The sequence below is a fragment of the Dufourea novaeangliae genome, unplaced genomic scaffold, assembly GCF_001272555.1.
Source record: "Dufourea novaeangliae isolate 0120121106 unplaced genomic scaffold, ASM127255v1 scaffold16, whole genome shotgun sequence".
Taxonomy (NCBI): Eukaryota; Metazoa; Arthropoda; class Insecta; order Hymenoptera; family Halictidae; genus Dufourea; species Dufourea novaeangliae.
The window spans coordinates 1,834,550-2,052,024 of NW_015373891.1; the positions used below are offsets into that span (position 1 = coordinate 1,834,550).

Below are 217,475 nucleotides of genomic sequence, written 5' to 3' on the forward strand. Positions count from 1 at the left end.
TTACGGTAAGGCATTCAAAAAAATTTGGCTTACAAATTGTAAGCCACCGACCAAAAGGTAGATTCGATAGACTATTTATGAAGCTACATCTATTCTGAATTTATCTGTTACAAATATACAAATTTAAGGCAAGATATAAAAACGAATAAAACAAGAACATGTAAAAAGTAACATTAATAAAATGTCCATTAACGATGCATTAGAATAAATTGTTTTGTAGTTAAGTGAAAAAATATATACTATTCCCGTCAAATCATATACATATACGCAATATGAATGGAATATACAACACTTCATTTGTGCTAATAATACTCAGAATCCATGCTTTATCGGTCACGTCGGGTATTGACACTAAAATGGTAAGGGGGCTTCTGACGCCCTCGAAGCATGGGACAGAAAATTACATTGCATGTTAGGTCTATTATTATATCTCGTTTGTGATAAGACACGAAGTCCCATAAGATGATAAGTCTATTCTCTACCTTATCTGTGATCCAAACATACTCTACCGATCCAATATCTTCCCATATACAACCACTCTTCCCGATAGATGGCGTCAGCATTCAACTCTCTGAAATCCAAAACCGCGAAAGTTTCTTGGAATTGAATGACGTTTTCAATTCTACTGGCTAAAGCCTTTAAAACACAATCTTGTGTCATATCAGAAAAAGTGAAATCATACATACATAAATTACCATAGAACATACTACAATTTCACTCACAAAGTGACCCGTTTTTCTTTTTACAAAAACTGCAGCAAGTACAATTATAATACATAATTAGATCATCGTTCCATCGTAGCCTTCCAAAGAATAATACTTCACCTTTCCTCCAAGAAACCCACGAATCATGCTCGTTGTAGTTCCCTTTCAAGGACCTCTGTTCGGTTGGCGATACACTCGGTATATCGATTGCTTTATAAAAAGATTCAAGGAGCGCTGTTAAAGAAACAATCGCACGAAACAGGCAATAACGTTCGGCCGTGTGGTGACGTCGCGTCAAGGAAAATAACGACGAATATATCGGCTAGCGTTTGGTCGATACGCATTCGCGACGATGTCTCTGTATATGTCGCTGTCGAAAACACGAACTGTTTACGCGCAGCCGGATCCTTGTCGCTGCTCCCGACCGCCCTTTTCCTTTGACAGCGTGGCAGGAGTCTGTCGGGGCAAAATTAGGAGCACGGAAGACGGAAGGCGATTCTCGTGCCGCTGATGGTCTCTACCGCTGATAAATTTATCATTCGCGTCTATTTACATCCAAATCGATAATCGATACCATGGACGCACCTCCCGATGAGCGCGCGCGCACACATACAACGCATATGACTGAGCATGCTCACGAATCCATTAGTGGGATCAAGTTCAATGTATAATCACGAATGGTAATTCATTGAAACATACGAATAGTAATTCTTCGTTTCTTACGACTTAGCGGTGCTGGATGTATCTATTTCAGATAGAACTGAATAAATCATAACGAGGTAGTGACTAGAATAAAATTTACAACGGTCATCAATTGTTCCCTTCACCTAACGAGATCATTCATTACGGTAACGAGCTTCGAATCAATTTCTGTTATCAGAAATTACTCCATAAACATCTGTCGGTATTTGCATGAACATACCGCCAGTTACAGCTTCGAGGACGAACAATTTTCTGGGTCTACGAGTAGTAATAATAACAGGATGTATAATGTACAGGATGTTCGAAGAAAAAGGTCTAAGACTTCAGGGACTTGTAGTGCTCACCGAGAGTACCGGTAAATGTCTAATCAACATAGGTTCTACAACCAAAGTTTTCGATGTGAAACTAACTTTTATGTTCACGAGCTTTCGATACCGTGAGCCTGTTCGCGATATATTGAACGTGAACAGAAAAATTGGTTAACTCAAGGTTATATGACAACAGGCAATAGGAAATTTAATCTATGATCCGTAAATGTCAGTTTTGTATTGAAATAGAAGGAACACGTATCGAGCATCTGTAACAAATGTGGAAAATAAACTTGTGCATTTTTCATCGAAAGGATCGATTTTTTACTCCACTCGGTGAGTACTATAAGCACCTAAAGTCTCGGACCCTTTTTCTTGAACACTCTGTATAATACAGCAATAAGGTAAAGGAACGAGAATTTCATCAAACATGTAGAATAATTGTCCACACTGAATATTACTATTCCAGTTCTTTTAATCGTCGTAATTAGAATACTAGGCGTTACATTACACACAACGTTAAATCTACAAAAAAAAGTCGCAGTGGAATAAGGCGACACGGACTTGCAGTAATCGTCGGCATATGATTCAAAGAAACAGTCAGTCTCTTCTCCCTCTCGAGGACACACCGGTTCTCGTCACAGAGCCACCAGGTGTCGTCATCCAGAGACTTATCATTCTCCTCGCGTACGCTCCTCGACCTCACGAAACATCCCCTTGCCCTTCGACCTCCGTTTTCCTTCACGTTGTGCCTCTGCCACCGACCGAACGGTGTCTTGAAGCTTTCCGTTTGCTTCGTTCTCTGTGCCGCCTTCCTTTCGTCGAATTCCGTCGGACGAGTCCTAAAATTTCCACTTACAAGGTCAATGTCCCTATTTCTAATCAAATTCTGCTATCACAGAAATTTATTTTCATTATTTATTAGATATAAAATTTAGGAACATTAACCTTATACCTTCTTCCTTTCGTTTCGTTTTTGGGTGCCTGCGACGAGGATTAGCAAGGCTGAAGGCGACACGTCATGAAGGAAAAGTGAGATTACTGGAGCGGTCCTGGGATTTCCGAAAACTTCGCCCCTCCCTCCCTCGTTAATTCTCTCTTTTGCGGACCGAGAAGACCAGGCCGGTTCTTCCTCTTGACCGTAAACACCCGGAGAATCGTTATCGCTCCACGGACAATTAACAGGATTTAGGTTGTCCCGAGCCCCGCGGTCCAACGTACTTAACTGACTAAAATAGGATACTTTCGGAACCTTTCTCGGTGGAGGGGGGAGATAATTTCCCTTTATTAACGAGACGATTCCCAACCGACATTTATTAGTGGGTTAACGAGAGACCACTGTGTGCTGTGTGTTAGTAAATGTTTCGTAAATAAACCTTCTTCGTATAACTGTAATAACTGTTTCGATCCTTGTACAGCTACGCGTGGTTGATAGTCAATGAATGAAATTCATTCAAGTTTCAAGTGTCTCCAACTTATACTGTGTCAATTTAAAAATCTTACGGTACGTGTTTTCAAGCATTTCTCGTAACTGTGACTTTCAGCAGTGTTATTTATTAATTAAAGATATGTGAAAATCAGGTGAAAGTTTTCCGTGCATTTGGTCAGTGTCGTGACCGAAAATAAATAGTTAATACTACGAAGACCATTGTAACGTTAACAAAGGATGACTGTACGGTAGATATGCACTTATCAAATTCAGAGATATATTTCTGTACTTGTAGCAGTAAACAGAGATACGTGCATTTTGAAATAGTTAGTAAACAAAGTAGTTACACGATGAGACCAGAAATTACAATGAGGTTAACAAACATGGAGTAGACTTCCAAGGTGATAGTGATGAGGTTATAAGTAAAAAGTAGTCTTCCAATGTAACTATCGGTTAAATATTGATTTTGACCACTGAACAAATTTTTATCAATTTTAGGGATCCTCTGTAATGACGTCAAAAAAATGTAAATTTTTATAGACTTGTTTTCTATTTTTGACTAATTGTAAGATTGACGAAACTAAAGGGTCTCATAAGAATAATAATGCATGAATCAAATCTTCTACCGTTAACAATAATTAACTTCGTGTGTGACTTTTTTGGAAGATAAAAGACAATTCGTTTTTGACCATTCGAGCTGCTAGATATTGATTCCGAACCACTGTGAAGCGTCCAAATATTCCTGATCGCGACAAGTGTATTCGCAACCTCGTATCTTTCGTTGACGAAACGTAGCCACACGTGTACGTACCTACATACGTACAACGAACCTCGGTTACGACAGATGAGCATTAGCTGACGCAACATCGCGTCGAAATCCTGTCGCCAGGCAGCAGTTTTCGTTTGAATACTCCGCTTACTCGGTGAGTTCATGAACCTCCGACGGTCTGCCTCGAGTCGGTGGCAGAATTGGGCACAATTTTATTCGAATAATACATACTGAAAAGCAACAACATCTACAGGTATCATTCTGAGATTAAACAGTTAATGAGATTAAATAATTGTTTGCCAAATGTTGTTTCATTCAAGAAGTATTATCTTGTTATAAAAATTGGAATCTCCACGTTTGAACGATTGCAAATGACGAAGTACTTTTTTTTATCTTTTATTCGTTATTCGAAACTCTTTATCTAAATCTCTCTAGCAGAGATGGGCAAACTCATTATCTACATAAAAGATATCGAATAACGAATAAAAGATCAAAAAAAGTATTCCATCATTTTTAATTGTTCAAAGGTGGAAATTTCAATTTTTATAACAAAATAATACTTCTTTATGAATGAATCGACATTTGTCTAACAATTATTTAATCTCATTAACAGTTTTAAGTTCAGAACGACACTCTTAGATACTGCTGCTTTTCACTGTGTATTGTTCGAATAAAATTCTGCCCAACTCTAGTGAAAAGCAACAATATCTAAGGGTATCATTCTGAGCTTTAAACGCTTAATGAGATGAAATAATTGTTTGCCAAATGTTGTTTCATTCAAGAAGTATTATCTTGTTATAAAAATTGGAATCCCCACGTTTAAACAATTGAAAATGACCAAGTACTTTTTTTTTTATCTTTTATTCGTTATTCGAAACTCTTTATCTAAATAATGAATTTGCCCATCTCTGGTCTGTGGCGCAACCCCGAAAACGTAATGGCGGCCGGCCGTCCCCCGGAAATCAGCGGTGGTCGCGTGCTCGCCCCGCGGTGACTCGCGGTGCCGACTGCCTTATCGTTGCCGGTTGTAAAACAACATATAAATGGTACGCGAAGTGTATACGACCGACTTGTGAGATCGCGGCCGTCTCGGTCAAGTAGGGTCACCGCTTCCTCAGACTGTCCTACGTGAGAAGGTGTGAGTGTCTGCATGTGTGTGTTTGCGTTTCGCCCCACCAACGTACTCTCGCGAGCCAACTCGACTTCCGGTAGGGGAAAAGTGACATAGGAAAAGGGCCTACAACCACTTGGTAAATTTATTTCAAGTACTGAAATAAATATTAAATCGAATGTTGATGTAGCATAAATTTGAATAATTCCCGATACCAAATTTTAGGAGGCCCTTCTACGCTACTTTTTCCCCTAAGGGAAACCGAGTTTACTCGTGAGGGTACATGAAATGATACTGCATAATGAGCAATGTGGTATAGCTTGAACACTAGAACTACCAAAGCAGACAAAATGACCGGTTAGTACACTTTTATAACGATGCATTTGTTGCAGATCTTTTACAATTTTTATTGGAATATGAAACTGAATATACAGGTTGATTTTAGTAACTTTATACGTAATAATACACGTAACCTGTAATAGATAATTTATATGAAACATCACATTTCCTGCAAATAGACTAGGTGTCTTAGTACTTTCGAAGAATAGTGTGTGCACAACCCAGTCGATTTCGAGCGACACGAAGGAAAACGTTATCGTCGTATACGATTTTTCCAGACGAAACCGCGTGACGGCCCAGTCTACCGAGTCACCGGAGGAAAAATCGCCCGCGAGTATCAACGTCTCGAGGAAATTGATAAGGTCCATTTCCGTTTGAAGGCGGAGGTCCGGTGTGTGCGTACACTCGTGAGCAAGCTCGGCTTCCGCTAGGGCAAAAAGCGTCGTAAGGGAAGGGCCTCCTACCACGTGGTAAATTTATTTCAACTACTGAAATAAATTTTAAACCGAATGTTAACTTGGCATAAATTTCAGTAACTCCCGAGACCAAGTGGTAGAAGGCCATTCCTGCAGCCCTAGTGAAAGGGCCTTCTACCACTTTTTTCGCGACTTACTGAAATTTCTGCCAAATTAATATTCGGTTTAAAATTTATTTCAGTATTTGGAATAAATTTATCATGTGGTCGGAGGCCTTTACCTCTACGTCACTTTTTCCCCCAACGGAAGTCAACTTTGCTCGTCACTGTACCTTCATGATTAGACCACGGATTTCATGCACATATACCTGTAATTGATTATACACACTCCCCTCGATTATTGTTCGAATTCTGGTCTCCACAGGGACAACAATGTTATAGGGAGAAATGCTTCAAACCCTCGTAAATTTTTTCACCCGAAGCCCGAGCCTCGGCGACAAAAGGGAAGGGGCAATAATCGCTCGGCAATAGACGCCCGGACAATAATCGTATAGAACAAGTCAGACAATAATTAAAACTGACTTTGTTCTTTTCGCTACCTACTGGAATTACCTAACGGAAACAAAATTAACCTTTTGCACTCGCATGTCCCTTCTGAAGCGATAAAATGTTTGGGGAATTTGGAAATTTCGAGTGAAAAGAGTTAAAATCCGTTTATAAGAACACTATGCATCCAAATAACTCGTGTGCTCTTCTGTTATCAATAACAGACAAATCTACACTATTCTGCGAAAGGAAAAGAACAGAGGAACGATAGGGGCGAAGCAGGTGTCTGCCACGGTGTAATGCCATACGTCTGGCCCGCATGCAACAGTCCGTATGGTTAACAATCTCGCGATTTCCATCGCGAACGACCGTTGTTTTCAAACGGTCGAACACGACGAACAGGGTGATTCGCGAATAGCAATCGACCCTGTGCGCTCGTGCACGTGTAGGTACACGGTCACGTGTACTTACACGAAATTCTGTTTTTACACGAACTTGTTTCACATAATTTCGACTTAACACGTATTGGAAAAGAAATTACACTCTCTTTTTACACGATTTGTTTCATTTAACACGATCGATTCAAATTCGAGGAAAAAAAAAATGTTTCCTCATATGACCCGAAATGAAGATTATATGCCAGTAAGTATTATGGTTTTAAATATTTCGTTTTAGTATCCAACGTACTGAAATTTTACGTCTATTTTTTGCTGTATTCCCGATTCCTTAAGCCCCACCGCGAGACAATTTCAATATTTTGGGGGACAATTAGCAAATCTTTAACATTCGTAACCGCATCGACAACAGTTTTATTCATGTGCCTTTTCTATTCGAAACGTGTATTAATGTTAAACTTTTTCAGAACATGCTTCACTATTTTACTAGAAAAAAAAAACCGTTGGGAAACATTAGTCTATATGAAGATGCTTCTAACCTGAATTTTCATATGATCTATTATATTACTGATTTTGTAAACCTAGAACCAATCTTCCATTTTTCCATGGATGTACACTATATTTTTTCACACGAATCTTTTTTTATACTTCCAGAACGTATCTGTGGTGCAAAAACAGAATTGGGTGTACCCTCGCGAGCAAACTCTGCCTCCGCAAGTTGAAAAAGTGGCGTAGGGGAAGGACCTTCTGCTATTTGGTTTCGGGAATTATTGAAAGGTATGTCAAATTAACATTCGATTTAACATTTATTTCAGTACTTGAAATAAATTTACTAAGCGGTGGGGAGGCCTTTCTCTTACGCCACTTTTTCCCCTAACGGAAGCCGAGTTTGTTCGCCGGTGTACATATCGTCAGGCATCACAAATCCGACGGCCGATCCGGAAGAATCCGGCCAGCGAATTCGTTTCGGTTTTATCCGTAATAAAATTATACACTCCTCCGGTAACGCGATTAACCCGTGGTATCGATCGACGAGCCGCATGTCGGACCGTATTTGTCCCCGTGGGTTCGGACCGTGTCTTCTTTGGGAGGGGAAAGAAAAATTCCCGATCTAATTTTTTCTTTTTTCTTCGAAACGACCGAGGATATCTCGTGGGCCGAAAACCCCGCTTTGTCACGGGGCAAGGTAATCGTGGCCGGTGCGTCACTGGCCTGTGTGGCTATGGACAACACAGGGAAACAAATTGTTATCAATTGCGACGATAATTTGTCGTTCGCTACCCGTTCGCCACCGAATTACTATCGGCTATCCTGGTTGAATTTCGCTGACGCGTGACGAGAAGGTAGAACGTATATTATGGTTGGTTGTCCGTTGAACTCTGGTTAGATTGTTTATTAGTGGATCATAAAGTTGGGGAAAAAATGTGGGTATGTATTGTGGTTATGCATGATACATAAGGTGGTGTACTGAAATACGATATTATACCGAATAATGTTTTTAATCGGGACCATAATTAATTAATAAATTGTTTAAATATCCGAAATTGACCTCCTTCCCTTTCGCTAAAAGGTACGAACTCATTGCTCAGGCCTTAGAAGCTTGAAAATTAGAAAGCCAATATTAACGAATAAGGTTTCATTTATAATAAATAATTACTGGATTGCTTCTTAGGAACATGGTTCCGCGTACTTATTAGGAAGATCCCACACTTCAGCTATTGCCTAACAACCAGCGGTGTGAAGCTGTTGTAAGTGGTCTTTCCGTTGGGGACAAATTAATTCTCAAACCGAAAGACCAATTAAACGACTTCATCTCTTCGTCGTTCAGTCAAATGTAGTTGCGTTGAAAAACATTTCTTAGTAACACAAAAACAAAATTGAAAAAAGGAAAATCGATTCTCCATTCTTGGGGTAAAGAATCAATTTTCAGATAAATGGAACAGCAGTGAATCGATACGAAAGGTCCATTTTTTAACCAAAAGAATTGATTTTTTGTAGCATCAAATCGGAATCGAATATTCCTAACTCGAAGACGTAGGATCAAAGTAGCACTCGAGGACGTGTCGCGTCGTTCGGCTCAATCGGATTTCGTGTCGCGCTTCATTCTCCGTAGGAAACGACGTTAATCTCGATACGAACGAAACGTCTATTTACGTATCGGGGAGAGAGAACCTCGTACATTTATATATATATATATTTTCCCCCGATGTCGCCGTGACTTTAAGCCTTCCTCCTCTTCGACAGTTTTCCGACCGATGCGAACTTTCCCCACCGTATCCTTCGATTAGTTCGAGTATTTTTCCACGCGACGGCAGCGGCCGGAAGTGCGCTGCGCACAGCTCGTAAAGATCCATCGAGATCGACACGAAGTTAATCGAAATTAGATCGTGCGCTTCCATGAAACTTGACCCTTCCCAAACTAGACCAAATTACAGGACCTGCACGGTCAGTATCGAACGTTGGTCGTAATTTTCCCCAAGAAAATCCGAAACCTCGCTTTTCCTACGAAGCTATAACTTTCGAATAATTTAACGTCGCTCCTGGACGATGCAGTCCACACTCCGATGAATTTGTTAGCGAACACTATACACCAGGCTGCGCTAACTTCCTCGATGTTTCCGAACTACACTGTCGTCGTTCACTTCATGGTGTATCTTTAACCGAAATTATATTATCAGAAACTATCAGGCTTTTTGGCTACCAAGAATCGATAAGTAGTAATTTTAATCACAATAGCAAATTTCAGTCGAATAATAAGGCAGCTTGCGTAACATAACCTAAAAATTTTCTTTAACTCTTTCATTCACAGATTGTTTAAAAATTACCGAAGACATATTTTGTTGTACTTTTGTGTATATTATATAGCATATGAATGATTCATAATATTTTTAAATTTTGAAACCGACTAATGTCATTTTTCATTCGTCGCCATTTGACAACATTTTTACTTTTCCCACAGTTATATATAATAATTCCCATGGTAATGTTATTATACATAAGAAAACGCAATTTTTCGTATCTTTGATCAATAAACCTGTTGGAATATTTGAAAGGAATTCAAGTTCCATAAGTTTAAATTGTATTTCTGACAATGCTCAACATATGACAACAGTGGGAAAAAAACGGTTAATTTCTATCGCTAGCACCGAAATAAACAAATCTTTTAATATATAGCTCTTCCGGCAGAATAGTGTTAACATTCGAAATACCTCCACAAACAAATGAATAAATAATGTTTTCTCCTCCCAGGTGATCAATGATCCCGTATTTCAGGAGAAAACAGAGCGTTGCCTGAGCGCTTGACCGATGGTCCCCTATTTCGGGCCGAAACCATCGTGTTTCCCAAGTTTATAATCGATTGCCTTTAATTCTTTACGAGCCTAACGATTGCCTCGACGGTAGTTTTCTCCTCCCAGGTGATCAATGATCCCGTATTTCAGGAGAAAACAGAGCGTTGCCCGAGCGCTTGACCGATGGTCCCCTATTTCGGGCCGAAACCATCCTGTTTCCCAAGTTTATAATCGATTGCCTTTAATTCTTTACGAGCCTAACGATTGCCTCGACGGTTATGGCGGCACGGCGAACAACAACAATACGAGATAAACGGCAAAAGAATGGCGAACCAGAAAATACCCGGTTTAACAAAGAATAATAAAAGTATCGAATTGTTCGACCAGGTATATAACAAATACGCCTGGGCCGTTTCGAGACTTTCGATCCGGGTGCGACTGTAGTTGGCATCGAATACCGGAAAGGGGTCTTTTACCTGCGACCAAAGAGGAAATCGAAACTTACGGTCACGAAGGGATTAACCTATTGATAGCCTGGCCAGAGGTAAAAGAGTCATCCTCTGTTCAACCGTGGCGTGCTCGTAGGCCCCGCGGTTTTATTCGAAAGCCCCCAGAGTAAAGGATTTCCACGAGCTGTCGTCGAACCTTTGTTCCTATGTAGCACTGTGGTTTCGACGGGTTTCGGTATTCCCCGGGCGATTTTTCTTCGTGCCCACACGCCTCGTCCTCACTCGAGATTCTTTTCTCGGTGAACGGGGTCCAGGGCCACACCGTTCGAGAGGCGAACCTTCGAGGCAAAACGACTTTCAGAGCCCGCAGTAATGTACTTTCACATTTGCAAGACCGCGGCATTGAATCGTTGGAAACTCGTTTCGTGTCGCGGTAAGGGAAAAGGAACGGGAGACGAACCGTGGGGCGGGGAGAGACGGACAGAGGACCGCCTTCAAACTGGGGGAGGGAATGATTTTTCGCAACGATGTACCGAGGCCTGGTGAGAAGTTCTCTCGAAAAATCATAGCTTCTCGATTCCCTTCGTCGTTCGTCTCGAGACGAACGATCGTCGTCAGATATTCCTCGTTTCGATTGGGGAATCGCGATCTTCGACGAGTGTGTACTTACGTGTTCGAGATTTCAACGTTGTAAATCGTCCCAAATGAAATGCGCGCTCTGTGGGGAGAGGGGGCGTGACGGCGAATTCTCACTGGAGGCTCGGAGGTTTAAGCTGACGTTACACGAACGTATCTTGCGTCGACGATTGCGTGTCACATGCAGACGTGCACGTAAAAGTTTGGTGTAAATATTATTTCTATGTCAGTGGTGGCCAGACCTTGTTAGGATAGGAACCATGTATCGCCTATCAGATATGCTCGAGCGTCGTATTCCTTGTTGGAACGGCATTAAATTGTGGGTTACTGTTAAGGTGCGTATGCACTTGTTATGTATCCTTCTATGGTATCACCGTTGTGTATCAATGAGGACGGGCAAGCAAGAAGAAAATGTATCGCAAGAAATGGATACGCACCTTTACAATCTGTCTGTATATCACACTACATAATAAAGTCAGGAAACTTACAAAAATATCATATTCCATACGTACATATAGTACGTGTCAAATTTATAAAAAAATATTCTACAAGTACCAGCATAGGAGCTTCAGTAAAGGGTTTAAAAGAGTCGTATGCGACTCGTGCGCAGCAGTTTGGCCACCGTGGTTCTGCAGTATGTCGACGCAAATGTAAATTTTACGCACGCAAGAGCACGAACAAGAGCGTTTCGTTCATTCGTCGACGATTGAGCGTACAATACGTGTAGAGCTGGCTATACTTACGTTCCTGAACGAAGGTTTTTAAAGGCGAATCCCCCCCTTCCCAACGATGAATACGGAGCTCCGCGCGGTACTCTGATATTTAGAGAGCGATCTGTATTCACGTTCCTTGACGCCGGACGGCAAGTGCAGTGACCCAGTGACACGTGGAAAATCTCGTCCGTGGCGCGCGTGCCCCGGGGAGAATCAAATCCGATGGTTCGGGAGGCTGCGGTACGAATGGCGTCTTGATTCTCGCGTGCTAATATCGACGATGACGATCGGCGCTGAGGCACGCGCAGTAGGTTGTTGACAGCGGGAAAAAAAACCTGCGTGGCGCCCGTATTTGTCAGCATGGAGGGCGCCACCGTCAACTTTGACAGTGGTTTTCACTTTGAAAGTGATGCGAGTCGGTATTTTCTTGTTTGTTCATTTGTAATTGTACTGTTGGATGCAAGAACACTCGGGGTCTTTTTGCATAAAACGCATGATTAGGTTCGCCAATTTTTTTATATGTACAGTGAATCTTTGATGAGTGTTCGAAGATCACTGAACATTAAATATTTCATAAACCAATAGCCATATGCGGCTGAAACAAATAGTGTTTGTTTCAGAATTCCAAGCTCTATTACTCTGCTAAACCTCAGTAAAAAGTCAGCGTTAAAAGCTTCAAACACTCATCAAGGATTTACTGTACCCTCTAAATTTCATTGGTGTGTCTTCGAATTTGACGGAGGTATGATCAATTTTGTGAATCGGTGATGACCGAGCGACTCTCACTCGTATTTCGAGTTACATATATATTTAAAGAAGTTGACAAAGTCAAGCTGGGTCTGATAGGAAATAATTCAAACGGAAAGAATGTAAACTGAACAATGAACTGATAACTGTACTCTATTATATTTTCTTATATTTTATTACATGACCAATTAAATTATACTGCCTCTTCTTTCAGGATTTCTTTCTGAATGCCCCTTTTGTCTTCCGTCTCCACCAATCTTTGTATACCATCTCGACTCCACTGGATCGAACAACAGCTCCTATGCTTTTATGACCACAAGAAAATTCATACGTGATCGTTGCCTTGTCTTGTTACTTCAACGTAGCCAATGCTAACACTCGTGTGCAGACGCAGCTCCGAATTTCCGTTCGTCAGATCGACTTTCCAATCCACGATTCCACAGAGCTCCTCTCCAGTCCTGATACCCGCCCGATTCGTCGCGAAAAGGAGAACAGCGGCGAGAAATCGTGAAACGAACGGTTGCCGATCGACTGTTTTCTAGCGATCGATCGTCGAAGACGATCACGCCGCGGCGCTCGGATTTTTCTTGGAAAGCGCGAGAACGACGACGCGTCGCGCCGTGCCGCTCGAGAAAGGGGAATAACGGGCCCGTGTAATGAGAGAACGGCAACGAGAATGGGACAAGGAAACGGTGAATTAACGGAAATCGAACCGAAAGCTGACCAATAGGATCGAACGGTGGATTGTATGGGACGAATGTTGCGGAGTCATTTACAATTAGCACAGCTGTAAATGTGAAAGTTAATAATGATAATAGGATTTTATTGGAGCGTATAGAATATATATTGCGTAATGGAATGGGGCGAGGTTCAGTGTAATTACTGTTATATCGCCTAATAGGATGTATGTTGGCAGATAAATTGTTTAAAATTGTAGAGAAATATTTATATATAATAATATTAAATGTATAATATTCAACCCTTTTAACAGGAGAGTTCGCTTACTGTAAGTGCACTTCGCAAGTTCTATGTTTATACGTAACACTTGTTTACAGGACGGATTAACTCGTCTTGAGCGTTGGATTGTCCAATGACGAATTAACTCGTCATCTAAATCAGTGTTTAAAAAAAATTGTGCTTTTTATTGTATTTAAAAGTTAATGAAAATATCAGTCAGTTGCATATTGCCCACCGTGTATAATAGGCGAAAGCATAGAATAAGGAAGCATGACATTTATAAAAACAACTGAGATTGTTGTGCATAAGTATTAACGCTTGTTTATGTAAAAAATCGAGTACACATATCGATATGTTGTACACGAAGCGAACTTCACAAATAGTTTTATTCCAACTCTAATCCCCCTCCGAGGCTAATTGATAGACAGCGAAGTCGTGAAACAACTCGAATTAATTACAAACTGGAAAACTGAATCGCTCTCTGGAAACCAGACGGTAATTTAAATCACCTTTGAACTACCGGAATTGGTATTCCTACCGTCACAAACTTCCCATTCTCGACCAGAATAAGCTAACGTATATACGAAGATAGAAGACAGTAAAATCGTGTCATATTTGGGATTAACAGAAAGGAGGTCATCGAACCACAAACAAGTCTGTGTAATGTTCACATTGATTCCAAATCCTTACCTATCCTTATCTATATAAAACAAAATTCTTCAATAACCTTGTGAATCGACAACATGACTATTAAAATGCACACTCAATATTTCTAAGAATAATCTCAAAGATGACGTGTTCAGAAAACACACCCGTAGTTTTCGGTGCTCCAACAATTACCCCGAAAGGTTCAGTCCGATGACTAATAGTTTATCGCGTTACTGTCCAGAAGAAAATTGTTCTACCGTTTGTCCTAGGGATACACAGGGATTATTCGTCAAACTGCAAAGATAAAGGATAATATACAGCGTACGATGAAACGGAACAATCGACAGAAGGAATATACTGTACAATGTGAATTGCCATTGACCGAACGTGAGTAACAATAACGGGCCGAGGTCCCGTTTATAGCGTTTCCAGGCCACAGCGGGTAGCGGCGTGAATTTTCGTACGAAAAATGTCTGCCCGCAGGCTTCTGGACCCCCCTCCTTTCCTCGGCCTCTCTCCCTTTTTGTCCATTTTCGAAGGCACTTCCCGTGAAACCGTTGAGGGACTTTAAGTAGGGTGCACGGCCGAATGCTTGGGTGGGGCGTAGTCCTCCGGTCCGGGGCTCTCTTTATTGCACCCTCCTTTTGGGTCGCCGCGGTGGACCCAATTCCCTTCCAGGACCGTCGTCGACGTTGCTGCGCGGTGCACCGTAACGCATTGTCGCCGGGGGATTTTCTGATCGGAATTATAAAATAAGAAACGGTTGGCAACCGGTGTCCTTTAATGGCCGCTGACGTCGCGGCCAGGTATATACACGGGGCATTAGAATGGGCTCTTTAACACGATCACGATGCCTCGAGTTGCAATGGGTTCGTTATTGTTATCATTGTTAGAGGATGGGACGAACGTTGGGTGCATTGCTTGACAGACAATGCGAATAAATTCTTTCGAAGTTTTAATGAGTGATTGTGAGAGGGTACTGTGCACACCCCACTGCATCGTGAGCAACGAAATGATCGATGGGCACTTTCTTTCATTCTTCTTTTTGTGATGCTGTGGATCTGGATTTTATTTATATAGAGCGTCTTTTTAATAACTGAATTGAAAATTTTGATAACAAGTTCTACAAGTTGTAATTTCGTTTAACAAGTTCTATTATCCGACTTTATTATTTCTTGTTCACAAGTACCATCGATGCACTTGCAAACTGCAATTGCACTTTTTTTTTTAACGAAACATTAAGCTTTTTTCACATAATTTTATTCCTTGTGTCATTCTGCGTATAAAAAGTAAAGTCATTGAAAACAGAATACTTTAGGAGATATTTGTCCAGTTGCGTATAACGACTTAATAAATTTCGGGAGGCCATTAGTACACGGTATGTAGGTAATGGTTGGGATAGTGCAGTGATTTTTAACCGGTATGTCGTGACAATTTTTAAAGATCATTAATATCAATTATTTTCGATAGAAGCCCAAAGCACAATATGTGCACATATCAAAATTAAAATCTCTTTAAATTGATTATACGAGTATATCATTGTTGGAAGTTTAACGATAGGTTCAAATGTACCGTGAGATAAAAAAGGTTGAAAAACACTTGGATAGTAGGATCGTCCAGGAACTCAAGGGTATCGCAAGGTTTTCATTATCCTGTACACTGTACATTGTGTGGCAGATATATGTAATTGCATCGACCGCATGTGTACGTTTCCCAACACTTATCATCGTAATAAAGATTCTTTCTATAATAGTTAATCTCTGTTTAAGAATTGAGTAAACTTTACGCGACCGACGTCACGTGTTTACGTCAGTTCACTGTTGCAAGTTTATTATTTGTGTATCAGATGGTTTTATCATGTTGCTTGCAATAACAATAATGATCATGTAACCACGTACATAAATGATACCGGAGTGACAAAAAGTGTTAACTGTTTATTTCAGTATACATTACCAATTATCTATGCTCCGTTTATTAAATCTCCGCGCACACAAATGTTAATTGGGACCAGTGGAAAGTCCCCGATTACCCGAAAAACAATTTGTATTCTCTCTTTCCTTCTTCGATATTACATATTTGTTATATATGTTTCATTCCATAAGATTTACAGGAAACCGTAAAAACAATTCATTGCTTACTATAGTCATTAAAGAATAATAATAATTAATTTTTTTCTATGCACCTCCTGACCTCTAATGCCATTATCGGGTACTAAAAATCACCATTCCCTTTTCAAAGTTTTTTTGTTCAGTACCCCCTTCGAGAAAGCAAGCTCTACATTATCGAAATATCCAAATGTAGTTCTGTATGTAATTTTTGAATCTTGATAAGTTAAATTGAAATTAAAGAAAATAAAATAACTATAACGTCCACTCACAATCAGATCTCAGTTCCCACCAATAAGCGGTAGCGCCAACTTCGGTACCCTATGTTCTACCATCACACTGGCCCTTGTTCCACGGAAAATCCCTTTCCAAAAATTTCTAACATACGCCCTTCTTCCAGACACCCACTGAATTATCCACGCGTCGCGTTACTGCGATCGCCGCCTGCATTTCGTATTTAACGCGAGAAAAAGCACGGGGCTATATCTTTAGCCGGGACGACCGACGCAGAAAGATCCGGTTTCACTTGGCTCGCACGCCAAGCAGACTTATCTTCTAATCGAGAGCCAGAAAATTTCTCGTCGTGTTATCGCCTACTTTCGCGGGGGCAACACGCCGAAACAAAATCGATCGGGTTGTCGATCGATCGATCGAGAAAACCGATTCCCTTTGGAACCATCCACAAAATCCGGGTGGATGGTGCATGGCCAATGGGCGCAGGCAGCTCCCGGATACGGGCGGATCGGCACATACGGCGTAGTGCTATTTTTATAATTTACAAAAAGATTACCTACCGCCGTTATTAATACTCCGTCACGCCGACGAAGTAGTCGCAAGGAAACCGCCCACTACAACGCACGCATCCTCGAACCGCAGAGTTTCCCTCGTTCGAATGCGCCACACTAGATCCTCGCGACGCTGCTACGTGCAAAAGGTACAGTACACATTGTACGTGCAACGTCTTTCGAAGGCCTCGATGATTCGAGTGTGTATACTCATGCATCACTCGTTTGGTAGAGCTCGAATATGTATCGAAAACGTCACGCGAGAGGAGGAAGACTTTCGACCTTTTTGCCAATCGATCGCTTTAACGATTAATCGTGTGACGCGCTAGCGTCCTCGTCGCGGCGTCGAACACGACGGCGGCCGTGAAAGTGCTTAGATCGTTTGGAATTTTACTCGTTTCCGTGGTCTTTCCGTGATGGTTACAAATCACCGGCTCTTCGCCACCCATATACCCAAACGCGGTTGCCTTGTCTTTTTACCAACGTCTCTTTCCAAGCGGCGTACCGTGGCAAAACGGTAGAACAAGAAATCGATGGTGAAAACGATTGCGGCGAAACGTTTTCGTCCCGTGTGTGCAACGGCGGCCTGCTGCGTTGTTGCAAAATTAACGAACACTCTCGAACTTTTTGCGCGCGGCTCGTCGGTACCCGCGATCTGGATCCCCTTCTAAATGACAAACAAATTTTCGCAGATCGTGTCGTTTAATACCGAAAGAGTATTAACGCGAGTGGCGTCATTCGTCGACGTCAGCGCGATCCGTGCCTCGTCGGAACACCGAAGCGAATTGGGTGCGAGATACGCTCCTGCAAAATCGAAATCCGTTTATAACCGATCCACTCAGCGATTTAAGCTTCGTAAGTTGAATGTGCCTTCGCTTTTATCGCTAAATGTCAGCCTGGGAAATAATTATCGATCGTCACGTGAAAATTTCTGCCGGCTAACGGAGAGAATTTGCCGTTGTGTTGAAACCTTTATCGCTTCATTGTTTTATAAATAAATTGAAATATTCGCTTATGTAATTTCAGGGAACTTTCTGGGACAGATCGAGCGTTCCGACGTAGTTACCGGTGAAAAATATTGTTCCGTGCAGAAGGAGATGCACGTTTGTCATTGTTGGAACCAACGTAGTCACCGTTTCTCGTCGTATTCGATTCTTAAATGATCCACGGAATCGTGCTATAAAATGGTTTCTTAAATGTCTTGCCGAGAGTTGACGTCGACGTCGCCGCCGCGCGTATACAACGTCGGTGTCTGGCACACATGAGTCATTCCGGGAGGAAACGGGGACGGGGCGCCTGACGCGCCCACGATATCGTCGTCCCTGCGCGGAAAGTGAGCGTAAACCGGCGAGGCGTCCCGAAGATGGCCGAAGGGAGGCGGTCGTGCGACAGTCGAGCCCGAGCGATCCCCCGTTCGCGGTCGTGCGTGCTGGAGCAGCAGGTACGGGTACGGGCAGTCAGTAGTGGATTAGCGGCAACGGGAGCAGCAGCATCAGCGACAGCGACGGTGGCGCAGCGCCAATACACGAAATAACCCCGAAACGAGGAGGAGGTATGATCGCTCGAATGGTCGACGACGGGAGACAACGTCGAACGGGTAAATAACGGGGGCCGCCGTCGTTGTGTATTTACTCGGCTAGAAGAAAGAAGGAAGAAACGGTGGGAGGAGAACGGTGATTGTTCTGGATGCGAACGCTGGCTGCTCCGCGAAATATGTACGCGACAGAGGTGGGCGAGGACCGTGCGAAAAAGTGGCGAAAACTGTGAGAGAGGTGCAGCAGTGCCTCCACGTCGGTGGCAGTGGCGGTGGTGGTGTTGGTAGTAGTGGTGTGTGGTGGTCGTGGCGGTGGTGGTGGCGGTGGCGGCGGTGTGGCGTTGCTGGTGCTACCTCGGTGTGTATGCTCGCGCTCGCGCGTGTATTGGTGGGACACACGCACTTCGCCGGGGCCGTGGTTTCTCGCTCTCTCTTTCGCTCCCGTTTCATCGGTCTCGTTTCGTCTCTCTCTCTTTGTTACCCCTCTATTCACCGCGACTATCCACCTCTTTGTCGCTCGTACGGAGGCCATCGTACCGAAAGCAGCGACCAAGCCAGGCCAGCCACTACGCAAGATGGCTGTGTGTCGCTAACGAGAGGCCGACAAACCAGACTGGGAAAAGACGACCCGGGGATAAACGGAACATGCTGCTACGTGAACGTCGGGCCCGTCCCTGAAGAGAGAGACACTGGCCAAGAAGTGAGAGGTACGTTTCACCATTTCTCGTACTTCGACAGACACCGTACCCCGTCGGTACGCTTCGCTTTGTTTTCCGTTTTCGCTCTTTCTACCAGACAACCGCTCATATTTTTCACCCCCTCGCTCGTATACCCAGAGGCGACGGCTTCTCGGAATTTTTCTCGCGGATTTCTGCGGTTGACAGCTCACCGGACGTGTACTGTGTTTCGCGTGTCTCACGCGGCTCCCTTCTCGCCTGTATGATACGTGGACTCTACCGTGTTCTCGTGTACATATCTCCTCGAGCATACCTACATACACGTTCCGTACGACGGGACAGCGTAAACAAGACGAAGGTTTACCTTCGTGAACGTTTATCTGAACGTTGCATGCGATCACCGCGTGCCCGTCGGACGAAACGTCCGTCGTCGGAACGAGACAGACGATCGTGCGTCGTTCGTGTCCTCGTTGGTCTCTTTAATTTTCCAATGCTAACGTCGTGACAATCTACGGTTTTTTTTCTATCGCAATGGATTTTGTCACTCCGATCGCATAACCGTTTCTACGGAACGCTTGTTTCGAAAGTACCGGAACATCTGTTGCCGAAAGCCTCGAAGCGGCGAACCTAACCTCAAAAACGTCGTGTCGGTCCCCCCGCGTACTAGATACGTGCGTCTTCTCTCGATCTACGTTCTCAACGACGACGCAACTGGCTCGTGTTCCATATGTGTGTACGTGCGTGTTGCCCGTTCGAACCTAATAAACAACTTCTGTTGTAACACTCGGCGTGAACTTTTCTAGTCCCGTCGAGATTGTTCCAAGCGTGTGTCTCGAGGTGTATGTACGATCTGACGACGAGGATCGACGAAACGTGTTGCGCCACAGAAATTCCACGCGAATCAATGTTCCCGTCGACCGAGTGGAAAAGTTTCCGCGATCCTAAAGGCGTAACGTCCGGACAAGAAACATCTGTCGGTCGCCACCGGCTGGAACGAGTCTCGCGGCCGTGTCGAAGCTTTCCTCGATCGTGATTTCTGTTTGTCGACCGATATTGCACACCCATCGCGTGGTGTATTCCACGACGAATCGGACTCTGTTGTTGTTGATTTCGTTTGGGATCGTTGACGATTAACGCGCGCGTGAGCTCAACTGGAAACTTTCCATCCAGCTCGACGCCGTTCGTCGGAACGATGCTCGAATGACTCTTGCCGCTCGAACCGTAGTTGGTACGGTTCAAAGCGGCAAGAATCTGTCGCGAACCGTGTAGCTGATTATAATGCGACAGGTTTGTCTCGAGTTTGACGTATACGTTCTGATGTTATTAGCTTGAGTCATAAATAACTACCGTGACGGGTATTAACGGTATTCTCGAAAAATATCGGAGATTCCAAGTAGACAAGAAAAGAGGAATTTGAGGTGTACAAAAACACTTCCCTAAAACATTGACGAAAAACAGGTTGCCTGATTCTTCTTTAAGATGTTCCCTTAACCTCTTTGTCATCCACAATTTTTTCGTTGATTGTCAAGACACAATAGTCGAAAAATATTTGTCGCGTGTTATTACTTCATCGATAGTATCCCGTATCCGAAAGATAAACACAATCCCCCTGGACTGACAAACATATTTACTTGCACATCCCGGAAATTATTCGATGTAAATGGAAAACAATGGTAGATTGTTCAAGCAGGTGAAGAAATGTTGGTTTTGTCTTAAGGATTTATTGATGTACTCTTAGTTGTTTTTATACCAAAAAATGAGCATTTTCATTGCAAAATGTCGCAGTTGCAACTTCATATCGCTGTCATTTTGCGTGACGTAAATATTTTCCTAAACCAGTTACAATAAAGATTCCACATTTCATTATTTTTCAGTTCAGTTAAACGGTGTAGCAATTCCATCTAGTACCGTCAAGCTGTACTCGGAGTACGTATACGATACGGTACAATATATCGTGATCAAAATAAGATTGATAGATCTATAGAATACACTTTTGAATTTCAAATGAACTTTCGTTCAGATATATATATATATATATATATTTCTTTGACACATGAATAATTTACGTGTACTTTCACCCAAGGACAGGAGCACTAAATTCGATGAACAATGTACGTGTCAGATTTCATTTTTTAACATTAGAACTAGCAAGCAAGTCAAAATGACTTGTCACTACACTCTTACAACGACGATTAAAATGTTATGCTAATACATTTTCTCAGATATTTTTCACCTTTTATTACGATATGAAAGTGAAGAAATTAGTCAATTTCTAAATTTCTAAATTTTCAACAGTTTCTTACGTTTATCCACCGATCAAAGCAAATATGCGTTTATCGTCGGTAGTTCTAGTGTTAAAACTAGCTTCTTCAGGAGCTTCAACAGGGCGTCACTAGGAACAATTTAATTTAAATATGTTAAAAGTATATTTCAAATTAAATCAATAGGGAACAATATAATTAATTGTTTAAATTAAAATTTAAATATTGTTTTATTTTAATTTTAATATTTATTTTAAATATAGTCCCTAGCTAATGCATCCGGGATGATACGGTCCACATTTATTTCGTTTTGAAGTTTTGTTAGTTTAGTCGCACTACCATTCCCCAATACGTTTATTTTTCCTTCGCTAAAAGGTATTGTCACAGTCACGAACGATATTTCATTGCCGTCTGCTCGAAACTGGCGAGTGCGCGCGCGCGCACGTCACCGGGTCGAATGTTATAAAAGAGTTCTGCGAAAAACGGGAAGCCCTGCCACGGACTTGCTCCTGAAATTGGAATTGTACTTCATCGACTGGCTAGGGTTACAGGGTATTGCGTGTCGAATCGTAACTCGGTCGCCGTTGAATTACGCTTCAATCAGATCCAGGGGGATTCGGTTAGCCCTTGCGGGGAATGATCTGGGGATTCGATTTCTAACAAATTTTATTGGCTACAGGATAGTAACAGTAATAAAAGATGAAACTAATCTATAAAAGCACGATGCAGTCTGCGCGTGTTTATGCAAATTCTCACACTTTTAGAGATGAGGTTTGAAAAATGCGAATCAGGGAGAAACTTATTTTTTCGTTCCAAGAATGTTATTAAAACTCGAAAGAATTCGACTATGAATTTTTATCGGGTTGTCGATTTTACTTTGTTACACTCACGTCTGTTATAAATAGACTGGGGAAGTTGTAGCTTTGAAGAACCTTCGGGATACAATAAACCGCTGAATTTTATATGCCGTTGTGTTATTTTTAACCCACTGAAATTACTGATACGGGATATGGAATTCAACTTTATGTCAGATTCTCAAAATTCGACGGTAGAAGACAAATTGACGAGATTTGGAGTCAAATGATTTATGAAAGTGATAGGAATGAGTCAAAATGACCGATACAATCGTTTCGTACCCGAATTGTAGATGGAAATCTGGATATCTCGGAGGAATTTTGGCGCAATCTCTAAGATAAATTGATCGAATAAGAAAACAAGCCAGTGTTCGCGGATAAATGGAAGCTTTCGGTTCTGTTAGCGTGAATTTCGGAGCAAGTTTCGAAATGAATCGTCCCGACGCGAGAATATTTGTCGCCTCGGTTCTCACAGGGCGAAAAGGTTACTTCAGACTTTTGGAGAAACAAGAATGATTGAATAACAAAACTGGAATTATTTTCAAGGAATAGAACCATATACGCCGTAAAAGACTTTCTCTTTATTAATACAATGCATCTTAATTAATCGTATTATTACTAGGGTCGATGATTATGTAAAGTGGTGCACTGTTGCATTTGATTTACAGGTGATTACTGGTAGACGTTTGTGCAAATTTCTAGGTGTAGACGCTAATATACAAAAGTGAAAATTAGAAATTTATTTTCTACCCGTGATTGTCTTATTATTGTTATTAATAAAACATAGGTATCGTTAACTTTGATTAGTCTTCATTTTACCTACGATTTGTGAATTAAATGGTGCTATAAATGAATAAACATTCGCAATTTATTAATTAGAGTACGAATTTTACCACTAGACTATCATATATATATTTCAAAGCTTCACAGATGAAATAGAAACGGGAATTCATGGATTCAGCCAAATGACTAATCATTAGCCCACGAATTTCAGGCATTTATAGCATTCACGATTATCTAAAATCAGTACAGTAAAATTTTTGATGAAGTTCAACGAGGTTTTCGTTTTATGTATTTAGAATTTTATAGAACCCTTAAAGGAGTGTACAAATTTCTCTTCAACATCAATTTTTGTAAATTAATCGATATAGATCTATAACTAAACAATAGTAACAATACAAATTTCCAAGTTTCAAAATAATTTTCAAACGTAAGTGTGAAGCACAGATTTAAGGAGACATGGAAACTATTTATTCCACAACTAATTAAATTCTCCTTCGTTTCTGGCAGCAACTACCATTGCACCGTTCAGAATGAAATAGCAACGTCGTAAACATCCGTACAGTTTCCCATTTTATCGCGTTCCTGATTACGCACATTACACGTAAACGCATAAAACGCTCGATCAATTAGCGCCTGCAATCTCCATACAATTAACAACCTCGGTAACGACACGATTCATTGAAAAGCATTCTACACCAATAAAATAACGTTTGTTAAACAGGAAAGTCCTAATTACTTACACGACGAAGTTTTTATCGTCTTATACAAATCACAGAAATATAGTACACACACGAACCAAGAAGCCTTTCGCGACGTAACGAAAGCAATTTCGAGAAAGCGAACAAGAAAAAAGGAAAAGAAATAATCCTCGGAATCGAATCGTTTTCCTGCGGAACTCTGCGACTCAAAATCCAATTAGTTTCATCCGTTCAGCCGTCTCCCGCCACGATCGATCCCCTGTGCTCTATATTTTTGCGTCTGATTATCGTTTTCTAATTACTGACCGGCGTCTGCCAGTCCACCGTCCGTCGTGTACACTGACGAGCAATCTTGGCTTCCTCTAGGGGAAAAAGCAATGCAGGTGTAAGGGCCTCCTACCACTTAATATCGGAAATTACTGAAATTTATGCTAAATTAATGTTCGATTTAACATTTATTTCAGTACCTGAAATAAATTTACCAAGTGGTAGGAGGTCTTTCTCTTAGGCTACTTTTTCTCCTAGCGGAAGCAGAGTTTGCTCGCAAGGGTACAACGTCGAAATAAATCGGAAAGAATTGTGCATACAGGGTGTTCGCGCTAACAGTATACAGTTTGTTATTTTCCAAACTATTTGAAATATGGGAAAACTGTTTACATAAAATTAAATAGCACGAGGGGGTAATTAACGGGCTATGGCGAAATTTTCTTAACATTATCATTTTAAGAGTTGTGAAGATCAAGTTTGTTTTTTTAAATGAAATTATGTATACAGGGTGTCCCGAAATAGTCTCTATTTCCGGAAATGAGGGGTTCTTGGGATGATTGGAAACAACTTTTTCCTTAGTAAAAATGTTATCCGAGGCTTTGTTAACGAGATATTAACGAAAAACCTCGACCAATCACAGTAAAAAACAACCGTTACTATTTTTTCTTTGCGATTTCAACCAATTGTAACTTTTTCAAATTTTTTTTACACACAATTTAGTAAACTAATGTTCCAAACTTCACAAAAGAAACTCAAGTCACTTGGACCTATTTTAAAAAAGTTTTTCTGTTTTAAAGGGTATTCGAATACTTTTGTGACCAACTGTATCTGTATGTATATGGACGGTTGCTTTCTCGTGGCTGTTCGGCCGGTATTGTCGCGTTTTCTGAAACGTTTGGCCTTCCCGATTGGCCTTTCGGTCAAAGCCTTGCTTCGGTGACGACTGAAGGAGAGATACGTGCGCACTTTTTTTTCAGAAGGACACACATCGCCGCGCGTGTATCCAACGTTCCAAGCGACTTCGCTCATTTTTTTTTTTTTTTTGACTCCGTTCGTCCCTGCCTATTAATACGCCCGCGTATATTTTCGATATGCTTCCCGCTCTTCGTTGTTATTTTATAAGCAACGGATACTGTAACCTGATTCCTTGCTCCGTTTCGTTCGCTCCAGTAGATTCTCGGCTTTCTTACGAGTATCCGAACGAGTGATTTGTCCGTTGGTGACAATCGAACGCGTTCTGAAGGTTAATCACCTTCAATGGACTGCGCCAATGATTCTTGGGCCTCCTAGGTAACTGTTAATAGTCGTAATATTAATCCTTAATACTAGAACTACCAAGCAACTCAAAATGACTTGTCAATACCTAATAATTTTGCACCTTTTATTACGATATGAAAGTGAAAAAATTAGTCAATATCTAAATTTCTAAATATTCAAAAGTTTTCCACGTTTATCCACCGAACGAAGCAAATATGTGTTTATCGTGGGTAGTTAACTATGGTCGAGACCCGTCTTATAGGTGAACAATTAGACAACATGTTCGTAACACTTTTAGTAATCAGTTGAATGTTATTTGTAGTTAGCGTTTTGGATACAGTGTGCTATTTACTGTCCATTGAAGGCGCTTGAACGCTAAAACTTCCGAAATTCTCCGCTAGATTGTGCTGGTGAAAGAAAAATTCAAATTTGTCTCTGAAGCAAAATAAGAAAAAATTGAAGTATTTAGTTTGAAAAATGAATCTTCTACTCGAAAAACGTACATTCACGACAGGAGTATTTCCATGTCAAATATTAAAAAATTCCATACACAGTAGGTACAAAAAAGAACGCCCTGGTAGATATGATTCAGAAATTATATTCAATAAATCCATGTTTCTTAAATCGTAGATACATCGGGGAAGATTAGTACATAATTTCGAACAAATTTTCGTAGTTCCAACCGACACAGAATCTACATGTCCGGCATCGTGTTTTATTAGGTCAGATGTTAAACAGGGACTGTCTCGGACTAATTTAAAATTCTATTCTATTCCGCTTTGCATATCGTCGTATACCATAAATACATAAAATTCACATCGTAATCTCCACGCCCAGATACAATAACGTCCGCAGCTCACTGGACCTTACGGAGATCACGCAATTCAACGCGTTCCAATTTCGACCCGCCATTGAAATTAAGTATCGTGTCCCTACGATAAAGCCATTTTACCCGAGCCCTTCTAATAATTTCCAACGGCGTATTTTCGTTAATATGGCCCGCCGTCTGGCGCATAAAGAAACACGGACAGGGATCCCTTAACCTTCTCACAGGCGTGTTCGGAGAGACATCCAGCAAGTCTGAACTGTTCAGTCATGAAAGACGGGCCGTATCCCCTTTCTGAAAGCTCTTGGGGCGGGAAGAAAGGATCCCGACGGATCCAATCGCTCTGGGTTAAGATTCGAACCTGGATTCTACCGTAGAAGATCTACCAATTGAGAGATCCCCTGGCTGTGCCTGATTTTTCCCCCACTAATCCCCTGGATACGGAAGAGAAGAAAAAAATGGCCGCCGTCCAGGGTATTTTTCCGGTGGAGGGTCGACGGGGGTTTCTTTCTCTATCCACCCTTGCGCGTGGTCCGTGAGGCGATGAACAAAATTACGTTGTTGTACGCCGGAAAGGGAACACCGTCCTCGAAAAATTTTCGTCCGCTGGAACGTTCCACGGTTCGAGGCGTTCCATTTAAGGAATAAGCTCCCCGTTTCTGCCGGGGGAATACAGTATAGTTTTGTTTCCGGTGAAAGCTCCGCCACGGTTCGCCTTTTCTGCCAGTCCAATTACTGGTCCATCCATCCTTCATCCCCGGCAGATCGTTGCTGTTGTCCTGTAACCGTTTTTCCTTCGTGTACGGTCGTCTTCGTAGGATCGTCGACGCTATTTGATTCCATTTTTCCTCGAATATGCACATGTGTCGAGGGGTGGAGACACGATTAGACGAACGCGTGCAAGGGCTGTTTGGTCGATGGAAATAGCGTTGGATCTTGTTGAATGTTATAATTTTTACTCTGGGGATAGTATCGTGATGAGAGACGTCTGATGAGGTCTCTTTGTTGTTAACCCATTTGCATATAATGATCGCGTTAAGGGCTTATTTTTCATTTTTTTTCAAGTCGTGTAAATGGGTTATGGCTCAGAAGGCGGACGATTTTGGTGGCGTGGGTCCGTTTAAACCCTCGTGTATTAATACTTCTGAATACATTTTTGAACAAATTTCTTTGTGAACTGGCTTTCGTTTTATTGAAACTAATATAAATTATTATTAACTTAAATTAGTTGACGAAAACTGTCTAATGGAAGTTCTTGAAAATTGGGATCAGAATGGCCCCAGTTATCGTCGTCAAAGGGTTAACAATATAAGTATTTACGCGTTGATTCGAATACTTATTAGTTTCATTACTATTCTCCTAGTAATTTCATTTGTAAAATGTTAAATGTTCCTGTTTAGAAATTCAATGTTCCCTCGTGTAATTTAATGGCGCTGGTCACCGACGACCACCACGGCAGTGAACGCGTTAAGGCCTTTCTTCGAGGAGGGCACACAAGAAAGCGGGAACTGTTTGGCGATTGTTAACTCGTTCACTGTTACGTGACCCACATGTGAGCCAGGAAACGGGTACGAGCGAGTCCCGTGATCCACGCGTGGACAGGGAGACGAGTTTTTCGCGCAGCCTTATCGTCCACATGTGGGTCAGGGATAGTTTTGATTCCGGAATTCGTGGCCTGATTAAGTATCGTTTAACCCTTCCGTGACGAAGGACTTTCACCTGCGGTATTGCAAGTATTATAACCAATGAAAATATTAGCGAACGGCACTTCCGGAAGCACCACGGTTAAATTATTATTACGCGGTTTTATTTAGGTTGATTCCTCTGTTTGTCTGCGTCAAATCTTGAAATCCATTTGTAACCTTCTTCTACCGAACCGATAAATATAAAATAAAAAAATATATACAAAAAAATCCAGTGAAAAGTAAAAATATGATTTTCTAGCTATCACAACATTCTTGGTCAAACGTGACTAAAATGAAATCGTTGGGCGTCCATAATGGATTACCAACATTATTGAACAACATTACACCCGGGAATTAGCGATCAGAAAGACATCCTCGCCAATTCTTCCATTTATTTCAGTCAAGTGATCCTCCTTTCACGGTAATCGAAGATCGGAAACGACAAAAATAAACAACACGAGCTTCTACCTTTCTAGGATCAGCGATAACTTAATAGTAACAATTTCAGTTCACAATACAGTAATCCACATGGAACACTTGCTACATTCTATCATAACGTACCCAACTTTCATTTCCTCGGGATGAAACTGTGAACACTTTGAACCGTTTACTTCGTAAAATTTACCCCCGTAGGTCTTCCGAGTATACATGTACACACCAGTTTCTCTGGCATGCCTGGAAGGCAGCGATCGACTTACAAACTTCCGCTGTTTGCACGTTCTTCGTGGACCACGTTCCTTCATTTTCTCGATCGTCGTCGTTACTAAACAACCGTACAGAAAAAACTATGTTTTTCCCCTTTCCAATGTGTAACCAACAGAAGGAGAGTAAAAATGAATCAATGAAAAAGACCAGTGGGAACGTCGCTCGTTAATTGGAAAATTCCATCGTCATCGTAACGTTATCACATGGGTTCTTAACAGTATCAGCGAGGAAAGTTGCGTGGAAATCTACAGGGAACACACACACACGGTGACGGACGAAACAGGGCATCTTAACAATCGATCGCAAGTTTCTACGTTTCCACGCGAAACCGTCTGTATGTTACATAATATTGAGCAACGATGTTCCATCGTGCGTGTCTGGGGGTTCGACGTTTATACGTACGAGGCCGGATTTACGCAAAAATTATAATTAGAACCGACGGAATCGATATCTCCTCGTCGTGTCGTCCTGGTTCGGGGGATCCTCGATCGGGAACGCGCGTGCAATACGTATCTGCGAACGTGGCATGGAAAATGCAGTAGGGGCCCTCGCGCATCGAGGGTACCGAAAGTCTGGTCGGGATGATCTTGGAAAGAACTTTCGAATCGAACGTGAAAGGAGAACCGTCGCCGTAGGCGGTCGAGGAGAATTGGACTACCTACGATTCTTTCCGTAACTAACAAGAGAACTTTGGAACCCCGATTTTTGTTAAACTCCGCAGATTTGTAGGGGACATCAATAGAAACATCGGGCTATTGTTCGTTTTGCCGATATTCGGTTCTTCAGGGTGAAACCACGCTTTGAAAGTCAAAAGGTTTTAAGGTTCGCTTAAACGGTTTTCCTATTTTCTGGTATATCTTGAAAACCATAGTAGATACAAAAAAACTGTTATCATGAAAATTTAATGGCTCTTTATGGTCTGTAAAAGTGTGCAACGAAATTGTTGAAAATTTGTTCGTTTATTTATTTATTTATTTGAAAATTTAATTTTTTTTAATTTTATTGCGTAGTTTTATCGAGCGTATAAAGCCGTTAAATTTTTATCATGACAGTTTCTTGATATCTACTATAGTTTTCGAGATATACAGGAAAATAGGAAATTACATTTAAGGGGTGGTTTCACCCCGGAGAACCGAATATCAGCAAAAACAAAAAATTACTAACTTCCTACATTAACGAAAATCGTTTTCCATGCATTCTTCAAGATACATCTGCAATCAATTTTCGAAGCATGTTTCACCATAAAATGACGTAACAATTTCTCACCCGTTCCTCTCCATACATTGTCCAAAGAGGAGCCATCGCGAAGATGGCCGTTTCTGTCGCGTATCTAGCAACACTGCGTATTTCACTCGGGCGGGAACAGATATGATACTCGTATGTTTGCGTTATACGTTCGTATAACATGGCACAAACGATTAGTTATTAACCGCGCGCGTGCGATTATCCTGCTCCAAGGATTGTTGGCTTCGCTGCGCCTTCGTACCGGTAGAAATCTCGGTTAACGGGCGCTATCATCCAATTTGTCGGCGGGAAACTTTTGTGCGCGCGATTGCGGGTTATAAATACAAGGGTAGGTACGCAATAGCAGACGTTTACGATCGCGATACTATACGGTTAATTTACGACAACGGACGACCAAGCCATCGGGACCCTTCGTATGGGATTTTTGATATTTTGTACAAAAATTATTTTTCATAAAATCAAGAAACAATAGTTATTTCCAGACTATTTAACACATTTTTTAAATATTTGTATTTTTGTTATAAACAACGTGTTTGCTCACGATAATTAATGGCACTAGTAGTCACAGTAACACCGTATTTCTAATGTTTAAATGTCATTTAAAAAAGGTTCGCAGTGCCGATTGTCAAGAAATGTTCGAAATATTGTCATTCTTCTTTCATCGGAGGAGCACTGACGCGCTACCAACGGTGCTGTATGGTGCACTGGATCCCCCCACGTTGACATCGCGTGCAACGCCCCCCCCCCCACACTGTGGAGCATACAGAACACTCGATACGTTTGCTCGGTGGCTTATCGAATGCCCGAACGATTCGCGAGCAAAATAGAGACTTGAAACTGCTGGTGGTATTTTCGATATTCTTTCGGTTGGGTCTGACTGGAAAAAAATAGTGGTAAATGTAGACTCTGCGCTACAGTGGAACGTTACCACCTCGTATCTATGAAAGACGATATGTGTAGATCCGGAAGAGATTGTGACAATTTAATACCAGAACTAACGACGATTAACGGATACCTAAATGTTTTCTGACATCACCCTTTTTTAAACACCTCCAATGATAGTCCCTTTCATTAAGAATTCAGTGACCATAATTATTCAAAATCATTCAAGGTCACGGAAAAAGGGTGGTTTCATTTAAAAAAATGAAGGTGATCTTAGTATCTCTAAAAAAATGACATAAAATCATAAACTTTGTTGGCATCGTGTGAGCCCCATTAATTCATTCAACTTTGTCCTTAAGACATTTTATGTATCTTTAAAAACAACAAAGATATTTGAAGTGCAAACGTTAGGTGACTCATCCTGCATATGTTCGCACCAAATGAGTACCTTGTCGTAGACGCCTATAGACGCTCTTAGAAATGTAGAGATCTTTCTTTCTACCCGAAATTCAATATTCACAGATATATCACCCAAACCCTCTTACATAACAGGATTGTGTATCGATACATCTTATTATCACATTTCCATCACTATTGGTACCATAATGGCGCAGTAGTACCAACAATATACATTTGTATTACTGGTCCCTCGGTAGAAACTCCTGGAGCTTCATTTCTAGAGTTCGAACCACCCAAAAATACACCCGTCCATGATTTATATTTGCACGTACGAGTTTATCTCGAACTCCCTGTAGACTCTCACCGTCTTGAGGGACTCACAATTCATACACACACTGTAACCATCCTGGAATTCTCTCTTATCGTCCATCGGAAGTTCGAAATTTACCGTTTCCGGCTGGAAAGGTTCGCGATTAACAACCTCTGTTTACATTTCCGTCGCGCGTCATGGAAAACGGCCGATTTCCATGTAAGTCTAGGCCGTGCAATTTCGCCGGTGACTCATCGTCGGCTCATTGTTACCGGCCGGTCACGCTTCCTCGCCGCGCGAATTTCCCCGAAACCCGTAGAGCGGCGCACGATCACTTCTGGGGCTTTCCTTTTTATCCACCGATCGGTTTGACTCATGGGTTCCTCGCGTGCGATCATGAATTCAACACTTAGCAATAGAATCACCCTGTATATGCTAGCGTGACACGCCTCGCAGGTTCGCAAGCTCTCGGACGGGGCTGAACTTTCGTTACTTCCTTCGGTTGCAACCTCGACTCGGGATGAGTCATCGGTCGGCGTGAGCAACCGAGGCTCTTCTATATCGCAATGGAAACAATTGCCCCGTCAGTCCTGTTTAGAAAGTCACGATGGCGAAGCTTTGCCGTAAAAAGCCGCGCGCCGCTGATTTACAGACGGGGGATAATGAGCAGACGAAGCGACGTGGACGCGACCCACGATGGGCGAGGTTCTTTCTACTTGGTATACACCAGTAGAAAACTAGCCTCCCTTCCCCTCCCGCCGGGGAAAAATTGCTGAGACTGCTGATGGTAACTCAACCCTTTGCGGTCTGGCTTCCTATGTGATCGGGTTGTGGGTAAGACACTGGATCTATCATAAGTTGTGGAACTCTGCGTATCGGACTGGTGGGAACGCAATGGCAGCTTTCCGTGATACAATACCCGGGTAGATTCAGCTTCGAAACAGTTCTGCAATGTTGCATCAAGTACTGCGAAACTGTCGTATAGGCGAACGTGAAATTTGTTCATGCAATGCGTTTACTTCTTGCTCACTATTTACGTCAAATTCAGACATTTTTATAATCAGAATGATAATTAACTCTTTAACTGATATATATGTTGTATCTTCCCATTTTGAAGTTGGAAATGTCAATATGAAACAGGTCCATATTTTTTTTTAGAAGGTTATACTGGAATTTTTCAACTGAAAATTTGAAGACCTATTTCACATCGATGAAACTACGGATCCTTGCTGATAAAAGTTAGATATCGCCCAGCGACAGAATTTGACGCACTTTTAAAATTAGTGTTGCACCGGTAGCTAAAGGTTGCGTCCGCATTGTCGCGATTTATGCCGTAGCAATGTTGGATGATATTTCCATTGTGCTAAAATATTTCAAAAGATGGTAGTATTGACCCGACAAAGCCGCATATCCTTGTTACGATGCTATACTGTGGTGCAATCTACGCGCTGCTCGCGAGTTGTTGAGCTTCCCCCACTATGTTCTTGTGATTGTAGAGATCACGAGGACAATTCTTACAATTTTCCTTTGTTTTTCTGTAGCATTACCTCCTTCCGTCGTATCTCCTCTACTTTGTTGGTGGTTAGCGGTGCTTAGTCGCCTATAAATGCTAGATAGCAACATACAGAGTGGTAATATCAACTTACTTGGCACAGGTCGTTCTGAGCCAACAATTCTGTATTAATAACAACAATATACAATCTGTGTACCTCCTAGTTTCTTACAATGTCACAACTAAAATAACATACCACAAAAACATTCATACGACGAACTGAGTTTTCCTAATTCTCGACGCGTTTAGTTTCCCTATTCCAGTAAATTCCCGATAAATGCTCAGAGCGATCTCTTCGTTAAATATTTCTGATATATGCCCCCCAGATTCTAAAGTGCAGAAGTTGTGTCCCTTTGCGATAACTGCTCCATAACAGTCCTGATCTTCGAGCGTTAACCCAAGATTTAGTGTACTTTCTATTTGCGCCCTTTCGTTCGCATTTTACAACCGATCCATCGAAGTGGCGTTAAACGGGATGTACATTGCAATCCATAGATGTAAACTGAGCATTAACCCTTTCACTCTACGCCTCGCGCATTCTAAAACTTCAACCGCCACCTAAAGAAAACTCTCAAGAAACTCACCTTCTCTTTACGTTAAGGGAAACCGTTTACCATTTCTCAAAAGCGTGACGCAATATTGGATGCCAAGAGCGTGGAATAGCCGCCGCTGCCGCCGCCACCCGAAAGCGATCGTTCATGCTCTCTCCGCCTCTCCGAGTCTAATCTCGAGAGAAGTTCGTGATCGTCGGGAGAGGGATACTTTGGCAGACCGACGACGCGACAATGATGAAGCGAATTCGTTCGCGAGTTTAACTCGTTTGGCCGTGCCTCGTTGCCGTTCAAGCCTTGTCTCTCGAAGCCCTGTGCAAGGGCGTAGCCATCCCCTCTCCTGGACGGAAAAAAAGTGGTTTTTGCATTACTCTGTAAGAAAAAATTCAGAGTTTGCCTCCCACCTCCCAGAAAAAATGGAATTTTGCCCGCCCCCCTTCTGGGAGGAAAAATAATTACATCCCCTACCCATCTGAGAGGGCTTATACTTGAAATAAATTTGCCAAGTGGTAAGAGGCTCTTCTCCTACGTCACTTTTTCCCCTAGGCTTCCGCTAGAAGAAAAAGTTGACGTAGAGAAGGGCCTCCTACCATGCTTCTGTTGGTATTTTGAATTACTGAAATTTATGCCAAATTAACATTCAATTTAACATTTATATCAGTTGTTGAAATAAATTTATTAAATGGCGGGAGGCCATTCTTCTCCGCCACTTTTTCCGCTACTGGAATCCGAGTTTGCTCGCGAGGGTACATCGTTGCCATCCCTACTTTGGTGTGCTCTTCCCGATTATGAATCTGCTCCTCCTGTGTCTCTGTTCTTCACACGTGGCTCTCCCCGCGGTACAATTTGGAATCCATTAGGAACGATACCGGGTTATCTGTAGCCGTGGCATCGTGCACCAGTTTAGCCAGGACTCTCTCTCTCCCCGGTTGGGCGTCGCTACACTCGTCTGCGTAAACGTAACTGTACTTCGCGGTACCGTAGTTCGTTCATAATACCGAGCAGCACACTATTTCTGACAGGCGTCGCTATAATTAGAGCACGTCCTGCACGCGGGTGAACGAAGACTGGGGCTCAGAGGCGGATACGCGGGCAGGGGGTGGGAGGGGAATAGCGGGGGGAGGAGTCGCGGGGGCGGGGCTAAATCGAATCTATTGAAAGTTTCCAAAACATTCGTCACGCGAAATGGATATCGATTGACGAAACACGCTTGACAGACCGTTCTCGACGTTTCGTCGCGTTTCTGTTGTCCGAAGGCTCAGCCGACAGACAACACCGTTTCCGTCTGGTGTACAGGGTGTTCTCGCGTAACTGTCGCCACGAAATCTGTTCTCGAACTTTACAAAAAATTGTGTTGAACGTGAATTGAACTATACTTCAAGCGTGCATAATTTTCGTGAATCAGTTTCTTTATCTGCATGTTTTCGGAGAAATGAATGTTGCCTTTTTTTTAACGAAAATGCAGCATTTTTTAAAAATGTTTTTCGTTAGAACGAATCATGACAAATCTAACGACTATAAGAACAACACAAGTGACGGTAAAGAAAGTTAACTGAAATTGTGCAACGTTGTGGTATATTGAAACGTTCGCTTCGGAAACAATCGAACACTAAAAGGCACAAATAGTACCTGAGAAGTTGCATAACTTTTAATGACTTTTTACTTATATGTTATTCCTGTCTTTTTGGTGACATATTTCTCGTCATTGAGTTTCTCATGATTCATTTTAATATAAAACATTTCACAAATAATGTAGTGGTACTTAAAAAACAATAGGTAACATTCATGTCCCAGAGACAAACGCAGATAAAGAAACTTTGATTCTGTGAAAGTTGTACACCCTGAAATATAGTTCAACTTCTGTCTACCACATGGGCGGAAGGGCAAACTTTATCTTAAGATAAATTTCATAATATTGTTTTTCTCCATAGCGTGGGAAGGAGGGGGGGGGGTAAAATTTATGTTATGGTAAATTTCATAATATTCTTTTTCTCCTCCAGGGTGGTAGGGGGGAGGGGTTAAAATTTATCTTATGGTGAATTTCATATTATTTTTCTTCTCTGGGGGTGGGGCAAAATCCAATTTTTTCCCCTCTAGGGTAGGAAAAAGGTCACTTTTTCTCTCTAGGGGGTGGGGGTTTGGCTACGCCCATGATCTAACACAAGTTTTTGTAAAGCTTGAAATTTCGTGGCGACACTTACATGGGACACCCTGTATATGCACACGTACACGCGCACGTGCTGTGTTTTTTTCGTGATCGATCAGCCCGAAGACGCGCACCTTGTTATCTTATCTCCAGCTTGATTTCGTAAACGGCAGTATCGCCGCTTGTAGACCTCTCCCAGAGATTATGTGCTCGCCGAGGTACATACACACATGGGACATCGTCGACTGCTTTCGAAATCGGCCCCCTGAGTCTTTCGGTTTCGAGCGTTTTACCGTTTTTCATCTGCAATGGCACATAATAGTTTACAATTTTTTGTGGATGTTATTCCGTAACTCAATAAATTCTCAAGAAATTTTTATCATTTTTGGCTCGTTTTGTTGGGGATTAAATTTGCTAAAATATCATTCAGTAACTTTCAAAATCTTTTGGGATTAAAGAAACACAAAAAAAATTCTGAAACGTTGGTTCCGAAACAACAAGTTTATTAAACATTTTAGCAAAATATATACATATAATTTAAAAACATTATTAATATTCATGTCACAAAAAAATTATTTAGAGAAGATCTTTTTTGAATAAATAGCCCCAGGGATTTTTCTAATAATGTTTTTATCAAACTTTGTCAGAAAAAAATATTGAAAAAACCAGGGTTTAGCCACAATTTAGAAATTATGTCGAACCACTGTGTGGCAGAGACGGGCAAATTGATTTAACACGTTTTGACTGCCGGAGAGTTGCGCTGCGCAGGGTATCGCGTGAAAATGTTGACGACTGTCGACTGTTTGCTTCCAAAGCGTAGTTTTACGACATCAGTTGTCAGTCTGTTAATTTTTGTAATGAGCGGAGGATGATACGGTTCCCTGAATGAAATTTCTAAGAATGAAGTTACTTTATTTTCTTTTGTGAGAAAATAAATACTGTTTCTAAGTGCATGTTTTGGAGTATATACTATGAATATATACAGAGTGTTTTATTAATTATGAATATGTATTTAAGTGGGCTAAAAGATAATGTCAGATTTCCATAGTGAATGCTTCTTTTTGTTTTTTCAACACAAAGCACTAGCTTCTAACAGAATATCCAAAAGCTGACACTTTAACGCGTTCTTTAAAAACAGAATGATGACGATGGGGTTCAATTTTCTTGAATTGAACTTGTTTTATTTGCGTTTGATCATTGGAAAAGCCTCGTCCGAGGTTTATGAATCATGTAAGCCTCCTGTTAATAAGTTTTGAATAACAGAAATTTTTTTAAACGTTCGTAATTAGTGGGACACCTTGTATATTTCTAATGAATTGGAATGGACTATGCAGGCGTGTATGTTGCTGTAGGAAAATCATTATTTAAATAACAATTAGATAACATAGATAATACTCACGCAATTGTTATGTAACAAAAGCTAGATGGAGAGATCTAATTATGCGTTGTATAGACAATTCGTATTTGTACGCAGCATACAGCACACAAAACAATAACAAATTCTCTGCAGCAATTTTCTATACACAAATTAACTGCTGTGTACAGAAATCGTTTAATTTTTTGAGTAATTGCCCAATCAGAAGTTGAGTAACTACGAGTGTTCTGTGAAAAATCATAGTTTTATGGACTACTCGACAGAAATCGGCATCGAACAAACGTCACTTTTGGCGTTTTCAAGGATTTAATCAGATCTAAACAAAGCAGAAATTTCACTAATCTTTGGATTTGCTTTTATTAGGCTCTGTACTTTAGACGTTTGCATGTGTCATACGTGCATAAAAACAATCTGTCAATGTCCAATCCCCAGCACTTCTTAGTCAACAGATGTGTGTATGTATAAAATAATTGACCTTCATTTAAATTTACGTATTAGTGATGTCACTAGGGCTTATTTCAACGATTAGTTACACGATAGGATAAGTCTGTTTTCGATCTGTTACATTGCATTACTTGTAAAACACATGTAAATACAATTATATGTACGACAATTTGCATATGTCCATAAATGCAATAAAATTAGAAGTCTGGTAATAAATCGCCAGTATAATCATCAATCCCAGTAACTGAATATAGTATTTGTAGCTTTATGTTGCAAAACGAGAGACCACGAGCAAAATCTAATTTTCATGAAGTCGACAGTAATTAAATTCTATTCACAATTCATCGAGACCTGTGCATTTAAATACATACGCTATAAACGAATAAAATCCACAGTTCACTAATACCAACAACGATTCACCGAATACAAATTCAGCTCGCACAATAAGTCCCGTACTCGCCCAACACCTCGAACTATTCCATTCGAGCTCCAACTTCGGCTTGGTAAACTATCATCGTAGCATTCTATTCGATCGAAACTTACAGCCTAACTAGATCCAAGTTCACTCGAACGAGTATCTCACGGATCAAACGAGCTGCACGTGTAAAGGGTAAATGTCTCAATTACTACTAGTATCCCTAACACTGCCATCTTATTTATTTTACTTAATAAAAACGTAACATACCAAGAATTGTGTAGAAAACATTTTGTTATTCAATTCGGACTTTGATTTAAACTACTTTAGAAACTTTGATTCTGTATCAAAATCCACAGTCTAGTAATACGGATCTATTTACTGTTCGTTAATATTTTATTCGAGTATTCGAAACTCTTTGCCTAGATAATGAATTTAGCCGTCTCTGTCTGGAACAACGTTTCAAGCGAGTCGCGTTTAACAGCGACAGCCGAGAACGTTTTCCCGTGTCCCAGCTATTTCGACCGTCGAAACTTGATATTGGGTGGATAGTTTCCGGGGGTAGGTACTCTAATATTTCCCTCAGGGGGTATTATAATCAAGTACTCAGGAGCGGGAGGTGAAACGAATTTTCAGCCGGCTAGAGTTTCGAGTACTCCAACACACACATACACACACACATAGCATACGCACAGGATCCACTTTTGAGAGCCGCTGGCCCGAATCACGGGTGGAGCCATACAAAGGCACACACGTATACACGAAAGGTAGACTCTGAAATATTCATAGTCGTTGGCCGCTGTTGGTCCGCCCCGTACTTTTTATATATCCCGTGACTTTTTCGATTCTACGTTCCTCCTGACGCTGGTTTTCGCGAAACTGTTGACGAATCTTCGTGCACGAGTCCTACGCTATCCAAGAAAAGCTATTTGATCCCTTCTATTAGATACACAGAGATACTTAGTAAATGAGAGAAAGGAAGAATGTAGGGAAATTAGGGTATGGGGAAATAATAGGGAGTACAAAAATATGTTGAAAATGTGGATTGAAATTTTTCCATATGCTGCACGAGTTCTACGCCACTGAGGAAAATTATTCAGTCCCTTCTAGTATAAAGAGCTACTGAGTAAATACTGGAAAGGAACAATGCAGGGAAATCAGAGTACAAAGTAATAGAGACTGCAAAAGTCGAATCTGGAACGAAATTTTTTCGAATCGAATGTTAAAGTTCATTTAACGTGTACAGTTACTCACAGGCGTATCCGCCCATTCCATTCATATGGTATATTTTAAGTGTTTAATTAATGTTAAAGTCAAAATTAACAATTGTGATTTATGGTAGTATAATACCTTGATTAATGTACATATTATAGAATAGTATGCGTTCATTTGAAAAATTATATACAGCTTACTTAACAAAGTAGGTATTGTCGTTACTGAAAGTAGTGGAAAATGTTACAAACAGGGTTGAAAATAAACTAGTTCAATCTAGGAGTAACAAATACAAACTTCCATTAAAGTCGTCGGATTATCTAAGTATTAATTTATTGTGGTTTGTTTAAAATAAATAAAAGTTGATCTCACCTTTTCGACTCACTTTTGCATGTAGAATAACACCCTGTCCAGTTATACCACCCATCTCAGTCCACCCCGTATAAAAACTGACATGTCTGGTTCCCTTCATTTTCATTAAAAAACTCAAAAAATATTTTTATCACATAAATACAGTACTCAAAACAATTATAGGATGGCTACTAGATTTCCAACATTTTCATCTTTTCCATACAATACCAACTCTTACTTTTGTTGTATATAAACATATGTAATTTATTATTTCGATCGTGACTAAACACTTTTCGGAGGAAAATTATTAAGCAGGCCAGTACATTATGTGGAAGCGACAAAGCCCACTTATCCGATAAATGCACGAAAACATGGTGTTCAAGAATCAGTTAACGATTCCGTCAACTATCAGATGATTAAGTTTCATTTAACAGCGATCACATTGACGTCCTGAACGGAAAGTGTAGTGCGTTGTGTGTCTTATGCGACTCACATGGCAGGGCACATGTTAAAAAGTTTTCAGAAATTACACGCCGTAATGACAAGCACAGCGTGGTTGCAACATGCAATCTTCTAATTATTTTGAACGGTGCAATTTCAAGCAGTAGTGTACGTCGAGTATACAGTTTCCACGCATCAGTTTTACCACACATCGATATTCGTGTTTGCTGTGCGAGAAAGAAAAAAATATTTGTTCCTCGAACAATGAGCCTGACATTATTAGCAATTGTTTCCTGAGTGACGAAGAAACGATTGTTGTTGCATCAGATTTTTTTTCACCCTTTAGCCGAAAACGTTTCAACGGAGAGCCATCTGCTGCCGCCATGATATTCGAATTGTCAGCCAATGAAGCGTGTCGTTAATCAAATATATATAAAAAACACTTTAAGTTACACGGTTTTAATTTGGTGTATGGAAAAAATTAGATATAAACAAAAAAGTGGACTAAAAAAATAAAAAATAATTTTTTTAGCCATCGCAATATTCTTGGTCATATGTGACTAAAAATAAAATCGTGAGGTGCCCATGGATGAATTATGTATATCGGTTGGTTGGTAATCCATTATGGACGCCCCACGATTTTATTTTTAGTCACATATGACCAAGAATGCTGCGATGGCTATAAACATTATTTTTTTATTTTTAGTGGTTTTTTTTGTATATATTTTGTTTTTTTTTTTAATACCGTGTAACTTACAAAGTTTTTTGTTTTGCAGACAAACTGAGGAACCAACCTAAATAAAACCGCGTAATAAAAGTCCGAAATGCAAAAGGTTGCTTCCACCCGTGCAAGTTACACAACCCGGCGAAACAATCGTTTCGTTTAATCGTACTTAAGAACACGTGGACAATAATGGTAATAATTTTGAACACATCTCCGGGAATAAATAAATACACATTTGCATTGAAATATTGAAATTTTCCACGGTTCTTTTTGTCTCTGAAAATGTGTTTGTTTTTTGTTCTTCAAGCTATTCAAAGGCCGACATATGCAACGGTGAACGTGTCCCACTGTCAGCTATAAGAAAAAGATATCATCCCACATCAGAAAAAAGGATACCGTGAAATTTCGAAAAAGGTGACTTGGAAAAAAAACTGATTTCTTCGTACCAATAGATTGTTCCTAGGAAAGGAGTAACTTTGCGATGTAATATTTACACTTAAGAGATGTAACATCAGTATTCTAGATACTAGAGTTAGATGATACATCTACTATCAAACAAAGATACTGACTACCCATACAAGAATACCGAGTACTGTTTCACAAAGACTGAATACTGGTACACGAAGACCAAATACGAATATCGAATACTCGAACACGGATACCGAATGTGGTGTAGCCAATGTAAATCAGACCACGACGGTGTTCCCCTTCGGTCTGTGATTCCCGCCTCCATCCTCAGCTCTCCCGCTGCTCGCGAGGATAAAAAACATGCACGTATATAGAAACGTTGATACTCTCGTGGCCGCCCGCGTATTATTCCCTCTTATTTGTTTAGCTTATTTTTGGTCCATGTGTTTTTCGTTGTTTACCAGTCGCTCCACTTCCTACCAGCGACACACTTCGAACGTAGAATCGGAACACGTACATCCGTATGGCTGTGCAACGAAATTCCTGACGTTGAAACGATCATCTGAACAGCTCAATTGGCAGAACAGATGTTGCATAAACGAATCTAGGTTTCGAGTTTCTTGTTTCTAGAAACGGCCTACTCAATTTGCGTTTCAATTTTCTATTATCGTGCGCTTCACGTGCTTCGTGCAATCGACTTCGTGTTGGATCGTTTCCCTTAAATAAAAACGTTATATAAGTGTTGTTAATAAAACGTTATTGGTTATTTCGCGTATTGTTAATGGAAATTTTTTTACGAAATAAATTGCTCACGGAATTCGTATCAAATTACTAATTATTCAATGGTAGAGACGGTATTGCGCTGCGTATGTATTATCTACTAACTGGGGAAATAAAAGATCGATTGTTCCGTTGAACGCGCACTGTGTTGTTCTCGAGATACGTATCGAATATATCCTCTGTTCAAGCTGACGTCCGATTTTGCATTTTTTATTCCGAGAAATACAAATAAAGAAAAAGAGCAATCGAATACGGGACGTTGTTTTAAACACGTGTAAAAGAAAGTGCGCTACGTGGACTCTGGGATAATTTACAGCAACTGCCCTATTTACCAGGCATTGCCCTGTCGCATGATTCATTCAGATCGCTGGAAACATTCTGTGCCGGGAAACAACTTCGGAAACAGGAAGGAGTTACCTGGAACTTAAACTTTTTCAACTAAGTCGAGGTAGAAATTTCATAAAGCGAAAGAAACTGTAGAAAGAAGCAGAAAATAAATATAAGACACATATAGACAATTATAATAGTTCTTGAAACTGTACTTTAACACTTTTCGAAGAACCAAGTTATTAACTGATAATAAAGTTTGAATGTTAATATAACAGTATACAAGATAAAGGAAAGCTATAATTTAAAGTATGAAAATGAACTAAAGTTACGGAAATGTTCAAATCTTAAATGCGAAAATGATGCTTGTCAGAGTAGCTTCTACAAATTGTTCTTTAATTCTATCGAGATTCTGTTGATGATTGTCCTGAAATTGACAACTAGAATACTCAGTACTACTTCTCCTTCTTTTCTCTCTTCTATTTAAACCGAACATTCCCTTAATTTAGCGATCTTTAATTATAAAATCGAATCGTAGTGATTCATATCCTAGTGATTCATATCGTAGCTTATTGCAAATTTCGAGTTACCAATATTAGCTTCAAGGAAGGAGCATACATTTCTGGAAACGGTCACTCTTGGCAGATATGTCTAGATAGCCTGAAGATCAAAAGACGGATTACGATCTACGAATCCGTGGAAACGATCTTCTCCTCGTTCAGTATTTAATGACGACACAGAGAATCAATACTGGATCAATTCTAATCTATATCGAATTTTTCTAAGCTTCGTTACTTTACCTTTAATTTCTAAAGTATTAAATATTATTTTATACTACTTCCAATCTGTGAGAAGAGAAATATTATTTGAAAATATAAGCTCTATAAGTACTCTCTCTCTCTCCTAAGGGCGCAGACATGGATTATTGACCATAAATCTTCCTTTGCCATTTCTATGCCTAGTAATGTCTTCTACGGACATTGAACACTATAATTCTCTGCCATGGAGAATAAGTGTTAGTTGGACGAGGGTTAACCATTTCAGCTGCAAATGTTACGTTATCAAATCCATCGGTAAAAATTGTAATCAAAAATTAAATCGTAACCTTTCCACTTACCGTAGATGATTTTCAATCGAAACATATCGCAGTGAAAGGTCTAGCATTGGAAACACGATACCCTTTGCAATACTTATTACTACACTCCACATATATATGCAATATAGATTTTTATTAGTTCATTGGCAGAATCTGGAATGCAACAGAAATTTATTTACCTTAGTATAGGGTTTTTTCACATTCTAAATGAAATAAACGTTCCTGTAAATACGATTTATACACTTGAATATTCTATACAAGCATAAAATCCACAGTCTATCAATTACAAAAATTACTGAGGAAAAGAAGTCGAGTTAACGTATTACTTACAGGCGACTATTGAATAAGGTTCGCAGACCCAAAGATCGAAAGTCAAGGGGGCCTATTAATAAACTGTTTAATCAAAGCAGCAAATTACAATCGTGAAGCAATACCGAAGCCCTAACAATGTAACTTTACGATTTCTTCTTTAATCCATTCGTGGAGATAAACTAGTACGGTTTCTCATCGATAAGCATTGAAGTAAAAAAATCAGAGATGTGCAAATTCATTATCTAGATTCTAGATAAAGAGTTTCGAATAACGAATAGAAGATAAAAAAAATATTTCTTCTTGAATGAATAGACAGTTGGCGAACAATTATTTAATCTCGTTAACTGTTTAGCCCATTAACAGCTGTTCTTGTATAAACGGAACATTAAACTTTAATTTTTTTCAACTAGGATAAAGGAAATGTTTTTCATTATATTTGTCATAATTGTGTTCCTAAATCTTTGTAAAGACATGAAAAATTTTGTTTGCCAAGAAAAAGTTAAATTTTTGTCCTGAAAAATTTCCTGAAAAATCCCTGAAAAAAAAATCTCAACAGGGCCACCAAGTAGAAATGTGTTAACAATCCCGTGTTGATTTCTGATTTTAGGGAATGTGTGACATGTTCATCCAAACACAGCAGACGAGTAGCGTCAACGGCAGCAGCAGCAGCAGCAGCAGCAGCAGCAGTAACAACACCGTTCACCATCACAGCAAGAAACGGAAGTTGGAGTACAACGTGAGCCAGCCGGTGATCCAGCACGCATTGGTCCAATCGACCGGCGACTACCAATTAGACAATACCGGGCTCCAGCAACGGTACTCCGTGAACGGTGCTAATACCGCGTTTAGCTCGCTGCACAACAATAATGCGCTGCAGAAGAGTAGCCCGAATCAACAGACCCTGGTACGAGCCTCGACGATCAAGCTCTTAGACACGTACCAACGCTGTAGCCAGAAGGTTGGTGCCGCTTCCTGCGATCTCATCGCGTCGATAACAAAAAAAAGAAACAAAAAAAAAATCCCGCGAAAACTTCTCTTTAACGAAAAAAAAAAAAAATGGTTCTATTTCCGAAAACCGGTTATGCCCGATTTGGCAGAAATTTTGTAGATACCTTCATTTTACATAAAAACAACGTTTACGAGAAAGATTTTTGGTGACTCGAAAATGAAGACCCAACTTCTGCGAAAAATGTATCATTACTGTAATGTCACTCCCTGCGTTACCGATGCAGCATTACATTGACATCGATACTGATCAGAGTTGGTTAGAGACAGTCCAAGAAAAAAAAGTAATTCACAATTGGTTAGAAACATTTTAAGGAAAAAGGTATCATTATGATCTCAATAACTGTTTAACAAAGAACGCGTAACAGCTAAAACCTTTATGGTAAAATATTTTTCACAAAATTTTAGGTCCTAACTTTGAGGTCGCCAAAAATCTTTCCCGCAAACGTTGCTTTCATGTAAAATGAAGGTATTCGCAAAATTTCAGCCTAATCGGACGTGATCGGTTTTCGGAAATTTCGCCAAAACAAAAAATTCGCGTTTAGAGGAAAGAATACATTTCTGTACTCTCGACCCGCGTGAGCCCCCCCTCGTCGACCAAAGGTGGGGCCATCCGACGTTAACGCTTCGACCCCCGTCCACTCGAGAATGGACGGCGGCTGATACATGCATACGTATATGCGTAATACGGTACATATCGTTCGCGTATACCGATTTGAAGTTCATAATCGCGGGATATGATGTATTCCCGGCTATTATCGATACAGAGAACGCTCGATGGGACCGCTCGAAACGGCTATAAATAAGCGTTAACGCCGAAGCCCCCGTTTCTACTCGAGCTGTGGTGCGAGACCGGCTGAGGAGGCTGTGCTCGCTCACTCTTTTCTGTGGGGTTCGCTATCTGACTCGTCTTAACGTTGTCTCGGTAGTGATGGGACTTGAAACGCTTCGAATCTGATTCGAAGCTTAAAACTCTTGAAAGTCTTGGGCTGCTACGAAGTTTCGAACGAATTCGAATTCTTTAACAGATTCGAATTCATGAACGGATTCGAATTCTTGAACGGATTCGAAGTCTTAAAAATCTCAACGGTCTTGGAAATCTTAAGCGTTTTGTAAGTCTTGGAAGTGTTGAGATTTTTTTATAAGTTTTGCAAGCTTCATAAATATTCAATTATCTTACAAAAATGTCGAGTGCCAAAGGAAACCAATATGAAGACGTGCCAAAGTGGAAGATACGAAGTAGCACTAAAAAATTATTTATACAACTGAGAAACATAAAGATAGAAATGTTGACAGATACATATCACTTCTTTTTCCACAACTTTCTATTGCAAAAATTCACCATATCATATCCACCGTAGACCGAAGACAATTTTATCGTGCCACTAAACGTTCTTTAAATGGATCACACAAAAGCTGTTAACTAATTCGTTTAAACGTGACGTTTGAACGTTTCGACTAGTCGATACAAACCGAGACCGTACCTTGAATCAGGGTCATTCCACGCGAAATTGAACACTTTTTGGAGCACCATTTCGGATTTCGTTCAAATTTGGATATGTTGTATTCTTTGGCGATACATACACGTATCTCGAAAGATTAATCGGACATTAACTTCAATCAATTTTCATATGGCCCATTTTTAAGTCTCCACATTTTTAAAAATTTGTCCATAAAGAGGACAAATAGGACTTACAGCCTCAATTTTTTTCAAATTTTTCAGCTGGGCCCTAATATCACGAAATTGCATTTCTTTAAAACAATTATAAAATAAATGGTTAAAAACTATTTTCTTCTAACTGAAATACTTTTGATTAGGTACTCTTATGTCTCCACTGTAAGCGCCCAAAAGTCTCATTTTGATCAGTTTGTTAGTTCACTAGTTCCGATTCATTGAAAAAATCAACAATTTTTAACATTTTTAAAAATCCTTCGAGATACGTTTAAATATCGCCAAAGATTACAACATATCCAAATTCGAACAAAATCCGAAATGGTGCTCCAAAGAGTGTCGGATTTCGCGTGAAATGACCCATCATCAGGGTTGCAGCATATGTTGCGTCCAAATACGTTCAACTCAAAAATTTCAGGGATTTTAGAACATTCCTCTAGGTGTAGCCCACCCCCTCACCCCTCAGGTATGGTCTGCTTCGTTGTGTATTTTTGATGTCGCGGTTGCACCGACTCGTGTAATAGGATGGCGTCTTTGTGCGATAACGAACCATCTCATCCTTTGGCGGCCGTTTGTCTCCACCTGCGTCTTGCCCCGTTCTGATGCTCGTTTCCGCGGCTCGTTACACCGCGACGTTCTGATTGCTAAACATAACGCGTTGTTTTCTTTTTGTTTCCGTTAACCATACGCTCGGATCATTACTCGCCATCTACCGCCAATCGCACAGTAATGTCTCTTCTCTTCGGTTCAGAGTCTAACAAGGGAAGGACCCCAACTGCCTGACTTCGAGTTTAATCTGAATTTTCTCGTGAGAGTAAAAAAATATTTGATTACACATTTGAACTCAGTAGATTGTTTAGATGACATTTTGTTTAAAAGAAATGTTTATATGCCCCATAGTTCTGTAGATATTAAATGCACACACATGTGTACATTAGGACTCAAGTACCAGATGACACCTAAGAGAGCACAAACGAAAGAGCATGTGTTGTGGTCCTTCCTTTGTAAGAGATTATCCAAAGGCCTGATCAAAGACTTCTGAAATTCTCCTATATTCGAAAATCGAAACCCTCTATTAATGTTGGCGATACTTTGAATCTATTAACAAATGGTTCACCGTTTTAATATCATTCTACGAGCAACAATCTGCAGGTTAATAATCGGTAGCATCCGGTAGCTAGGGACTTCGTCGGTTGGAGGAACCTTCCCGAAAGATCCTTTTGTTTTGCCAAAGTCGTAAAGCACCTCCGTCTTTTGTCCATGCTCCGTCAGCCTTTAAACGACTCTGCGTGTATCTTATAGACTTGTTCCGGTTATATCTTCAGGGAGTAATTACGGTGGTACCCGGAGGCAATCGTTTCGGTCGGTCGTGGATCAGAGGCACGATGGCCACCACGAGGATGAGAAACGGTCTCTTTTCGCCGTGGTTACTTTTCCGTGTGCGGCGTAGTTACCGTATCGATTGGCTTCAAGGCTTCCATTTCATATTTCATGCCGGTCATCGCGCGATGTACACTATTTCCGCCAGACCCCGAACGTTTCGCCTCCAATACTGAGGTTTTCTCGACGAAACGGATAATCGATTTCCGTCACAATGTTGATTTTCATATTTTATGCGCAGGAGCAACAATGTCGCCCTCTACGATCTTCTTCTGATGAGGAAAGGACCTCAGTTGTTCGATTTCGATTGTAACGGAGATTTGTACGATGATAATATATGGGTTCCTAATACAAACACGTCTCGATTATCGTCCCAAACTTAGGTCCGCGCCAGGACAATAATCTTTTAGGGAGAAATGCTTCAGACCCTCGTAAATTCGTTTTTTGCCCGAAGCCCAAGCCTCGGCAACAAAGTATGCGATTGACAGGTTCTACGTTCTCCCTTCTCAGTGGTGGAGATAACGTCTGGACAATAATCGTGTAGAACAAATCAGACGATAATCGAGAGGAGTCGAGTGTCTACATCCAATATTTCACATACAGTATGATTAGGAACCTGTATAGTATGTATATAATCTTACAAATCCCCATTCAAATCGAAATCGGATAATTAAGGTACTTTTCTTATCAGTCATTCGCCACACCCGCAAACTAGTCTTGTTCGATGAAAATCCCCACGTGTCCGATGACCTTTTTGCGTATTTCTCCTCGATCGGGAGCCTGTGATCGAAACAGTCTCCAGATCAAGACTTACATATTCCTCCGCGCATCCGTGTGCATAACACACGTCGTCCATCGTCGTCCCTTTCACCAACCGAAGCTGTCGAAACTACGAACGATCTGTTAACAAGCAAAAATTTTTGTATAAGGTCTATTCCTCCTACAGAGAAAAACTTGGTCGAGGGAAGGTAATGGTGACGGCCTGGCAGTCCACTCCGCCAACGCGACGAACGCAGTGGGCAGTACTGTAGTGTCGCAGCATCACAACCAACAGCAACAACAGCTGCAACAACAACAACAGCAGCAGCAACAACAACAGCAGCAGCAGCAGCAGCAACACAAACAGGCAGGCATGACGGCGCACAGCAAACAAGTGACCAACGCTGCCAACGGCGGCGGCGGCGGTGGCGGCAGCAATCCCCAGGGAGACGGTGATTACCAGTTGGTCCAGCACGAAGTTCTCTATTCTATGACCAATCAGTACGAGGTCCTCGAGTTTCTGGGCAGAGGTACCTTTGGACAGGTACGGGCTCATCTTAGATTCCTTCCCTAACCCTTGTATGCACTTGGACTACTGATCTGTATATCACTTGGACAAATTGTTGTTGAAAAGTGTGTTAGAAAAAAATTTGGAAGGTATTTCCATGAAAGTTCCAATATGGGGTTATTCGATAGCAGAGATGGGCAAACTCATTATCTAGATACAAAATTTCGAATAACGAATAAAAGATAAAAAATGTATTTTGTCATTTTTAATTGTTTAAACGTGGAAATTAAAATTTTTATAATAAAATGATACTTCTTTATGAATGAATCGACATTTGTCGAACAACTGTTTAATCTCATTAACTGTTTAAAGCTCAGAACGACACACTTAGATACTGCTGCTTTTCATTGTGTATTATTTGAATAAAATTCTGCCCAACTCTGTTCGATAGACAAGAGGGGGAATATTTAAAGCTGTGTCTGTATGCATGGTAATCCTCTTTGAATCTGAACTTATCCCATCTATAGACCGGTGGCATTAATTTCGCCTTAGAAGAAGCGAGATGAAATGTAACGTAATAAATTGCAGGAATTCCTTACCAGTTCGTAGGAATGAATTCCGAAAACTAGTTTATAGGTGGAATAACTGTAGATAGGAATCCCGTGGAATTTTTAAGAAAATTCTTTCACATTCCCAAGTGCGTGCCACACGGGCTGTATTATACAAACGAATTGATTTTCTTTCACCCGTTTTTTTCACGTACATCTTCATTTTCCCGCAGGTCGTGAAATGTTGGAAGAAGGGAACTAATGAAATCGTGGCTATCAAAATTTTAAAGAACCATCCATCGTATGCGCGCCAAGGTCAGATTGAGGTAAGTCGTGTATAAATATCATATATTGATTTCCAAGTTAATTGCCGCTGTGAGCCCAGACGTAAATACCCATTTCGATCCTGAAACAGGTCTCCATCCTGTCACGGCTCAGTCAGGAAAACGCGGATGAGTTCAATTTTGTGCGCGCTTACGAGTGCTTCCAGCACAAATCCCACACCTGCTTAGTCTTCGAGATGCTAGAGCAGAATTTGTATGATTTTTTGAAACAAAATAAATTCTCACCCCTTCCGCTGAAATACATCAGACCAATTCTCCAACAAGTACTCACCGCTCTTTTAAAACTTAAGGTAAGATGATATAACTTTACCATTTTGATCGAGGTTATACTTCTTTTCATTGGATGATCCATGGAATACGTCTTGTTTTACAGCAATTGGGGTTGATTCACGCGGACCTTAAGCCAGAAAACATCATGTTGGTTGATCCAGTACGGCAGCCGTACCGTGTGAAAGTTATCGATTTTGGGTCTGCCTCCCACGTGTCGAAAGCTGTCTGCAACACGTATTTGCAATCGCGATACTATCGTGCGCCCGAAATTATACTTGGACTTCCGTATTGTGAAGCGATAGATATGTGGTCGCTCGGCTGTGTGGTTGCAGAGTTGTTTTTAGGATGGCCTCTATACCCCGGTAGCTCGGAATACGATCAGATTCGATACATAAGTCAGACGCAAGGCCTACCGACCGAGCACATGTTGAACAACGCCAGCAAAACCACGAAATTCTTTTATAGGGACATGGACAGTAAGTATCAGAATGGTGGTGGGTCCTCGATTGTGTGTCTTAGTAACAGAAGTTCATGTATAACATTTGAAGTTAAACTGTTCATAGGCACATATCCATTTTGGCGATTAAAAACACCGGAAGAGCACGAGGCTGAGACTGGTATCAAATCAAAGGAGGCGAGAAAATATATTTTTAACTGTCTCGACGATATTGGTCAGGTTAATGTTCCGACTGATTTGGAAGGTGGTCAACTTTTGGCCGAGAAAGCCGATAGAAGAGAGTTCATTGACCTCTTGAAGAGGATGCTCACAATGGACCAGGTAGTAATATCTAATTCATGCTGACCCTTTGAAAAATCACGATCGAGTTCTTAGTATGCGAAGAATAGGAAGGTGATCTTTACGTGCTATATATTTCTGTTTCCACAGGAGCGCCGAATAACACCCGGGGAGGCTCTGAACCATGCCTTTGTCACGCTGGCCCATTTAGTCGATTATGCACACTGTAACAATGTGAAGGCTTCCGTCCAGATGATGGAGGTTTGCCGACGAGCGGGCGATTTCACGGCAAGCCCAGCGCATCACCAAGCTCCTCCAGCGCCTCAGCCACCACCGCCGACGTCGTTGGTAGCTAACTTTGTGCCGACGACGAACGGTAGCGCTGTCACTTTCACCTTTAACAACCAGTTGACCAATCAAGTACAGCGATTGGTCAGGGAGCATCGGACTGCGCAAACAGGATACGACAATCTGGTTCGTAGAATGAACTTAATCATTTCCCTTCACCGAACAGTCGCAACGTTCTACGTTACGTTGCGTTCAAAATGAAAGCTTGTGTTCGAAACTCGTTGTTTTACTTCTGTTTTTCATCGCTAATATAATTCCCGTTCCCTAATATCTCGACCATATGTTATCTGCGTGAAGTTTCATTTGGATCACACTGGTGTTTTTTCTTTCAGTATCAAATATACAGTAACAGTAGTCGTCGGGCGACTCAGTACAGTAGCTCGTCTAGCGGATCGAATAGTGGACGAAGCGGAGTGCACGACTTTCCGCATCAGTTGGTGCCTGGTCTACTTTGTCATCCACCCAGTTATCAGACGATGCCAAGTCCTGCAAAACACGTAGTCGTTGCTCAGGTAAATGCGATATACTGATTTCCATTCTGATTCAACGTGTTCTCGCGCATTCATTCGTGATCGTTTAATCATGATCCACGTTCACCGTAGCCCCCGCAGGCGCAGCAAGGTCCTCTCCAAATCCAACCATCCATCATATCGCAGCAGGCTGTTGCTGCGGCGGCTGCAGCCGCGCAACAACAGTACGCGGCGGTCCCTGTGTCTATGGTGGAAACTGGACGTCAAATGTTGTTAACGGTAATATACCTAAACATAACCTCACTCTTGATAATCGATGGGAAACGCATGCAGACAATAAGACATAATCTTACCTGTTAATCACACAGAACGCTGTGCAGACTTCGTGGCCGGGTGGAAGTCGTCAAATGGCTGCTATCGTGCCATCATGGCAGCAGTTGCCGCCGCAACATGCAGCTATACAGCAGCCATTGTTGAGTGACGCAGGAGATTGGGGAAGGCCTCTAATCGTCGACAGTTCTGCTATCTTGCAGGTAGGCGTCCTTAGACAATCAAGTCCGCGTCGTTCACCAAACGGTGTTTTAATTAATCTCCCTTGTTTTGGGGAAGGATCAGCGGCCAGTGTTTCCTGTCACAGAGGTGTATAACACCAGTGCCCTCGTCGAACATCCGTCTCAGGGCTGGGGCAAACGTAGCGTGACCAAACATCACCAACACCACGGGACGGTGCCTCAGCAGTCTCAGCACAGGCACGAGCACAAGAAAGAAACGCAACAGTTGAGTCCGGTGAAGAAGAGGGTAAAAGAAAGCACACCACCGAGCAACATGAGACGGCATTCGCCTAGCAACGGTCACTGGCAACAGCAGACGATGCAACAGCCCCATCACAACAGCAAGCACAGCAGTAGTCACAACGTAGAGCATCATCAGGTTACATCCGGTCGGCAACAAACCATCACGATCCACGATACACCCTCGCCGGCGGTCTCTGTTATCACGATCAGTGATAGTGAAGACGAAACACCTGGCAAATGGTGAGTTGACGTTTCTCGATCTTGTCTAGGTAGAACGTTAGTGCGTAGTTAGAAAGAGAGCATATCTCGTTGTCATAAAATTGACCAAAAAGACAGAGCTTCTTGTTTGTCTGTTGAACGAGGCCGTTGACACCAAGCCGAATTAGTTCGCTGTTATTTTTGCTTCCTTCATACCTTATTTTTTTGAACAGCTTTGTGACTTTACGTATCGCGTACGAACTACAATTATTCTGTAATATATTTCGAGAATACCATACATAAGAATTCCGTTTATAGAGGCGACCCGCCGTCGACATATATTGTACTTTAGTATCTTACTAGTAGAATAGAAAGTAGTGGAATCATGCATGAATATCATTGACAGCTGTGGAGATCGCCAGTGCGGAGCCTGTCAAAATTTGGCAACTCGCCTGTCTGGCGATGGACGTCCAGTCCGCGAGGAAGTCATTCGAAGGTACATTATACCGTAATGTAATAATTACAACCCGCAATATCACACGATCCTAATCCGATACACTCGGTCGCAACAATCACTAAGGCTGTGGTCACAGTGGCACCGATATCGGGCGATTCGCCCGACGCCCGACATCGTCTGATCTTTTCACGGTATTGGGAAGCATTGCGTGGTCTCAGTGACCAATCAAATCGGCCGACGTCTGACGAAAACAATCTGATGACCGATGTCGGTGCCACTGTGACCACAGCCTAAGAACGCGGGCTCTAAATAACGCTTGTAAATGGTCCTCTGTATTTGTGGGATTGAGCATTAACCGCGCTTGGAGCTGTCGCCAAGTAGTTGTGACGGAGAAAGTTTGCAGGGCAAACAATTGCGCGCGCACTTGATGCCTAGAAACCACCATCGGGCACTCTTATATAAATACAAATAGTTGGTGGAGCTTTGGAGAGTCGACTTTGTCTCTTGAACAAAGACTAACAAACACTATATGATTTGCAGCTCTAGCGTTTAATACCATTTTTTCTTATTCATTGTAACCTGCTATACGAGCGCTGGCTGGGTTCATCGTGTTTGGTAGCGTAATGTTCGTCGTTTATTGACGCGATTTATTTTCCGTTTTCAGTACGCAGTCAACACCACGCGTGGTCCAACCGTTGCAACAGACCCACTCGACCAGTCAGTCCCATACGAACGGGCACGTGACGGCGCACAGTACGTCACAGCGAACGCAACGGAAGAATATTATCAGTTGCGTGACAGTCGGTGACAGCGACGGCGAGGCTAGTCCAGGCCGAGCGCATACTCATCTCTATCAACATTTACCTCAGCATCCCCAGCACCCACAGACCACCCAGTTAATTAAGCATGAACCTCAACAACAACATCATGTTAGCAGGTAATTGCCTTGTGTTCGATATAAACTGATGAAGCGATCGACACACCGATCGTGTGCACCATATAACGTCGATTTATTTTGTTCGTTGCAGCAGTAGCTCGGGATACTCTTCGCAGTCGCAAAAGAAACGGTTATTGGCTAAAGTACAGTCTGAATGCAATATGGTGAATGTTGCGACGAAACCGGAGCCAGGCGTCGAGTACCTAGCCCCACATCCGTGTCACGCGCCAGCCTGCAAAGAGCCACCGACCTATCAGGTTAAAATCCAATTTAAATAGAAAAACTTTTCTTTCAATTCGTTTCGTTTCTTCTTTCTTCGCTGCTATTAGATTCATGCACACGAAATGAGAGTGGTACCAAATATTATATTTAACACAGGACGCGTCATTTTTACGCATTTCGAATGCCTTCTAATCTCGAAATTCTCTGTGTGGTATACCTATCTCTACGAATACGCGTCAATTTGAAGTAATCGTAAATTGAGTATTAAATAAAATAGGTTGTTTTTTTTTTTAAAGAAAATCTGCGGTTTCGTTGACATGTGTAGATATAGGTATATAAAAATTGTCCGTAAATGTAGTGATAATCGTTAACGAACACTTTGTCGGTAACACGTCATTTCCTTTGCAACAATCTAGTGGAACTATACTTTCTGATCCTTGTACGTCGTTTCTTTCATTCTTTTCGTTTATTATTACTGGTTCCATCGAAGAGAAGAACATCAACGATCGTCCTGTCTAGCTCAATCTGGTTTTAACCCCTCTCCCCTGTTTTAGTAATCTTTCTTTTTGGTACATTCTTTTCTAGGATGATGCCTATGACATGCATGACTACTTCTTGCAGTATGTGACCACGAGTAGCGCGCATCCCCACCTCCAAGAGCAGCACATCGTGTACACGACCGGCACGGACAAACGGGTATCATGGCCCGGTAAGAGGGCCGAGTACAAGCATGAGTACGTTCAACCTCCGGCCGCTCATTCGCGAGACCATCAGAAATGGGCGGTGGCCAATACTGTGCATCAGTATAGGTGAGCAAAAATTATTCGCAGCATGACGAGTTTGAAGTATACACGATACATCACTTAATACTTAGACATCCCCATTTCGAGGCATGTAGTACACACGAAAATACATAACCTAGAAGAACCTAGAGAAAGAGAAAGAGAGTAGTGAGACACATGGGTGTAGCAAGGTTATCAGTCGGGGGGGGGGGCAGTGAAAAAGGCTGTACGTAGCCAGGCACACTTTATTTGGTTTGTAAAGTCATAAATCCTTCAAAATGTATGCGTTTTGTTAATAGAGATTGTTGGGCGTGTTTCAAATTATACTGTAATATTAAATATTACGCAAAAATTTTGTAACTCTGGGAAGGGAGGGGGAGGGGCAAAATCCAATTTTTTTCTTGTAGAGTGGGGTTACGCCCATGGTGAGAGAGAAAGGGAAAGACAGAATTAGATTAGATACGATTGAAAATTCGTGTGCACGTAGTGAACGAGATTGCATGTAGGTTTTCTCGTTCTATTGCGATACGACCAAACCGATGATGACCTTTCTTTCTTAACCAGTAAGTAATGAACGCATGGGAATTGCATAACCGATGGGTTGGATTTTGTTTTGGGTTTTGTAGGCAGAGCCAGGTGGTGGGTTCGGCAGCCCATCCGGGTCATACCCACAGCCATCATGGGCATCCGGCCCACCTCAGTCCTGGGGGCGGTGGCGGGGGCAGAAGTCCTGCGGGGGGGCCTGTAATAGGAAGTGCCCAACATCTGGGACAACCCCTGTACCAGGAGTACGCCCATGTGCGTTCAAGGGCCCATGCCGTGCCACCCCCGGTGTACGTTACCGCCGCGCCTTCTCAGGCTCCCACTGCTATCCAGCAGCAACAAGTGCCCACCTATCAGGGATTCACACCCGGGTGGGTACCTAGACACCTAGTTGATGCATGCATGTGTGTACCATTTATTATATTTTCGTTCTAGCGATAGTGTTCGGTTCTAAGTATATGTTGTTGTTGTTGCCACCTCTTTTTTTTTTAATTATTATTTTGTGATCGTACGAAAGTAGATGTTGCAAAACGGATTCCCCTAGATCGTGTGTGTGTGTCCCCTGTGACACACACGCTGTAATTTTACTCTTTTTTTTTTTTATAGCATGCAAAGTAGAGAATCGATATTCAATACCCTTTTCGACCTGAGACTCGGATAATGTGTCGGGTCGTTGAATAATGTCATTTTTGCTTTTCGAGGCTTTTTTTTTAAAAGGTTTGTTTTTCACATAAAGATAAAGATTTGTGTTTTTTGGTCATCACTAGAGATGGCGTGAACTATTCCCTGTGAATTACGAGTGATTTGATCACGTTTATTGCTCATTACGGTGATTTTTCACAGTGATTTCTGATTTTTCGTGATTGAATACATTTTTCTTTTAAAGTTCAATTATGATCACAGTGAGAAAATTCATTCAAGAGAAAAAAATCACGATCCCTGTGATCAATCACTGTTAGTGATTTTGCACACTATCTCTAGTCATCACCTATAGTGTTATCTAAGGACATTTACAGAACAATAAAGTTTACCTGGGTGTTTTAACTTTGGTTCATTTTAGTGGTTAATGTTATTCTTATAAACTTACAGTTTATAAGTTACAATTGTTCCTTTTGGTTTATAATTTGAACATTCTCTGTACACACCAAGAATAATTGTACTGGTTCTTGTAATAGTATTATTTCCCCTTTTAACCCTCGGAGGATAATAACGGGGTCATTTTGACTCGAGTTTTCAAGAAATTCATCCAACTCAACAGCTTCCGATAATTAATTTAAATTTGGAATTGTTTCTGTTAATTTAAATAAAAAGAAAGTCAATTTACAAAGAAAATTTGTTCAAAAATACATTTAGAGGGAATAATGCACGGGGGTCCAAGTGGACCCACGCTATCACAACCGTCCATCTTCCGAGGGTTAAAGACACATTTTACGAGCTGCCATAAACGAGTTCCAAGAACGGTTCTTTTTAAAAAGATTCTTAAAATAGAACAGAGTGCAGCGCGAGAATGGGTCAGCTAATGACACGAAATTAGACGAGTCACGGAAGATAAAAACGACATTACTATTTACGGAACGACCCGATACATACATTTCGTACAAAAGTAGAACTTTTAATCGCTACCTTAAACAATTCCCCCACAAACGTCTCATAATCGTACGATTCAAATCGACTCATAATTTTATCTTTATCGAAATCTCGATTCACACGTATTCAGGCATTCAACAGAGTACACTTGAATATATTTGTTGCTTTTGAAAGTCAATAAATAGAAAGAAAAAAAAAATGAAAGAAACAAGAAAATGAGAAAAAGTTAAATCGTTCAAAGTAAACATAGTGGTAGAAATAAAATTTAAGATTATCCTTTCTAGTGACATCCAGTTCATCTTAACATCATCCTAAGGTTGCAGATCGTCGAAGACGTTTCCGATACTTTAAGATTTCAAGAAAGAAGACATTGAACTAATTGTGTTTTCCATGTAGGCCATCGTCGTCGAAGTTTTCACGTCTTTGGTCTTACAAAACGATAATGTTTGTATCTCTCCGAAGCAACAAAAATATTTGGCCGTACTCTTTTGGTGTCTGTACCAGAGATGGGCAAATCTTTTATCCGCAATAAAAGAAGAAAAAAGTAACGGTTGAAACACCGATTAAAAAATAAACTACTTGGCTATCATGTCTGTTCATATAAACACGAAATACGTATAATGTGTTACTACAGTTAAAATAACGCTCATCTCTGTCCTGTACGTATACGAATCTGTTCTCGCCGAAGTGCCGTGTATGCGCTCGCGTAGAACGGAGTTATCCGTCCGTTTCATTAAACAGAAAAAGAAGTCGAATATGTTTCATTTCCCGCCCTATGTATTATTTTTTTTTTTATTAATTCATATATAGAGCTTTACGAAGAGTTTCTAACGTTGATTATCCCGTTTTTTCCAGCTCGTCTCCATTAACGTTGTATGATTCTAGTCGAGCGTTGCCACCACCAGCTCATCACAGCTCGGCCAGACCGTTGCTAGCGAGTCACGCGGCACATCCACTGCCTGCGCATATGCAGCCGACGGCGGTATACGGATTGGCCCCGCTATCACCGGCCAAACATCAATATCAACCTTCTGGTTTGTGGTTCACCGAGTAAATTGTTCCTCACGTGTTCGACTCGAGAAACGAAAAAGAAAAAACAAAAACAATTCGACAGTGGGAGGGGACCCGGTACACGGAGAGACCAGGCACACTTGTCGAGAGATAACAAGACCACAGAGAACTATCGTTTCGAACGAAAGGAAAAAGGGGGTATCGCGCAAACACCAAAGATGAAGACTCCATCGGAAAGATCCTACGCATATACTATTTCCTCGCGAACTTTTTACTGAACGAAGGGGGGAGCTTTTCACGATGCTGCTGTCGACTACAAAACACGGACACACACACACACACACATACACGCAAACTAAGGATTAGTATCGTTGACGAAAGGGAAAAGTAATCGATGACTGAAGAGGAGAGACTCCTCGAAGCAACACACATAATCTACTCGTTGTTCTTCAAACCATATATATTTCACTTTCTGACAATCCGTCCTAAGCAGCGACTGCTCCTTTCGAACTGCCCCGTAAGGAATTAAGATCACGCCTTCCGCAAATTCGATGGTAGCAAACGAAATACAAAAGGAACCAAGTCAAGTTATCGATCGACCTAACTATCAAGGATTGTGTTTTGCCCCTTTTTTCGTTTCGTTCGATTCTAGGCGAATCGTGGCATGGAATTAAAACAAGATATATTGTCGTGTGGAAAGCACACGAGGGAAAATAGAGATAGAGAGAACGACACGACGGGATTGAAAGAGGATGACGTTTCCTCAGTGAACCATCATATTTGTATTGCTTGTTGTATTATTTGTCTAAAATGTTACTTTCGGTGACACACACACGGTCGACGTACAATTTTTGTCCGATTTAGAATATGGCGCGCGTATGAATGTTGAACGTCACGTGACGGTATATATATTATATACTTGACGTCACGTGGGGTTTTTTTTCGATAAGAGAGAGAGAGAGAAAGAAGAAGAGAGTGTGTGTGTGTTTTCGCGCCAAAGAAAATTTTCACGGACATGCGTGTGAAAACCACTCAGAAACAGGGCGATGTTCGAGACGCGTAATTTCGAAGTCCGTAAGGCGAATGAGAAAGTTTATTACGCCTCACGGTTTTATAAAGCGGATCACACGGAAACACCGTCGATGTGCATCGGGTGATTCGGCGAGAGAACTGTTCTACTTTAGCATGAAACAGCAGTTAACCAACGTAACTTCGTTTGTTTTTTAAATTAAACTTTAAGACGTTGTAACGGGGAGGATGTAGATTTGCATTTTTTAAAATGATATGTTAGACGCGTATCATAAACACGATTGTTTTTTTTTTTTAAGGCTCATCGACAAAAGTTTTCGGGGGTCGGGTGAGGCTCGACGAAAAACGTCGTGTCTTAATTTGTAAACCCGCCCAGACGGTTTTGTCGTCGAGCGTGTGACGCCTTTGAACGTTTCAGTGCTTTCCCCCTGTCGCTGCGTGAACGGCTGTCGATTGAGATCGCTTTTGGCTCTCGATTCACGCCAGCACGAAAGGGGGTTAGGTGAACACACACGTGCACACATAAAACACACACACAGAGAGAAAGAGAGAGAGAGAAGCATTCGCGACACATTGGGGTCAGAGTATGTAAAATGTGTTTCGAGTTTTGATCGTGTCAGATTTATGAATTTGAAGCTGTGTGTCAAGCATGCTGATTCGTTGTAACGAATTTAGACACCCATGATAGTGTCTCTATTCAGGGGATTGGGGGGGGGGGATATGTATACATATGTCGAATCGAATTCTTCTGTTTCGATTCGATTGCAAGCAAAACGCATGAAGTTTGATCGTGCGCATGCACGCAACGGTTACTTGTATTTGACAAAAGCTGTGCCTCCTCGCAGCAGCCTCACTATTTATTTTTATTACGTAATTAATCTTATCGTCTGATCGTCGTAAACTATTAACCGTTACGACCTATTATATTATCATTTTACTGCTACTATTATTATTAATTGCGGTTAGGCTGTCCTTAAGATAAAAAAAAAATATCAACGAGCAGTTCGCCCGTTTTCGTTGCCCCGTAGATTTCGCTCGTTAGGTTCGTTCAGAAATATTTGAGATTCGCGTATATATATCTATATATGTATACTAACACACGCATACACACAGACACATATTCGACGTGCACTCGTTCACATCGCGTCGTCTCTGTTTTCCTTGCAATTGTTGTGTCTCACACAACACGTGTGTTCTTCTGTATATTTTCTTTCTGTCCTTTTTCTTCTTTCTTCTGCATTTCACCGAACGGGTGTATAGTTAATAGCCTAACTAAAGAATGTACGGCATCGAGGTACATTGCACAAATCAGCCGGGTACACAATTTATGTGTGTTTTTAGGCGAACAATCGGTCGACGAATTTAATATTCGACGATCGATCATTTTTATCGAACGAGATGGGGACTGGGAACTGCACACGGGGACACAGAACCGGGACAAAAAAAAGAAACAGTTTTCTTCGGCGTGTTTGCATTCGACACCTTTTTCTATCGACAGGCTTCGGGTCGACGAAGCCGAGTTCGTTCCTTTTAAGCAGTTTCCGATTTTTCTTTCCGTTCCCCCCCGTCGTTGGAATCATGTTCTTCCTTCTCGCACTTTTCCACGCACGTCAGTATGAAATAGAAAAGAAACGAGACGATTTCCTAGGGTCTTCGTGAAAGAAGAGTATTTCGTATTTGAATCGTCGAACGAACCATGTTCGACGTGGCACGAGGACGCTTGCATGCCCAAAACGGGAAAAGAAAAGGGAAAAAAAAAACGTCGATTTGTACATAATTATTACGGAATGGCTCTCTGCCTACGTTTCGATGGTTATACATGGGCACCGTTCTTCGACACTTTTAACGAAACGGGAGAGTGGAAAACAAATGGGGAAAATAGAACGATAAGGAACTCTCGGGGAAAGAAGGATAAAAATGTGTTTTTTTTTTCTCCGCGTGCTGACGTGTATATCTCGTGGTTTTTAATGGAATGACGCTTAGGCATTGTTTTGCTAATTATTTTATATACATAGGCTGTATGATAACGTACGGGATATATTAGCTGCCGGTATGTTGTTTAGAGTGATCCATGTCCAGAGTTTAATTAGAAGTATTTTACACGTAGAACGATAGATTGTGCGAATGGGAGGACGAGTGATCATTGGGAGAGAAAGAAAGAGTATGAAAGAGAGTAGATAGAGGATGATGAAGTGAAATTTTAGATACGTTACCTCGATATCAGGAGAGAAATGAAGAATTTTCAATGTTTATAATAAAGAAACATAACACGACGTCGCTGCTGATTCGCTACTACTTTCGATAGATAGTAGATCTCTCTTCGTTAAAAATGAACTTATGAATATTCCAAAATTCCCACGCAGCGCGTCCATCGAACACGAATTGGCTTCTTATAAATAATAATAATAATTCTAAGCGAAAGCAAAAGTTATATGTAACCAAGTCGATGTGCCTGTTTAACAAGTAATCATACTTAACGTTTAATACTTACTGCAAACGATAAAGAAACGAAACGGGAGGGAAGATGTGATCACGGCGCAAGAAGATGCTCTCCGAGCGTCTCTTGGGTCGTGTGTAAGGGGTTGGAGGGGGGGGGGGGGACACAGGGGGGGTGATCGACCACACGGTGCGAACAATACAATTAATCAACATACACATACACACAAGCACACGTTTGCGCGCCTACATCTGTATATAAAATGTACGTATGCTTCCATTCTAGAACGTAGGGGTTGTATCGCGTAGAGGAAATGCTACCTTCTATTCTCGCTGGTCGCGAGAAAAAAGTCATATCCTTAGATTTTCACACATTCTACTACCGTAAAAAACGGGAACCGTTGTTAAGAAAAAAAAAGCAGTAAGCATAATATTAATAATATATATATATATATATATATATATATATATATATATATACGAGCGGGTGTATGTATGGGACAAAAGATTTCTTCGTTTCGTTCTCTCGCGAGTCGATGCATGCACAAACACACACACGAAGAATTAATTAACACACACAGAGAAACATACATATATATACACACACATTACACAGTATTACACGGCATACGACAGTCGTACGCATAGTCATTTCTCCATTTATGCTTCATTTTACATATCATTTGTCCCCTGTATATACGTGTTTCGAAAACGTATATCCTTAGGTGGTATATACGTGTCACACACACACACAAGTAGACGTAGGTGAACCCCCTTTCAGTCAGGTTTTTTTTTTCTCGTTCTCATCCAAAGAGCAAGTTTTGACTGACGACGCGTTAGGATTCTGTAGAACTGTTAGCGTGTAAGAGACTGTAGTAGATTATTTTTTATGTTAACGTTATTCAACCGGGCGTGCCCGATAATTACAAAGTATTCACAAATGGGGTCTAGGATTACTAAATAACGTATGTAGATATAGGGGCGTGTGTATTCTTCTGTTTCTTCTTCGTTGGAATCGGATTGTCGATTACCCTCTAACAAGTAGACGATACATGGTCGATGTGTTATACTAATTAACAGCTTCTTCTGGTTTTTTTTTTCTTTTTCTTTAAGAGACACGTAATACGCGCCAGGTTACGCGCGCGATCCTATGTTGGTGTTAGTTTCGTAGGTTAGTAATTATAGATCGTCAGTCAGTACAAGCTCGCCAGTCACGCTCGACGCAGTCATTCGTTTACTTTTTAATCACGCATCGTCCTCTGTATGGATCGTTAGGAGTTAAGCGCGTTGCTAAACGAGAGTATCTAATTAACAAAATCGTAGAAGAGATATTTTATTAATTATTGTATAGTGTCAATATAATCGCGCGGCGTTATTTCGGTCAGGCTTATCCGGAATGGCCCAAGCGTGTACGTGCCCGCGGAAATGGAACCCGTGTAATTCTACCGTTTGTTATGAACATTTGTACATTACGATTAACTTGTGCTCCGGTTGGACGACCCATCCGTTACACCCTTAAGTTCGACAACACTCGCGATCAGTCTCGACTCTTTCATTGGAGAATTAAATGCGCTGTATTTAAAATTGAATGAAACTTTACAATCGAAACGGTATGATCAATAGCAACACTGCTGATGTTAACAGTAAGAAATCATCGATAGCTTCGGATCACAAAATTAATTGGAGCGCCAATAGGCATCAAACGCCATGAAAGGGTTGACATTGAAAAATAACACTATTTCCACGTAACACCTAATTTTTCAACGTTTTGCAAACTTGTAATAACAGGATAGATTTAGAGACTATCCTCGATAGATCCTCGCTTTACACTAAAGAATTCAAATGATGCTAAAGAGCCATTCACGCGTTGTCGAGCACCAGGTATAACGGTTAGGTTCTCCTCCCGAGCGATTACGATTATCCATACACACACACGCGTGCAAAAACGCGACAATACACACAGGGGACACGTACACGCGTACGTATACACATACACACTGAAAGCTATAGAGATAGAATTATTTTAATCGTTTTTAAATTTGTACATACGTTTTTCTTATCGCATCAGAGCAAATGGGGGGGGGGGATTGAGCGAAGTGATTTATTAGTCTAGGTGTAGTGCCTAAAATGTTATAATGAGATTGTGTCCAATAGTGAATTTATTTAGCGTGGAATCTCTAACGATTTAGTCGGGTTGCGCGTACAAGAAACACTTTACCAGGGATATGACTGTGAAACGGAAGTGCTACAGTGGTTAGAGGGACGAATTTCGAAGGGATCGCGAAAAAAAAGGGACTTCAAAAAGGCTGACGAATATATATTCTTGTACGCGCATATCCTGTGTCACGAAACGAAATGGCGTAACGATGTTTGAGTACTTGTTTGAAACGCGTTTAGGTAGCGTTTACAATGGCCAGAAATGACGAGACGAAAGAAAGAGGGAACGGAGGTGAAGATTAATCAAAGGGACATCCACGAGGATAGAGGTTATGTTTCTTGATGGACGTTTGTAGGGATTATATAAAAACGTTCGATCGCGTGTTGTACGGGGATATAGTTCGTACGGGAATGATATCTTATTATCAACTGTAAACAAAGTAAACTGACTTTTTGCGAGGATTAGATAATTTAGTTAATAAATATAGGGAGAGAATAAACATATTTTTGGAGTTACTACTAGAGAGAATTGATATTGTATCGTGCTCTGTGAGTTTTTTCGGGAAAACTTTGTCTGTCTGTCTGTCTTCTTGCGTTCTTTCGTCCTTAATCGTCGGGATTGCTCATCACGATCGGACCACATTTACCATTTACGCCCCCCTCCGCGTGGGAACAGGGGAAACAAAAACGAACAGAGAGGAAGAAAACGGTATTTGGAGATGATTATTCGAGGACCGACGACACGGACCCGTAATCTATAATCGCCATCGCGGCGATCGTCCTGAACCTTGATATGTAGAATATATATATATATATATTGCTCACGTAGATTAACCGACGATTTACAATAGCCCGTAGGTGTGTTCCTACCGCCAATTTCTCGGAGAATCTTCAAGATCCCGCCCCTCCACGCACACGGGGTGAATCGGGACACGGTAAAACGGTGATCGTCGATCGTCGTGTTCCGGTTCCTTTTGTTGTTTTTCATTTTCTTTCTTTCTCACGGTGTACATAGATATATAAAAACAGACGAGCCGTAAATGAAGTCCGATTAGGGAAAGCAAGATCGTGATACGATAGATCGAGCGCGGGTAAATTTAGGATAGAATCGATGATTCACCTATCTGACTGTTCTTCGATGTTCTTAAATGTTCACTATTACATTAATGGTAATGTCGCAAATTTACTATTAAACGGTGGTACTTGTATTATATACGTTCGTCGATTTTACGCATAATGCTGTAACGATTTAAACGATCTAGAAGTTAAACGGGGGTTGATGATGAATACGCTCGTGTAAGGGGTGGAGGGAGGGGGGGTTGAAGAAAATATATGTGGATCGAGTAAGTTGATACGAAAATACACAGATACACACACACACATCACTGCTTAGACGTTGTTAATCGTTAACGATTTTTCATCTTTATGGGTGACGGATTTTTTAGATCGGTAAATTAGAAGAAGCCTTGGCGTTTATAGCTGATTAGTCCCTTCGCTGCGGGAGAAAGTAGGAGAAACAGAAATTTGGTGTTTTTCAACGTTCGTGCCGATTGTTACGATGTATTATTAGTGGTTTTATTTTCTTTCGTTTTCTTCGTTTCTTTCATTCTTATTGTTCTTCGCGACGATTGCAGACGTTTTGGTTCTTTCCGTTCCCAGCCGCACGGTGAAACCTATTTACTACTTTTTTCGGTCAGTTTTGTCCTCTGGCATGTATACAATTGCATTTTTATCGTTCAAGTATATACAGAGGTCAGAATCATTTCGGATTATAACCAGTTGGTTTTTCTTCGTCGTTCGTTTCCAGTTCAGAGCATTTCAAAATCGAACTTCTCCGCGTGATTCCTTTCTACATAAACGTTGAGGGTGACAGAATTGACGCTCGACAGCGGTGGAAGAATGAAAAAATACATATATAAGAACGAAAACACAAACAAAACAATAGTCGTACACGAAGTTAACGCGGATGTCTATCTTTACAGACAACAAAACTCCTTGTAATTTAGATGTTTATACGAATTGTACGGAATAAGCCGAACTTGCTATTAACTGGTAAAACTAATCGCTGTATGGCTATACTATATATTTGTACCATAATATTGAATGTTCGTCTTTTGTGTATTTTCAATTGTACTATACGATGGTAGTAGCGCCGTTTATACTATTATCATTAACGATCGTTCTAGTGTCGTTATGGGTTATACGAGTACCGTTTCGTTGAGCTTGATTTCGAATTAATTCCCGTTCATTCTCTTGCTGAACTGATTAATGGTCGACAGAGAACTTCGAATTCTTTATTTTTTTTTCCTTAGAGGATCCGTTGTTTCATCTTCAACGACGACACAGTGATTTAGATAATCCTTCGAAGGCATTGTTTTTGTTCCCCCATACGTTTCTTTTCTTCTGCAATACGAAACGTTCGATTGGTTCGAATGAGAACCACCTTCAGGGCTGAATCTCTTTCTGCACGAGTTCAGCCGAGTTTCTTTCCGTCTGCTCAGTTATTTTTTCCGAACACGTCTTTCTGCGAAGAATTCTCGTAGCATTGCCTTACCGGTAAACATTACTATCGATAGATGTATAAATAAATTAACACGTGTACACGAGATACAGAGGGGGAGGGAGAGAGAGAGAGACACAATCACACCGTACACATATATACGTGTACAGCACACGTGACACACACACACACGTCGAGTGGATAAGTCGTTCGTGCCGTCGATTTAATATACTGTTTGCCAAACTTCTTTATCCAATTATACGTACGGACACAGCTGTATAAATGTATAAAATTATATTCCGCCGCCGTGAACTCGAGTTTGTACGGCGCTTAAACGACGTGTGTATTTGTTTTTTTTTTTTCACGGTCGAATCGAAGACCAACGAAATTCCTTGTAATTTAGAGGATATTATTGTATGCGTGACGAATTTGGAAGAATCGCTATTCTAATTGCTTGATGATTTTCCATAGATGTCAGGAAACTCTAAAACTTAGTGTAGTCTTATGACTGGATCGGTGTATATACTACGATGATCGTGAATCGATGAAATTTTCAAAGATAATGCAACGAGGATTAATGCGACAGAATTCGCACCTGTGAAGTGCTAAAACGAGGATCGACATAATTTGGCTCGATTTTCGTTGGTCAAACAGAACTTTGTGGTACAGTTTCGTTTATATGTTTTAGAACAGCTGTTAGAAATAACGTAGACTTTGAAGAAACATAAGGAAGTAATTCATTCTCTTGAGTAAATATCAAAAGACTATCAAGGTTCAGTAAACTCTGTTCACGCTAATATGGGGTGATAAAATTATAATAAAATAAATAGTACTTAAAAAATAACAAATTTTCGCCATACACGTCAAATGTTCTAATACTTTTGAACGGACCTGTACATTCAGTCTCGTTGCATTAATTTGATTTTACCTGTACTTATTAGACTGCGGACATTTATGCAAACAAGGTTTACTAGATGTACCAAAAATGCCCTATCTATTCGCAAAAAAAATCAAAAACACCTGCATCATTTTCACTAAATGCAATGGCGGGAAATCTATCAAATTCAAATTGTATTCCCATATCACTGAAAGAACAGTGAAACAATTTATTGATACACGTTATACACCGAAAATTCTTTCCATTATCGTCAAAAAAAAAAAACAGTTTGCTCTGAATTTTGTAAAAATTTTTCTGTTATCGTGAATTCGCCAATTTTCAACGAATGCATAAAATCCGCAGTCGAGTGTTTCGTAAAGTGTCACGAATCGCATCTAACGGATCCGTTGAATCCAATCATTCGAAACACAGCGAGCGTCTGTTATCGAATCTATTGTTACACACGCAAAAACGAACGTTTTTCCGCGTCCTTCAGCGCCCGCCAAACTCGAGCGCTCGCCGCCGGCCACTTCGTACGACCACGCATCTAGCGACACATAGTAAAAACCCCCCGAAACGTCCGCCGTCGAGGGCGGCGACGCGGTGTAAAGCGTAGTTTCTAAAAGGCGGTATATTTAGTGTAAAAGAACGGAAGCGAGAGAGTGAGAAAAAAACGAATACGGGGAAAACCGGAAAGGGAAAAAATGTGTGTTTTGTTTCTTTAAGCTTTCGCAGGAAGTCTGTCTCGAAGTATTAAAGCTCTCAGGCTGCGCCGATTGTCTTCGCCCGCGTGCATACACACGTTACACACACCAGGCGCACAGTCGCGCGGAGTCGTCGGATCCAACGATGGTGTTCAACGATATCCGAGGAAAGAAAAAATAAACCGAGACCACGACACTCCCCAAATAGCACACGACGTCTTAAAGACGCCAATTTCACGGCTATTTTAAGTCTAAGGCGCCTTAAAGCAGTTTTCAAGTCGTCATTGGGCGTCATGTGCTATCTGGGTCGTAACTGATTACGTTTCGATCGAATCATCACATCCGATAACAGACACTTGTTTTCTATCGTTTCGAACAGTAGAATTTTCGATTCCAAACATTCACATACTTACACACGGCCTGTAACTAAACGAAATGTAATATTGTACTAGTCGATCGGTTTATTTACCAGTAGAGCGTGCCTTAATATCGACGATCCGTGCTAGGGATCAGTTCTGTTTCGTGATTTCCTTTCAGTCTGGACGAATGTCAATCATTTACCACCAATGTTCCATCGCCTCGCGTTCCGGCGATCTCCTTGAACACCATCTCTATATATACATATATATATGAATATAAATATGAATATATACATATATATGTATCTATACATATATATACATACATGCATATACATATACAAACATTATGTAATTGACGGAACAGAGAGAGGGGAAAACAAAAGAAACCGTAAATATCCACACACACACACACACTGGTCGAAGCGTGCGACGAATTATTTCAGAGGCCGACCAGAGTACAAAGCGTAGGTTTAGTTTGGTCTCGGAAATAGTTTGCGCACGCAATTTATCCCGGGGATCGTTGTCGTCGTCGTTGAACGTTATTAGGGGAAAATGATCGAAATTCAAGCGTTAACGAAGCAAGAGAAAATTTTTTTTGGGGGGGGGGGGAGTACACTAAATTGATATGATGAACACACAAAAAAAAAACGTGAAAAAATTGTAAAATACTGGGGATGAAACGCCGCCTAGGTTTACGGCGTTGCCGTCGACCGAGGGCCCCGAGTCCCATCGAGTTTGGCTTCTTTTGTATCCGACAATAAAACGTGACGGAAAACGGCGCGAGAACGAAGGGACGAGACACAGAGGGAGCCACCCACCACGTCGTCCAGGTGTTGTGTCGTCGTGGGATCTAGCTCTTTGCCGCGAATCAATTAACCAGAGACAAATCAAAAGTACTTAGGCTTAAAAACGTGTCATCCCGAATCAGTACCCCCAACTTATGTCGGTTCGGCCGCTGAACAGCGTGATATACAATCGATGTGTACCAAGGCTCGTCTCCTCGGTCCACGCCAACGTCTCTCGCAGCTGTTTTTACGAATGGGACACTGGGATAGGCCGCCATTTTGAAGGAGGACGTTATTTCGGTAAAGCCTGATGTACAGTTGGATGTAATGTAACGGAAGAATGTTTAGAAATAATTGGTACCTTATGAAAGACTCGTTCTACTCACCTTGAGAGGGAAAAAGAATGTGTGACTCTGAACTGACGAGTTTTATCTGGGTACACATTCGCTGCGCTGTTTGTAGATTGCAGGAGATGTGTCTTCAATCCGAGATTTTTCAAACGTCTAATTTTCTGCATAAATGTCATTCAGTTGTGATCCATAGTTGCTGTATTTTAAGTATAATTGTTATATTGTATGGTAGTTTTGGTTATTGATTAAATGTACAAAATAGATGTAACAAGTGAAACATAAGAGAATTGGGAACACCAATTGGCGAAGTCGTATATTGTTTCTCGATGATGGTTCGGTTTCTCTGGAATTCAACGGGTTTCCGTAACGAAATACTAAAATATGTAGATACTGAAAATACACTGAAAGAGGTACAACTATAAGAATCAAAAATATTTGTTTGTACAATGATGTGTGTTAAGATGACTGGCCCGATCACTTTTAAAAATACGAACATTTGCGTTCCTAACCGAAAGTCTAGAATCTCATAAAAGAGATATTTTCGAACGTACGACAATCTTTTTTTCATCCTCAAATTGAGTAGAAATGAGTTTCGCGAATTTGTCTGTAAAAAAAGTGCACGTAACGGAGCTTGATTTCTTCGTTTCTCGTTTACTCTGTCCAATTACTCAAGATTAATTGATAAGCCTGAACACTTGGCGACGTACCGTGACGAGGCAAATACTTCCAAGCGTACACAGGCTTTATTGTTCTTCCGATAACTATAATATCCTGCATTGTAAAGAAACTTGTTCCTATAAGATGATTCCGACGAACCGATTGTTCCTTTCAGTGCTCAGTTGTTCTCTCAAGGCTACTTCCCTCGTTTTAAGATCACATCAGATGCACCTCAGTCTTGCAAACAACCACAAAAGGAACAAACAGAATCTCAGTTCAACTGTACATTTGAAGTAAAGATGACTACATAGACTACGGATTTAATGCACTTATGACAGACACATGCGTACAAAACGCAATTAAATAGAAATTCAGAGGAAAATGAATAAAACAGTTCAGTATATTTCCCACTCGATTAAGCCTTTCACTAGAGAACCACCAGTAATATTGGAAAATTGAAAAAGATCTTAAGACCATTTTAGGGTCCAAGTATCCTTGTGAAATCAACTGTGTCTGATCCGACCACGAAAAAAGAAAACCAATCCAAACATGCGGCCCAGTGTTCCATCCATGAGAAGCGTTATCTATTAGAGAACACACGGAACACGTTAACGTCTAGGCAACCAAAAAATTCTAATCTCATCGCGGCGCAGCTCGCGGCCACTACAAACGCACCGCCGCGTGCAGAGATCAGTTTCCTCGACCGCTGAGCCCTGCCACCTAGATTCTTGGCAACAAGGGGTGAGAAAAACGTCTTTGTTCGTGGATTTCCTCGGTTTCGGTGGCGGCGAGCTCCGCATTCTTCCGACAACAGGGGTCTTACAACTAATCGGTGACGACTTACTTAAAAGAAAGAAAAAAAAAGGTGTAACGAAAAAAAAAAAACGAAACGTCTCTGAACATTTTTAAGTCGCGCACCGGCATTTAGGTGGTGCATATATCCTTGGGGGCAAGAAGTCTATTTGATATTTATATTTTAATATACACGGGCCGATTATATTTAGTGTATTGTAATTATCGAATATTAACTGATATAGCCCCGGATTCCGCTCGTCCAGCGACGCGTCGACGACTGTACGTAATGGCGGTCGGGGTGATTCGGATGTGGGAAGAGAGAAAAAGAATGAGATTAAGCGTGGACGGTTGCTCGATGGACCAGCGGAACGACCGGCGTTAAGAACCACGATTTTCTGTATATTACTGTAGTATAATAATCAAACACTAAAGACTAATGCTTAAGGTGATCGATGGGAGGGCTTCGGATGCTGTTTCCGAAGCCGCGTATAAATGTATTTGAGATATTACGATATATTGCAAACCTGAAAAATCGAATACGAGGGAGGTAGAAAAAAAAAGTGAGGAAAAGTACGAATGCGAAAAATAAGTAAACAAAAAAAGAAACGAACGTTTTTGGTACGGTGCGACAGGGAAGGGAGAGAGAGAGAGAGAGAGAGAGAAAGAGAGGTACACGCAGCGGTACAGGCGTCTCACTGTGTTTTAAATGGTTAATAAATGCAAATGTCCGTGTTACTCGGCCGGACACTTTTTTGAAATGAGTTCGCTGTGTTTACGGCCTCCATTCTTTTATCATACGTTCTCCTTCATCTCGTTTCACGCGCATGCAACACCGGCGCGGTCCCATTTCCAAGGACAATGCATGTATCCTACGTCCGATCAACGTCTGATTAACGTCTGATTAATATTCGATGACGTCCGTTCAACGTCAGATGAACGTGAGATGAACGTCTATCGCGTAACTTACTTTATACTTCACGATTTCTCGTTTCATCGGACCTGAAATATACATGAACACGCTTTGTTCCCTGCGCGTGAAATATTGTCACTGTTCAGTGTTTCTCAATCGAATCATTACAGCAGCGGTTCCCAACCTAGGATACGCGTGCTTTGCGTTTTAGGGGTAAAAATGACTTATTTTCTAAGATTAGGAGGTACGATTTAAGAAAATTGACTGCTTAATGGTACGGGGAAAAAATTGAAATAACAGCAACTATATAAATTATAACCTATTTTCTAATATTAGGGGGTACAATTTAGGAAAATTGGCTGCTAATTGGTACGCAAGTCAAAGAAAGTTGGGAACCGCTGGATTACAGGATCGTACCGCCATGCTTCGTGTTGCATGCGGTATTTGAATAGACAGGCGTTTCCCGCGCCGCGTTCTCGATATCCGTTACGTTCGGTGTATAAAGATTCGTAAAACTTTCGCTAGATTTTTCGACACGCAGCGTTTAAAAAGCTCACGTATTTCAGGCCCAAGTATTTCTTCTACTATCCCATAGGTTTCTTCGAAAGCTAGTAATCCCTTTCCAGATTCATTTATCAATTGAGATTCCGTCATTTGTACGCGGTGTACGATCTCTGACACTGATTTCGAAGAGCGTCGGTCTATCGAAGGCACCTTCCATCTTCCTCCTTCATTCTTCAGTTTCTGTCGCAGTTCATTCTCACAACGACGATGTATCCGGACGTGTAACAGCAGTAAACTGTACAGCAGTAATATTTCAGTTAACGTCATTTATTTTTTGTTTCGCAAATATAGTATAAATATTAATTCTATTTGCACGAAGACGGAGAATTCGCCGAACAATTAGACAACGTCCAAATTCAAATTGACAGAAGACAATCGTTGTGTCGGCTGTACTGAGCTTAACTCAAGTGGATTCACCACTGGGGGGTTGTAGGTCTTGGATGGCATATGAAAGAAGTATCGCATGAATCCTACTGCCAAAAGGATATGCAGTCCAAGAATTATCGCTAAGTATACCACCCTGTATCTTCCTAAAAGTTGATCAATTGACTTTTTTAGGATTTCTATGGACAATTGTAATAACATACAAAGGACAAGCATATCCATAGTTTACCTGCTACTACAGGCAACAAAGATCCTACTAGAACTCCACCAGACAAGAAGGTTGCTAATACCACTAAACTCCACTGTAACCACCCAATTTGTATTGTCCACAGAAAGGCTACTGGAACATAGATGGCTAAAGAGTAACCATAAAGACAGAGGAGTTCCAAGAGGCCAGGTGTTGCATAAGACTAAAACAAAATCATTCTCTCTTAGATAAATCATTATACAATGTCCTTTGGAAAATACATGGAACTGCATTGAACCTCAATTAATTCTTCTTCCGTATTTCTCGTGCTAGTAGTCCATTTCAATGCACCCCACAATGCAACTGGTAGCAACCATGCGTACAAAAATATGCAAGTAGCTGCATGAGACACAATATGAAATTCATACTTCCAATGATAGTTGCTTGAATTTGCTGTTTGCAAATAGTTAGCTAAATTTCCGCTAACAGCTATAGAGAATACCAAGGTAATGCAAATCCAGAATGGACCGTAAAGATCTGGGTTGGGTCTTATGTGGGATATTAAGTAGTTGTCGCTACTATGTGGAATTATAGACCGTTTAATCCTCTCCACAACATCATCTGTGTTCACATTAAAGAACTTTTGATAATATTCAATCGTCCAAAAGTTACGAGATGATGTGGCTGGAACAGGAAAAGAAATATGGTTCAAGAAGTGTGTATAGACAGCTAATACTTTGATATACTGTCAAGATGACAGTACTGAATAGTCAGTTCATTAGCATTAACACGAATTACTACAAAAGTGAGAACCTTCACTCTTATCAGGCATTCCTTGAAGGTCCTCAATAATGCCGATACCCGTCGGGTCATTTGATAGGTTATTAAAACCTTGATGACTAGATGTGTGGACGTTCAACTGTGCTTGACCAATAATATTGTCTCCATGGTTTATCGATGGAAAGTCTTGAAATGAGATAAACTGCGAATCGCTGGATTCCGTCTGATTCCCGTCCATAGCTACGTACTTCGTACCTGTTCTTACCTTCACAAGTCAATTTGACAAGTACTGACAACTGCCAAATGTCCACATGTACACATCGCCAAAAGTATATCTGACTTTACTATACAACGTACTCGGTGATGAACAGCCAATCGCAGTCAGCACCATCTACAATCACTTACAAGTAAACGTTTGTTAACAGGTTTACGCATTACGAAGTTATTACAGATTTTTTCTGGAATTCCCGGGCGTCAGCACTCTCATTTCCTTTCTGGAAGTATTAAATTGATCGAGACATAATTTTCGGCTGCCTGTTCACGCCTTATGTTCTTTATATGCAAGAAATAAGTACATACTTTGTATTACTCTACAAATTATACGAGGAAGCATATATGAACACCGACTAGGTATTAGTCGGTGGTACTACAGTACATGTACGTAGCGTAGTTGATCTAGGGACATTCGATTTATACGTCAATGAACGGAACCTCGTTTGGATAAAATCCATGCAGCCCAGAAGTTTTAGCACCGACTAGATATAGAATAGACCTATCATCCAATGCTTTTTTCTGTCCCACGTTCATAGGGCTACGTAGCCCTGTTACCATTTTAGTGTCAATATCCGACGTTACCGATAAAGCATGAATTCTGAGTATTATTAGCACAAATGAAGTGTTATATATTCCATTCATATTACGTGTATCTATATGATTATCAGAATAGATGTAGTTTCATAAATAGTTTATCAAATCTACATGTGGGAGAATATATACACCGCTTTCATTAACATCTACATATTTATAATTTATATGGGAGTGTGAATAGTTTCACTGCCTATTGTATACGTATTACTCACTTATATGTAAAAATATACTATTAGTCCGATATTTGAAAATATGCATGCGTTCGTTGTCACTGTTAAACTGTTGTAATAACAATGGAATAATAAAATAATTTACTCAAATGTACATCATAATACATATACATATCCATAAAAACAATATTAAACGCAATAACTTTTTTGTACGCGAAGAAAAACTAATATAGGTCCGTCGGGATTCGAACCAAAGACTCCTATGTAGGCGGCGAAGGTGGTTTATTCTCAAAGATGGCGTACCTTCAAATTTGCTGGCAGCATGGACCTAATACTTAGGTCCAAGGTCTTCACCTCTTTAAAAAGAAATACCAACACCTTCGAAAGCTGTCTACCTCTTTCTAAAGTTGTGTCGTCCGGGTCCTCCGTTTCAGATTGATGCGCAGTCTATATGTCTATGCTATGACATTTACGAACACAATATTTTTGTATGTACAGCAAGTTGTTATAGCAAGCTTTAACAAAAATAATTTTCTGTTAGAATTAATGTATCTATATATTCTTTTTTTATCTAAACAAGATTCGCTATATGTGTAAAAAAAAAGACAATGTTTTTATCGACAGTTATTGATGCTCTGGTAATCTCTCCGAAATCAAGTACACAGGAGTGAATAGGTCAGCTTCTTTGACAGTTGAAACGAGACTTACCGGACCGCTTTTTAAGCAGAACTTTATACCGAGTCAGTATTTTTATCAAACAGTATATTTACAATGTATTTGAATCTGTAAAATCAAGAATCTTATTATAAAGGTAAAAAATTTTATTCGAGATGTTTTTAGATCAAGTATGCTTGTTTTTCACGAAAGTATGAGCGTATTAACGACTTCGTGTTTGCACTTCGATAAAATGAAAAATTATTGATGAGTACGTTACGATTAGAAGTCTTGTTTTTACTGTAGTAAACATGTATATTACTTTTTTGGATAGGTTAGGTAGTCCTGAAGGTGTGCCTATATCGAGTTTTGGAATGATGTTACAACAATCTTCCAAACTATTGAGGCTTCTTCACAATATTAGTCGCTACAATAACGACTGTCTGTATATTTTTCAAGTAGGATATGTGAGGAGATGTGCCAGTACTTTGATAACGTGTAATCATAACACAAGATACAAGTTACACATTGTAACCAATTCTCTTGGTTCAAACAAAGTAGGACATCCAGAGGAATGGAGATGGGTACTTGTTTCAATGTCCAGATCAATTTCTGTTCTCGCGAAAACTCAGAAAGAAGAGTCTGGAAACCTGGGTAAGCAGGATCAGGAACCACAGCAGACGATAATAGAGTTGAAGGAAGAGAATTTGGGGCAATTGAAGGAAAGAAAACTAGATGTCAAACCTGTTTCTGCCATTGATAGCCAAACTCAGAAAGAAAAACCACAAGATATTCCAGTGGAAGTTACAGAAGTTGCTGCAACAAAAAAAGGTTTTGATCTTTTGTATTAATTTTGTAGTGTCCTTGATACTTATTGATTATTTTGCTTTAAAATGTTCATTGTACAGAAATGTCTCTTCTTTTTAGCCAAAAAGAAAAAGGTCGACAGAGGCACTTCCTCGCTTGAACGTAATTTCATTACACCAGTCAGAGCTATGTCAGATTTTTTACTCAAGCCCTCTGATCTTGAAGATCTACCAAAAACCAAAAGAAGATCACCTTATGAGTTTGAACTACCGATCACTGTTTATTGGAGAAAAGATGTTGAAGCTAAGTAAGACAAAATACATTTGAATAAAACTAGTTTGAATATCTTACGATACTGTGCAATTATATTATGTTTCCTTTTAGAGCCCTGGAAGTTTGGGGATCGCGAGAAGCCCTATCAAAGGAACTTCTTAAGAAAGAGCTTGAGCAAAAAGCCTATCAGCAAAGTGAGGATTACATGATTTTATACAGTATCTATAATTGAATGTAATATCCACAATATTCTGTTATGTGTTTTTATCAAAACGTTCCAAGTGGAAGTTTGATTATCTTCATTGTTGAAAGGTCTTTCCCCATCTTTCAGGGATCATTTTCATGTATTTTTTAATATTGATAAATTAATTAGTATAAACATTCCTACCTACTTTTCATCTTAGACGTATTTACTGTGAAAAGAAGACTGAGAGATTATAGGCGAGAAATGGGTAGCAAGGCTGAATTCGTCCAAGACCAGGAAGGTCTTTTCGGAAGATCCGGCAAAGTCGTTTTGACTGCAATTGCGATGTAAGTTTCGCTTCTCGACCTTATTCGATGAAACCTACCTACTTGAACAATGAGTCATGTTCTTCTTTAGAAATGCGAGTAACTTTATATGTAAGCTATGTGCTTGGGTATTCACTGGTTCGCATAGTATGTTTGCAGAGTGTGTGCACTCTGCTGCAGACACTTGTAATCAATTAATATTAGCATATGGAATTCATAAATCAGTACAGGTAAGCATAATATATAGTATAATATACATATACATATATGTTGATAAATGTTTTTGTTGTTCAGATTTACATAAAATATTTCAGAATCCTAATCCTGACCACCCATACGGTTACACAAACATGAAATACGTTTCCTCCTTGATATCCGGTGTTGGGATCTTTTGCGTTGGAGCTGGCCTGTCAATTTATCATGGAATTCACGGCCTTTGTAATCCTTCGCCGGTAGAACCATTCTACTGGGCATACTGTGTGTTAGGTGGTTCTTTAGTATCTGAGGGGGCAACACTGTTGGTTGCAATTCAGTCAATAAGGAAAGGGGCGGAAGAGAAGCAAAGAACGTTTAAGGAATACGTACTAGCAGGACAAGATCCGTCCGTAAATGTTGTGCTCCTGGAAGACTTTGCATCCGTAAGTACTGAATAATTTTTGTAACAGATTATTAGAGTACTCACGTACTGAATTTATTCTAAACGTTTTTTTTTTGGTAGGTCGTTGGTATTACTACCGCGACCATCTGCATGAGTCTAACTTCGTATACCGGAAATTCGATGTTCGATGCCACTGGATCCATTTTGGGCGGCTTTCTTCTCGGCGGTGTAGCATCCTTTATAATTCACACGAATACCGCTGCCCTAATAGGAAGAAGCATATCTCAAGATGACCTTGATAAGATCAATGCAGAATTAGAGTCGGACATAATGGTAATGCTTCTTTGTCCTTATTATTATGACCTTGAAAGCTTGTATTTCTGTTTATTAATTGATCACGTATTAGGTTCGAGCAATTTACGATGTTAAGGGTATCGATATGGGTAATAATTTAATTCGATACAAGGCCGAAATTGATTTCGACGGAAGGGAATTGACAAGATCGTACCTGGATAAAAATGATCTAGCCGCGATGTTGAAGGTACGAATGCTTCGGTGTAATTATCATAAATTGACATATTATAATAGGTCATATTTCAAATTGTTTCGCTTTCAGGAAGTAAAAAGTATGGAAAACATCGATGAATTGGAGACATTTATGTTGAAGCACGGTGAATGCATCGTTGATATGGTTGGCGGTGAGATAGATAGAATGGAGCTCAAACTAAAGGTACTCCAGAAATGTTTTTTTTCCTTCACATCTTTATTATTAACATTTATTATCATTTTTTCTATGACACTTTCAGAAAAAACAGCCAGATATTCGACATTGCGATCTAGAGATCTTATAAACTTACTTCAGGGTAAGGGTATACAAAACCGTATATGGTATATATTTTGATGTAAATACTGTGTAATAATAATCATGACGCATTATGCATCATTTTAATAATGTTATTTATATAGAAATAATAAACGTGTCCTCAATTACGAAGAAAGAGAGAAATAAAGTAAATTAATGCGAATTTCGTGTTTTATAATTTATCATCGTTACATAATATCCTTAATGTGATCATAAATCTTACTTTGGTCCCAGCAGTTGGACAGTTCTCTGTTAATAATTAACAACAGCTACTGTACTCATAAAGAAGATGCAACTTCCAGACTCTTTATTCGGACATCCATTAATTTCAGTTACTCTATGATGAAAGTACCCTTTTAATACATGTCTAAGCGATAAAGCGACTGTGAAATTTAAGAGGTGTCCATCTGCAATTGGACACTGTCCTGTTGTCGTCAGGTTGCCATGAATTATCGATTCTTTCTGGACGCAACCGTAGACTGAACCCACATTGGATCATAGAGAACAACAAACCGTTACCATGGACACTTCCTGCTATTTACGACGGAAGTGGCACGAGTAGCGTCTCTTGGTTCGTCGCGTTTTTCGAGAGAAGCGTCAGACATGATCTGGTCTAATTACGGTGTCGGGAGGATCGAACGTTTTTACGCGATCGAGGAAACAATCAGATGAGTCGACCGAGTGAGAAACTTTCACGACGATGGAGTACCATGAACGTTCCTCGGAGAAGGGATGCAAGCTTCTCCGAGGAGTCGTCATCCTCGACCAGTGAGAGCACTGAACAGCCGTCTTACACGAAGAACACTAGCACACCTTTGCGAAACAGGTGGTCGGACGCGAAAGGAATCAACAGGTCCTCGCGGAATCAACGAGATGAGAGCGAAGACTCGGAAGGGGAGACCGACGAGAAGGAAGTGGAAAGATCAAGAGGGCATAAAAAAGCTACGCGTGATGTTCGAGGAAAGCGACAAGATGATCGTGAAAGAATCGCTCGGAGACAGAAGGCAAGACACGTTCCTCGGGGAGGACGAAAACGCGAAAGAGGTTATGAGGGGTCAGAAAATGATAATCGGATGGCGTCGGGTTCTTCCAGCAAACGCTATGAGGAAGGGGATACTGATCGCTCGAAACGGAGACATGAAGGTACATCGATTACACCATAGCAATTCTTAAAAGAATAATCAACTGATAGGTAGTTTTGTAAATGCAAATTTTTACATTTCATTTACAATTGATACATTTTTTTACCCTGCTCTAAAAACACGTATAACATGCGTGTAGAAATATGCATCATAAAAACGATAATACTAATAATAACAGTGATGACAACATCCGTATAGGAAATTTGCAATTATGTTTCACGAAAACTCTGTGACAAAAATCGTGATTTTGCTATACAGGGGAGAACGAACTGCCGATTACCGAGATCTTGAAGAGAAGCCAAGAGAATGCGCGTACGAAATACGAGGGTCAGTCACCTCTTTCGGAACTGACCACAGATAAAATCTATGTTCAGCACCGAGACGGTTTCAGCGCTATGAAAATTAACAGATCAAAGAGTTCTCAGTTCTCGGGACAGAAATCAGAAATGGCGGGAGGCAATGGCTTCGTTGAGAACCGAGATTCTCCGCCCATAAAGGTGGCCATCACGATTCAATGGTTTTGGAAAACTACAGGCCTCGTGTTTCAGGGTATTTTAGGTGGCATGGCCCTCATGCATTTTATAATGGCAAGTCTCTGTCACGTAAAACCGCTCCAGTGTCTTCGATATTATTACTAAACATTTCTTTAAATTCTACTGCAGTTGCAAGTATTTTTCAATCCGTCCTTGGAATTCATCGAAGACCACTCGACGATTTGTGAAATTTACACGAACATCTTTTCCTTCCTCATAACTCTGTGCGTCGTGTCGACTCTCGATAAGTACGATACGCAATTTTAAACCTTGAAACAATTTAACATTCGTTAAAACCTTTTCTGTCACTTAATTCAGGTTCGATTTCGCTCGATTCGACGTGGATCACCTGCGCGAGATCTACCTCGACCACAATATAGCTGTAATCGCAATTCCGTTATACTTGGTCGTGTTCTGCCTTCATCAAGTCTGTTCCAAGGTTGACAGTCAGTTGGGGTTGGTGCACTATTACAGTTCAAATTACAGCTTGTGGGAAAACGTAAGTGAAATGTTTACAGTTTCAAAATGTGTAGGAGAAAAAGAAATCGGTCGATCGCGTAATGAGATGTCAATGATTCTTTTTCTTTTGATTCATATAACGTAAACAAAGCTAACTTTCACGCTCCACCGTTTACAAATGAAGTGTTCAATTGTTTTCCGCATTTTTTATTTTAGGCTACTGATGTCCAGACCCTTCTAGTCGATTTAAACAACTGGCAGAGGATGTCGCTATCAAAAGACGTTCTCGCGGTTGTTGCCTGGTTGTTTGTTTCTCTGGGTACCAAGGACGATTCATTTCTGATACATCTGCAGTCCATGCAAAAGTTCACGAGCAACGCCGAGTCCCCAAGACAATAAATCTATATTTAATACGTTAACTACTGTTCTTTTCACATTTAGCAATTCAAGACGACTGTGAAATTGTTGCCTTTGTTATCGAAAATTTAGGTAGCCCATTTATATCTATGTGTTTTCTGCAAACAAGAAAAAGTGGAGAACGTTAGCATGCATTGCAAGTTTAATGAAATATGACTCACCTGAAGTGAAGGTAACATCTCGGTGTGTACGTGTGCCGGATCAACGTATTAACAATTCCGTTTGTACTGTATCCAGGTCAGGAAATATGTCGCGTATGATTTCAGTTTTTATTCGTAACAGAATAGGGTCTGATATGTACAATATTTATAAAGTTCTTCTAAATTCTAACAGATAATACACGTACATGTAATACCAATGAAGACAATAACATTAAGAATAAAATATAACATATGGCGCGATCGTACAATAGTAAAATATGTCCTTAGACTTTGTCTCGAGCACGGCGCGAAGCTGAATCGACAATTGCGCGTAATCACATTTTGGCAACGTCAAATGCGTTGGACATAAAGACACTGTTCCTTCGTTTCTTGGTTTTAAAAGGATAGAAAATTTCACTCGAAACCTTAACACTTGCTGTCGCCTATGGGTTTTTCTTCAACCCCGTTATGTTCTCAAGTCTTCAAGAATTTCTTTCTTTTTGGAAAAAAACTATCAGAAAACCTTGTAAAAGTTATCGTTCCCGAGGATTATTTTATAAAAACCAGAACTAAACAAACAGTTATTTTCACTATTTAACCCTCGGAAAGTGGACGTTTTTGATAATCGAATAAACGGCGGTACCTGGGTCCAGAATGGAACTTTTTAAAAATATGCTGGTCTGTATTGTGTGGTTCCGAAATGGACCCAGACACCACCGTACGAGGCTGAAGGAATGTATTACATCGATAATAAAGTAGAAATGTCATTCCCTTCAACTTCACGAAGCTTTTGCTTCGTTGTGTTTTATACCATTTCGTATGACGCAAAATGTATAAAATCCGAATTTTTGCATACAAATAACGATCGCCCGTCGCAATCGTCGAGGCAACGCGTCGCTGGCTCTCGTTGCACGACAAACTCGTCATAAATAATGTGCGAAGGCTCGTGTTAACCTGCGAAGCAACAGATAAATATATAAATACTGTACGTACATTTACAACGCTAGACGTATCGTTCTCCGCGCGGATTTACATCGCCCATAATTTAAAATATCTCTGGACCTTAACAACGCTATTAATTTCATCAAGGCACTGTTTACAGTTCTGTCCGAAGTCAACGACCGAAATTCGAATCGTCCCCTCGTCCACGGACTCTGTCGATAATCCGTTCTCCGGGCGAACGATCCGTAAGATTGGCTCCAGCCTTATCGAATAAATTAGGACGAAAACCAAAGGCCTTGGGAACGAGCGAATTGGAGAACGTGGACTAGGGGAAGATTATTTTACGTCGTTATTCGATCGATTTTTTTCTTTTTCTTCTCGTGAAAAATTGGGACAATTCGGTGGTCCTTTCTTTTTTATCGACAAATGGGGATTTTATCCCCGAGGAACAGCGCCGTGGCTTGACAACGACCGTCGGTACGTCAGTCGCGATTTTACTGGCTGAGGGCTCTTCAGAGCGATCATTGGGGAAAAGATCACTTACAGGAATTGTTAGAGAGTACTTTCTGTCCACGAAGCGTCGCTTCACAGACGCGCATTGAACTAACAAATTTCTGTCCACGACGTGTAGAGAATGTTTCGCCTCAATTATGTCAATTATAAAAATATCGAGTGTAAAAGAGGACATGACTCCGGTTGCACCTTTATATTCACAGAAGCAGTAACTATGGAATGAAAAGATTTTTCTGTTACATTCTTCTTGCATACTTTCATGATCATACAGGTGCATATGCATGTTTTCCCATTGCTTGAACAAATAATGGTATTTTACTCAATTACTAATTTCAGTAATGTCGTCTTACATTGCACGCAGCATGGAAACGTGCCTGCAACCGATGTCTATGAAACGACACCACGCTTCGTGGGCTACAGACGCCTTTAGCTTGTGCGGATTCGTGACGGCAGTATACAAAGAGACAGCTTAATTTGTAACGGGGCGAAAATGATCGCCGCTAGTAAAACCGAGTGCCGTGCACTCGTCGCATGATACATTCTTCAAAAAATCACGTGACACCCACCGAGTGAGAGAACACGCGCGAAACATTTTCGATCACTGTGGTCTTTGGTCGACAGTCCCCTTGGGAGGAGTATAGCGTCGAAGTGAACACGTTCGAAAGGACCAGCCGCCGAAGACCTTTTTCTTCTAAATTCGTCATGGGTACAGTTACGAGGACAATGGCATCCCCGTGGTGGAGAATGGAGCTATCCAGATAGTCACTGGGGAGGGAAAAGAGGATCTGTCTGTTGGCAGAGACACAGCTCTTGCTCGACAATGTTCTCGCCTTTCCTGGTAAAACGGAGAAGTAGGGGCCAGAAGCACGCCCTCTGGGAGACAAATTGGAGAGGATTGGGACCACATCGTGCGTGTCTCCCATTGATTCGACGGATTTCGGTGATCCGGTTCCCCTCTTTTCAACGCGTTTACATTTCGCGAAATCCCGCGTAACGGGGACTAGGGAGCCGATTCGACGAAGGGGGAGGGAGTTCTCTGAAGACATCCGTGGTTGCGGTAGCCCAGGCGCACGCATCGCCCCCCTCCCACCTTTTCGTTCGGTCTTTGCCCCGTCGAAACCATTTATCCGTGGCTGTGGAAGGTGGAGGGGACAGGAAAGGGGAGGATATATACGTATCACGCAGTCTAGCTCTTTTGTGACGCGGAGGAAGAGTCAGAAACGAAGGAAATCCTGTACGGCGAACGACGAGCGGGGACAAGTCCCCTTTGGACGCGACGGCCGTTCCTCCTGCCCCTTCCGCGGCGACGATCAAACGGCTCCTGTGTCGTTCTGCATGTATCTGCACCACGAGCGGCCGTTGTTGTTGCTCTCGCGGACTTGAAGCAATCCTCAGTCGTCGAAGTCGTGCCTAAGCTTTATGTAGAGGCACGAGCCGAGAACGATCCCGAACAGCTCCAGCACCGACAGACCGAGACCCACCGCGCCCAGAATGATCAAGTGCTCCTTCGTTGTCTCCAGGAACTTGTAGATGCAACCCTGATAGGAAGAAAACGGGCTCTTAGTACTGGGGAACCTCGAACTTTCCAGGTTTCCATGGAGATGATTGTTGCGTTTCTTAACAGAGTGTAATGAGTAGACTGCGGATTTTATGCATTTATAGCTCATAAGGATCTGTGACATACAACAATAGACAAAACTTCCATTGGATCCAACGAGTTTTTTATTTTATTTTGAACCCAATAAGACACTTGCGAGGAAAACTAAATTCCTATATTTGTTCCTGCCTGTACAAATTACTTTGGAAAATTTCGTTTTGCATGAAAATCCGCAGGCTAGTAATGAGGTATTGTTTATATTAAATTTGTTGTAAGATGACGACCCTTGAGATGGATTTTCATCTTTGGGAATAGGCAGAAGTTACAGTGGGGAATAAGAGGGCTGTGGAACCACTGGAATATCAATATTGGTAAAACATCCACACAGTACTGGAAGTCAGTAACAGTTCCAGTTGAAGACTTCCAGTACTGTTTTAATAAGTGGGAACAACCTCTCCAGCGGTTTGCGATTTCCCAAGGGAACTATCTTGAAGGGAATAATGTTGATTTGTAGATAAGTTGACAGTACAAATTTCTACGCCATTAGTCCTGCTACATTTCTGACAGGCTTCGTTTATGGTATTTTATTATATACCACCTAGTGCATTCCCATCTAGCAAGGGAACTTTGGTACCCGGCATGTTCTGATATTTTTTTAAACTCTGCGGGTTTGTAGGGGACCTCAATAGAGGCATCGGACAATTTTTCATTTTTGCTGGTATTCAAGTTTTCAGCTAGAACCCACCTCTTAAATGTTAACATGTGTTTTTCTATTTCCCTGTATATCTTGAAAACCGTATTAGATATAAAAAAAACTGCTACAACAAAAATTTAATGGTTTCTCATGCTCTATAAAAGGGTGTAATGAAATTGCCAAAAAAATGTTTGTATATTCATTTCTTTATTTAAATAACAAATTTCTAACAATTTAATTGCACACAATTCATAGACCCTAAAAAGCCACTAAATTTTCATCGTAACAGTTTTGTTATATCTACTATAGTTTTCAAGATATACAGGAAAACAGGAAAACCCCTATTAACCTTTAAGGGATGGTTCCACCCCTAAGAACCGAATACCACCAACAACGATGAATTGCCCGATGCCTCTATCGAGGTCACCTACAAACCCGTGGAGTTTAAATAAAATCAGAATTTCCGAGGTACCTAAGTTCCCTCTCAAGATCATACAACCCTGAAGAGTACGCGTTTCCAAAGCAAAACCACTTTTCATGCATAACTGGATAGACAGACATCCTCGAGAAGACTGTTCACGTGTACATTGATGTCTCCCTTTTCATCGGAACTTATCGACAAACGTCAGCTAAACAACGTTACCAACGGGTGAACCTGTACGTTAGGTTTTATCGCACGTTGGCTCGCATGCTCAAGTTGAATATTTCGAGCGCTTCTTCGATTAATGGAACCCCCTATCTCGAGTATCGACGATCCATTTTTTTCCATTCGCCCCCCCCCCCCATCGATCCCCACCGATGGTTTCGCGGCAATGAAATCAAGAGGTTTTTCGGATAACGAGCTACTTTTTCTCGAGCCTCACTCGTTCCTCGAGTTTACGGTCGCCATTGAATCGAGAGAGCCCCCGTGGCTCGTTACAGCCGTGGGTCCTCGAGGAATTAAATTGGAACAAATAAACGAGCGGGATAACCGGTAAAGGAAACAGATCGATAAATACCGTGTAATGGATGTTCGACGGGTGATCCCTCCTTCCGCAGAGGTGGGTCGGTGTCTTGCAACAGCTATCGGGAACGACGCTGCCATCCTTAAGGACATCCTCGTCCTTGTGCCACTCGCTCACCAGCCAGTCCTCGAATCTCAGGGCTCCGCAGCATTTGAACTGAAAAAATTTAACGAACCGATCTCTCGATTTATTCCAATTCTGTTTACAATATCCTACCCTCGAGTTCGATTGGGAAATTGTGAACGTGACGGTTGTCGAAAGGTATTAAGGTATTTTGAAAATTGTGCCAATAGAGAATAGAATTCCTGATGGTTCTAATTCGTTTACGCGGAGCATCCCACGATGAATGCTGTTTGATGCAACTACTGAACGGTAGGTGATAGGGCAAAAATATAAGGAGACTTTTGTTGAAATTTTATTATGTAAAATGTCACTGGGAAACCAAATTTTTTACATTCAAGTTTTCGATGTCACAGTAAGGTTGTTTTGTATTTTTGTTTAAATGGAATGCTATATTTTTGTTGAGGTAATTTTCAAAATGTACGCTGTACTTGCTTTCTTTCTGTACTTTCATAACAGCAAAAGAAAAATATAGAATTCTATTTAAAAGCACGGGATAACCTTAGTATGACCTTGAACAATTTAAGGTAAATTTTTTCAACGGTCATATTCTGTGGACAATATGATGATGAAAGTATCTTTAAATGGGACACCTTGATAAAATTGAAAGTAAACCAAGATAAAATTCACTGTACGTAAAACGGCAGATTTCGTTATGAAAGTAATATTTTTGAAAAAATATTAATGGCATAGTACGATATATTCTATTACGAGACCATGAGAATAATTTGTATTAGGAAAGAAACATGGTGGGGAAAAGAATATTTTCTTAGATATTGCGTATACCCAACGTTGGGAAGAAATTGGTTAAATGATCGGGTATCATAAACATATATTTTGCACAGATGGATCACTACAATTCACTTTGCTTCCATAAACTGTAATTTTCACATCGATATAAAGATACCTGCAGAAATTCTATATACTTTTCAATTACGTAAATTATAGATTTGGATGAACATAAACCACGTATAAAATATCAGAGGTATGTATCCTTTCGGCCATTTTTACACAAAATGATAGACTGTCAAAACTGTTAAAATGCACAAATTGTAGAGTGTAATATTCGTACCAAAATAATTACTTAACACAATGTTTCCATTCGCCTATTTTTATATAAAATGATAAACTGTGAAAACTCGTAAAATGTACATCGTAGAGGGTAATAATCGTACCAAAATAATTACTTAAACACAATGTTTCCATTCGCCCAAAGGAAGAAAAAGAAACTAAACTCTCGAACAGTGTGGATTCACGGCGAACGTAAGAAAATTCTGACAGGAAATAAATTGTAGTACGATGATGCAACACATGCATCAAGAACGAAGAACAGAAGAGATCATAGAACCGGAACACCAGTTCCACGATACATTGTATGTCCATGGTTTTTAACCTTCCTAGTTCGCTTTTTCTACATAAGGCAGGACTTGGAAATGCATTGGTAATATATAGGGTGGACAAAAACAGAGAGAAAATTTTAAATCGGAATACCTTTTCATATAGCACAAATTCAAAAAAATTAAGAGTTAAATATTTATTTACTGATAAAAGGAAATTCATTTGTCATATTTTCAAAATAACGACCTTCAAAACAATAAAACAATAACTTCAAAAACAAATAAATATGTGCAAATACTAATAAATAATTATCAATTTCGAAAATGAACTGTTATTTTACAGGAGATATTGCAGTATAATGCCACTGTGGCTGCAAGTTACGCTAAGCAACGCATCGGCGACTGCATCAAAGACAGCAGCCACGGTGGCTTCACGAATAAGCCAGAAGAAGCCCTTGCCCCCCTCCCCAGAGGGAAAAAAGTGGCCTTTTCCTTATTCTAGAGGAGAGAAAATTGGATCTCTATCCTCCACCTAGAGAATAAAAATAATAATATGAAATTTTTCTTAAGATAAATTTTGTCACCCCCCACCCCCCGACTGATAAGTTGACCCATAGGTGACTTCACGCGTTGTACTGCAATATTTCCTTTTAAATTAATTTTCAAAATTGCGAATTATTCATTATTATTCTCAATTATTATTTTTACATTTATTACACGGTTACGACACACCATAGACACAGAACGTCACTATTTTGAAACACGATAAGTTAACTTCCTTTTGCAAGCGAATACATTATTTGGTTTTCCATTTTGTCGAATTTTAGGTATACAAACATCTTTCGATCTAAAGTGTTCCCACCATTTTTGTCCGCCCTGTACCGTGCACCAAGTTCAGGGGAGGGGGAGGGGTTTGCTCCGTTTGGCCGTTACAACTGGGGAATAATGTATCCACGAGAGCGCATCTCGAGAAGTAGCATCGGAGTGTGTTTCGACGTTGTGTGCACCGTCGAGGAGGCGTCCTCTCGACGATGATTTGCTTCCCGCGGTGTACTCGCGGCTCGGCGGCGCGGTGGCCGTAGTCGGCATAAAGAAAAATGGTTAGGCGATATCAAGCCAGCCCGCAGCTATTTCGCGCGGAGCGGAATTTAACGACGTCCTCTCCTTACCTCGACGCTCGAAAGATACCGTGGAAAATAAGAAAAGGGGGAAAAGAGAACTGGGGAGCATTCGATAAGCACGAATCGCGAGCATATGTCTTCTGAAACTGTTTCGTTCGAGCGAATTCTGTACCGAGCACTTACGAAGATTGATCAGGTTTTCAAGACCGTGGAGGATGACAGCTTCGACTCTTCAGGTGCTGTGATATCAGGTATAGACTGTGAATATAGACACTGTTGGGTTGAGGTTCAGAAATACAGTGGACTTTTCATATATGTAGGAGAATAATATTGTCGGAAGTGGCTATATATCGAGAGCCCCCTCCATGATAAGTTCTGTTGCAGACCCGACCCCAGCGCAAGAGCTTAATTGTACTGGTGGGGATGGTATACGCAACGTGGTGGGAGTAAGAATTTTGTGCGTGAAAGTACGTGTGGAAGGGAAGTGTCCCGCACGGCAATATACGAAGAGTCTACTGTACTCTGAAAGTTAGGGAATGTAGGGGCAAGATCGTTGAATAATCGAACTTTTTTGTAGTTAGTCGAGTTAATTTATGTTGCTCACGATAAAGTGGGCATAATAATGTACAATAATTGTAAACAATCTGAAGGATGTGGAGAATCTGGAGAACGCGAAGAATGTAAATAATGCGAAATATAGTACTATATATACCATGCGAAGGATGTGAAGTTTGTGGAAGTTATGAAGAATGAGAAAAATGTGAAGAATGTCAAGAATGTACAGCATGTGTAACATGTCAAGGATTTTAAAAATGTAAAGATTGTGAAGAATGTAAAGAATGTGAAGAATGTGAAGAACGTGAAAAACGTAAACTCCCGTAAAAAATCTAAATTCCGTCTAATTTTCAATCCGAATACATAATCATTTAAAAGTGCGACGGTGTATAACCATCTGTAGGGTACAACCATCGTAAGCTAGCTTTAGTTTTGGATCACTCCGTGCTCAAAGGGTCAAGAGACTGTAGACGAGAAGCGTACGTGACTCGTAAACGGCGAAACAGTAGCGGTTTCCCGGCTCTTCACGACTAACTGCTCTCTTCCCTCCTCAAACTTTCGAACAAGCAATCCTTCTTCCGGTCGACTCGCGGACCATTCTGTCATTCCGAGGTTGTACTCACCTCTATCTGCATCTGGTCGATCGCGGCTGTTTCCCTGCTCCACACGGAGTAGTTGTCGAGGAAGGTGCGATTAAGATTCATCTTCAATTCAGGGCCGACTTGCTCCTCGTAGAGTCGCGCCAACGCTCCGACGCCCGCCTCAAGCACGAACACCAGCATCACCATGAACACGTACTGCGACGAAAAATGAATGCACAATTATAGTTTGTAATCGGGGGAAAAACTCACGGAAAATATTCGATCGAATGGAGTCAGGCATGATCGCTACAAGAACTATTTTTACACGTATGAGAAATGTAAAATACAGTGATTCCTCGATGACTGCGAGACCAGAAATGGCGTTAGTGCTGACGATATTTGTAAAATCCTAGTTCGGACGATAGCCACAAGTCTAGAGATTAAGAATATCTTTGAATTTTGTGTTTCAGATGACTACAACGTCTGATATCAATTCTGCCACCCGGAGAGATATTTTTTAAGGCGGTCTCTTCACGGTGGTCTTATTTCAAGACAAATGGATATTTTTCCTCATAAAAAATATTTTTATATTCCCAAAAGATGGTCGAATAAATCTAAAAACTTGCAGAAGGATAAATATGTAATACTTGTACCTTTTTTAAATTCTCAAAAATGTAAGTTTTTTTAGCCGCCACACTATGGAGACCCCTTAAATGGCACCATTAAATGGCACTATTCACTAAAAAATTTCTCGTCAGATGATTCAAGAATATTCCTGAACGAACGAAGAAATGGAAAGCAAAACAGTCGTGAGCTGAAACCGCTCGCGGAATTCCCCGCGATTCTCAAGGAAATCTTTGTTTGACGTGTATCGCGTGCCGCGTCGATGATCAACGGGCAAAGTGTTCAGGAATAATCAGGAAGTTGTTCGGGCGCGTTAAAGCCGCAAAACGCCACGCGAAGCGTTTTAGAATTTTCATGAATTTAAATCCGGAGCGCGTCGGCAAGCTTGCCCGCATGAATATTCAAACCGCGAGGGTTGGGTAGATCTGATCGTTCCGACGAAAACTTTCCCAGGGTGGTGAAGAAGAAGAGGATTTTCGAAGAGATCTTGTTTAGCCTTATTTGGTAGTTGGATGAAGAATAACGTCACTGACGTATCTATAGTATAGTTAAACTTTTAACCCTTTGACGAACATATCTGATAGACCGACTTTGAAAAAAAGGAGATATACGATTTGATGGGTATCTATGCTTTTTATATGTACAGCGAGTCACAGAAGTATTTGTATCTTCGCAATTCTTGAATTTGAATGATTAATATTTTTTAACAATATGCATTCTGAAACGTTTGTCCATAAGGATATATTGTGCAATAACTAAGCTTTCGAGTGATGTAACATTAATTGAAAATACAGTGAACTCTAACTTCTATTTGACTCCAACTCTAATTGTGATTCCACAAGGATAGAGCTGGTACGACTACAAATACTTTTGTGCGCTTCATTTATATTACTAGGAATTGTTATTTTTCAATAAACGACGCATCATCCGAAAGCTTATTGTTATTGCAGAATATATATTCTTAAAAGAATTATTAGTTATTCGAATTCAAGAATTGCGAGGGTACGAATACTTCAGTGACTAACTGTATGTCCAGGTATTACTCTACAACAGATGGACCAATTAAGATGAATCCTTTGCATCTTCTAGAGCAGGGGTTGGCAACGCCATAAATTTTTATACAAAATAACTTTATGTATTAAAACTTTATGCAATAAATTTATGTTGCATTAATATTGTCATATTTAAATACCTTATACTTTGACTGAAATATGCCCTCCTAGTGAAAAAGGTTGCCGACCCCTGTTCTAGAAGATGTTCTTGCAGTGATCCTGTTTGCAAAACTGTTTACAAAAAATGTATTTTTGTCTTTACAAGTTTGTGTTTACCTGCAGCGAATTATTTTTTTGTCTGGTTTTTCCATTGCGTTACAGTGAATTTTTATCCGTTCGGCGAGCCGACAAACACATTATTAAGAGATAATGCGACCAGGCGAAAAAGCAACGATTTCACGAGACTATGGGTCCGTTCAATTGCCGTCGAAATTACGATTCACGCGGATCAATTTAAACGCGACGCACACGCGGGGCGATATGTACATTACACTGGCCGCAGTGTCCGACCAGGAACGGCAATTGACAGTTTAGAATTGGACAGAACCGCTGACAGCGAATAGACGGTCGATCATGAACACTGACTGTGGTCGCCGCAATCACAGCCGATATCCGTGGACAATTCGAATAAATCGATTTTAACGGGCACAGATGACCATGCTGGTTGCATCGAGGACGGCGATACACATTCGAAAACGGTCCGTGTACCATTTAACCGAAGCAGCTTTTCCTATCGCAGCAATTTCCTTTATGGTCGTTAATTTCTTTATAATATTGGGTCGTCAAAAAAGTTCGTAGCGTTTTCCACTTTACAATCTATATTTTTCAATTTGTATGATAGTCTTATTTACTACTTTTTATACAATTTCTTTCCATTCTTTCAGTAATTTCATTTACCAGAATTACTTTTTGTTTCTGGGATACTAATAGTATCAAAGTAATTCTGGAGACTAGATATTAAGAAAATCGCGAGGCAAGGAGTTAACATAATTCATTTTATGAGAAGACTATATCGAGTAATTTTGCAATAAAGAAAGAATTACGTTAATAATTTTTATTTGTAAAAGTATCGCCTAATATACCTATCAGTAAAATCGATCATGTCGTGTCCAACGATCTAATACAATTATCTACATAGTATTAAAATTTTATTATTTTTTTAAACGTATTTTCATTACTTTTTATTCTGGAAATTGCAAAATGTTCAATTTCATTTGTAAAAGGATGAATTTAATTTGCAAGAGGATGAATTTCATCTGCAAAAGGGTGAATTTGATTTGCAAAAACTGTGTTATAAAATCACCATCTACCATTAAAAGTATTAATAAACAAATTTCATTAGTCTGAAACCAATCGAAATAAAGTCTTCTGAATTTCTCGTTTACCAAAGTCATAAAGAAGCTATTGCCCAAATTAACAAGAAGAAAAAACGACCTAATAGTTCCAACCGAAAAGGAAAAAATTTTCGTAATATCGTCACCAGATGTAGAAAATTCCATAAAGAACTTTCACGACGAACTTATAGTACGATAATAACAAAAGAAAGGTACGAAACTCCGTTCAAAGTTCGCCGATTGGCTGGGATCGATCGCGCGAAGGCTACCGTCGATCTGCAGCCGCAAAAGGTCTCCCCCCTTTGGTTCTTTCGGCCAACCTTTTGCCTCTCCTTTCCCATAGATATTTTGCTCCCTTTCACCACCTGCGCACGGATGGCACGAGCGGAATCGTCTCATTAGCCGTTACCGTATACGGCGGTCAATTAACATTTTTGCCCGCGGTGGCGGGTAGGTAAATCCCGAGATAATGAACACACCGCGCGGGTTCTTTAAGGAAAAAGCGCCCAGGCCACGCGTGGCTACGCGGAGAAAGTATTCGCCGTATTGGACACTGGATAGAGAGTTGTTTAGCGGCGATCGTCGACGAAGAAATTGATCTTTGACTTATTTCTTGGTCAGAAACACCATCTTTGGTCCGAAAGGTAACTTGCTCATTAACTCTTGGAAAATCAGGTGGAAGGGGTACATTATTCCTATTATGTTACTGAGTTGTTTGAAGTCCAATTTTGAAATATATTCTGTATTTTAGACTCGCGTAAATATCAATTATTCGACTTTTAATATTCTCTAGAAGTGCCTTTTCAAGTTTCTTCTATCATTCAATAAATATTCCAATATTTATACATTGGACCAGAAGTATCAATACAGAAATCGTCATGAATTCATGGATTGCCTTACCAATAACAGAGTACATTTTTCATTCATTCCACCTTCTTCATCTCCTAATGAAATGATAATTAATGAAACGATTCTAGTAACTCGAAAGTGTATCTGCAATTCCTCGATAACTAAGAACTACAAACTGTGTCGTAACTTCATTAGAGATTTAAAAGAAGAGGGATGGGGGCAGAAATCATGATCCTTCGATCAAGTGGAATCAATAATCTGATTTCGATTCACGTGGCAGGAGTAACTCGTTTTCGCTCGACTTCGCGACCCTTTCAAAACGATAGTGGACGCTGCAGATGAAATGAAACGTGACCGGATAATCGCGGAACGAGGAACCGGATTCGAGGAAACAAGAGACCCGATATTACCACTTTGCCAACCTTTCGATAAGCAGAAAAATTCATTACGTTCAATGAAAACGGGAAATCCGAACTGTTCGACTCGATCCACCGGGCCCTGTGGGTCTTTGATTCCTGCCTTATGGAATCGAACTGGTTATAATTAAGATCCTGCGTCCCGTTACATTATTATGCGAACTCTGGAAGCCTGCGGACTGGTTATTCATATTACTACTGTGCTAAGACACTTCGTGATAAGTGTTCCTCATGGTTCTTCATTGGTAGATTATAAAAACGAAAGACATACATGGTCTGTCACAAAAGATTCAGAACTGAAATCAAAACAGCGGTTTACGTAAAATCATGATACTCTTCGTCATGAAATATTAAAAATATTTTTTTTTGAGAGAGACACTAGAAGATGTTTCGAGAAACACTAGAGGATAATTTTAGAGGCTTTAGAAGATAACTCGTGAGACTATAGAGGATAATTAGAAAGGTTGTAGAGAATAATTCTAGAGCCCGTACAAGACAATTTTAGAGGCCCTAAAGAATAATTCTAGAGGCTCTAAAGTATAATTCTAGAGGCTCTAGAAAATAATGTTAGAGACTCTACAGGATAATTTTACGTTGGGACCGTACAAGAAAATTCTAGAGACACTAGATGATAATTCTAGAAGTTCTAAAGTATAATTCTAGAGGCGCCAGAGGATAATTCTGGAGGCTCTAAAGGATAATTCTAGAGGCTCTAGAAAATAATGTTAGAGACTCTACAGGATAATTTTACGTTGGGACCGTACAAGAAAATTCTAGAGACCCTAGATAATAATTCTAGAGGCTCTAAAGGATAATTCGGAAGACTGTATTGTATCATTCTATGTAGAGGCTGTACAAGAAAATTCTAGAGACACTAGATGATAATTCTAGAAGTTCTAAAGTATAATTCTAGAGGCGCTAGAGGATAATTCTAGAGGCTCTAGAGGATAAATATTATCGAACTTAGCTCGAAATTTGCAAACAAGACGACGGCACGTATCCGTGGTCTATCTCGCGCGAAATTCAACTTCGAAAGGGCGTGTAACTTGTAAACCTCTCGAGATTGCCAATTTCCGGGGCTAGAGTCGCGGAACTTTCGAGCCATTTACCATTATCGGGCGGAACGTTTAGGCGGGCGCGGACACGGTTCTCCCCGTATAGTCGGCGCGCGCGTTCGTACGATGACCGGTAACGAGGTCCCCGATTCTGGAAAAGGATATCCACCTTCGGCTTTGTTCCACGTGGTGCGTGCCTGAGAGCAAAGTGGCTCGGCGGCGCGCATTAATCTCACCGGTTGCGCCGTATTTCATGTGAATAAATATAAAAATCATAGCGTATGGGGGATACGGGGTGAGGGGAAAGTGTATATACATTTTCCAGCCGTGTATATACGGCCGTTACCGTGATCAGGATATCGCCTCGTCTCGTCCCGTTGCGTCTAGAAGGGTAAATGGAGCGACGAATGACGCCCCGAGATTCGCTATCGAGCCGGCTCGTTACTCCTCGCGACGTGGACACGTTTTAACAAGGAGATATCGCCGATGGAACCTCGGAGGAGGAAGAGGCAAACCCTCCTTTTACGTCCTGCTCGTTCGCCCGGGATAACTTTAACGAGCCACGGCCGGCGCTTCCTACGCCGACCAACTGTATCGGCGACTTCTTTCTCCAATTTGAATATTGATTAGATGAAGAGAGAAAGAGAATGGCCGTGAATTACGGGGAAATCGATGGCGATCTAACGGAACGCGCCGTTTCGATGGGAGCGAAGCGCCGGGAAATAGTTACGAGGCTAGATGCTGATCATCTATGGATCTGTATATGGTGTTCCCTCTCTGTAGTAACACTGAATCCGGGACTGGTATTGTAGAGGGCATTAAACATGATTCCGTGATCGTTTCAACGGTTGGTAACATCGATTTTGTCTCGTATTTGTATCGTTTGTTTGTCACTGAAGTGTAGGTTTTCATGGAAATTTTAATTGTGGTGGATTCTTCGAGCATAATCAGAGTTAAAGGGAAATTTATTTAACCAATTGAAGAGTTTTGTTTAATTGGAATTGAAATGATAGAAGATTAAAGTAGGGTTCGTTACCAGTTTGTTATCAGGTTCAGGACGGAATGCTCTCCTGTGTATTATAATATAATGTATAACCCTTTAGTATACAATCTAGATAGAATCAGTCAATTGTAAGTAACTGTATGTTGTATATTGTATGCCTACAAGAGGCTTGGAACTAGACCTCTGGAAATAGTAGAACATGATTTCTTCCAGATGACGCTGATGTATTCAATTTAAAGTGAGATAAGGTATCTGGGCACATGATGACGCTATTAAGAACCTCATGTGCCAATAGCAAGTCACGCGTAAAGCTGCGTCTACACTACAGTTATATATCCTTTTGTTAAAAAGGGTGTTATATAATAAAGTGTTGTACAACTTTGCTATACAACATGTTTTCATAATTTGGTACAAAATGACACTACACAAAAAATTAATAAACCTACCACAACCGGTAACATAGAAATCAGCTTTGCTGTTCTAATTCCTACCTCTCTGAAGGGTTCGGTAGTTTAGTGTTAATAATTGCGTCACACTTGTTATTTATATAAGATTTTTCTTTCTGTGCTTTTAACAAGTTTTAAAACTTTGCTATACAGGGTGAGTCAGTAAGGACTACTATCTAAAATAACTCATTACCTATTAGTTGTATCAAAAAACGTATTAATGAATTATATAGCATTTTAAGAGACGCGTCGGATGGATACAATTTAATTTTATTATATTTTTTTTAGATACTAAGGTGACTGAGATTTTTCAAGGACAATGCATCATTTTTTTAATACAATCATACCAGAGGTCGTTGATTTCGTCCATCTACTAGCAGCAACGTGGCATTAAATAAAAGATGCATTGAAAAAACTCAAGGTCACCTTGATATCACAAAAGAATAAGATATAAAAAAATAAAATTGTAACCAACCGATGCATCCCTTAACATATTACATATCTCATTAAAACGTTTTCTGGCACAATCAATAGGTAACGAGTTATTTTAGATAGTAATTCCTATTGACTCATCCTGTATAACGTGTTATGCTACGTAATGTAGACGCAGCTTAATACGTTTACATCCAAGAAGTAGTGACCATCCTTTGGTCACCGGTCCAATCGACGTACTTCGTCGTGCCTTTTTGCGAGAAACTTCTGTCGTCGAGGGTCCGGCAGTAGAGACTCTAGAGACGGCCCAACCGTTCGAGCACTTTGGATTTAATGTCTTCATAATTGCAACGGTCCCAGGCGTGGACGAGTCATTCCGCATTGCTCGAGGACTGTTTCTTGCGGCGGACGAACCGTTTCTGGACGACGCAAGCGGCACAAACGTGCAAATTATTTCGTTGACTTTAAAACGTTCTGCCACGGACTGTTACAGGGGCTTGGGCGGGGATCGAGGGCAATCTTCTTGTTACGATGTTGCGGAAGGTGTTCTTAGACGGACCGGAGAATTTCCGTTTAATTAAGGACGAAGAAGCCGCGCGAGTCTGTTGTTTTTCTCTCTTCTTGTTTTTTAAGATCACCCTCATTGCTTATGGAAATAAACGTGAGACGCTGAAGGCAATACGCGCGAGGGAAACAAGAGTAAAAGTTGAATAGTGTTTGAAGAGGGTACCTGATCATCTACGAGATTAATCCTGTATAGATTCGTGGTAGACCATCCTTAACTGGTTTTTGTGATTTATTCGAGATGCAGCAGAGACCAATTTCTTATTGGGAAGAATTTATATTTCAACACGTTGTTTAATATACACGAGTGCAACACTGGATCTTCTTGTAAACATAAATATAAATGTAATTAGGAGTTAACACTTTACTGAGTGGTAATCTTAAAATTCAAATTTCAGTGCTTATACATAAGAAGCTAATATTTCAACATACCTTTTTATTAACCTATTAACAGCTGCTGTTCCGTAAACGCAACATTAAACTTTAATTTTTTTTAATTAGGGTGAAGGCAACATTTTACTTTATCTCTGTCACAATTGTGTTTCTAAATCTTTGTAAAGATGTACGAAATTTTGTATGCCAATAGAAAATTAATTCTTTTATATTTACCAATTTTTCAAATCAGAATGAGGTCCCTCAAGAAATGAGAAGAGACAATATTGGACATATGTTAATGTGGAACATCGAAAAAAGAACAAGGAAATGATGTAGAAGATGCAAAAGTCAAACAATTCGTAACTGTTAGGAAAACGTATCATACGAAACTAACAATGGAGCTACAAAGATCCCAGGGGCGTGCTTCCACGGTTAAAACAACACGGCTGGATAAGATACAGTTACAATCTGTAACAAGTAAGTTTGAAATGGAACTAAGGAGATCAGATGTCGATTCTGATCCCCGTTATTAATGAAATGCTCCAGCCATTCTGGAAGTAATTAATTAAACAGGTCAGCGAGGATACAACATTTAAAACTTCAACGGTTTAATATAATTATTAAAGTTATAAAGTTTGCGCGGGTTTAATCTAATTATTGAAGATTAAGCCGTAACGTGGTACACGCTTCAATAGCGTTTCTTGTACTTTCATTCTCAACAATATTAAAAAAGTTTTCTCTGGTCTATCTATCCGAGGTTCCTGTATAAAACTATTCAAGTTGGGCACACTGCTCGAAGTAATTAGTGGACCAATTGGTGTAACTACGGGTAAGATTTTTACAAAAAACAATGCTCGTTGGTATTATATAAAAAACATGTAATTTTGTCAAATCTATAATTTTTTGTTTCGTTTCTGTTTTTTAGTTGACGTTATGGGGCCAACGAAAATAGTGAACCTCTAATATAAACGATAAACACAGTGATAAATAACATACGGTAAATCCTGGATGAGTGTCCGAAGGCTCCTCGCCACTGACAAGAAGGAAGTTCCCAGTCGTAACGCTGATTTTTTAATGACGTTTAGCGCACTGATAGAGCTTCGAATTCTGAAGCCAAACATATCTGTTTCACCTGCATATGGCCATTAGTTTATGAAATATTTAATGTTCTGTGCTGAAGAACCTCCAAACACTCATAGAGGATTTACTGTATATTGTATACAAAAAATGACGCTCAGTCACATGCTCTCTAAAATTTTTTTCACGAACACTTTTATACGTTTGTATTCAACAACATCTGAAATTTTACCAAACAAACAGGATCATCTAGTTGGAAAATATGCTAGTTGCGCGTGTGTTAGTATTGGCCGCTTCAAGGCAGTGGACACATGTGTATTTTGTTTTGCATTGGTAAAATCAAAAATATATGCTATCCCAATAATATACGCCTGTCTGACCATCGCTCACTCGTTCCCCTACATATCTCAAACACTCCTCCGTTCTCTCTTCCCATCATCTTAAGGGGGGAACCTGGTGTAAACACTTAATAATGGACGAACTTTTGGGAATTTATTCTGAAGAAAGTATTGGGTTGATGCAAAAGTTCGTCCCATTTGACAAAAATTGAAGAAACATTTTATTTGCTAAAAATTATATTTAAACAATATAATATGTGCCGTTCTGCTCGATGACCTTTCTACATCTCTCCGGTAGCTGCATGATCCCGCGCAGATAAAAATTCTGAGGTTACTGGCTAAAGTACTGACCCAACAACGGGACGAACTTTTGCATCAACCTAATATTAACCCAATTTCACTGAAACTTTGAGAATATTTTATTTCACAATTAAACTGAATACAAAAATGTTTATTCCCAAAGTTTCAAACAGATTGCTTTCATAAGTTCTTCACAAGAAATTCCGAAAAATTCATTTATTTCTAGCCCCCTCCCCAGGCTCCCCCTTAACCCTTTGAACTCCTTTGTCAAGTATGACTACATAGACATTAATTTAATTCACAGATACCCCTATATTGAGTCGCACTCGATATTTTTTACCAAGGTTTCAATGCTATTATCAATATAATTAGTAGAAAAAGAAATTTGTTTAAATTGGTTCCTATCAACTGTCTTTTGGAGTACATTTAAAATAATAGGTAGTTACTGGAAAGACAATTGTAATAGAATTACGAGTGCAAAGGGTTAACACGGGGTTGGTTCGAAACCTCCGTCGTATCCACGACGTTCGAACCTTAACTTTCGAGTCGACTTTTCTCCGCGAAATCGCATTGCCAGGATCCCAGTCCGGACATAAATTGGCCGTAAGTGCGTCGATCGGCCGTTGGATACTTAGGAAGTAATGCGGTCTCGCCCGGAGCGTTCGTAGCGGCGGCGCCCGAGATCAACTGTCCGCAAACAGGTTCGAACCAATCCGAGGGCGTCGGGGCCCCCCCTTTCGACGATTCCAGCCCCGTGATACGTCATTCACGCCGCGAAAAAAAAGTCGACGAACGGATGCTCCGCCACGAACGCTAATTGGACCGCGGCGCCGCCGTCGTCGTTAATATTACATATGTACGTAATTATTGGAGGAAGATCTGAAGCGCGCGTTACATATGCGCCAATAATTTCGAGATCACTGTGACGTTTTTAATCTTGGGATAATCCATGAAGCAATTTTATTATACATTTTATTATAGACATGGACTTTCTGTAACTCGATTGTTCTTTTGTGTTTAAAAAAGAATGATGATAACCGTGAAAGTAGCAAACGTTAATCTTTGAATATGAACTGGTAATTAAATTAAAATTGTTAAACATTTTATTTTTTATTTTATTATTTCTTCACTTTTATTATTATTATCACTTATATATGTTATTATTATCACTATACTAAACCTCGTTAAAAAATCACCGTTACACCTGGGGATCTCTCCTTGTTAGTGTGGAGGAGTCTTCGAACACTCATCGAGGATTTACTGTACCCTCAACGAAAAGTAATGTGTTCAGGTCACATTCAAATGCGTATTACAGCTGTCCCGTGTTTACGATGCAGTTCGAAGGTACCTGTAAACCTCGCTGCGAATTAAACTTCCCAGTACTCGGTTCGTTAAAGCGGCGTTTACACTAGGCAACTTTCGCTCGGCCGACCGAGTCATTCGACTAAAAGGTTTACACTGTAGAAGGCTTCGTCGCCCGACTTTTTTATTGGTTAAAATGGTTAATAATGTCCTACGTAAAAAGGTTGTACGTGTAACGTCAACAACAATTGCAATGAGTTTATTAGGCGAGTTGAAAAAAATGATTAGTCGGAAAATTAACAGAAAGAAACATCATTGGTGGGTTAGAGAGTGGATACAAAGGCGACCTGACCATCATCAGCAAACTAATTATAAGTTGCTGGTACAGGTATATAAATTTATTTATATTTTCTACATTCCAATGTAGTTTGGAATGTAGAATAATATAAGTTGCCTAGTGGAAACGCTGCTTTACCGACCAAGGCGAGCCCGAACGATCTCCACGCCCGTTCCCGTGATATATACGCCGATATTGCGCGATCGAACACAATTCGACCGGGTTTCTAAATTAAGAAGGATCCTTGGGACTCGAACGGCTGTACCCACAACGGTTGTTACGTGGAATTTAACTATCATTTATGTGGTATTAAACCTAAGCCAGTCCGATTACGTTCGAGTCTCAATGGAATCACGTGGTACTGGACACGGCGCTGTGCTAATTCTCGATTAAGTCCGATTTATTGTTCAGTGAATGGAACTACTTTCGAGAAAACGGGAATGCGAAACGGACCGGTCGAATAGGGGTGTTTTGTGCGTCGAAAAGCATGGTTTATTCGATTGTCCTCTATCACTTTTTACGTACAGGGTGATAAGAAAAATGTGGAACGCTTTCATAGGGTGGATTCCACAAGCCAAACTAGTCAGGAACATCGCGAACGGTGGTTCTTTTTAAATTTGAACAAAATTTTGAAAAAATTTTGGTACTGTAAATTTATACAGCTTGTACTATTAAATCTTTGTTTGAAACATTTTTTCCTGACTCTTGTCTTTAAGAGTTATACCCGAAAATGTGGAAGTGCCAATTTCATTTTGAGGTTAGTTTTCACACCCTCAAAGGGCGACTAGGCAGGAGTGAAACATATATCATGAAACAACATCTTCCCATTTACTTCTCTCTGTGAATCTGAATGTTTCTTCCCCGATGAAAGAAATATGTGCCCTCCCCCTGCTGTTAATTTCTTTGGGCGACGAAAAGCTCGACCCTTGAGAGTACAGTGTCGATGAAAATTACCATGGGAACTCTGTCGTCGCGATGGCTAATTCCGTTCTTAGGGAAATCGATGTATTTTTAAAGGCTTACCCTTAGACACTTCGTTACCCCATTTAGCTTCCAAAGCTTGAAAAACTGCTATTCGGTGGCGAACTAGGGTAAAAATGAGGGCAGGCTTTGAAGAAGAGTTCAGGCGACCATGGTGCAAGTTAATCGACTATACGTTCAAAGTGTATATCGGTCTTGTGGACGAGGATATAACGATGTCATTTCGTAAAAAGAATTTTTGTTATGAGAGAATTGAATCCTTGGATCCAGAGTCGTCTAAATATTAGACCCTAAACTCTAAAGTATTGCTAGAATTTTCAGAGGCATTGTAAAAGGGAAATTAATCCTGAAGGGAAATGTTTACTTTAAAAGGGGATTAGTTTGCACCGCAATGGGCAAAGCATGGATTAGGGAACACTTGTCTGCTGTCATAACACCCTTTGTCGACCAGCGAATCCTAACCTCTGCCTACGGCTTCGCTGAGATTGCTACCTTACTATGTACAGTCTCGTACATAAGTATTAGATCAGTTGTCGAATATGAGATGAATGTACCGAGGCATTATGAAATTATTGAAAAACTGAAATAAATATCATTTGGGAGATGTTGAAAGAAAACAGTGGATATTTACCAAGACGATTTATAAATTTTCCTCAGAATTCAAGAGACGCGTAAGATTAAGTTTTCTACGAATTATAAAAAGAGATTCCAGTCACGTGGGAATTTTTACAGATATATTAATACAAAGGAAACAAATCCACGTGGCTGATTGATACCTAAACGCGAACGGCACTTTTTAAAATACGTGACTCGGCTACGTACTATCGTCTTTAATTTTCGAACAAAGCCCCGTGGCCCCAGGCGATGATGTCGGATGCAGTCGACCGAGTCAAAGGGAAATTCAGCCCCCGTCCAAGTTGAGAAAGAAACGAGCTCGTAGATTTGCGTTGAAACTGTACCGGAAACGGAACTTCGCGAAACCATTCTCTTATTTTTTACGCGTTGCCAGGAGGGCCGAGAGATGCTTTCAATAGGCGGTTACCTTCTTAATTACCACTCAGAATTCTATACTCCACTTATACATAAACTGTTGACCGAAAATACCAGAAGTTTCTTTCGATGAAAATTTAATTTTGTTCATTTATTCAGAACACTTTAATATGTTCTACGTAGACTGCGGAATTTTATGAAGTAATTCACAGAAAACGAAGTTATGTATAATCGTATTTATCTTAATAAGGGTTTTCTCAAGTACGAAATAATGTGAGAGGTTTATTGAAATTTATGGAATTATTAATGCACCGAGTTTTAAACATTTGTTTTTGCTTTGATATATATAACTTTGCTATATTACACGTTTTCATAACTTGTTACAAGATGATACTTCCTGGACGAGTCTGCAACAAGTTTGTATAACCTTTTCCATCTCATTATTTAATAATGGCGTCACACTTGATGAATAACATATATCTTGCTATAGAACACGAAAAATGCTATATAACATTTTTCATTCTGCTTTTCTAACAAGTTTTATAACTTTGCTATATAACGTGCTATGCTATATGTATAGTGCAGATGCAGATTTACATTGAAACCGTGTTGTAAGAGGGTTGGATGTACACTTTTAACGTTTAGCTCCTTATTTTAGACACCCACACTTCTTTATTTTACGTACCTACACGCCGTGCATAAAATTCACATTTATAAACTTCTATAAAAAAAGGAGATTAAAAACGAAAAGTCGTTTTTCAATCAGATCGATCCAAATACCGCACGAGGATTAATCTAATCGCTAAACAAGTTTAACCATGAAGGGCAGAAGTTATTCAACGACAGGTGCCAATAATTCCGTCCGTTCAAATCGAGTTGCGCCCATCGACTGTTAATAAAGAAACTACTTGTGGACGTTAACGAACCGAATTTACCGAAGTTCCACGAACAAATTCAGGGCGCATCTGGTACCAAGGATACAGGTAATTCCAAAAGCGACCCGCTCGAGTTATCCGAATGGCCAGTTTCTGTCGGATCTCCGATTCTATCGGCGCGCGCGCGCGTTCACCAGAACCAGGAGGAATTAATTAATCAGACAATAGTCGAGCCCTGATAAATGGCCTGGACGGAAGTGAATGATCGATATGAGACACCGTGGCTACCGTCAACGGTGTCATGCATTACGCGATGAATACGCGTGACGAATGGGGTAACGTTTTCTGTTCAATCGACTCCGTTTGATTATTGGTCCCGCAACGAGAGAATTCAGGCAATGTGAACCGGTTCCAGCGAAATTATTATCTAAGGCAGCTGGGAATTGAATGGTCCGTCAAATATGTTACTGGTGTCTGCTATAATTGCGAAATATACAGGGTGTACCAAAATAGCTTCGACTCCCGGAGATGTGGGGTTCCTGGGATTATTGGATGCAACTTTTTCCTTAGCGAAAATGTTGTCAGAGGCTTCGTTAACGAGATATTAACGAAAAACACCGACCAATCGCAGCGCGTAGCCAGTGCTCCTGCGGGAACCTGGGAAGTTGTAGGTGGCGCTAATTGTATTGATTCAAAATTGCTCTGTATACAAACGATGCCTACATATCGATATAAAGTAGTCCGAAATAAAAATTTTAAAAATGTTATTGAATGTTACTGCAAAGTCTATAGGACCTATTGTGAAGTCGAAAAAATAAAATAGCCGCATTTTGTATGAGTTTTAACAAAGAAATATAATAAAAGGAGGAAATTTTACGTTTATTATTGTGACTAACAAAAGAATTTATGTTTTGAAAATTCCCCAAAGAATTATGTTGCAATTACCCATACGTTATAATGGGCACTGTTTGTATACAGTACATTTTCAGATGAACACCGCTTAGCGCACCTAAAATGCAGGAATGTTGAAACAAAAATTTTGTTCATTTACCTCAATGTATAATTTTGTTCTTCTATTCCACGATGACACGTTTTTTATTATATATGTATACTGAGTCTACCAATAAGTAATCCATTATCTGTTTCAACAAACCAGTAACAATTTAAATTCAAAACTCGATTAATAAATAGCCGAGGAATCCTGTTACTAGGATGAAATCAATCTGGTTGTTCTGATCTGTCGATAATCCATAATCGATATTAAGCGCAGACATCCTTTTCACGAAAATAAATCATTCCTGAAGAAGGAACGTGTAACAATGCTATCCAATAAATTCTCAGCGTCCACAAAAGAATGTAATACCTCATAAAAATGTCTCAGATTAAAAATTCAATATCACAAAGAAGACAATAATTGGAAAGAATACTTAAAATAAAATAATTTTATGGGAATGATTAAACTGCAGACCTTTACATATTCATACCTTACAAAAATCTAAAAGAAAAATAATTAAATACAAGCTTCAACAAAATTTAACATTTTTACTCTACTTCTAATTGCTTTAACCCCCTGCCTTATAACATCTAGTTCATAAACATGAATATTACTTGTTTTCTTTGAGTCAAAATGAAATACTATTCCGCCGGCATTAATATTTAACATTCCAAAATAAACGTACACGTGCAATTAGTACAGAATTCCTTCTGTTCCTGGGAAACGAGTAACAGCAAAGTGATTCTGAATATTGTAGACGTCAAGAAAGTTGTTAGACAAGGGGTTATTAAATTTGTCTGTGCAACTGTATGTAGGTCTACATAAACGCCTGCAGTCTAGAAAAGATGAGAGGTACAAATTCGTCGGTTAACTCACTATGAGAAGAACGCATCTATTTTCAGAAGTTACACCGCCGCAACCAAGCCAGCTACCGATCACAGCCAGGACACCTGCGACGATTAAAGCGTAGGCCAGTGTCGGATATGTGGAGGTCGTCATCAGGGATACGTAGCTGTGCTTCGAAATCACAGTCCAGACACCGATCCCGCCAACGACCAGTCCAGACAGCTGAAACAAAAATAAACGGCGTCGATGATCAGTAGACTGCGGATTTTTATGCAAAATAAAAGTTTCTAAAGTATTTCATAAAGACAGAAAGTCGAAAATTAGTGCCGAAAAGTGTCGAAGGATTAGAGCTTTATAACTTTGAACGCAGACTTGACTTTGTGTAAGTAATTATACTTAAGTAAGTAAATACTTGTCGAATAACAAATAAATACATACTTATTAAATAAGGTAGATTCAACAACGGAGACTGACAGTAACGACGGGATCAATGTACAAAGAAGTTCACTATACGATGGTTGATTTTCGACTAACTGTTCTGGCTGGATTTGACGGTGAGAAAAACTACTAAGAAGGGAGAAACTTTTCTATTGGTTAAATGCTGACAATACTGTCGATGTTTCCCTAAGGCCAATTGGACGAATCAGCCTTTGTAAAAAATTAATGAAAGGCCCCTGCAACTACCTAGGTACATATGGTCTGCAGCTCTTTAGAAATCCAAATTCGCGAAGGTTTATGACAATAAAACAATTTACACAGTCGCGGTCATATCATTAGCGACGTGACAAAAATATTGGACTGTATCATAACTGAATAGACTGCGGAATTTTATGCAAATTCACACTTTTAGGTACGAACATTTAAAAGTTAAAAGGGGACATAATCTTAAATTATGTATTAGAGGCTTCAATATTTAAACATTATTAAAATCTTTGTTTTAGTGTATTTTCCAAGTTAAGGAATGCTATAGCTGCATAAACAGCTGCAGTCTAATCATAACAACAGTTGTCGCTAATAACCTACACAGTTCTTAGAAAAATACAATACACCTAAAAAATTTGGATACTCTTGGTCGCAATTATTACACTGTGAATAATATTTATGCAAATTCGCGGTTTTCATAGACTAATAAAAAAAAGTGAAATGAAACAATGGTAGACTTTCCTTAAGAGTTTCACTATAATACACAGCAAATACAACCTGTATTAAACTGAATTTTTCCGTGTTTCGCTTATTCACACATTTTCTAAATGCAGGAACGTTCGTAGTTTTTAGTTTCGCAAGTTCTAAAGCGTAATAGGTTTTTAGAATAAACTTTCCTGTGAGATATGAAAAATTTCAATGTTTCCTGCCCACGAATATGGGCGAAGAAAAAGCAGAGTATTATACTGCAACGGGGACGAAAAGTTTTGAAACACCTTTCTCGCTACGTGTGGACAAACTTTTGATGCAAGCATTCCCTCGTACGTTATACGTAAACATACACACAGAGACACTTTATGTGTATCGATTGCACGCGTATGTACAGAATTCACGAGGTTCAAAAATGAGAAGAAAATATTCGGATATCATCGTTGGGTAATTATCGTGTTCAGTAAATTGCAATATTTTAATAGCATTCCTAGGAAATTGTAAAAAAAAATGAAACAATATTGATCGTCAATGCAATAACAAAGAATTAACGTTGGTGAAATGACTGGGTAGCTTTAAAGCTTCCTAGCCAGCTCTCCGTCTACAACGGCAACCGTACATGCACACCGAGGCCTCGAAAGAGTTACCATATTAATCCCCGCTCGGAACGATTCAGTATTCATACGCATAAAAAGCCCGACAATATCGTTCCGTTCCAATTAATTCATCCGGATTCGAAACACGTGTCCCTTCATGAACCTGCATGCACGCGCGGCATCGGCTCTACTTGGAGCACGCGCGCGCCCGGAATAACGACGCGCTGTAATCTCCTCGCTGCGCCGTGTCTGGCGTCCCCGTGGCGACACGATCATCTTGGACAAGAACGTTTTATTCAGCCGCCGACACCGGGGTACACGCGAAGCCCCCCATTGAATTCCACCGAGGCCACCGGCCAGATACCGTTTCCGCCCACGGAAAACTGCCGCCCCGTGCGACAAACGTCGTCGATAATCCACGCGGCGTGGAGTCAAACGTCGTCGTCCTTCGTTTGTCACTTCGTCCCCCCGATCTGTCCCGTCTCTCTCGGTTTTTTGTTCCCTTTCTGTGTTCAACTTTTTCGTCCCGTTTGCCCCCTCAATTTTTTATCCTCCGACCCTGTGTGACATCGAATGCCTCCCGCGGGAACGGAGCTCGAAGGTGTATCGGGAAATATACGAGCTCCGCGGACGTAAATATCGGTCGGCGGACGCGATATTTACGGTATCGGGGAATGCGCGACGGTATATCGAGTGTACGTGGGCAGCGTGGAACAGGGGTGCGGTGCACACACAATGGGCAAGGTTTCTAAACACGCGGTGGGCAAGTATGAACAACCTAACCCAGACCTGTCAGTGTGCGCGCGCATGCGCGGGAAACGGACCCGTGCGAATTGCAGCGCCGCGGCGGTTGGAAAAAGAGTTTGAAACGGAGACGCGCTGATGAAACTGAACGGGGGTGTAACGGAATTTGAACTAGGGTAAATGTCCCAATTACTGTTAGTGTCCCTAATACTGCCACTTTATTTAATTTACTTAACAAAATCGTGTAGAAAAAGATGAATTGCTAAAGTGTATAAGAATTAATTTAATTCTTGAGGTGACAGATATAGGGACACTGCGATTGTTTGCAGAGTTTAATGAATTATTGATTAATTCTTCATATTCAATGTATAAAACTATTTTTTTAATCAAAGTGATCTTAATTCCTTCTTTCAAAATAGCGGTGAATAATTGAAGAACGATCGAGAAATATCGTTAGCACGGCGTAGAGTTCGGATTTCCTCGAAAATAAGCATTGAATTAAGAATTTTACAAAATTTCTCTACTCCATTAATATCAGCAGGGTGGTTTAAGAATATCGAATTGGTGTCATATCGAAATCATGGAGGTATGAAAGTGTACCTGTACACCTCCCTTTATCATGTTTTTTATCAATAAATAAATATCTACCACAAAAAATGAATAAGTTCTTCCCGGAAGATATAGAAGTTGTCTGTGAAAATATTTGTAAGTTAATAAAGAGAAAACGTGAATTTTAAACTCTCGTTTGACCGGCACTACAGATTCTCCCGCTGGTGTCCCTCGAACTTTGGGGAAGTGGAATCTTCGAAACGGATTGCTCCACCGCACCGGTCGGAGCAATCGTCCAACAGGCTATAAAATTCTAGATCGTAATCCTATCTGGCCAGTAGACCGTGTGGGTAATCCTTTTCTCGCTACAAACGTAATCGTATTAGACACAGATACTACGTGAGAATTTTTGAGAAATCTTCGAACAATGTTAATGGGATTTTTTGGGAAATCAACCGTTAGATAATGAAGCTGGGATGATTTCGATCCATACTATTTTGTCAGAATTAATCCTCTGTGCTTCAACGATTTTCTAATATTAACAAGATTAGAACTCGAATACATTTTTGTTAGGCAGCTTCTGAGTATTAAAAATGGTACTTTTCTGACAAACATTTATTGTTGTCTTATTCACGATTCTAATTATGGTTTAATAAAGCAGATTACTCATTAAAGTTCGAAAAGTTACGTAGTCGATAAGTTAACAATTTATAAAACATCTCTGTCATATTTATCTATCTATAATTTCCCATATTGATTTACTATACACGCTTTGTTATTATATTATGTTGTATATCACGCTGATGTAATACAGACATATTGTTATTGCTCCAATTGAAAGAGACATTTCATATCTGTAACTGGCACTTTCATGTAAACCAATTCGGTATCTTTATCCATTTCACTTGTAATTAAAACGCGAATTAATATCATTGCAGCATGACCATACGAAATGATATATGGACTGTGGTTCATGTACAATGGAAAATGATATCAGAAAGTGTATGTAAGATAAGAAGGCTACTTTGACCACGCTTGCAACTCCAAGTACAAGATTCTGAATGCGAGAGTATTTCTAGTGCCAAGTCTCGAGCTGAAACGTTCGGAATGCTGAGCTTCTCTGCCCACAGTTTGACCGACATTCGATGCATTCTTGTTTCAAATAGAGAAACGTATACAGAATGTTTCGCCGTAATAGGACAGACTGAAATATGCGAATGGCAAGGGAAGTAGAAAAGTTCATAAAAGGTTCGCGTCTCCTAAAATGTTTATATATCCTTCTATTCATAGACATAGGATACTCTAAAACTTCTCCATGAATAAAAAATTATATGTTTGGGCTATGCGATGGATTTTAAATTGTTTGGCTCGGAATAAAATATGGACTCAATATCATTTTTACACTATTATATTAAAAATTAAACGACTTAGAACGAAATCATTTTTACCATCGGAAAGAAGTCCAGAGTATGTAACATGTATGTATGATATGTAAACTGGGGAGAACCTTCGTCCGTAGACATTACGAGGAGAAGGAGGAGCATTCGACGCGAGGAATTCTCATTTTCCATCAAGCTTTCGAACTCGGTGGACCTTCCTGACTTATGTGCTCTGTTCCTAATCCTTCTTTATGTCTTTGGCCGTTTTTTGATCACCTTCTCGAAACCCTTTAGAGTTGTGTTCCGATCTCTGTGTTGCTATCAAATAACCTATATTTTTTTGGTGTGGATTTACATTCATTTGTTCTAGCAACTTGGTAAAATATTCTAACAAGAATAGTTCAGAGCAATTAAAATCTGTGCTTAGTAACTATTCAACTGGAAATTGAGCAGGACACAGAAGTAGAATCAGTATGTCATTCGACCTCTGATAAAGATTGCTGATGACGATCCTAATAACAACTGTAATTTTAGGATTGCAATACTTTCGTAAAACTGTCTAATTTCCAGTGTCTCCTTCAAGAGTTAGTATAATTAAGATTTTGAAAATTTTACTAAAAAGCTAGTGTAAATAAGCTTTAGAACTCATATTCGTGAGATAACTAGGATTCGATCGCCAGTTTCGCTGATTTTTAAGACCACTGGGAAATGATGGTAATTTTTTTCTATTCGTTAATGAAGCTACTGGCCTTTCGTTAGATCATTAATTTGTCTGACTCGTGTTTCTTCCAACACAGGTATAAAGTGTCGTTATAAAGGCTAACATAGACATTACCAAGGATGAAGTCCAGATTTCCACTTACACAAATTGTTATTTACGTTATTCGCCGGGATACAACGGTGAGCCTGCAAACAGGATTTAAAATTAGAAGCATCCCCGACATAGTTCGAGCCAGCACGTAATCCTACGTTCAAAGCGTTCGTTATGTAACCATGAAAATTCTGCTTAAAATCGGCTGAGTTCGGACATGTAAATCCCCGCGTTTGCTGATTCACGTAAACCGCGGGAAAAAGTTCGTATCCCTTCTGTTTCAGAATTTGCTTGGATCGCGTACATTCTGTTCTCTACACACATTTTACCCACCCTATTTTTAGAGATCAACGAAAAAGGTTAGTTAACTTTAATTTATAAGTCTGTCAAGTAATATGTTATTTAAGTATAATGTTAATTTAGTCCGATAGGTTCGTGCGGATTTAATTTTATAATAAATTTCTTCCAACAATTGTTTGTCGGTATTGTATTACACACCTTTTGCTGTCTTGCGCAAGAATTAATATGAAATTTTTCGTTTCCTATCGTTAATAATAAAGCTTTAGTGTAAAATCTATGGAGTCCCAAGTGAACAGAATCGAGTATCTACGATATGTGCTGCTCTACGAGTTTAATCGTGGTTGCGAAGCTACTGAAGCCCCATGAAATATTTGTGCTGCCTGCGGTGAAGATTCTTCAGGATTCTCCCTACTCGGGAAACCTTGCATCGACGGACATAACACCTTTCACGTTTTCTTCAAAACGCTTTCAGCGAAATGTTCGTCCATAATGACGTAAAAATACTTTTCTTTGAACGTGGAATGCAAAAAAGTATAAAAACGTTGAGAGGAGGTCGTGAACAATAACAGATGAAAAGTTATTACGTACTTTTAAATAAAAATAATAAAATTTTCTACATTCTTAAAAAATCGCATAAACTTATTGAAAAATCCAATATATACAGTACGAACAATTAAATTCAGATACAAAACTTTTTTTATTCTTTGTTACGGTAATGTTATAAAAGTTTTGCCTCGCGACGTGTTTATTATTCATTCGACGTTAGCTTTTATAAAAGTTACACGGAGATATTTACATATGACAAAATATAAAATACGTTTTATCTGTATTTAGCTGGGAAGAAGTATTCGGACGTTTTATTTACAAGCATAAATTGCAATTTCAAACATGAGTCTCGCGAGGACAACATATATTTTCATTTTATCAATAAAAAATCATAAACGGCTTAAATAGAGCAACAACAACCATAGTTCAATAATCTGTGGGCATCTCAAAATAGTCTTTACAGTAAATCCTCGATGAGTGTTTGAAGGCTCCTCGGCATTAACAAGAAGTGGTTCCCAAGTTTAACACTGACTTTTTAATGAGATTTAGCACAATCATGGAGCCTGAAGTTCTAAAGCCAATATTTATTTCAGTCGCGTATGACTATTAGTTTATGAAATATTTAATGATTGTCAGTTTAGGCAAAGCCCCTCCCCCTGTACTCCATTAAAGCATTACTTTTATATCTAATAAGTTCTTTTGTCGATTGTTGCATAAATAAATAATAAAAATTCATTTCTGCGACAGCAGAACTCTTACATGATTAGAAATAGGGACACTGACCTTATTCTTATTGGAAAACGTAACAGGTGTTGCAACACATACATTTACGAAATCCGTGACGCACAGATTCAGTCGAAGCACGGATGGCACCCACACGAGACATTTCATTCTCCTCCTGCGACGTTACACGATGTCGTTGTGTCGGTTCGGGAGAAAGAGGGGGAGAAAAAAGGAAGCACGGCCGCCGCAATAGCTCGACCGGGCCCCCGTAATCGTATCTCGCGAGTTATACGACTCGTGCCTCGTTACCGTTCCCATAAATCCTGGTAAAAATTCAGGAGAGGCTGCGCCGCGATTTATGGAATTAGCGGCGCAATATTTTACGCCCGTCGGAGGGAAAGGATTGCTAGGAGACGGCCTCGAGCCGGCGTGGACGGTAACTGTTTAAAAATTGCTCGAGAAGCTTTCGCAGAGACGAACGGTACCAGGTTATGGTGTTGTCCAGACGGAAAATTCATCTGTATATACATATACAATCGTCCGAAAGGAATTGACCATCGGTCTGACAGAATAGTCGAGTCTTGTACCACCGATGGGGTCTAATAAGGGGAGGCACGGAAGTGTTCCTCTCCGATTTTGATGAAACTTCGTATGTTTGTTAAACAATAAAAAATACGGGATACATATTTTTTTTATCGGCTGAAACGCGACTTTAAGGAGTGAAACCACCCCTCGAAGTTTCAATCCGAAATTTTTTTGTTATAAACAAATTATATTTTGGACAATTTGTTAACACCATATTATTCTACATAAAAAACCGCGAACCTCGTCCATTAGAAGTTTCCATGTATCTCCTATGGTTTTCGAGATAGTACTTTCGGGTCGAAACTTCGAGGGGTGGTTTCACCCCTTAAAGTCGTGTTTCAGCCGATAAAAAAAAATACGTATTCCTTATTTTTGACTGCTTAACAGACGTACGAAGTTTCATCAAAATCGGAGGGGACACTTCCGTGCCTTCCCTCGTAAGAATAGACCTTTCATCTTATGGGAGTTGGTGGTCCACCTAAACTGTAGCACCGACACCTTCAAAAACCTGTGATTTTAGCGACCTCTAGATTATGAGTACGGTGATTCTGCCGTGGGTGGTGACACTAAAATGGAAATGGGTTGCTCCAGAAAAGTGGGCTGAAAAAATACATTGGATGAAATGTCTACTCCTATACTTTGTCTATACCAAACGATTCGGCCTCGTCGCGAATGAAATGAATTTTCTGCCCCATCGACCGTCAGATGGCGTGTAAAACGTGGCAAAAGAACGACTATGGAGGACCGTTAGACCACTCGGCTCTTTATTTGCTCTCTGAATTCATAACCTCGGAGGAAGATAAGCAACGGCCACGTCTCGATGGGATCAAACCCAGGGGAAAAGGGGGTTGCGGGGGCGGTCGTGGGAGACGTCAACGTTCTCTCCTGGAATTCCAGAAAACCTGTCCGAACGAGGCTTTTAAGGCTGGCCGCGAGAGGTACGTCTTACCTGGGACCCGTCGAACGTTGAGAAAGGGCCCATTCGTCCTAATTGAGGGAGTAGATAATAGCGATGTCGTTGTCTCGCTTTTAGTTTCGGCTCGATTGATGCTCGATGGGTCTGGTGAGGTATGGAAACCGATTCACTCGACGTAACAGTTGTACAAGTTTAGAACAATTTGAATTCGTATAGACGTGTATGAATTGTTGGAACCATTCCATGAAAATATTAAAAAAATAGAAAGTTTTTCTGTAAACGATGGCTCACTTGCAAAAATCACGTGGTGAGTTGAATGCACCCTGTGTTCTCAATCCACAAGTGCATGTCTCTAAGAAAACATTTAAATAATTCCACTGACAAATTAGATAGTAGGAACATCACAAAAAAAAAAAAAAAATTATGACATTTCGATTAATTCGTCGGAGAAAAGATATACGGCAAAGAACACTTTGAATCCTCAAGATGTCAGAGTATAGTATTTTCAAACCCTTTGAGGCGTCCAGGAGTTTTGAAGACGTCTATGATATCTAAAACTTGGAATTCTTCATATTTTTTTCAAGATTATGAGATCTCACAGAATTTAAAGAACTATTAATAATTTCTGATTTTGAATTGAATTCGGGGTAAATCGAAAGGAAATGCTTAATCAACCATCGCTTATCCTAAATGTAAACAATTTCGTATACTCTAAACTCTAAAGTGAGCAGAAATCATCGATCTTGCGCGTTAGAAATAGGTACTCCGCGACGAGTCGACCATAAATTACCTTGTCCTCTTTGAGACGTCGCGATGAATCTGACAAGAAACGTCGAAGACGAAGGGGCGACAAAAGAGATTTACAAAATGTAATTCGACGTCTGTTTTCATTTCATTCGCCGTAACCAATTGCAATCTCGACCAGTGGAATATTATTTCCCGTCCAATGGAATATTGTTCCTTCACTGAAGAGTTCGTTAGGAAACGGGTCGGTGATAAAAGAGAAATCGCGAGCTATTCGTTTGCTCCCGGCTATCGGCTTTCAACCCCTTATTTCCCAGTCTCCATTATTTCAACGTTGGGCGTTGTAATCATTTCAATAATCACGACGGCAAATAAAACACAGGACCAGCTTGCAAAAGAGATTCAGTGATCCGGAAATATCACAACTTCCGGGGTTCCTTCTTGCGAGGGCAATGCGCGTAAAATTTCATTGTAAATGCAAACGTGCCCACTGTGCCTCTATAAATATACATTATTCTAATTATTAACTGCATTTCACAACTGGTTATCAGGGATTGTTTGTATTAATATTAAATCTACCAAACCCTTCAGAGAGATAGGAATTAGAACGGCAAAACCGGTCATTTAACTGTTAACTAACGAAAGGTATGGATTTTATAAAGATTATTAATCCGTAAGAAAATAACATTTAACGAAAGCCATACTCATCGTTAATACAGAAAATATTAAAGAGATTAATCACCAAAGAATTATTACGCTCAAATTGCTACAGTTTCGTCCAGTACTGTATATTGAACTAACTTAAAAATAGTATGTCATAGTGATGTCCCGTAGAAACATAATAACCGTTTCTTCAACCTAACATTTCCTCAAAGTTTCGATGCTTGTAATTTATTGCTCTCGAATATTTTCCATGGAGCCGAAAGGAACACACGGGAGAACAGTTTTGATGTCCGACGATATAGTGATTTCTCGTTGTTTGTCGCTAGGATATTTTCTCGTGCAGCTGCCGCAACCCGCCACGAGATATCATCGGTACACCAAGCGTGTTTGTTCCACTCTCTTGGCATAATACTTGTGCTACTATATATAGCGGGGCGCGGGCTCGCATGATTTACAGCGAGCGTTTTAAGGCCACCGGCGCCGCCGCGTAATAGTATTAATGATAAACATTTTCGACGCTGCGTGCTCGTGTACGGGGCACCGGGACTTAACCGCGAACGCGAGGCTGAACGTTAGACGGGGCCAACTAATTTAATGGAATCATTCGCGGCGAGTGAGCTTTATGATAATCGGCAGCCTGGGGTAATCCCTTTCTCCCGTACAATACAGAAAACGCGCTCACTCGGTTGTTAGAACCGGTACAACTCAATCTCGTCAACGTACGAATTTCCTAATGACCGATAAAAGATAGTGAAATTCGTTTCTCTGCGTCGAAGGGGATATATTATGTTGAACCAGAGGTTACATACAGGGTGTCTGATTTTAATTTCCCTAGGCAAACATCTAGAAAAATACGAAAAAATCTTTGGAATTGAAAGTTGTAGGATATCAAGACAGACAGATTGTGATGATATTTATTTGACCTTGAAAAGCCCTGCGAAGGTCAACGTCAAATTTTGTTGAAAAAAAAAAATTTCCAAAACTACCTGGTTCTACTTTACGTATAAACCATTCTCGAGATATTTATTCTCAAGAAATTTTCTAAGTTGACATGCTGTCGGCATTGATATTAAAAAAAAAATATAGGTTTCTATTTGAAAATTTGAAGTTTGGCTTTTGGCAGATTGTTTCACTCAATTTCTGTACTCTCTCTCCACGGATCGGGAATTTCTCAACGACCTTGAGGATTCAATTAGTTCCAGTGGTGTCGTCGACAGTATTCAAATTCCAGTCGTAGATTATGTCGTCGGAGCGACTCTTTTCCCTCTAACGGCTCAATCTCCCACGCGATCGATGCGAGTGTCAGGAATTTCTGTCGAGGAATGGCATCCGAAGTTTCCGGGACAGATGACGTTCCGTCCAAGTTTATTGACATCGGGGATCCCTCGATCGTAGGTCTGGTACCCAATGTGGATCGAGGGTCCATATCTAAATCCTAGATCCAGGTTGTATTAAGGGGGCACATCACTGTGAAACTTACAAAAAAATCGATTTCTTCTAAATGCAATTTCTTAAAGTTTAACTCTTTAAAACCACTATCTGAAAATTTCAAATCGATATTCGAAGAATTTACAAAGATAAAGTGCACTTGAATTACATAAATAATTTCAACTCAAACTTTAAACGCGTTTTTTTCGAAACGACATTTTTCTAACTGGCGGGTCTAACTCTGTCAATTTTTATTCAACCAACTTTGACAGGATTCTTAATACAAGATTACCTTAATTTTTTTTTCAAATCCGTACATGTAATGGAAACTAATCTCATATAGTTTGTACAAAAATTTTTATATTTGATTTTAGGGCTGTTATTGCAAAGTTACACACGCCGCCAGCTACCTATGTTTTTTTGTGAGGGGTTTAGAAGATTAATCGTATATTAAAGTTCCTGCATATTTTTATACTAACTTTGTTTTTTTTTAAATTTCTTAAGACATTGTACTAAAACTAGGCAACAAACGTTTTACGTGAAAACTGTAGATTATTCCAGAAAAAAATTCTTAAAGAAGGCTTATTTTCCCGGACGTCACAGTGGTGTTTCCCCTTAAGTCACTCTTTTCAAACTTTAGAGGAGAGCTAATCACATGAGATAACCTAGTCAATTATACCTAATCACCTAGCGTGGCCATAATATAAAATATATATGGGCCATATGGGCCCATTGTGAAACGAGTTGAACAAAAGTTAATTCCCCAGTCAACAGGTTAAGGAAAGAAAGAAATTCCTACATTTGCTCTCCACTGTATAAATTGCTTTAGAAAATACCATTTTGCATAAAAATCCGCAGTCTAGTTATGGCTCTTGTCGTGAAAACTAGACGTCGTGTTGTCGTGACATTGCTTAACACTGTCATACAGTGCCACGACAACGAAAGCCATGATTTTTACTGTCACGTGAAAACGTACCTTTAGGCGAGAAAGCCAGCCTCAATCGCGAACGTTCCGAGCCCCGAAGGTGGGCTTCTACCCATTAGCATAAGAACCGAGAAGATCTCCGCTCGAAGATACGTTGCTCCCTTATTTACAGCGTGTCACGGATAATCATTCGACTCGCGGGTTTACTCTGGGCGCCCGATCAAATGGGGATACTGCGCGGTGTTACATCGATCGCGTCTGGAATCGTTCGATGTTGTTTCAACAGTAACTACAGACCGCGGCGTGATTTGTGGTTACTCTCGCTGCGATGGTGATTCTGTGCCATGAAACGAATTGGAAGTGTACAGAAAATTTTTTTTCGTTTTTAACCATCTAACTACGAGTGTATATTCTGATCCAAAAGCAGAAACGATAAGTCAAATGGGTAACACTAATGGAAATAATAAGTGGGCTTATAAATAAGCAAATGTTTGTTTTATAGAAAAAATATCAATATTATGTGTTGGGGTAGAAAGATAAAGATTTATTTCGTATCCTTTCGTCGTTACTCGAAATTCGTTTTCTATCAAATGAATTAAACCATTTCTTTCTGTTTGAAATTTGGTACACTTGTACGTATCTGCCTACTAATCCGCTATTTTTACTTGTTATGCAGTAATGACATGTAGTAGTCTTCACTAATATTCGTTAATATCTACATATAGCTCTTCATTAATTTTAGCGATCGATGTATATCAAATCACTATGGAAAGAATGCATTATTTTCATAATGATGTTCAAATTCGATTGTCTGAGAAATTAATAACCATACAAAAAAGAATTCTATTCCATATTTTTGGTTTGTTTCGTATTCAAGGTATCACCTCCTTCTCGGTTGTTACATTAGTAACTTCGAGTTTCTGCCAACCGAAGACCGTGTTTCCTCGCCCAGAGCAACTCAGTACTGAATCGAATAACTTACTTCTCAATCTAATCAAATCTTCACCCCACGAAGCAACCGTTCCGCAGTTACCTTATTGTATCAAAGAAAATTTACCATGCAGTTAAGATCTGGAATATCTCCGAGATTAATTTGTTCACGGAAATGGAACGAGCATTCCGCGCCGACTGGACATCCCGTCTGACTTTACCCAAGATGCGGAACGGCACGTTAAAGGGTTACGGCAGGATAAAGCCATTGAACAGCGTTTTAGAGGACGATAAAGGGGGCCTGGCGGGCTTTCATTGCTACGAACAAGATTCCATCCCTGGGCCGTCGGTCCTCGTCAGTACATAAAGATTATTATTCCGCGATTGCGAGCGTGAAACTGGCCCCCGAGTCGCTCCCGGAATATACCGAGATCCAATCTCGTGGCGGCACGTAAATCCTGCGGCGCAGCCAGCCTGCGGAAACCCGTTGCATCCCCAGGGCGAAATTAGAATAATTACCGTCTAATATCCTGTCCGAACCGTTCAGAAAATCCTTAGCATCTCTGTCTTCTCGACCCTTTCGACGTTTCACCGTCCTTTCAAAAGATTGACTAAATACAGTAAATCTTCCACGAGTGTTCCAAAGCTCCTCGGTAACTGAACATTAAATATTTCATAAACTAATGGCCATGTACGGCTGAAACAAATGTCATTGGCTTTAGAATTCTAAGCTCTATCAGACCTAATTCATACACGAGACCCGAAACGCAAACAACAATATCTCAATTTTGTATACTTAAGTCGTGTCTGTATCCAAGTTTAATGTTGTAAATCTTGCGTTACCGGTTAAATATTTTTATTGTATTATTGTCGGTGTGTTCTCGATTCGGTGGGTTTCAAATACTTTTCCTCTGACGTACACGAAGGATGACTTCGCGGAAATGTCTGGCTGCTACGCGAGGAATTTGTGTTTCTTTTACTTCGTGGAGTTCCACGAGGTGAATTGCATTTGACACGCGACGCGTGAACATAGGATACGCTCGGTCGCCGCAAATTAACGGAAATTGCCTCGCGCCCGAAAGCCCGGTTGGCTAACATGGAACGTCCGTAAAAAGTGTTCGAGACGCTGATTTCGATGGAGATTTACAGATTTACATCGGGCAAATTTGAGAAGATGGTGTTTCTTTGCGGCGTTAACTCTGATTTAGAGGATTAAGCTACCCTCTAACTATAAAGGTTTGCTCATTTGATGTTGCTAGGTACATGGATAAGTAATTCATTATGGTTTCTGTGTTGTGAACAGGACAATAGGGCAAAATCCACGATGACTGTAAAGCAATGGTTTATTGGAACAGTGTCTCATGACTAGATTGTGGATATTTATGGAAACTAACATTTTATACAGTAATTTACAGAGGAAGAATTAAAAACAAAAACATCTTTTTCCTCCTAGGGAGATTATTGCGTTAAGAATAAAATTAGAAATATAAAATCCGCAGCCCAGTCATAACAAACTTTACTCGACGAACGACAAACGATGACTGTCCCATGATGTCGACGGTAAATATTGTCTCAACCGATCTCGTCGTTTGGCAATGGCAGCTCGCGGCTTTTTATTCCTCACAGACAACACTATATTATCCTATCGATTCGACCACACATGGTTTAGCATAACCTAGAGTTTTGCCTATATCTCAAATATATAAGTGATTTAGTCATAAATTTAAAAAAAAAAAAGGTAATACAAACTTATCAACGATCATTACATAACATTCGTAGTCCGCCACTATTGGGCTACCGTACAAATAACGTGTTAAACAACAAATTTTTCATCAATCACTAGGGAGGTTGTTTTCTTTCTTTCGAGGCGGCTGAACAGAAGTTCGCACGGCGTATCGGGGAATAATTAAACGCAGTTGCGAGTCTCGATTCAAGGCACGATCTCGGCGCACCACGTGAAAGGGACTTCAGTGGAGCAGAGGTGCATGCTTACTCAGATTGTCCCGTCCGAGTTCCCTTCGTCCCGCGTCACGATGTCATGCGAACGACAAACGCGTCAAGTATGAACTTTTCTGATCTTGTCGCCGCCGGACGGCGACGCACCGGTATGCACGCGCCTGGTTTACGTGCACGCGTCTGGTTTACGTGCACGCGTCTGGTTTACGTGCGCGCGCATGCACGGAAACGTAAATTCCCCTGGGAATGCGCTAGGTGTACCGTGTCCCGCGGATCCGAGACCATTTATCTCTATGCCCCCGGCGCGGTTAGGATCGTTCGTCGCGAAACAAGCCGGATGACGATCATTTCGGTCGTTTAAGGACTTGTTTCGATCATGGATCGAGCGATGCAATCGCCGGGAGATTCTTTTCTGCGAGGATTTAAATTGGCGAACGTGGTGGGGTCTGTAATCGGATCGTTGGCTCGATACCATATCTGCATGAAAATTACTATCCAGTTTGTTATTGTCCGGCTGATTACATGGCCTTTAGAGCCGATGGTTGGGTCTATCGTGACCCACGACGAGATCTTACAGGACACATATACAGTCTGTTAGAAAAGTCTTCGCAGATCCATTAAAACAGAACAACTTTTTTAAAATTGGACCAAGTGACTTGAATTTTTTTTTGTGATGTTAGGATTAGGTTACTATATGATGTGTAACAAAATTTTGAAAAAATTGCAATTGATCGGAATCGCGAAGGAAATAGTAAAGGTCACTTTTTACAATTTACAATAAATATGAAATAGTACACGTGTGTTTTTAACCCCTTGGATACATTTAACGACTAAAACTCGTCATGCACTTATTTTCCCTAAGTACAAGATGACGAGTCTAACTTATTATTTAAAAAATTAAATCTGTTCCGCGTGCAAAATTTTTTTCAAATAAATCGGTACCCAAAGGGTTAATACACGTTCGGAACAATGATCTCTATTAGAAATCAGAGGGAATTTTCATTGCGCGACATTTTTCGAAAGCTTTCGACGACCCGCTGAACGCGGGAATTACAACTTATAATGACCCCCGGGATAGGTAGGTAATGCGATTGGACCACGCGGTCAGATAATTGTATTTTATTACGTGTACCACCCCGAGCGCACCGGTGTTCACGGAGGAAGTGCCTTGATATTCGTTATTAGCGATCGTTAAAATTAATCCGGCTTAAGGGACTGCTAAGAGGATCGGAACACCGGCAATTTTCTTCGGCAAAGTGTTACCGAGGCTGTTACACCCCCCTTAACGAGCTAAGTTTTCGGTAACATGAAAGGGAAGAAGACTGAAGTCCGAATGGATACGAGAGAATATTTTTATGCACTCGAGATGAACCACAGTCATGGACGTAGTCAGGGGGAGGGGGCACTTGCCCCACCCTACAAGAAAAAGATTGGATTTTGCATCCCTCCCCCCTTTTCCCAGAGTTACAAAATTTTTGCGTAATATTGAATATTGCAGTATAATTTGAAACACGACCAGTTCTATATTTTTCTTTTAAATTTGAGATTTTTCATGTTCTGAATGTTTTTAGTACGTCTAGTGAATTTAGAATTAAATAACAAACCTTTCTTTAAGAAAAAAGGAAACAAATTTTTTTTCAAGGGTTAAAATTCCGTTTAACCTGAAATGTCGTCTACCAACGATAAACGCATATCTTTTCCGATCGATCGATAAATATGGCAAAGTTTTGCAAATTTACAAATTTAAAAATTAACTAATTTCTTCAATGTCGTATCGTAATAAAAGTTACAAAAGATCTGAGAAAATGAATTGTTATAACATTTTAATCATCGTTGTAAGAATGTATTGGAATCATTTTTTTACTTGCTTGGTAGTTCTAGCGTTAAACTCCCTTCCCGTAATAAGGCTCGATAATACGGGGATAATGCAACAATAACCCGGCTGGGAACAATGGCCGTGCAACAATGCCGGTCGCTCAACGTCGTGCGTTTACCAGCATTGATTGCGTTCAGAAGTGCAGTCACCCTGGCAGCTACGAAGTCAGGAGGAGTAACTCAGCGTTACTCGGGGCTGCCTCTTGCTGTGAGCATGTAATTACGGGATTCCTTGGCTTCGGAGACTTTCTTAACGGTTGAAATTCGCCGATGGTTTCGACCTGTGACGCGCGACGTCTGCTGCACGACTTCTCTCAAATGGATGATGAACGTTACTGGAACACGTTCGCTACGACCGTATAGTTTCGGAAACGTTCGTCACAGACTACCATAAAAGCAGGGCCATTCCTGGGTTGTTGGCCGTCCGGGTGCAAAAACAATATGGACGCTCTTGTTAATTTAATACGGGAAATTAAATACGGAAAGTGCCATTCGACGACTTTCTTACTTTTATCACAGTTATACATAATAATTCCCATTATAATGTTATTATTCATAATAAAACCCAATTTCTCTGAAATAAGATATTGATCAGTGGTGCAAATAAAAACGTAACGACCGTCGACAAAGTGTTACGAAAGAAGAACAAATCGACGTACAATAACGAGGCCGTGGTGCAATTTCTCGGTAGAAGCATAAAATGTAAGAAGAAATCCTGTGTGCCCCAGAGAGAAGAAAATTGAGTAATTAATCGGTTTATCTACGGCAACTAGTTCGACGTAGGTATTTCTTAACAATCGAATATTCCAAGATACAAAAAGCAAACGGTCGTTCTTGTCCGATACTCAGTATCGGTTAATTAATCGTTCTGTCGATGATTTAATTACACGACGAGAACACGATGGAAGTCGAGCCACGATCAAAGGTACGAACATTGTTTTCTGCCACGATTATCGATACCGTCGATCGCCAGTCGATTACCATTCCGTTTGTTACTTTCGAACGATCGCATCGCCAGGCCAATCGAAACGTCTTTTGGTATGCAAATCACAGGTTCGACTCACCACAGACACGAACACATCCATTGTACAAGTCTCGTATCGCAATGAATCTCTTAAAGTTTCGCCCAATGAAATTTTTTTGTAGCCAAAGAATGATCTCAATCGAACGCTGAAGAATTGTTACCTTCGATCCAATTAAAAATCAACTAACAATATGTATTCTATGGTAATTCATTATACAGTTTTTGCAGTCTAAATTCAACTTTTTGCAAATCAAATTCATCGTTCTACAAATCAAATTTAATCTGGACACCCTGTATATCGTCCATCGCTATTCGATTAGCATCCTTGTTTGCAACTCTCGATCGATCATACGGCCAATCGAATAATCTTATAAAATGCAAATCACCGCTGAAATTTTGAACGATGCAATACCGAACTTTCCGCGGGAGATCGGGGCTGGATGGCTTTTAATTATACACTTGGCCGGATCGCCGAACCAGCTACTAATTACCGATTAAATAATGGGGGAAGGTCCGATGTTCGAGGACGTTCGGGAACCACGGTCTGATTTTCATTGTGTAGCAGCTCCTATTCAGGAATTTCGCGTTACACATTATTAACGTCGACTTTCCGTACACCCGAGGGCACCCAAGTGTTTTCTTGCTGTTTGGATCCGAGTGTAATAATACACGGTTAACAAAAATTATTTTACCGTTATTTCAAGGTTTAAGGTTATAGTATAGTAGGTCGTTGAATTCGTCTCGATACCAGCTAGAATATTATGAAGTAAAAAATATATATTAATATTTACAAAATAGGTGACCTCTATTTAAAAAAAAATTTTTTTTTTTAATTTTTTATATTGAAATTTGTAGAAAAATGTATACTGATCAACTTTTGTTGAAAACATTTTTTTTCCAAATCATCGGAAGTGTCTGAAAAATCGTGCTAATAGGGCTAGATGGTCTGTAAAGTGCCTTTTTGTGGCCAAGATTACAAGTATCTTTATATTGACTTATTTTCAAGAAAATAAAAGTCTGTAACACGTTTGTATAACATTTCGCGTCTCATTATTATTAACGGCGTCACATTAGACGGATAACATATAACTTGCTATGTAACACGAAAAATGTTACGTGACATCACGTTATATAACATTTTTCTTTCTGTTTTTCTAACAAGTTTTCTAACTTTGCTATATAGTGTACACGCAGCTTAAGACCTTCATTCAAGATCTATCAAAAAAAAATAGTTTCCCACAATTTGGTGGATCGTGTTAAATGCAAACAGTTTGTGTAAAAAAAGCATGCAACTTTTTCTCTAACTCGTATTAAATCAAAATCATGTGCAAAAAGTTTGTGTAAAAACCGAATTGGGGTGTGTACTGGTCAAACACCGTTCGAGTCAGTTCAGTCGCCTTCGGGGACGTAAGACGGTTCAGAGAAATGGGACATCGAACCGGCTAAAATTATGAAAAACGAGCGTTCGCGGAAAGGCGGCCTCGGCAATAACAGGGTACAAGTTTCGAACAAGTCGCCAGCATATTTTTAATCTTGTGCACGGTAAGGGGCCGTTTCCCAACGAGGCGATGACGTTTTATGCATTAAATTGCGATGCATCGCGGCGAGGGCTACCGATCGATTTGTATCCTCGTGTTCCTCTTTTTGCGATTCTTCGCTCCTTTCGACGCCTCTGCTCTTCTTTCCCCTCACATTTGGCCGTACAACACGGCGCCCGACTTCATTAGCATTTTATGGGTTGTATCATCCCGCGGGTCAGAATGTTCGAACGCCTAGCTTACAACGCGCACGACCGTTCCGCGAAAAGCGAAAGCCTGTAGCTACGGCTTAAAAGTCCCTAGGCACGCGCGGAAGTTGCGTCGTTCATTTGCGCGACGACACTTTCCTCTTGGGGAGGGGCTAGGAATATTGACGCGATATAGGAAGTTACAGGGATTTAAATCGGTATGATTTTGATACCGGTATTATGCCATCAAAGCTATACCGAAACCGATATATTACCGAAAACAGAAATAAATACTGGTATTTTTTTTTATTTCTATAAGGGTAGGATTTATATAGGGTTATGTAGGGCGAAGGTACAACCCAAAATACCGGTATAATACCGGTATGATTTTGATACCGGTGTAATGCCATCAAAGCTATACCGAAACCGAAATAAGTACCGGTATTTTTTCGATTTCTATAAAGGTAGGGCTTATATAGGGTTATACAGGGCGAAGGTACAACCCAAAATACCGGTATAATACCGGTATGATTTTGATACCGGTGTAATGTCATCAACGCTATACCGAAACCGAAGTAAATACCGGTATTTTTTCGATTTCTATAAAGGTAGGGCTTATATAAGGTTATATAGGGCGAAGGTACAACCCAAAATACCGAAATAATACCGGTATTTACCGGAACGATACCGGTATTTTACGTTTCGGTAGAAGTCCCTGGTTATCGTAGTGGTTGTAGTGTTTCTGATACTTTTCGTTTCTCGAAAAAATTGTTGATAACAGTATACAGGGTGCGGCATTTAAATTGACCCATGGAAGTGTAATAAAAGCAAAGCATTTCGTAAGATAGTATTTTAGACAAAACTTGTTTCGTTTTGAGGGAGAAGAAGAATGAGATTGAGTAAGGACATTGACTTTATGTAAGTGTAAAAGATCGATGGTACTTACGAACAACACCACGTTGTAAATGTGAAGAACATATTTGAGAAAGTTGACGGAGCAACAGCCGTCGTCTCTGGTCCTCAGCCTGGTGGAGGTACCGGGCAGCCTCTCAGCGCTTTTAGCCATGATCGCTTGATTGGTATCTACGTGTGTCTCCGTGCTAGTGGTGGTCACCTCGTCGTCGACTCTGAAACCAGTGAAAATTCAAAACAATTAGCACTTTGACTGTCACGACACCCACATACAGGTGACATGATTTTTGGTACCTCAATTCAAAATTAGTCTTTATGATGAGTATAGACTGCTGATATTTATGCAAAATGACATTTTCTAAAGTCATTTTTAAAAACAGGGGTAAATGTAGACATTTATCTTTGAAATGAATTTTTGAATTATAGACTGGAGACTCTACTACATTAATAATAACACGTAACTACTCTTGGGCTTCATTAAAACTTTTATCTGGTTACATTTTTCAAGTTAAGAGAAGATACAAATATATATGACTCTGAAACTTTACGAAATTTCCAACGGTTAAAGGATTTTCCACAGAAACGGAAGGATTGAATCCCTCGACGGAATTCGATCCAACGAAAATTTCGTTTCCCCATCGCGAATTTTGTCACGACGAGACGCGATTCCTCGCAGCGCGAGTTCTCGAATCCCGTCGGAGTGTCTTTCGGCGGGAATTGCCAGTGAATCTATCTTCGAGCGGTGGCGTTTCGGCTCCCTGGCGACCGGCCAGCGGACACGACGGCTCGGGAAGCACGTACGAGTCGTCTGCAGGTAAGAAAAACCGGATCGATTTCCGCGTCTGTTTGACTGACACGTGTGTCCCTTGGGAAAACTATATACCCTGCAGAGTTGGGCAGAATTTTATTCGAATAATACACAGTGAAAAGCAGCAGTATTTAAGGATGTCCTTCTGAGATATAATTCTTGTATCTTTAGGTAACTTTGGAATTCTTCTGGCACGTTCGCAGTACACTAATATAATTATCCAAATCAAAAATTTAAGTAGAAATATTGATTTAGTTAAATTATGTATGTGGCACATGAGAACAAATAAGATTACAAATTCGTGAGGTATTCGTAACTCAAATACTTTTTCAAATGCTTTTCATCCATCACTGTGTACAATCTACTTTATGAAAGTGGCTATATTTTTATTAACACCCTGGATAAAAATACAGATCGTATACGTTGCTGGAATTTACGGCTGAAGGATGCGAATCGAGCGAAACGGGGGAGGAATAAGGTGAAATATCGTTCAGAAATGGTGAACAGTTTTACCGTGGGCGATACGAAGCCACGGAATCGAATGAAATCAGATGGCAACGAGGCAGGAAGGAGGAAAGGAGCAACGATCATGGAACCGGAAGTAACTTCGTCGCAGTTCAAAGGATAAGCGACACGCGCTGGCACGAGCCCATCGCTAACATCGTTTCACCTTGCCAAGGAATGTCGTGCTTCCATGGGTCGAGTCCGATCGACCGCTTCTTCTTCCAGTGTCGCCCTTTATCTTCCTTCTTCATGTGCTGTCTATAGCGCTACAGTAATCCCTTTCGCGAACCCACGTTGCGTGCAAAGGAGCCAGGAAAGTAGCAGATCAGATTCTATCTTGGCGATAAAGAATAGAAACTTTTGCCAAAAATGTGCTTAACTTGCATTTATTTAATTAAATGAAATTTAATACTTATTCCTTGTAGATTGAAATCTTTATATACTGTTCAGATTGCATGTGCATGGTGCTATGTATATTCTTTATTTCAGTCTGAGAAATTTGGACTTGATTTACATTTAACCTAACTCTTGAAAACTAATTTCCATACTCGATTTGGTTTATTCACTTTCTATTTTAATTACTTTCCACCGTATTCCCCTAACTTACTTCTTTTATTATATTACTGCTCTACTTGTTGTTTTTCGTACTATCTAATCGCAAGTCCCATAAACTGTATTGCACTTCCTCCTGGTTTTTCTTTCTTTTCTTTTACTGCTTTCTAAGCTTACTGTATATTGTCGCCTGAGCTCTTAACTATTCTAACTCTATTTTTCAGAGAATTTAGATGGTAAAGCGCCGCGGTGGAGCGTCCGTTATTTGAATAACTCGACAAGATCGGGTTTCCCAATTTCGCGGTGGGGTTCGTTACACCAAAACGGCGGAAATTTCGCGCGGATCCGCGGAACAATTCGTTTACTCGGGATAACGACGAGCGGAGAATTAATTACAGGAGCCACGGCGCGGTGGGGGCGTGCCGAGTGGTGAGAGGGAGGGGTCGTTTATTTACGCTCGTTAATTGTGTGCCTGCAATTAGAGCGTGCGTGATCGAGAAACGACGAACCAACGAGTGAAGATTTAATTGAGTAGTAATTAACTAGGGCTGGGATTTGTCAAATTTTTCTGTATTCGAATATTTGAATATTTTAGTTGTTTAATTCTTGACGAATGAAATTCGAATGGTATTCGAATATCAGAGTATCTGAACACTTTTCGAATATTTATGTACTCGAATATCAGAGTATCCGAATACTATTCGAATATTTCAGTATTCGAATATTAGAGTATCCGAAGACTATTCGAATATTTAAGTATTCGAATATTAGAGTATCCGAAGACTATTCGAATATTTAAGTATTCGAATATTTGAGTTTTCCATTTCTTTACCGTTGTCATGGCTTGACAGACTTTTTCAATATAATCTTAATCCCGTCTGTACAGAAATATTCTTAAGGTACGTTTCCATTAATTGATCTACATGCTTTTCCCTCCTCGTCATTATTTCGAATGTACAGCCTCCACTGAAGACCATAGCAGGGTTAATTGATTAGTTATAACGCGTTTCTCGCCACTAATACAATTGTCGGTGGAAGAAAATTGAATAAGACGAATGTGATGGCAAAAGTGCTAGGAAAATCTAATCTTAACCGCAAGATTAAATGGATGCGATCATCAATTAAAGCGTTCGTGCTCAAGAATCCCTAAACCTGCAAATAAAGACTTAATTGACTAGTACCAACGTGTTCTTCGTAGCAAGTCGTACTTTCGGTGAACCTCGGGGGTGCTGCATTCAATGGGATAAACGGCCGGGCTAATCAGAACGAAAAGTAGAGCCGGACACACACCGGCAACGTCAATGTGGAGGTCGAGAGGCGGAGAACGATGACGAGGGGCGAATTGCAAGCAACGGTGCCCGAGAAACCTGAGCAGGGAAGATGAAAGAAGAGAAACCGCGAAATTAAATGGGTGTGACCCGTCGTCTCTTTCGTGTGGGCGAAGTAGTTTCGACCGTGAGGGCCGAGCATAAAGGAAAGTTCCCGCCCGGATGTACCGGTCTGGACTGCAGCGTATTTTTTTTTACGTCTTCCTCTTCTTCTTCTTTTTTTCAGCAAACTGCCACAGAGAGAGGGAGAGAGAGAGAGAGGCTGAAACGTTTAATAAACGGTAGGCTGGATAACGTTCCGCGGTTATTGGCCCCCGCGCACGGTTATTGGTTATCTCGTCTGCGCCCCACATGGGATGAATATACTTTTCGATGCTCTCATCCTCCCCCTCCTGGTCTCGGCCAAAGATCACGAATGGTAAATTTTTCATCGATTGACTGAAGTTTTTAACGATTTCGACCGAATGCCACGGAAGGGTCGTGACCTATACAAGGGGATTACTTGGGTGTAACTTGGACACTGAATGGAATGTGGCTACTAGGGGTGGATGATTCTTTCTGGGAATTCTGGGAAGCAATTATCGTTTGAACCTTCCGGGAGCCAAATTTGTGTCAACTCTAAATTCTACGAACTGTGTAAATTTTGTTTTTTCATATTTTATTATACACATTTGTTCATCTTTTACATATTTTATGTTTTGCGTTTTAAAACGTACACGTTAAATAATTGACTGTGTAACACTGATTTGTTTGCATAGTTACTATTGATCCTCCCTGTGTTTTATTTTACGGGATCGGCCAATTTGATTTTTGAGAGGTTTATATCTCTTCTTTTATCAAAATTCATGCAATATTGTTTTAAAAATCACGTTTCCGCCCTCTCTACAAATCATTTCCGCTGGCTCTGAAAATTACAGAATAATTTGCGGTTTCGCTAACGAGCAAAAAGCAATTTTTTTATGTCGTTTCATAATTAACGGTAATTACACATATACTGAATAAAATTATCGGTATTATTCAACCTCTGATGAATTTACTTAGCCACAATACTGACGAAACATTGAGTCAATTCGTTCCAAAAAATTTGACTTATTATATTCAACTACTTCGAACCTCAAACTACACTTTATTTACTCGTCGTCAAAAACTACGCTTCTGTTACAAATTGTTATAATTTTCGAGAAGAAAGGAAATTCAATGTTTCACTTTTCAGGTGACTACATCGACCAACACTGAGCTAACTAGGACAATTCTTCTTCGGTATAATACCGGTATTTTACGTTTCGGTAGAAGTCCCTGATCTCAATATATAGGAAAATGGATTTACACCACTATCAAAAAGTAAACGGCTCGTATACTGTCAATCTTATTCAAATGTTAACACTTGATCCCCATGATTTGTAGATAATGTACAAAATTAGATGAATCAGCTTCGTGAATGAAACAAATTAATTTCTCTTTACAAATTAGGAAAACATACAATAGACATGATTCAAGAAGTAAACGCATCGATGTACCTTATTGTCAGACGAAGCAGCTTTCGTTACGAGTCAGAGAGGTTACGACAGAACCGTCGAAATGAATTTTCTAACCGGTCGCACGTGTACCTATCCTGACGATAACGGACGTGAAAATAATCAACGCCGGTGACAGGGGAAAAAATTCATCGGCCACGCGCCACGCGCCCAATACGGCTCTTCCTGACGACCCACGTGCCACGAACTTAAGGCATACGAACACGCCCACGTCGGCCTACACGTTCGCGATGACGCACCGATATGCATCTCGAATTTGTTTTTACAGACAGCCCCAGAGGAAACAAACCGTGGCTTATTGCATCCTCCATTACCCCCCCCCCTGTTCCATTAAGTCAATTAAAAATAATTCGTTCACAAACAGGTATAACCAATTAGGTGTACATGCTGTTCAAGCAATTACCAGTTGGTGTTCCTTTTCGTGAATGGTGAGCGTATCAGGAAAACGAAAAGATTTACCAGTGGTTGAGGAATCTTCGAATAGTCATCGAGGATTTCCTTTAATGGACAGCAATTTGAGTATTATTTGCATTAAAGATTTATTGAAAGAATATCTCAGTATTTATTCATTTTTGAATCCATATACCTCAGTAGTTTTTTACTCAGCATTGTGATACAAAAATTCAAAGTCACCTTCATATCTCGATAAAAATTCCGAAACATAAAAAAATTAATTACCACATTCTATGTCTCACTCGATATCAAACAACATTCGTTTGAAACATTTTTTTACACATAAGGTAGTTTACAAGTAAATTTACGTACAGTTAAGTGACGCTCCCTATACAGAGCTGAAAGGGTTAACACTGATCCATTTTCTTGCTTCATTTTTTTTTCCACTGCATTTTTCAACCTGACGGAAGTGTCAGGGCGGGATTGACGGTTCGAAATCCATTTTTTTTTGTTCGGCTGACATGGTCATAACTTTCGAAGGTTAATCGCGTAGCGTGACACACGCACCACGATGTCCTCCTATCGCAAAACCATGTCTCATAATATATCAGCAACGACATCGGGGGCCTGTCGTTCGATCCCTTCCCATCAATTTGCAACCGGTGCCATGTTCCCAGCCTAGACATATCCTCATTTATCCCAATGTCCTACACGTCGACGGCCAATTTGCTAATCGAGCCAATCATCCAATCGCATTAACCTTGCCGTCCACTCAGAGACCCCGGTCTCCTTTTATTGGACGGTTCCTGCGATGCAACTCTCGGCAGAGGTTGTGTTTTCAAGGTGTAAAACTTAACCAACCCAGCTCGCGCGGGGAAATCGAACAGAACCCGTTAACACGTGGATACGTTCCGTGAAGATCCGAGTTTTATGGACGGTCTTATAGTCTTAGAGTATCTCGTGGCTAGACTGCGGGTGTTTATACGAGCGTAAATTTTAATGGGGGTAATTTACGAGATCTGGATTCGAACAGTATTGTACACTTTCCGACATAGATTAAGGGGTCTTGTCACTGTGACGCCCTGAACAATTGTCATTTCTTGGGAATTTTTTCTTGAGTGAACGAAATGTTCAAGACACGTGAAGTGTTGTCTTTTTATTAATACACTTATTGAGAGTATAAAACATTTTTCTTTTAACGTAGTATATATTTTTTCAGGTCATTTATACAGGTGTAACGAAAGAGTTGTAGTTCTCTGAAATGGGTCACTCGTGAGGTGATTTGGAACAAGTTTTTCCTTAGCCAAAATGTTATCTGAGGCTTCGTTAACGAGATATTAACGAAAAACCCCGACCAATCAGCGCGCGAGTATTCCGGTGGAGCTGCCGCGGTAGTGTGGGATATGCGCCGCGCTTGTACTACGAAGTTCCGAACAAGCAAGTCGGCATGCACCGCAGGAAACTGCGTATAATAAGAAATAAAAAAGACGTAACAAAGAAAATCATACTTTTTATCATCTGTCGTTTGTTATTTAAAGAGATTAATGAATGAAGCATGAATGTAGGAAAATTATGTGTAACCACAGACGAGATATAAGGATAGACCTAACATGCAATGTAATTTTCTGTCTCATTATTCGGGGGTGTCAGAAGCCCCCGTACTATTTCAGAATTCCATTCCTTGCTAGCGAATAATGTATGTATGTATCGCTACATGCAGTCACGGGTGCATGTGTGCTGTGCGTTATCACGGTGTCGAATGTAATTCCTGATAATGGAAACTTTTATGTAGAGGTACGCTTTAACCAGCGTGATTTTCGTGGGACAGTAAGTCCCATAAGTTGTTAGGTCTATTCTTATATCTCGTCCGTGGTGTAACGTAAAAAGACGAATGCAGATTTACTTTTTTAAACAGAATGGAAACTAATAATTATTTGAAAAGAGAGATTAAGGAATTTGTAAATGATGTATGAAGGTGCCTTTCGAATCGCCTGCACCAGAGTTTCCATTCCAGGTGGGTACGCGACCGCCGATCGGAGTTTTATTTAAAATAGCGAATACCGGATGGAGCCAAGGGCCCCAAACACGTTTTCGACGTGACTTGGAACGGACGACACGTGCGCGTCACAGATCATACGGTCGCGTAGGGTCACGTATCGACGGGAACATAAAGCGGCAGTTACCCGTACGGTCGATTTAAGACGGAACCGTAATCCCAAACGCTCACTCCGACTCACCCTTTATCCCCCGCGAACTACGACCCGTAAAATTGACCCGATAAAGGTGAAATAGCGGGAGAAGGGGGGGGGGTGAGGTGGGGATGGAGAATGGCGGGAAGATTGGCCGATTTTACGCGATCGGTCGTTAAATCGCTGATCGAAAATTCTTTCGGCTGGAACGGGCGTAAAAAGGGGGAGGCTTGTGGAGGTAAATGGCAAAGGATTTGTAATCAAGAACCGAGCGTACACCAACGGTTGGAGCATTTTTCTTTAGTAAAAAACGCAGAAGAATGCGTATCGATTAATATCTAGGTTAATCGAGTACAGACCCATTTGATTGAATTCTAGCGGAGTTTCTTAAAAATTCGATTGTGTGTGGTTATTGTGTGAACTGGAATGAATGAAAAATATTGAAAAACACAAAAATGGGTAGCCTTTCAAATAAAAGCAGTCGTTTTTGGAAATTAATTTGTTAGTTCTCTGTGTTGGGAAATTCGTATTTTGCAGATAACGATTTGAATCTTTTAAATCACTAGAATAGTCTGTATAAGAAGAAGGAATTAAATGTTAACTAAGTAGCCGCTAATATCGCCCACCCAAGTTTCTCTCGAGAGTGATCACGCGCGTAATCCAGCGTGCATAATGAAATTCTAATTTTTCTATTCACGTCCGTTTTCGAAATTACCGATTTCAATTACCTGTCAGACATCGTTAATCCTGGCCAGAGGCAAAAAGTTCCGATCGACAAGGTGTTATCGGTTTCATCGCCGCTTTCTATCGTACCGCCTGGCGGATCTCGTCGATGCAGGTTGCAGTACGTGTGCACCACCAGCTGGAGCCGGCGTGCAGCGTCGCGCGGGGAAAACTGCGGCGCGGGAACCGGCCGACGCGTATACCCGTTCGCCGGCCCACGCCATCCGCCTCTGCGTGCATCGCGCATCGTCCCGCCGCGCCGTGGAAAATTGGATAATGCCGTGCTGGAATAAAGGGCACCCATCTCTCTTGAGATTCTTCTGGTTGATCCACGTTTTTGCTGATTTCACGTGGGTTCAGACTGACATATTTTGTATTGTTACTAATTTACCGATTTTACATGGGTTCAGTCTGATCTATTTTGTATTTTCGCCAGTTTACCGATTTTACATGGGTTCAGTCTGATTTATTTTGTATTTTCGCCAATTCACCGATTTTATATGGGTTTGGTCTGATCTATTTTGTATTTTCGCCAATTCAGCGATTTTATATGGGTCCACATGGATCAACTTTGGATTTTCACCAATTTACCGTTTTTGAATGGGTCCAGGCAGATCGGTTTTCTACCTTCACTAATTTACCGATTTTACGTGGGTCAAGTAGAATCTACATATTTTGTATTCTCACCGATTCACCGATTTTACATGGGTCCAGACGGATCTATTTTGTATTCTTACCGATTTACCGATTTTAGAAGGGTCCAGACGGATCTATTTATGGTATCTTCATTAATTCACCGATTTTACATGGGTCCAAGCAGATCTCCTTCCGTGATAGTGTTAGCTACACCTACAGCTAGAGCCAGATGTAGAACTACAAACGCAAGAAGCTTGATGAAACTGCAGGACGAGGCACAAAGAACGATTAACATTTAACTCGATTCCGACAGATTGTGGATTTACGATCGTATGTGGGAGAAACTGGATGTCGACGCAACAAAGAGCTCTTTAATGAACGGGAGAGTGATTCAATACGATTTCTCTGGAGAGATGCGTTTCATAGATCCTTATCAGGCTCGCATACGGTGTTTCATTTGTTTTTACGATACGCGGTATTTTCTATTACAAGCTCTTTGATCTCATGTTTAACGATTTTAATATTAAGACTAAAATAAAGTAAACGATATTTGCTATGCAACAACCTATTATAACAATATTTCTATATCTACTCATTAGATCATTTTACTCTTGTTTCTATCGATTGATAAAGATCTAATAAAATACTATTTTACTCTAGAAATAATTTATATTCAGAGAAATAAGAGAAATAATTTATTTTCTCCTCCGGACTCTCATCACTAGACTGCGAATTTTTATGTGTGAATTATTATATAAGCCCTACCTTTATAGAAACCAAAAAAATATATCAAAATCATACCGGTTTAAGTCCCTGTACTCAGCGAGAATCGAATTACACGTCTAACGTCACGAGAAACAAAAGGAAAATCGCTATAATCGACACGATGTAATCGACGTCACGATTTCGACAATAACGAAGAAAGAACGGAGTTGCCTGTGGACAGGTATGCTCTATAATTTTCTCGATTTATAGCCAACCAGCTAGCCATCCGCCAACGTCAGCGCCCGCGAGACCGTTTACCCCCAGCGACTGTGGAGGCTCTAAAATGCAAAGTGCATCGTCTGGCTGGATGGGCTCTGGTTTAATCGCGAGTCTACGAACGAAGGAGGTTAAAGACACCATTTTTCACTCGCGTAAAAAACTCTTTTTTTTTTTACCATAACAGGCCACTTTCGTTTCCACCGAAGAACCACGGGAATTCCACTGTTCTCAGGACCGGATCAAAGGGTGGTTTAATACTAGAACTACCGACGATAAACGCATATTTGCTTCGATCGGTGGATAAACGTGAAAAACATTTGAAAAACATTTGATCAGAAAATTACAAATTCATTAATTTCTTCACTTTAACACTTTATTGACTGGTAGCCTATTAATAGGCTTTTAAATTTCAGTGCTTGTAGATAAGAAACCTATTAATTAATTGCTACTATGATTGAACTGTTTAATAATAATAGTCCCTTGGCTGTTGATCGTTGGATCTACTGAACGTATTAAATAATAATCGATCGATAATGTGTTAATATCGCAATAAAATATGCCAAATATCTGAGAAAATGTATTGTCATAACATTTTAATCATCGTTGTAACAGTATATTGACAAGTCATTTTGACTTCCGTGGTAGTTCTAGTGCTAAGGGGGGCTGTAATATTAATTTGGTTCAATTTGATTGAAAATAAATTTCAATTTTCGAAAATTACATATTTGAAGTATTATGTTGTGCTGCATTACAAAAAAATCCCCCAACCCCCGATTTTCAACCAACGGGCCCCCAAAAATCTGATAGGCCTGGGTCACAAAAAATCTTAATGCGGTCCTGACCGTTCCTTTCCATCTGGTGAGCGGGGCAGCTCGACGGAATTAACGTTTATGAACCGTCGCGGGCGCGCGCCACGGAATAGAGTGGCCGAATGCCACCGTAGTTATCGGTTGGGCTATCCTTTTGGTGGAGGGAAGTTACGGGCCGTTATTTATCGCGTTATTACGCCGAATAATGCTCGCCACCTGGATATAACACCGGGGGCTCGTTTAAGCGATCGTAAAGGACACTCGTTTCGTCTTTACGTCACTTTCGTCATCCCTCCTCCTTTGGTACTCCACCCGAAAATAACGGGATTACGGGGTGGGCCCGAGTTGTAACGTGCACACGTTGCTAACTCGTAAAATTCCTTCGCGGCTCGCCAGCTTTGCGAACCTTTCACCTTTCTTTGGGTAGATCGTCGTCCCTTAATCTGCTCTTTCAATTTCGCGTGATCGATCTTTTTGAAGAGGAAGGAGGCTAGGTAAAAAAATTCGATATATTCAGTTTATTTTTTTAGGTTCTAGAGGAGGAAACTGAATATATCGAATTTTTGTGGTAGTCTACTTTTATACTGGGTGTCCTGGTAATCCTGATAGAACCGACAGGATCTGGATTTGTGTAAAGTGGAATGGTGCTAGAGGATGAAACTGAATGTATCGAATTTTTGTGGTAGTCTACTTTTATACTGGGTGCCCTGGTAATCCTGAAACAATCGACAGGATATGGATTTGTGTAAAATGGAATTGATTGAAAATGTAGAATAAGATTTGGCCGTGTAAAGCTCCGTTTTTGGGAAAACTGATTTTATAGATTTATATGGTTGGTATGGATTTGTGGAGTGACCAGCGGTATATTGCCTCCACGAGCTATGTATAGTGACTGTAAAAACAGCAGGGGCTTAGGTTATTCGCAACTTTAAGCGTTTCGGTGGCAAGTCAAGCGCCCAGGGACGGTTAACGTATATTGCGTGGTGGTTATTGGAGCTCTAGAGGTGTACGTATATCAAAATGAACATTTTTATCTTATTAAATAGTTTTACATCTTGTAAAGGAGAAAAGTATAATGTTAACAGAGTTATAACAACGAGAAAAGGATGTATATAACAATGGAAATAAATGTTAAAGTTATATTAATTATTGACGATGCGAAAAAACGAATTCTTTAATGCTAGCAGAGAGTGATTGAAGATAAGCACAGTCGAAACAACACGGTTGGCCATATTGAGTACGGTGTGTTTTGATATAAAATAGGCTGTGATAACGAGAGCTTCGAGATGGTACATAAAAATTTAGTAATTCTACAATCTTCGAGCAATTCGCGCGACCAAGGGGAATCCCATTTACGAAAAGAAAGTAGTCAGCAATTTTTGTCTGTTTGCCAAAGTTGTTAAATTAAACTCTATACTCTATTTCTCTATATTCTATTTCTCTATACTCTATTTCTCTATATTCTACTTTTCTATACTCTATTTCTCTATACTATATTTCCCTATACTCCATTTTTCTATATTCTATTTCTCTAAAACCTATACTCTATTCGAATAAAATTTTGTTCAATACTGGCTTCAGGGGAGTTCATTCTGCGTTCGTTCCCATTGCTACCGTCCACGCGTTAACGTGTACGCGGAACCACGTGGGCGGCCAAGAAAAATCCTGATGACACGGGAAAGACTTGCCCTACGGGCGCGTTCAGCCGGCAGGAGTATCTTGATTAAACGAGAACCGGATCGGAACGGGAGTTAAGCGACCACCGTAACTTCTGCCCTCGGGTGTGTTTAATTTTAATGGATCGATTAAGACGGAGTTTTCTCCAATTATAAACGATGGATGGCACTGGCGTATATCGATCAATCATGCATCGACTGGAGGGAAGTGATTTTGTGTGTCCCAAGAACACGTTTTTCATCTCATTAGATCGTTGGGGGAAGAACAGGGAATACAAACAAATCGATAAGCTTGGAATGTACCGATAGTCTCGGGGGGGGGGGGGGGGAAGACAAGTAAAAACATAACAATATGTTCTGTAATAAAGAACCTACTATTATAAGTGTATTTTCAATTCTGTTCTTGATCAAAATTCAAATAAGTAGTATAAGTAGTGTTCATAATAATTTGACAGTGTAGTATACAGTAAATTCTCGATGAGTGTTCGAAGGCTCCTTTGCACTAACAACAAGAAGTCTCCCAATGTGTAACGCTGACTTTCTAATGAGTTTTAGCACAGTGATACAACTTTAAAATCCTGAAACCAATAATATTTATTTCAGTCGTACATGGCCATTAGTTTATGAAATATTTACTATTCAGTACCGAGGAGTCTTCGAACACTCATCGAGAATTTACCGTATATCACATTTCTTCAACAAACTATCACACAGAATCGTTCGTTTAAAATTACACCTAATTACAGATTATCGACTGGCTCATTGACCAATTAACTGGGAACCTAATTACGCATAGAAATCGACGGGGAGCGAACAAACGGTAAACAATATATATCCAAAGAGGACAGGGAATCCCGAGTTTGCTAATATCGCGGCTCGGTTGCGTTCAAGCTGCAGGACTCCTCTGGCGCAGGATGCGGCGAGTGGTAATTTAATTAAAACGTCCTGCGTGCTACTAATACTTGTTAAATAACTGCCAGTCCGTAATTACGCGGGCAAGGGACAACAGTCGTTTACTTTACCGCGGAAACTTGTAAAGCCAGCGTTCTGGATTTTAATCCAACGGCCGCGCATTTCCCTCGCGAGGACCGGTTCAATTAGAAAAATTGCACTCGGCCGTGGTCTCACGCGACGCGTCTTGTACACGATTAATTTTAATAATCGACACGACGCCATGATTATTAACTTAGCGGCCCAGAGTCGGGGATATTATATTTAGCTTTTTTTTTGGGGAGGTATAACGGATTTCCTGTAACGCTCGATGCCAACGTTTTATTGTTACACCGATTTTTAATCAGTTTTTAACTCGACGATGAGGTGTTGAGTAAATTATTAAGTTGTGCCAGGATATATTAGGTATTTGTAATTAATTTCTTTCATATTAATTATGAAATGTGACCTCGAATTAGTTAAGACTATAGAAAATATTCTTTATATTTTTCACTTGTTTTTAACTAAAATATATTTAGAAATATTAACAACACGCAATTGGTAGAGAACCCTGTTTCGTTGGGAAATTTCCTAGCGAATATATAATTACAATTTTGAAATAATGCTTGATCGACAGAAACATTAAATATACACACACGTGCCAGTATCCCTCAAAGGGTTAAATTTTCAATCTTGATTGAACAAAAAACTTGTACATAACTCCATTTTTTCCATCCGAAAGGTATTCTTTTTAACACAGATCTTTCACGACCGTATCCATCGTGTAAAAACAGAATCGAGTAAAAAAACCAAGCACAGAAGAAAAAAAGGTATCCAAAGTAATCACAGCACGAACTTCCTGGATGGCCCAACGTTACGCGTGATTTCCGTGAAACATTTCCACCGTTTCCCTCGTTGAAAGAGGACGTGGACAGAAAAATGGCGGGCAACCAGCAACATCCCAACAGCGGGATAAGGGTAGATGGATGTCGGAGATATCTCTCCGCTGTGACACGGGGGTTAAAAGTCGCCCAGGCGACTACAGGCTGTGTAATCTCGCGTATGGTGCACAGAGATCGAGGGACCAACGACGCGACCAACGAGAGCAATCTCTGCGTTCGGGATTCCTCGCTTTCCCCTTTCGCTCATACGGATGTGGGGGAGGCAGGGCAGCTCGAAACGGGGAAAGTTGAGGGAAGAGATTATGGTTAACGGACACGAAACGTTGAGCGGTGCAGATGCCGCTCGACACACACAACCCCCCCCCCCTTCCCTGTAACGACTGTCAGCAACAGAGGGTATGAAGCGTGCTTGGAAATTGTTCGCAGACGGGCAACCAATGTTTAACGTGCACCCGCATACCTATGATTACAGCAGGCAGGTAATCAGATCGTTCGAACGTGTTCAAACATACGAGGAGTTTGAAGAGTTTGAGGCGAGTTGGATCATGGTAAGATGGTCAAACTCAAGGTTGCTTTAGAAGTTTTCGAACACTTGATCACCTTTCAAAGACCTCGTGACTTCTTAAAATTTAAACTGGGGTTCTTGTAAACTTTTTCAAATGGTTTGATGAAACGTTTCAAACTTCAAACTGGAAATGTTGGAAACTTTTCAAACGGTTTGATGAAACGTTTCAAACTTCAAACTCGAGCTGTTGTGAACTTTTCAAACGGTTTCATGAAACGTTTCAAACTTCAAACTCGAGCTGTTGTGAACTTTTCAGACGGTTTGATGAAACGTTTCAAACTTTAAACTTCAAAATGTAGCTATTGTAAACGTTTCGAAATTTGAAACGTTTCGTCAAACTGTTTGAGAAGCTTAACAGTGATCAGAATTTGCGGTTGGAATGTCATCAACGTGTTTGAAAAGTGCGATCGCTTCACCATGATCAAACTTGGCTTGAACTGTTCAAACCCATCGGTAGATGTTTAGATCGAACATGTTTGAATTAGTTTGAAACGATCTGAAACAGTTTTAAATAGTTTAAAATAGTTTGAAACAGTTTAAAACAGTTTGTTCACGGATCTACCACAACCCATGCTGGTATTCGCTTCGAAACTCGATCCATGTCACTCCGAACCGGCTGAAATATACTGGGAAACGTTGTTGGCCGTGTCATAGAGACGGAACTTACGCATAGAAACGGAATTTTCGCAAAAAAAAAAAGAAATCGAAATTGCAGCAGCGTGGCAGATCTGCTCTATTAGTCCTGTTTTCCAACGTATTTTCTCGAGACCCGACGTCGATACAGATTTGGGCGAATCGCGCGTGAGTAACGGGCTTCCTATGGTAAATAAATACCGCGGAATTGTTTTCGCTCTCAAGCACGGGTAAACGCGGACAAATTGGATTTTCCTGTTTTTGTATCGGCGCTCTCCTGGTGCTTGTTGGCTCCTCCAGTTCGAGGTATATTTTGTTTGTTTTTTTTTCGCAATCGAAAGGTAGAAAATAACAGGTCGAAAAACCACGAATTCGTTCGTTTCCATTGGAAACGGTTTTCGTTTGAGGTCGACGCATGGACTGCGGGACGTTGATGAAAATTCGCTGCGTTATAAAGTGTGTTCACAGGAAGCAAATATCAATTCACTTGTGTACTATTAATGTGTATGGAATATTCACATACAGGGTGCTTAAAAAAAATATTAATAGTTGTATCGTATTAAATTTTTTAGAGAAACAGAACCCATAAAACAATATATTATATTAACAAATGTATGAGGTGTAGTAATAAGTATTCTACTAAATCATTTAAAAAAAGTTAATGAAATAGTGTTTGAAAATATGTTGTTGTTATCAGTGTTGCCAGATTTTTTACAAGATCCTCTCAATCACATTTATCTAAAATCGCCCAAAGTTCCGATAGCGCTGTCAAAGAAAATCTTGTAGTTGCACTTAACGCGGGATTTTGAAATTAAAATACTTTTTAATACGGTACATTCGAAAAATAGACATATATAATGAATTATGAAACTTCAACTTCAATAATCCTTTTATTTAATTACGTTTTAGTAGATTGCTATGTATGAATAAATTGCGTAGTTTATCGATTAATGATTCCTGCGGGGATATCTTTCTAAGTTCGTCTTGGAATTTCGACACACGGACAGATGTATTAATTCAGGCAAAGGAAAGGGGATGAGCGTATAAGTGACTTTCTAACGTCGAAGGATCAATAAGCCGATGACACGTTGCGCAAATATTTGACCCGGGCAGCGAACAGGCTCCGCCGATGGGTTATCCATACCGATGCTGTTGATTTGATCCTCGACTGCACTGAGTACGAGGACAGGTTGATCATGGAACTTTCAAGCTTACACAATAACAAGCTTATTTTACAATTACGCAATGTCACCAAATGGACCGAACTCTTCTAAGAATTGTTTCGTGTGTTGGAAGGATTTACTATATTTTTCTTTATTTATCATCTTCTATAAACAACTGTTCGTTGCTTAAAATTTTCAAAAAACCAATAGCATTTTATATTCAGCGGAAACTTTTTGATATCTCTAAAATCACTATTTTTTCGGGGCAAGAGAAATAAAAATTTCTTGGTAAAAATCATACTTTCACCTTGTCAATTAATTTGTTTAGATTCTTTATTTTAGCCACCTTCATGGAGAATAAAACGCAATGTTGTATATTTGTTTTATTCAGTTTTTTATGATCTATTACGCTACCGACAGGAAAATTTTCATACGACGCGTCATTAATAAACAAAACGATTTTTTTGTCATTTTACATTAAAATTCTTAACTGTAAGAGACAGATATAGTACCATTGCATGCACAAATGTACATTTTTCAATGGTTTATTGAATTATGAAAGAATATAATTTTAAGAAATTTTTTACTTGAAAAACAATATCCCAAATGACATATCTTGTGTCATTCATATTTTGTAACCTACAAACAGTTTGACATGTGGGACTTTATTAACCGACTTATAAAATAATTACAAAATAAAATAAACGAGTTCAGAGGTCGACTTCATTCTATTAATAGAAAATTCAGTAAAGATATTATTGCTTCTGTGATCGCGATGTACCTTCGATTTATGCAAACAAAAATTTCCTTTATTTTTTCAACCTTTTACACGCGAATCCTTCCCTTAAACACAACAAACCTCACTTGGCCTCGAAACGTCGAATACCAGCGTGGTCACGTTATTTCAAAGAAAACTGTTCGTGAAGTAAAATAGAAAAAATGGTTTCCCGTACGACCTATTATTTCGACTACGATACACCACCCATTCGCCGCAGCGGAGCAGCAATTACTATGTCCGGGGATCAAGCGCACTGGGTAACCGTCTTTATGATTTTCGCTGGGACGGAAGAAAGGGGGGGGGGGTTGACGACGAAGGAGTAAACAGAACAAGAATCGAGAGAAGGCTCCTCGAGGAGCAGCCTTCGAGTTCGCCGAATCCATTAAGACTAAGGTAGTTTGAATACCACCGGTGCACAACGTCCGTGTCCGAGCCAGCTAGTCCTCTCGAAATGGTTCTTTCCGGAAGCAGGGCAAGTTTACTGCCGCCTCCGCCGAAAAGCTTCAAATTTCCTGCCCCCCCCCCACACGGTTCTTGTTTGCACAGCAACTACACGCCGAGATCACGAAGCCCGTATAAATCCTTGAACCGAATCAACGAACGGAAAATGTACAGCCTGGCCTTTCTTAGCTGGAGTCTAGCGAATGGAAATTGTGGGCCAACGATCTTGTGAAAATGGTGATATTAAGTGGTCTTTATGTTTTTCGGGTGAATGAAACTTTATTTGTACAGGCGTATGTATATGTATACTTATTTTGTCGAGAGATCCTATAGGGTGGATCGAGTAATTCTTGCACCTGTATAATTCCTAAATTATGTGGTATAAGATGTATCCATTCCATCACCCCCAAAGTGGATCTCTATTCTCTGGTCAATTTCATTTTATGGAGAAGATACACACATGGTGAGTCAGAAAGAACTAATGTCTAAAATAACTCGTTACTTATTAACGTTCTAATGAATTATGCAGCATTTTAAGGGATGCAACGGATGGATACAATTTGATTTTCTTATATTTTATATTTTTTAAGATATCAAGGTGACCTTGAGTTTTCTCAAGGTTCAATGCATCTTTTTTTCATACCACGTTGTTGCCAATAGAGGGACGAATTCAACGATCCATATCACGATGGTATTAAGAACAAGATGCATTGACCTTGAAAAAATTCAAGGTCACCTCGATATCTAAAGAAATAGCATGTAAAAAAATTAAATTCTATTCATTCGATGCGTCCCTTAAAATGCTCTGTAATTCATTAAAACGTTTTTTGATACAACTAATAGGTAATAAGTTATTTAAGATAGCAATTCTTCTTGACTCACCCTGTATATCTTTCTAAAATTGATTTTCATACAATTGTCAACATTCTTTCGAAGCACCCTGTACAATATATCGAGTCCACTTTCGCCGTAGACTCGTAAAAAAAGGTTCAGAATAAAGACGGAAATTCCATGCTGAAACGGACCTAACCAGGGGTCCGAACGTTTCCGTAGCGTTCATTCGTCGTCTGCTCGGCAATAAGTTCCCGACGAAGAGGAATTAAATCTTTACGATCGCTTCTAGCCCCGGTCCGTAAGAGGATCAGTCTCGTTCCGTCGCGCTGAAAGTTCCGGCTCGCACGATTCGCGCCCGATTTCCGGCTTTGCATGCAAAGTTTGACGAACCTAGGCTAGGGAATACCACCCACCCACCCACCCCTTTAACGCCCCTGAACGTCCGCCTTCTGCGAAGACGAAACTCGATAGACTGAATTATCGCGAAACTTGGCGGATTAAGGGCGTAAAAGGTTGAATTAAACCGATGGAACTGCGAGGAATGAAATCGCAGTTGTTCGACAGGGACACCAGCAATGTTATAACTTTAATTAACACCTGAAAAATGACCAGTCTGTCCATTTTGCAGGTCTTAGTTAAAGTTACAAAATTGCTGGTGTCCCTGTCCAACAGCTGCGATTTCATTACTCGAAGTTCCACCCGTTTAATTCAGCCTTTCTCACGCGAAACTGCACCTTTGTTATCACGTTAAGCATTGAACTAATCTTCTTTATATTATGTAAAATAGAGTATTTTTGTAAAATAGAGTTAAAACGGTTCAGAACTCAAGAAGTAAAATCGGGAGAACGTAAGCGTATCGCCAGGGCTCATTGACGGTAATGCGAAGGAAACGCGCAGTTAACGAGGGAAAGCTTCAATTGCGAATTAATGCCCACATAATTAGCACGGCACGTGAAAACTTGTTAACTATCGACTTTCCTCGAGGAAGGTTCGCATTACACGGACCAAAAGAACGAAAATCCGATTGGCAATGTAATCGAGGATTACCGCTCCAGCTTTCCCCACCCACTACTTGGCTTTCTCCCCGAGTCTCCCGTAAACGCAGCCCACAAGAGCTCGAGAATTCCATTCTGGTCCTGGCGTGCACGTTATTCTGCCGTCGTTTAATCCTATCAATTATCCTTCGAAGCTGTTCCTACGTCCACGGGTTATGGAATCATATAGCTGAAGTATGAATATTAGAATAGAGCACAGAGTCCACGCAGGCGGGTGGTCCCAAAGCAGGGGGGATAATCTATTCGCTATTGATATATGCAGGGAGATGTTGAATTATTGTTTGACCGAGATTTATGGATCTATTTGACGCAGAGCACAGTATGATGCGTATATGGGCGTCTGGGACAAAATACATTACTTCTAAACCAATCCATTTTAGACCTACGACCCTTAATACTTTTTTAAAGAGGATACAAAGATGCATCAAATGGAATTTCATTAAAAAAAATTAAAGTGTATTTTACTTTTTATTGAAGAGTTTTCTGCGAATTTTTCAAATAGCCACGTTCATACAGATTAAGAATCTCTCTCAATTTTTTATTCGAGGTAACGTAGACAGCTGATATAATGGCAGCCATGGAGGCACCATTTTTTAGACAGTCCCGAAAAATTACAATAATTTTTAATCCGTACTACATCTTCAAATGAAAAAAATTAAGCTTATCCTATTAGTGTATACGAATTCATAGAAAAAAGTTTAATATCAATATACTCATAGTTTTTTTCTTTAAATTCCTCAATTTCGCCTAATTTTTTACACGTCACAGTAGGGAGACCCCTTAATAATAATAATACAAAAAAACTCAATTTTAAAAAAAGTTGTTCTGTTTTAAAGGGTACACGAATACTTTTGATACCCACTGTACGTTCATTGAAGAGGCGTGCCGCGCGCGGGCAGCCAGCTGGTAGGAAACAGAAGAGTGATCTTGCGCTGACTTTCGACACGCAACAGCCAGCAGGGGGGGTGGGGGTGGCGGTGAACCACCCCTTCCGCGGGACCATTACTCACCGGCCGTGTCCCGGCTGTCAGGTACAATTTGTTCGACTCGCGGAAAAGCGAGAAGAAACGACAAACCTCGCGTTGTGGCTCCCCCTCCCTCCTCCACGTGACAGATGAGCCTGGAGGATCGCCGAGGCAAAAAGAGCAAATATGCTCCGATATGTCGGCGACGAAGAGAGGCCAGGCAGCTTCTTACCGCCGCGAGCCATCGAACGAGTCATCCCTTGTAATCATTTCGAACAATGTTAATACCCCATGTGACGGACCGTGTCTCGAATTGACTTGGAAATGATGTACGAGGGATGACACGATTGTTTTTGTACAGACGCGACTCGACGGGAGAACTATGGGGTTTGAATTGCTGACGAGTATGTTTACTGTTATTTTTTATGGTTTTTATTTCCTCCAGGTGTAACGTTGAATTTTTTAACGAGGTTCAGCACAGTGGTAGATCTTGGAATTCCGAAGCCAATGGTACTTGTTTCAGCTACGTATGGCCATTAGTTTATGAAATATTTAATGCTCAGAGCCTTCGAACACTTATCGAGAATTTAGTGTGGGAGGTTTTGTATTATGTCATCTCATACGTAGTGTCGTTTCGTGTCATAATTTATATAAAATTTAAGAGTAGTGAGCATGTGAAATCAGCACTGAAGGAGGTTTTTAATTAAAAAACCCTAAAATATTTTTGGCGTCTTCAAGGCACCACGTGCTTTCTGGGCGGTGATTGAATAAAAAATATAGATTTTATTTCTGGAGGCTCCACAAGTAATTATTTACTGAATAAATTTCAATGTTATTAGCTTGATATATATGAAACTAGGGATTGTAGATGTGTAGGATTTTCTTGTCAGAAATATATTAAAAACTGTTGGAACAGGTATTCCAGGGGGACCATAGTATGCAACACATCATCTCCCCCTTATAACCGCTGTCACCAGAAACAACAGGGTGCGGAAAAAGGATCGCATGCCCAGAGGGCTTCAGACAGGTCGTCGCGTTTACTTCTAATTTCTACAATATTGACGACGAACAACGAGGAAGATTATGGTTTCAAAGGAAACAGAAGACTCTGAGAACACGGGTTCCTCGTTAATTCCCCCATGTACTTGATACAACGGCCCTGGACATCTTATTGGATCATGTTTCACAGGAGATACTGTTATAACGTAAACAAAACAGTAGGATGTAATATCCAGGAAAGTATCTCTCATCAAGGTAATTTCAAAGACATACGCTGAACTTTCTTTTTTTTCTGTACTTTCATAACATCGAAATAAAAATAGTATTCCATTTAAAAACCACGAGACGATCTTACTATGACCCTGAAAAATTGAGAGTAAACAATTTTTGTTCACAAAAATTTATAGATTCATCTCCAGAAAACTGAAGGTGACCTTGAAAACTTTGGGAAACAGATTAACCAAAAAAATATTCGATCGAACAGTTAGCAGTCGGGTAATCTAAGCTGATCACGTAAGGTAAAAACAGAATTGGTTGTATATATTTCTAATACAGTGGACTCTTGATATATTGCCATTGTCGGGGTTGTAGGAGATTAAAATTCTCGGACGCGGCGATATATCGAGAGCCCCCTTTATGGAGCCCACGTGGTGGGGTTAGCAAATTTACGCGCGTGAAAATACGTGTGGAGGGGAATGGCCTCGCGCGGCAATATATCAAGATTCCACTGTGCTTCAGAATATCTCGATATGATTCGAAGAATTTCCGCCAAATCCTGAATTTCGAATTGCATCATTCTCGTGTCACCTCAGTATAAATCAACTCCAAAAGAGATTCACGTGAATCTTAACGAGACACTAGGGATTCCTGATTTCACTTTGGCGGAGAACTATCGGGCGCTCTTCGATTGCCGTGATGTGACGATTGAATAAAGGGTTCCCCTGTATCGTGACGACTATGAATGATGGGGGTCTTCCAATTTGAAAAGAAATACGTCAGGAGAAACTTGGGGGTGTTGGCCCTCTCGGGGATAAAGGCTCTCGAATCTCCGGACGAGCCTGGAATAAACGGTAAGAAAATAATCCCCTCGATTCTGAAACGGAACGCCAGCCTTCCTTGCTTTAGAGCCCTTACACCTCTGGTATTCATCAGCCCCGCCGCGGAATAGGATCATTGCTGCACGTGGATATTCATTCAACCAGGAATGGTTTCCCACTCCTCCCCCTGCCCTTTCCATTCTCCCGTACGTCTTTCCTTTTTGTCCCAATTCTATTCCGCGTGTTCCCGAACGAAATCGTCCTCCGACGGAGATGAAACAGCTCAGGCTCTAGCTGCCTCCCTTTTCGGCTCGACTGCGAATACTCGTTACGGATAACCGTGTTTCGTTCCTAACCCCCAGGGAGTTTAGATCCCGATGTTCAATCGATCGCTGGTTGTCCCTGTGTTTTCGACGAAGCACGTCAACTTTCTATGGAAATTCGACTTATGGGAGATCCCCAAAACCGAGGCCAAATGTTCGCTGGGACAGTGGCCATTGAAATATTCGAAGTTCTTTCCATATGGGATTGGAAGTTTTGTTCAATCGAAGCTGGAAAAGTATTTTTGTTTAATTGCTGATTTTACTCGGGAAATTAATACAAAAGTGATTATTTTGTTAGTCAGTTCATACTTCCAGTCTGTGAACAGGAATTTTTTACGTAAAACCATTTAGATATTTCTAAAGAATATTGGTTCAGGTTTGTAACTTTAAAGTTATACACTGTGAGCTAATTTATATTCTATAATATTTTCACGTTGACTAGTGAATGTGCATATTGCTCTTTCAGATCTATTTAATTTTTCTTTTAGTATGTAAGTCTCCTTTTTATCGTAAGTCAGGCCTGTGTACAGGTAACTTGGTTGTTACCTCTATATGATTTACGTAACTATAAATCTACTGGTTAATAAATAAATAAACAAAGATGCAACGCGATAGAAAGATAAAAACCTTTATTTCTTACCGTTTTCAGTTCGTTTCATTTCATCGTCTATTAACAACAAATAGTTAAATGGTTAACCAATACCGTCGCAGTTTCGTGAAACCAGTGGCTTTGGTAGCCGTGGTTTCGAAAGCAATTGAATAACTCGATCTGTGTACGATACATTGTCTCAAAGCCGTTCGACAATCAACCGGTGCGTCAACAAAGCGCTTTGACAACGCGGTTCAATTTCGGTTCAGGCCACCGCGCCCGTTGACAAACGAACCCGAAATCGATGCATCCCGTCGCCCAAGATGAATGAACCCGTGGCCTCCTACAGTCCATCGATCTTCATTACGTTAAATGAATTTGTATCGCGCGGAGAAATCTTCCGCCACGAAAACTTCCATTATAATTCCGCGAAGTTTGCATGTCCCTTCCTCTGGAAAACTGATTTACTTCGGAAGTTAATTTTCCATTATTGTTAACGGAGACTTTCTGACGGTTCCATCAGGCTCCACGCAAAATGGAATGCGTACTAAAATTTATTGAATTTGATTAAACTAAATGCACTGAAGTTCCGAATATTGGGCACAGGAAATGATCGATGAGAGTTCGAAGGCTCCTCGGCAATGAACTAATGGCCATATGTGGCTGAAATAAATAACCCAAGCTCTCAACACTAGAACCTGCCAAAATGACGGATTACAGATTCAATATTTTACCATTACTGAAATTATAAGGGTGCTTCTGACGGAATTTATGTTGGTTTTTAATTTACTACAGGTTTTATTTTATGGTATATTATGCTAGATTATCGAATGTATTCTGTAGATTATTGTATTATTCAATTTAATTTAGTGTACATTTAATGCTGGTTGTTCTAGTGTTAAGGGATTTTTTGGGAATTTCTTGCGAAGAAAATGTTAAACCAATCTCTTTGAAACTTTACGAATACTTAATGGTACAATTAAATTAAAAGAAAAATTTTTAATTTCGCAACAAATCCATAAATATTATTGTTATAAGGACTTATGTGCAGCCCGTGAGCAAAAAACGTGTTTCACGCCGGGGTATGTAGCTAAAACAATATTCAACAAGCTGTTCCAGACTTGAATGTACATAATCTTTAAGATCTTCACAGAGTGAACCTATTTTGAAATCAAATAATGCAAAATTGAAAAAATGATGACATTTTTTTAAAGAAAAGGTACTCTTTTCCAGTAAAAAATGCTAAAAAATATTGTTTATTGAAAAAATAAAATTATAAATGTAGGTTTATGCTGTGAAGATATTAAAGAATATGTAGATACAATGTCGGATCAGTTGGTTGAATATTTCTTGAGTTACATTCCCCAGCGTGAAACACCTTTTTTACTCACGGGCTGCACATAAGTCCTTATAACTATAATATTTACGGATTTGTTGCGAAAATAAAAATATGTCTACTCAGTTTAATGGTACAATAAAATATTATTAAAGTGCCAAAGAGATTGGTTCAATACTTACTTCACAATAAATTCCCAAATATTCGTTCATTTTTAACCCGCGTACACCAAGCTACCTCTTCAAAAGTCCCTAGCGAAATTCGAATGAAAAATCTACGAATTCAATATCGAAAAATTACTTAACCATTACACTGGACCCTGTTCCAAAGCACAATTTCCGCCTGGTACATCGATAAATCCACTCGACGTTGACATTCCGGGCACATCCACATTTCCATCCATCCTCGCATCGTCGATGAAAATTGATCGTGCTTTTAAACAGACCGTAATTTCGAATCTCCTCGACCGAGGTAGTCGCATCGAGAACAGGGAAAGACAATCGATCACCGAAGCGCGTTGTTCACCTCAGAATTACCATTGGAAATTTATCCACTGACAAGAGCCTGTGTCCCCCAGTTCCGTCTTCGCGAAACAGAGCCAAAAGTAACGGCAGAAACTCCCGTAAGATTTAATCGCTCCACGGCAGCTGAGCCAGAGACAATTATCCCCCTTAGAGAAGAAAAGGGGGCAAGATGGCGATGAAAGGGCATTTAAAGTTTACGGACAAACCGGGCCCCTTCCGACTTTACGCCCGCTAAACAAAAGCGTCGACTCGCACTGGGAGACAAAAGCTCCAGAGAGACTTCCTCCCACTCGAACCGCTATTACCCGGCTCAAAATTCGACTGGGAGACAAAAAGAAGAAAGAAACAGGCAGGGGGCAGATGAAAGAGCAGATGAAACGTCAAGGGACAGAAAGATCGGAAGGCGTTTTACGAGCCTTGATATATACCCTCGAGAATCCTTTTCATTCTCTTCACAGATCTTTGTCTTCTATGGTCCTTTCTAAAGGTCCCCTGCAAGGGTTGACGACCAATAAAGAAGCTGGACACCTCGTATACCATTTTACACCACGCAGAAAATGGAGAGGCTGGATCTTGTTTACCGAGCGAGAACAGGTGCACTAGTGGACTCGTGCCAGAAGCTTAATTACCACCGGGGTAATTGCTTTCGATGTTTGAAGAATGTTGAAGACTGATTCACACTGAGGTCAATGTCCCAATTTCTAATCACTAGGCAGCGGATGTTTATGCATTTATAGCGTTCTCTGACTTGCAGAACGTAGCAAAATAAACATTCCAATAAAATTTATTATTATATATGCATTATTATTAAGATATTAATACCCCAAGTACAGACAAGAAATTTCTATGCCATTTTGTTTTTCCTATATTAGTGTGAAAAATTGGAAATTTGTCCCGATTTGTGCTCACAAGGGAAGGCACGGAAGTGTCCCCCTCCGATTTTGACGAACCTTCGTATGTCTGTTAAGCAGTCAAAAATAAGAAATACGTATTTTTTTTTCGAATTAATAAAATAACGTGAATCGTGACAACCATTCAGAACGATACGTTGCAAGAAATGTGTAATAACTTTGTTAATATAAAAGATAATTACAAACAACTTTTATTGTGCTTCCTTGAAATTTTAACAAACACGCACGAAAAACTACAAGTTCCTTGGTCCATTAATTCTTAGTTCGAAAAATCGCTTAAAAATAACGCCTCCGAATCGGAATAACACATTGACAGCCACAGTGAAAATGGCCGTACGTAGCCAGACACACTTTATCTCGTTTTTAAAGTCATAAATCGTCGAATATATATGCGTATAGTTAATAGAGGCTGTTGGTCTTAATTTTACGCAAAAATTGTATAACAATATTTAAATAATTCAGATTCTTTGCAAGATTTTTACCTTGTTAAAGGGATCACGGTGAGAGTATCAAGTGGAAAGGTCTCATCTAGATCAGCCTAGAGAGCCAGCGTGCGACCATTTGTTTACTTTCAATTAGAAACTTCGGGTTCGAGGCGATCAGCCGTTGTCGCGGACCGTTTAAACTTTTATCTGGGACCGGGGTGGGAACTTTTAATTCGCTGTCGCCAACTTTTCTTCTCTCCGTTCGGAGGAACACGTTTCCCGAAGGTGATTCCTTTCGTTTCATTTCGTTCTGGAAACTGAATGGGGGACTTCGTGTCTACAATTGACACTAATTTTTCAGGGAATTCGGAAAATTTCGCACCGATTGACTCGAATGTTGCGAAGTATAAAGTTCAAGGAAAGTATAGTATAAGATTAAAAAAAAAAAAAGGATCCTGAAATGAGATTGCTGGGAATGTGTAAATCAATACAAAAACGAAAATACTTACATACAGTAAAAATGAAGGGCGGAAAATTTTTGTTATTTTCGAAGGAAATGTATTTCTCCGGTTCAGACGACGACTGTTCGAAAGCTCGCTGGTAAATGGATAATCTCGAGATATAATGGATCGAAAATTCGAATCTTGCGGGAGTAATGTATTTGAATCTCCTAAAGCGCCTCGATAACGCGACGAGACGTCCCAGGTGTGCAAGAATACCGTACAATTTCCTGGAACCGTTCGTAATATAATTTTCGCGGCTGCGTTCCAATAATTTATCGCGTTCCTTTGAAGCTACCGATCTGAATTTCGCGTTTTTCCCATACACCTTCGTCGAACCAATCGATCCGAGGCTTCAAGGAATATGATTAATACCAACACTGATAGATCAGCATGGTTGTCCAACAATGAGATAATAAAATTATTTTTTTAAAAATCAAATTTCATGTCGGTATCTCTTGTGCTTCGAAATTTTTTTTTTATAACATTTCCTCAATTTTTTTTACACAAAAAAAGTATTGAATAACGTTTAAAATATACTACTTTGAAATTGTTTAGAATAATTAAATTTAAAGAATTAAGAAAAAAATGATTAATCCTTTGACTGCAAACAATGCGTACAGGCGTCCAAGACAATTAAAAATTGCGAAAGGGATTTAAAAATTGGTACCTGAGTACCCGGTTGCCTACACAAGGGTTACTGCTACAAATTACTCATAGTTACGGTTCATCCACGAACCAAAACGTTCGAACCACTCGAACCGAAAAAGTAAACTCAACAAACGAATAAACACGGGCTGGCAACAACCTCGATCCCCGTCCTTCGACGCGCGTGTGTACAGAAATGATCTACGGCCATAGGCGTAGCAAGTGCCTGCCCCCGTGGACAGAAAAAAGTGGCTTTTGCCCCATCCTACAAGAAAAAAAATTGGATTTTGTCCCCTCCCTGTCCAGAGTTACAAAATTTTTGTATAATATTTAATATTGTAATACAATTTGAAACAGGACCAACAGCCTCTATTAACAAAACGCATACATTTTCGACGATTTATGCCTTTAAAAACAAAATAAAGTGTGTCTGGCTACGTATAGCATTTTTCACTGTGGCAGTCAATGTGTTAATATTTTTGACCTCCTCCCTCTTGACAGAAAAAAGTGGCTTTTGCCCCACCCTACAAGAAAAAAAATTGGATCTTCCCTCCTCCCTTCCCAGAGTTACAAAATTTTTGTATAATCTTTAATATTGTAATACAATTTGAAACAAGACCAACAGCCTCTATTAACAAAACGTATTTAAAAAAAAAAAGTGTGTTTGGCTACGTACAGCATTTTTCACTGTGGCAGTCGATGTGTTAATATTTTTGCCCCTCCCCTGACTGATAACCTGGCTACGCCCATGTCTACGGCGATCGTAAAACGCTTCCAGTCGGGTAGCTCCACGCTCCAGAAAGACGCGGAGAGGCGAAATTTTACAGGTGGAATGCGTGTTCACCATGAAACGCGCGGACACGATCGCTGACTGTGGAGCGGAACGCGCGGAAGGTGAAATAAAAACGCGAGGAAAGCGAAGTTCGAATTACCCAGACGATGGTGGGATGGCGCCGCGGTTTTGGCCCCCGCCGCGAATAAATGGAATTTTAGAGGAGGGAAAAAAATCACTGGCTTGAAAATTGGTAGAATTCCCGCGTTCCTGCAATAAAAGAGCGTACCTCGAGCGCGTCTCTTCTTGCCGTTCCGCGTGAATTTAATTCGCCGCGTAACGAACGTAAAGGTGAATTTTTATGCGCTCGATTAAAGAACAGAGAGAGAGAGAGAGAAAAAGAGGCACGGTGAATTTATTACGTCCTGAGGTCGTGGACCAAGGTGGCGCGTTTTTAGGGAGACACAGTCGAGCACAAACAAGGAAGTGTCGCGGCTGAAACGAGCATAGAAGAGGACAGATTCTCGAAACGTTATTTCAAAATGAGGAGATAGATATATACGTTCTATCTTGTTGTTTTGAGATCGCAAATATCGATATTAAACCAACCTGTTTTTTTAATTTTTTTTTATTTATTTTTTACTCTTTGACGTCGAAACACATTTTTAGGGGAAAAAGTATTCTGAATCCTGCTATTCTGAAGTCGAAAATGTCGATATTTTTTTTTATACTTTTAAAAATTTATTTTTAACTCTGTAATGCGTAAACATTGATTTTTAAATACCAGGTACACACAAATGCATGTATTTCTTTGTTTTCATGTCAATCAAACACAATTCTTTACACGTTACGTTCTTCTTAAGTGAAACAAATAAAGTGGCAGTATCAGGGAGACTGGCAGTAATTGCAACATTCATCCTACTAGCCTGATGAATCCCTCTTGCATAACGGCCCGCCCTTTTGCCCTCGTGAATATTTCTCCTGTTTTTCTTTCGCTCGGTTAGAACAATAAAACGATCCTCACCGAAGCAACTCTCGTTCCGTCCGTCTTTTGAAAACGATTCAAATTCCGAATGAACGTAACGAGTAATACGAGGGAACTAATGGATGTTAAACATTTAGAGGGCATTCCCTTTATTACAGGATTCGCTTGGTGGATTTCAAAGGGGTTTTTCGAAGCGAAAGAAAGGATTCTACTATACCTTTAATTTTTCCTAATTCCGTGGGAATTACGTAAATCTCCAGTCCCAATGCTCAAACGAAAAAGGGTTGCACGTGATCACGCTCAAAGACCCTCCAGCCTTTTCATTAGCTTTATCCTCTCGCAGTGTATACACCAATTTGCTCGATGAATTTTTCAACGCCACGGTGCACACGACGGTCTTCAATTATTTACAAAGGTCCGTTTGTGGTTTGGGAGTTCGCGCGACGGGAGAGGGAAAAAAAAAAGTGAACGAGCATTTTTAATTTAACGTTCGTATCGGGACGCGAGTGGCAGAGAAGGTACGGACGATAAAAATGTGATGTATACTGGACCCACGCTTTTCGCAAATATTTCATGAGAGTTTATATTATTCCATTATCGAGTAACCCTCGCAGCGGGAAACTTCGATATCCATTTGAATATTCACACGCACCGGCAATCGAAAAGAGAAATATTATTTCACAGAACTGGGAGGTCGAGTAGGGGCGACGGGAAAATGGTGAACAAGGCTTGAAACGATTGTGATGGTGCTTCCGATACTGGCGGGGAAAAGAACCATACACGAAAAGAAGAAATCGACGACGCTTCCGTAATAATTCTCCGTGAATTTCGTGAATTTTTATGGGAAAAGCAAGGCAATGTATTTGCTCACTTTTCAATGCCTTTGAAGCGTCTTTTCAGTCGGAAATTATTTCAAAATTACCGGAGAAATATTTTGTTGTTATTATTGTGTATATTACATGACTTAAAAAAATGGTACATTAGCGCGTAGTATGAACGTTAACGAAAATAATAGTTCCTAGATTGATAGAAATTGTACAAGAAATACAGATATGCTGAAGTGTTTGATAATTAATTTCAGTGATGCCGGTACGAGAGTAATTAAGCTGCTTCAGCGGAATCCAAGGCTTCAACGATCGATGTCCTCATATTCGCGCAAACTATTCTATTAGCTACCAATATGTACTACTGAATAAGTTCAAAATCAGTGTTTATGGTCAAACGTTGCATGAACTGTTATAAATTTAATTAACACTCAAAATACCAACGATAAACGTATATTTGTGTTTACTGGATTGACAAACATGATAATCTTTCGGATTTATAAATCAACTAATTTCTTCACTTTCATATCGTAATGAAAGTTGTGAAAGATCTGAGGAAATTCATTGTTATAACATTTTAACAATCGTTTTATAATTATTGTATATATAGATATCACTTTGACTGCCACGTCACTCAAACATGGATGACACGTACTGCAAATAAATCAGATTATTTAAATGCTGTTGCAAACTTTCTGTGCAAAATTAATATCGCAGCGTAAAACAAGACAAACAGCCTCTATTAACTAAACGCAAATACTTTCGACAATTTCTGACATAAAAACGAAATAAACTGTGGCTGGCTACGTATGGCTTTTTTCACTGTGGCAATCAACGTGACACAAAAGTGTACGCATCAATCAAAAGCAACTGAATTACAGTTAAAAAAATTTCCGAATAGCAATAAATGGGAAATGCCACTAAACGCTTTCAAAATGTGAAAATGCTCTTCTGAATCATTTATGTGTCGTGTAATATAAACAAATGTTTGTTCGTAATTGTTAGATAATTCGGGAATGAAAAGGTTAAGTTGAACGGTTATCACGGATGGTCCCACAATGGTCAATCTCTCCGAGTTCCCGCGGTTTCGTTAGTCCCCCCTGTTCCAATTTCACCGACGCCCTCGTCGTGCAAACGGGCCCCCCGTTCATCGAGATACCGCAATTAAAATTTACAATGACACTCGACCGGGACACAGAGAGGTCGTGGAAGCAATTAACGGTACAATAATCGCGGGGTGAGGGTAAGAGGGGGGGAATCACGCGTGGGGGAGGGAGCAAAAATTAATTGGGCCATTTTTCATGTACCACTCGAGGCGCGGAGAACGCAGGTCGCGTACGAAGCAGGAAGTGGCGCGAGAGAGGTTTGTTACCACCGCGAGAGGTATCAGGCAATCAAGTTAATGAGGAAGGAGGAACAGGAACGATGCGGAGGGCGAAAAAGAGACACGATCAGAAGAGGGCCTTTCACCTAATGGTTTGAGAAACGTGCTCGTTTGGGCGCGCGCGCGCACCATTTATGGTAACAACGCGTCGCGAGCACCATTTTTTTCATTGATCCCTTCTAAGGAATCGTGCTTCATCCTTTATATTTTGTAACCCTTGGAGCACGGTTCCAGAGTCAATTTTGACCCGACTGTTTAGACGCTATGTTTAACTTCTTTAGCGATGAAGCTTTTGAAAGTAGATGAAATATTTTCTTTTTTATTCTTCTGCTGTGTTTAATGGAAATGTATTTATGAATACAGTGATTCCTCGGTGAATGCGACACACATCTCGAGGCTCAAAGTTTATTGTGGTAGTTAGAATTCTCCATTTTTTTTTTGGTCGTATACACTTTTCTATCTATCAGCCAAGGGAACGTCATTGACACTTATACTTGGCGTCGTATCTTCATGCTTTAACGCGTGTGAAACGGAAAACGTTGACACTTACCCTCCGTCATCGGTGTGCACCTTCAGGCCGATCTTCGACACGCATGTCCACTTTAGAATTTTTGCGAAACTACTCGTTGCCGGTCGCGTGTCCTGTAACAGAGAGGAAATTTCGTATTATTGAAGGATATCGATTTGGAACTGTGTCAATGGGCGAGGAAACAAATAAAGAAATCTATTACGTTTAACTACTCAGAAATATTAAAAAAATTCTAATTTCTTTTCAGCAATGTGTTCACTCACTATAAATGACGTACTAGTAGTTGCAGTAACACTGTTTTTCTATTCTTTGGATGTCAGTTAAAGAAATTTCGTACTGCCAATTGAAGAGAAACGTTCCAGATATTGTAATTAAAGTGATAAACTAGGCATCTATTGTAGTAGACGGATGCAGTTAGAGGGTTAATATTTTGGGTACCGACTTGTCTGAAAAAATTCGTGGTGATAATAAGTAGAAACTGAATGTGATGAACAGACGCTATTCAATTCCACGCGTATTCAGCAGACTTTTAAATTCAATTATCTCGGAAAGAAAGCATCATAAAAAACAGTTTTACACCATATTTTCGACATAATTTTTCATGTAGAATAATCTCCTGCTCGGTTACACTAACCGACCTGAAACACCCTGTATACTGACATTATGCACTCTGGTAATTACTTGAGTCCTTTTGTTCTCGTTACATTACGTTGGCACAGAAGGTAAGTCGGTAAATTAAACCCTCGAAATACCGAGCCCTTTTTTACTATATGAACTACTAGGGGGGGTGGGGGGTGTACTTTATGCCCACCGAATACATGCCTATAATGTTTTACAAAAACTTTGTGTTTTAAATATACATGAAGGGTTTAGTATATAGTATTCTATTGAAAAAAAATTATTTTACTGTATGTGAATAGTTTTACAAGTAATTTTTTTAAGAATGCTTTGATAATCATCAGAATCCTGACACGTAACAGTTTTTTTTTACCATGTTTTTATGTTAAAAAAGAATCGAAATATGAAGAATCAGAAAAGTACATGTTTTTGTATAATGAGATATTTTTACGCAGTATCTAAGTTTTGCAGAATTTTTTGTAAATATTTCAGCGGAAAGTCTCAAAATAGTATTATAGTAGGCATACCAAAGTTACTTGTATAGTTGATCCTTTAAGACTGAATATCGTATTCATTAAATTCTTGTTTGCGATTCTGATTCAGCGTTGACGTTACATTAACAGAGACTGAATGCTGAAATTTTCGCTCTTTCATCGTTTCCGTGAAATTCAACCGAATTCAATTCACGAAGTAACTAACGCAACAATTTCCTGAACGGTACACCAGGGTCAAAGTTCCAGTTTAATTACTTCAAACTGGACATTGAACGTAACGTTTGGGTAACCTTAGTCTGTAAGGTCGAAGTTACCGAGAGTTCGTAACAGGAACGAAGTATTCCAGTATCGTAATTATTTTCAGAGAAACGAAAGACTGGCGTGTTCGCGAGTAAACAGATATCAAAGTCGCGAAACCCGGGACGAATGACTCGTTCTTTCCGTTGAAATGTTCTCCTTTTTCGATGCTCGAGGCACAAGTATCCCTCATATTTTCTGGCCTGTCCACGATATTTCTCGCTGACAACAAGGGGAATAGCCACGCAATTACCAGACGTCTAGGTTTATTCCGACAAATGAACAGCAGGCACGCTGGTCGCGTTTAACGAAACAATGTCCCTATTTCTAATCATCTAAGAGTTCTGCCATCGCAGAAATTGATTTTGATTATTTATTTACGCAACAATCGACAAAAAAACTTATTAGATAAACATTTAAATCTCCGTTTATAATTAAATTTAAATAAAAGTAAATTTTGTTTCCATTTCAGTATTTGAAATTAGTTAAAAATATTAATCGTTCAAATTCAATTGGTAAAATTAATAAAAAGTGTAAAGCGCCATATGGAGCCCCAGCTAGATACGACACCAAACGCTACCCTTAAAGCGTCCATCGGCTCTGTTAAATCGGCCGACACACCCGATTCTCCCCGTGTAACAGATAGCGAGACGGTGAACTTAGTTGAAAAGTAGTTAAAGGCAAACAATGCTGTAAGTCAGGGAGGAGAAGAGAAACGGAGGCGGGCATAGACCGAAACTGCAATAACGATAAACCACCAACTGGTACCGTCTAAAGTGAGAGGATACGTTCATCAATCTTTCTGCCAATTATTTAAGTGCCTTAAGGTACGTTGACACAGCACGAGTACACTTGACTGGGCTTGGTCGGACCGAATGTGTTCGTAGACAATTTCTGTTAACCCTTCCGAGACTAACGGGAGAATACGTCCCACGGTAGCTTTTACGATGCATGTTGGGTTATACAGGGTGAGTCAATAAAAGAACTACTATCTAAAATAACTCGTTACCTAGTAGTTGTGTCAGTAAACGTTTTAATGAATTATATAGCTTTTTAAGAGAAGATTTGATTTTTCGTATATTTTATTTGTTTTTTTAGATATCAAGGTGATCTTGAATTTTTTCAAGGTTCATGCATCTTTTTTTAAATACCACGTTGTTGGCAATAGTACTGAACTACTCAAAAATATTCTGGATTAAATGTAAATACATACCCTAATAAATCTTAAATGAAATACGTAACACCATCTAGTCGAAACGCAAGAGAAAACAACTGAACACGAAACAGACAACCCCATTACGGAATGCATTATTTTAAACGAATAAAAATTTATCTGGAAAAAATTGTTTTCCCACGTTAGCCTCTTTTTATCAGAGCATATCACATATATCTTATTGTTTAGGTTAATTCAGTTCAATCACATATATCTTATTGTTAGGAAATTGATAGTGGAATTGCTAATAAGGGAGCAATAAAATATAGAGCATAAATTATACAACTCGTATGTCGAAAGTTAGATTACATACTCCTCGTACCAAAGCAATCGAAAACTGGTACGGTAGAACTCCGTTTATCTGAACCTCGTTCGGGGACAAAACAGTTAATGTAACTGGATCGTTTATATAATATGAGTTCACTGATTTTCCCTACTACCTATATGACTTTTCGTTCAAATAACCGGAGTTCACGTTCGGATAAGGTGGATCCAATCATACATTTGCTCGTTCTTCTGCTTACAGTAATGTCTCCAACCTTATAATTTTGGAAATCAATTTTCAATAATTTCGTAATGTTTAATAAATCAATTCTACTAAAGAATTAATAAAATCGACTTCGAAAATTAATCTGAACCACTTGTATTTCCCATAATAATAAGTCGAAACGGAATACAATGAACAGACGCCTTACCCCAATCCTATTCAATTACCTCCGTATCTGGCAGATATCCAAAGTCAATTTTCTCGAAAATTAAGCTTTAAATTAAAAAAATTGTATTCCACATTTTGTTCTTATTTTTTCATAAGGAATAACTTCGTACCCGCTTGCACATCCCTAGTAGCACAAAATATGGAATACATACTCATCCAATATTAAAAACAGATTCGATCTCTTTTTAATATTTACATATACATACAATGTTTATTTCATATTACGAAAAAAATATATTTCTCCCAATATAAAATGAATATGCAATTTAATATTGGAAACAAAATATTTTTTTCGTAATATGAAATAAATATGTATTTAATATTGTAAACATGTATTTTATATTTCCTGCATATTAAAAAGTGTGGCCAAAAAAATATTTTTGTGCTACTAGGGATGTTATTCGATCGCACCGTGTACGTATAAGACGCGCTGTATAAGAACACAAAGAAGGATTCCTTCCGCATCATTTCACACAGAAACAGTCTTTCAAATGTACCCCCAGTTACAGACAGCACCTTGTAAACAAACAAAAAGTGCCTACACCACATGTGTTACATTCCAGTTCACTCCTTTTAGCGGATCATCAAACTTTCCATCCACCGCTCGACGATTAAACGATCTCGAAACTCAAACGGAATCGTAATCGATCGTTCCACCGTGGGACTTTGTTTGTCGTCGAATTAACGCAACAGGAAGTTTCTCCGCGGTGGGGGGTGGTTGCTGCCGTCGCGATAAACCGTCGGCGGTTCGTTGGCCGGTTCCGCGAAAACCAAGGTTTCGCGCGCCGGTGAACACAAGACGACGCGTTACAAACGACGACGCCCGTGGAACAGCGTAAACTCGAGGCTGGGCGCGGCGTGCAAACGCGATCAGATTTACGAGCGCCAGGCATTTACCGCGATAAGCCACGGCCGACTAACGCGAACCGTCTGCAAACGGGGGATCGAGCGTTAAGCACGCCACGATCTCAAACTTTTCTATGGGCATTCAGCCGTCGGAGGCCATGGAAGTGCCATTTTCAGCGGTTGACTTTTAATAGAAGAGGTAGGGGACTGACACCAAACGCTTTTAGAAGCTTAACACCTTAATGTATCAGGTTGCTCTATGAGTAATGTTGTGTTTTTGACAACAATTTTCAGTGGATATGTTAATACTAAATTTATTCTTAGTTATCAATGTATTGTTACCATTTTTATCTATGACCTTTGCTTATCTTTAAGGTAATTTTTGTGTTGCTTTTTTAAACAGTTTTGCATGGTTGGAATTTAAAGAAACTTCTCTATGGGCATTCAGTCGTCGGAGGCCATGGAAGTGCCATTTTCAGCGGTTGACTTTTAATAGAAGAGGTAGGGGACTGGCACCAAACGCTTTTAGAAGCTTAACACCTTAATGTATCAGGTTGTTCTATGAGTAATGTCGTGATTTTGATACCAACTTTCAGTGGGAAATGTTAATACTTGAATGTATTTTTTATTATTTTTAAACCCGTTAAAATGACGGATTGCAGACTTTTTTACAAGTATTGAATTTTTAGAGATACTTTCATCGGAGTTTATGTTAAACTCTAATTTCTTATACACCTCGATTAATGAAGACAATGAAATTAATATTTAGCAGCTGCATGAGTTTTCTCTATCTGTGACCTTGAATGACATTGAATAATTATAGTCACTGGATTCCTAATGAAAGGGACTATCATTGTAGGTGTTTAAATAAGGGTGATTCCGTTTAAAAAAATTAAAGTGATCTTGATATCTCTAACAAAATGACATAAAAACAACAATTTTTTTGGTATCGTGTGAGCCCATCGAATCATTCAACTTTGCCTTTAAGATATTTGACGTATCTTTAAAAACAACAAAGATATTTGAGGTGCAAACGTTAGGTGACTCACCCTGTATACTTCTAAAAGTAAGGCTAAAGCTTAATTGATCAAGATCGCAAGTAATGCTAACTGCTACGATAACTCACTTAATGTGCCAACCGCTTATAGTACCACCTATTATCCTTAAATGAAATTATACCTTCAGACGAGCCGGGGCGCTAATGGTCCACAGGATTCCAGAGTGTCATAATTTATCCACGATTTCCGCCAACTCTTTAACTGTAACAGACGACGCGAACACGGGGCACACACGTTTTCGCGATACATCGATGTTTCAGGGAGTTTCAACAACCTAGTATATGTACTTACGCAAAGATGGGCAAATCCACTATCCACACTGACCGAAATTTCTATATCGTCGCCATTTTTTCCGATGAATGTTTATAATTATTCCACACCAATGAAGAATTTCTGCTTGGTAGCATTTTGGAATTAATTAACTCTTTAGAGTTAGGTGGGTTAAAAACTGTCCCACCTTTTGCTTAGCTTTTTATGCATGGTGGGATATATTTTAACCCACCTCGAAAAGTTGTAGTTACTCATAGTCATACACTTTAATATATTATTTTCAAATAATTTTTTTTGTATTAAAAAAAATTCTGTGCAACTAGGGTTTTTATTTTCTTTAAAATCGTGTGCCTCAAAGAGTTAAAGAAAGCGTCCACATCCGTATATATTTCATCCGTAATATTATCACCATATTTCCGGCTTTTTAATCCATTTTGATATCGTCACCACGAGTCTAACTCAAGGTTATAAGTCAAGGGGTTAACTGTTTAAAGATTAGGATGACGCTCGTAGGTACACTGCTGCTTTCCACGATGTATCACTCGAATAAAATTCTGCCCAACTCCGTGTATACGGTTTTGCGTCGTTCGTTCGTGATGCAGAAGAAACGAGAAACAGAAGACGACTCTCCTGGGTCAGGTCGCGTTACACGCCTGCAGGTTTCGTTTTGCAATATTAAGCACGTACCCGTTCCACCCCCGAAAAGCGACGGCGCGCGAGACGGCAATAAAATTGAAACCCGTGGGGAGCCAATAAACGCAACCATTCGTCGAACTTTCCCAGCCGATAAAAGAATATTTACTTTCGTCAACAGCGCCAGACGACTGCCTTCGAGGTGTAAGGTCAATGTCCCTATTTTTAATTATTAGACTGTGGATTTTGATGCAAAATGACATTTTCGAATTGTCATTCCTTATGTGAAAAAGGTATAAAGTTATTTATGCCATAACACCATTAGGAGATATTTTAATTTCAACATTGTGAAGTCGTATTTAATTGTGGTGTATATAAATATGGAAAGACGTACTTCTGAATATCAACTTTAAGAAGGTAAACATCGTATGATTAGTAGTACATCGTAATTTTGAAATTAAAATACCTCCTAAACTAATAATTCTATGACATAAGTAGGTTTATAATTTCTTATACGGAATAACGAATTGCATCGATCAATGCATTAAACAATACATGATTCCATTTAAAGAAACAAATTTTACCTCCAGACGTCCACCTACAAAAAAGTGTCAACATTAAATCATTTCTCCCTCAAAATCATGCAAATTTTATCTGAAACATTTTTCGATAACATCAACGATTCCGAGGATATTCTGAAATTGATTTAAATAACCCACCTCGTGCATTTATTTAGTATGAAAAATCTCAATGTGCAAATACCTCCGATATCCACTGTACACGTATAAATTAAAACAAACTCTGCATTAATGCGCAATGGCATATATGGATACTACGTAAATGTTTTGTTCTTAATTTTCTGCTCGAAATCAAACGGCGATGAAAATGGCGATACGCAGCTAGATGGAGAATGGATCATTCAATGGATTTGAAATTTAATGGAAACATTCAAAATATTAATATTCCGTATATCATTTCGGTAATTGTCGGAAGTTGCGCATTTCATGTTTCATTTTAATGTTTCTCGTGAATACCGCCGTACGAATTAACGAGTTGGAACGGAACATTCCCGAAGCAAATAGTGGAGAGTTAGTGTTTAGTTTCAGCTGCGCAGACAATATTGACTGGCTCATTTCGGTATCCTCAGTTATTTCAAACAACGCGCGTGCAACTGCGTTTCGTTGTCCGGTTTATGGGTTCGAAATCGCGCAAACTAACGATAAGTTTGGAAAATTTAATGGTTGCTCGGGAATAACATCGTTTAAATTAACGTGGATATATGGGAGAAGTGCAGGGAGAATTTAATTTCCTTTTCTTTCCGCCGTGATCCACGAAGAAACGACACCGTTAAACGAGTTTCGTTCGTTCCGCTGTGGTTATAGGAATACAGAGTGAGGCAGAAATATTCGTAACGGGGGAAGCACGTGGAAATATTTAGCTCGATGCACACGAAATCACGATTTCACTGATTGGTACGCTTTGCTTGCGCTTTTACGAATGAAACGTATTAATAGAGACCACCGTTTGCACGTCGAGTTGAAGTGCTTTCAATGCTGTTTGTAGTTGGACAAAATCAACTATAGTTCGAGATGGAGTTGGACTAACTGTAAGATCCTTATGTACGTTTGCACATGCTTAGTCGAATTCGAAGGTAAACCTCGTCAAACTTCATCTATGATTCCAGTGGAGACTGCTTATTGATGGGAAATACTGCAATTGAATATACTATCTTCTAAGTATTAGTTAGAAATTTATATTAAAAAATATTATACTACTAAATATTACTACCAAATATTGTTAATTAATAATAAATAAGGTACAAATTTCTTAATGAAATTGTAATGTTCAGTGAAAGAAACGTAGAGTGTATACGACAAACAAGTATCGTCAAAGTGGCATAAATGTTTGAGTTCTTTCCGAAGAAATGCAAAATTTTATATCACTGTCTGGGTTAACTCCAATTTGGATGTTTAAATATTTTGAAATCAAATTCAGCTGCAAGTGCAATCACGGGTCTTTTAGTGAGACCATGACCCAAAATATACAGCGAAGGTGATTAAAAATTGTTTGCTGGAAAACACTTTCAATCATTCAAGTGCTCCTCCACAATCATTAGATCTCAATGTAAAAGTGCATCTATGCGAAATATTAGATTCTAAATTGAAAGAAATAAGTATGAATAAATCCTATACATACTTTTTACTCACTTTATGTATTTAGAAACATCGATATTCAAGAGGTGGCTGCAAATTTTCTATCGAAGATGCAATATCAACGTCTACGACGGTAAATACCGGCAAAGCGTCGTGTAATTGGTCGCTACGACCGGTAAACTGATCGGCGTTTGATTAACTAATATCAACGCCGCGGGGCGAATTTATCATCGTGAACCACCGTTGACAAGAGAATTTTAATTCATAAATATTCATGCCTCCTATAACAGAATATTCCCGGGGACGCGTTTATAAAGTATTAATTAACGTCCGCTCGAAAATAATTACGTGATAATTAACCCACGGCGCGAGTGTATAATATCATTCAAATTTAATGCATTACCCGTGCCCCGCGTACCAACGATTTTATGGTTACGAATCGCTGTCCTCGTTTCGAAAATTCATGCTCCATCAGACGTGTCCGCCATTTCTGCTGGCAATATTTCTGAAAAAAGTCTATTATTCCAATATTCAATGCATGAATCCTGCGACAGAAATGGCTGGTGCAAATCTTAAATTTTTTTCGCCCCATATTATCTCTGATATTTTCGAAATTACGAAAAGAATTATTATGTTGGTATTAGACAGTTTAGCACTAAAACTACCGACGAAAAACTTTTGAAAATTTAGAATTTAGAAATTCACTAATTTCTTCACTTTCATATCGTAATGAAAGGTGCAAAATATCTGAGAAAATGTATTGACATAACATTTTAATGGTCGTTGTAAGAGTGTATTGATAAGTCATTTTGACTTGCTTGGTAGTTCTAGTGTTAATATCGCTTTTTGTTTACTTCGAATGTAGGAGTGGGTACGTAATTCGATATGTACGATTTACCTCATGCGCTTGTTTACATAATAGTGGCTGGTTGTTACTGTTTATGTTTACGAAGGATGGTATACATGAGGGAAATTTCATATTAATCACGAATAATACAATGGATGAAAATAGGTTATACAGCAGTACTCGAACCGATCTTGTTAATGTTAAAAAATACGAATTGTCGTAAAGAGTACTTTATTTGTAACTATTTTCTACTCTTATTTTCATACTTCCTTCTACAGAAGAATTAGGAATATATATTATAAATGTATTAATACTGTTACAATAACCTAATTTATACAGTTGTGCAAACTGACACAGTAAGTAAACACGCTAAGCCAGTCGTATTCAGAAGCACGTGTGCTCGACGAATATTCAGTTTAATGTTATCTGAAACGAATCTTCCAACCAAAAATTTGATATTTCCTTTATCAACTTGTCTTTGTTTGTAAAGTCACCACCTTCCAAATTGCATTTCGAATTGTTGGATACCCCACATTTTTTTGTAACTGTAGACTAATTTACACAAGCTGATGGTAAATAAAAATTTATTTACCCTATTAAGAATTTTAGAGACTTCCAAATAATATAAAAACTTATAAAAGTTTATAAACTACTGGTTATACCAATAAGTAATTCATCACAGTTCTAAATAACGAATATTGTTAAAATAGGATAAATATTTGAATTATTTCGATAACAATACAGACTTTCACGAAAAATATGTAGTGGACCACTTATTATTACACCTAATAATTCACGACATCAATTGATGCAATAGTTTTCACACGATTGTCAAACCTAATAATTCACAGGTCATCAATTGATGGAACAGTTTTCACACGATAATCAATTAACAGCATTCAAACCCGTGGAAACAAAAATCACTACCGGTAATTGCACACTGTTTCCCTTATTATCCAGATACAAGACTGTCCAATTACTTCTGGTAACATAATCAACGCTCACAACGCCCAACTGAATAATATCCAGTCTACTTAACCCACTGACAATCGCGCGTTTTAAGCTTCTCACGTATATATCTTCGTGTTTCCATGAAACAATTATAAGTAGACTCCTCAGCACTGACAAAGAGAGGTCCACAGGTGTAACGCTGACTTTTTAATAAGGTTTCGCACAGTGATAGAACTTGGAATTCTGAAGCCAATGATATTTGTTTTAGCTGCATACAGCCATTAGTTTATGAAATATTTAATAGTCAATACCAAGGAGTCATCGAACACTCATCGATGATTTATGGGAAAAAATGCCACGAGGATAAGAGAAATTTCTTCTTTATCAATTCAACCAATAATGAGAAAGGAGGTTCTTCTTTATGTCGAAATTTTTAATGACAATAAATTCCTTCAACAAATATTTCCCCCAACAACAAATATAACACAATTAAATTTAACATAACAACTATAAACAATAACCAATTATATATATAATAATTTCAAACTTCAATGAATTACGAAAATCTCTAATGTAACTCGTTAAAAATCTGTTTCTCGAATAAAGGAAACGACGATGTGAAAATTTTATAAACAAAAAACGATAAAAACAAAAGTCCCACGACTCCAACATATGGCGGCAAATTCAAATATTAAAATGGACTTTACTGTGACCGCTGAGCTGAAGATAGTGTCGCCACACTTATTTTTGTATTTCTAAAGCAGTATATTTACACTGCATGAGTGATATAAAAATTTCTTCATTTTTTTTTCTATTTTTTTTTGCATTCTACTGCAGATTGTCAATACAGTGATACAACTCCATGGCCAGCTCCGCCGTAGCTGGAGGGTTAAAGATCCACCTTAATTAATCAAATTGAAAGGCATTTCGTGTAGTCCCCCTTACGACACCATTTACGTTCCAACAACAGCAAACGTTCCCTCAAACGACAGTAATCCGTTGCACGGAACAATCCCTCATCTACTTACGCCGTTCCACGTCGACGTTACTCGTTTCTGCGGAGAACGATAAACGCAAACAATAGACACTCTACCGACCTAGGAACAAGATGCAAGATTATTACCGATGTACCACGATTACTCGGCAGAATTATTCCAGGAAATCTTCTCGCTCCTCAACGATTCCAGACGTTTCCGACGACAGTTTTGGAAAATCTTTGTAATATCTACCTGTAGTCTTTTGCACTCGTTTCGAAGTTGTCGAAGTTTCGTAGACCATTTCCAATTTTTCTACGTGCAGTTGCATGTTGTGTACTATTTCTACGGCTTTTAACCGATGGCTTTCTTTGTCCTGGGAACGAGAAGACCGCGGAATATCGACCGACCTGTCTTTCCCTCGAGACTATCCACGATCGATACTCTGAACCAGAGGACTATAAGGTATTCTAACTTTTAAGAGTCGTGTGTCAGTGTCATTCTACTGAATGAATTATGTGGATCGTTTTCTGGCTAGTAGAAAGAGACCCTGGGGGTTTGAATTTCATTGTGTCACGAAACATCGTTTTATAAATCATTTTATAGGTGCTTGAATTATGTTGTAAGAGTTTCAACCGTTTCATAACTCGTCTGAATTGTAGCAAGCATTCTGATAATTTATCTTTTATTGTCGTCTTGGGTTGAATCATTAATAATTTCCGTTGTGAACCGCGAAAATTCACTAAATGATAATTAAATATCGATGATAAATAAGAAAAATTAGATCGAATTACATTTATTTGGTTTAATAATGCTCGAGAACATGCGATAGATTAATGTTAATCGAAAAGCATCGTGGACTGCATTAATTTCGAAAACGGAAACGGAAGTTACTTATGACTCAACCTATTATATTCAGTTTCTATTAATGTACACATTTATTATTAGACTGAGGATGTTATACATTTATCGCTTAAACGATTGTCGAAAACTCGGTCCATTAAAAAATTCAATAAATTGCAACGAAGTTTTCATGTTACTTCGAACTTGATAGAGTCTTTGATAACATAAATATGATTCTGTTTGACTTCGTTTCCTCGAAGTTGCTTGATAAAAAGCTGTATCTACACGAACTTCCACAAACTTTTTACATATTATAGAAGATCTGATCATACGTTCAGACGTTGATGAAAACATCCGAATCGATAAATTAACAAACTTCTTCACTTATTATGCTCTATTAAAATTTGCAAAAAATCTCAGAAAATATATTATTACAATTCAATAATTTTTTTAATAGTTTACAAACCAGTCATTTTCGCTGCTTTGATACTTCCAGTGTTAAATACCCTGCTACCGAAGATCTACGGCTCCAATCACATTCATCCGTCCAAAACCCCGGCAAGTTCGACTCGCTCAACATCCCCAAAGCGACAAAAACTTCAACGCAACCCTCTGAAACAACCAGTCAACTTGCCCACAATTCTAGATACTACATATATACCAGCATCGATCACTAAAATCCAACGTCAATTATAAGGTCGATTCAGAAACTCGCAAGTTCCAAGCTCACGCTAACAAGACCACGTTCTCCAGATACGCGACAAGATCTCACGTCGATCTCAGCGAATATTCATCGCACGCCGCGGGAGTTAAGTCGATCCGGAAAACTGACGGTCTACGACCAACGTCGAACAATAGAACGGACAGACGAGCGCAATTTGGCCGACGAACGCTAGATAGATATACAGGGTGTAACGAAACAGTTTCGACTCCCGGAAATGAGGGGTTCCTGGGATGATTTGAAACTATTTTTTCCTTAGCAAAAATGTAATCCGAGGCTTCGTTAACGAGATATTAACGAAAAACCCTGACCAATCGGCAGATATATTATATTATACATATAATATACATATAGATATAATAGTATACAGGGTGTAACAAAAAAACTTGTTGGTCCTTGAAAGGGGTCACTCGTAAGGTGATTTGAAACAACTTTTTCCTTAGCAAAAATGTAATCCCAGGCTTCGTTAACGAGATATTAACGAAAAACCCCGACCAATCAGAGTGCAAGTCTACCGGCCGAGCATCCGCGGCAGTGTCGGCTACCAATCGCAGCGCGTACCCAACGCTACCGCGGATGCTCGACCGGCAGACTCGCGCTCTGATTGGTCGGCGTTTTTCGTTAATATCTCGTTAACAAAGCCTCGGATAACATTTTTCCTAAGGAAAAAGTTGTTCCAAATCATCCCAGGAATCCTAATTTCCAGGAGTTCAAGCTATTTTGGGACACCCTGTATACATCTAGACGACCGAAAAATGGACCTTATAACGGGCACCGTTTGTATACAGTGCAATTTCGGATCAACGCGTTGCAATTGGTAGTCAACGTTACCGCGGAAACTCTGCCAGTAGTCTCGCGCTGTGATTGGTCGGCGTTTTTCGTTAATATCTCGTTGACAAAGCCTCGGATAATATTTTTGTTAAGGAAAAAGTTGTTTCAAATTATCCGAGGAACCTTCATTTCCGGGAGTTCAAGCTATTTTGGGACACTCTGTATGTATAACTACATTACACGGGATATCTGGGCGTCCACCGTCGCCACCCATCCACAAGTGGGGTGGAGAAATTTCAGCAGGAACCTGGTGCCGTCAGCCGAACACCACTAGGATAGGGCGATTCTATTAAGGTACGCTAGACCATCTTATCGGCTACAAGCCCTCCCCCAGAATATTCGACTGAAAAATACCAGGGTAGTTCGAGCTAGACACGCAACCAGTCAGCGGGCTGATACCCTCTCTTGGGTTTATTAACGATCGAGTTCTTTGAATTCTCCGTGGAGAACCTCCCGTGGCACGTGGGACCCGGAAATGGCCTGGATTTCAGGAACGTTGGAGGGAAAGTGTCCCAGATTCGGATTCGGGAGGGTGTAATTGGGGCCTTTGAAGGTGTGAGATCCGAGATGGATGAACTAGTTGATGTGTACACCATAAAGTAGGAGACACCGGTTGTGCTACTGTCTTGCAGTTGTGTATGTAAGAAATTAATAATGGTAGGACTTTATCAGAGATTCTGGTGATGTATAAGAATGGCAGGAAATAGGGGAAGGTTGCCGAATTTGGACCCAAAAAACACTCACGTTAATATATTATTAACCATGCAAGATTTGTCCATGCGTTATTGTTCTCCACAAACCCTTTCGTATCATCAATCTTAGTAAAAAAGAAGTAGAAAGAGAATTCTTTAAAAATTTGTACTTTCATAGAGATCGTGGCAAAACTGTTAAGTGAATGAAGACGTCATCGAATTATCTTAAAATTTATAAAAATTTGTACTTTCATAGAGATCGTGGCAAAACTGTCAAGTAAATGAAGACGTCACCAAATTACCTTAAAATTTATTAAAATTTGTATTTTCATAGAGATCATGGCAAAACTGTCAAGTAAATGAAGACGTCATCAAATTGCCCTAAAATTACTAAAAACACGTCCCTGTACCCACGTTTACTTAAATAAAATTACAACTGCCAAGTGTTTTGAATGCCCAAGCCAAATAAGAGTCGAGGCTGCTATTTTCTTTAATTCTGAACCACTGTGCGACCCGTACAGGGTATTCACGACATTTTTTTTCGCAGTGATTTCAGTCGACAAAATGAATCAGTGAACCGGCCAATTATCCCAGATTGCATGACGGATTTCGCGAGCCGTCCGAGCGAGCGAGACGCGAGACGTTGAACGGCGCTTCAATTGGTCTAATCGGAGTCACTTTGCCGGGCCGAGTTCCCCGCCGGGCACCGACGTTCACGACCCGTTTATTAAATAAGAGCAAAGGCCACGAACCATTTGCAAAGTGGGACGAATGGATTAGATTTCCTGTTGCAATTCCAGCCCGCACACGCGCACACGTCCGCCTTCGACGACCGTCAATGAATGGAACCGATGGAAATCGTTTCACTGTCCGTGTGTACGCGGACAGTCCCCCGTCCTTATTGGTCGTGTGATCGTTGCGATGTCGTTAACGAAAGGAACGAAAAAAAGAAAAGAAAAAAATCGTCAACGACGATACAACGATCGTCGGCCTGGGTTATATCGGAATGAATGAGTCCTCACGCGGCCTGATGTTTTCTCGCTCTGTCTCTCTCCCACGCTCCGCGATCGGAACGATTTTTCAATAGGCGATTATCGTTCAACGAAACGGGAAGGATCAATCATCGGAGACGCCCCATGGAGATAGCGGAGATATTTTACAGTTGAAAAATTCACTCGCCACGTCGGGATTCGTGGTCTTTGATTTAGTGTTTGTTAACCCTTTCATTCACAAATTGTTTGAAACTGATTCGAAAGAACATTTTTTTATCATTTTCGAATCGTCTAATATCATTTTTAATTCGTTGCCATTTGACAAATTTTTTTACTTTTATCACTAGAGAGCAGAAGTTTATGCAAATTCTAATTTTTATAGATTAATGTGCTGAACGGAAATTATGGCAGGGATTTGTTTTATTTATTACAGGTTTCTTTAGGTCCAACGTAAAGGAAAATTTATAGTAATCTTTACGAAATAAGTCTTACAATTAGACCTTGTTCTTCGACACCCTGTATAGTTGACGGAGGAGTCTTTTCTGATCGGGTTTTAGGTTTGCCTTCATTATCATTCGGTTACACAATGCTCAATACTAATACAGTAAATAAATATAAATACAACAAAAATGTACCAGTTGGGATTCACAAAAACTACACAATAATAATAAAATACACTTATTTATAAACATAACATAAAAATTAAAATCAGAATTAAAAGAAATTTGAATCTATTCTCGCTAATAGTGAAAGGAATAGAAAGGAATAATTGTAGTGACAGTCGCAGTAATAGTGATCGTAAAATCTACCAGGAGCTAAACTGTTTCTGCTTCAGTCGTAGATCTTAACATGTTCAGGACAGTGTTGAATTTTCCACAACACTCCCTATCGCCGGTGTTATTCAACACGTTTAGTGTCGTGGGGCCTCAACCGAAATTAATTAAAACACTTGCATAAGAAAACGGTAACGCTTCTGAACTTATCAGTACTAAATGCTGGAACATAAACTACCAGTAGATTCTGAATGAGTCGTTAAAATGGAATAATGCGTATACTCTTACGTCATGTTCAATCAATCACTTATCAAATTCGTTTTCAAAACGTGTAGGTACATATACACGGTGGACCAGGAAACGTGATCAGCTTAGATTTAAGAGGATTGTATCAAATTCTTAGTCAACCCTTTTGTCCGGTTTTCGAGGTCTTGCTTGGTAGTTCTAGTGTTAACAACAATTTTTTGCCTATTTATTTTTATTTCCCCTGTTTCTCCGACATCCAAGACAAACTATATGTAAAAGGATATTTCTTTTTATTTCAGAGAAATAATTCACTTCGGAAAGAATTTGAATATTCTAATACAGTTTGGTTGAGAACGTCACAAAAGAATCCAGGCAAAAGGTTTTAAAGCGAACGAAATTCGGGACGATTTCACCCGAGCAAGGAGACCCCACCGTGTCTACAAATGTTTCACGAAGAAGATCTTGTATCTTCGCGAAGGCGACGTGGGTCCACCGTGGCGGAGAACCGGCGGAGGCCAATTGGAAGCCCGTTTTCTACTCGTCCTGGAAGTCACGAGAACGAACGGTGACTAATAATACGTCGTGAGTCACGACGTGAACCGTGACATAACCTCGAATATCCTAAGTCCCGGTCGAGTTCTCCTCTCTCCTCGTCGGTCCCAGGGCCCTATTCCCCCTCCCCCTGCCCTCTTTATCCCCTTTCCCTTTTGCACCCACGCGATACCTCGCGAGAGACTGCAGCTCGTAAAATATTAGACCCACGGCCTGTAGGAACGGTCTCCTCTAACCGACAACAAATAATCAGTCGTCGTTTCTCCTCTATCGGGCCGCGTAGGCGGAAGCACCCACCATTATCTTCCTTTCGGATCGAAGGGATCGAGGATCGATCGACGATCGAGCTGCTTGCGCCAACCCATAAACGCCACGTGCAAAAACCGGCCGTATCCCTTTGTTTTTCCAGACGATCTATGGGCGTGCGCGACGATAAAATTGTTTTCGAGGAATAAAGGGGGAGGGTAGGGGGAAGAGGATCGAACCGCCTGGGAAGCAAAGCCGAGATAGTATCTATTGAAGCAGAAGCCAATGGGATCTCCCACGTCTTCATAGTGCTCCGATAATTCCTTGCTGTTCGTGGGACTTATGGACTGGTCGATATGAATTGTTAACGTGGTCGTCCGAACAGACGAGTTTGCCTTTGTTGTATGGTATCTTCTGGTATTTGTTCTTTTTTTTTTTATTTATTATCTACACGAAGATTCTTGCATTTAAGTGTCCCTAATACTGTCAATTTATTTATTTTACTTAATAACAACGTAACGTGTAAAGAATTATGCAGAGGAAAATTGTATTGTTAACCTGGGACCCTGATTTACATAAATACACAGAAATACGTGTACGAGGATGTTCCTGGTATTTAAAATTACTGATGAAAGATGAAAGTACAATTTGAGTGTTAACAAACTATATAAGTAGGAAGTGATGGCGAAATCATAGTAAAGAAAGAAAAAAAGTACGGGAACAATGACGCCATTATAACAGGAGAAGAACTTTAATCCGCGAAGATTCACCCGTAGTTGCCTTAAATAAATTCCACAGCGACGTTGAAATCTGCAATTTCACCACTTCAATTTCTCAACCCACCAAAACCTCAGTACACATAAAATCCTCGTAGTTCAAAATTGAATTTATACAAGCTCATCCAATAGAACGAAAAATCAGATCGAAGTTCATCCGTCACAGAATCCCATTTCCATCTCGCCGCGGTCTTCCCGGCTACAATTCATCCGAATTTATTCGACGGCCCGAGACCAGTAAAAGTCGACGTTAAAATGTTTCCCTTTATCCCCCAGCGGGAACGATGGTATTTTCCACGAACAGTCGGCCCGAACGGAAAACAATTTCTTCGGCCGTGCCTCCACGGTGGAGAAAAATCTCCCCCTCGATTAAATTAATTCCTCAAGATCCGCGACGGTTAACGGCGGCAGTAACAGGTATCATTCCGGGCGCGAGAGCGTCACGGTGGAACAGGGACAAGGGGAGAAAGAGATCCTTGTCGGCGCAGTTAGTCGACATTTTAACCTGGTATGCTGGCTCGTTACACTAATTAGAGACCGGAAAGTCTGTCGAGTACATGTAGTCGATGCATCGGGGACGGGAGCATGGAAAACTGTATCCGGTGGGAGGAGTGGGGATTCCATGCGAAATTGGACACTTTTTGGAGTACAATTTCACATTTTTCCATTGGGTCATACTATTCACTTTTGGAGGTTAACTTCATTTTTATAAATGGTACCATATATTTTTTAATGCATTGATCGATGCAGCTCGTCATTCCACGTAAAAATTTATTAACCTCTTTATACCTAGAAACCATTAGTTTAGGAGATATTTTAATTCAAAAATTGCCGCAGTGGTACTAATCATACGATGTTTATGTTCACAGGTATGTACGTCCATAGACGTCGTATGTAATTTGAAATTAAAATATCTCCTAAACTAATCGTTTCTCGACTTAAATAAGTTAATATTTTTTTACAGAGAATGACGAGCTGCATCGATCACTGCATTAAAAAATATATGATACCATTTATAAAAATAAAGTTGACCTTTATATGTCCTCTACGGCTCCACTTACAAAAAGAGTACTTACATAAAATTATGTCCCTCTCGACACCCTCTAACTTTTGTTTGAAACACTTTCCGCTATCACAAATAATTTCAGAGATATTCGAGGGGATCGTTTTAAATGGGACACCCTGTATATGACTAAGTACTACAGCATATCCAAGTGTCAACAAAATCCGAAATGTTACTCAGTGTCTGATTTCGCGTGGAATGATCCAGAGCCGCGTTATCCGTCGATATCACGATCATCCGAATCGACTTTTCTCCACGGTGAAACGGTTTTTAGAGCGGAAACGTTTCCCTGAGACTGCTTGGACAGGATGTGAAAAAATCGGGCAATAATCGTCGTGTTGCAGAAACGGGGAAAAATCGAAAAACAAACTTTCCCGGGGCGTGGAAGCATCGAGGAGGCCTAGTCGGCTGAAGACACTAACGATATACAAGGTGACTCCAGAAACTAGGCCATAGATCTGTTCTAAGTGAAGTTAGACAAAAATCGTAAAGGAAAATTTTACATTGTTTAACAAGCTTTATTCTTCGACTTTATTATTGTTTCAGTGAACAGTGAACTATCATAGTGATTATGTAAAAACTGAGATACAGTAGACTCGCGTTAAAGTAGCACTGCGGGGCTCCCGAGGCGGTTTTTTCCTGGAAACGCTACTTTAACGTGAGCTAATAGGCACGCAGAATCTCGTGGCAGTTTGGTCGATCTATCAATTGGATCAGAACTTTGGTTAAAAATGGCGACCGATAGTGGGGTACGCGCACGTATATGAGTCATGCATGGAGCTGGGGCGTTCCTACCGCTACTTTAACGCGAGTCTACTGTACTACCTTAAATCAAAAAGTAGCAAAAAGAGAAACTTGTCCAATGCTTCTATTGAGGTCCCCTACAAACCTGGAAAGTTACTTTAAAAAAAAATTTAATTTTCTGATTACCGAAGTGTCCTTATTAGAGAAAGATGGAGATTCTAATCGCACACGGGTTACTACGAAAGAGGTTAATTAGAACTTAACGTATGCAACACAGAGCTAATGGAGCGTACGACCGTCCGTAAACAGGAACTGGCAGAACCCAGTTGGTTTTCTCTCCGATCGAAAGATGAGAAACGGTTCCCCGCTGAGAGTCTACGAGCGGCCTAGTGACGACCGAGCCAGTCGTCACGTGTCGCCGAGACGAGTCGCTGAATGGAAGTGTGGACTGGATGATAAAAATCGCCGCGGCTCGTACGTGATTCGGCCTTTTAACGAGCTACTTTCACGGCTGCTCTCGCGCGACCGATCGTACGCGGCGTCATTGTGTAACTGGATCAACCTGTGAGAGACGCTGGAGTCTAGTGGTAGATTGAGTTGGGGAAATTCATTAGGTAAACAATAGAGTTACGAATAATTAATGAAGGATTTAAAAAAAGTACTTCGGCAATTTCAATTGATTAAAGATGGAAATTGTAATTTTTATAACAAAATAACACTTCGTGAATGAACAGATACTTGGTAAAACAATTATTTCATCTGATTAACACTAGAGCTACAGACGATAAACGCATATCTATTGCGATCGATCGTTAAACATGACAAATTTTTGAAAATGTACAGATTTATAAAGTAACTAATTTATTCACTTTCATATCGTAACAAAAGTTGCAAAAGATCTGAGAAAATATATTGTAATATTTTAATCATCGTTATAAGAGTGTATTGACAAGTCGTATGGACTTGTTTGGTAGTTCTAGTGTTGACGGTTTAACCTTCCTCTTCAAAGTTACCATTTCTTTACAACAAATTTTCATAGTTAAAAATTATTACATAGTAAATTTCCATAGTAAAAAATATGTTAAGAGTTCAACTTGCTTTTATTCTCTTCAGGTTTTTAATCATAAAAAATTCAGAATCCCAATTCTCACTAGCGTGATGTTTACGTACGCCAAGGTGGAGTGTGGCTTCTAAGAGTTAACCCTTGTGTGGACAATCAAAATATTCTGGTCTATAATTAGGCTGTTTGAAGTTTGAAATATAATTAGACTGTTCGAAGTTTGAAATATAGGTAGATTGTTTGGAGTTTTAAACGTCATCAGACTATTGGAAACCGACCTTCAATCTTTCTGTTCAAATTCCACGTCAGATATTTAGTTCAAACAGGTTTGAAACAGTTTGTTTGCGAACCTACTACAATTACACGCTACTATTTGGGCTTGTACTGTCCCAGCGAGATCGTAAACGAGTCGCAAACTTCTGGAGCAAAGGTGCAGAGCTAAACGGGATTACAACTTGTTCGCGAATTCTCCCTAATTTGCAAGATTAAAACTGTTTCTAGAAGGGAGGGGGGGGGCTTTGAACCGGTATCAGGCGCTAGGTAAATGTAGGTTTATTTAATCTGCAACTTTGGAAATCAGTCAGTCCCGGGGAAGTGGGATTTCAAGAAGCGGAAACTGGAGGAGATCTCTGGTTTCCGCGCAGAGAATTTCCCTCGGGACTTGTAAAGCGTAACAGGTAATTCTTTCGCGTCGGGAAACCCACGTCGGCCGGAGAGAAATCCAAAATTTCCACGAACGGAATTTTTTCGCGTTCTGCCCTGGATAGAAAAAGGTGTTTACTTACTTAGAAAAGGTGTTCACTTTAATTAATGCCAACAACACAGGTACCTTTAAACCAAGATTTGTCCCAAATATGTAATTATTCTTTCAAATCTAATTAATTCTTTAAAATTACCTCCTTGAATTCTTAAACCTTATTGAACTTCATAGACATTCGCAGAATGTCTTTTCTTCAATATCCTGCCACAAGGATTAATTTCGAGTTGGAAACCAAAAATGATGTAATCTACAGTATAATCTACAAAGTATTAAACAAGTAATCGAACAATAGTTCCTAATTTTCGTGTCGTCAACTATATCGAAGCTTTTCTTTTCCTTTTCCTCAAAGAGATTCCTGTCCACCATAATTCTTCCTATGTTCAAATTATTCGCCTTTGCGTTCAATTTGACTGTTCAAGTGTTTGTGCTTCTGACACCATCCTCCCACGGTTATTCCTCTGTTCGTGTGTACCTGCAAATTACGGGAGGACCCGGCGCTGGTCGGTGGCCGAGCACGTGATTCTCCGTCCTTCCCGAGAAATCTCAGCAGGTTTTATTTTTCCGGGGGCAGGTACAAATGTTTCTACGACGGGGGAACCCACCAGCTCCCCTAACCCTCCAAGAATTCCCTCGCCCCTCGAAAGTATCGTTTTCTCCAGTTGCCTTGTGATTGCCATAAATAATAACGATATTCGTGCGAAGCCAAGAGACTGGCCGTCGTTTCTCTTACTCCCCTATCCTTTTCCACGATCTGACGATTTTTGGGAATAGGACAGGATGCTTTACTGACAGTCGTAAAACGATTTGTTCGGGGAATTTGAAACTTGTTCGACGGTCCGGCTCGATTTGGTCTACGAGAGGCGGTGTCGTTTATTCATTTCATCGTCCTGTCGATCACTTTGGAAATTGATCACTTAAAATTACATACTTTGAAAGTTTGTAATCGGAAATCTTTACGCGTGATTAATTAAAGTGGATTAAATTAGGTTGACAGTGGATGAAGTGTGGTCGATCCAAGATTAATGTTTTTTTTTAGACTGTGGATTTTTGTCTTCCAATAGTGGAGGATGGGGGTAACAATCTCCTCTATAAGCTTAACCACTTAATGTATAAGATCGTCCTGTAAGTAATATCGTTTCTTTTTAATCTAGAATTATATAAAATACTTAAAAATATTTTCCTCCTAAAGATCACATCTATGAACATGTAGTACAACTTATCAGAACCCAAAAAAGGAAATAATTAAATTCGAATTGCAAAAGGTGTCGTCAAAATAGGGTGAAACACGCTAAAATCGAGACTACGATATTTCCAACTAATTTCGACAGATTAGCCATCAAGTGAAGGACGTAAATTTTGAAAAAAGCTGGAGCAAGCTAGCTAATTAATTAAATAATTTTTTAATTCCCCGTCCTTTAATTAGGAATAATAAACCGAAATACGGTTGAATCACCACATCGGTTCACGTCGCTCCTAAAAGTTTAATATTAAATTTCCCAGGGACCGGAATCGCGAGTAATAAATTATCGATCCCACCCGAAACCGAACAAACGAAACGATGGAAACACGCCTGCACGAACCGTTCATTTTTATCGCTCGATGGGATATTCCTCAGAGATCCATATTTGAGTATACTTTATTGCACGTGATTCTGTACGATCCGCGAACGACGATAACGTAGATAGTAGTCCAGAAATAACAAGCGATAGTTATAAAAAAAAAAACGGAAGGGGGAATGCCCTGGGGTGGAATGAAGTTCCGTGATTCGTTCGTGAGAATTTATCGAACATTCGCGATGGTGGATTTTCGATTCGAATTAATTGAAATCTGACCCCGACGCGATTGTTACCGTTCGTTTTATGGATTATTTGCTGGGGTGAAACACGGCATGGAGGCTACTTTTCAGGGATCAACGACCGAAGACAATTAAAATCAGAAGCAGGAAATTTGATTCAGTGTTAACAGTAATCAAAGAACAGTGGTCTTGCAGATGATACATAATTTGATAATAAGATCTCAGCATTGTATTTGAAAGCTTTTAACAGGTTACATACGACCTCTGTTTATGCAACTTCTGATGCCCCCAGCAAAAAATTATGGAAATACAATTAGTAATAGCGTAATTAAGCAGGAGAGAAGTAAAGAGGAAAAAATAATAATAAAATATGAGTGTAAATATAGAAAGTCGTCTACTGTTCTACGGTAAAGATTAATAAATAAATAAATAGTAATAGTGTAATGATCATTTTGATTAATACAAACAATAACTTCTTGTAATATCGCGTTTGTTTATTTACTTCAACTGAATAACTTCCTACAACTAATTTAAGTCAGTAAGTGTTTATATCAATTTAAATAAAAAGGAAGTCAATTCACCAAGAAATTTATTTAAAAAAGAATTTAGAAGGAATGGTGCACGGGGGGTCCAATCGGACCCACGCCATCAAAATCGTCCGTCTTCCGAGGGTTAATAAGATTAATATGTATTAATTTTGTGAATATAAATCGAATTCGACTCATTTGTTCTACGCATTCTTCGTTCCTCAATTCCGTGGGACTTTCACTTAAAAACAGATTCAAGAAAATCTAATCCAAATTCTCCCCCAAATATAATCGGTCTACCCTCTCCCCAGGTAGCAGAAGTTTCGTTCGACATTTCCGAGAAAACTCCAGAACCTTACGCAAGACCTGGACCGTGTGAAGTAACCTTAGATTTTTGAATCGTGCGCCTTCAATGGACCAGGTCGAGCTTCTACGAGCACCTTAAAAGGTGCACAGGCACGCGCCCACGCATGTGCGTGCCTATCCAGCCACGAAGATCCACGGTTCCAGTCGAACGAATTTTTCCGTCCCTTTTGCCGTGCGATGAAAGACGGCCGAGAAAGAATGTTCTGCCCTACGTCCCCCTTTCCATTCAAAAGGATCGTTTGAAAATTTACGGTTCTTGTTCAAGAGAATGAAACATTTCTGGGGATCCATGCATGGAAAGTTGAGGCTTGCATAATGCGCAACTAGCTTTGAGAATTTTCTTACGATATTGTTACTCCTTGTAGACGTATGATCTTGCTATACTATACTTCATCATTTTTAGAATGTTAATAATTTTTTGGTCATATGAGTTACAGTGGATAAACAAAATATTTTCAAACTCTTTAAAACAGTACAACTTTTTTAAAATCCATCATTTTAACTCCATCATTGTACTAAACATCATTTAAAAAGTCAGCATTACACCTGGGGATCTTTCTTTGTCAGTGTTCGAAGGCTCCTCGAACACTCATCGAGGACTTACTGTAATCGTTTACGATTAGCCACAGCAAGTTGTAAGTTCCAGCAGATTTTTTTCAAGCGATGTGTGTATCAAGCAGTAGAGGATAACGTTTCATCGCAAATTCCCGCGTCGCAGAAACGGGAACGCGAGCGAGCAAACGGCGCGCAGCGCACGCTTGTTAAATAATTATTTTTAGAGGAACGATAAGCGTCGACCGGTTGCGCGGTCTGGTCCCCCGTTCTGGATCGCGCGCGCGGTTCGCACCGCTCTCGTTGATGTCACATCTATCAAGCGAATCAATTACAACGGCGTTCCTTGTTTCCTGGTGAACGAGTGCGTGGCCTCTGCTTTCGTTTAGCGCGCCCACTCGCACGCGCCTTCACCGACGTTTACCCTCGTCTCTGAATTATTCAACGGAATTATTTATTACGTTTTCGGCCGCGAGCGAAGAATGATAACTCGCGGACGAAACTGCTGTCTTTCCAGGTTTTGTGTAACTCTTACAAACGGAAGATTTTATAACATGAAAATGCCTTATTGCACAGAAACTTTTTTTTTTTGTATATTGTATTAAATGAAAACTTTTAAAGACCCGGAGTCTTCATTTGCAGATACGGTATAATCATTGAAACGGTGTGGAGGAAAAACTGTTGAAACGATTTTTACTAAACATGGCTATTAATCTTCTTGAAAATATACACTACAAAAGAAAAAAAAATACATAAAAATCGGTTCATTCGTTAATAAGCTACAGGGCTATAGACAGACAGAAACATAAGCGTCAAAGTTATAACACCCTTCCTTTTTGCGTCGGGGGTTAAAATATGACAAAGTAACTTTATTTTAATAATTTCTTATTGTTAGTAATTTCACAATTTGAAGATGGTATGAATAACGCTCCACTAATGAAAAAACTGATTCAACTATATATAATATGTTGCCCTTCTAATTCTTAATTCTTCAAAAATCATATCTTAACGTACGGAGACGATGTTATAGACATTATTTTAAATAAATGATCACCTACAAACCCTGGATTTTCCCAAAAACGAATGCCGATTTTGCCAAAAAATAGTAAAATACTTACTGCAGGTCTCACCCAATAAAACCAAGATCCCCAAGAAATTCAACAGTTACGAGCTTCCCCAGTTTTTCCAAACAGCCCCCACGGAATTCATCCCCTCCTGAATAATTAATTTTCTACCGGCGAAAGGTCAACCGATCAGGCAAGACTTCCGACATTCCCTTGCCGTAAAAACCGATCGACGGAATAAGTTTACCAAACTCGTCCCGTCGAGCTACTCCAACCGTGAGGGGGTTGGGAGAAGATTCTTAGGCGGGGCAAAGGAACGTAGCCCGGGGGGAAGATCGAAGATTCTGCAGAAAAAGTAGATTATTTTTTTTGGCTTTCATTGACCCTCCCCCGGCTACCACTAGCGAAATCCCAGCGGATCAGAGCGAGCATCGAATACACTTCTCCCCTTCCATCAGCGAAAACTTTACCCACGGATCGTACAACGGAACGCAGTTATATCGTGCACACACATTTTTCCTGTTCCGGGAAAATGGTTTTTTCCCTCGACCACATTCTCCTCTTTTACCCCCATCCCTCTCCAAAAAAAAAAAAAAACATGAACTGGTATCTCTTCCAATGCTAAATAACACATTTATTCCGCGAACTCTCTAATTTCCATCAAACCGTTCTCGACGGACGAGCAGAACGGTTCCAGGCAGTAGTTTGGCCCCGGTTGGAAAAAAGGCAACATTCTGTCGAGAGCACCGTATCCCCCCAACTTCTTTTTTTTTTTATTATTTTATTTTATTTGTTCGACAGGAACGAAAGCAACGCTGGACGGTTTCCGTGTGCACCGGCGAATCCCAGAGACTGCTTCTGGATCACTCCCCGCGCGTGCTTGAAAAGGAGCGTTTTAATTGGCGGCATAGGTAGAGAGAACCTGGTCCAGCTACGGTTCGTTCGTGCGGCAAAATTTGCATTCACGGAGAAAAGGCGAGAGAGAACGAGGCAGGGGGGGGATCGAGGGGAAGAACTGTCTTTTTATGGCAATGCTCGGGCGAATCGGAGAGATTTAAGGCGAAACGTCGCCATTGGAAGAGGGGGGGGGGACACGATATAGAGACTTATTAGCGGAATTAACGGACCTACAGACGTCGAGATGGTCGAGTTCGGGGCTCGTCACGCGGCTCGCTTGATACTCGAGAAATGACAGGCTTAATGGCGCATGAACGACCGCGTAATTGAATTAATTGATACGGGAACAGTGGGCGGAATGTGGCGTTGATTGTAATTACTATCGATCGCCACCTTTCGCTCCTTTGGTGGAACGTTTGTACACCACCGCTGGTGAGTACCTGATACTTAACTGAAGATTGCTTGTGGAAAGACTGCAAGTGTCGAAATTGAAGAATTTTGACTTTTTTTTTTGTTATCTAGAAATGGTCGAGACTTTAAGTGTTACGAATGTAGTGTTAATCTCTGTAGAAAACAATGCAAGTGTCAATTCGAGCGGTATATTTTTGGTTTTCTATGTACAAGTAATCTGGGGGAACAGGATAATTTACAAATTTTAATGAATGGCACATTGATTTTTGAAAGTATCTCTAGGATTTCAGTAACTGTAAAATAAGAAATCTGAAATTCGTCATCTTGTCGAGTTCTAGTGTTAAATTTCGTTTTACTCCAAATAACTGGAAATGGAATACTCTTCCCTTTATCCCCTGTACTACTGAAATATTTTCAGTAATTATGAACATCGTCGACATACTTTAACATCAGTCGCTGCCGACAGAGTGAAGCAAATTAACCAAACCAGCGAACCTGTTAATTAACGTTTCACGATCGAGTCGAAGAATTACTCACGGTCCGAATGGAACCTGATAAAAACGGACAGATATGGAGGACCTGGAAATGGGAGATTCGTGAGGTGATTTGAAACAAGTTTTTCCTTAGCGAAAATTTTATCCGAGGCTTCGTTAACGAGATATTAACGAAAAACCCCGACCAATCGGAGCGCGAGTCTGCCGTCCGAGCATCCGCGATAGTGTAGGGTACGCGCTACGATTGGTAGCCAAGACTATCGCGGATTCTCGGCCGGTAGACTCGCGCTCCGATTGGTCGAGGTTTTTCGTTAATATCTCATTAACGAAGCCTCGGATAAAATTTTCGCTAAGGAAAAACTTGTTTCAAATCACCTAACCAGTCTCCCATTTCCGGGTCATCCAACACATTTGTTACACCCTGTATAACTTGTGCGCGGCAACGGATACGAAAGTGAAACGTCCATCTGGCGTCGCACGGTTTCGCGGATCGTAAATCATTCGTGGATCGCGGACAATCGAATGCTACGGTCGTCGAAGCGCGAAAACGCGTGGCGTTTCGTTCGCCGCGTGCACGTGCCCCCGTAAACGACGACCCACGCTCCACCACCACCATCAAAACCCAACCAGTTTTCGCTTGGGAACGCACGATACCATCGTATACATATAACCGCGAACGCGTTTATTGCACGCAATAATTTTTCATCACCACTCGCGTGACTGCAACGTCCTTGCGGTGCCATGGAACGTAACGTACAACGCGTAGTTCCGTGGATTTAACGTTGAAACGACGAATTGTTTTTTTTTTTCGCTTTTTGAAAATCGAAATTTCGTTTCCCTGTATCGTTTATTTTGTTAAACTTAGTATTTATTAGACGACCACCATAATCGCTTCCTTAAGTCTCCCATTGTCATTGATCGTTAGTAAGGTAGTAAGAAATGATGTAAACAACTTAACAAATCGATTACCATAATTCATCCATGACCACCGCTACCAATTCTACCAACATACCTGCAGCAAATGTATGTCGCCGAGTAAGAGCTCTCTAATACAGATAACTAAATAGAAAAATGTAAAGTACACAGATTATTCTTAAACATCAATCGTAATATCAACGAAATACATCCCGGTAGTTATCAGTGACCACAGATGAATTGAACCCACCATCGACAAGTATATGTGATATTACATAATCATATTATATAACACGTTACAATTACACGCTTATAACCAGACTGCGGAAGTTTATGCAAATTCAGATTTTTATCAAGCAACTTCTAGAAAACGAAGTCAACTAGAATCATATTTATGTTACTAAAAAAAAAAATAATAAAGTTGAACTATATTTAAGTGTGCATAACTTTCGTAAATCAGAGTTTCTTCATCTGCATTTCTCTCGACAGTATGAACATAACCTTTTTTTAAAAACATGTTTTACATGTATCTTTTTTATAATTACATACGTCGTGTATGATAAACACGCCGTGCCCGAGTTACACTCGGGATAAATTGTTAATTAATTAATAAGCAATAAGATTCAGTTACCATTTCTCGACAAAGCCACGTACGGAAAAGAACGCGACAAAGTCCGCCGCTAGTTTATAAATACTTTCGGTCGACGTTTCAACGCTTAACCGCGACCAATCGAAGATTACATCACTGCCCGACGTTTCTCGCGCGTATCAAGCCGTTAAATATGCATCGACTTCTTCCAGCCCCCTCGTCGACGACAGCGTCGTCGATATTATGCACCACGGCGTTGCGAGCGGGTTAATAACCCGGAAAATCGTGAAATCGGATGGCAGTTTCGACGGAAAATTCCGGAAGGCCGCTCCTCCCTTGATAATCCAAAATAACCGTCCAAAGTAAACATCCAAAATAAATGTCCAAAGTGAACATCTAAAGTGCACATCTAAACCCTAAAGTGAACATACGAAGTGAATATCTAATGTGATCATGCAATGTGAACATCCAAAATAAACGTCCAAAGTGAACATCCAAAGGAAACATCCAAAATAAATGTACGAAGTGACATCTAAAGTGAACATCCAAAATAAATGTCCGAAGTGAACATCCAAAGTGAACATCCAAAGTGAACATCCAAAATGAACATCTAAAGTGAACATCTAAAGTGAACATCTAAAGTGCACATCTAAACCCTCAAGGGAACATACGAAGTGAAAGTCTAATCTGAACATCCAAAGTTACCAGTGAATAAAGTAGAGTCGGTCTCTACTTTTGCTGAATCAAATGGATTGCGAATGAATCATCCGTGATGCACGTCCAAAGTGTAAAAGTGTAAATTCACCTTAAGTTGACTGGCAGAAAGAGCAAGTACATCATGGTTACTGTACGAAATGGAACTGTAATTTGTACTAGTGATTATGAATGCAGAATCAGTCAAGTATCCACAAAACAAAGTGAAAAATATTTCAATCAAGTCACACAGAAAATAATTAATCGAATGACACCGTTTTCATAATCACAGGGTACATTTGATTTTTCGTTTTTTGTCCACTGATTGCTGCGTGGTACTTACGAAGTCGCATAGTTTTCGCGATCCCGCCTGTGCAAACAGCAACCCCCCCCCCCTTCCCCAGAAAATAGAGCACGGTGGGTGTTTTTAATTTTAATGCGTTCATTAAGGTTCACCTACCCCTGGGACCGTTTCGCGCCTTTTGTCTCCTTTCTTCGCGGCTATCTCCGCGAAACGATCTCAGCAAACTTTGCCACCGGGGGTCTTTAAAAACCCCATTTTCCCCGGAATTTTCCGGCTGTTTTCACGTGGAATGATAAACGCTAACGGATGCGAATATAAATTGTTTGGTTGGAATTCATTCGGGGAAACTGATTCCCGCTGGGGTTGAATCATAAATATAACTTTCATTTGTGTTTTTTCCACATTTGTACCCTGTCGAAGAGATACAATCAGTTTTATCTGCCATGTTCTCGTGGTAATTAATAAATTGCACGACCAGTAAAGTTAAGGATAGTTATGGTTACTGTGGTTTCAAGCGACGTTCGTTGAATTTTGCACGTGGTCTGTGACAGAAGTTATTTCTGACTCGACCTATGATAATGCACTACCTGCGGTACCAGAGATAATTATTTGTTATGCATGACAATATTCTTTAATCTGTGTTAAGTTTAACAGTAAGGACGTGGTCTTCACTGAACCTCACTCCCGGTTTGCGCCATTAATTGTACATAATAGATAAATTCTGAAGAAAACCACCCGTGGAAGAGATTGTTCTTTGGAGATTTTTGCAAGATCAATTTGTTTCAAACATGTTAGATATAAATACATACTGTAAAATGAGAACTTGATGTTTGATTTAATGGCAAGGCCATACAAAAAATCCATATAAGAATAGAATTAAATGTATTTATCTATATTCTATAACTAATACTTAATTAGAATACAAAATTCTGGATTACAGTCAAAGATGAATATTAAACATGTAATAATATTGAATTAGTAAACTCTGATGGTGTTTCTTTCTGCTTTTATTGGGTCAAGTCATAAATAACTTTTGTCGTAAAAACTAAAAAAATTACTAACTGTTAATAGTCAAAATAGTTAAACTGTACATCAATTGTCTAATAAGTTTTTTTTATCGATTGTTGCATAAACAAATAATAAAAATCAATTCCTGCGATAGCAGAACTCTTACATGATTAGAAATAGGGACATTGACCTTATTGTCGTTAATATTCTTAGAAACAGTATAGGCACTGACATTTCAGCAAAACGTTCCACGTCCGTTCTCGACAGGTAAAAAATGCGTTTCGGTGTTGTTCGAGGCCTGGACGGTTCGCACCTCCGCGAGCCACGGGGTCGACGTGTTTATTGACCCTTGAATTTTCAAGCAGAGTCTTGACCATGGGTCCCATAACGCTTCGTCATCTTCGAGACGCGAACAATATCGCTTTCAGTCACGCATTCAATGCGACAGAAAGCCTCGAATAGCGAGAATACAATTGAACCTTTCTAAAAAATCTGCTTCCTCAACTTCTTAACACGTTCAATGCCACAGTTTATACTCTTGTTTCTCTCTTTCTCACCCTTCACGTCATTGTTATTAACAATACAAGTATTTATGCGTTGACTTCACCGCTCATCATTAAACTGCAGATTTTTATGCAAAATGACATTTTATATGTACATTGTGATCCATAAAGCCCAGAACAAAAGTAGGAATTTCTTTGTTCCCGTAAGTATCTTACTGGGTTTGATAGAGAGTATAGAAACTCGTTGAATCGGATAAAAATTATGTCTCCACTACTATATATGTACTTATATTTATAAAATGTTACATGTTGCTGTCTTTTAGAATTTTAATGATTCTTAATATCATATTTGCTATTTTTATTGTATCTTTGATTCCGAATTTAAATCTTTTTCTAAAAATCTGAAATATGTCAGTTTCATAAAATTCCCCAAAAAAATTCACTCATACCTTTACATTCTGGTGAAATTATTATATCTTCCATGTAGTCACCAAACATTTAACAGTACGTTTGTGGTTACAAGTAGATATTATAATTGTTCTAGTTCATATTCAACGCATGCCTAGTTGCAACTCATAGGATTCTCCTGCAACGACCATTTCTGAATGCAGAACAGAAACGGCACCTGCCATGCAAGTATGGGCTGCGTACAGGACTCTGCCGTATAGTGAGCGATAACGGTGATAACGAAACACTCGACGCTCAGAATGGGAACATCCATGCGTGTACTCGCAGAAATCGTTAACCCATATGCATACGTAACGACGTATCCTTTACAACGCGACGTATTCGCTAACAAGATATTACGTACACTTTGCGCGACAACATTAATAATAACTAGACTGCGGATTTTTATGCAAACATAAATTTTATGGGAGTTAATTTACAGAAACTATCTGTTTAGTTTATTTATTGCTCCACCAAGTTCCAAAGAAAATAAAAATTTCTTTAAAATTTATCAAACACTTATGTATAGTGAATTCTAGAGTATGTGCTATAAATGAATGAAATCTGCAGTCTAATAATAATCAACGAAACGAAGCTAATTGCGCATAGAAATTCAATTCTTACTGTATTTCGGAACTGTAGGAAGTTTACATCAACAGAAGTATATTTAATAGAATATCGAGTGTGACATGGGACTTGAAAGAATTTAAGAAGACCCCTAAAAATGTAAGAAATCCCAAAATTTTTCGAACTGAAATCAAATCCTAAGCCTTTGGCTTTTTGTTTTCAAGTTGAATTTTAAAATGTTCCAAATTTCTGTGAAGTATTACTACTCGTAATTTATCAATAGTCATATTTAAATTATATTATAAATTTATTCGTACACATTTTTATTGAAAAGAGAGGTTCGAAGAGGTATTACATTTTTTTTTCTGCACTAGGCAATGTGTCTATCTTGTTGAATTGTTCTTGATTGTTGATTAAAAGAATCAGAAATTCAGTAACATCACTATAACAATAAATATAACGGAAAATGTCTTTGTCTGAATTCATTTGTCCGGTACTGTATATATATTTATCGGTTTCATTCTTGCCGAACTATTGGCACCACGTGTGGCGTAAATATTCGACGCCGGAGAACAGACTCGCGCGAGTGTGTTTCACAGTAATTGGAGAACCATCCAGGTTTCCGGTACCGCAAAACGCTCGAACGGTCCCCATAGCTGGTCGACGACTACGAGGACCGTGCGCTCTTAATCCTAAATTGAAAACAGTAAGCGGAAACGTGACTACGGGTCGTTCCGAATTTCGCGCAGTCGGCGCGGGACGATTTGCTTGCAACCGGAGTTGGGCAGAATTTTATTCGAATACCAGCAATATCTAAAAGCGTCATCCTGACTCTTTAAGTAGTTAACCCTTTGACTGCATCGTACTCTGGCATGGAACCATCAATATACAGGGTGAACCACGAATCGTGATCATTAGAGATTACTCTGTAATTAGCACTTCGATCGAAAATGTTTTTATCAGGTATAGCTTGGTTTCAAGAGAGCTTTAACGTGATTATAGCAAATTTTGTGTCAACTCTTTTTTTCCATGATTTTTCAAGGTCGCCTTCAATTTTCTTTCAAAAATTCAATTAAATAAGAAGTAACACATGTTATGTTATGATACTTACCGAATTCATCGTAAAAAAATTATAGGTGTATTTGCAAAAAATTGAAGGTGACCTTGAAAAATCATGGAAAAAAAGAGTTGACAAAAAATTTGCTATAATTACGTTGAAGCTCTCTTGAAACCAAGATATACCTGATAAAAACATTTTCGACCACGATTCGTGGTTTACCCTGTATACAACGCGATATGAATGACAAATCTTTTTTTGAAAATACAAAAAAATTCTTTTAAACAAAACATCTAAACAGTCTACCGAGTTAAAATGTACAATCAAATATTTTTTTTTACTCTGAAGAAAAAATTTAAGTTAAATGTAAGGATGGTTGACAAAGGTATAAATGGATGAATTCATTTTGTAAGCCAAACCCCATTTTGTAGCCAGCAGGCAAGAATGAATTAATTAATAATAATAAGCGTATCGTAGCAGTCGTTGTCGAGAGAACAGATCTAACCAACAATTGTCGATGATCGATATCGATTGAACGCCTATAAACGGCGACAGCATAGTCTGAAGAAAATTTCGAAACGCCTGTAGGCGGCACACAGCAGCGAAAGGGTTAAGCACGACGTTCGTGGCGAAGCAGAGCCAGTTGCGTGCACCGAAAGGAAATATTTCAACGGCGAAAGATAGCTGTGTTTGCGTTGACGCGCGTTACTCGAAATGCGGTAGTATCAGGTGAAATATTAACATAGGGCTTTGTATAATCAAAACGATCGATAAACGGGACACTCTCCTTCTCTATCGTGTTGCGTATCGAGCGATAAGGGGATCTTCGCGGAATTTTTCATGCATGTTTCTGTGAGCCCGACTATTAGGGAATGAACAGTTTTTAAATTGCTCTTCTATGTAACTGATCCAGTTCGATTCTTATCGATCGATAAACGAATTTATAAATACTGTCTTAAAATTCATTAGTGACTTTGATCTGGATTTCTTTTATACAGGGTGTTAAAAAAACTATTCCATATTTATATGGCGCATGGGACACGCTGTACAGTAAATCCTCGATGAGTGTTCGGATGCTTCTTGGCAGTGACAAGGAGAGATCCCCAGGTGTAACGCTGACTTTTTAATGAGATTTAACACAGTGATAGGGCTTGGAATTCTGAAGCCAGTGATATTTGTTTCAGCCGCATATTATGAAATATTTAATGTTTAGTGCCAAGGAGCCTTCGAACACTTATCGAAGATTTATTGTACTGAGTAAAAAAGCCTTAGTAAACATAGGTCGAAAGGTTAACCGTTTCTGAGATATAAATATTTTTGTATATTAGTGTGTCCTATGTACCACATAAGTATTGAATAGTTTTTTTTAACACTCTGTGTAGTATACACGTAATTGCATCTACGAACATTCCAAAACAATGTAAAGTACCAAGGTGAGAAGGGTGAGAAAGTAAAGTCGACGATGCTAGGGCCCCCGTGTGTTATCTTGGGAACACACGATTACGGAAGAACGAAAGATCACGGCATTTCACGTTCCTGTCGTCCTTTTCACAGCGAGCAATAAGCACCACAGGTGCTTATTAAAGTACTAAGTACCTGTGGTGCTTATTGCCTAATACCAGGAGGGGATAGAAACCTAAATATACCAATAATAATACTGTGAGATCGCGAAAATAATGTCACGTACTATCAGCATTACTGATCAGTCGACTGCGGATGTTTATGCAAATTCAGAATTTTGGGCAGTGATATACAAAAAACAAAATCAAACAGAACTCTGTTTCCTGTGCTAGGAGTTTTAATACGTTAACAATATTAAGCAGATACGATTAAATTTACGTAAAATTTTTATTTTGCAAAAACTGTTATAAATGCATAAAAATCCGCTATCTACTGATCAGTATACTCAGATCATGTAAGATCCATTCTAACTATCACCCAAACTCGCTTAAATAGCTACCTATCAGATCGTTCGTGGGGATGAAGAGGATCCCCTAAAAGCTCGATGACGTGACAAGCAGGTACAAATCGCTGGAGCCCCAAAAGGACCCCAACTGAAAAACGATGTTCAGGTCGGGATTAGTCAGCAGGTCAAACAGGTCGCATGTTTACGCGATCTTCCCTCCCCTAATTGTTCGTACCCTAAAAATGAATCCTTCGCCTAACCTTTGGTATCTCTATCTAAAGGACACGTAATCCTCCAAACCGACAGTTTATTTATTGAATATGTCTTCGTTGCGTCCTGTCACTAGGTCGTTATTGTTCTTATTGGTACTATCACCGACGAGATATAAGAATAGACTTTTCATTTTATGGGAGTTGGTGACCCATCTAAACTGTAGTACCGACACCTTAAAAAGCCTGGGGATTTTAGCGACCTCTACGATATAAGAACCGTGAATCTGCGATGGGTAGTGACATTAAAATGGAAATGGGGCGACGTCGCCTCAGAAAAGTGGGCCGAAAAAATACATTGGATGAAATGTCTACTCCTATACCCAGGGACTTCTACCGAAACGTAAAATACTGGTATTATACTGACATTTTCGGTTGTACCTTCGCCCTATATTAATATAACCCTATATGAGCCCTATCCTTATGGAAACCGAAAAAATACCGGTATTTATTTAGGTTTTCGGTAATATATCGGTTTCCGTATATCTTTGATAGCATAATACCGGTATTATACCGGTATTCTCGGTTGTACCTTTGCCCTACATAACCCTATATTAGCCCTACCCTTATAAAAACCGAAAAAATACCGGTATTTATTTCGGTTTTCGGTAATATATCGGTTTCCGTATATCTTTGATGGCATAATACCGGTATTTTCGGTTGTACCTTTGCCCTACATAACCCTGTATAAGCCCTACCTTTATAGAAACCGAAAAAATACCGGTATTTATTTCGATTTTCGGTAATATATCGGTTTCCGTATATCTTTGATGGCATAATACCGGTATTATACCGGTATTTTCGGTTGTACCTTTGCCCTACATAACCCTGTATAAGCCCTACCCTTATAGAAATCGAAAAAATACCGGTATTTATTTCGATTTTCGGTAATATATCGGTTTCGATATATCTTTGATGGCATAATACCGGTATCAAAATCATACCGGTTTAAGTCCCTGCCTATACCTCGTCTGTGGGTACTATCTTGGTTGGGCAAGATAGTATGCATACGTTCTTGGCAAAGTTCTGGGCAAAGTTCTTGCGCAAATTGGGAGTCAGCGAGCCGCGGAACAAATCAAAGAGGAAATATTCATGTCGGTCGGTTCTCGTTCGGCCTTCGCTTGTGAATACGAAAGACACCTCAACCTTGGGCAAGCCGTGCCCGCGCGCGATTCACTTAACTCCGCGTCGCGAAACCGCAACTATCTGTCTGGAATTCAAACTACGCACACCTTGGACGTTGGACACAAGACAGAAAGAAGCCTAACCGGAGAGGACCGATCCAGAACGTGTCAACCGGTTTCAAGAGCTTGAATAATGATAACGTCTGCATTGCACCCTGACGATGATACAATTGCAGTAGTACAGTAAATTCTCGATGAGTGTTCGAAGACTCCTCGGCACTACAGTAAATCCTCGATGAATGTTCGAAAACTCCTCGGCACTGACAAGGTGAGATCACCAGGTGTAACGGTGATTTTTTAACGAGGTATAGTATAGTGCTTCATTAGTTTATGAAATATTTTATCTTTAGTGCCGAGGAGCCTTCGAACACTCATTGAAGGTTTACTGTATTACGGAATGTAATAAGGGATGAAGGGAGAAAAGAAAATACAGAAAACAGAAAGCGTAAAATATATATAGGGATCAGCAAATGCTGTTTTATAACCGACAATTGCAGACTCCACTCAAGAATGGAGAGTGCAATCGATACACTTGGGTACAGCAATATACATTTTCGCTGGTCACACGTGTTATTCTGGACAATGTATCGTCGACAGATAATGTTCAAATGGAAATCCATAGCTGACAGACTGTATTGGATCGAATAGAAAACTTTTGATGCACGTTTGTGACATATTAAACTTGATCGCAGAAATACATAGAAAATATAAATCATCTGTCGTTGCGTGATCAAAAAATGATGCAGCATCTAAACCAAAGTCCACTGATCGAAATTTTTATAAACATTCCAACTTTAATGACACTTTATACGACATGTGAACGTTTTTTATTTTGTTCACTCTCCGAAACTCAAAGCGATACGAGTCGAATATGCGTTTCACTGATTGCCATTTCTGTGTGTTCGATCCAATACCCATAGCGCAAATTGAAAAGAACCAATTTCAGAACGCTTTTTAAATAAGAGTAATTAGTTTTTTCATAACCGTCCAAGAAGATTCCAGCGAACCATTTTATTTTATTTTTTGTTTTACGTTTGGTGATCGTGCACGGGTAAACTAATTACAATATTGAAATCAACTTCAGATCACGTTATCAAAGGACCGGAAAGTTATTTCCATCAGCTCGCCCGTATTTTACTTTCACAGTGCATCAGATGGTTATGACCACGAAATAACTGCATTTGATCAATTTAAAAGCTCGCTTCTACGTGTTAATTCATGGAAAATGCGCATCGGTATGCGCAACCAGTTCAACGCTGTTGTTAATCATCGTTAATTTAACGAAATTTCTAACGGCTGAAAATTCATTACACGACACAAGATTATTGAAAATTCGAATGTAGTTTCAAATTTCTCGCCAGGAATGTATGTGACCTTGCCTTTCTTTTTTTAAGAGAGGTCATAGTCACATAATGGATTTAAAATGTCAATTGTTCTATCTGATAAAAGATAAAAATCTTTATTGCGCTTGCATTAGAACATTCCTGGGTTATAAAAAGAAACGTGATTAGCTACACGTGTTAGCCTTCCTTGCCTGTAATTTCTGCAGATAGGACTAAAATTCGTGCACCGTTTGCGCTTCTTCCAATTCGCAGAATTATTTGTTAACGGTAAACTAAAAACTGCCAACTATTATAGAAAATTCTGAATCCCCGTTGGAAATACCAGTTGCAAATATTTCCTTTTCATTAATTTCAAACTTCCTTCTGAGTTGCTACCGTGCGGTTATCCCAATTACTAAGAATTTAAGCTTTCTCTATCAAAAATGTTCCTTCAATTTGCAAGTGAAACCAAAGTAAGATAATTCAAAGACTGGGTGTATATCTACGTTCAAAAATAACTACCACACAATTCTAATAAATAGTTAACTAAATAGAATATATAATTATACACTTAAATACCATCGACTACCCCAAAAATGGTTCCATGCACCTATCTTCCTTCAATTCCCAAGTAAAACCTTAGAATTGAAGTAAAGGCAATGCAAAGACTATACAGGGTGTCCAAAAATAGCTTCGACTCCCAGAAATGAGGGATTCCTGGGATGATTTGAAATAACTTTTTCCTTAGAAAAATTTTTATCTCAGGCTTTGTTAACGAGATATTAACGAAAAACCCAGACAATTGCAATGCGTAGCCAATGTTACCGTGGGAACTCGGCCGGCGCAATTACGCTCCGATTGGTCGGGGTTTTTCGTTAATATCTCGTTAACAAAGCCTTGGATAACATTTTTCCTAAAGAAAAAGTTATTTCAAATCATCCCGAGAGCCCCTCATTTCCAGGAGTCCAAGCTATTTTGGGTCACCCTGTATACTTTCAAACTCGAAAGGAAAAAGAATTCGAGTTTCTTGAAGATGGAACTTGCTAAGTACGCCCTTTTAAATAATTCACGCCATTTAGTGCTTCCGTTTAATTACTTATCCTCTCGTCGATATCTTTCATTCGGGAGCTAAAAGCACTGAAGTTCGAAGAAAGTTCGCAACTAGTTTATGCAATTCCGTTACAGGAAGCACTGTCTTCTCGATCGACAAACGCCGGCAAAAACCGGAAGAGGAATTAACGTGAAATCGTGTCGGTACGGTAGCCGATATAGCACGCTCGTCTCACAGGGGAGAACCACGAGACGTGGCGTGTACGGTGTCACACGTCGAGGATTTCTTGTCGAGTGACCCGTTCCTCTTGGATCCCCCCTCTGTTGCTCTGTTTTTCCACCCCCCCTATACATCAGGCCACGGATAGATCGCTGGTCTCGCTCGCTCCTCTTGTCCTGTCCTACGCCTCCTTGAATAGGCTTTTACACGATGGGAGAACCGGTATGACCGGAAAGAACCGACGGAATTCTTTCTATGACTGTCAAAACAAGTACGCAGCGCAACGATTTAACGAACTCGTTATTCGCGGACCGTAATCGATCACGCACGATTTATCTGCATTTCGTCGGCCGTTCGTTTGGCAACCTTTGGTAGCGGGGATTAAAATGTAACAGAGGGTATTTTCGGGGATGTAGGTACAGAGTGTACTCCAAAAACGAAATCTAACAACTCATCATACGCTTCCTTAGTTCAAGCAAACTTGGGAAAATTTTATTTGAAAATGAAAATAAGTGATAACTATTTGAAATAATTTCTTTCGGAAATTTACTTTTAATACTGTTATATGGACGTAAAAATATTATTTGAAATAATAGCATTTTCAAATGATGAATTATTTTGTTATTTCTGGATTTCAGATTTAAAGGATCCTCATCATTCATTAACAATTTTTTGAATTTTTTGTGTGTTTTTTTATTGGGATCGACAATACGAAAGGGTCAGAAGAAAACAATAATGCACGGGTCAAATCTTCCATTGTTAATAATAATATGAATGTTTTGGTAAATAAATTAAATGTATTTTTGACCCTTTGTACTGTAAAATATAGATTCTGGACCACTGTGGGACACTTAGATGTAAGTTTGTATGAAGAGTTTTTCTCACCAGACCTTGTTTACGAGTTACTGCGGTCTTAATCGTTTTTGTTATGAAACCGTCAAGCGTAGCGTCCTTGCAGAAGTCTTTCCCCTTGGATTAATGTTCACAATAAGGAAATATTTGTAGCACCAATAAATCATTGACTGCGTTCTATTAAGTTTATTCTATATTTTATAGGAAATCAAAAATTTATGCTACTTTAGTAATTTTTATCTCCAATGAAATATTCCATTAAAAATAAAAGAAACGGACTTGAAGATGATTGTGAGTTTAAACTATATTACGAATTTATTGAAAATATAGGGGATTTGTAGTTGATGGATCTAATAATTATTGCATAGTGTCGATAATGATGGTAATAACAATGCAAGGTTTTTATATAATGTACAACTGAGTAAAATAATCTATATAGGTCCACGACTGTTTAGATGCAACGACTCTTATAACGCCCGAACAAGGTCAAATAGGACGGATGTGTGCGCAAACTTTCTTCATTAGCTTTGCATGGCTAATCATCCCCGAAGCTTCAAGCATATATTAAGAAATACGCTTAGTCATTAATCTTCAAAGATTTATTCCCAAGTGTAACTTATTTTAAATACCCTTACGGTCCCTGGCAGACATGGTCAAACTCATTATCCAGATAAACAGTTTCGAATAACGAATAAAAGCTAAAAAAGTATTTCGCCATTTGTAACTGCTGAAACGTGGAAATTCCAATTTTTATAATAAAATAATACTTCTTGAATGAGTAGACACTTGGCAAACAATTATTTAATCTCATCAACCATTCAAAGATCAGTATGACGCTCTTAGATAGTGGCGCCTTTCACTACGTATTATTCGAACAAAAATTGTGCCTAACTCTGGTCCCTGGTTTCGAGAAAAAAAAAATAGAAAAATATTTTCTGTTTAACATTGTATCGAAGCCTCCTCGATTCATCCTATTGCAATGATTTTAATGAAAAGCTACATCGGAGGATTACGGGCACAGAAGCGAAATCGCTAACACGGAAAGTTCGTAAACTGTTCGCATTCTTTCGAGCTGTTCCGAGGCGTTTCTAGGCGCGTTCAACTTTTTGCGGAATAGTTTATACGATTGATTGGACACAGCCGAGGTTTCAGTTATTTTGTAGCAAGGTTTTCACGTTGAAATGCAAGCTACATATTCGCGTTGAATTACATGCCTGACCGCGGTTGATCCTAAACATTAGTGGACTCGGCAAGGCCACGTGACGCCCACGCAGTGGACTGAACAGCCTCTTTAAAACAGTGCAAAAAATTGTTGCATAAGAGCATGACTACAGTTCCGATTCAAATTTTAATTTTCAGTCGTAACACACGAGCTGTCGTTTAACTAAACTGCGGAAACGATCTACAGACGTTGGACGATCTTTTACCGACGTTACGTACTGTTGCCTAACAATGACAGTGAGATGAAACGATCTTTGTTAACTCTTCAAACGTCCCCGGGATCGGAAATCGAGTAACAATGTAATGAATCATACGGAGATACCAATTTAAATCTCTATATTTTCTTGAAAGTTTTATCAGTAGATTCTTCAAGTTCTCCCAATGAAAATGAGTCCAGAATGTTATTTGAAATATTGTTAATTATACATGATGACCAAGCATTCCACGATGTTTGTTTGTTTTTTTTTATGTTTCCGTCTTTGTTACTCTGAATGTGTCGCAGTTAAGAAAACACAGAGTAAAGCACGTAACCTTAATCCCATACATTATTGCAAGTCCTTATTTACCCCCTACTCAGCCCAATGGGTCAAATCGGCGCAAAAAAATTACTATTAGACTGTAGATATTTTAACTCCCATTATTGTATCTGAATTTAAAAAAAATATTTACATGTAAGTCATTCTTTTCCATGAAGATTTCTATTGAATTGAAATTATGTATTACGTTGGTATGAAATGAACGGCCGAACACCATTCTGTGTAGATTCTACGGATAAAAAAGCTGACCACAACAATTTACAAGATTTCTACAAACTCGAATCACCACCATGTAAAATCAACTGAAACAACGCGACCGAACTTCATAGCAAGGACACCAATAACACACGTTTTAACACGTTCAAACGGCCATTCATTTCCCGCCCAACCAAACGACTAAAATAGAATCATTATAGAACACCATTACGTTGTTTACTCCATCAAGTTCTGCACGTATAAACACACACGACCCACAGTCTAATTACTCCACACTGAAATACGACGCAAGTTCGCAGGTGTCAATCAATTTGAACCCTCGACACGTAAACGGTTACTTCAAACGTCGCAGACATAACCTGTCAAAACAAACAGCGTAATTTTTTGACGCCACTGCATTCCCCGCTGTCACATCGTTTGCCCGTGGCGTTCCATCAGAGTTTCTAATGAAATAACGAGTTGTAGAGACTTACCGAGCAGTCCTTGAGACGGCCGCGTGACGACGAGCAGCAAACAAACAAAAAATACAAACAGGGAGAAGAAGAGAGAGAATATACACCGCAAGTTCGCCGTCCGTTTCCCGCGTGCTGTGCGAGAATCAACGAGAGTTGCGTAACCGCGGCAACTTGTTCGCGCGCACAACGTGCTCTGTCCCCCCGCGAGAGGACAAGACACACCACACGATTATTTCAATAACACACGGAACGGAGCACTGACTCGCGATCACAAGTATTCGACGAAGAATAATCACGAAGAATAATCACGACTGACGACCGGTCAGTTTCGTTTCGGAGTGGTAATAGTTCGACGGTTCGCAGGGAAGATCGACGAAACGCAAGCACGACGAACACCTTCCACCGTGGCGGCTGGAGCGCGACTGACTGACTCGGACGAGCCGGTCTCACTGCCTGGCGCACGGCCTCGGGTTTCAAATTACGCGCGCGGACTTAACGACACTACATTCTGCATCTGTCAGTTTTACTGCTTGAGATGAATACGCGGATATTACACGGGCATTTTCGACACGATGTGTATTTGCACCCCGACGTGCTTATACACTCTGAGACTCTGCGGATTGTTAGACTGGAATTGTAAAGAAGAAATGCAAACCACGTTTTTCGGACAATTAGTACTGGTGGCCAGTGTTGCCAGATTTTGTGTAGGACTCTCACAATACACGGTTGTCTAACATCACCGGAAGTCGCAATAGAAATTTTGAACGTGCTCTACACGCGGGATATTTAAATTAAACCATCTTTGAGTGTAATATATTCAAACATGTGTAATGAATTATATGTATAAAAATACGTATAATATATAGAAATTCGAAATTGTCCAATGTGCGACTCGCGGTTTTTCTGATATATTCATTGCAATTTTAGTTACAAAAGTCGCCCAAATTTGAATATACCGCCCAATCTGACAACACCATTGATGGTGGAATGCGAATGTTTACGCATTTATAGGATCTCCTAACCTGAGAATAGAGTAAGAAACCACAGACTTTTCTTTTATTCAACTCCAAATGTCTTTTGGTTGTCATGAAAGTGGTGGTAGACAGAAATAAATGGTCTGTTTACGAAGCTAATTATCACAAGCGATTTACACTTAATTTCATTGGAAAATAACGCGTATATTCTGCTTGCTCTGAAATTGGCATTACAATGAATAAATGTGTAAATACGCGGAACAATATTAATTCCAGTAAATCACGCGAGAAACATGATCGCCCTCTTTCACGAATAAACGGATAATGATGTTTAATAATATTTATACCTCATTGATGTAGAAGGTAGACTGTAAATTATATGTGTGTACGGAAATGCACTCCAAACAGAACACAATAAGCATTCTTGTTATTAGTATTATATGTATATCTTATTATTAACGTAATAAAATCCGTAGAACTAGAAATAAATTTCTAATTCTTCTATTAATAGGTTAGTGGATCAAGTTTTGGCTATGCAGAAACATTCGCAGTTCTCCGATGAAGTTTTCGGGAGATCATATGCTTTCAGGAAAATCATCTCAAACATTACGCAGTTATTCCTATTTTGCACTTTTTAGGTAATTCTGATTGCTTAAGTATTTTAAAACACCTCGAAACTATCGAACTTCAAGAAATCGTACTGGAGTAAATTCATTGAAAAAAATGTTCGGATACATTACCCTTTCCCACGTGTCGCTTATTAAAGCGTATTACCACCAGCGAAAATATTCCCGTTTTATATGAACCACATGGTATTTACGCAGTTGTATAAAAATCTTAAGTGTTTCTATTAAGTTATATTCATAATACATGTCCATTTACATCAGAAGCAACTGCTCTCATTTTCACAGATAAATGCCCAAATAACGATAACCGCGGGAAAAGGGTTTACGAGGAGAGAGGATCATGGGCACGCACGATGACGATACAATTTTTTTTTTTTCTGTCTCATAAGCACTTTCAATACAGGACGCGTAGCAATGGCAGTAATTTAGTTTGATAGCACGGGAAGATCGATTTCACCAGGCGAATGGGATATATCGGAGGGTGGAGACCGCTGACAATAAGACTGACCCTACGTAAATTCCATTACGTACGATCCACCATTGTCCCGGGCCGTCAACAGTGTGCACGTGTGACGAAACAAAGCGACAAAGGCATTAGCAAAACACGCAGCCACGACGGTGAGCAACGTAAACAAATGAGCTCTATCAACTCCGTGGCACGGATGGTAGACCGACAATGAGCGTTCCCAAATAAAGGCACCCGCGACAGAAAATCAAAGCCCCGGAGGCGCTGAATATTAATTGGAGTCGCTCGGGAGAGTGGCGGAAACGTAGCGAACGACGTCTCCAACAGAAACGGTCCGAGTTCGAATTCAAGCTCGGTGCACACCTAATATTACACACGCTTGATAAAATAGTGCATACGAATGTACCCTTACGAGCAAACCCGGCTTCCCGTAGGGGAAAAAATGGCGGAGGGTGGCCTTATAATAGGGAAAGCCCTTATAATAATATATAATTATTATTGTAAGGGCTTTCTATCACTTAATGTCGGGAGTTACTGAAATTTATGCCAAATTAATGTTGGTTCTACATAATATTTATTTCAGTACCTAAAATAAATTTACCAAGTGGTATACGACCCTTCACCTACGACGCTTTTTCCCCTAGCGGAAACCGAGTTTGCACGTCAGTGTACGACAATGCGAGGAGAAACAATATACAGCGTAACGATTCGACCAAATTTTTGCTACCATTTTCGACGTGCACATCTGAACGATCATTGACGACACGTCGTGTGCACCGAGCCCTCCCTCAGTGTGATATTTCAGCAATCTGGCGTGACAAAATTCAATTTCAACGATGATTCGTAAAAACACATTGTATATTACTGATAGGATTTGTAAAAACGCATCATAAATCAATAATGGATATTTTTTAATCTCTTGAAGGGTACTGGCACGTAGTGTGCGTTTAGTTTTCACTGGAATCAGACATCACTCCAAAATTATAAATATTCACTAGGAAATTGCCCGACAAAAAAGTATATTCTACCAATTAATTGTCGTTAATATTTATAAATATATTTTAATTAAATACAGCCGAAGAATAAAAGAGAATTCTTTCTGGTCTTAATAAATTCGTCCCTGAAGAGGTTCATGTATCATTAGAAAAAATAGATTTTTCTGAAATCTAATAATATAGCTGGATTCCTTATAAAAAAGTACGCGATATTGCTATTTGAACGGTTTCAGAGGCTCTAATAGTTTTCCAGATATTCGACCAAATAGGTTTTACACCCCTAACTTTGAGGGTTGTCTTTACCGCTTCAACATGGATGACTGTAGGTAAGAAAAGATACTTGTAAAGTATTTTTGTGTGATCTTCGTAACAAAATTTCGTAAAAATTGGTGGAGATCGCTTCGGTCTCTTCCTTTCTAAGTTTATTAGTTTAAGTATTAATTTGTATATATTTCCGTATCTGGATGCTACCAAGTAAATGTAACATATACGTTAAATTGTGTTTTTTATTAACAGAAAAACCCAGAAAACCAACGGAAAACTAGTATTTCTTCAGTGCAATAACTTTGTCCCCGCTAGATATTGCTGTAAAATCACACTGTGCCTCGTCGATAAGGTATTCACGTGATTGATACGGCGAGAAAGTTTTTGGTTGTCGCAGAAAAGTTTTTATTACGAAATCCAATTCTCTCATCTGGAGGAACCGTGTCGATGGTGGCTGCGATAATCTTCGGTAGAACGCCTCGTAAATTATTTACACATACGTATTATATATAAATGTTACAAGTGTCGTATCTGAAATTTCAGGTTTCGTGGATCGTTCGATTTCATGGTCGATGGACGAAATCACGGACAACGGAGGCCCTCCCTTCGAACGGAAAGGTTCGTTATTATTACCGTTTTGTGTAATTAGCTGAAACCTTAAGGGAAAACTGGTCGGGCGGCCGGGCGCGGTGATTCTCGATTTGCTATGAGTAACACGACACTTTTACAACGTGTCGTAAAACGTCACGGAGGAAACGAAGTGAAACACGTCAACAACGAGTGTCCATTTTTCTACCTTTCTCTATTTCTTCTTTCTTTCATCTTTTTTTTTTTTTTGTTTTTTCTCATTTTCGTTCATTTCGTACCCCGATGGGGGGGGCACGGATGACGCACAAACGTGACGCGTGCGCACGACGGAAAACAAATGATTACGATGAGACCGATGATGACGATGACGATGACGACGACAATACGATGGTGAACAACGGACGCGTGAACCGTGACGAGAGGAGAATAATATGGCTCGACGCATACGTATTCTGTGCTCTATGCTTGTCCGTGTACGTTTTATGCAAATTCTGACGTCAACGAGTGGAAATTATATAGCGAGGTGACCCTTCGTCCGTTCCAACTTCAACGAAGTTACGATGCTGGCGCTGTAAATAGAAACAGAGGGAAATGGCACTTTAGACCGAGAAAATTCCGTTTCCTTTGGTGTTAGTTCCCCTATCAAGAGAGGATGAAATTCAATTTTTGTTTTTTAATTATAATCGATATTTAGTCCTTTTAGGTCTAGCTTGTTACTATTTTTTAGTTCCTTTACCCCCTATTGTGTTCGTCCAAGTTTCGAGGATATTCTACGATTTCTACGATTTCTGTTAATACGAAAATCTATTATAACACTAATACTACGACGTATACGAAAATTTTACAGTAATGGAATCATTTCTCCGTGGTACTTGTACAAAAGTAACGACTGGAGAACGAAGTGATTGCGAAAGCAACGAGGATCGCTGATATTCTCGTCGATTCCTCCGACGCTAAATGTCATCCGTGGCACGGTGCACCGTGTGATCGATGATGTAATTAGTCGACTATTCCTTTAATACGCTACTGATGGCTGACGACTACAATTTTTAATCATCTACCAGATGGATACCTTTTAAGGTAACACGTACCGTACGTAACGAATTTCGAACGGAGTATCTGGCGATTGGGTCTGACGGTCATTCTAAGTCTCAAAATCAAAACAACCTTGGCTAGAAATTAAGTTGGAGAAAAGAAGGAATTAATTGAAACGATCATCGATTTCTGGAATGAGAATGGCGTGGAATGGACGAGCCAAATGAATGAGCTGCCTGTATCGTCGAAGTGAAAGAGAAAGTAAAATCGATTGAGAAGATGGAAAATAAAATTGAGGGACAATGGTTAATCCTGCGAATGAAACGAATAAATAATCGTGAAAAATAGAAGGGAAAGGATGTCATTTACCTCCTTCAGCGGGCGCTGGTGCTGGTGCAGCCTCTGCTGGGGGTGCTGCTGGCGCTTCGGCTGCAGGTGCAGCGGGCGCTCCCTCCGCTGGGGGAGCAGCGCCTTCGGCTGGTGGCGCAGCAGGGGCTCCTTCTGCTGGTGCAGGTGCAGGCGCGCCTTTAGAAATACAGTTAGTTTCTTAGTAAACTCCTCGAGGCACAAGTCTCGATTAAAAGGGGTGAAATGAAAGAGCAAATGAGATTTGAGGCGGGGATACATTCTCCTATTGGATGCAGTGATTTGAATGGTCATATTAATTCTTATTGGAGAGGATCTGTATTAACTGGTAAGATTTTAACATTGTTATAAATAAGGACCACTGCACGACTACGCTAAGTCGGGTTTAAAGTTTAAAAAATAATCCCTTGTGAGACTCCACCTCATCTCCTACTCCTGGATTATTACTGTCACATACACTAATGGCTAAAAGTATGGGACCCAGAGTTTATAATTGATGGAACGGTAACTCATTATTTTGTTACGATGTAATAAAAGTTATAGGATCAGTATATATATATATGAATCATTTGCAATCAGCTTCAGCATATTACTTTTACCAAATCGTTTTAGAATAATATTCTTCTCTTTCTTTAACCCCTTCGTTCACACGTTTACCATATGAATGAAATTTTTGTTCAAAATCAAATTTCTCGAAAACTAAGCGTTCTTAGGAAAAATCGTTTGCAATTATTATTAAAATATTTTCTGCATATTTCCTACATATTTGTTACATATTTGGATACGTTTTATCTGCATAAAAATCCGCAGTCTAGTTATCAGACTTGGTCCCATACTTTTGGCTTGGAATTCCTACGGCTATCCTCGTATTAGACAGAGTTGGGCACAATTTCTTTCGAATAACATATTGTGAAAGCAGCAGTATTTAAGATCGCCTTTAAACAATTGTTTGCCAAGTGTCTACTCATATAAGAAATAATATTGTTTTATTATAAAAATTGGAATGTCCAAATGCAACTAATTAAAAATCCCGGAATACATTTTTCTTATCTTTTATTCGTTATTCGAAACTCTTTATCTAGGTAATGAATTTGCCCATGTCTGGTATTAGAAAGGATGTTTATAAATAAGGGTACATAAAACAACATAAACAACGAGGTCCCGTAAAATGTATCTGGCAAGATCACCTTCTGCCGGTGGTGCCGCAGGCGCGCCCTCCGCGGGCGGTGCACCTTCAGCTGGTGCAGCCGCTCCTTCCGCTGGCGGTGCACCCTCAGCAGGAGGTGCTGCACCCTCGGCTGGAGGTGGTGCGCCCTCGGCTGATGCAGCTGCTGGCGCGCCCTCTGGACAAGTACACATGCACCTTACACCATCTAATTCTACACTATACACATCTACCACGAAAAATGCTAGAACAATCTCGTCCGTCGTGTTCCGCTTCCGTCATCCGTGAAGAAGCGACTTGGCTCGGGTTGTTATCGTGAAAGACGTTGAAACAGATGAAGAATATTGATGAGTGATATAGTATGTTTATGGTATGATAATATGGTTTAATCTGTTTTTTTTTTTACGAAGGCACTATACGGATTAAAGTTATTTAGTTACCCTTACGTATAATAACATTATAATGGGAATTATTATAATTCTAGTAAAAGTAAAAAAGTTTTCCAAAAAGCAACGAATGAAAAACGGTACAATTTCAAAATATTAATAATAATGTAAATAATACACACAAAAATACAACAAAATGTATCTTTGCCAATTTTTAAATAACTTCGAAATGAAAGAATTAAAATCAGTGACCCGAAGTTAGGGGGCCATTTCATTGTGAGAAGCTTTAGAATTTCGGTCTCGGTTGTTAAAGGGTTAAAACGGGTATACTGACCAGCAGGTGGCGCACCCTCCGCAGGGGGTGCTGGTGCTCCCTCCGCAGGTGGAGCACCTTCCGCCGGGGCTGCTGGTGGAGCACCCTCCGCTGGGGGAGCTGGTTCTGGCGTTGGTGTCGGCGACGGTGCCGGTGGTGGTGCTGGCGATTCCGCTGGTGCGGGCGCAGGTGCGGGCGCTGGGGCTGGCTCCGGTTGTGGGGATGGCGTAGGTGCGACAACTTCTGGTGGTGGTTCCGGCGCTGGTTCCTGCTGTACCAAATTATGAAGTGAAGCGATTTGCATGCAACGTTCCACACGGAATATTGTCAGTGGGACCGATATACCGTGGTCGTAAATTAAATCGTTAAGCGTCGACACTCATTGACATTAGAGATGGCGTGAATTGCTTGGTGCGTTTGTCAATTTATCGTCGTTCCAATGGTAAAATTATGAAACTATAAAAAGTTAATTACCTCAGTCTGTCAATTTTATTCACTAACCTTTCATGTTTATTTTGTAGCGTTTGTAAGTATTAGGTGTTCCAATAAGTAACTATGAAAATGCAATTGAAAATCAAAATACATTTCCGATTTCTTATTCAGTCGAAATGACATACGATTCTGGAGGCAGGTAACAAATATTGCGAAGATAGTGTAAATGTTTGAGTGATTTACAACGAAACATAGAATTTTCTGAAAAGCAGTGATTTATTGGTACACCGTATACGTAGTTAAAAATTAAGTTGAATAAGTATAGAAAATCAAATATCATGCATTTAAGTCAGACACGTAAAAATTATAGTCTCGCTACTTTACCATTGAAACGACGATATACAATAGATAAAATAATATCTGCAGGCATCCACATTTTTTAGAATTATATTAGTTCCCTCATAAATTCAGATGGTTTATCTATATATTTAAATTTGTAATGCATTTTCTTTAATTACGGTAAGCGGCCAAACATCGTGATTTTTAACGATATATATTTTTCATTAGATTCAATGTATGCAATATAAAATGCTCGAGTGTGCAAATATTTGTTTTGTCCACTGTATGTATACTATCAATCAGAAGTATTGGAGCTATTCCTGGTATTTAGATAAACGAAGCTTTAGATGGAATATCGCCAGAATTATTGACTACATAAAACAGATTCGAAGGAAAATTTTACGTTGCGTGGAAATTACTGAAGATGATGGTATAAAATAGATAAATCAATTGCCCTAGCTTCAAGATTTTCGAAGGTCCACTTTTTAACACCACAACTACCAAAACAGTCAATATAACTGGTTAGTAAATTCTTAAAAAAATCACAGTAATATCTCGACAGCGCGCTAGCACGTTTGCAAAGTATACTCTCAGAAAAATAAATGCAATATCGTTTGTTTTTTTCCGTGAGCGTGTCCACCACCGTTTGCTTTTTTTCCGCCCGCTGTTTAATTCGATAGGACAACGGCGGTCGGTATACAATTTCGCTCGCAATCTGCTCGACACGTCGACGGCACGCGCGTTAAATTGCGTGATTTACGGCCGGTTCGCGGGTTCTCGCGAATGTACTCGCGTTAAGCCGTCGTTTATGGATACATCATTTGTCCCGGTGAATGATAATAACGTTGCGTGTAACATTCAAGAGGTCATGTCCCGCAGTTTCCCTGTCGACGCGTTCGACAACGTAAAATCAACGGTTCCTAATAAATGATTAAAAAATATCTTTTTTTAACTGAAATTATTTTTATTCGGTACTCTTATGTCTCGACTGTAAGTACCCGCAAAGCTCATTTTGATCAGTTTGTTAGTTCAATACTTATGATTTATTGAAAAAAGGTTGACCTTAAATTTCAAACAGGTGTAAAATCACTAATTTAAAAAATTTTCAAAAATCCTTCGAGATACGTTTACATATCGCTAAAGACTATAATATATCCAAATTTGCACAAAATCCTAAATGGTGCTCCAAAAAATGTCCGATTTCGCGTGGAATGACCCTATTACGATCGAAAAAAGTCGTCGTATAATTAACAACGATCGAAAAAAAGTTCTCCGTATAATTTATAACGATCGAAAAAAAGTTCTCCGTATAATTTATAACGATCGATAAATTCTCCGTATAATTAATAACAATCGAAACGGAACGGGGACAATGCACGCTCGCGCAAAATACAATAACCTCGCGACAAAATAATGTTTCGTCGAAATGTGCTCGCGCGATCTTTTGTTACGTCACAGTGTAAACAATACGTGGAAAGCGCGAAAAAGCTGAAAGATAAAGGTAGGGGACACTGTGCATAGCAAATGGTAATTAAAGCGAAAGTTAATCAACGAAGCACCTACCGTGCTTGTTTGTTCGGCTGGAAATAGAATCGTTTGAATAGAATGCCCGGTAAAATACGGAACCGCGGAGAACATATTCGATTAATCCATTCTGTACGCCACGTCTTTTGTTTATTTGTATTCAGCACCGAATTAATGAAGGGTGGGAGCTTGGGGCTACAGCCCCTGGCCCCACTTTTCAAGGGGGCTGTGATCTAAGCCTTCCGCTTATGTCAAAAAATAATTCAATGAAATTTTGTTTACTGTTGCCCTTTTGAAATAATTAGAAATTACACTAAATGTAAAAATAAATCGGTTAATGTTATTTAGGATAAATTCAAACTTTCAAAGATTTATATATTTTACTTTATGTTCCATTAGAAAAATTGTTTCATTAGAAGAATTCATAGATGAATTAATTGTTCTCTAAAATTGCTTCCCACCTAATTTTTACAAATATCCTCAATCTTCTATTTATGGCGTTCAACGTGTTAAAAAATTTTCTCGACTAAAAACTTCAACAAAGTAACGAAAACCTATCGATCGATCTATTATTCTATAAAATCGCTTTCTATTTAATTTTCACAAAAATCCTCAATTTACCGATTTCGATATCAGAATAATATTACCAAAACACTATTAATTGAACATTCCTCAAAAACATACGAAAAGATCGAAATTATCCAGAATATTATATTTTCCATTTTATATTTATTTTTCGTTGTACGTTTTTTTTTTTTTTTCATTTTCGCAGATTATTCCCGAATAAACTCGACCATCCGACTCGTTCGATCGGTAACCGTCCCAGCACACTGGCGACTGTTCTCAAAAATCGAACTCAACGAAGAGATTCCGTTTTCTCGAAGCACCCCGCGATATTTATAAGACGTGGCGTGAAATTTCTCTGTGGATTGTTCACGGTCGACCGGGTGCGCGCTCCACCATTCGATACGGCTCATTGACCGTTCGACGGGGATCTCTCTCCTCGCGTGGCAAAGAGGTTCACGAACCGGGCGGTAAAAGTTTTCAGCTTCTTGCACCGTGGCCGTCCCGATAATCACGTTGTAATTGAGCCGTTCGCGGAATTAACAAGCGCATTAAGACGCTTCGTTCTCTTAACATAGCCACGAGACACGACAGGGACTGTTATTACCTCGTCACGAACATCTGATTCAAACCGAAGACGACGGTTGTAAACGTTCGAGCTAGTCGATCACGACGATAACGTGATTGAATCAGCCGTATAATTCTATATCAACGTCGGAACGACTCGATTATATACAGCGAAACTTAAACAGCCGATAGACATCGTGACCTTTAACAGACGAGACCACTTATAACGAGTTTTCCACGGTTAAATAACGATGAATTCGATTCTACCGATCGTCTTCGATTTTATAAATCACAGAACAGAAAATACCACAGAGGAGAGGGATGAGACCAGGATCTTGGAAAAGGGTAGAATGAACACAGACGGATTACATTGTTTTATCATTGTCGTTAAATATTTTGCTTTACAATAGACCTTAAATAACGATTCGCTGTCTCGTGAAGCTTCGTTTCTCCCTTTGATCCGGTTCACAGAAAGTTAACGTGTATACACGGGGGGTTGTGGGCGGGGGGGGGGGGCTTGGCGAGTAGAAAATTAAAAGAACGTCGACAAAACGGCGAACAGATATATACGTAGGGACTTTGTTTCTTTTTTTTTTTTCTAAAAAAATATATGTACATGTACTCTGGAAGCAAAAAAAAAAACGTGGTTTCTTTGGGTCAGTCACATGATATTGAAAATTCTTGGATCGGATACCGTGGTGTTGTTTCTCTTTTCGTTGTATTCGACGGACAAGTTGACAGAGAGACATACGTATATATCCCCCGACAGTTCGTCGTGGATAAGAAACAAAAAGATAACGTGATTTCTGCGTGCAAGGGTGGAGGGAGCGGTAGACGTTTAAATTAATTGGTGATTTAAAAAACAAAAAAACAGAGAAAGATAAGAGAGACAAAGAAACGGTAGTGGCGACGGAGGAAGTGATCTTTTTTTTTTTGTTTTGAGTGTTCTTGCGTCGAGATGTTATCGGGTAGACAGATGGACGATCCCTTCTCGATACACGTCGAGAACGAAGGTTTCACCTCATGCCTCCACCTCTTCTTCCTTTACCTTCTTTTCCTCGCCCTTCTTCGACCAGTCGGGTTTCTTCTGCAAAATTCAGAGAACACGCGTGAGAAGCACCGTCAACGAGGAGGGGGTGAGCTTAGCTCGGCTCAAATTCGCACACGCCAGGGTCTGCGGTTAGCCAGGTCAGGGTAAACCTTCGCAAAAGCGGGGGCAACGCATGGTGGAAATTCTCGCGGCGACAGGGGGGTGGATATTCCGCTAGAGGGGTGGCGAAAAAATTGACCGGTAAGAACTAACACATTCACCGTAGTGTTGATCATTGGTAGATTGCGGATTTTATGCATTTATTATTTAGAATTATTTTTTAACATTCACCATACAGTGGGTGATCAAATTATTATGATCAGATAAAGGGATGATGTATATGTGTCTTATATTTCCGTTGTGGTTATGACTTCAAGTATACCCTTTCTTTATTTTTCTTAACGTTTATAAGGAGTCACAGAAATTTTTAAGTTCGAATGACTAATAATTTTGTAACAATGTATACAGGGTGAGTCACCTAAAGTTTGCACCTCAATATATTTGTTGTTTTTAAAGATACGTAAAATGTCTTAAGGACTAAGTTGAATGGTCCAATGGGGCTCACACGATGGCAAACAATTTTTGTTATTATGTCATTTTTTTTAGATACGTCAAAGTCACCTTGTTTTTTTAAAATGGAACCACCCTTTTTTCCGTGACCTTGAATAACCTTGAATAATTATAGTCACTGAATTAAATATAAAAATATAAAAACAAAAGTTGTTCGCCATCCTGTGGGTACCATTAAACCATTCAACTTTGTTCTTAGACATTTGACATATCTTTAAAAACAATAAAGATATTTGAGGTGCAAACGTTACGTGACTCACCCTGTATATTCTGAAATGTTTATCAATAGGGATATGTAGTGCAATAACTAATTGACACCACTTCCAGTAAATTAACCCCTAGAAATCTAAATTTGCATAAACATCCGCAGTCTAGTCATCAGTCATTGACAGAACTTTCCGATCACGCCACGTCGACCACCGGTGACCGTCATGTAATACAAATTTAACCCTTTGCACTTGATTGTCCCCTCTGAAGTGACAAAATCTATGGGGAAATCGAAAAGTTTGAGTGCAAAGGGTTAAATATAAAGTAATACACTCAGCGTAAACGGAAAGTCAACCGAAATTGACTCCCAGTGAACGTGTTAATCAAAATGTCCCTCGTGTCCTACCGAACACGGCAAACATAACCTCGTTTGGAACTTCGAATTCCATTTTAAGTGTTCCGTGTATTACATTCCCGTTACCAATTCGATTTATTCAAAAGTCGACGTACTAACGATCTAACCGATCTTCTCTCTTTGACGTCATCCACAAAGCCGTGCAAATTGTTAGTGAAAAAGTGGCGAGAGAAGAGACTGATATTGAAAAAAACCAAAAATTTAAAAAAGACACGATTCCTCAACATCTTCCTATCACGTTCAAGACAATCGTGTGCAGTAAAAAAAATTCGTACGTGTAATAAAATGGGGATCGTAAAACGTAAAAAGAAACGGAATATTGAAAAATTGTTGGCCCGATCGGTGATGCATCGACACCGTGAGCCGCGATACGGATCGTTAAGGAATGGCAAGCGTTGTGTCTATCTATCCTATAATATCGTATTGTTTGCATCGTTTTCTTTCACACAATCCCTGCGATACTAATGTCTGCATTATCTTTTTTTTTTTTTTCTCTAACCACACGCACACTCTCCCCTACGGAAGCATGCCGATCTACCAGTTGATCGTTAAAGCTTTACCTTATCTTTTGACGCGTTCTGCGAACATAATGCAAGAGCAACATCATTAGTCAACAGATAAGACGTGGACAATTATTAGAGCGTACGTACTAATTAATAAACTTAACGATTAACAATCGATCGTTCGTGACCCATGGACCCCGATCTCCGATTCCACGCGAGGGCGTCGCGTGCTTGGATCGCCGCGGGGTCTATGAGTCACGATCGACCGCGGTGGCATGATTGAACCGCGCATCGATCATTCCAATTGTGTTCTGTGAACGACGTACGTTTGCTCCGTTATTAACGATCACAGCAGCGCAGTGAAATTCCATTTATTCGATCCTGTCTTAACGGGATTTATTGAACGAAAATTCGTCTGAAAGTACAACTGGACTTGCGTTTCAGCTCGTATTATTGGAACAGTTATTTCAATAATAAGAGCTCATTGTCGAGGATTATTTAATATGATCTGTTATGATAAACTTGCTTGCTTCTGAACAGGTTCGAGCAAATGGAGTTGCATTGCACGGATCTTATACTTTATTTAAAGATTCAGTATAGAGAATATTTTTTATAAAAAGTCACCTGTTCACCGTGTAATTTGTCCATCATAAGGTAATTTGTTGAAGATTCTGCTGTATTAAGGACGAACACAATGAACTTTGTACACTAATACAGATACTGTGATAATGATACGTTTGACAATTATTAAGTAAAGATTAATAAGTTTATTGTCGGTAATCAATATTGAACATTAATCTCGAATCTTATAGTATTATTTTCTAGAAGTTTTAGGCATTTTTCAACCATTTTTGAAAATATGAATTCTCTTATAAGAAACTATATTAAAACCACAATATCAACTTATTAAAGAAAAAAAGATTCATCCAGGGTTAATAGGTTAACAAGGCTGATACTTGTTTCAAAACCCAATGACACCTTAATCTCAGTGAAAAAGATGTTTAGCAATAAATGTCCGCAGTTTATTAACACGGAACGATCGACGCACGGTTGCGAATCGGAACAAAATAAACAATCAAGACGGGACAACAATCCTACACATGTACAGCCTGGAAGCATGGCAGCCGAACGATGACGGCAAAGGCAAGCTGCAACAAGAGTTTATATCGCGAAAGAGATAAATTCGTAATCGAACTTTATCGTCTCGATACGTATAACCCCCGGTAACCCATCCTGCATAAGTCTCGCGAGAACAGTTTCCCTAACGAAATCAGCCGGGCATTTGGCACGCGAAGGAGAGAGCCTGACGCGTATTATGATGAACGACGTAGTGCAGAGACGGAGAAGAAAATGAACGGAATACGAGCGCAGTGAACGTGTGAAATAAAGATTAGAGAGAGAAAGAGACAGGAAAGAAAGAACAGTAAGATAAAGAAAAAAGAACAGAGAGAAAAGAAGATAGATAGTGTGAATACTAGAGAAAAGAAAGAAAAAAAAAAAAGAAAGAAAAACAAAGAAAGGCACTTGTGAGTAAAGCGCTTCTGCCATTAACGTACGAAATGAGGAAGAAAAGTCTGTGAGTCTTAAATATACACTTTGTAAGCCATTCTCACCTTTTTATCGCTTCTCTTTACAATTTTCTATGCGATCGTTAGCACTGTCTTTATTTTCGAACCGATCGTTCTACCACCCCCGGATAGGGGGGATGATCACCCGGGGAATGGGCGTCAACAGCGAGGTAAAGAAGAATCAGAAAAAAAAGTGAGCGAAACGACAGTAGACGCGCGTTCGAATGGAAGTTAGGCTCGATTTTGTAACGACACGATCAACCCCGCCCGGTTTTGTCGTCCGGAGGGCGGGGGCAAAAAACGTAGAACGGAGGAAAAAGAGCAAAAAGACTCAGAGCTCAGAGAAAAAATTAGTGTAGAGCAGAACGGAACGATTCTCGATGATACTCGACCATTTTAATAAACCCTTTTAATTACCGTGATTTTAATAAACTTTCACGCAATTTCTGTGCTATTATAAACATTTTGGAGCCTCTAGTACAACAAACAAAATTCTGTCCACTTCCAGGTTTAACTAAACTTTTAACTAAACTGATCACGTTTCGTGGTCCACCCTGTATATATTTCGGAACCTAAAATATTTAGTATAATAAAAATACATATAATAATATGTATATATATTTTGTTCTACACAGGATAAAATATACGAAATCATCATCGAGGTGTGCCATCGAGTATAGTTCCGTGCGAAAAATAAGTAGAGAAAAAAAATCCCCATGAACGGGAACGTCGAAAAGACACGACGGTTTCACAGAGAGAAAAAAAAAAAGAGGATGGAAAAATGAGATACGAATGTACGCTTCGAGAAAAAACATCTGCCTCCATTTACATGCACTTTCTTCGATCGTTTATTGACACAGATTCTTCGCTCTCGTTTAACTCTCCCGTACCCTGACGAGAGTTCACCGATTCGGTGTAAACAACCGAACCGAGAGACGCTTCGGGCTCACAACCTAACGATCGTTCGTAACAAATCATTTGTAGAACCGCAATATTTTTTTCTTTACAGACGGTTCGGGGGTTGAGAGGACGAAATGGCGAAAAAGAGAGCCACGCTGATCAACGCGAAGTTCGAAAATCATCGCGAAAAGAGAAAGAAAAAAATTGCTCCTCACGACATCTTGGCGATCGCGTCTAAATTCACGGGTGTCTGTGACGTTTGAAGGATCGAAACGCGAAAAAAAGTCGAGCGGAGAATAGTTTCACATCGCGTGATATTCGAAATGACAAAGCTCTTTAACGACGGTATACTGTCACATTCGTCTGTGTACGCGCGTACGTTTTCTGTTCCGAGATGTGAGATTATAATTATCATGTTTTTTTGTTGTTCTGTTTTTTTTTTTTTTTCGTTTTTTTGTTCGATCATTTTTATTGTAAAT

General features: G+C 39.8%; 6 protein-coding genes and 1 pseudogene across 35 annotated transcripts in view; 3 read left to right on the forward strand and 4 right to left on the reverse strand.

Moving 5' to 3' along the window:
* Positions 1 to 18,314: 18,314 nt before the first annotated feature.
* LOC107187725 lies at positions 18,315 to 19,129 on the reverse strand (annotated as a pseudogene).
* An 89-nt stretch (positions 19,130 to 19,218) lies between these two features.
* On the forward strand, positions 19,219 to 58,346 carry LOC107188901 (homeodomain-interacting protein kinase 2). Of its 13 annotated transcripts, XM_015577305.1 has the most exons (19): positions 19,230 to 19,289; positions 40,950 to 41,056; positions 44,173 to 44,523; positions 48,569 to 48,925; positions 49,671 to 49,763; positions 49,853 to 50,071; positions 50,155 to 50,527; positions 50,615 to 50,832; positions 50,938 to 51,261; positions 51,468 to 51,647; positions 51,738 to 51,884; positions 51,974 to 52,138; positions 52,215 to 52,639; positions 53,004 to 53,093; positions 53,719 to 53,991; positions 54,083 to 54,248; positions 54,799 to 55,022; positions 55,622 to 55,942; positions 57,981 to 58,346. In XM_015577305.1, the coding sequence occupies exons 3-19, from the start codon at positions 44,176 to 44,178 to the stop codon at positions 58,177 to 58,179; spliced, it is 4,122 nt and encodes a 1,373-aa protein (XP_015432791.1). In that variant the 5' UTR covers positions 19,230 to 19,289; positions 40,950 to 41,056; positions 44,173 to 44,175; the 3' UTR covers positions 58,180 to 58,346. The 13 variants fall into 13 exon arrangements, with proteins under 13 accessions (XP_015432784.1, XP_015432810.1, XP_015432818.1 ...); XM_015577298.1 differs by lacking the exon at positions 40,950 to 41,056 and having other exon boundaries at positions 19,219 to 19,289; XM_015577324.1 differs by lacking the exon at positions 40,950 to 41,056 and having other exon boundaries at positions 19,219 to 19,289; positions 58,011 to 58,346.
* Positions 58,347 to 72,513: 14,167 nt separating this feature from the next.
* On the reverse strand, positions 72,514 to 73,924 carry LOC107188381 (protein YIPF1). The gene is made up of 4 exons (XM_015576664.1): positions 73,647 to 73,924; positions 73,132 to 73,517; positions 72,876 to 73,056; positions 72,514 to 72,792 (listed from the first exon to the last, which is right to left on the reverse strand). Exons 1-4 carry the CDS (start codon positions 73,849 to 73,851, stop codon positions 72,602 to 72,604), a joined length of 963 nt encoding a protein of 320 aa, XP_015432150.1. The 5' UTR covers positions 73,852 to 73,924; the 3' UTR covers positions 72,514 to 72,601.
* A 1,757-nt stretch (positions 73,925 to 75,681) lies between these two features.
* On the forward strand, positions 75,682 to 78,400 carry LOC107188234 (zinc transporter 9). Its single transcript, XM_015576498.1, has 10 exons — positions 75,682 to 76,135; positions 76,232 to 76,418; positions 76,496 to 76,578; positions 76,789 to 76,915; positions 76,986 to 77,124; positions 77,209 to 77,532; positions 77,613 to 77,825; positions 77,899 to 78,033; positions 78,109 to 78,222; positions 78,299 to 78,400. Exons 1-10 carry the CDS (start codon positions 75,682 to 75,684, stop codon positions 78,341 to 78,343), a joined length of 1,821 nt encoding a protein of 606 aa, XP_015431984.1. The 3' UTR covers positions 78,344 to 78,400.
* Positions 78,401 to 79,022: 622 nt separating this feature from the next.
* LOC107188632 lies at positions 79,023 to 80,887 on the forward strand. The gene is made up of 5 exons (XM_015576954.1): positions 79,023 to 79,497; positions 79,755 to 80,083; positions 80,159 to 80,277; positions 80,348 to 80,528; positions 80,705 to 80,887. Exons 1-5 carry the CDS (start codon positions 79,023 to 79,025, stop codon positions 80,885 to 80,887), a joined length of 1,287 nt encoding a protein of 428 aa, XP_015432440.1.
* A 275-nt stretch (positions 80,888 to 81,162) lies between these two features.
* On the reverse strand, positions 81,163 to 201,333 carry LOC107189103 (CD151 antigen-like). Of its 2 annotated transcripts, XM_015577559.1 has the most exons (7): positions 201,158 to 201,333; positions 158,373 to 158,464; positions 126,197 to 126,377; positions 105,730 to 105,921; positions 89,552 to 89,725; positions 85,790 to 85,951; positions 81,163 to 84,038 (listed from the first exon to the last, which is right to left on the reverse strand). In XM_015577559.1, exons 3-7 carry the CDS (start codon positions 126,314 to 126,316, stop codon positions 83,892 to 83,894), a joined length of 795 nt encoding a protein of 264 aa, XP_015433045.1. In that variant the 5' UTR covers positions 126,317 to 126,377; positions 158,373 to 158,464; positions 201,158 to 201,333; the 3' UTR covers positions 81,163 to 83,891. The 2 variants fall into 2 exon arrangements, with proteins under 2 accessions (XP_015433045.1, XP_015433055.1); XM_015577569.1 differs by lacking the exons at positions 158,373 to 158,464; positions 201,158 to 201,333 and adding an exon at positions 134,200 to 134,351.
* A 3,954-nt stretch (positions 201,334 to 205,287) lies between these two features.
* LOC107188714 (troponin I-like) overlaps positions 205,288 to 217,475 on the reverse strand; it is a 42,569-nt gene continuing 30,381 nt past the window's right edge. For 8 of the 17 annotated variants that reach the window (XM_015577135.1, XM_015577128.1, XM_015577080.1 and 5 more), the window contains 6 exons: positions 214,586 to 214,603; positions 212,792 to 212,830; positions 208,339 to 208,588; positions 206,457 to 206,612; positions 206,144 to 206,224; positions 205,288 to 205,621 (listed from right to left, as the gene is read on the reverse strand). In XM_015577135.1, the coding sequence (XP_015432621.1) occupies positions 205,608 to 205,621; positions 206,144 to 206,224; positions 206,457 to 206,612; positions 208,339 to 208,588; positions 212,792 to 212,830; positions 214,586 to 214,603 (558 nt within the window). In that variant the 3' untranslated portion in view covers positions 205,288 to 205,607. Of the gene's footprint in view, positions 205,622 to 206,143; positions 206,225 to 206,456; positions 206,613 to 208,338; positions 208,589 to 212,358; positions 212,831 to 214,585; positions 214,604 to 217,475 lie in introns of those variants that run through there. The other 9 variants (XM_015577112.1, XM_015577150.1, XM_015577096.1 and 6 more) reach the window with 5 other exon arrangements.

Bases quoted from the DNA above. Each gene is read 5' to 3' on its own strand.
- LOC107188234 (XM_015576498.1), top strand. From the start codon at position 75,682: ATGTTACAACAATCTTCCAAACTATTGAGGCTTCTTCACAATATTAGT. The intron at 76,916-76,985 runs GTAAGTTTCGCT...GTTCTTCTTTAG, and splicing joins GTTTTGACTGCAATTGCGAT to AAATGCGAGTAACTTTATAT. The intron at 78,034-78,108 runs GTACGAATGCTT...TTTCGCTTTCAG, and splicing joins ATCTAGCCGCGATGTTGAAG to GAAGTAAAAAGTATGGAAAA.
- LOC107188632 (XM_015576954.1), top strand. From the start codon at position 79,023: ATGAGTCGACCGAGTGAGAAACTTTCACGACGATGGAGTACCATGAAC. The intron at 80,084-80,158 runs GCAAGTCTCTGT...ATTCTACTGCAG, and splicing joins CCCTCATGCATTTTATAATG to TTGCAAGTATTTTTCAATCC. The intron at 80,278-80,347 runs GTACGATACGCA...CACTTAATTCAG, and splicing joins GTCGTGTCGACTCTCGATAA to GTTCGATTTCGCTCGATTCG.
- LOC107189103 (XM_015577569.1), bottom strand. The intron at 105,922-126,196 runs GTAAGTACCATC...TTTTTGTTTCAG, and splicing joins TTTACAACGTGGTGTTGTTC to CTGTCTGGACTGGTCGTTGG. The intron at 89,726-105,729 runs GTGAGTTAACCG...TTTTCGTCGCAG, and splicing joins ATAGATGCGTTCTTCTCATA to TACGTGTTCATGGTGATGCT.
- LOC107188381 (XM_015576664.1), bottom strand. From the start codon at position 73,851: ATGGACGGGAATCAGACGGAATCCAGCGATTCGCAGTTTATCTCATTT. The intron at 73,518-73,646 runs GTTCTCACTTTT...TTCCTGTTCCAG, and splicing joins AATGCCTGATAAGAGTGAAG to CCACATCATCTCGTAACTTT. The intron at 73,057-73,131 runs GTTCAATGCAGT...ATTTTGTTTTAG, and splicing joins CGGAAGAAGAATTAATTGAG to TCTTATGCAACACCTGGCCT.
- LOC107188901 (XM_015577298.1), top strand. From the start codon at position 44,176: ATGTGTGACATGTTCATCCAAACACAGCAGACGAGTAGCGTCAACGGC. The intron at 51,648-51,737 runs GTAAATGCGATA...CGTTCACCGTAG, and splicing joins AACACGTAGTCGTTGCTCAG to CCCCCGCAGGCGCAGCAAGG. The intron at 55,023-55,621 runs GTGAGCAAAAAT...TGGGTTTTGTAG, and splicing joins AATACTGTGCATCAGTATAG to GCAGAGCCAGGTGGTGGGTT.